Source organism: Salminus brasiliensis, chromosome 23 (genome assembly GCF_030463535.1).
Source record: "Salminus brasiliensis chromosome 23, fSalBra1.hap2, whole genome shotgun sequence".
Taxonomy (NCBI): Eukaryota; Metazoa; Chordata; class Actinopteri; order Characiformes; family Bryconidae; genus Salminus; species Salminus brasiliensis.
This window is the reverse complement of record NC_132900.1, coordinates 12,363,996-12,652,353: the sequence shown is the minus strand read 5'-3', so window position 1 is coordinate 12,652,353 and position 288,358 is coordinate 12,363,996. Positions and strand designations below refer to the sequence as shown.

The 288,358-nt window shown below is 42.0% G+C and overlaps 2 protein-coding genes across 3 annotated transcripts; both read right to left on the bottom strand.

Annotated features, from left to right (window-relative positions):
* Positions 1-81,195: 81,195 nt before the first annotated feature.
* On the bottom strand, positions 81,196-266,256 carry pard3ab (par-3 family cell polarity regulator alpha, b). Of its 2 annotated transcripts, XM_072668370.1 has the most exons (25): positions 265,889-266,256; positions 238,323-238,424; positions 217,406-217,598; positions 216,356-216,540; positions 214,126-214,269; positions 199,722-199,813; positions 197,809-197,892; positions 192,949-193,074; positions 192,403-192,779; positions 187,648-187,787; positions 185,640-185,768; positions 185,513-185,548; positions 180,238-180,423; positions 178,267-178,437; positions 173,638-173,791; positions 165,721-165,907; positions 163,904-164,055; positions 161,485-161,529; positions 153,973-154,203; positions 152,124-152,355; positions 148,260-148,370; positions 143,951-144,184; positions 102,416-102,539; positions 90,358-90,485; positions 81,196-89,394 (listed from the first exon to the last, which is right to left on the bottom strand). In XM_072668370.1, the coding sequence occupies exons 1-25, from the start codon at positions 266,006-266,008 to the stop codon at positions 88,995-88,997; spliced, it is 4,083 nt and encodes a 1,360-aa protein (XP_072524471.1). In that variant the 5' UTR covers positions 266,009-266,256; the 3' UTR covers positions 81,196-88,994. The 2 variants fall into 2 exon arrangements, with proteins under 2 accessions (XP_072524471.1, XP_072524472.1); XM_072668371.1 differs by lacking the exon at positions 161,485-161,529.
* Positions 266,257-273,822: 7,566 nt separating this feature from the next.
* LOC140545922 (tripartite motif-containing protein 16-like) lies at positions 273,823-284,372 on the bottom strand. Its single transcript, XM_072668989.1, has 6 exons — positions 284,022-284,372; positions 281,122-281,217; positions 277,973-278,206; positions 276,149-276,308; positions 275,938-275,988; positions 273,823-274,635 (listed from the first exon to the last, which is right to left on the bottom strand). Exons 1-6 carry the CDS (start codon positions 284,370-284,372, stop codon positions 274,100-274,102), a joined length of 1,428 nt encoding a protein of 475 aa, XP_072525090.1. The 3' UTR covers positions 273,823-274,099.
* Between the last annotated feature and the right edge of the window lie 3,986 nt (positions 284,373-288,358).

Below are 288,358 nucleotides of genomic sequence, written 5' to 3'. Positions count from 1 at the left end.
TCACTTGCTGCCTAATATAAAGAAAATAATGAGAATCCTTTTCTTTTGTCCTCCAATGATCTTCAGGTTAAATTCAGAAGATGAACGTGTTAAACATGTTATCTTTGTGGAATAGTCCGAATATTTCACAGAGAGAAAATGTGTTCAGGTAACAGGGTAAACACTGAGGACCAAACATGATTAGTACTGTAGAAAGGTCTTTTTAATGTTTGCAAATGGGATATGATGAGGGACACTTTTCTTGTGTTTACAATGATTAATGATGATTTATTATGATTAATATATAATATAATATGAACACCTCGGTCACACATATACATTGTCACCAAGGGGGGCGGAATTTTTCAGATTTACCACTACTTCCCCAGCCAACAAGGTCATGCGGGGCTCACATGGGTTGGAACATGGGCTAGGTGGGTTCCAGGTGGGCATAGGCTCCATCATTACAGCCCACCTTAATCTCACATTGGTCCTTTCCAGGCCCCATATACAGTATACAAACCAGATGGGACCCATGTGTAACCCCTCCTGGTATATGGATACACACTCTGGGCATCCATATATCCTACAGGGTAGAGTGAACACTGAGGAACACTGAGGAACTGAGGAAAGTTTTCATTATCTATAGTGGAATGGAATGGATGCTAAAGGGATGTTTCAAACATGGCTTTATTTAAAGGTGAAGCACTTAAGTACTGTAGAAAGGTTTTATGAATGTTTGCAAATGGGGTACGTGGAGGGACACTTTCCCAGTGTTTCTATTGATTAATGATTATATATTATAATGATTTAGTCCACACACATATCTGTAGACGTATTATCACTGGGATGCCAATGGAAATCCAGTCATTAAAGCGCAGACCTTCATTCCACCACTTCACCATTGCAGAGATCTCAGAGGAGCCGTTTTGCAGTCAGTGCAGGACCCTGGGTCTCTGCCATTTTTGCCTGTGGGAAAAATTCCTGCCATTTTCAAAAATCACACTTTGTGGAAAACAGGAATTCCAAAGCTTAACATGCACACTTCCCCCTCAAATGTCACTCAGCATCTGGAAATACAAAGTCATTAAATGTGAAAATTGGGAATATTGCTACGTACAGGATATGCTACAAGCATGCTCTATGCAAACAAACCTCCTCAGCATTGAAAGCATTGAAAGCAGCTGCACAAAGTGTAGCCTACGACTGACGAGGTCACTAAAAGTCAGTAAAATACTCTGAGCAGGTATTTCAGTCAGGTTGTCAGTCTCATAATGTCAATTCAATAGCCTGAATATTGCATATAGCAATGTTAGCATTTCAACCTCTTAGTGGGCTCATCATTCAATTTCTTGAAGATAACATTTATAATTTTCCCAAAAGATGCTAATACTGGCCTACAAAATCGCCTCAGAAGAAGTCTATTCCAATCAGTGGTGTAGTGTAGTGTCTGGATAGGTTAATATACTGTGCTTTTAGGGGTCCACGACTCAATAAGCTCTCTTAATAAGGAACTTAAAAAATGAAATATAACACAACCAATAAAACTGTGAAAACACAAAATTTGGCTATAAGTAAGGAACCCTAAGGGTGTTACAGGCATTCAGGAGAACTAAAAAAATCTACTTTTAAGTTCATTGTTATTTAATTGAATAATTGTTGTATTTCAACCTAAGTGTGGCTGTACAATTGTTCAGATGTAAACAAAGTCATTCAGTGGTTTACTGTGAAAAGCCACATTCTAGAGAACCTACCAAGTCAGAATTGTTTACAGAGGTGGTGATAGGAACCAGATGTCTGAAGAGTTTAATGGCTCCACAAGCTACATCGCAAAAATGTACAAGAAGCACACGAAATGTCTATGAATACTCAGACTGATGCCTCAGACATGTCCACTTTCTTCTGCAGTTTCCTTCAGGATCAGTAAAGTACTTTATTCAGTTTTAAATGGTCACCAATGGGAGCTGAACTGTTCAGATTCACCTCTACTTTCCCAGCAACTATGCTCATGTGGGGCTCACATGGGTGCAACGTGGGCTAGGGGTGTTCCAGGTGGGTATGGGCTCCATCATTACAGCCCAACTTAATCTCACATGGGTCCCATAGTAGGCCCTGTATGCAGTGTACAACCCAGATGAGGCCCATGTTTAACCTTAATCTTCTGGTCCAATCACAGTCTGGGAACTTGAGGACAAAACTTTCTGGTTCCCGGTTGGGCTAACCATACAGGTCCCACATGGACATGTTAGCTGGGCTACCATTAACAACATCACATAAAAAAGTCAGAAGACACACGTAGGTTCACTGGTGGTTTTGGATAGTAAATAAAAAGGCTATATTTGTGTTGTAGACATACCAACCCCTGGTCCCAACCACCACCGCTGTGAAGAAATCTGAGTTCCCGTACAATTTCTGTACAATGAACCATTTGGCATCAAACCCTTCTAATTGGTTTTGTGCTAATTATGCAGAAACGTCTTCCCTGCAGCTTCTTCACTGCTAAACAGACCTTACAAAGTTAGTGTTACTCAAGAAAGCTTTAATTAAAAGATTAGGTACCAAATGTTCCTGTAATGTTCTTCCAGAAGGATGACTTCAACCAAGCAGTAGCTTATTATTAGCTTATACACCTACACATGTACAAATGGACACACACACACACACACACACTTTGAATATTTGTCAGTAAGGCTGTCATTCCAGCAAAGTGCAGGCTCTGATAACTGTACAACATATACATCTCTTTCTCTCTCTCTCTCTCTCTCTCTCTCTCTCTCTCTCTCTCTCTCTACCTCACTTTTCAGAGCAATCCAGACTCTTTCATTTAAGAAGATACAGATTTCAGAAGATACAGATTTATCCAATCTGCCACAGAAGGCTCTGTGAGTGTAGACTTCGATTAAATAGATCATAAACCTGCTATAGATTAGAAGACGCTAATTATAGAGAGGGCCTCCAGAGAACATTATATGAGTGTGATATAAATCAAATAGAACTGCTTTGTCTGAGTACTCTTCCAGGAGGGTGTGTGTGTGTGTGTGAGTGTGTGTATTTAGATGTTTAATTTGTGAGCTAGTTCAAAAGTTTTTTTTTTTAGCAGTGCCTTCTTGCCACTTTATTAGAAACACCAGGAATACCATCTTACATCACCTGTACAGTTCGAGTTACAGGTATAGCTTGTTTTGCTTTGTCACACACATTCTGTGTCAGCCACCCTCTAGTTCTTCATCACTGATCAGTTTCTGGTGACAGGACTGCTCTTGGATGCAGACCACTCAGCAGGGAACCCCTAAGGGCCTTCTAGGCCTAATCATTTTAGGGAATTAAAAAAAGACATGTCTGTAACTTCCAAGATAGCAATTAAGTCACGTCCCAGTTCTGACCCACATACATCCATGAAATGACAGAGATAATTTCATCTGAAGCTGGGTGCTGGAATACAGCCAAAACCGCAGAGATGCTGAACAGGGGGAGTTAGGGCGATTCTAAGGGCCTGTGGCTGACAGGGGCTCCAGAAATGTATTCATTGAGTATTTTGGCAGAATTCATAGATTTGTGGGGTCCAGTTTCATATATTTTCATAGGGCCCAAAATAGCTGGCAGCACCCCTGCCTACTGGCTCCAAGTTGGGCCAGTTTTGGCTCAAATTTAAAAAAATTTACATTTTACATAGTGGGCTGCACGTGGGGCTGCACCTTACATGTGCCGCTACAGCTGGGCGGATATTGGCCCAGATTACACTTGTCCTTGCCATAACTGACCAATAAGTGTCTTAAGTTGTATATGGTCTAGAATCATTTGCTATTTGGTTTCATGTAATTTTTCTATTTTAATCTCTGAAAGATGAAAGTTCTGGTCATGTTTTATTATTAAATTATTAAAACTTAATACCTGGTTGGTAACAAAAGTGAGAAGAAGAGATCATGAAACAATAAATGAAGCATTGTCTGATCAGGACATATATCCTCAGTATCCAGAAATATACAAGCTCCCCCATTGCTTAGGACTTTATCAGTAAAACTGAAGGTGTAGTGTGTCACATTAACCACCAGGTAGGACTAGTTGTGTCCTAAATGTCACTACAAATGTCAGTCCAGGCCTTCAGGAGGTCATAGGTCACTGACTGTGAAAACGAGAGGTAACCTCACCAGATTTCAGTCAGGTACAAGAAGAGGAAAACAGAGGCAACAGCTCTGTGGGATCAAGGTCAAAGGTCAAATATCTGTAAAGCCAAAAACAGTGATTTTCAGTATTACGTATGAAGCCGTGAACGTCTTTTTTGGTGTCAGGTAATACGATGTACAGTTTCATTAATATCATTCTTATCACTTGACCTACAGCATCAACACAACGATCAACTGTTGCTACGCTACACCAAATGCTTCCCCCACCAAAGTGCCCACCTTATATAAAGCAATAGTGATCAGCTGGCACAGGTTGCTGGTGACTGGAGAAGCAACTGGCTCTACAGATGGTCTGATCCTGACTCTCAGCTTTTCAAAGGTTCCTTTCGACATTCTGTGCTGCTCTCCCAGAGCTGTCGGGTGTGTGTTTCGCTCCCAGATGTATGGTGAATGTTGTCGTGGTGGTGTGGAGATTTCAGCCCTCATTAGGTGGGCCACAGCTCATCCTGCCCGTCGTCTATGAACTGCAAACAACAAACCAGCCATTAAAAGACTGCAAATGGCTGTAAAGATGGCTCTCCATTTTCTTTGTTTTGATTGAGCTGCTAATCATGGTAGCCTACGTCATCTAAAGTTCTTTGCGTAACTTTAGTGGACTTATTTCACATTTTAATGCAACTAGAGCCTCTGGATTGTCCTGGATTTCGGGTTGCTCATGTAACATTTATTGCTTTTTAATTTGTGCATTTATTGCTCTATTTAAGTTTATTCACACATGAGTTACCAGCCAGCCAGTGGGACAACTGTCTAATCGTTGGCCCTATCAATGGGAGATCGCAAGCTTGATCTTTGCTGATTCTACAGCCCTCCATGGCTGGGAATCCAAGAGAGCTTACCGGGCCTTCACCCAGCGCTATGCTAGCCAATGCTGGCATCAAACAGATTTGGCATTTAGCGGACTTCTTCAAGCATGTTCAGCTGTCTAATGATGTTGAATTAGTGGCAGTTCAAGGTGCGGTTCTAGGCGGTTCAAGGTGTCTCGGTGGAGCTCATCGTGCCATGTAATAGGGGGAGACCTGACTAGTGGGTGGCAATTGGTGATGGCTAACTGGGAAGAAAACTGTTATTTTTCCTTCCATTTAAGATTAACCTAGACCTCACATAATAAATCTGGGAATGCTCAGCTTTAACAATACCCCAGACACACTTACATCAAAACACTGGTGTCCATGTCTACATGGATAATTTTCCCTTTACCACCGTGCCACCACCATTACACCCGTCAGTGCATTTCCAGTTCTTTCACTATTACCTGAAAATGAACACAAGGATTCATCTGTGTTCACTTATGAACTCACTCAAAACCAATCAAACCAACGCACTCCGGCTCTCTGTCTGTCTTCCCTTAACGGACTTAACGAGGCTCCTAACAAGCACAACGGCCGCCTGATTGGTTTGATTTTCTCTCTGTTTGTGCTGCACCACAGATGCCACACTGAGAAAAAGAATATTAATCACAACCTCATTAACAAGCTATCAATTACACCATGCAGCTCTGGCACCAGAGGGAGAGAGAACGAAAGAGAGAATTCTTTTGAGATCGCTCTGTTAATGAATATTCATAATTAAAAATTCTGATCAGCCTTCCTTCCCCACCTCGCCAGATAGAGGTACAGCCAGCAGTTCACATCTCCACATCGGCCAATGGCAGCTCACAGGTAAAGAATGGCGAAAGGAATAGCCTCCCGTTTGGAAAATGGGGCACTCTTGGACATTTACTTGAAAGCAAAAATTAAGTGCGCCCCCAGATGACTACAATTAACCTTATGCAGAAAGGCTTATTACACTCTAAGGTGTATTACTCAGTAACTACAGAGACTTCTGTATGAACTGGTGAGGCTATTCCTTAGTAATAGAAGTTTGTAATAACACTTTTGACATTTTAAAGGGGTTAAAGGAATAGTTTGGACAAAAAAATGATTCTACAATTTGCCAGGTAGAAAAAAAAGTAAGTTATAGATGAGGTAGGCTACCGTTATTAAACAAGCAAAATTGAGAGGTTGAATTCGGCCTTTGCTTTCAGCAGAATCATCTTGACAGCCTTTGGCTTTTATGTCTTTTTATGGCTGGTTTGCTGTTTGCATTTCAGAGACGCCCGGCAGGACGAGTGGTAGCCCACGTAATGAAGGCAGAAGAAGTCTCTGTGCCACCCTGACGACATCCACCATACATCTGGGAGCACAAATGCACCATACGATTCCGGGAGAGCAGAGCTATTTTTCAGACAGGCTTTGGATTCTGCATTTCAGAATGTTGAGCAACCTTTAAATAGCTGTATGTGTTGTGATTGGGCCATTCTATAGCCAGTCTTTTCTCGAGAATGGTGTGAGTTACGGCTTGATACTTCATTGTGTGTTTGGAGAACATTTTCAATTACTGTATTTTGCATTTAGGCTTTAGCAATATTCCAACTTTTCCACCTCGTCCAATTGTCTAAATCGGTTTGCAATATGTGGTTGGATTTTTTTTTCTGAGTAAACACCAAATATTTTTTTTATTAACTGAATTGCCCTGTAGTTATTCAATCAACCAGTCTGTCACACTGGTTTGTTTTGCCTTGTTTTGTTTTAAACCTTGTGAAATAATGTTCTGTGGAACTTGGGGGCGGTAGTGCCATGTTGTGGACTTGGGCAACTCAGGGCCTGGGCAACTTGTCATAACTGACAGGGCCATGACTTCTGTTCGCTACCAGAAAATCCTCTCGGACACTGTCAGGCTATCAGTCTGTGAGCTGAAACTCAAGTGTGGTTGGATTATGCAGCAAGACAATGATCTGAAGAAAAAGAGCAAGTCCGCCTCTGAATGACTCAAAAGAAATAAAATAAAGGTTTTAGGATGGGCTGGGTCCTGACCTGAAGCCCAATGAGATGCTGTGGCAGGACATTAAATGGGCAGTTCAAGGTCAAGGTTCAAAGGTCAAACAACAGTCCCCTTTGAGGAATGGGACACTCCTGGGCACTTACCAGAAAGCACAAAGGTGTACTTTGGAACAGGCAAAAATAGTGTGCATCCCAATATGACACTTAATGGAATACTCTCAAATCTACAATTTTCCCTTACTCTAAAATGTATTGACATGGTGTTAATTTAGTTGTACACCTGAGCTACAAGGTTAATTTAACAAACAAGCAGTGGAATCCAGTACCCCTAGACAGCATTGTGCAAACTCCATGCTTCATCATAAACATGACTTAAGCATCTCCGAGAAGCCACATAAAGAAACCTACTTAATAAATTGACACAGTATGGTTTGAGTGAAGGCCTGCTGTAAACTACCATCAATTGTTAGCTACAAATCATTATACACTATATGGACAAAAGTATTGGGACACACCTCTTAATCATTGAATTCAGGTGTTTTATTCATTCCTATTGACACAGGTTTATAAAAAAAACATGCACCTTGCCACCTAGTAAAGGCAGTCTGCCTTTACACACATTAGTACACATATGGGTGGTTCTAAAGAGCTCACTGAATTTCAGCGTGGTTTGCTGAAAGGATAGAATGCCATCGTTGCAACAAGTCAGTCTGTGAAATTTCTTCCGTCGTTTATGTTCACCACCTGCTAAAACTGCAGGTGTCCCAATACTTTTGTCCATATAGTGTATATTCATGTCCTAGAGGAAGTGTATGCCCCAGGTTTGTAGTTTACCTGCTAATCTGACATTTCTTCTGAAATCGAGGGGATTAAGGTATCAGGAATTTAGTGATACATCATTCACATTCACATATTGAACCCATAACCCTGTCATCAATAACCCGGCGCTTTAATATAAGACAAATGAAGAAAAATAAGAAAAATAATTTAGTTATTTTATTTATTATATATAATCAACCAATTCACCAAATATGAAATAACGTTCTGTGGACCAATAGATCAAATGTGGAGCTTTTTGGAAGACAGGTATCTAAGGGCACCTGTCATAAATACAACATAGCTCATTGCACAGCACAGCACAGCAATTTGAACATCATACCAAGTCAAACATGGTGGTGGTGGTGTGATGGTGTGGAGATGCTTCAGAGCCGTCTGGGCAGAAGGTACACCAATCAGCCATAACATTAAAACAACTTGCCTAATATTGTTGTGACCTGGCACTGGCGCCCTGTGGTGTCTGGCATCGAGATGTTAGCAGCAGATCCTTTAGGTCCTGTAAGCCGTAATGTTTGAGGTGGACCCTGTGTGACTAGGTGCCCATGACTCTTTCTTGGACCACTTTTGACCACTGCGTCCTGCGAACAAACCATAAGATCTGCCTGTTATTCTGACCATGTTGTCTAGCCATCATCATTTGGCCCCTGTCCAAGTGGCTCAGATTCTTACACTTGCCAATTTTTCCTGCTTCCAACACATCATCTTAAAGACATGACTGTTCTTAGACTTGCTGCCTTATATGTAGATCCCACCCCTTGGCCGGTGCTACACTCCACCTGTTGGTGGTTTTAATGTTATGGCTGATTGGTGTAAATGTAATGGAGGCAAGTTGGCTAAGAAGCAGACAGGCTTTCTTCTGAAGAGGAGGTGATCTTACGGCCTGGAGGCCTGCTGGAAACCTCGTCTCACATCACTAAACCATCTGTCTCCGAGGAACTCGCGCACACCTCCGCAACAGCGGAGCCCTCACTTCCTGTTTACTCTCTCCTCATTGTTTACAAGCAGGAAAAAAAACACAAAATAAAACTCTGACCCACTAAACGGCGAGCTGGAGCCGGAGGGCGTGTGAGAGTACGTGTGTGCGTGGGTGTGTGTGAGTGCTTCTGCATGTCATAACTCTTGCGAACAAAAGCCTCGTTAACATGGGCAAGTTCTCCAGAGAGAGCAAGCAGGCGAGTGAGGGAGCAGTAGAAAGAAGGCATGAGAGAGTATGAAAGAGACAGACTGAGAGAGAGAGAGAGAGAGAGAGAGAGAGAGAGAGAGAGAGAGAGAGAGAGAGAGAAGGAGAATAAAAGAGAGAAAGAGAGTGTGACCAAAGAGAGAGAAAATGAGGGAGCAAAATAAAGAAAGAGTGAGAGAGAGTATGAGGAGGACAATAAAAAAAGAGAGATCAAGAAAATAAAAAAATATAGAGTGGAGGGCAATGAAAGAGAGGGAGCAGTAGAATGACAGACAGATAGATAGAGAGAGAGAGAGAGGAAGATGATGATGAAAGAAAGAGAGGAAGACAATAAAAAAGATCATGCGAATGAAAGTGAGAGAGAGAGAGAGAGAGAGAGAGAGAGAGAGAGAGAGAGAGAGAGAGGACAACAATAAAAGAGAGCATGCGAATGAAAGTGAGAGAGAGAGAGAGAGAGAGAGAGAGAGAGAGAGAGAAAGAGAGGAAGATGATGAAAGAAAGAAAGGAAGACATAAAAGAGAGCATGCAAATGAAAGTGTGTGTGAGAGAGAGAGAGAGAGAGAGAGAGAGAGAGAGAGAGAGGACAACAATAAAAGAGAGCATGCGAATGAAAGTGAAGAGAGAGAGAGAGAGAGAGAGAGAGAGAGAGAGAGAGAGAGAGAGAGAGGATGACAATAAAAGAGAGAGCAGGAGATTGAAAGAGATAGAGAGAGGAGGACAATTAAAGCGAGCAGAATAAAAGAGAGAGAGGAGGACAATAAAAGAGAGAGCAGGCGAATGAAAGAGGGAAAGATAGAGAGGGTACAATAAAAGAGCGAGTGAGAGAAGCACAATAAAAGCGAGAGCAAGAGAAAGATAGAGTGAGAGAGTGAAAGGAGGACAATAAAAGAGAGAGCAGGAGAATGGAAGAGAGCGAGAGAGAGAGAGAGAGAGAGAGAGAGAGAGAGAGAGAAAGAGGAGGAAAATAAAAGAGACAGATTGAGAGAAGGACAATGAAAGAGAGAGAGAGAGCAGGAGAATGAAAGAGAGAGAGAGTCAGAGCAGAAGAATGACAGAGAGTGAGTGAGGGCAGGTCAAAAAAATGAGAGAGGGAAAGAGCAGTGAACGAAAGCGAGGGAGTGAGAGAGAGCGAATAGGAGAATGAAAATGAGGAAAATGAGAGAGCGAGAGAGATAGAGAGGGAGTGAGAAAGGGGAAGGAGGAGAGGGCCCGTCGCCCCGGGGGAGATGTGTGTGTGTGTCAGGATGTTTCATCAGATCTACATCCTCTAAGACTGAAGTATTCCCACAGGTCCACCCCCCCCCCCCCCCTCTTTCTCTCTCTGTGTTCCTTCCATACCTCTCTTTGCCCTGCTTCTGTGTCTAAAGAAAACCAGACGATGTGAAATTAAACCTTAATGGAGAGGCAAAGCCATCAGAGCACCCGTTACGCTGTGGTGTAGTCTGGCCTGAAGTGGTGGGCATGCTGTGACTGTAGCCATTAACGTTTCATTCATGGAGTCAGATTTCAGATAGAATTTCAGATATTTTCCAGGTTGTATTACACTGAATATTTATTGGTGGACGCATTTAGTGATCGCTAACCCACCAGGATTCGTTAGAGACCAGGAGGAACCACCTGTAGTATAAAGGAGAACTTTTACACTGAAAATGGGGCTTATTTTGTGTGTGCCAGTTTTTTGATGGTCAAGATAGAGATCCAGCTGGAGTAACTCAAGCTGAAATGACATCCCTAGCTGAGTGGGTCTACCAGCTTAATCAAATTGACCTGGCCAAACTGTTTTTCTTAACCAGGCTAAGCAGGAAGATAACAGTTTCAGCTGTTGCTAGGTAGCTAACTTCGTTAACTCTGTAGCCTACATTGCTGCCTCAGGTCACTCTAAAGAATACTAGCTGACCACCAACGTTGAATGTAGGTCAAGATGTTGGCTGAACAAAATTCAGTGTCAGGACAACGTCTAATGCCACGGCAACATGCATAGAAAAGTGATGACAGCTGAGGTTTATATTTTGTTGGTTTTACGGTGTGATGTTGAGTCACCAAACATCTTCCAAATGTCACATGCCAACGTCCGACTGACATAATATAACAACATTGAATTGTGCTATAGCCTGACCAGCTACAGTGAACAAAGCCCAAGACAGATATCCCACCTCCCCGCAACTGACAGGATTCTCCGGCATATTGATAGCAGCTCCCTGATGCCCGGAAATTGGAACTCTGTATATTGGCCTTGCTTGGTCTCTCTTTTTGCTCTGTAGACCTATCATTGGGGGTTGTTGCTTGGTTCTACCTCCCTGAAATGAGTTTCTGCAGGGTGGGTTGTCTGCCAATGTGGTAAGCTTCATAGTGTTTAGGTCCACACAGCGTGAAATTCGAACTTCGTGAGACATTATTACATTGTTAGTTTAATGTCATGGTGTTAAATGAACAAAGCTCAACATATGTCTAAAGTTGGAGCTTGATGTCAGTTACATTTTTGGTTGGAAATCAATGTTGGGTTTTGTCATCAACTTTTTTTTTTTCATGTAAAATTAATATCCGATGCCTGCTGGATACAGTGGCATGTATTCTCCTATTTTTCCATTGCCCAATTAACCTAATTTAGCTAGCAGTTAGGATAAATGAAACTAGAAACAGCCCAGGTTTGGTTTCTGTCAGCCCTGTTGAATTTAAACATCACATTTCTAGCAATTTGAAGCAGCACTTTGCCTTTAACCTTCTTCCTTTAACCAAAAAACTAAAGCCATTTCTAAGCTACTGCCTCCAAGAGTGCAGCTAAGACTCAGCCAGGAAGTCATAAAATCACCCTCAAAGATATTTGAGGAACTACCAACCTTACTCGCCTCAGATAAGGTCAGCATTCATGATCCCACCACTAGAAAGGTACTTAATTGGAGAAAATATGAATACCAGTGCAATCCAAGAGAAACACAGAGGCCTTTTTGCTAAACCTTCACCTGGCAAGAGCTAACTAGCAAAGCCCAGTTAGTCAGTATGGGCTGCTTCATTCTGGCACCAACGCAAAGATTTATTCCCATTTTGGAAAATTTCAGCTTATACTTTTCTCCATAGAGTAGCAGAGTGTTTACAGAGAGAGTATTCCATTAGCAGAGGCTGAGCTGCATCTGGGAATAGTAATCCATAATAGTAGTTCATAAGCCATGATGCTTTGGCTGTGCATGTAGCATGTTGTAGCAGGGATATAATATGAATTATTAGCATTGTTTAATATTGCAGTTTAGTGTTTAGGTTTGCTTATGGGTGTAAAGGCCCACCCCTTCTAAGAGTACTTAAGTAAAGTGTAGTGCATGTTGAGTGTTGTGGTCTCCTAAAAGCTAACCCGGCTTCAATCTTTTCAGCTAGCTGTGCATACTGTGGCAAGAGGATACTGAGAGAACACAGACATGAAGGACAGGGGCGGAGCCGACCACCCTGGGTAACCTTAGTCCAGTGGAGTAAGGTGCTGTCAATATGATTCAAAGATTGCTGGTTCGAATCCTGGGTCATGCTGCTTGCCACCAGCAGTCAAAGTCTGAAAGACATTGTAGACACCCCTTCAAATGAATGTATTCAACTACTTTAAGTTGCACCCATTGATGATACAGATGTGCAAATGCACATGAGCGTGAGCTATAAGCGTGGGTGGGCTCTGCATTGAGCTGTGGAGCAGTGAAAGTGTGTTATTCGAAATGATGGTGCTCCTACTCCTACGTTGGGGAGTCGGATACAGTTGGGGAGTCGAGAATGAGGGTGGTGGGGTGGGGTGGTGGCCACCCAACATGATACCTAGGTCTACTAAATTGCTAGTGTTGGGACCTTGAGCTAGACATCTAACCCTCCCTGTTACAGTAGCATCATAGCATGTCTGACCCTGGCTTTAAATGCTGTGACTTTGCTTTTTATGATATGCAAAGAGATAATTTTTGTAAAATATTGTTGAACTGTGCAGGTATAACAACAATAATATAAAAAGAAATGTCTAATAAATAGCCTCACTTTTGGCCGCACTTTTAGTCGTTTAGAAAATAAATAGTCCGCTTCTCAGTCGAGTTCCTCCCTCATCTGTTAGAACACTTGATGGTCCATTTGAGCAGCGTAACAGTCCATTAGCAGCCCAATGGTGATTTAGAGCAAGCTTACAGAACTCAGTTGTTGCTCATATGTGTGAGGATTTCACAGTGGCTTAAAATGTGGCGACCAGATGAACAATCCCAAGGCAGTACATGCGTGAATACAGTACTGGGGTTTTAGGCACCTAAGCACATTATTTTAAACCATTTCTCCAGCAATAAGTGAGTTTTGCCCTGGATCACATTAGACCAGAGGTAAACATAATTACAGTAAAAAGGGTGCCTAGATGCCTCCAGCCAGTGCATGAATTTGTTCAATTCCATCACCAGCTCACCTGATTTATTATTATTAAGCACTGATTTACCAAACTAGGTCTAGGAGAATAATACTAGATAATACTAGACTCCCATAAGGAGATCTTTGGAGATGAATTTGTATATGAATATTATCTGTATTTGTTGTAATATTAGACTTTTGCTGAGCTATTAAACACCTACAGCCCAAGGACCTTTTTCATTCAAATTTGCACAGATTTGTACACGAATAGTACAGTACTAACAGTTGTACTAACAGTTGCAGCCATTGTTGAAACAAATGTGCAAATGCATACATATAGCTTGTCTAGTCCCTGTAGAGAAGGACTGCCAATAGAATAGGACTCTCTGGAGCAAACCTATAGGCACCATACATAATGCCATATTGACATGTGCTTTAAAAAGACATAAAGCCTCCAGCATTGAGCTGTGGAGCAGTGGAACTATGTTCTCTGGAATGACGGATGGAGCTCCATCCAACACTTTTGGGATAAGCTTGGGTGTTGTGGTGATCATCCAACATCCTGACCTCACTAACACTATTATCGCTGAATGCAGTACAATTCTCATAGCATTGCTCTAAAATCTAGTAGAAAGCCCTCTTTCCTGGACAGTAGAGACAGTCACTCCAACAAAAGCGGGATCAACTCTTTTTTTAATACCCTTGATTTTGGACAAAACAATACATGAGCAGGTGTCCAAATACTTATGTCCATAAAGTGCAGCATAAAAACTGTTAGTGGTTCCATCAGGTGGGTTCGAATGAGAGCCCCTAAGCCTGTGAGCCCCCCCATGCCTGTGCCTGGAAAGCACTGGAGTAGAACGCTCTTTGTACTGTGCTCGGTGTGCTGTGTGCAGGTCGCTTCAGGCGTTCTGCTTTTCTTCCCTCCAGCGTTCAGCGGGTCCCCTTTAGGCAGCTAACCTGGAGCTTTGAGTGCCAGCGATCATAGCAGCACCTGCTATCTGAGAGGGGAGGAAAATCAAATCAAAATGGTATTAAAATTAATGGGCACTCGGCAGTCTATTATAAAGGCAGTGATTAAGAGAGAGAGAGAGAGAGAGAGAGAGAGAGAGAGAGAGAGAGAGAGAGAGAGAGAGAGAGAGAGAGAAAGGCAGAGAGGGAGAGAGAGAGAGCAAGGTAGAGTGACAGAGAGGAAGGGACAGAGGAAGGCTAGGAGAGAGAGAGAAATGAAGGGAGGTAGAGAGAGAGAGAGAGAGAGAGAGAGCTAGGGAGAGAGACAAAAGAAAGGAAGGGGAGAGAGAAAGAAAGGAAGAGAGACAGAGAGTTATTTCTAATCAGAGTTAATTATGATCAGCACCATTCAGCTCCATAATCACAGAGAATTACAGTGAGAAAATGAATGCACGGGCGAGATGTATTCAGCACACACTCACCACACACACACACACACACACATACACACACACATAAAGCTCTCCAAATTTCTCTCTCTCTTCCCCTTTCACACTCATATGCTAAGGTCTGTTTATTAATAATAAGAAAATGGATGTGTGTGCATTTGCATGTGTGTGAAACAGGGAAAGCAAAGAGAGACAGAGGGAGAAAGAGAGAGAGACAGAGGTATTACTCTAACCCAAACTGTACTGCTCCTTTATGCTAATTCAGTGGGAGATGGATGTATAGGGAATGTAATAACCTCTCTGGGGTCCCACCGTCAAACTACCTACAGTAAGCGTGTGTGTATGGGGTGTGTATATGTGTGTGCGCATATATGTGTGTGTTACAGGCTGCGTGCACATACATTTTCATATGTGTGTGTTCAATAATAAGCCCCATACCTGGTGAATTTACCCACAGAGCAGCCAGGCACATCGCTGGTCATTTGCATATCCCCATTAAGAGCACTGGAATATTGATTTTTAATGAATAAGTGATGCCGTGTAGAGCAGGGGCCACAGGAGTGTGAGGGGAGAGCTGGGTCTGTGGAGTGTATGCTGTGTTATCTACAGAAGTTACAGAAAGAAGCACAGCCTGAGGCTAGAGCAGGCCTCTTCACCTTCACAACACAACCAGCCTAGCCGTGCTCCGCCCTCAAAGTGCACTGTCATATCAAAATGTAGCAATTACACTTTGTTCGGGTTTTTTTTGTCTGATTTGTCCCTTTTTATCCCAGTTTGGTACTGCCAATAGAGGGTATGCATGTGATGGGGTTGGGAGTCTCTGCAGCCACGGCCAGTAAAGGGCAAAAAAAAAAACAGTTGAGCAGCAGCATTAGTGTTCAGTGTAAACGCTGCTAAAACAAAAACAAGAAAAAGAGCTGTTGTGCGATTGACTGTACGAACAGATTCAGCAGGAATTCAAAGCTCTCTGAAAGTTTACAGACTGCTGAACGCTAAAGAAACGAGAAATTAACGAATTGCTTCCATTCATAGAAACAACTGGAATCCAGGCATCGAAAAGCAGGGGATCTGAAAACAGGAGGGAAAAACCAAACCCTCCAAACCCAAACCAAACTGTGATTGCGAATTTAGTGACATGCTAATTTCAAGTAAGGGAAAGCAAGCAAACCTGGATTAACCAGTCCACTAAATTTGCCTGAAAACAGTCAAAAACACTCCTTTCACTTGACTCTGTGCTCAAAGATATGAGGCTTTATCATCTAAACGGGTGTGATTTGAACCTCAGCTGGATGTTTCTGGTTACACACTGATATCCATGGATCATTAGTTCTTTAATAACATGGATGGATCACTGTTGAGTCCAACTGTCTTTAACATGAGCAGATAATCGCCTGTTTTATTCTCGCAGCCCTGTTGCAGAATAGAAGTTTTGCCACTCAGTCCGCCAAAAAGGGGTGTGTTCCAGCGGGAGTGTGACGTCAATGCTTTCCCTCCATTGAACCACATGTTCATAACTCCCCTAGGGCTAGCAATGCGCCTGACACTAGGAGGGTTAGGACTTGTCTCCTCTGCTACATGTGAAGCCAGCCACTGCCTCTTTTTGAACTGCCACTGATATAGCATTGGCATTTATTTAATCATTGAATAATGAGAGTTCAGTACATGAATGAGACAACCCATGAACCTCAAACACTGTTGTTCCCCCATAAAAGGAAAAACAGGCCAAATCCAAAACTTGCTATGTCTTAGTATTGTTATAGCATTAATTTATTATATATTATATATTATACACCCCCGAAAATGTACATGTATCCAGCCCTCTAATGAAAGTCCCAGTCAAAGCTGGGGAAACTAAATATGCCGGAAGCTTCGGGAGAATATTGTGTTGTTTATGCTAAAAAGCAGCACATCACCACCAGACTCCACTAGTTATTTGAATATGGGTTGCTATTAGAACCAGACCCTGTTTTCTTTTTGTTCATAATATGTAGGCGCTGTATGCAAGTTTCGTCTTACATGTTTCCACACAAGCCCACCATAAAATGATATCAGCCAGTTTCATTCAAAGGTATAATAACAGTTGTAAATAGGTTAGGTCAAATGACTCAATCTGAGCATGTTTTGCTCCAACCTAAGTCACATGCTTAATATTTATACATCAAAGCAAAAACAACTTTCAATAAATGTTTATAATTTTAATACATTATTAAAATGTATTAGTGTCTTAAAATGTATTAACATTAAATATATTTAAGGAATATAGTTACTCAACATGTAAATTACCTGGGTTTAAAAAAGCCTGCCTTAGTTACTCCCTTAGTTACTAAGCACCACATTAGCCAGATTCAATTGATAATGAGATTCAGCTGATTGAACAAAGGCAGGTCTAAATGCATTCAGGTGGACTGAAGTACCGTCAGAGTGATGTAGTCACCACAAAGGTTTTACAAGCATATCCTAAAGAAATGGATTAAAGGACTGAACGATATATGTCTGGTGTTGGTTAAAATAAGCAGTTGTAAGGTCCTAGGGCTTTAAAACAGTGAGAGACCTTATTTGTGAACTGAGAACTCTAGGAACATTGATAAATCATTCTAGGAGTGACCAGCCTGCCAACGTGCCTGGGGCAAAAGGGGCATTCACAGGAGAGCAGCAAATTAGAAAACACTGCTAACCCAAAGAAGCATTAATACTAATTCACTCCTGAAGCCTTTTGGGACAATGTTTTATGGACAGACTGACAGAATGTGGTCCCATTGCATGTGGCTTAAATCTAAAACTACATTTCACAGTAGGAACACTTATAGTGCTGTTTACAACTGGTGTCACAAAGCAGCTTTTCTGAAATCTAGCAATACGAAAAAAATCTACAAATCATAAGGCTCCCAGTGGCCAGCAGCAAGGCCACAGTAGCAAGGAAAAACTCCAGGATCCAAGACATGGGTGGACCAGTCCTCCTCTGGAGAGACCCAGGGGTGTAACTTCCATCAGTGTCAGGCCGGACAGGTGGGCAGTCATGGAGTATAGAGAATGTGAACATTATTAGAGTATAGCTAACAACTAAATCCGGCCATAGCAGCCTAGCTAAAGGAGAGGGCCAGAAGGTAACACAGACATGGGAGCACCCTGAAACATTAATTAAGTGCAATTGGTGTGTTGACAGCACCAATATTTCAGTTTACCACAATACCCTATGTCCATGAAGAACCCCTGGATCTGTGACCTGTATCTAAAGGGAACATTAATTCCCAAAACTAAACTAAACAAGTGAGTTTTCAGCCTAGACATGAAGATTATCTGAAAGCTAAGGTGGGGGTCATTATAAGAAAAGGCTATTTCCCCTGCTGAAGCCTTCTAAATTCTAAGAACTAGTAAGAAGCCAGCACCCTATGATCTAGGTTATCATGATGGCGAGACCATGCAGGGCTTTATACCTCGATAGTGGAATTTTATAATCAATATGGAATCAATAACTGGAAGCCAGTGCAGTGCTGATAGGATCAAAAGGACCCTAGCTGTAGCATTTTGAACTAGAACTTGAACTAGAACTTTACCTGACTTGAATAATCTAGCCTTGAAGTAATAAATATACACATCTTTCTGCATGCAGGCATAAGGCATTTCTTACTGCAGTGTTACGAACACGTAGAAAAGCTGTCCTGCTAATATTAACTATGTGTTGATCAAATCATCAATTAATCAGTGATGACACCAAAATTCACACTAGATCTAATAGCTCTCATGTTAACAAATAAGTAGAGTTATAATTTTAAAGAAATGACAATGCAATGCATTTATAGCCACTAATCCAAGACTGGACCAGCTTCTATCTTAGGAGAATCAGCAGAGGCTTATTTTATAGCCAGATCTTAAGTAGTTAAACCGATCATATCTTCTGAAGATCTTGCAGAACATAGTAGTCTTAGACTGCATATGCGTCCATGTTTCCATCCAGTCCTGGTTTTTGCTCTGATTCTGGTCCAGACATACTTAGGAGCAGTAAGGGGGGGGGGGGGTTCCCTGAGGGTTTAAGTGGATGCTCTGCTGTAGATCGTCAGTCCAAAAGGCTCAACCCAGTCGTACAGAGAGACTCACCATGTTCTGGGGTCGTTCCGCCATGTTAGAGCTGAGGGCTGAGCTGCAGACACAAGGAGAAGTTGATTGGATTGGAGAGTGTGTGACAGGTATAGCACACACTCAGGTCTGAAACATCTCACCTGACACCTCCACTGCTCTCACCGTGTACAACCTGGTGTGTGTGTGTGTGTGTGTTTGTGCATGCATGGTGTGTCTGTATGTGTCTGTTTATAATGGTTACATATATGTATTGATATGTAAGTGTCTGTTGTGTGTGGTGTATGTATGTGTGTGACAGTATTGCAGTGCAAGCCCCGTGGAGGAAGGTTGCTAATGAGTGCCCCTTGGCTGCCATGGCAACAGGCCGAGCTCACTGCGTTCGGTTCCTTGTCATCGGAGTGCAGAAAGAGAGAGAGAGAAAGAAAGAGAGAGAGAGAGAAAGAGCACTACAGTCACCACTATATTCATACATGTCACCATATTCTACTGCATGCCATACTCTTCTTACTCTAACACTACAAGTACTGAACTACAGCATTCTAGCATTGGCATAATCTGGACTTCAGCTGTACTTGAAGCTGTGCCTTCCTGGATTTCTGACATTTAAGCTCACTCCTGTCAGGTTGCGCACCATTGGGCTTAGGCCTAATATGTGAAATGTACTTGGCAGCATTAAATGAAATCAACAGGAAACACTGAAAACTGAAATGCTTTTCTAGAAAAAAAATCTGCCGATGATTAGAACATAGATAAAGAGGGTTTGGGAGGATCTTATTTAAAACCTCATACATTTAGTTTGCTCTTGATTGTTGACGTGATTGGTGTCAACAAGGCCAGGCCCAAAGGTCTCTCTGAGGCCTTCAGAAAGAAGGTTGCAGATGAAGAAGAGTCTGGAAAGGGATTTAAAAAGATCCCGGAACAATCAGTAATCAGCCGTTCCACCGTCCGCTAAATAATTTACAAGTGGAGAACGTTTAAAACAACTGCCAACATGACCAGATCAGGCCATCCTACCTAGATGTAGCCACAGCTGATGTTAAAACACCAGAAAGAGACCAAACAACAAAAAAAGTCAGGGCTAGACTTAAGACTCATCAGTCCAAAGGACATTGTTCCAAACTGCGTGCCCTATTCACTATCCCTTACATGCGAAAATCCAGATCACCATATGGAGCACTGTTATAGGGGACAGTATTCTACAAGGTAGTGAACCATTTCAACACCTCGTTCTGTGTGTAAGCTCACTGCTGTGTGACATGGGTTGCGCCCTATAAACAATCTGATGGTCTGTCTGTATTACGGTGCATTGTGGGATTGTTACATGGTGGATTGCAGTATGTAAGTAGTGCACTATATAGTCAAGGTCAGTTCAAGTCTTTGTCTTGGTGTTGTCAGGCAAACCTTGACCTGGCCATGTTGGCAGTTGTTTAACTTGTAGATGATTTGGCGGACAGTGGAATGGCTGATTTCTAAGTGCTCTGAGATCGTCCTAAACCTGAAATCTTCTTTGGATCTTGCCATGGTGATCCTCACCACTGACTTCAACAATCAGGAGCAAACCAGACTAAATGCCTGAGACAGGCTTGGGCGGTAGAAGGGTAATAATGTATACGGCAGCATTCAACAATGTTGATGTATCTTAAATGACGACCTGTCTGAAGTGTCAAATGTCTGTTCTGTGTCTGTCTAAGTCATGGCCAAATAAGCTCATTCCCCCATGTGCATTTAAGAGAGTCAAAGGATGGCTGTGGAAGCTCACTGTGGAAGCTCACGGATTGGTGATGTCACACTCTGAAAACAGGTGGGGGAAAAAGCCCACTGTAGTTGCAAGTGTAGCGACGCTGAGTTTGACTAAAAAACAGTGCAAGAAAACCTGGATGAACCAGTCTACTAAATGTGCCTGAAAACACTCCTAAGACCATTCCTCGACTCTGTGCTCTCAGATATGAGGCTTTATGCTCTGAACGTGTGTGGTCTGAGCCTCAGTTAGCTGGAACGCGGCCTCTGCTGTGATGTTTAACCTGCTAGCTGACTTATCCAAGCGTAGTCCACACACAGCAAAACCGGCCTCAGTTAGCCTTTCTGTTACCCCAACACCAGGCGCTCAACTTTGCTCTCTCAGACTAGATGAGTTTTTATCTACTACACTTGTGTCAGTAACTCAGCAGTTAGTCAGCAGCAGCTGCACTGGGCTGTCTGATACTCTGTGAAGCTGTAGCCGAGCTAGTTAAGTGAAGGCTACCTTAGTGAGTGAGCTACAGATCCAAAACCAAGGACTTGCATTTCAGCTTTCTGTCTTTTCAACAGTCTGAGTAATTCTTGTCTATTAACGTTTATAAGTGGGGTTTCAGCCAGCCAGACTTGAGTTAGTTCTGCAGTGAGCAGACTTATCCTGCTGACTAAGTTAATGCTAACCAGCTTTTTTGTTCTTCAGATTGATGGCTTAACATTTATTGAATGACTGATTTGAAACAGTGCAGTGTTCACTTTGTCACCCTGTGAGCAACATTAACATTGTATTTGGTCATTTTTTTGGTTTTCAAATAAGGCCAGATGACATTGCATGAAAGCCATGTAAACTTAAACATAAGGCTGCACCTGATACTAATTTTAGGCATCCTAAGTAGTAATAGTATTAATTACATTTTACAAATGATTTTTCTTCAGTTGTATGTGTTTAGTTATGTTGCCTCCATCTCTCAGTTACGTTCAAATGAAGATCAAATTTTTATATAAAAGTAAATGTAAAATAGTAAAGTTTTCATGGGGTGTCCTAATTTATTCACGTGTAGGCAGGACCATAGGTAGGTAGTTCAGTGTTTTCTCTAGATTTTTTTTTTCAGCAGCGGCGGTGTACCCATACACATTTCAGTGGCCAAAATGGGGCCCAATTACTACTCAAATTATGTTCATTGTGTTATGTACATCATTGAAAGAGAGGAAGCCTCCACAATCCCCCAACACCAGGATGTTGTGAAAGGATGCGTGTTTACAGTCATCAAGGCTAAAATAATGTGAATGAGTGAATTCTGTGTTTTATCCACTCAAGTAAACATTTGAAAAACACTTCTGATAAAAAAAAAAACAACTGATACTTTAATGGTACAAAAACAGGCTTCAGGGTGAATCGTGAAGAGGAAGTTGCCATGGGAATACAAGAAAGCGACTAACCCTGTGTTCTGAATTAGTGCTCTGCTCTCCTCCAGTCTTAAGAAAGAAGGGAGAGTAATATGAATATACACCAGCTCAGCACACAATGTCCCATACACCATCTGTACTGTACATATAGTCCACTCTGGAATGAGCTCCCAACTTTTTTCTTGCATTTGGTCATGCCAGTGAGTCAGTGGCAGCCTGACCCACTATCTCACATTTTTCTCAAGCTATTTTTCTATGTTGTAGAAAGTCAGCGGGTGGATGAAGGTACCAGTACAAAACATCCAGATGAGAATTTATTTCTGTACAGACCCCTATTTCAAATCGTGACATGCATGGCAGCCCTTTTGCTAGCATGTTTTTTCTGTTCTGAAAAATTATTTTGAAGCCATCTTATCCACGATTAGCTGTTAAACTGATAATTGCTCCCTGACTAGTGAGGCAACTTGGAATACAGTCTTAAATATTAAAAATATAAGTGAGTATATGCTTAAGTAAAAAGTCCATGTACAGCATATATTCTAAATAACTCATAACTGATGGGGGAAGCGATTAACATTGATTATCCCATTACAGTGGCACCCATCAAGGGAGGGGGTGTTAGTCAGTTTTTGAAGGTGATGTGTTGAAAGCAGGAGACGCTCCAAAACATCAGGCAGGGCTCGTGGGGTGTTCCTGCTGTGCAATGGTTACTACCTACCCAAAGTGCTCCAAGTAACGACAACAGGTGACCTTGCTACAGAGTAATAGGCTCCCAAAGGCTCAAAGATGTGAATCATGGAAGCCCTACCTCGCACTGTAAGAGTCTGCTGCTGATGTCTGAGGTGCAGATACCACAGGACACTTTCAGAGACCTTGTGAAATCCATGTGTTGATGGGTCAGAGCCGTTTTGGTGGCCTGTTCTGCTGATTTACATTTAAATGCCTATTCAGCTTCATGACAGTTTAGCTCCACCTACTTGTTGCGTAAGCAGTGTTATAAGGAGTGCTTCAGCTTGAACTGTGAAATTTTGAAAAAGGAACAGTACAAAAAGTAGCCAATCAGATGAGCTCATTTGCACTTATTAGTCTTAAAGGCACAGCACCAAAGCTGGTCTGTTTATGTGTAAGGGACAAAAACAGGTTGGAATATGGCCATGTGAAAACCAATGACAACCATTTTTGGTACATAAAATCCTCCAAACAATATACACTCTATGAACAAAAGTATTGGGACACCTGCTCATTCATTGTTTCTGTTGAAATCAAGGGTCTTAAAACTGAATTCATCCAGCTTTTGTTGGAGTCGCTGTCTCTACTGTACAGGGAAGGCTTTCTACTAGATTGCTGTGAGCATTTGTTTGCATGTGAGTGTTAGTAAGGTCAAGATGTTGGTCAAGATGATAATCACCACCGCACCACACCACATCCACAACTCCCCAACTCATTCCAAAAGCATTGGCTAGAGCACCATCATTCCATAGAACACACTTCCACTGCTCCACAGCTCAATGCTGGGGGGCTTTATACCCCTCTGGCCTACACCTGGCACGTAGGTTTATGCTTATCTGCTCCAGCGAGTCCTATTCTAGTGGCAGCACTTTAGCATTGACATTGACTTTTGGGAATGTGGGTTTGCAGTATTTTGTGTAATTTTATTTCCGTTCTGTTGTTTTGTTTTAAACACATCCGTGCTAGTTGGAGAGTGGCCCACCGTGGTTCTGTGGTTTCAAACAGACCACTGATGAAGGTCTAGAGGACGGCTAAAACAAACTGTGACGGCAGATGGACTTCAGTCTGTACACCAGCAGGCCACACTCAAATAAAGGTGCTTCAAATGGTTCTTTGAGCGATGCCATAGAAGAACCACCACTTTTGGTTTCATAAAGAAGCATTTACATTGGTAAAGAAACTTTATGTCAAGTGAAGGTTCTTCAGACCTTCAAAAGGTTCTTCACAAGCCAAAGGTGTTTCTCCTATGAGTATAAAATCCATTCAAACCATTTTAGTGCAAGTGTTTCCAATAAAGTGGCCGGCAACTGTTTAACCCCTTCAATAGCCTAGAACCCACCAACGGGCTGAAAGTGTTATTACAAACTTCCATCACCAAATAAAAGTCCCACCAGTTTGTACAGATGTCCCAGTAGTTACTGAGTAAAAAGACTTGCTGTGTTAAGGGGTTAAGGGGCAATGACGGGATTAGAGGCACTGATATTTATCTGTTTCACATAGCATTTCTTTTCAATGTCAGCAATTCACTAACATAACTGCCAGTGTGATAAAAATAACCTTTGTATGTAAATGAATATTAATAAGCAAACATCCCAATCCTGTTTAAAGGGCCTGTGTGTATATTATCGGCTACAGAGCTATTAATATGCACGTTCTGTAAGAGCTTCGTTAATATGTTAATCCTGCACTGTTTTCGGTCGTGCCATGACAACTAGTTAGCGCTTTAATTGTTAATCCATTCTGTTTATTAGAATGGCAGTTTAATTAGTGATATAATCACTGGTGCATGGCGTCATGCTCAGATATTATTGAGCTTTTTAATTCCACCCTCTCATTACGATAATGCATTGTTTTTAATCAAATTACAAAAAAAAAAAAAAAACACGCCTCAAATACTATTAACTAAGGCGCGTACAGCAGAGGGAGGGGGAGAAATGCCTGCATTGAGCTTCTTTTTGAGGTAAAAAGCAGCAAAATAAAGTAAGAAGCAGCAGATTTGGAGAAAATTGGCATTTCCAGTGCTACTTACTTCTTCCCTGCATTGCCAAAAAGGTGTAGTACAAAATACAGGTTAGGGGTTCATCTCGCTGATGTGACTCTAGGATGAGTGGCCTCTATCTCCGACCACTTTTGGACTTCCTCTCTGTCCTCTTAAAATCCAAACTTCCTCTTTCTTGGTCCTCAAACAGGAAAGCCATGCAGATATTGAATCTGCTCATCCTGATAAAGGTACACTTAGTTCTATATTTGTGCTTTTTCTTGTAAATCGTGTCTGATTGGTTCTCTGCAGGTCATGTGATTGGTCTCTTAGCATATTCCCACACAGTAATAGCTGGTGTTGCACCCAAACACTTCAGAGACAAAGGACATGAAAACACCTCTTCAGACTATGCAGATCTGCTTGTTTTTACACTAAAATACACTGTATGTGTGCGCACACACACACACAGCATGTCTAGTCCCTGTAGACAATAGAATAGAATAGGACTCTCTGGAGCAGATAAACATTGAACCTATTGGTACCATACTTATTGCCAGGCGTGGGCTTGAGGAGTATAAAGCCCCCTTCAGCATTGAGCTGTGAAGCAGTGGGACAGAGTTCTCTGGAATGATGGTTGGTGCTCCATCCAATACTTTTGGGATGAGTTGAGTACATGGGGAGGAGGTAGGGTGGGGATGATCCAACATCCTGACCTCACTAATGCTCTTATTTCTAAATGCAATCAAATCCTTACAGCAGTGCTCCGAAATCTAGAAAGCCTTCCCTGGATAGTAGAAACAAACAGCAATTATTTTTAATACCCTTGATTTCAGAACAAACAATAAATGAGCAGGTGTCTCAATACTTTTGGCCATAGAGTGTAGATGTTCAGTTGCACACACAATTTGTATAATCTCCAAAGGAAAGCATTGCTAATAGAACAGATCACTCTGCAGCAGCCTAAGTTCACCATGTCCAGTGACGAGCGCTGGCAGGAGGGGTACCACCCCCCCTCCCCCCTCCCTCAGCATTGGGGTGTACAGCAGTGGAGCTGTGTTCTCTGCGTTCTCTGAGTGTTGGAGCTTCATCCATTACTTTTTTATTAAGTTGCAGTAGGTGACCTTACTAATGATGTTGTTGTTAAAGGCTATCAGATCCTCACAGCAATGTTCAAACACATTCCTACTTTTAATAAGCACGGACTCACTAATCACTGATGACCTTCTGCGACTAATCTAGATTTTGCCTCCACCCTAAGCCACTGTTGTGCGTATGAATGCAAGGAAGCGCCACAAGCCCCCAACCCTTCCTTGAAATGTCATGGTTTGGGCTGCAGGCTAGATGGTCTGGAATTTCAGAGTTTCATCTGGTTAAACAAGATTAAACAAGCTAATTCTATGCTGACGCTGTGTATTTTTACCAGCCGGTGCCTTATAGCACTTGTCTGTTATCAAAATGGCAAAAATGGACTCTCTCAATCCCAGTCCAGGGCTTCGCGTGCATATGTCCATGGCTGTCCCGCTCCACCACACCTGATTCAACTCGGCTGCTAATTAGAAAGCTATTTGTGAGCTGAGTCAGCTGTGTTAACAGGGAAGACACAAAAATGTGTAGTGTGTGGGGTCCCTAAGCCAGGGGTGAAGAACCACTGATGTAGAACAGCACTGGATTTGCACATCAGGCATCTGCTGAAGTCATAATTTCAGAAGCTTTTTAGGAAAAAATAAATCATTGTCTGAACTTTACTCAATAAAGGCAGCATACGTAGACTTTACCTTAAAACCTACCTGTAAAACTGAATTGCAATAATGAAATCTATGTGGACTGGATTCGACTTTAGTGTAAATGAATAGAGTCATTAAAGGTACTCAATGGGCCCGTTTTGTCCATTGTATGTGATCCCATATTGTATCCCTTTCTGCACGTTAACACCCTAGGGTCTTATTGAAAAGTCTCTTACATGCTTTGGTCATATTTTTGAGTGTCTAGAGTGCCTACCAGACAACCCTACATGGTTTTAGGCTGCCCAGGAGAGAAAAATGTGTTATCTGAGAGCAAGTGAGCAAAAAAGAGATAGATGTGAACTCAAGGTGAAGTAAACATTAGCAAGCTACAAACAAACAGGGACAAATGAGAATGAAATTACGCTGTAAAAAAAGGTGGTTTGTCCAGTCAACCTTAGAAAATGACCTTATGTGGTTTATTCAACTCAAATAATTACTTTGAATCAAATAATGGTTTGTTCAAAGTATTTATTTGTGTTAAAAAAAAATGTTTACTTCACCTTGAGTTCACATCTCTCTGCCTCTTGCTCACTTGCTCTCCGACTACACATTTTCTCTCCTGGTTAGCCAAGAAAAGCTTGCAGGGTTAACTTATTTCAGGGTTAGAGGGTTGATGCACTGTAGATACCCAAACAAGCACATCCATTTTTTTTATAATATGTCCCCTTTAAACACAATTTATATTGATTTACTGTGCACATATTTTCCCGTTGTACATCAAACTATATTGGTGTAATTTCTTATGTGTTTTTTGAGTACTGAGGTTGAAGGCAACACATGCCAACACATGCATTCACATACATCTGTAGTTGTTGTTTGTTTTCACATCAACAGCGGCTACAACACCCTTAGTTCAGGCTCTGTTATTAAGACACAACCTCTTTACTGTGATCAAAAATGGCTGTTTTCAGAAACAGAACCAGATGCTCGTTTGTGTGCATAAGAAGGCTTTTAATAGTATCGACATTTTTATTTGCAGTGGGCTACACACCTCGGTGTCACTTGTTACTGGGTTGATGAGTAAATCAGTGTCATGGCTCAACTCTTGGGGAAACACCTGATAATAGGTACTTAACCTGACTCCCTCCAATAGTGCTACCACAGGAAGTGATTACCCTCCACATCCTGGCCTGCCAATGAGATAACATTGTGAGTAGCTACAAGGGCATTTCCTGTTTCAGTTTCAGTATCTTTCCATCTCTCTCTCTCTCTCTCTCTCTCTCTCTCTCTCTCTCTCTCTCTCTCTCTCTCTCTTTCACACTCTGTTACTTAACATCTTCTTGTGACCCACCTAAAAATAGCCACCCAGATTCTTTTTTCATCTGCGCTTCGCTTTACAGAGGCGTGGATGAGAAACAGGAGGTTGAGCGACACAATGGAGTTAAAGATAGCTCAACGTCAGCCTCCACCGACCCTTCCAGACGTTTCTTCCCAGCATGTGTGTGAGAAGAGAGCATAATGTATAGAACGGACACTGCAGCCTACGAGGAGCTGCAGAGAAAGAAGACCAAATGGAGCTCAGATAAGCAGGCCTGAGCTCATTGTTTCGGAGGAAACACCTGAATCTACAGAAAGCAGATGCAAAGCTGAGAAAAGACTGTGCTCATACCACAAATCACAGCAAGAGACATCAGAAAACATCAGAAAACATATTGCATTCGTAATAAGCGTGACTTATTAGCCAGTAGGAGGTGTACTGTTATTAAAGTGTAGTGTGTAGGTATACTGGTATCAATATGTAATATTAGTGTGAGTTTGTGCCACGACATGCATTTTAATACAACTACAACTTCTACAGAACTTCAGCCTAAAGCCTCTGTTACGTTAGACTCTACATTGGATGTTCATTCCAATGGGATTTGCTGCAATGAGCGATTTTACATCAGTTACTTTTGGAGTGAAAACGTTAAGTCAGTTAACTGACAAGGAATTTGCGTCCACAACTAAAAACACCTGCTCTGGCTGTGATGGCCTTTGAAGGGGTGGCTCAGCTCTGAAGACCCAAAAGAAGGCAAGGCCAGGCAAGCTTATTTGTAAAGCACCTTTCATACACACTGGCAATTCAAGGTAATTAACATGAATGCAGAAAAATACAAAAACATAAAGAATAATTAAAGCATTAATACAAACAAACAAACAATGAATAGTCACCGCTTTCACCCACTGGAGAGCAGCTGTAACTGACCTCCTCTAAGCTGCTAATCAAGCCATGGGATACCCATGCTCGCATCATTTGAAAACCTCCAGGAGCTGATGTATAGGATACCCATGCTTGTACGATTCGAACCTCCAGGAGCTGATAAAGCTTAGGATAACATGTCCTCGAGTTATATCCAGCACCCTAAGTGAGGAAGACCAAAAAAACTCAAAGCTGTTAATAAATCCCTGCTAGCAAACTATCCATGCTAGAAAACTTAAAAGAACTAAAGGGAGTGTGATAAAGCATAGGATAGCATTTACACATATTCGGCACTCTAAGTGATGAAGAGCAACATGGTTACCACCTTCACCCATTGGAAAGCAGCTATAACTGACTGAAACTTAATCAGTAAAGCTAATCAAGAGTTACCACATTGCACAGCAGGACATTCCCAGCACCCAAAGTGTGAGAGATCATCAATAGATACGTAGACTAGCAGCCATAACTTTACCTTTACTTTTACTGCCTAAAATCTTAAGGTAAGCTGTTAATCAAATCTGCAAATCTTTGCAATATCTGTACTAGCAATCTTCTTAACTCCTTAAAGGAGTTGATAAAGTTAAAGATACGGTTTAGATATCATATGAATAAAACAATGAACATGAATTAAAACAGAACATAGAACATTTACATTTACTTTTACATGTACATTTACAGGCATTTAGCAGAATCTCTTATCCAGAGCGACAAAAGTCAGTATAGAGATTGCAATACTCAACACTACACTTCGCTTAAGCACTCTTGGAAGAGGTGGGTCTTCAGTCTGTGTTTGAAGACAACGAGCGACTCTGTTCGGACACCCAGGGGAAGTTCGTTCCACCACTTCGGTGCCAGGACAGAAAAAAACCCTGTATGCTTGTCTTTCGTGAATCTTAAGGGATGGAGGGTCAACCCAAACCATGCTTGTAGCTCGAATTAAAACAATGGAGGCCAAACTGAGGCAATGCTGAGGCAATTAGCATGAATGCTCTAAATAAACTATTAAAAGAGTGATAGACTGCACATACAGTTAGTCATGAGACTGTATTATTGACTGTGATTTTAATGTTTATTGGAGGTGTATTAGCCAGCCAGAGGAGCTGGACTGACCCACTCACCCACTGCCTCAACCATGGCAGTTCTATATGTAGTTTTTTACTTTTGTAGTGTTGTGAGTATGCGATTATCTGGCATAACTGTACTCACGTATGTATTATCGTTGTTGGTAACCGGGTTAGCTCCTCAGCTTCTCTGCATCATTTAGTTTAAACCATATTTAAAGCTGTATTTTTCATCACTTTTACGTCCCTGCGCAGGAAAGGCCCCTGTGGGAAATGCAATCTGTGGAGTCAGCATCCTCCCTGCGCCTTTACTGTAGCAGACTGAGGCAGCTTCACTTTTCTAATGTTCAGGAATGACTAGGAGGTGTACAGTGAGGTAAACTGAGCTACTGAGACTACCTGTGACTAACACTGCAGGTTGTAGTTAGTCCCTGGATTAAAACAGACTGCTAGTAATGCTGTAGCCTAGCTTGTTAGAGACATGTGTGGCATGTGTAGCTGGTTTATTTACCTTGTGCAACCAAGGGCTAAGACTTTTGCATTTTAATATGTACGACTGTGTCTAGGTTTGAGTGAGGTGCCAACACTTACTTTGTGTGTAACACCAACACTGATCTATGATAGATAGGTTGAGTGTTATATAGAGTGTGTTAAAGGATGTCAATAAGATGCTTCACTGTTCTCTTAAACAGACTTAATAAACTTGACAGACTTTAAAATGTAAAGTTCTGGGAAGTCTGTTGAAAACTAAAGGACCAGAAGTATGATGTACATTTCCATCAAATTACACAACTGGAACATAGCTCTGTTTGCCGCTACTACGATCCAGTTTAACCCCCTAAGCTGCGAGAGTCAGCAAGCACCAGTGACAATTTAAAGAAGAAATATATACAAAGAAGAAAAATAATGGGATTTGGACTGGGTCCAGATCAGAAAATAGATTTGGAGAGAGAGCTGGCCAAGACCGGAGACAAATGCTGCCGAGTCCAACACATCTAACCACTAACAACCAGAAGGCCTTAAGGGTTCATTACAGCTTTGACCTTCTCATGGATGTCACAATAAGGCCAAAATCACATCAAGAAAATTAAGAGCAATTAAGCTCGCAGTTTAAATCATTATTAGAAACTCACCATTTAAATATATTTACAGTATTTAGTGTAATCATACGTGTGTGACTGTTACATAGAATAAATGTGGCTATGTGGAATAAAGTATTCATATCATTTAAAAAATCTCTTAACTTGTTGGTATGAATGTTTCAATGTAATGGTTATTTATTTATTTATCTATTTATTTATTTTTACTTTCCCATTTTCTCCCCAATTTGGATCACCATTACCCAGCTCATACATGTTCTTCCCCATCACATGCAGCGCTCCCGACACTGGGAGGGTGAAGACCAACACATGCCTCATCACTAGCCAGCGCCTTGTTTTCCAAACTGCCGTCTATACGACGTCACTGGGCAACCAACACGCTTGGAGGAAAACGCTGTGTACCTCACTCTGATGCATTGGCCAGCAGACACCAGTGCTGGCCAGCATTGCACTGGAGAGATGTGGGGGGAAAGTGCCATCTACCCACTCTGGAGAAAGCAAGCCCTGCTGTGCTCTCTCTGAGACCCAGCTGCCGATGGCTAGCAGCATGACCGGGACTTGAACTAGCGATCCTCTAGTCATAGTGACAGCGCCTTATTTCTCTGGACCACTCAAAAAGGACATTTATTGTTATTGTTGCGATATCATTATAGCATAGTGTTTATTTTCTGGATAGTGATTAGCATTGTGATATAAATGTTTCAATAGAAGAGTTATTTATTTTTAAATAACTTTATATATTTTTTTGGGGGGGGGGGCGCCTTATTTCTCTGGACCACTCGAAAGTGGCATATGTTGTTATTGTTGCGATATCATTATAGCATTATGATATAAATGTCAGTTCTTTGCACTAGAGCCATCACTATCTACATAATAGCCTCCCAAAAGTGTTTTTGTGTTAAGATCATCTGAACTAGTAGAAAGGGCATTGAGTGTGGCGCTCGCACAACAAATTTAGGACCATCCTGGTATTAAGCGTTTATGAGAACCTCAGAAACTCAGCCCCAAGCATCATTCTGAGATTTAATCAAGTGATCAATGATTTTTGAAAGGACAAACACTAACAAACCATGAGTAGTTTTATAGTCTGCATAGTTGCAAAATGCGTCTGAATGGGTGTGTTTATCAATGGGTGTGTTCATCATGTTTAACCGTGACGAGCTCTACTTTGCAACCATGATTCTCCTAACACAAATAACAGCGGTGGCTCTGAACAGGAAAATATGTTTTCCATTTGAAATGATCTAAAGGTGCCATTTGCTAGAGCTTTTCCCTTTTCATCTGATCTCTCTTTATCTGAGAGAGAGGGTGTGTTATCTCTAGAGTGCTGTTGGGGTCTCAGAGACTTTATCAGCAATAGAAGCAGAAGCCCTGATTCCAGGATAACATAATCCCAGGCATTGCTAACCGCTATCCTTTCATTGCTGCACAAGAACAGATGCTCTTGAAGCCAGGAAAACTATTCACAGCAGCTGAACAACACAAACACACGCATTGACAGAGTGTCCCAAATATAGGTAGATGTTCTATCTACTTTCTCATGTTGTTTAATCTCATCCGCTCCAACAGTATTTATTATCAGTGTATTTTGGGGGAATTGCCAATTGTATGTGGCCTAGAACCACATCTGAGCTTAACGCACAATGGGAAAAAATCTTTTCACCATCCAACACATCCCTCTCATCAGCTTTGGCGTGATTGTGACTGAGGTATTGTTGGACTTCATCCCTGGTTTCATTCAGGGGCACGTTCACCCACTCCTCAATCCCCAAACCTTTTCTGTTCTCAACACAGCTGTGGGCTAAACCAGAGAGAGAACGAGAGAGAATGTGCAAGAGGAAAATGAGTAAGAAAGTTTGAGAGTGTGCAAAAGTTTTCCGTATTTGCGTATTCCTGCAAATAAAAAACAAAGGTTGTACTCAAAGAACGTGGGGCTTAGGTCAGGCCCAGAGCTCTAACGGAAATTGTGACTGATTATACAATAGTCAACAGTCAAAAAAGAGATTACCAGTGGTGTAACTGTCTAAGCGCTGGCTATGTCCTATGAGCTTGCTAGTTTGATTTCCAGTGAGGCCACACCCATTCTTGGCTAGGAGTCCCAGAGAGTGCAAGCGGAGTTGCTTTCCTTTACGAAAGTGTGATCTGATGCAGACTTACAAGAGGGCACATCAAGTGCTTGTCAAGAGCACCCTTGTTAGGAGGAGGAGAAAGAAATGGGACACCCTACAGCCTTGCACACTTAGCAGGCATGCGCAAATGAGGGATGCGAGTAGTGCAAGTGCGAGTAATGAGACAGGGCCTTAGTGTTCTCCTCCAAGTGTGTTCAGCTGTCCAATGATTAGTCCAATGATTAGCATTAGTAAGTCCTGCATATCATGCTCATTTTCAGCTTCCTGGTACTGGAGGCATTGTGTGATGGGGAGTCCTGTCTACTTGGGAGGAAAAGGAAATGATTAAAACTTGGGAGAAGATTTGAGGAAAAAATCTAAAAACAAAAAACAAACAACAACAACAAAAAACTATAATTGCATTTAATTACCGACAGCCTTTTCTGACTTTCCAGATAACAGAGGTGTCACTGCCCTGTTCTGGCCCAATCTTTATTCCATATGCTTTCATCCAGCCCACATATGAATGCATCTGGGTGGCGGAACACAACTGGGCCAGTTTGGGCCCAAAATAGAAATGGTAGACAGATGTGTCATGTGATGTGAGGTTGCATGCAGGCCAGAATTCAAATGCTTTTAAAAATCTTACCTCTGGTTCCTACAGCTGGGACAGTTTTGGCCCCCATAAAACTTGCCATAACTGACCCATAATGGCCTTAACTGTGCTGTATTTGGCTCAGATTTGTCTGCTATTTTTTGTCAGAATAGATACATTTAGAGTGAGATACTAATTTTGGAAGCTACTTGACTAGCAGATCACTGGCAGGATTATATTTGATCACAAGGATCACCACTCATTTTTTAAAATTAAAAATTAACTTTTTTCTGCAAAGTTACATTTCTGGAGATAAAATGTTGCCATTCAACTGACAGTATATCTTCAGAACATACTGAATATTAGCTGAAACTTGCTCCCTTCAATTGTACCAAAGTATTTTTGTACGAAATGTAACCTAATTTTACAAAATAAATATTTTTCAAAAATAAAATCTACCTTCTATAGTTTTATATTGCATATATGTCTTTTGGCCCTCAATAACTAAAAAAAAATTGGGCTGGTCTGAGGTAGTGACTAGTAAACATGGTAGCAGCCATATTTGAGACAATTAAATGTTTGGATAAATTTGAGTCGTGTCCTGCTATTTCTCAGGGGATTGAACTGTGTTTTGCTTTCGTTTGGTAACACTTGCGCAGTCTGGCAACAGTTCTTAAGGTCGAATGCATCTGTGGACAGACTATGGATGAGTTTCTGTGTGGAAATAACTGTGGTAATGGTCAGTATGACATATACGGGGCAGACAGAGGTTCGGCTGAAAAATGCTGGAGTATTTCTTTAAAGTAGAAAACGGCCAAATCGTTCCCTCAGTCGTGACATGATGATATAAGAGGAGCTGAGTTTCCTTGATAGCTTCCTTGATGAGTATGTGTGTGTGTGTGTGTGTGTGAGAGAGAGAGAGAGAGAGAGAGAGAGAGCAGACAGAGATTCTGTGGTGTGTATGTGTGTGTGTGTGTAGGAGAGTCAGGGAATGAGAGTCCTGTTGTAGAACAGTGCAGATCATTAAGCACTGTTATTGCATTAACTTGAGACATAACAAGTAATTAGAGCTGCCTCCAGACAAATGAAGCATCGTAAAATCTGCCGCTTTTCAGACTGACTCAGGAACACTCACAACCCCCAGATCAAGCTTGCACATGTTCACAGATCCCACAAGTGTGTGTGAGCTAAAAGACACAATGAGAATGTGCATCTGAAGCCCCTTTCACACTCTGCAAACTCTGTAAAAACGGACATGGTAAAGCCATCCCCATTCAAATGTGTGTGTGAGGGAGGTGAGTGAGAGACAGAGGGTAGAGGGAGAGAGAGAGAGAGAGAGAGAGAGAGAGAGAGAGAGAGAGAAAGAGCGTTAATGTAAACCGAGACTAGAACTGTAAAACTGTATACATCCAAACCTGTTTCTGAAATCTTTCGACTGTATTCGTCTACACCAAACTATATGTCCAAATATTTATGGACACCCCTTACAATGAATTCATCCAGCTACTTTAAGTTGCACCCATTGCTTCCGGTAGAGAAGCACTGCCAATAGAATAGGACTCTCTGGAGCAGATCAACTAAAACCTATTGGCACCATGCCTAATGCAAGACGTGGGCTAGAGGGGTATAAAGCCTCCTGAATTGAGCTGTGGAGCCGCAGAACTGTGTCCTATGGAGTGATGGGTGGTGCGCCATCCAGTACTTTTGGGATGAGCTGGGGTTTTAGGGATGATGAGGTAGGGTGGTGATCATCCAACATCCTGACCTAACTAACGCTCTTGTGTCTGAATGCAATCAAATCTTCTTAGCAATGCTCCAAAGTCTAGAAGACTGGACAGTAGAGACAGTTACACTTCAACTTTTTTAATTGCCTTGGTTTGGAAGAAACAATGAATGAGCAGGTGTCCCAATACTTTTACCCATTTATTGTATCTAGAATGTAACTGTACAGGCTATTAATGGTATATCTTAACACCAAGTAGTACTTATCCGATAGGGTCATTTAAATGACCTCTGTTTAACCCTTTGAGCCCCAGGTTTTATTTACACAATCACCAAAAGGCCATGATTGGTCATAGCGAGATTTAGTAAAATGTATTAACATTTTTACACTATACTTTACACTATACATGAAAAGACACCCACTAACCCCTTAAACAGCCTTCTGCTGTTAAACTGCCATGTTATTACAAACTTCTATTACCAAACAATAGCCCCAACAGTTTGTACAGAAGTCCCTGTAGTTACTGAGTAATACACCTTAGTGTGTAATAAGACTTGCTGCATTAAGGGGCTAAATGGGTTCTCTGAAACATGTGGCTATCCTTCAGTAAAGCAATAAGCCTCAAGAGGCACTTCCCCTTCAATGATAAAATTGCAGTAACATATAATTTCGAGTGGCTTATTGCTTTTACAAAACAGCTATTGATATAAAATATGATAAAACAGAAAAAATGTTCCATTCATACATGTATTTATTAACATTATTAATGTTCATGTGCATTCAAGGTTTTTAAGTTGAGCAGAAATGCAGATATTTTTCCTCTTTCTGAAGGGACTCGCTAAAGGAGTAATTGCAGGAAGTAGGGCTAGCCTGGGGTGTGTTTTTAGCCTTCAGCTTAAAAGGATGTCCTGCAACTTGTAGCACCCCCCTACAGGCAGGTATAAAAAGCTTCTATGAGGACTATTCTAGTACACCACGTTGTTATCTGGAAAAAGCATGTGCAGGCCCCAAATTTCCATTATTGAAAAATGTGTAACACTGAATCCTACAGATGTGCTAATTAGATTCTGGACATTGTCTAGAGTTCCCAGACATGCATCACCGATGTACATATTAAAGGTAGAAATATGTAATCTATATATTGTAGGCTAAAATATGAAGGGATAAAAATGCATCCAAAAATGCATTGGGGCAGTTGAAAACTGTCAGAGTATGGATGAAATTCATACAAATAAAATGTGCAACATGGTATTAAAGCCCATTGAGTTCTATAAACCGTAAAATCATAGAAAAACATCTAGATATCACAGACATAATAGATGTGATCCATGGAGGCCCCACCTCACAACTTACAGGACTTAAAGGATCTGCTGCTAATGTCTGATAGCACGGTATGCCTGTCAGAGGTCTTGTGGAATCCATATGTCTAATGTTCTGGCATGGGACATGCTCTGTTTTGGCAGTACAAGGAGAACCTACTCAGTTTTAGGTATTAATGGTATTACTGTTATGGCTGATGGGTGTATTTTGACACACACACAGACAAAATGTGCTCGTGCCAGATTTGAAAAGAACTAATTATGCTCTCTCTATAATGAAACATTGAGCCTTTTGACTATACTGGTTATTAAACATGTGGGTCCAGCCACCCCAAGCAAGCCCAGGGCAAGGCCCAGCAAAAAAATCTGCCCTGCCTCTTAATAATAAAGCTGCCAAAAAGGGTTAATTAGAGCGCTGCCACAGGAGAACCATTTCTGAGTGTTCTTCTCTAGATTTATTAGGACAGAATAGCACTACAACGATACAGCAATACAACGAGCAGAGCAAGGGGTACTCCAAACCAGAGTTGGGAACCACTGCCCTGAAGAACCTTTCAGTGGAGCGTTAACCGACTCCAAAACTCAATGGTGTTTTAAATTGGTTGGCAGATTTGAAAGGTTCTTTTGGGAAGCAGTAGTGATCCTTTTGGCGCCTGATTTATTAGGAGCACAGGGTGTTTTTTTTACCACTGTCGCCCTCAGCTCGCTCGAGGGGGGTGAACCTGCATTTCTGGAGACAATGCTGCTTTGGGACAATGTCTGTTGTAAGAGTGGCATACAAATAACTTGGACTGAACCGTGTTTATTTATAGCTTAAGGACGAAAGCAGGGCTAAGATTTCATTTGCTTGCATAGATACACTTACATTTGCTACATACATACTAACCAGGGATGCCACAGTCAGTTAATTTTGACCCCCCCCAATCAAATCTGAGTCTTATAATGCTGATCCCAGAATCTTATCAGCTGATAAGATCAACAGTCAAATAGTTAAGATAAGATAAGCTGCTGATATTTTAATAGCAGTTTCTATAATTAGACATTCTGGACTGATTAATTTAGTTTAGTACAGACTTTTCTTAAAACGACTGTTTAACAGTGTGTTTAATATCTTATAATCCAGTCTGACCAGTCCTCCCTGACCATTCAGCTCCCAGCTCCTTTAAACACTGCAAAATGACTTTGTTTTGTGTAGTGATACACAGTCTGTACTGGATTTGTTGTTTTCCGACTACTGGTGTGTAATAACTGGTTTATAGTGGGTGAATAAACCGTGATTTCTGTTTCTATAGTGTGTGTATTAGCATTAGCGGTAGCCTCCACTCCATTCTGAATGGGCTCTTCAGGGCTGGTTTAAAAAACAAAGAAAGGTGTGCGGTTCTCCCGCTGGTAAAACAGAGCGTTTCAGCAATAGTTTCATAAAGGTTCAGATATTATGGTCTGTTTCATGTTCCACTGTAAAATAGATCCACACTGCGGACTCTCAACTCTTTGATTTACCTCCTGAGAATTGCCGCACTGATGGTAGCTAGGCACTTATGTCTGGTAATGGCACCCTGAGGACACCAGACGGTGATCTGAACACTGTGGTTAATACAATATGTTAGCGATCCGTTTAGGCGAGCCTTCACAGCACAGTGCAGCTTGATTTTGTGTCAGTGTGTCTTTGCTATTGTAAAGACAGGAAAAGTCAAAATTTTGTCTCTTAATTAATCATGGCTGTGTTTTGGGCGTAACATTCAATAAAACAATCAGCGTGTCACTTGCCATTCAATTTAAGACCCAGGTTCGGTCTGATTATGGCGGATTACTATTTCAATGGCGGAAAGCGGGGGTGTGCGCAAACTGGGTACCCACCTGTGTTGGCAATTCACTTCCAAGATAGCAATGAACATCTGACTGTTAACGTTGCCCAAAAAAACTGAACTGATGCAGCAATTGACAGTGGAGCCCAAAGCACAGTCCATATCATAGCAGCAGGCTCTTTTTTTAAGCTTTTATTTTTGGGCAGAAGTCCTTGAGTCAGTGTTACACAGTGGATTATAGAGGTAATGTAACGGTCAGTCGATAGTAACTATGGTATCCGTAGAGATATGTGTTTGTGGTCAGTGCAAGTAGAAATCAGGTCAGTCTTGCTGTTAGCTGTTAGCATATGCTAAAATGCAGCACTGATGTTTCATAAGGTAGTTTAATGGTTGTCTTCCTAGATGATCCTGTAGTTACCATACCATGCATTACCATAACATCAGAAAAAGTGACTATTTGAACCACAAGGAAATAAACTTTGTAATACAGCTCTCATCTACCGGGAAATAAACGCCAGCACTTACACATGCGTGCACGCACACACAAGAGATTGAGGATGATGGAGCAAGAACCAGGATCTACAGTAATGTGGAATGTGTTTATACATGGCCACGGACAAGTTGCATGATCCATGATCCCATCACCATAACCACATGTTAGTGCCAGGTGTAAAAAGGCTCTAAGAGTCCTTGGGCAAAACTCATAACACATTCGCTTACATGTGTAACATGATTCAAATGTAAGCCACTCTGGATAAGAGCCTTAGAGGTTAGTGAGTCAACAGATAACTTAACAGTCACTTTTACACTGCTTAAAACAGCAGCCTAAACCACATACAATACTTTCCCTATCCTGTAGATAGGCTACCACACTAAACTACACTAAACTAATTTAGGGATGCAGTCTGGGTCCTGTTTGTTCATGCAGCCAGAAGCTGTTGGTTGGGACTCCACAACGAAATGTGTGGTGGTGTGTGGTGTTTTATGCTGGGTGAATCTTGAGGTCTAGGGGGGCTTTGATGACTGAGGGTCAAGTCATTTTGCGTGGGATCTCTCACATTTTAACATCGGCTAATATTTGAAAACATCCTGTAGTGTGGATCAGGTGTAAGCTACTGACAGAAAATCTGTCCTAATTATGATCGACTCAATGAATTCCAAACCCCCATAACTAACTATAACAGTCTTGACATATACTTATGCCCCCAAATCTGACATACACCCAACCCACTAGAGACTGCCTTCTTGGGCTAAACGCAGTGGTTACTTCAGAAGAATATGAAAATGAGGCTGAAAAAAAAAGGTAAGCTCTGTGCAGGGTAGCCAGCTAAGCGAGTGAGTGCTAGGCTAAAAGCTAACCCTGCTGACTGGTTATGTTATGTAATTCTTGTTACAGTGCTAAGCTGTGCTAGGCTAGTCAAGCAGCTTCTGTGAACTACCGCAGTGCTGTAAACCAGCCAATAAACGCAGAGCCAACTTTTTTCTTTTTTTTACAAGCCCACCATAAAAGCATGGGTGACATATTTCATTCTAAGGTATAATAACAAGGTTGTAAATAGGGTTGTAAAGCCACATCTGGACATTTTCTCTCCCTAACCAAAGTCTCCTACTTACTATTTATACACAGAAGAACAGCTTAAATCCTCAATAAATGCATCCTTTGGCATCTTTAAAAATAGCTCAACCAAATCTGCAAGCATGGCTAATTATGAATGGACGCTAGCAGCTACCGATTAGAATGAAATCAGATATCCCTTTAAGATTGAATCTTTTCGCTGTCATTTTTCTTTCACAGAGACAAAAATATTAACCCATGTTGTCTAAATCAGCCTTTTGGGCCATTTTATACATTCCACACATATCACTATGGGAAAGCAGAACCTCTGCAACAATGTGGTCTGTCTTCGCCTCTCAAAAACCCATTATTTAAAAACATTTCTTACATATTTCAGGCATTTATTCCGAAGTGCATTGCAAGGGGACGGCGCAGGTCTCCTACGTTTTGCCTTTGATTAAACAGCTGGAGAGGAGGAGGGAAAGCATCGCTGTGGGCTAAAGCTGAAATGTGTTCTTCAGAAATGAAGTGCTTTTACATGACAATACAATTCGCCACACAAGACGTGGAAGTCATCCGAATACGATATAGCACCTGATCACATCTGAGAGAGGGAGGCCAAATCTGTTCCCGAGGCTTTCATCAACACAACGGCATCAGAGAGAGAGAGAAAGACAGAGGGGAGCGAGCGAGAGAGAGCGTTCAGTTAAAAACTTATTTCATGACTGAGTGTGTGGCCTGTCATTGCTTTACAAATTCCTCCTTCGGGCTATGACTCAGTTTCACTACAGACTGCAACGGATGGAAGTGTGTGTGTGTGTGTGTGTGTGTGTGTGTGTGTGGTTTTTGTACTCACAGTGTCCTAACAAGGTCCTAAATGTTCTCACAATTACAGCAATGTGTGAAGAAAGTGTGTTACTGCTAATCCTCCTAACTTTGTGCGCTTATTAAAATCTTCAGTCAAGTTATTTGGTCACACTTTATTTTGGTCTCTATAAATGATAAGTAAAATGATGTACATTTTCAGTTACAATTATCTATTAATTATCTACCACCTTAGGGTTGTTGTTTTTTTTAATAATTTATTTCAAAATGTTACCCTATTTTCTACCCCATTTGGATGGCCAATTACCCAGTCCTGTGACCTAATAACGCCTCCAGCACTAGTAGGGTGAAGGAGGGTCCTCTGACACATGTGAAGCCAGCCACTGCCTCTTTTCAATCTGATGCTAATGCAGCATTGCTGGTTAGCCAGTGTGCTTGGAGGAAAGCGTGGCTCCCCAGATCTGATACAACAGCTAACAGACGCCTGCGCTAACCAACATCACACTCGGAGTGATGTTGGGAGGAAGTGCCATCAACTCATCCCTGAGAGAGCAAGGCCAGTTGTGCTCTATCTGACTCTTACTGACCCTGATGGCAAGCAGCATGACCAGGGATTTGATCAAGCGATCCTCGGATCATAGTGACAGCGCCTTAGTCCACTGGATAACTCTGAGGCCCACAGCGTTAGGGATAATTTTATGGTTATGCTTTATGCTCACACTTTGGGTTGGATTTTATGAGCTCTGTAAAGGGAGGGTGGAACATAAACTAACACAGGGTAAAATGTAGATTAACAGGCCCAACTATATCATGAATTGTAATTTTATCAAACATGCATATCAGCCTCCTCTGTTAACTATATTCAGACAGATACTTATTTAGACTCACCCTGAAATCGTCCCAATTTGGTATCACTTTTTCATCCTACATGCTTTTGATTATTGTTTGGAGAAACAAAAGTCACAGATTTTCATGAAAAGAATACCTGTCCAACTGTTAAGCCTTGGGATGAATGGATACTTTGGGATTGTGTTGCAGCCAGTGGCAACGAGGACATTTCACTGTTAGGGTTAACCTCATTTGAGAATTCTGACCATATTCAGACGGGCGCTTCTCCAGACTCACCCTGAAACCGTCTGGTGCTTTTGATTATGTTCTGAGCTGATGTTAAGCACATGGGTGGATTTATCATTCTTTGGGATTGTGTTGCAGTCCGTGGCACAGGAAGCATTTAACTGAAGCCACAGAGAATTGTATTACGGTGTGACCCTCTCTCCACTACATATATTCGACATATATTCTACATATATTTAACAAACATTTAGTTGAATGGTGAAGTTGCTGAACATCTAAAGGATCCATAATGTACTCTTAAATTACCTAGGTCCTATTTTAGCAATCTTAAGGTGAGCCATCAACAGTGCACCACGCAGCTTGATTTAGGCGTGTCAGTGTGTCTTTGCTATCGTAACGACTTGTGCATCTCAAAATGAGCAAAAGGCATGTACTGAGTCTCTTAACTAATCATGGGTGTGTTTTGTGCGTAACGTGCAATAAACCAATTAGCCTGTCACTCGCCATTCCCTTTAAGAGCCAGGTGCGGTCTGACTTTGGCAGATTGCTACTTCAATGGGGGAAAAAGGGGGTGAACGTGCGCTGGGCACACACCTGTGTTGACATTTCACTGCCAAGGTAGCAGTGAATGTCTGGCTGTTGACATCTGCCTAGGTTATTTTCAGTGAGTGGTGCACCTGTGTTTTGCGTTGCCAATATAGCAGTACACCAGAAATTTACCTGAACACACCTCATTTCATACACTCATTGGCGGAGTGTAAAATAGCAATGAGCATCGCAATGCATCTTGTGCCGGATGTAAGACAGGCCAACAGGAGGTAAGGTTTCAGTGGATTTTCCATTCTTTTCTCAGTGCATAGATAAACATTAAAGTTACTGTCCATCTGAATCAGCTGTACAATACAGAGGCCTAACATAGACGTCACACTGGAGTATTCCCTTAAGCAGTAAGCTCATAGCAAACATTGTTTCCCAGGGTTTTAAAACACTGTGTGTTCTAGTCAGTTCTTGTCCCCACAAGCACTCTAATACAAACCCCTGCATGTGTGCGTGTGTTCTCTCATGTAATGCTCTTTTTCTTTTCGGCCCATATGGTGACGTCCTACGCAGCCCCTGTCAACAGTTGTGCACCAACACAAGATCCCAGATGGCCCCGTTAAACGTTTGATCTGTTTGCTTTCTGAAACGATAACATTAATCTAAGCTTACAGACGCAGACGAGAGGCTTTGCTTTCTCCAGTCTCGACCTAATGTTTCTAAAACCAGAGCTGCAGGTGATTATTTACACTGATCACGATTACCAGACGCCGTTTGTAGTTTATTTGGTACCTCGAAAGACTAAAACGGGTACTTTTACCCACACCGCACTATGAAGTGATCTAATGTACGATCGCTAATACACTAAAAAACTTTTAAAATATATCAGTATTTAACTAGGGCTACAAGTTAGCATGGTCTAGGAGCCCTGTATACCCTACTGTATACACTATCTGTTCTATATTACAGTGCATATCTGGGTTGTTGGTGGCTCATAAATGAATAAATGCAGTGTAGTTGTAGGTGCCATCTTTCTCTTACACTACTGTTTAGTGTTGAATTACCTTAATGTTGATATTTTTATTTTTGTGACTTTTTTAATATGAATATTACTATGTAATTTAATATTTTGCAGAAAAAAAAACAATAATGTATTAAAGATAAATCATGTACTGCAATGCTCTATTTACAGTAATAAGCAGTAAGTTCTGGTATCACATCTAACATACAGGGCATTCCAGATATTAATGCACAGAATTTCAGGTATAGCCTATCTATTTTTCATGATTATATGGAAAAGGGAGGGGCCATCTCTGTTTACTTGCACGGTAACTAGAGGAAGAGGAGAATTTTGCACCGTATTTGCATCCACCACCTTTCAAAGAAGAGGACTGCATCTGTGGTAGAAGACGCTACATTTAAAACATCCACCCAAGCGTCCATACGTCTGCTCTTACTATTTTGCAGAGGGGAAACCAACACCAGAACATCCTTGTCTAGAGAAATGTCTTGGTTATGAAGCTCTGGTGAAGTGGACGCATCGGGTCCTTGTGAGGATCTTAGGTAAGCACTTAGGCTAATGTGTTACCTGACTGACTCACAAGCACCCAATATGCCACTTCACCAGAGCTTCATAACAGAGAGTTTCCCCTCCACAAAATGCCAAGAGCAGACATAGTGGAGCTTTGGGTGGATGTTTTAAATGTAGAGCCTTCAGCCATATATGCAGGTCCTATTCTGATTTGGATAAGGTGCTCCACACACTCGGATCACATTTGTGTTGCTTGCTAGATCTGCTCTAAATAGCTCTAAATAACATCAAATTTATGGCTGAACCATTGCTTTAATATTTATAGCGTATGTTCCATTAAGCTGTGGAGATTCAGTCATCATTCAAAGGCTCATGAAATAGCAGCCATAATTACTACACTCAGTGATGATTTACTGTACATGTACATTAAAATAGAGGTTCTCTTGTGGTTGTAAACACCTTTTAGTTCAACTCCATCGCACTCAACCAGTGACAGATCATCTTTGTGCTTTCAGGAAACAGCCCAGGTCAGTATTATCCACAATGACATACAAATAAGGCCATATTCCATTATTACTAGCTATCTCAGACTCAGATCTCATAATAATTCATCCTTACAGGCCACATTATGCCATAAAGTACCATCATCATACATATACATATCCACACCCACAGTCAGGCTCTTTATCAGCTGTCACCATGCAGATAAAAGGTTCAACTGAAAATCTCATAGTGGACGCAGTCAACCAGATAATTGCAACTCCGCTCCACAATGAAGCTGCCACACCCAGACGTTTCTGTATAGCTCTTTTTTTTATCATTATTGTTATCATTTCACCACTTTTTTTTGTCATCAGGATCCATCCTATTGCTTCAGCGGTTGTGCTCGCCCAATTTGCTGCGAGCTGTTGTATGTAATGATCACTAATATTGAACCATCTGTTGGGTCTGAATGAAAGAATACTGCATCACTCAGGAATGCACCTCGTGTTCCCCGCTGCTGCACGCTTGGCCACGGCGGAGGAGAGAAATAACATTTTTCCCCCCTACTGTCGGAGTCCGTTGCCATAGCAACATCCCTCAGTCAAACAGGTGCTTGGTCACTCGGAAAAGAATGTCAGAATCCGGACTGGAGGTGAACAATGAGGGGAAAAGAGAGAGAGAGAGAGAGAGAGAGAGAGAGAGAGAGAGAGAGAGACTGACGAAATTTCATCAACATAGAAATGATACATGAAGGAAAAATAAACATGCCTACAGGTGTGAGAGAATTCCAGTGGCACAGGACATCAGGTCTCTCTCTCTCTCTCTCTCTCTCTCTCTCTGTGTGTCTCTCTTTGTCTTTCTCTGTCTCTGTCCCTCTCTCTCTCTCTCTCTCTCATTCAGCCTGTTCTTTCTCTCTGTGGACCCCAATGAAAATCAATTAGCATTTTAATCCATTTTCCTTCTGAGAAAAAGATGTCGAACAGACATGACTGAGTGTGTGTGCGCGCGCCTATGGAGTCTGACCAAACGTGCATGCTTATAAATATTCATGTGAATTTTTGGGGAAAATTTGCTTCCAGGGTGTTGAAATCTGTTCCTGCTGTTGTAATGTCGTAGTGCATTTACAACAAGCTCACATTTAACCTAACTACCCCGAATACACCCTTAAAGAAAGCTCAAATGCTGTGGAGAAGTGTTTTTATGGCCTTTAATGTTGTGATCTTTATTATTGCTTTTTTTTAGTTAGTTATTTGAACATTATTATTGTTATAGATGTATGGTTTATGGAAGAACTGCAGCAGCATCTGCAAAATGAAGTCTCTGCTTTTTTGCCCAGCTCTGATACCCTAAACATGTGATTAACACTAATAGCCTGTTTGTGTTTTTTTATTCTGGCCTTATTTTTACCAAATTTACTGATGTACTGTTTCAGTATTCCTTTGATGTCATAAATATATATATATATATATATATATATATATATATATATATATATATATATATAGCTATAAAGAACTAGCAAAATAAAACCTGACACCACACAGTTATTTGCTGGTTTTAAGAAAGTGGTGGTAAAATGTTGAAGCTGTGTATGAGGGCTTGAGTTTGGCCCCTTTGTTTCCAATGAAGGGGGGGGGGGGGGGGGGCGTTAATGCTACAGCATACAAAGACATGTTTATGATTCTAATTAGTGCCAACAATCAGAGTAGCCTTGTGACCTGTGACCTTCTGTAGCCTGTGACCTTCTGCAAAAAGTGAGCTCCATAAAGATATGGCTTAATAAATGTGTGATGTGGAACCTCACTGGCCTGCACATAGCCATGAACTGGAAGATCAGATCCTGTGGAAATCCTTCCCAAAAGTGTGGAGGAGTGCAACTCCATATTAATGTCCATAGGTTTGTAATGGGATGTCCAGCAAAGCTTAGAGATCCCAGCCAACAAGCTAATGTGGGGCTCACATGGCCAAGGTGGGTTTTCATGGGCTCTGAGTGGGTTTGCATTCACAGGGACCCAGTAAAGCCAACCTTAATGTCACACTGGTCCCATCTAGGCCCCATATGCAGTGTGCAACTTAGATGGTGCCTTACCCTTGTGGGCATCCATGAGTGGATCCAACGTGGAACCCAAGGACAAAACTTTCTGGTTCCCAGTTGGGAGGTGGGATGATCAGGTGTCCACATACTTATACAGTATATACCTAGTGTGTATGCACTCACACAAGTATGTGCACTGCTTTAATTGCTGAGCCTCAGCAAGAAGTAGTAAATGTCTAAAGTGGTATGTGTGTAGTTAATGATGATGGCACAGTTCACTGAGTTTGATGGTGTTGCAGTTTGCTAGAATGCAAATGCTCGCACGCACACACACTTTTCTTATCTAATGTGCTATAATTGCCTGCCGCTTAATTAAGGTTATTATTATGATTATCACTCAATGCCACAGTGTAATCATCAAAAAGTGATTTAGTCAGCACCCAAACTAACACAAATCTTGTATCCCACCTGCAAAGCCTTTCCAACTGCAAACTCCCAAACCTCCAGACTAATATAGACCTGCACTTCGCCTGGTCTAATCCAGAGACCTTTGGAGATTTCCAATTCAGCCCACCTCAAGTTATTCAGGGAGTTCAGCAGCATGGCCTGAACAGCATGCAGTCCTGTCAAATAAAAAAAATCAAGTTTAAATGACTTCAGTGTAAGAATTGGGATTTTTATAGATTACAGGCAGGTTTAGGAAAAGATTATCTTGGCCTCCTAACGTCTCCAAAACAGTCTCTGCCCTGCAGATTTCACACTCTACAATCACAATAACTATGTTGTTTATGTTATTATGACATCAGTGCACTGCATAGAAACATGCAGATGTAGACGAGCAGCTCCAGGTAATGTTCTCAGCAACCATTAAGTATTTCTAGCACTGCTGCTGATCTTCTGGGACTTCCATGCACAACATTCTCTAGAGTTCACTCTAAAGCAGGAAAAAATAGGAAGAAATGGAAATAGAATAGGAATCTGAGCCACTTTGACAAGAGCCAAATTATGATGACTAGATGAATGGGTCCAAACATCTCTAAAACAATAAGGCAGGCCTTGTCAGATATTTAATATATGCAGTAATCAGTATCTAACAAAAGTAACAAAAGCAACAGGGTCATAAGACTTACTGATGCGATCCATGGAGGCCCCACCTCACAACTTCTAGGATCTGCTGCTAATGTCTTGGTGCCACCTTGGTGACACCTTCAGAGGTCTTGTAGAGTCCATGCCTCAAATGGTCAGATCTGTTGTGATAGCACAAAGGGGGCCTACTCACCTTTAGTCATTAAGGACTGAGGGACTGAAGATTACATTATTCCAGTCTTGACAAGTCCTAGCCGACAAGAGTCCTACAGTTAGCTTGGTTTTAGTACAGGAACCTTGATTAGCTTGGTGTAGGAGAACTGCATGTATAGCTCTGTTTCTGAACACAAATGACTGTGGACACTCCAACTGTGTGATGGCACACCCATTGCTGACACTGGTGTCCAATTACACACACATATATTGTATCTCCATAGAAAAGCACTTCTAATACAAATGGTACACTTTTGTGTACCGGGCCCAATGTCAAGCCCCCTATCGTTGATCTCTGGAGTAATGGAACTCCATTCAGAACCTATGGGATGAGCTGGAGTGGTGTTTGTGATCCAGAACTAATCATCCAACATTAGCAAGCAATTACATCCACTCTTTTTTAAATACGCTTGGCTTTGGAAGATACATCTAAAGCATGTCTGCACACTTCAAACACTGAATATCGTCCCAATAGTTTTGAGTTTTGAGCAATTAAACTGAATGAGTGCTTGATTCAGGAGAAAGTGAGAGTGCATCTGTGAGGGTTATTTAGTTGCTACTTGCTCATGCTCAGAGTCTGTTTCAGTAGCCTGTTCATAGTGTAGGTCAATGGGCTGTGAGGGTCAGTAGCACTGGTGGGGCACTAATCAGCTGGGCATCACTGTAATTACATTTCACAGCCTGACTGCTGACAATGTTTGTTTTGAGAGTGAAAAAAAACCACACAGCCTTTTTTTTGGGAAGTAAAAGTATGTCTGGTCGGAGAGTGAGAGAAAACCACACAGCCTTTTTTTGGGAAGTAAAAGTATGTCTGGTCGGAAACTCAAAATTGCATAAATTGCCAGAGATTTGCATTTGCTTCTACATTCTGTGTTTGGGTTTGTACAGCTTTAAACAGATCAGCAGGTAAACAAGTCCAGCCTTCTCACACGCCACAAACTGCTTCTCACACTCTTAAAAAAAAATGAAGGTCACACAAGGGGGTTCTTGGAGCAATGCCATAGAAGCCAGGTCTTTAAACCTGGACCTGGAATCCAGTTTTCAGTCTCACTAGAAGTTGACAGGATTACAAGGATTACAAGTCCAGGACTGGAAACTGAATCATTTTTGGTTCCATATAGTACTATTTTGTCAAAGAGCTGTGAGTGTGTACCACAAAGGTTCTTTATAGAATCAAAAAGATTCTTATATGGCATCTGTTAAATATTATTGTATCTTTTAATTGTACATTTGTTAACATGTGTGAAAATGTAGTATGATCTGATGGTGACTAGGTGGAGGGTTTCCAGCCAACGTCCATTGACCAGGAATGCAGATTTTCTGGAGATGCTGATAGTCTAGAGGTTAAGGGTCAGTAGCTTCAGGGTCAGGCAGATACATCCTGTTGCAACTGCTTTCTTCTCTGCTCGAAAACACACGTTGTAGCACCTTTAGTTTCAACAGTTCTAAAAGGGAGAGAAAGAGTGAGAGGCCTGGTAAGGACTACTCAAAGCCCCCTGGCCGTTACATCTTAACCTCCAGTGGACGCCCATGTGCCTCCAGTGTCCTTTTTGTTGAAAACCAAAATATGGTCACCCTAATTTACATTAATGGCTGCAGGCCATATGAAAGGGGGGGATATGTGTCATATAGGTAGATATTAAGTATCGCCATGGGCAATTTATATGTTTTAGCGTGATGGCCTCTGGTGATCTCCGGAAAACGAGTCTCCGCCTTTGTGTCTTGGTTATCGAATACACTTTGGAAAAAGCATAAAATCATGGCAATGGTGTTTCTTTTTTTAAAAGGGGAAATAATATTATTACCTAATACCTAATATTATTACAGATGCCTAAAGCTTTGAAGAGCTTCGGATGGCCAAAATTGATTTCCAAGGGCGTTGCAACACCCATTCCAGCACTGATAAGTGTGTAAAGCCAATGCGAGCCTTAAGATTTTATATGTGTGTGTGTGTGTGTGCTATACCTGGAATGCTGATCAGTATTCAGTGTATGTGTACGTGTTTGTATTCAGCTAGAGTAGCACTGTGTCCTGTGTACAGAACCCTGTGGGGCTCAGTAGGCGTGCACGCACACACGCTCTCTTCCCTAAAGCACCTCTCGACACACTTGAATGATGATTGAAATATTCACAGAGCTCCTTAAAAGTCAATGTTAAAAAAAAACAAAAAACAACCACATCAACTTTACAAACTTCATTTTACTGTTTCTCAGGTGCTTAAAAAGTAATCTGGATGCTATAATGATGCTTTACAAAGTTTCTTAGTGTGGTGTGGTGGTGTGGGGGGGGGGGCAGGTCATGTTCGAGCAACATTAGAGACCTGTCTATTCACTTAATTTTCTACCCCATTTGAAAGGCCAATTACCCAATCTCTGTTTATGTGAACTCCTCCTGTCACTAGCAATGCCCCCAAACACTAGCACACATCCCCTCTGACACATGTGAAGCTGAGGCAGCATTGCCTCAACATGCTCGAGGACAGCACGGCTCGGCTCCCCATCTCCGATACAATAGCCAACAGACGTCTGTGCTGACCAACATTACACTAGGAGTGATGTGGGAAGGAAGTGCCATCAACCCATTCCTAAGAGAGGAAAGCCAATTGTGCTCTCTAGGACTCTGGCTGCTGATGGCAAGCATAGACCTGCCTATTTAAATGCAGAGAGAATCCATATGTGTAAAGGCTAACAGTTATGCTAATCCTTTGAAGCCCTGAATGATTTGCCTGAGTTACAGATACATTTTCAAATACATTCTGACCCTAGAATTCAAGCTCCATTATACCAGGAAATGTCTGTCCAGTCTTTTACTGTCCAGTTTTAGTGAGCTGGTGCAAACTGCAGCCTCAGCTATTAGTGCTTGGCTGACAGAAGTGGAACCAGTCTGGTCATTCTTCGGCGACCTCTCACATCAACAAGGTGTTTCCATCTGCAGAACCGCCACTCACTGGGTGTTTTTCCTTCATTACACCACTCTGAGTAAACTTGACAGACTGTTTTGCCAAAAATCCCAGAAGATCAGCTGTTCTAGAAATACTACAACCAGGCTGTCTGGCACCAACAATCAGGCCACGCTCAAAATCACTGAGAGCACACCCCATGTGAACAGCAACCGAAGCTGCTGGCCCGTATCTGCTGCCACACAACTGGCAGATCAGATAATTGTATGAATGAGTGTTAACAGGTGTTAATAATAAAGTACAGGTGTTCCCATTAACATGTTCGCTGAGCATATGTGCATGCTGGATCTCCAGTGTGAAGAGGCTGAGTCTCGTTTGAACAAGTTTGAGCGTGATTGGTACATCGTGTTTTAAGCTACATCCAGGCTGATTTTGTGATTGGCTTCTATACGATCAGGGCTGACAGTGTAATCACCATCATTTTTGGCCCTTCATGTCAAAGAGGCTACAGATTACTGACTAGCTTAATAGTACCTTTCTTTCAGAACTGTCTGAGCGCCACTAAATAGGCTGTTCTGGTCCTGTCCTCTGTCTACAGTTCTTTTGGTAGAATTATGACCCTTTCCTCTCTTTTCTCAGAGATACAGTGCCATAGGGTAGATCACTGGACCTGTATAATGGGATTCACGATGGAATAACGTCCTCAATATGCAATCACATAATTTATCACAATGCCTTGGAATATTACATAATATGTTTTGGGTTTACAGTAAAAGTTTGCATGTTTAATGTGTTTGTGTATTTAAATTAGATAGATCGATAGATGGCTAGATAGATATATGGCTAGATCGGTAGACAAGCTGGTGACATCTAAAGAAGTCTTCTGGACTGATAAAGCCTGGCCACAATGAGCAAAATTATATTATATGGATGGATGGATGGATGAATGGATGGATGGATGTCTAAAATATTAAAGAGATATTTACACTTTAAACTGGTAATGGATCTTTATATTGGGTGAAGGTTCTTGAAATCTAAAATGTTCTTCACACTCTCACATCTTTGTTACAAACATGGTTGTTTAGGGAACTAAAAGTGGCTCTTCTATGGCATTGTTCAAAGAACCCTTTGTAGCACCTTGTGTTTGAGCTAGCACAGCTGAGCTCAGATAGTCCAGCCTGCAGAAACACTGGAGCAGGGTAAGGCTGTGTTTTTGTATGCATGTCCTTTCCTGCCTTTTTACAGAATTGGTGTTAAGGAGCATGCTGCTGTGTAAACGTTGCCATGGTGACAGCATCAGCCAAAAACTGGTGGTGATCTAAGGAGAGCTTTGTCAGTCTCTCTTACACACTTAAGGTGGAAAAAAGGACAAAGATAAAAGAATGAAGTGGCTTTGAACCCGATGACCGTACATTTTGTAATATTTTTATTATAAGGTATAATAAATCTTTCTTAGAGCTACACCCCTGAGTTGGACATCTTATAATTTTACATTGTAAAAAATATCAAATCTGGACACGCTAAATCATCTTACATCTAGTCTGAATGTCCAGTACTTAAGCTAATATTTTGACTTTCTGGGCCACATGGTGGAGCAGCTGGTAGTGTTTGTGCCACACAGCTCCAAAGGCCTGGGGTTGTGGCTTTAATGCTCGCTGTTAAGGAGTTGGTGTGTGTTTCCAGTGTGTGTTTCTGCAGGTGCACCTGTTTCCTCCCACCTCACAAAAACACATTATATTAAGGGGGTATTCCTGACCTGCCCCAATGATTCCAGGTAGGCTCTAGACCCACTAAAACAGATACCGTTGGATAGATGGATGGATGAATAGATGGAGACTTTTTAAAGCAGAAACCGTGGACAGCACAGCATCTCTCAAAATCACAGCAACCACAGGTCTAGTGCCTCTGCTGGCTGCTTGCAGTGTGATGTGTAGGTCCGCCCATCTCCATATGTTTCAATGATAAAACTTTTCTACCTCATTTTTCGCCACTAAACTGGCTTTCCATCTCCAGTTTCCAATTCCAGCAGTTTCCCCCATGCAAAAAAATGTACATTTAATTTTCCTCCAGCTTTATCGCAAGAAGGCGGTGTTATATTTTTATGAAATGATTGACAGACTTGGCTGGACCTGCATCACACCCTTTCTGTTCATTACATGGAGTAGCTGTGTTGTAGTGGAACTTACATGAGCTGCATTTTTACTGTTGAAGCATTTCACTTACCGGACAAACTGGGATTCCAGGGGAAAATCAGCTCTGCTTCTGTACTCTAAGCTCAATGAAGGTGGTCTGAGACACAATAGGTCTGCGAGAAAGGGGCGGGTAGGTGAGTCTGGCTCCGACTCTTGTCTCTACTGCGCAGACTGTGGTTGCAAATTTGACCACATGGACAGTCTTGTCTTCTTGTCTATAGAAGGGTTATGACAGATGGTAGATGGTAGATAAATAGCCATGACTTCACTGATTGTAGCATCTGTCCCAAAAGTCATTGGTAATGAGCACATGACACTGTTTAGCTTGTGTAGCTTGAGATAATCTGTCCTGACAGTGCATGACATGCTTATGGCATGATTATGTCAGCGTCATGTATGCATGTCAGCAAAGCCAGATGGTCACTGTGATGTACTGTATGTCTCTACAAGAGCAAAGTGTTGACATGTCCCCTGACATGTCCCCTACTTGTGAGTTGAAGGTGCTAAACATAAGAAGGCTGTTGAAAAGGTTGTGTGTAAAAAGGTCATTCAGACCGAAACATTTATACACTTCATTGTATGTTGATGCATTTCTGTCAGCGATGGATACTATTAATGGCCCCGCTCTGCATTTCTCTCGAAAATCATTTTCATTTTATTATTATTTTAATATTTTTGTGGGTTTATGTAACAAAATAAGTTGTAATTTGGATTTACATCTTCAGTTCCAAACTCTCTGTATCACATAGAATAAGCTCTTTTAACAAGCTGTTTTTAATTACTGTTGAATGATGGTGCTCCGTCCCATACGTTTTTTTTTTTTCTGTTTGTCAAATTATTTTGAACCAACCCCCGCCTCATTACGGTGCCACTGCCATCAGTGCTTCCCAGCTCATCCCAAAAGTATTGGATGGAGAGCTCTGAGTGGCTCAGCGGTCTAATGCACTACCACTATGGCCTGAGGTTGTGGCATTGCTGGACATTGCCGACATGCTTGGAGAATGGTGCTTGGAGGTCCCCAGGTCCACTGCACCAACAAAACTCTTTTGAGGTCTGAGGGCTGCAAAATCTGAAGAGAACAGTGAGTGTGGTGGTATAACTGTCTGCTGCAGCTGGTACACATGGTATAGTCCATCCAAGCCTGCGTGAGTGTGTGGCTGTGTGTGTGTTATTCCTCATCAGAGGGGAGATATAAGGAAACTCATATCTGAGCCCCAGGTCAGGATCAAAGCTACTTTCATCACAGAGACTCCCCCATGGACACTCGTTTGGAAACACACACACATGCGCACACACACAGGTTTATGACCTCTGAGTTTGACCCCAGAGACTGAGCACTTCAACCCTCAGCAGAAACCCAATGAAGCGTCCCTCATTTTTCAAACCAGCACACACACACACACACACACACACACACACACAGAGAACAGAAGCACAGTGACACAGCCCTCATCCTCCTGGGTTGAAAGGAATGGAAATGATATAGTGCTTTATAGTCCCCTTGGAGCACTTGAACGTGGGACCAAGGCACACACTAAAGAAAGCGCATGCGTGTGCACCCACACACTCACAAACACACACACACACACACACACACACACACACACACACATAAACTAATCCACAAAACATATAGGCCTCAAACACAAATCTCGTGTGCAGAGAAGAGAGTTAGGCTTTAGTTTAGTATCATTAGCTGAGTCAGTCGATACAGAGAATTTCTAATTAAAAAATAAACTGAATTATCCTCATCGCTGATGTGTTTAGAGAGCAAATCACAGCTTTAATGAGTGAAACACTGGAGGAGGAACCTCCTTCCACGATAATGAACATTTCCTCTCAGTCTAATTTCAAGTATAATTTTATATTCAAAAATTATATTGTTCAGTTCTATGATATGCAACGATTAGTTGTTTCAAAAAAGCTAAAAGTTTACAACATACATTTTAAATGACCATTTCAGTAAATAACAACAACAACAACAATAATAATAATCATCATAATCATCATAATAATAACAATAATGTAACTGGTGTCTTTGTCTTGCCTTCATTCTAGTCAGTTTGTCTAATAGTTCTGATTATGACACTGCTATAAGAATCCAACATTATTCCACCTACTTGTAGACATTCCCTAGAAGGGAAACTGTATTCTTGGCATAGTTGCATAGTGAATAGTGACATATTGTGAACCTCAAACATTGGCTTGTCCTGGTCCAGCATAACCTAAACCAAAAACACAGCAAAACTGTAAAACATGGCAGCCACTTAAACATGTTATAGGAATAATTACAGGAATACAGATTCCTATGCAAACCAGGCCTTGTGACCATTTTTCTTGCGCCAGTGTCCGCATAAGGGATCTGTTCTAAGCTAAAGGCTAACACTAGCATAGTGGCTTTTACCATCTCTTTTTTTCACAACAAAACATCAAAACTGGAGATAATTTTTACTGGTAAGACTCAAGAAAGCCAAACCTGGTGAAGCAAGTAGGGCAAGGCTAAAAGCTATCCAGCTACAATCTCTTTAGCTTGCTAACAACACATAACGCTGAGAGGACATCAACAAACCTGGTAAGATTCTAGAATAATTGCAGATTTTTTTGCTACAGTGTACAGTGCAGCTGTTACGCTATAATATGTGGGATCTATTAGTTGTCACTGGTGTTGTAAACCAGCTAATAAGAACAGTACTCATTTCTTTTTCTTTTTATTGATCCTTTCGCCAAAGGAAAATCCATGTGTTTCATGTGTTTTGTTAAAAAACAGCACTTTTCACCATCCTATTTATACATTAAAGAACTAAACACATACAATAAATCCACTCTTTGACATCGTTAATCATTTTATCAGGTGAAATCTTTAGCCACAGGCAAATATTTTGCGTTTACAGAAGCAATGCCACTGAAATTACCTTCCGCCAATGGGAAGGTCATTTCAGTGAGAGAAATTATTGAAAACATGTAAAAACAGATGGAATAATCTGACCATATTCTTTCAGCAAGCTCATTTTGAGAAAATATTAGATATGCTATACGGACAAAAGTATTGGGACAACAGCTCCTTCATTGTTTTTTTCTGAAATCAAGGGTATTAAAAAGGAGTGTATCCTGCTTTTGTTGGAGTAACTATCTCTAATATCCAGAGAATAAGGCTTTTCATTATGTTTTGAAGCATTGTTGTGAGGTTTTGATTGCATTCAGTGATCATCATCCCACCCAATCCCCAACTCCCCAACTCTATCCTATGTCTGACCTTAGGCATGATGCCAACAGGTTCATATTTATCTGCTCCGGGAAGTCCTATTCTATTGACAGCACTTGCATTTGCACATCTGTGTCAGCAATGGGTGCAACTTAAAGTAGCTGAATGCATGCGTTAAAAGGGCTGTCCACAAACGCATATATTGTGGACACATATATTGACTAGAGTTAAAGACTTTTTTAGTGTACTGCTGAGATATTCTATCCGGCTGTCAGGCTGAGCAGTAGGTCAAACAGTGATACTCATAATGGCTCCGGGCCGAGGCATTCTAGGGGTCTCGGGGTGAATCACTGAACCAGAAAAGAGCCAGGTCACCTCTCACTACTGTGTATTCGGTGTATGTGTGGGTGGGTGAGGATCACTTTGATGTCTGATGGATCCAGGTCCCACTGTGCCAGATGTGAAAGGCAGGGATATTGTGAATTAAACACATGTCTAGACAGGCTGAGATGATAACGGTAAATAGCAATGTGCTAATGACTTGCTGTATGTGCGATTCTGTAACACTGAAAACAAACGTAGTGGCGCTGAGGCTGAGAAAGAGAGTGATGTAGACGGCAAGAGAAAGAAAGAGTGAGAGCGCAAGAAAGCCAGACAGACAGCGAGAGACGCACATGGTTAAATGTGTGAGCAATACTATGAACTTGAGCGTCTGGTACACGCCATATGGAAGCCATAGGCCGCAAACCGCTCCACACACAGCATGCTTAAGCAGTGTGTTTACATTCACCAGCACAGCATTCCCGCAGCATGACTGGCTTCGCTTTCTACGTCCATCTACGTGAAGATCACCCCAGGCTGCTTAACAGTTCTTCCATTAAGAGATCTGCTGTCCTTCAGGGTTTAAGACCAAAGTTCTGCAACCTACCTCCCTGCAGATTTTAATTCCAGTCTCCATGGAATCTCCATTACAGCAGATTTTAGGTATTCCCTCTCCTAGAGATCAGCTATCATGCGAAGTTTACATCTAAGCCTGCCATTGTAGGTTTCCAGCAAGAATGTAGCTAGGTGGGGACTGCTGAGGAGACTGCTTTCTCCTGTTTCAGCTTCCATTGTGCTGCACTGAGCAATGTCCCTGGTCCATCCCAGCAGATTCCACACAAGCACTGGTAATTACAGTGGGGAGAACAAGTATTTGATACACTGCTGATTTTTCAGGTTTTCCCACTTGCAAAGCATGTAGAAGACTGTAATTTTTATCATAGGTACTCTTCAACTGTGAGTGATGGAATCTAAAACAAAAATCCAGAAAAATACATTGTATGATTTTTAAATAATTAATTTCCATTTTATTGTGGGAAATAAGTATTTGATACACCAGAAAAAGAAACTTAATATTTGGTACAGAAACCTTTGTTTGCAATTACAGAGATGAGACGTTTCCTGTAGTTCTTGACAAGGTTTGCACACACTGCAGCAGGGATTTTGGCCCACTCCTCCATACAGATCTCCTCCAGAGCCTTCAGGTTTCGTGGCTGTCACTGGGCCACACGGACTTTAAGCTCCCTCCAAAGATTTTCTATTGGATTCAGGTCTGGAGACTGGCTAGGCCACTCCAGGACCTTAAAATGTTTCCTACGGAGCCACTCTTTAGTTGCCCTGGCTGTGTGTTTTGGGTCGTTATCATGCTGGAAGACCCAGCCACGACCCATCTTCAGTGCTCTTACTGAGGGAAGGAGGTTGTTGGCCAAAATCTCACGATACATGGCCCATCCATCCTTCCCACAATACGGTGCAGTCGTCCTGTCCCCTTTGCAGAAAAGCATCCCCAAAGAATGATGTTTCCACCGCTATGCTTCACGGTTGGGATGGTGTTCTTGGGGTTGTACTCATCATTCTTCTTCCTCCAAACATGACGAGTGGAGTTTAAACCAAAAAGTTATATTTTTGTCTCATCAGACCACATGACCTTCTCCCATTCCTCCTCTGGATCATTCAGATGGTCATTTGCAAACTTCAGACGGGCTTTGACATGCGTTGGCTTGAGGAAGGGCACCTTGCGTGCACTGCAGGATTTTAATCCTTGACGGCGTAGAGTGTTACTGATTGTTTTCTTTGAGACTGTGGTCCCAGCTCTATTCAGGTCATTGACCAGGTCCTGCCGTGTAATTCTGGGCTCATTCCTCACCTTCCTCAAGATCATTGATGCTCCACGAGGTGAGATCTTGCATGGCGCCCCAGACCGAGGGAGATTATCCGTTATTTTGCATTTCTTCCATTTTCTAATAATTGCACCAACAGTTGTTGCCTTCTCACCAAGCTGCTTGCCTATTGTCCTGTAGCCCATCCCAGCCTTGTGCAGGTCTACAATTTTATCCCTGATGTCCTTACAAAGCTCTCTGGTCTTGGGCATTGTGGAGATGCTGGAGTCTGACTGATTGAGTGTGTGGACAGGTGTCTTTTATACAGGTAACGAGTTCAAACAGGTGCAGTTAATACAGGTAATGAGTGGAGAACAGGAGGGCTTCTTAAAGAAGAAGTAACATGTCTGTGAGAGCCAAAATTCTTACTGGTTGATAGATGATCAAATACTTATTTCCCACAATAAAATGGAAATTAATTATTTAAAAATCATTCAATGTATTTTTCTGGATTTTTGTTTTAGATTCCATCACTCACAGTTGAAGAGTACCTATGATAAAAATTACAGTCTTCTACATGCTTTGCAAGTGGGAAAACCTGAAAAATCAGCAGTGTATCAAATACTTGTTCTCCCCACTGTAAATGAAAAGGGTAAAACACAAGCCAGAGTCAAAATCCCATTTCCAGTTGCTGGCCAATAAATTCTCGGGAAACACAGTAACATCAAGATTACATTCGAGTTTTTTTTAAATTTTTTTATTTATTTAATTTGTTGATAGAAAGTCCTAAGGGGTTGTATTTTGTACAAGATTCAACAGGGACACAGCAAAAAATCTGTGCCACTTGAGTCCCCTGCCACTTCAAAGTGACGCAGTAAAGCTGACAAATCAACCCAATTCAGTGGTGCTTTAACATGGTGTTGGTCATTTATGCTGATGCTCTTTAGATTTTTTTCCTCCCCAGTTCTTGGATAGCCAATTATCCAACCCACTCATTGGTACTCTCACCCTGTCACAAATAATGCTCTCAACACTGGGAGGGTGAGGACTGACATGTGCTGTCTATGCAACATCGTACACAGGTACGTGCCAGATACACAGCTCTGACGCAATGGCTAGCAGACGCTAAAGAAGGTGCACACAAAGAGGTGGTGTGGTGAGCAAGAGAGAGAGCCATCTACCCACCAGGAGAGAGCAAGGCCAATTGTGCTCTCTCAGGCTGTGGCTGCTGATGGCAGGCAGCTTGACCTGGGATTTGAACCAGCTATCCTTAACTCATAGTGGCAGCGCCTTAGTCTGCTGGATCACTCGAAGCCTGCAAGATGCCAACTCTCACACCTTTGGGACTCACGCAATTGGCTGCAAACTCACACTCTCACAGCACATTTACCATTTCTCACCATTTTTTATGACCCCTCATTCCCTTCCAAAACAACCTCTGCATAAATTTGATTATTTATAGCTGCCTGTCCACATTTCACTGATTACCCTGCTGGAAAAAACAGCATGGCCAGCTGACGTTGGTAAAGCTGGATAGGCTGGTTGACCAACTAGTCAAGCAGCATGGTCATCATAACCACACTGGTCCTCCAGTATGACAAATGTGAACAAAATAGTCAACCAGTATGACCATTAAACTCAAATGAACAAATTGCAAAAGCTAAGCTGGTCAATCAGCTCAACCAGCTGACTTATCAGTATAGGGTGTGTTGATCATCTTAGACCAGCTGAGAAACTCTGGTCTCAGAAAGCTGGTCCCGGGCTGGATTTTATCAGTGTAAACACAGTCTGAAATAACCGCAGTTTTGAACTGGGGGGGTCAGGCTACTGTTTGATAGATACTACCATAAACCATGTCACTGCTATTAACCCCATCCCTGCTCGGTCCATTTGAGGCTGAACCAACCTGAATCCCCATGCTGAATTGCCTTTACACCGTACACACGTATCACCGTTTCTAACAGTGTTAATTTACCTACCAAGCACTCTAGTCCATTGCTGAATCACCAAATTACTTAAATTAGCTAAACATTCACCAGTTTAACAGCATTTCATCAGTAAAGTAACGAGCATGGCTGAAAACCTTCCAGGTTATAATGACGTGAATTTGCCATGCTATCACTTGCTAGCAAACACAAGAATGGATCAAACTCCAGTCCAGGTATTTATAACTTCTTTTTACCATGGTATCCTCAGTCTGTGTTTATTACTGTCATTTTATTGTATACAGTTTGTCAGACATAGTCATATGGTCTGTCAGAATCTGTGGCTGTGTCCAAATTGCGTTCTACACACTAGTGCTATAAGGTATAGGCTGTATACAAATGTTACTAGTGCAGGTTTAACATGTACTAACCCGTTCGTACTAACATAAAGTGATGAATGCTAACATGCGTCACTGCAAGATCTTGTGCGTAGCTCGGCCCTTTCCCTTTCGCATTGCATTGTGGGATTCCAGTGTCCATCTTGACCACACTCAAAAAAGACCAGTTCTGAGGATGTGTCCGATTCTCAACCGGCATTCTTGTCTTTTCTTGTGTTCCTGTGTTCCTGTGAAATGTCATTAGTTGCAGCCCAAGTACTGCTCCATTCAAAAGTTCACATCTAGCCCAAATGCCAAATGTCCCAGAATGCATTACACTCCACGCTGCTGTTCCAATTGCAAAATTACTGTACAGCATCCTTCAGTCCTCTGGAGTTTGTACTCGCAAGTCAAACTTGATAAGTTAGTTCTACCAAGTACACCAGTCCGAACATGCAACTGGGACGCACTGGGGCATGCTGTGTTTTCTGGCCCACTGTCACATGATGGCTTAGTTTCTCTGTTGCATTTTAAAGTAAAGCCCTGTGGCGTTAGACATAGAATGTCTGTTTATCTGTGACTGTGGTTAGAGTATGATAGGACAGCCTAGCTAATTAGCAGTGGATTTACCATTTCTCTGGGGCAAATCACAATCACAAGAGTTCTAACATTTATGTGAGATTAAAAGTGTATTATGCAAACTTTTGTTCATACCTGCTTAAGCTAAGTCAACTTTTAACAGCATGAGCTATTTACGTTACGCCAGGACTTTCATGTCTAGTGTAAATGTGCATCACAGTGCATTCCCATTTCTAATAAAAAGTCACACAAGTCCAGTCGTTAGCAGTAAAAGTATGCAGATAATGTAGACGATATAAAATTAGTTAGCAATGACCACCCAAAGACAAACAGCCTTTAGATATAATTTGATGCCGCTAATTTTTTTTACAGACCTTCCGCATCATAACCCCGCAGCCACTGTGTCCAACTGACTTCCTTCTGGGCCACAGCTCTGCCAAGATTAGCACTGCCCCTTGTCTCCCACTTTAAATTCAATTGACGAGGCCCTTGCTAATTAGCTGATGAGTTGAATCAGGTTTGTTTAATGGGGTGGAACTTGGAAGGCTGCAGTGCTGTGGTCTGGTAGGGCATGAGTTCTGCAGCACCAGGTAAGTAACCACTGTTACTCAGCCATTCACATTCCATTCATTTTTAGTAGTCTCAGTAGACCAGGACCACATACTTCTTTTTCATTCTTCTTGACCCCTCATACTTACTGATTCATGCTCAGCTTACAAATGTGTTCTTGCTGTTGCGAGGCTGGACACTCTCAACACAAATCCAGTTTAAAAAAATGCTGTTTAGTGGGTTATTAAATTAAATAATCATTATTGTTATTTTGTATCCAAATGAAGGGTGGATATAGTGTACACTTTTTGTAGTGTACATCTACCAAAGCATCTGTGAGTTTCACCTCTTTTTATTCCTTGATTTAACCAATGTAGCCTGAGGTAACTTTGTCATGCTGTATGTATTTGCTAGAATGTTGGTACGCTAACTCCACAACCATAGCCCAAAGCTGGGGGGCTTTATACCCCTCTAGCCCACACCTGGCATTAGGCATGGTGCCAGTAGGTTTGTGTTTATCCACTTCAGACAATCTTTTTTACAGGGGCTAGACAAGCTGTGTGTGTGTGTGTGTGTGTGTGTGTGTGTGTTTGTGTGTACATTTGCACATCTGTGTCTGTGTCAATGGGTGCAACTAGAAGTAGCTGAATGCATTCTCTAGAAGGGGTGTCCACAAACATTTGAACACATGGTTTGCATAAATGGCAGATATAATGTCCCTTAAGACCAATGGCTCTCCAACCAGCCCTCAAAGACCCCCAGCTACCTCACACCCCACATTGTGAGGACCGCTGCCTTCGAATGCCTTCAGCCATGCTGTGGTATCTAGTGATGTAGGCTGCAACGGCCTCTTTTCCACTGCAGGGACGAATGGTTCTGAGCACAGAGGGTAATCGCTCTGGTGGCTTTTCCACATGGACACGGTCCGGGACGGAACACTCACAAACTGGGCTGAGCCTGGTTTTCTCAGCACAGTTAGCTAACCGTACCTGGGGCCACAGAACATTTGGTGGGAGGGCTTAATGACACAATTTCATTTCACTTTCACTGCACTTTCACATATTTCCAGTGCAGAAAATGGTGCAGACGATGTCTTATCGTTCAAACAGTATCTGTCATTTGGCATTCGCAGAGTGCAGTATGTGCTGCTTCGCACATGCAAAAAAAAGTGAAATCAGGGTGGGAATGTGAGACCAGGTACATCCAAGGACAGCAACTGTTGCACAATTATTATGAGGCACCATGCACTTCTTTGTCCTGGTTTAGCAACATAGCTTATGGAAAAAGAAACCGTAACTGGTCTAACGTGTCACACCAGAACAGTATGGCACAGCCCTAGTAATCATTTGGCCCTGTAGTGGAACAGGGGCCAATGTTACCTTACCTAGCCATCAGATGTTATCAGGATCATTCCTAAAGCCTCTAAATTTAGACATTTTGCGTTTCTCAAAACCAGCATGTGAAATGTGATGCTTTTATTAATATCTTTGTGATAGTACAGCACAGAAATACGGTGCAAACATTTATATCGGGTCTTATCGGGACAGAGCTATGAGGCTCATCTTCTGCCTCTCGCCATGTCCAAATGGAATATCCGTGTGTCCGTTTTTGTTTTGTATGAAACTGACCAATGGACACCATCATGTCAGAAACCCTTTATTCTTCATTCAGTCGACATCAGAGAGGGATGTAAAATGATGTGTAGGAAGTTTACAGCTGCTCAAGCCGTTATCACAAGTGTCTTTAAAGGCGAATTGAAAAAGATATGCAAAAATCCAGAAATAAGCCTCTTAGACTCCAGAAGGCTAAAGCTTGACCAACCTCACAATAGCAGCTCTAACTTTAGGTAATGTGGACCAGGGCAAGTCTATTAAAAGCCTTCATGGGCCCGGCATGGAGTACCCCACAATGGGCCTGCACCACCATTTCAGCATGTAGTCCAGCTGTGGAATAGGACTGACTGACCAAAGCTTGATGGGGCCAACTAGGAAGGTAAATAGCCCTGAGTAATCACTATATTGAGACTGACAACCAATAAATAGCCAACTAGTCGACATTGATTGTTGACCTTACATTTAACTGTAGAATAGGCTTCCAACCTTCTGTAGACTTCAACCATCTGTAGACTCACTGTAGGTCTCTAGTGAATGGTTGAACATATGCAACAATTGTTTTAATACTTAATAGAGCACTTTCACTGTTATGACCTTCTGCAAACGTAATGTATAGCGAGACACCAGCTTTTGGCAACATTCCTGAGGAATTTTAGGCCATTCCTCAAGGACAGTGGCCTTCAGTTCACTGATATTCTTGAGTTTGCTATTATCTAAGGGGATACAGTCAGGTCAGTGTCATTACTACTCCAGAATCGTCCAGGACTTCTACTGAAACCAAGCCTTGGTGGACTTTGAAGTGTGCCTGGGATCATTTTCCTGTTGGAAGGTCCACTGATGCCCCAGCTTCAGCTTCTTCGCAGGAAGTTTGGTATGAACCCTCGAATATTCAGGACATTCTACACCTGCACTGTGTAGAGTTTTCTGAGAGGCTGCATTACCACCTGGTTCAGCTTCCAAACTTCCTAGATTTATACACCAGAAAAGGTTAAGAAGGATTATTAAGGACTCCACCCACCCAAGCCACTGCTTGTTCTCACAGCTGCCCAGCAGTGCGAGGTACAGAAGCATGAAGACCACTTCTACATTCAAGCAATTAGACTGACAGTGAGTAGTGCAGTGTAGCGGTCCACAGTCCAATAGGGAGTATGTATTGTGTGTGGATAGTGTGTGTATAGTGTGTATAATGTGTGTATAGTATATGTATATTATAGTTAGTGAGTAAATACTCAGCATTTCTATTTTGTAAATATATGGTGTTTTTTACTACTGTGCGGGACAATGCAGGGAGGTTTTTCGCTCACCTTTACACCTGTGTAATATGATGTGACAATAAACATGATAGATGTTTCTTCAACAGTTTTTAGATACTTGATTAAATCCATCTTGTCCTTCACATGCTGCAGGTTTCCAGTACCAGAGGAAGCGAAACAGCCCCAGAGCATCGCTGTAGGCAGGGTGTTCTATTTAGTGTATGTTTAAAACACAGCTAATCCATAGACCCGAAAAGTTCCAGTGTGGTTTCATCGCTCCACGAATTAACCAAAATTAAATTTTGCTGTATCTTTTCCTGCAAGGCAGTGATCTCTTCTCTGAACTTTCTAGACAACTCTCTTGACTTAGCCTTGTTTCAACCATACAATCAAACCTCACAGTGAGCCAGAATCAATTACCCCACTCTGTAGAAACACTGAAGCAGGATAATATTTTTTGCGATTAATGAATCCAGAGTAGGTTTAAAACAATACTGCTTTGAACAGCTGGGTGTATGTTGCCCTGGTGATACCAGCCACCATGATTAGGCTTAAAATCAAAGAAGAGTTGTCAGTCACTTTTGTTTGTTTAAGGTGGGAAAATTATGAAAGGTGCATATGGTTGAAGAACTGTTTTGTGTTCCTATATTATCAGACATACTGTATATTATGATCTGGTAATTTTTCAGTGCCATCAAAGCACCTTTTTTTGAACATTAATAAAACTTGCCGCCACCCATCAGGTCACCCTGTGGCCTCACCCACTGGTTACTTCAACAGACTGCATTTGTGGGCAGAGCATGGCCAGGTCAGTTGCTCTCTGCAGGTATTCAGAAATACCTCCTGTGACTCGATACTTGATGACCTGTTCCTCTCTGCAGAAAGCACTTTTCCATGTGAGTGGCACCTGGTGCTCACGGCAGACCCAGTTATTCATGTATGTTCAGGATTGCTGATTTGTGCACCAGCACTGCACCAACACTCTTAGTATTTAGAGGCTATTAGTAGCTCCATGGGCATTCAACAGAGCAGGGGGAAAATCTATATCAGAGAATATACATATGATTGAAGACACAGCAGGGAGAAAACGTGCCTGGCTGTACACTGAGCACTGCTTTTTTTCAGAGTGCTTGGCAGCTGAGGAGCTCATGGCTATTGATGGGACATGGGTGGGACAAGTTTTGAGGAGTATTTATATAGGCTGACCAGACTTCTTTTTTTCTTCCTCCTCACCACCACTACTAGTCTACATGTACCTGTATCTACATGCTGCCATTGGTCAAACTGCTTAAGTTAGGCCTCCTCACCACCCCTATTGGTCTACATGTACCTGTATCTACATGCTGCCATTGGTCAAACTGCTTAAGTCCCGTGTCATCACCTCCACTATTGGCCTAAACATACCTGTATCTACATGCTGCCATTGGTCAAACTGCGTAAGTCTCGCCTCCTCACTGCCACTATTGGTCTACATGTGCCTGCATCTTCTTGTTACCAGTGGTCAAACTGCTTAGGTCTCGCCTCCTCATCGCCACTATTAGTCTACATGTACCTGTATCTACATGCTACCATTGGTCAAACTGCGTAAGTCTCGCCTCCTCACTGCCACTATTGGTCTACAAGTGCCTGCATCTTCATGCTATCATTGGTCAAACTGCTTAAGTCCTGCCTCCTCACCTCCACTATTGGTCTACATGTCCCTATATTCACATGCAGCCATTGGTCAAACTGCTTAGGTCCCACCCTACTCATAGCCACTATTGGTCTACATGTGCCTGCTTCTACATGCAGCCATTCGGCAAACTTCTTTCCACATAAACACAAACACTGGTAAAAGGCTTTACCTGACTTTTTATTTTATTAATGCATGAAAAAACATAACATACAAAGTTTTTTTTATTTTACCTGTGAAACACTTAAGTGGAACTGAAAAAGAGATGACTTAGTAATATCAGATATTAAGGCTATTTAATTGTTTTGGTGAATCAATGAATGTTAATTTATTAATGTTAATTTAAAAAGATGCATGATTTTAGAGATATATAACTCCTCCTACCCTCTCTCTCACACACACACTGACACGGTCCTACAACTTAGGCCACTTGAAGCCCCCCAGCCACAACATCCCTGTGTGTCCCCAGTGTCCTCATGTCAGTGTACTTGCTCAGGTGATGCTTCATTTCCACTAGGACATACCTTTACCTGTAAACACTTTGACAGACTTATAAACCATATAAACACATCTACACTAAATGAACAAAAGTATTGGGACACCTGTTCATTCATTTCTTCAAGGATATTAAAAAAAAGAGTTTGTCCTGCTTTTGTTGGAGTAACTGTCTGTACTGTACAGCGAAGGCTTGCATTAATTACATTTAGCGTCAAGAGCGTTAGTGAGGTCAGGGTGCTGGATGATCACCATCCCACCTCATGATCCCTAGCTCCTTAACTCATCCCAAAAATATTGGCTGGAGCACCATCCATCATTCCACAGAACACAGTTCCACTGCTCCACAGCTCAATGCTGGGGGGCTTTAAACACACCTTTGCATTAGGCATGGTGCCAAAAGGTTCATGTTCATCTGCTTCAGAGTCCTATTCTATTGGCAGTACATCTCTACAGGGACAAGCTGTGTGAGTGTGCATTTGCACATCTGTGTCAGCAATGGGTGCAACTTAGTAGCTGAAAGTATTCATTAGAAGGGGTGTCCACAGACATTTGGACATACAGAATGGTGTATTTGAGATTACTGAGCTCAGCACTGTTAGAGGCATGGATTTGAAGTGTGCAGTTTTGCACCATGCTAATTGGATGTTTTTTTAGCAACATATACCTCAAAGCTCCAATGCCAAAGTAGAGCCAGGAGACTCGCAGACACCAAACATGGCTGCCAAGTACATTTGGGTTATGGGGAAAACTGTGTAACTTTGTCCCTGAACTGTTGCTTTCAGGGAGGTCAAAGCAAATGTGTCGATCTAATCATTTTAATCACTGTCTGAAATCTTCATAAATCAGTCTCCCACTGTAAGCGAGTGTATGTGCCAGTGTGTCACTTCGACTTATTAATTAATACGCTAATCGCAATTTGGCTATTAAAGAGCTTCAGCAGACCCTCCTCCGAGGCTAAACATGCCAGCGTGTAATGAATGTGCTCCTCCACTACCAGTCCACAGACCAAACAGGAAAAGTCCAATCACGCAGACTTCACCATCCATGGGTCGCTCTGGCTGCGTCAGTCGCAGTAACAGCTGAGCGTTCAAAGGAGCCGTCTCTCGTCTCATGTTCTGTCTGTTCCTCTGTAAAAGTAAAAGCAGAGTTTCTCGTGCTGGTCCAGCAAATGAAACAGTTTTATGGCCAGTGGTTTTCAGAGTCTGGACTTGCAGAGGAAATGCCGAATACAAAGTCCAACCTCAAACTCGCAGCGGCTTCCCTTCACAAGTGCTTTTCAAGAACCAAACCTTTAGGGAATTCTTCTACACACATGCACACGCACACACACACACACACACACACACACACACACTTGCAGTGTCAGGATACTGAGTTAGGCTGGAACAGATTTAGGCTACACTACCCACGTCTGATCTCCACAAGTCAAAGTCAAACCACTCTGTTCCACATTTGAAACGAGATTACTGTATTGTTTTTGTTTCATTCATTTTTTTGTTTAAGAACAAATGAAAGAAAGCCCCATGCAAAAGCTTGACCACCCCAATACATTTGAGCCCCTCTGAAATCTTCGTTCTAAGGGCTGTGGGTTTTCACTGTCATCTTGAGGGAAAGGAAGTGATGCTGATTTTAAAGTTTCATAAAAAAACTCTTTGCAACAATTAGCAGCCGTGGGCTCCTTAAAGCAGCTGCCTAGCTGTCTGAAAATTAAAATAATCGATGGCCACAAAGCAGGAGATGGCAGGAGAGCTTGTAGCCAGTGGCACAGGGAATATTTCACTGGTAGAGGGAGGAATAGCCCCAATCAAACACCAGCAAATTCTAGAACATCACACTGTAATGTATATATAGATGTGATTTTAGAGCAGGTGTCCCAATACTTTTGTCAATTATAGTGTCATAATTATAATATCTCCTGTATATGTATTATAGAAAGTATCTATATAATAGTATATATATATATAGTATTATTATAGGGATTAATAATAAACTACATGTTTCATGTTTTCTTGTAAAAAAAAAGTCATTCCAGGTAACACCCCCCCCCCCCCCACACACACACACACACACACACTCACTCACTCCTCTCTCCCTGTTCCTTTCTGTTCTCCACCATGCTTTGACTGTCCATCTCTCTTTCTCTGCCTGTCTCCTCCTTTCTTCCAGTGTAAATTGGAACTATAATAAAATCGTTGTCGTCTACACTCTTTGGCTCGGACGATGAGGCTGCTGGCTGCTTGTCAGAAAAAAAAGCCAATCTGTTTAAGTCAATAGAGTGGCCTCTAAGGCGGGATGCACAATAGCAAGCTGTCTGATTGTGTTCTAGTAGAGTTGAGAGGGAGCGCATGGGCGTTGTAGAGTACTGTGTGTGTGTGTGTGTGTGTAGGGTCGTGTTCGGCTGATTGTTTGATTGACAGGGCCGAGCTGTGTGCAGAATGCTTGCTGTAGACGTGTTCATTAGCCTTTTAACCCCCCCGCTGGCTCTCACAATGGCGTGTGAAGGCAGACACAATAGCAGAATCTTGCACTCACTTTCTCTATCTCTCTTGCTCTCTCTCTCTTTCTCTCACACACACATTTGGCCACAGCTCGTCCCTACCGTGAGGCTAATGAACGTGCGATGAAAACAGCTTTAAGCTGAAGTGCTCTGACACTGCCAGAGGAATTAGAAGGAGAAAGGTCCGTCAAAAGCTGGAAACAGATTTGTTCGTTTAACTCTCTAATCTGTCCAGTGACACTGCAGCACAGCCACGGACGGTGATGTGTGTGTGCCAGGAGACAAGGCTGGAATGAGTTTCCAGTCTAATTGCACTTACATTGTGGATAAGGAGCCTCTGAGCTATGGATATGCATTTGAATTGCTAATCCAAGTGAGGAGGCCTGTAGCTTTAAAGAGCCTCTGTCCTACATGTTCCTCGTCATTTCTTCGTAGCCAACAACGGAACAGCAGAATTCCACCTCCTCATTTAACCAACATCCAACATCTGGCAGTGAACACACATATACAGTAGTGAATAGAGCAGTGAGAACATATGGCTAGTAGTGGTAGGCAGCCACCTCTGCATCCAGGTAGCATTTAGGGGATGCTAAGGCGTATCTCAGCCGTAAAACACCCCATCCTGCTGGTCCAGGGGATCAAACCATCAACTGTCCGCTTGGTTGCCCCAACTTCTGTTCTTCAGAACTCAGCTGGCTGTTTTCCTACTTTGCCTTTTATATATAAAGTTATATATAGTCGTTGTCACACAAAAAACATCTTCTAAAATGGGAACTTCACAGAAGAAGGAGAAAAGCTCCTTAACTTTCAATGGAAGTCAGTGTAAAAAGATTTTACTCCAATTCTCCAGCTCGCCATTCTGAAGCATTTCTATTGGTCCGTTCATCATGAAATTTGACCAAAAATAAAAAGTTTTAAAATAGTTTTAAAGCGCAGACCCACTCGCTTGGGTGAGGTAAGGAAGGAGAACTTGAGACACTTGGGCTGGAGTTCTGGGAGTCTTCAAGAAGCGGTTTTATAGCAGGCGTATTAATGGAGAGGAGGAGTCCTACTTCCCAAACTTTTAGTTTTTACATAACTCCATTAAAAATGGAGAACTCTTCAGATTGGCTGCCCTGTACGGTGCCTCAATGCATATGCAGCATGAATCTTTACCAGTGTCTACATACTACTTACACTGAACTCCCTTATTTATTTTCAGTGTAGAGACAACAGTGTTTACGGTTCACGGTTTGTCACTTCCATGTAGTGAACTATTATGAGACGATGCAAAGGGAAATACAGTTTTCCATTCCAGGACCCCTTTTAAAACAGATCTGATATGTCAACTGGAATCTTCCTTTATAGAACCTGGCAACCGCAACTAGTTCCAGTGCAGTAGATTTCTTGGAGACTGGTAGAGAACACACAGAAAGGGATAGCAGAACATAGACCAGGAACTGTGTAGCAAGGAAAATCCCAATAAACATGAAAGAAAGGAACCATACGAGAGGAAAAGAAGATAACACTCTAAAATCATTAGAGAGGAAATACTAAGAAGAACAAAGGCTCAACAGAGCAAAACCCCTAACCAGCTCCCTAAAACCATGTGGAAGAACCATTGAGAGGAACAAAGAATCAATAAAAACAATTAATTTGAGGGAGAAACACTGAGAAGAACCAAGAACACCTGCAAACTAGTTCTGGTGCAATGAAGCCAATTTTCTGTACACACACAGAAAGGGATAGCAGAACATAGACCAGGAACTGTGAAGCAAGGGAAATTCCAATAGACAGAATCTGCAGGAAATCTGACCTTCCATAACCAGAACTAAAAAAAACTGTCATAAAGCAAGTGTTGCATTGTACAATATTTCAGTTCCATATTTAGAATAAAAAAAAAAAACAGAGAGGAACCAACACTGAAGAGGAAAACTGAGAGAGAAACATTGAGAAGAACGAAGACTTAAGATGAACACTATCCAAAACTATACTGAAGAAACAGAGGAGATCTAGATTCAAAAGTGAAAAACTCCAAAGACAAAGAGGAATAGACAGTGAGAAGAACCAAACAGAGAGGCACAAAAGAAGAAAAGCAGAAGGGAAGAAATACTGAGAGGAACAAATGATCAATAGCGCAAAACTTTTGAAGAGAATGATGTAAACTACTGAAATTAACAAGCTTCCTACAACCATGATGAAGAAATATTACATATAAAAAAGTAATTGGCAAATGTTCTGCTCTGAAGCATTACATGATAATCCAGCATAGCTCTTTCACAGATGGCAGTTAAAGTTGTGTTGTAAATATATTCTGAATAAGTCACTTTTCTTATTGTATTTTTTGGGAATGCAGTCCTGAATACATTATCTCAGTGCAGTCTGTATTCAACCTTCAATACTTTTTCAAAGAATTCTGCCAAACTCTGCACAGTCATGGAAGCCGTGACATTTATTTGTCTTCCTCTTTTGTGTATGGAACAGTCAACCAGTCAGTCTGACACCCCCAAATTCAGCTTGAATTTATGTTTATTTTATTTATATAATGCTTTTAGAACATTGTCTCAAATCTACTTTCACAGACCCATGATGACAGAGAAACAAACTCCTAAATAATTCCTGAGAACATGAGGAAGAGGTGTTGAGAGGAACTAAGAGTCAGAAAAAAAAACTTCAGGATAAGGGATGATCACATCTCAGAGATCAGATTGGTTGCAGTTCTTGCAGGGATCACTGGTGAAGAAGCTCACATCCACTGGTGCCAGCGTTTTGCCAAATACACACAACCTGTCTGCCATGTACTCGAAGAAGAATGGCGAAATGGAGCTTCTAAAAAAGAATGAATAGATGGAAACTCCTGCAGAAATGGTAATAATTAATATATCATTAATATGTCAATCTACTACAGTTACATTTAGGGTTGGGGTAAAGGGGTAGGTTAAATTTGGGTTGGGTTAAGATTACAATTAGGTACATGTGTAGTATGTTAAGTTTATGTAGAGGTGCAGGTTCAGGTAATACAATTTTACTGGTTGCTTTGTAACATTCTTTGTTCAAATCATTTGAGGTTATTTCAGTAAATTGTGACAGTTAGACTATAGTTAGTAATGGATTTTTAGTCATGTGTACGAATTTCTCTTGAGATCAGACTGCTTGTTACCTATGAACTATACAAAAACAACGAGTGAATTTTTATGAAGTAAATGTGTCTTCATATAAAGAAGTGCAGCAACATGAACTTCACACTGTGATACTGCTCAACATTCTCTGCTCTCCGTAAAATCCTCTCAGAACTAACTCTGTCTCTTTACCATCTCCGAGTAAATGGTCACCCAGCCCGACCTGCTGAAAGACTGCCTGCTGAGGTCCCCTCTACCTGCGTCAGACCAGCTGCCACCTACCAGCAGGCCCCGCCCCCACCACCACCTATGCCAGACTAGCTGCACACCCTCCTACCACTGCTCCCTGTTTAATGACCATGTTAAAACCTAAATGGACTCTTAACTATCTGCCACTATTAATATCACCACTATAAACAATCATTACTCTGACCATCACTGCCATGACTACATTAAGTTCTACTACACCATGAATAATATATTATGATTATGATCAGAGCAGTTCAACAGTATAGGTGGTTTGGTAACTTTTATCAATAATTTATAAATAGTTCTGATCAGAGGAGGATAGATGGGTCGGGTCCCCCTTGTGAGTCTTGGTTCCTCACAAGGTTTCTTCCTCCAGCTCTGAGGGAGTTTTTCTTTGCCACTGTTGCCGTCGGCTTGCTCACTGGGGGTCTTTGATCCTTCATGTCTTCTTACGTTATTTCTTCTTTTCTGTCTTTTACTAATTAGTAATTATGTAAAGCTGCTTTGTGACAACAACTGTTGTAAAAACTCTACACAAATAAATTGGACTTGACTTGATTTGACTTTCACAACGTCTAGAGCAGCGTTCACATTATTGGGTTCAGGTGGGATTCGAATGTATGGGTGTTTTCTCACCTGTAGTTGGTTTGCTCTGGTCCGAATCAGTTAAGGAGTTGGTGAATTCGGAGCGTTTTCCACTTGGTTTGGTTTGTATCAAGTCCAAGTGTACCAAAACGTGTCACAACAAACCATGTGAAAATATTCTTTCTGCTTATTGGTCAGACCTGTCTGGGGCAGAAGCAAGAAAGTAAATACTGGAAGAAAAAAGTCCTGTGTTGTGGACTAGTTATAGGACCATTTTTCTGTGCAGTTTACCATTGAGCAATGGCAGAGATGGCATTTGTTCAAAGCTGTAGTACTGATCTGGGCAGTAAATTGGGTTAGCACTTAGCGATGAGAGCTGTTTGGCTCAACCTTGTGGAGTACACCTGATAGTTGGGTTGGCTTGAGGTCAGATATTGATTACTCTGTTCACACCTGCCCTAATGAACCGCACCAATAATGAAAACAAACCGGGGTCTGATTTAACTGAACAGTGCAGGTGTGAAGATGCCCTAACTGAACCAGTTGGGTCTGATTGGGTTGTTTCTCAAACTAATGGGTACAGGTCAGGTTCAGGCTTCAGTTTCATTCCCCTGCAGACTTCTAATAGAACTTCATTACCTTGCTTTTCTGCTGAGCTTGATGAATATGGCCCATTGAGTGCTAGTTGGTGTAGAGGAGCTGCAGGACTTATTTATTGGACACTGTGAGGTCCACAGGGTGTGTGCGTGTGGGGCAAGCAGTGTTTTAGGCCACTGTCCTTGTCTTCTCTGCTCGTTCACCAGAGCTAATTGCTCCTTTTATGCTCCGTTCACAAACACTATCAAAAAGTTTTTGTCCTTTACATACATCGGAATCCGACTTTTCTCTGGATTATTTCAAATCGGTCAGACATCCATTTCTGATCTCTATCTTTCTGCTCATCTCTTCTTTAAATGTCACCCATCATTCAAATTCTCCTTTTCCAAATAGCCTGCTGCCCTCTCTCTTATCTCCCCTCCCTCCTCCTTCATTCTTTATAGATGGCTGCGCTGCCTTGCAAGCCGCAGGGTCGCCACACACGGGCCTGAGAAAAATGAGAGTTTTCATACCACAGATTCCTCACAGATTCAGCACATATTTGACTGGAGAGAGGATGGCAGAGCTATTAAATGAATTGCACCTGGTTTGAAAGTATCAAGCTCTGCTTTACACATGGCTAGGTGAGGGTATGTGAGTGCACACTCAGCTCTTGGCCTCTAACTCCTATGACTCCCTCTGGGTTAGCTCTCCTTGAATTGTGAGTTATGAGCACAGAAATGTACATACCACATGTACATAGTTCCCATAAATCTGTTCTCAGCAGATTACAGTGTCATGGCCAAGACTGAAGTCACTGAAGATTGAAATTGGGTCAAAAGAGCTATACCACTAGTAGAATCCAGATTAATTGAAACCAGAGGCATGTGGAGTAGAAGAAACTCTAGTCTCGCCAAGCCAGACTCTCGCTGAGCTCTTTAGTGATTAACGTGAACAGGAACCGCCTACTTCGATTTGACTGACATGCAGAATGACCAATGTCAGCCTGCTTTGAGGCGAACATAAAAAATCTTATGGCTGTATCTTGCACTGAAAGGCCCAATGTCAGATTGTCCAGTCGCAATGTCCAGATGTGCAGGCAGCAGTTAGCTTTTGCTGACAACGGTTTACCATTTTCAAGAAAAAGTAATGTTACTTCGGTAAAATACTCAATAGAGGAAGTAAAAGTAAGAAGACCTTTCCATAAAAAAAGTACTGCATAACCTTTAGAACTACAGTGAAACTCCAGCATCCAGTCATAACATTAAAACCACCTGCCTAATATTTTGCAGGTCCCACTCACACCGCAAAAATAGCTCTGACCCGTCAAGACATTCACTCCACAAGACCTCTGAAGGCGTCCTGTGGTATCTGGCATCAAGACTTCATCAACAGATCCTTTGACCTCCTGAGACTCTGAGTCCTCATATGGGGACATCCTATTTCTGCTTCTCTGCACCATGATACTATTTTTTTTTTTTTAACTTTGACCCTTCAGCCTCATATGACTTCCTGTACAAAGACTAAGTTTAGTTTTTATACTTGTTAGGTCCTACTAATCCCAAATAGGAGAAATAAAAAAAAAAATACACACCAAGCAAAATTCTCAGGAAGTTAAGTCCTGTAAGTTGTGTGGTGGGGCCTCCATGGATTGCGTCAATGCGTCAACCCTTTCCCTGGTTGTCCTTCCTTGCAGCACTTTTGCCAGGTACTGGCCACTACATACCAAGAAAAGCCCACAAGACCTGCCCGATATTCTGGAGATGTTCTGAGGGGTCTAGCCATCACATTTTGGCTCTTGTCAGAGCATCTCAGCTTCTTATGCTTGCCCATTTGTCCTGTGTCCAACACGTCATCTTTTATCCACTTGCTAACCTACATATCTACATATAAAGTATTTCTGATGAAATGGCAGAAGCTCTGATGCAGAGCAGTGTGAGGAGTCTTGCCCAAACTATCTTCTGCTACACAGAGGGCAGCGTGGTCACCCACTACACTAAACCAACTGAGGTTTGGGAGAAGGACTATGCCTCCTATCTGCAGTGTCATCTCTATGTTCTGCTTCATGTGAAATAACACTGTATGCTTCAGCCAAGGGGTTCACAGGGTACTACTTCTGAGGGGGGTCTGCCATTGTGGTTTAAAGCAGAAGCTGCTGAAGTGTGTCTTCCTTCCTACAGTTATATAGTCTCTCTCTTTCAAGGGTATAATGACCGCAAGTCAGTGGTGTAACCTATTGCAGCACAGAACTGGATCAGTCATCAATAAAACGGAATCTAAATTAATGAAAATGGTTACTAAATTACTGAACTGCATAAAAGTAGACTCAATAATATATTTTTTATAATATACCTTTTTGCAAAGCTCCAAATTAAATATCCATCAAATTTAAACCCATATTAGAGTGTAACGAATATTAATATAGAAATATAAGTTACCTACTACATATGAATAAACTGATTTATAGACCTAAATTGCCATTAAGTGTCCAAATGATTCTAATCGTTGTTGTTAAAAATGTTCTGCAGTGGTCTCCAGTGGCCCAGCAAAGCTTTGGTACTGTAAAGAAATCCAGTCTAAATATCTAAAATCAGAGAAATATCAGACTGAGAATAAACAACAAAAGACCCGACACCCGAGACAAAACAACACCCAAAAATTTGTCACTTGAATTGGACTCACCTCTTAAAGACTTTGGGTAATTGTACTTACCCCTGCTGCTCAAACTGGTTAAGGTCTGGTTAGGTGGCTGACCAGCCAGAATTACTCAGTAAATCAAAGAAAATGCTGCAGAAGTCTTCAGAAGTTAAGGACTAAAGCTTTGTATTTAGTCCAGTTAATACAAACAACTGTCCACTCCGTTTGACCTTTTATTTCTTAAACAATTTTGCATAGCAAATACAAATCATGTGAATCAAAGAATTTCATAGAATCAGGGTTATTAATAACTCATTCATGAGTCCACTTTTCATATCCTTCCTTTATATCTTGTTGCTGGTCATCCTGTGTTGAGACTCTGTTGAGATATGTATTGGTGCTGCATTCACATGATGTCAGAACTATAGTAAATAGAGTTCCCACCTTGGAAGATGCACATGATCACACTCTCAAGCTGTAATTTCTAGTGGAAAATTCTGAGACAATTTGGATTCCTGGGTATCCTGAGTTGAGGCGACCCATAACCTTTTAGCATGGTGGTGAGGAACACACTGCCATGTGCTTCTGCTGTAAATGGTTTTCTGGGCACATTATTTTAATTGGTAATCTACGGCTTTTAACGTTACATTAGCCGCCTTTTTTCATGCTCCGACAACAAAGCCCTTGAACGTGAGGTGCTTCTCAAATGAGAAGTGGAACCTTCTGACTCGCACATGAACGCAGCATAAAGCTCAAGAGGAGACACGTGAGATTACTGAGGTCTTTGTGTTAGGAGACACATTTGAGCTGTAGGAGACTTACGCTGTGAATATGAACGCTAAAGACTCCTTCGCCTTTCCTGATCTCATCATTCTCTAGGAGAAACGACAGAGATATTAAGTAGATCTCTTTTTTTTATTCTTTACTCTGAGCTAGCATGACCATGCCGCTCGACCAGCATGACCAACCAGACCAAGCCAGTCAATTAGCATTACCAGCATAACCAGTATGACCACGCTGGTCCATCCGTATGACCAGCTTGACAGCCAATTTGAATGATTAAGTTGGTCATGGGATTAAACCAGCTAGTTCATCAAACTCACCTGGATGACCAGCTTTTCAACCACCTGGACCATCAAAGAGCAGCTTAGACCATCTGAAACCAGCTACATACAAACCATTATTTTTTTCCCCTTGGTTTTATCTTTCAAAAGCAAACAAAAATTGTCCATATGAACACACACATTTACATTTTTGCCATTTTTTCATTAAATTCTAACAAAATCTACATTTATTTATTTAAAAGAGAGAAATGAAAGATTATTCCTGAGACACACTAGAGAGAGCGAGCATGAATCTGATACATAGTGACAGAAGGTGTGCATATGTGTGTGTGTATCAGTGCATCTGTTACGTGGGCATGGACAGAGATCAGGTGAGAGTGGAACGATCCAAGGCCTGCAGAGATCTGCCCTCCACATCTGCTCCCTCTGTCCTCCTCTTCATCAATCTCTCTCTCTCTCTCTCTCTCTCCGTCTTCCACTGCTAAAAGAGTGCACTGTAGCAGGTATTAGATGTTGAAGGGTTTATAGGTCAACCCATTCGTTTCAATGGGGCTCTAACGCACTCTGCTCTACATACAGGGAGTGGGCAGTGTACATCTGGACTTCAGCGCAGGTGCCTTTCTGAGGAAGGGCCTTCCTGGAATGTGTGATTATAGAATTCTCCCTTTGTGTTCAGAATATGATCGACAGCTATTGTTCCAACTGACTAAAGCTGTTATTATATGTGGATCTTTCCTGAAACACTGGTGGGCCTGTAATCATCCCAGCGTCATAATGAGGGTGTATAAAGGGTGGTCCACAAATGACATGCTCATCATGCTCATGGAATGTAGTCAAAAATGAATATGTTAAAAGTTTATGCATTTATTAAGGAACATTTGATATAGTTTATACATTTATTCATTTTTAAACCACCCATTTCCCACATATTTCATGTTTTATAAAATACTTTTGTGACATTGTTTTTTTGCACCAAAAATAAGTAATCAATTTCTCTTTATATCTTTTATTAAGCAGGGGATTTTTGATCCAGTGCTTTTTTAGACTAATACAGGATTTGATTAGGAATTGAACTGTTTTCTACTGGCTATAGTGTGCTGTGCCACATTTAACCCCCTTATGCTTAGTGACTTTTATTACACCCTAAAGATAAGCCCCTAAGGTACTAATTGATAACTACATACAATGCAATGCAAAAATTGGGACATTGAGACATTCCTTAGTTCTAATAATAGGGAGAAAAAGCTAGGAACTATTGGTGGTTCCAGGGGGTTTAAGAGGCTAAAAAATAGTCCAGGCTGAAACAATTCTTCTAACTTAAGTATAAATGGGCAAAGCTTATCTGCTGTAAACTAAATAGGCTGTTTTTACGTAAATGTTTTGTGTTGTTTTTTTTGTCACAAATTCAGTACATTTAAAATGGTCTGTTTATGCAGTTAAATTTTTATATATATGCACTGTATGGACAATGTGTACATGCTACAGTAAACTCTTCTACTTTAGAAAAAGTGAGTTAGTTAGTTAGTTAGAGTCTCCTAGTGAAAAAACTAAAAAAATTAAAACTGCTAAAATTAACCTATTTTTGTACTTATTAAACTTTAATTGTACAAAAACAAAACAAAAACATAACTTTAATTGCGATAGGAAAAAAACAAATGAAACTAAAGAAATAAAAAATAAAATATATTTCATGTTAATGTATTTAAATATATATATATAATATTTTTTTTTATGTGTGATCAAAGTTTACTTGCAATCATTTGATCAAAGCATAATAATTTATTCTTAACATATTTTTTTAAGTGATCATGAAGTGATCAGAAATAGAGCTAATTATATTTTTCACACCATTTCATATTCACAATTTATTTTTCCTTAAACACAATCACAAGACATTGGATTTGTTTGGGGAAAAAAAGGTTTACTCACTAACTCATTTTCTCCGGATATTTGTCTAAAACTTATTCTGAATAATATGTTTATTTTGAGATCACAAGAAAAAAAAAAAGTTGTGATGACAAGCACTTTTTATCTAAAGATCAGAAAATATTATCATCACACGGATTTCTTTTCTTGAGATCACAAAAAGAACAACTTTTGTTATATTGAGATCTCAAAAAAACAGCTTTTCCCCTTTGTATTAAGATCACAGGGAAAAAAAATGAGATTTTGAAGTGTAGTTTGTATCCCCACAACTGAGAACTAAATCCAAAAAGATTTTATACCAAACAACTCTGTATGACTGTCATTAGTATTTGTATTACATTTTTTATTTTATTTTATGAATTCATACAAAGAAATAAGTTAAATATATTAAATAATAAAAGGGCATGTATGAGCGATGTGTGCTTTATAAAGAACTTAACATTGTTTTGTCTTGTTTTGCATAGAAAAAAAACATTGTATCTGAAAGGCCTTTTTTTTTTTTTTTTTCCCCCCAGTACAAGGCCAAACTGACCACCAGTGACTGAGGACCTCAGTCTCACTGTGGGCATGCCCTATGACCTCTGGCCTGCCCCAACGACTCCTGACCTCTGAACAGCATGTAGCTTGTGTAATTCAAGGAATTCTGGGATACAGTGAGAGGTCAGACTGAGGTGAAATCGTTTAAATGACCCTGACATGGTGATACGAAGATATTCTGTACTTTACTGACAGTGCTTTCCTCCACAGCTGAAAGTAGAAACAGGGCCTAAGTGTTTTGAATATACAGGATGTGGCATATTTACAAGTGTCCAAATATCCACACCATAGTTCTACTGAAAGAATTGCGTAATGGGATGCATTTCCAACTCATTAAGGAGTGTGAGTGTGTCGATGCAGTATGTGCTGTATCTAGCCATTATGGGCACATCTTAGCTGATGTCAGAAAACTGGCAATTAGTGTTCTTCTCCAAGCGCGTTGAGCTGTTTAATGAAAAAACGTGGTTGGCTGGTTTAATGTTTGGAAGCATGTGCTAGCCTTTATTCACCCAGACTGGTAGCACTGATTCTAATATCTTCTTCCAGACCTTGGCAAAGTGGCCACAGCTTCCTGTAATTTGGACTTTCGTACAGCTGTTTGAACTGATGTTGGAATCTGCACTTCTTTAAAACACTTATATGTCCAAATGTTTGTGGACACTCCATCTAATGAATGCATCTTTCTACTTTAGTTAGCACCATACCTAATGCCAGGTGTAGGTTAGCAGGGTAGAAAGCCCCCCCCCACCCCCACCCCAGCATTACGCTGTGGAACAGTGGAACTGTGTTCTCTGGAATGCCGCTGCACCATCCAATTATTTTGGGATGAGTTGGGGACGAGGTGAGGTGGTGATCATCCAACATCCTGACCCCACTAACCCTAGTCACTGATTGCAATCAAATTGTCACAGCAATGCTCCAAATCCAACATAGTAGAAAGCCTGAAAGCCTTCCCTGGACAGTAGAGACAGTTACTCCTAAAAAAGCAGGGTGTCCCAATATTTTTGTACATATAGTGTAGCACCAGGAGACATTCCTGACTTCAATGTACGGTCATCCTTCTCAGATCTGCACTGAGCTCCTTGGACTGTGTGTTGGTCAATCTAATCTAGTGTTGTCAAACAAATCCTTTTCATGTGAACACAGCTGTAGTCAATCATGATCACTCACAGGAAGAAGAGGCCTTCAAATTTAAGGGACATCAAATGACTTGGGAACCTTCAGCATCACTGAATTAATACTATAAGTGGGTGTATGTCTATGTTTTGACTCTGTAAATAGAATACTGATGAATATGTTACAAACTCTGTAGTTGGGGCCTTACTGATGAATGGTAACATGCAAACAACAAAGCACGTAAATGCTATAGGCAGTAAACACACAAACACACACACACACACACACACACACACACACACACACACACACACACACAGTAGTTTGGAAACTGTTGTCTTTTATTCTACATTACATATGTACAGTAAAAAGCGGTGCTGAAATTAACAAGCACCTCACACTGATCTCAAACTGGAAAAAAAATGAACACTGACTTTAGACTCATTTAAAAATACATGTGTTTGTATAGTATTTCTCAATCTCTCTTTTTTCCGCTCTCATACACATACAGACACACACATAGGCTCCTGCTTTAAGAAAGCACCTGCAAACAAAGACGGGGTGCGGAGGCGAAACCAGGAAAAAAAAAATTAACACTTTAAATAGTTTCAATTCAGACTAATACAATATTAATCACACTTACACAGAGAGCTACAATACTTCATTTCACCCCATTGTCCCTCGTTCCGAGACCGAGGCGTTCCCTTTTCATTCTAAAAGAAAAAGCGCCAGGAACTGGAAGAGGAGCTGTAACTACCAGTGAGGAACCCTGTGGAACCAGAGAGCGGGCTGTCGCTCAGAGCCCGGATCAAAACAACAACAAACAAGACAACAAAGAAATCAAGTCAGACTTCATGAAAACTGGCATCGTCATAGAAACGTCCTTGGATGGCAGGTACGACTTCCGACTTTCCAAAGTCGAGCACAAATACCAGTGTGTGTGCTGTGGATGATGGATGTGATTTCCTCCACGCTGAGTGTATTGAGAGAGAGAGAGAGGGCGAGAGAGAGAGGGAGGATGAACTCTTTTCCTGTGACCTGTTTACTGCATTATTTAAAGGAATACTCCAGCATCATTCACCCTCCTCTCCTTCAGCCGCTTCTGTAGCATGTGGTCGGCCGATGAGACGCGTCTACCTCCCCTTAGCAAAGGGCTTCTATTAAGAGTGAGTTTTGAGTTAACACATTTTCTGCTCTTGCCGAGGTTGCACAATGCCAGAGTATCCCTTTTAAACCACACTGACCCTTATTTGCCATGTCTGCGCAGCAATAAACAGCAATAGGAGTCTAATCTTTCTAATAGGGCTTGGCTCCGTATTCAGTTCCATAAATACCCACAGCAGGAGATGGGCACCATTTATAAAGAAAATACAGCGTCTGCCATTGTTTTTACCGCAATCTGCAAGATGTGTGCGCGTGTGTGTATCAGTACACAGACCCGTTCTGCTAATTCACTCTCTCTCTCTCACACACACACACACACACACACACACACACACACACACACACACACACACACACACACACACACACACACACACACAATCCCTGTTTTCAGCTTCATGGCCACATATGAAATGTTATTATATGGACTAATGTTTACATTGACATTCTATTGAAAGTGGAAAAGTTTTTTTTCCTCTTCCAGTAAAGTTGTCATTTTGGAGATTGGAGACAGTTTTGCATGAGAGCAAGGAGGAAACATCAGATCACATTACATCAGACGTAAGTAAACAAAACAATGGCCAAAGCCAGGGCCCATACTGGACAGATGGTGAGACTGTTGTACTGCGCAGGAACTCCGAATATCACATTTATGGTGGGACAATGCCTGTATCTCCAAAACGACAACTTCAAGACCACGCTTAACCTTATTTGCCAGTTCTCCAGTGGCGTTTTCACATCAGTGCTCTCCGGTTAAATCAGACCCCTTCTTCTTGTGATTCGTTTGGGCAGGTGGGAAAACAGTAATTGCATTCTGATGTGGACCAAAAAGTTTACAAATGTTGTTAACTGATTCCAGAGCAAAAAGAAAAAATGGGCCAATTGTGCTCTGGATCTGAACTCCTGGGCAAATCCTGGGTGATCACATCATTAGGTTGGAAAATGCCAGAATATCATCACACTGAACCTATTTACTGTTTCTGCACTGCAATTAATAAGAGTCTAATCCATAAGCAGGAGATGGGCACCATTAAAAAAGAAAATACAGCGTTTGCCATTGTTTCAGCAATCTCCAAGATGACAAATTCAAGTGACGTCTGAGAAGGAGGGTCACCCCACAAACCCAGTGAGAGTGAGGCCAATCATGCTGTCTTGGACTCCCGGCCACGGACGGCTGTGGCATCGCTGGGGATCGAACCTGCAATCTCCCTAATGATAAGGCTAACACTTAGACAACTGTGCCACTTGGGAGCCCCCAGTATCACAGAATTTTGGCATGCTGTCCACCTCTACATAGTTTCTTAAACAAATAGGCCTACTGCTGTTGTCCTGTCCTTCCATGATTGGTTGTTCTGGCATTTCACAAATCACATCTAGAGCTATGCAGAGACCCGATACTGCGGCTGTTCTGCAGTGTGAGTGACCGAATAGAGCGCGTCTGAAGTTGTGCATCATTTGATAGTCAGCGTCATACCCAAATAAAGAAAAGCCCGTAGAGAAAAACACTCTGCTTAGACACTCTGAGCTCATTTATTTGGGCACAATTCCAACTGCACAATAACACCACGTCCTTACAGGTCTTCATAAAAACTAAAGAAAGCGAGTGACGATGCAGCTTGTGTTCTGGCTTTCTTTGTTCCCCTCAGAGGGGAGACGTTTCTAGGTTGAATCAGTCATTAGGAGCCTGTCTTCATATGGATGTGTACACACACACACACACACACACACAAGCGCAGCCATCTGTGTGAGGACAGGAGGGCATGTTTCACACCATGGGTCACATTGTGAAGTGTCAAAGGAGCACTGCCTGTCTCTCCTGGCTGGAGTATCATTGCCAGCAGGCATCACTGCCATAACCCGTGATAAAAACAAAGCCTGCATCACTATCAGCTTTAAAAAAAACAATAAAGCCCCTCCACAACAATGAATCACTAAAGTCCCTTTTTAGCCAACTTGTAAACATAGCCCATTTGCTTTTTGTCAGCCGTTTTATTTTCAAGAGTACATAGCAGATGGAGCTTTAGTGTTCAGCGCAGGATTGATTACCTAAAAAACTGGAACTGGAAAAGTAGACTTTTCTACCCAAGGAAAGGAAGCACACAGCGTGCAGGGAAGAGAAGATCTGTGAATTTTGACCATATCCTGACAGACATTTCTCAGGATTCACCCTGAAGGCTGTTTTTCTAAGACTGAAATGGGTGTGAAAGTCCCAGAATTCACCCCTACACAAGGTTCTTTGAGCATTGCCATAGAAGAGCTAGTTTTAGTTCCATCAAGATCTGTTCTTGTAGTGGCCTTTAAACTGATGAAGAACCTTTACATCAAGAGAAAGTCTTGGGTCTTTTAAAGGTTCTTAACACTCACACATCTCTATGATAAACCTGGCTCTTAATGGAACCAAAAGTGGTTCCTCTACGGTAACATTCAAAGAATCATTCGCAGCACCTTTACTTTTTAAGAGTGTATAATGGAAAAGGAGGGGGAGGCAGGGGCAGTGAAGGAACAGCGCTTTCTCTTCCCTCAACATTCATGGCTGAGGTGCCCTTGAGCAAGGCACCTAACCCCCGACTGTTCCCCGGGTGTGTGTTCTCAACCCCCAATTCACTAGTGTGACTGAATGAAGGGGTTAAACGTGAAGGTTACACATTTTCTTGTTTTGCTGTACAATGACTGTACAAAGTGTTTCTAATTTGAACTGACATCGGGGTTAGTTTTAACCAATGACTGTACACCAGTAACAGTTCCCCAGAGGAATCTTTGGAGGTTTGAAACTGTGGAGGAACCTCCTAAAGTGCTTTGAGGAGACTTCAAGAAAAGGTTCATCACAGCACCACAGATGTTCCTCCACGGTTTCAAATTGAAGGACCCTCAAAAGATCCTCAAGGAACCTATACTTATAACAGTGTAGCATGGACAGAGCAGACAGTGGGTGTTGCTCACTAATCCCTTTAGCTGCCTATGGGGTAAGTTACTGGGGCACGAAGGCTTCTGTTTGCAGACTGCTGAACTGTTCATAAATGGTTGGTGCTGGAAAGAAAAATAAAAACTTTAATTCATAGCTGAGAGGTTTGAGCAGGTTGCCTCGATAAATACAGTACTGTGCAAAAGTTTTAAGCATCTGTGAAAATTCCATTTAAAGTTCCTTATCAGGAACTTTGTGTATTATTTACTCAGTAAAACACTACTATTAGAATTAACACAACTTCCATTAATACAAAAATCCAACAATAATCCAAATTAGCGCTTAATGATGGTTCATATTAAATGCATCCAGGAGAAACCAAGCTTTGTTCTTCAAACTAGTTTCTCCAAAGAGAGAGCTTCTGGGGGCTCTGACTGGCTCAGCAGACTAAGATGCTAAGACACTATGGCCTGTGGATCAAGAGTTCAAATCCTGGGTAATGCCGCCTTGCCATATGCAGCCAGAGTCAGAGGGAGCACAACTGGCCATGCTCTCTCTGGGTGGGTAGATGGTGCTCTCCCATTATCACTTCCATTGTGATGCTGGCCGGCACCGGTATCTGTTGGCTGATATTTCAGATCTAGGGATACAGCACTTTCCTCAGAGCACGTAGGCTGCCTAGCGATGCTGCATCTGCAGCAGTTTGGAATGAGGTGGTGGCTGATTTCATATGCATTGCAGTAGGGATGTGCTTGTCTTCACTCTCCTTGTGTCAAGGAGCATTGCAGATGATAGGGGAGTCCTAGTGAGTGCGTGGGTGAATTGTCTCAGCTAAAATTAGAGAGAAAATTGTGTAATCTTTACTGCATTTGTTTACTTACATGTTGTAGTAATGTGATGTTTTGCTGAGATAAATGGATTTAGATAATGTGTTTAAGGTGCCCAAAACATCTGCACAGTACTATATGTTATTAAACGTATTCAAATTCTTTAAAAAATATTCACCAAAACTCAAGTAAAGCGAAGCCCCACTTTGTTTCTGTACTAGAAAAAAATGTTTTCAGCATTTTCACATGAATTAAATATAAAAGCTAAAGGCCAACCATATTGATGGAATGTATTTTATCCGGGGGGGAATGAAGCACACACCAAAATAAGCTAATTCAATCCCATTCCGTATGTACAGTATATGGTTAGACTAAGTCTAGGCCAGATTATCCAGCTCCTGAAAGAGCATTCATAGTGGTGTCACACACACACACACACACACACACACACACACACGAAGAGAGGCTATCAGCGGAGTCTTTCTGTCCGAATGCTCATATACACCCCTGTGGCCCCTTGCCACAGGGCAAATGTCTGTGTATGTGTGTGTGAGATGAAAAATTCAGCGTAGTTCATCTGGTGCAGTAGGGCAGATTGTGTATGCAAGCGTGCGCGCACACACACACAAGTACAAACACCTGGCAGACAGAAGAGTGCTGGGCCTGGGATCACACACACTGTGTCTGTGTGAGTGAGACAGTGCTGAAAATTTCATGAGAAGCATCAATTAATAAGCTGCTGTGAGGGGCTTTCATACAGGGCAATGCTGAGCCTTTTCTCTCAAATGCCACGTTACACTCCACACACAACCACACACTCGCACATACACAGTTCAAATTCAGCGCTCACAACAGCTACATCAACTACAAAACACTGACCCCGCGGAGTCCTTTTACCTACATGCTGCAAACCTTCAGATATGCACTTTAAAGACTGCAATGTAAGAGAGTGCCCTCTCTGCTTCAGCTCCTGGATGATGGACGGGGATTTCCTCCAGCAATGCACAGTTTAGTGTGCTCTAACAGCTGCACCAGGATGGGCTTTTGGATTCGAAAGGCGAGGGGAACGCTTTAACGGAGTTTTGTTCATGGTTTTAAAAATAAGTTTCTTTGCAATAACAGCAAAGTCAGCCCTTCTCAGAACTCCTCCCTAGTGTTACCATGGAAACGAGGTAGTGTAACCAATAAAAAGGGAGTAACACAGGGGCAATGTAAATTGAAAACCGAAGTAACAGTGAAAATCGCAGTAACGTATCCATTTACATGGGAGTAACATCGGGGCAATGCAACTATTAAAAAAAGGAGGCAGCATAACCATGGAAATGGGCGTATCATCGGGACAATGTAACCATGGAAATGATGGTAGGGTAACTATGAAAATGGAAGTAGAATAACCATGCAAACAGGGTAGTGTAACCACTGAAATGGGAACAACATCAGGGCATTGTAAGCATTGAAATGGCGGTAGCGCTATGGAAACGGCAGTTGTGTAACCATGAAAATGGGAGTAACCTTGAGGCAATGTAACAATGCAAATAATGGTAGGGTAACTATGTACGTGCCAGTAGGATAACTAGGGAACAGGGTAGTGTACACACTACCCACTGAAAATGGGAGTAACATCGGGGCACTGTAACCATTGAAATGGCGGTAGCATAACTATGAAAATAGCAGTAGCACAAACATGCAAGTGGGAGCAACATCGAGGCAGTGTAACCATGGAAACGATGGGGAATGGAAGTTGTGCTGATGTTGCTGCACAGTAGAACAGTGCACCACCACTCAAGAACCTGCTCAGTCTTCCTGGGGGTCCTTTGCTGTCAAACTGGGATTTAACTGGTCTTTCTCACAATCCTACAAACAGTTCTAATTGAAAGTCTTGACCATTCCTGTAACTGTTAACATGTCTTAATTATATTACAAACTGAAGAAATCGCTGCATAGAAATGCTTTGCTGTCCTTTTATAACCTTCTCCTGGTCTGTGGGCATCAGTTACTGTAATAATCAGAGCGCTAGGCAGCTGTTTAGAGGAGCCTGTGGCTGCAGATTGTTGAGACAAGGTTTGAGGAGTCAGAGTATTAATAAAGCTTTGACATTTGAATCACCTGCCCTTTCCTGACATTGGCCATGAATAATCCATAGTCTTGACAAGCTGCTGTGTCTTCAAAATATGAGTAAACAAACTGATGTGCACTTCTGAACTGAACATCTGCCAGAGCTATTTGCTGACTCTCTCCTAAACTGTTGCGTTCCTGCCATCAAATTTTGCACATCATGAGATCATTCTGCAGAGTTTCAATAATGACACCAGGGAAAAGAAGAAACCGTGCAGTGCTGTGGTCTCACAGGACTAGGGACAGACACCCCTGTGCTCTGGTGTGTATGTCTATATATTGTCACTGTCATAAGAAAACATTTTATACCATTTAAAAACATCAACTGCTTTTTTTTTAAAAATCACGTTATATGAACATCTGCTAAGAAATGGACCAATAAAAATAAGTTTCAGATATTTAACATTCGTTAAGAACCCTTTTTTCCTTCTTCTATAAAGTTAGTTTCTTACGACAGCGACAACATATATAGTATAAAAATATATATAAATTTTCACCTAATGAATAGACCTGCAGATCATACCACATACCACAGATCATATAAAAGCTAGAAACACACAGCGTGTGAACGTGTGATTGACAGATGCACTTCTATTGGAGAGATCCGGGGAGGCGGGTCTTGTTCCATATGATTGTCAGAACACGAGAATGGAGACTGTGTGCCAAGAAACTGGCTGAGTGAACTGGACTAAGGCGGGATATGGTGACCTTATGATAAGAAGGCACTCCGTAGTGGGCAGGAAAAGTGGTGCGGGTTTACTGCTATGTGGTTTCGTCCAGCTGACCCTGAGTAAGTCAGGAGGACATAACACGCAGAACACCTTTTAAAAATTAGGGTTCCAACATAGGTTTGGTAGTGTTCCGTTGTGTGAAGGCTCATTAACAACTCATCAACATAATGGGTCTCCACTGAAAGGTTCTTCAGGGAACCAAAGGTGGTTTCTCTATGGCATCACTTCGAGGTACCTTTATTTTTAAGAGTGCAGCCCATCTCTACAAGAAGCAATAGGAGGAAAGCTGCAGCTTCCTCGGTTCAAACTCCACGTCTTCTTCATTCAAAGAAAGGACAAGGGACGAAGTTCATCTATCCTTCATACTTCCGATTCCCCCCCCCTCACGAGTGGAAAAGCCGTGCTTTCTCTGGTGCGTGTATGCGGTGCGGATTGAGTTTGACCAGCTGAGACGGCGAGGGTGGGACGTCCTGTCTGTACGGCCCCTTGGAATCCTGGGATTCATAGTCATCCCTCGGGGGCACCCCCTTTCCTCTCATTTCCTGCTCGCGGCGCTTCTGTTCCTGTCGCAGCAGCTCCTGGGCCTCCAATAGGACGCGAGCGTTATAGCCACCGGCCACAGGTGAGGTGGGGAATCCGTTCCTCCATGCCGGACGGGGCGCAGTGCGGGACCCCTGATAGCTGGAGTAGCGTCCGCTGTCTTTAGCTGACTGGAAAGCGTCTCTGGAAGGGTGAGCCTTTTCCCACGGATCCTCGCACACACTGGGAGTTTTGCGTGGGTGGCTGAGAAAAAAATAAAGAGAGAGGGTCACATAGAGGCTGTGTCTGTAGATATGAGTTATATGTTGTTCAAAAAAATACAGTGGCCTGCGAAGGTTTAGGCTCCCTCCCCTTAAGGGTCTCGGCGCGGCTGTTTTGTGCTATTCCTGTATTCACACCTGCCCCAATGAATCGCACCAAGGGTGAAAACGAAGCTGCCCTGTTTAAGATCCTCTTCTTTAAGTTCATCAGTCCACAAGACTTGTTTCCAAAATCAGGCTTGTCTGATTTTGTCAGGCTTGTCTAACTGAATTTTGGGGTGATGACGCAGGAAAGGTTTTCTTCCATTACAGTAATTTGTGCAGGTGTCGCTGCACAGTAGAACAGTGCACCACTACTCTAGAGTCTGCAAAATCTGTCTTCTGAAGCCAAAAGGCATCCTAACAGTTCTATCTGAAGCTTTTCTTGTTCTTCCGGACCTTTTCACTGGAAAGGAAATATTAGAAACTAAGGAACAGCTTCCTGAAAACGCTTTGCTATTTTCTTATAGCCTTCTCACGCTTTGCTAGGCAGCTGCTTAGAGGAGCCCATGGCTGCTGACTGTTAAAAAAAGTTCTGAGGAGTCTGAGTATCTAGAAAGCCTTGAAATTTGTAATATCATTTCTTAACAAAGGCTGTGGACAAGCCATGGCTCAATCAGGCTAATTAGGGACTTGGACCTCGGTAAAGGTTATCTGACAGTTAACAGATATTTTGATGAGGGTCCCCAAACCTTTGCGACACAGTGCATTGCAAAAATGCCCTCCAGTATCCCATTGCCCACCCTTATATAGTATGTGTGCATGGTTTTGCGATGGGGAAACAAGTACAGCCTCTGGAATTGGGACTGCAACAGTGCAGAACAAAAATGAGGTGTATTGATTTTCCCTCTGTTCGGCACAAACAGTCAACCAGCAGTCGAGTGCGTATACACACACACACACTTACCGTGGCAGGGAGCTGTACTGTCTTTGTGCCTGTGCGAAACTGTCTCTCTCTTCCTGTCTCTGTCTCTGCAGCTGCACCTCTACCGATACAGAGTGACGACCCGACTGAGAGTGTGTGCTGCCGCTGGTCTGAATACGAACACACAGACACACACAATTTACCATCAACTTAACTGAAAACATCCAGTCTTAAACAGCATGCACACATTCCAAACAAACAAATCCAACCGTTTAGCAACCCACACTTACACAACCAACCCCCACCCCACCCACCAGCACGAACACACAGACATCCCAACAACCACCCACTGACAAAACACAGCCACTTACCCACCAACACAGACAGCCCTACTGGTGTACACAGAGTTGCCAGTTTATTAGATCCACCCACTTATTATCTACACTGTAGCCCATCGGTTGCAGCACAATTGATCAGCCCCGCCCCTTTTCCCTATTCATGAAAATGGTTGATGGACTATTCTTAAACCAGCAATGATTCTTCTGATGACTCTTCCATGAAGGTCATCTATAAAGGTGTTGCTGCACAGTAGAATAGTGCACCACTACTCGAGAGCCTGTTTTTTTTTTGCAGTCAAACAGGAGTCCCGATTTGCCTTTTCTAGAAATTATATTTATCAGCCCCACCCCTTTACCCTATTCAATAGAAAATTACTTGCTGCCATGGTGGTGAACTTCATAGGCACATAATTAGAGACTGTAGCTCGGTATATCGGTGGTTGGTGAATACTCTTAACCCAGTGATTCTGTGGTGTGCAAAACCTCAGCAACACTGCTGTGCCTAAAACACACACTACCATGTTAGTGTCACTGGTGTGCTGAGAATGGTCCACAATCCACATAATATCTGGTCAGTGACCGTCCTGTTCTGTCCTGATTCGATTGATAAATGGGGGAGCTGATAAATTGTGCAAACCTGAAATTGCGCCTTTGCGATTGTAATTCCTGATAAAATGGTCAAGCAGGCAATACAGTGTACACACATTAATCTACCAACACTTAAAGCCACTCATTGATACACATCAGAAGTCCCCTTTAATAGGAGACCCTGGTGTATCTTTGACAGTACTTACCCAAGATTCCGGAGACTCACTTCTCTGATCAGCTTTACTCTACCAAACTCTTTAGCCTTGTAATTACTGCATTATTTACATATATATTACATACCAAGCATTTCCAAAGCACTCCTAATTATATTTAACAAGGAGACACTTTAAAGATAGGCTTAATTACCTGCTCATTAAAAGTCATATCTGTGTTAGTCACTTTAAGAAGTTACAGCAACAAATCTTGTACCAGACAGAGGATCTTCGAGTTAAGTCCTACAAAAACTTCGAAGTGAGCACAGAATGTGAAGGCCTCATGTGAAGCCTCTTAAAAAGAAACCAATCAAATGGCATGCACCCTGGGACCAACCCACAACACCAGCAATTAGAAGACATAGTGATGATCAAAGCTTTCAGCAGCTCTTGGTAGGAACTATAGTGCCACTGGACGAAGCTCTCGTATGCTGAATGATCTTCATTGCAGTCAATCAGCTGTAACCTGACCCTAGCGACGAAACCATAACTAAGATAAAATGATCTTCTCATTCCTTCTGAGTGGGAAGTCTCTTAGATGGGTGGTGGGTGGTGACCCAATCCTGATCCTGGAGTTTTAGCACCCATGTCAGCATAATGGTGTAATTATCAAAACAAAATACCCAAGGCACCCGGCACTCCCCCTCTTCCTCCTCCATTAACACAAGTATTAAGGTGACATTGTATATCAGCAGGTCTTGGTAGTAACTATAGCCCCACAGGGTAAAGCTCTTGTATGCTGAATGATCCTTATGATGATCATTGCAGTCCATCAGCTGTAATCTGACCCTAGCAGCAAGGCCATAACAGAGATAAAATAATCACCGTCTGACAACAACCTCGAATCTCCAAAATGGCAACTTTACAAGAGAATGGAAAATCCTTTTTGGAGCATTTGTATTGGTCCATTCATCATGGCATTCTGACAATATGCAGTACACTAATAAACTGTACACCAACACTAAAAAACTAAAAAAATGGAGATACAACAGCAACAATATACATGTCAAACTAAGGCCCTAGATAAAGCCAAGAGGTCCCTTCTGAGTGGAAGCAGCCATGATGAGCCCCTTAGATGGGAGGAATTCCACCACCTATTTCAGGGGGACCCAATCCTGGTCCTGGAGAAGATCTAGCACCCATTTCAAGCATTTCAAAAGAAAAGTCCAATTACATTTAACAAAGAGACAACAGGCCTTAACAACAGGCAAAATTAGCTGCTCATTAAAAGTATTAGCTGCATTAGAGTCAGTCTAAGAAGTCACGGCAGCAAAGCCTGTGCCAGACAAAATAACTGGGAGTTGAACTGCAATAAATGATTTAGTAACTTCACATTCTTTTGGTTTTATTACTTTGTCTTATAATGTTAATTATATCAGACTGAAGTGTATTAAAACTGGTATATGAGTTATTAACGGCCGTTGTTGTTATAAAAACTGCTGCAAGAAGCAGAACACAGTTGTGGCGGAGCTGGAATGAGAACCATGACAGATGTTAGATGGATGTTAGATGAACATTTGTTATGGGATAAGTGAATGTTAGATGAATGTTAGGTGCTGTCACAATGGCGGGTGACTTGTCAAGACGGTGTAATTAAACATATCTGTGACACAGGTCATTAAGCACAACACACAAAAAGACTGCACACACACTCCTCATTCACACCCAACATAATGGTGTAATTATCAAAACAAAATACCCAAAGCAATCTCTCCCCGCAGCCCCCCCCCCCCACCATTAACACACACATTAAGGTGTCGCTTGCATTTTGAAGTCAGTGAATGGCTCATAACACAAAAGACTCAATTTCATGGTGGTATTTCCACCGGGCCCCCTGCACTAGACCTGCTCAGTCAAACAGACGGCTGGTGTTCCAGGGGAGCTAAATCACTACTCAATTAGGGCGGTGTGTGAAAGAGAGAGCACAAGAGACAGAGAGAGAGAGAGAGACAGAGAGAGAGAGAGAGAGACAGAGAGAGAGAGACAGAGAGAGAGAGATAAACTCCTCCCATCCACTCCACACTGGGGGGAGGCCGCCACACGCGGGCATCTGGGATTGATTTGCACGGTCTGCCTAGACCATGTTGCCGTGGAGACAGCCGCGCTGAGAGATGAGCGTGTGAAGTGTCGGGGCATTAAAACCAGGCCCATTAACAAAAGCCAAAAGCAAACATACACACACAGTCCTTAGTTACATTTGTAACCAGTGCTCTGTTTTCAGTCAGACTGACTGCTAGAGGCAGCGTAAGATGTATAGGGCGAATACCAACCAGGTTATGAGAAATGAGACTCCCCAAGAGTGAAGCTGAGGTAGCCCCAGGACCCCCCCCCCACCCCCCCTCTGAGAGGGGAGGCCATACTGAAGAAGTACCTGCTACACAGAGCACCAGTAAAACACTGGTCAGGATTGCTGTAAGGCTTTACACTGAGTAGAGCAGCGAGACACTGATGCAGGTATCTGCTGCAGGATTCATATTACATCCATCACCCAGTGTGAAAACCTCGGTTTCTATCAAGAGGCACCTTTGTCAGTGCTTCCAAAAAAGACCAACAACTGGTCTACCTGATGAAAGCCAGCAGGTTAGTCCATATAAGACCTCATACACCAAATTAGGCACAACAGGGAACACCAAGAAGCCTGATTATTGAAGAAAGATTCTAGCTCAATATTCTGCTTTGCAAGATGAAAGCCAACGACCTTACAGAGAAACATAGAATTGGATTATAGCTTAATGCTGGAGTCGCCCAGACCCCACTACAAACAAACAGCAGGCTCTCAGGAGGTAGTCTGCAGTGGGAAAAAGCTCAAAGGATAGACTGCACAGAAAAGGCTATCACCAGTGCAAGTCCCACAAAAGACTTCTAGGTGAACACAGAGGATGAAGGCCTCATGCGTCTACAAGAAAGCAGCCAATCAAATGATGGGCACCCAGGGAGTAACCCGTCTACATGCTTGCAATGAGAAGGAACAGTGATGACGTTAACTTCCAGGAGCTTTCCTTGGTAGGAACTAAAACCCACAGCATGAAGCTCTTGTACGCTGAATGATCCTCATCCAAGCCAACCCGCTGCTACCTTCCAGGAGCAGCTATGACGAGCCCCTTAGATGGGAGATAGACTCCACCACCTTGTTCAGGGGTATCCAATCCCAGTCTAGTCTTAAATGCGTCAAATGCACCTGCATTTTAGGTAGATGAGGCAGGGCGGTCGGTCTCCAGGACCAGGCCTGGGCACCCCTAAACTAGTGGTTCAGGTCAGGTACACAAGCCACTTTCAAGGAAGGCAGGAAACAGTCATGTCTCCAGGTGGTTAAAGGATCTCCATGCTCCCTTACTAATACAGAAAAAAGTGGAATCAATGAAGCTGCAGCAGGACCAGGGGTATGACCACATGTTAGACGGTGGAGGCCATCATGAAATGTGTGTCCAAGAAAGCACAGGAGCTCCGTGCCCTTTGCATTTAGAAGCCTCAACTTTGACTCGTGAACACCTTTGGTGGTAGCGAGAGGAAGAAGGCCTTTAATTCATTGATGTGCTAATCCTGAGAAGGATGTGGACATCCGAAAGCAAACGTCCTGTAGATCTGTAGGCATGAATGGACAACATGAGGAACCTTGCATGGAAAAAACATGTCAGGAGACACAGGAGTGAGCTGAACCCTGGGAAACCAGATATTAGTCAGACTTTCTACTAGATTTTACAGCACTGCTCAGTGAGGTGAGGATGTTGGAGGACCATCATTGATAATCACTTTTTGACTGCCCAACTGGCCTTCAACTCCTTTAGCCCACACTTGGCATTAGGCATGGTGCCAATAGGTTCATGTTTATCTGCTCCAGAGTCCCTATTCTTCTCTACATGGACTAGACAAGATGTGTGTGCATTTGCACATCTATATTAGCAATGGGTGTCGCTAAAAGCAGCTGAATGCATTCATTTGAAGGGATGTCCACAAACATTTGGACATAGTGCCGCTCTGTGAATGTGGTAAGATTTCCCAGCTAAAATCATTTGTAGGGGGTAGTGGTTAGTATATAGTGGTTAGCTTGTTGAGGCACCAGAGCAACAGGAGCCTGGGAAGAACTGGTTGCAAGTTGGGGCTGGTGTCTGCAGAGATCAGCAGCCAGGGATAGGCAGGTTCTGGTTCTTCAAAAGGTTCCACTAATAATCTTTTTATCAAGCTAGCAAATGGGACAATCCAGGTGAGCACTGGAATAATGCTACTTGGGTAACCAACAGTCAAACAACCCAAGCCATGCCTGTGCAAGGGTCTAAATAAGACTGACTGTATGATATCCAAGTCTGTTATCAGGTGGATAGGAAGGGTGATACCAAGTAAAGTACCCAGCTGGTGTGTCATTCTGGCAGTCCGTGGAGGACAGGATAGCATGCTGAAGTTTCAACTGGGCTGTACACAAGCAATCCAAGTGTTCAAACTGTCAGTATGTATGAGAAGAGGCAGGAGGACGTCTTCCATGTGAGTAGGATAGCTGGTTTACTGCCTGACCTTGCTGATAAGGTCATGAATTATGGAGTATCCACTGTGCTTCACACTGCCTCTGGCCGTCAACAGAAATGAAGAAGAAAAAAAAAAAAAAAAAGTCTTTTAATATTCCGTTGTTGATACTCACAAGCTACACAAAGCTTTGTCAATGGCAATGACAGGATGTTGACATTAGCCCACTGAAGAAACACACACATCACATAAAATGATAATGTGAATATTTCACCTTGACAAATCAGAACATGGTCCTGGAACCACTGAGCTTCACTGAGCTCAATTTCAAAGCAGGAGCTGATTCAGTCGCTCAGATATCGACTCAATCCCACCATCAGCGAGAGACAAAGAGACAGCAGAACGAGGGAGAGATGTGAAGGTGTGAATAATACATCTAAAAGAGCCAATCATCTGCTCCATCTCTGATTAAAATATGCCCAGGTCTCAATCACCATACAGCTACTGAGACTGTAGTGAGATACTGGGGCAGAGCTATTGATGTTTTGCTCCATTGCAAATCCTATTTAGCCACAATGGCCCTGTAGAATCCATAATAATATGAATGGGGATGTGGATGCTGCTCTTTTTATGGGTTTGCCTCATTGTATATACACAATATGTCCAAATGTTTGTGGACACCTCTTCTAATGAACAGATGCAACTACTTTAAGTTGCACTAATTGATGACCTAGATGTGCGCACACACGCAGCTTGTCCAGTCCCTGTACAGAAGTACTGCCAATTGAATAGGCAATCTCTCTTGAGCAGATCAGCCTGAACCCTACTGGCACCATACCTAATGCCAGGTGTGGGCTAGAGAGTATAAAGCCCCCCCCAGCATTGAGCATTGAGTGGAATGATGATGCTCCATCCAGTACTTTTGGCATGAGTTGGGGAGGGGATCATCCAACATCCTGATCTCTCGTCATTTAACTCCCCTGTCGCTAAATGCACTTAAATCCTCACAGCATTGCTCCAAAATCTAGTAGAAAGCCTTATTTCCTGGATAGTAGAGAGAATTACTCCAACAAAAGCAGGATAAACATATATTTAATACCCTTGATTTTGAAACAATGATTGAGAAGATGTCCAAATATTTTTGTCCATGTAGTGTACATTTACAGTAGCTTCGCTCTCAAAGGCTGAAATACTGCCAGTAGATTATTAGAATGGACTACCTACTCTATTTGCTAAAGCTGAAGTTAAATACTGACTGCGTTGTTTAATGCCTGAGAAAAGCAGATCTCGTGGGGTGGCGCCAATTTGGATGACATTCCTTGTGAAGTGTTTCGAACATGTACTTGAAAGGGAAAAATAAATACATTTTGTAAAAGCCAGTCATCACAAATGTTGTTAATTTGGCAAAGACATTAAAAATGTGAAAAAAACTTACGACTCAACCACGATACTCAAACGATAATATTGTTAAAAAAAAAATCCTGCCCAATCCCTGCATTTGACAACAGGCAGGACAATTTTGGCTTCATTTTTACAGAAGCTAATGGAACCACGGTGTCTATGTTTGCTACATGTCTTATAAAATTCAGCATAAAAATAGGTGAGCTTGTTCACGGATAGTAAATGGAACCAGACATCTGAAGCATGGCGTCTGAACACCACTAAAAGTTCCTTCATAGTAAGCCATTACACAGATTGGATAAGAAAATGTTGGCTGTTGTCCAAGACATTTAGGATTTTTCTTTTTTTTTTTTGCTTAAAATGCCTTTTTATGGCGGAGATGTACATGCAAGATGTTGTCAGGCGAAATAGTCCTGTACAAAAAACTTTTTCTCTGCAATTACCACTGTTTTATCATCATCATCACCACATTAAAAAAAATCAGCTTCTTAACAATAAACCATTTCACAGTAAAGCCACTTGATTTGACAACGATTTTGAAAAATGGAGGATATCCTCTTTCAGGTAGTTCCATCCTGACTCTGGCTGCAAATTTGACAACATGGTTGACAGTTCTGGCTTCATTTATATAAAAGATAATGGAATCACTGTGTCTCTGTTTTCTACAGTCACTGTATTCAACCTAATGAGTCACAGTTTGAACCAGAAACAGAAAATGGTCAGTTGCTTCTCAGCTATTTGGTAGAAACCGGTTTCATATAAAAAGGCATGTGAGCCTGGGTTTAACACTAATTATAAAGCTGTGTCTGTGTTCATGTGTGTGGATGCTCTTAGTAGATATTGTGCTAAACTGGCCACATCTACTGGCACAAAACACTTTCTAAATCCTACCTATAGTGGTTTAGCATTTATTTCAAAAGTTTGAACATCGTTGTTGATTTTCAGTACACGCACAGGAAAGTATGTTAAACATGGCATTTCTGCACATTTTGGAGTATGAATCCTGTTCATTTGTGCCATTTCTGTTTAATTGTGCATTAAATGTTCTTAAAAATGTTCTCTATAGTGGATCTGCACTTATAAAATACGTAATACATATAAAATACTTAAAAGCATGATTGAGCCTATATCGTCGCTGTCCAAACGAAAAAAATATATATCTCAAAAACAGTAGAAGACTTTACAGTAGAAGGCAAAAATGCTCTTAACTTTGAATGGAAGTCAATGTAAAATAAGTAATTTAGAGCATTTCTATTGGTCCATTCATCCAGAAGTATTCACACAGTGTACAGAAGCAGCTACTGAGTTCAAACAATGAAGAAAACGTAAAACATGACAAAAATGAAGAGACATGTTTTTCATTGGACAGCAGCGATATACAGAAAAAAGCAGTAAGGATGGAAAAAATGGAAGACCAGCCATTACATTCTTTGCATTCTTGTCGGGGGGATTCCCTCCCGTGCTGCATCTGGGTGCGATTAGGCTAAAGAAAACACTGGAGCTCAGCAAGTAGCAAACCCACCCTGTTTTATTTTCTTCGTCGGGTTTTAAAAAGGCCAGTCGGGGACAGAGGAAAAATGCTTTCAAGCTCAGGCTTTTAAGAGTAGGGGGAGGTGTGGGAGGAAAACTAGTACAACCTGCAAACATCGACTTAAAACGGAAGAAAAGATGTTAGAAAGCTTAGTAGATCCAAATCCGCAGGGCACAAGCTTATATGAGGGAAAATACTGTCACATGTAAGTCATACAGTACAAAGAAAAAGAGATAATACACGAAAACAAACAAGAAGGAGAAGTGTTACAGAACACATTATCACAAACATTGGACAAAGGTTAAGCACACATTTCAATAAATTATCTACACAGACAACAACAGTTAAACTCTAAACCTTTTGCACGTTAGGTAGGGTTTCGTACAAATATGTAAAGTAAATACAGTGTTTGCTAAAAAGGCATGCATTTAATGTGCAGTTTATTTAGCCTATCCTTCATACAAAAACACAGAAAGAACACAGACTTAAAAGATCTATTAAGAAACTGACCCAACCATGCTCGGCCCAAATTGTTGTGCAGCAACTGTTGCCAATTGTTGGACAAAGTAACTGGCAAACACCTCATTCGGCCTAATGAGAGATTGCAATGACTTTCTACTGACTTTTATTACATCCTATAGCTTTTCCAGTAATTCAATAATTACTCAGAAAGCAACACCAACCGGCCTAGCTATTAGTTCAAGTTCTAGGTGTAGGGGGTAGCTCAAGTCTGAAACCAACACCACCAGCTCTGTAGACCTTAAGAAATAGAAAATATGCTGCTTTGCTTTTGTGCTGGCTTCTGTTGCTAGGCAGGTTGGACAACAATGGTGGGGGTTTGCCCCCATGGTTGGTGACAAGTGGTGGTGAATAGAACAAGGATGTCTGAAGCACTGAACGCCACTAAAAGCTCCTTCACAGTAAGCTATTACACAGATTGCTTAAGAATATGTTGGCTGACCCTTAAAGACATTGCTTTGCGATATTTTAGAGGTTTTCACTTAAAATCCATTTTTACATTAATAGTCCTCTATAGAAACCCTCTTCTTGTCAATAACATCACATAAAAATCAGCTTCTCATCAGTGAACTATTTCTTTCACACTAAGTCATTCTCTGAAGACCTACTGTTTACTTCTCTATGATTGAAATCAAAAATAGAAAAATAGAGGAATTCCCATTTAGGTAGTTCCAATCCTACACAGGTAACTATCCTAACAGGATGACCTTTATTTCACCCTCCTGTTATTATTCACAATCCCAGTTTAAATGGATGTGTTACGCTTGTGAAAGAAAATGTAATATTCACAATGTTTGCTACAGTTTCGCATTATTTTGAATGGGATATTTGTCAACATACTATCAAAAGCTTGTCCAGCCTCACAACAGTTGTTAGGAAAGAACGGATTTCGTGGGAAGGCCGTGGATGGGTCAGTTAACACCGCTCATAGGTTGGTTAGTACTGCAACAAGAAAGACCCTCCAATAACAACTTCCGAGATAAAGCAGAAAACATTTGTTATGCACATTTTGCCATGCTCTTTGTTAGCAAACTAATAAACTAATCCTGACACAGCTGTAGTGCTGGTTCAGCAGTTCATGATCTGGGGCTTTCAGTGATAAATGTGAGATTGTGGGTCGGTGTGACCCGAGACCTCTTTGAGCTCTTACGGTTTCCATTATTTCAGGTTTGTTTCAGCGGCTCAAAAACAAAACAAAACAAAAAACACTTTTAAGCATTTTTTTCCAACTCCAGGCATGAAGGCCCAAATACTTTGCACAGTTTCATAGCCATAGTCATCCACCACACATCCTATACACATACATACATAACGACACACTCTTAAAACGTAAAGATGCTTCAAATGGTTCTTTGAGGGATGCCATAGAGGAACCACTTTTGGTTCCATAAAGAACCATGTTTGACCGTGTAGGTGTCAAACAGGACCTTTACATCCAGTGAAGGTTCTTCACACGCTCACATCTCTAGACGTCAAAAGAGGTTCTTCTATGGCATCCCTTAGAACCTTTCCAAGCACCTTTTTTAGCTTTAAAAACGCATCATTAGCTAATGATCAATGTCCTCTTGAACTAAAGCAGATGTGTGTGGGGCTGGAAACCAAGAAGCTGTACAGTTGGACTACAGGACCTGGGCTGGGAAGCTTTGTTCTAATGCATCTTTACAGACCTGGCACCCGGTAAATGAAGGCCTGCCAAGTTACTGAGTCACTCCATTAAAGGAACACTGCTGCGTTTTTTCTGTTGTTTCTGTACAATATGGTTGATTAACAGACACTGTAATTTCCCTGTACTCACCAAAGAACAAAGAACCCATAGACTCAAAAAAAACAAAAAACACTTACAATAGAAGTCACATGGGCAGATGCTCATAAGTGCGTTTCAAGCAGCTGGATTTGCTGTTGAGTACAGAGAGCCTGACCATATGTTATCAGTGCAGCAGATTACTTTAGATGGGAAGTCAACTAATTTATATATTCATAAAAAAAGCTTAGTTCATTCATCTAAATGTTGCCTAATATGTACCCAAATCCGTTAGACTGCTGAGTCAGAATGGTTCACAATAGTGGTGAATGGATCCAGAGCGTTTCCAAAGTGTTTTAATGCCTCTGAAAGCTTCTTTACGCAAAGCTGTTCCAGTAAATAACTTGAAATGATTGTTTTGAGAGAAGGTTTTGAGCCAAAACCTTCATACAAAACTATCATGTCATGTTTTTTAAAAGCCATTTATGGTGGAGCGCTATATGCAGGGTGTTCTAAGGCAAAACAGCCCCCCATAAAATTGATTTGTGGGATTTATCACCATTTTACCATCATTAGCATTACATATTTAAGTTCATAAGATACATGTAGGGTCACTGGTCATTCTGGATAGTATCAGAAGGGCTATATCTGCATTATATACATTGAGACATCTGGCTCCCATCACCGACATTATAAAGAAACCAGAGAAAGTATGTTTCTACTCTAAAAAAAAAAAAACAACATTTCACACCAAACCACTCTGGATCACTGTGTTTACATCTCAACCATAGAATTATGCAGAAATCCTGGGCAAACTCAAAGGTGGAATTCCCTGTTAAACGGTGCGTGCCGACACTCACTCTCAAACACCTGTAAATCATTCATAGCGGCACAGCGTTCACACGTACTGTGACTGACAAAACCTGCTAAACTCACAGAAGATGCAAACAGACAGATGAGCAACTGGAGGGAAGGGTGGACGGACGGACGGACGGATGGATGGATGAGTAGATGGTGAATGCTCCAGACGGACGAACAGATGGAAAGATGAGTAGACGGGTGTGTGGGTTAGCACTGTTAGCGTGTGAGTTCAGTGTCTTAGAGAAACGTCCATGCTTCGTCATGCAGTCTCAGTCTCATTGATGCATGCAGCATTTAGCTGCTTAGCATCAGCGCAGGTGCTGAGGAGAGGAGAGCAGAGCAGCTCAGCCTGGCCTCCAGACAGGCCAGTCCTCCTCAACTATCCCCACAGGAGGAGTCTGTACAGCAAGTGAGATCCAGAACACGCACATACACGCACGCCTCACACACTCACCCATGGCTGCTCGAGGCTGTAGGTGCGCTGCCGGTCATCTGGCTCGTCGTCTTCCTGTCTGGCCTGCTGAAACTCGTGACGCAAGCGCTGTATCCGGTCATGGTTGCTAGGGGCCAGCCTACTGCTGTGGAAAGAGGAGAGCAAACAGTGAGCATGCAAACAGATAGACATCAAGAAATCAATGAATCATCCATCCATCCATGCGTTAATTCATGTTGTTTTAAATAGTAAAATATTTTATAAGGAAAAAGAAGTTAATGACTAAATAAAAATGATTTTATTTTTGTATTAAGTAAAAAAAAATATATATATATATATTTTATTTATGACATGTCCAACTTTTCCTTATTGGCCAGACTGCTCAAAGCTGACAAAGTCTACAGTAACTCAGATGACCACTCTATACAACTGATGAGTGGTGGGGGGGGCATCATAATTTTGAAGAAGATCTAGAAGAACATGTTGGGTCACTACTGTCAACCACACATCTGTCAGCCAAGAACAGAAAGCTGAGGCTACGGTAGCCACAGGCTCATCAAAACAAAAAGACAAAGACAAAAAGTAGCCTGGTCTGACTATTTTCAAGGCACACAGATGGGAGGAGAATGATATTTGGCACCAGCAGCCTAAATTGATGGGCCCAACCTGTCTTGTGGTGTAGGAGCTGTTTAATTGCACACTGTGGGTCTGTTGATACAAATGAAACCCTACCACAGCCTATGTGAGTGTTGTTGGGCATAGGGCTGGGCGATGTGGTAAAAATACTAGATCACGATATTTTCAGAAGATTTTTTTAGTGATACACGATATTTTTCACGGAACGTATAATCACAGACTAAATACATCAGTAGCAACATTCCTAAAAACTACTTTTCCAGTACTCTTCTGTACTTCATCTAATTAAACCAGTCTAATAACACTGTTAGTAATGAAGCCTGTAGTTTTTATCAGTGTTTATTAAGCACTAACAGTATATCTCAACATGCTTAGAAAAGCAGATTGTTATCACATTAACAAAATTTATCACGATACAATAACATATCGTCATATTGCCCAGCTCTAGTTGGACACCACAACATGGGTCAATGTAAATTCATGTCACGAAGAACTGAGGCAGTTGGATGGGCTACAAAGTATTAGGGTAGTGGTCTTAAGGTTCTTGGTGAATATACTTTTGCACAGAATATTTTTAAAGGTTATGCATAAACAGTCTTTTAGGATTGTGAACATCTGCAATGCTGTACTAGACGGTGCAAACAAAGGAACTGTTGGATTTATTAACAATTAAGAACAATAGTGAACGTGGCTCGGTCATGATGGACTGAAATCTGATCCTAATGAGGTATCGGATCAATACTTTTTACTGAACACGTATTATATGCATCACACTGCAATGACTCTTTAGGTCAATTCTGGTCAGTAGGTGGGAGAGTGCACATATTCTGGTTAGCTATAACTGATTTATTGGCTTAAAAATTCTAATGATTTAATTCATGTTTAATTTTAGTAAAAACAAAACCCTGATGCTGGTCAGTTTAAAGAACTACTGAAAAAAAACACAGACACTAAGATACGGACACTGTTGCTCCACATCCCCCAATTTCTGTGCCGTGAGACAGATGGCGTGCGTTTCCCTTACGCAGGGTATTGAATAAACTCTATAAACGCTACTGATGCGTATCCTCCTGCCTTCGTCTTGACCACTGGGTTAGTGAGCCAGGTGTGACCTCCAGTGTCCATTACACCCCAAAACCTTTTATGAGTGCAGGTGTTCACATGCACACATGCACAATGTAAAGCTGATGCTCAAGAGAGGCATCACAGAGTAGGACCTATAGCTGTGGTCTGACTAAGAGGACCAGAGGGCGATAGGTCCTCACGCGCCCCTGCCCCCTTACTGTGGTCACTGATGTTTTGTCTTAGGATAGGAGGCTTGACCTAAACTTCACTTCTGACCGTAATCATTTACTTTCTTTTGCCCAAAGCACTGTACATTAACCAGCTATAGACACAGTCCTAACTGGAGCATCCGGAGGTTAAGTGCCTCCCTCAGAAGCACTATGGCAGTAGCAGGAAATCTGAGATCTTATTGGGTAAAGCTGTTCTGAGGCTGATACGATTTTTTCTTTTACAACATTAAGAACTTAGTTTACAGAAGACCTGCATTCATTAAGTTGTACATGTTAATTTCTAACCCTAGTCTAAAGGGCATAAGGATTTCTTAAATATCTTTGCTAATACATGGATTTTTGCTAGATTTTTTTTCTGAAAAAAATAAATTAGATGTTAACTTGACACTTAGTGTTACCTAGGTGTTTATGTAGATGTTAACTTAGTGTTAGCTAGATGTTAACTACTCAGAAAAGCTCACGTTAGCTAGATATAACAAATGGCTATTATCCAGACGCTACTTTGATGTTAGCAAGATGTTAATTGCATTTACATTTAGGGCTCTTATTCAGAGCGACTTACAAGGTTACTCGTATTACAGAGGTGGGCCAATGTAGTGTTAGGAGTCTGGCCCAAGAACTCTTATTGGACTGGGAATTGAACCCTAGTCTCCCACATGGTGTTGCCATGGTGTTGGCAGGTAGTGGTGTTATCTGTGGTGTTATGTTGCGCCACACCAACCATAACTACTCTTCCTGATGTTATCTAGATGTTACATAGATGTTTATGTAGATAATCTAGGCGTTAACTACACAGCTGATGTTAATGAGACGTTAACTCATCTTGCTGATGTTACCTAAAGTGTAATAAATGTTTACTTGATGCTTAAAAAAAGATGCTTACTTGATGTTAGCTAGATGCTTTTTTTCTGACTAGCTAATGTGACCTACTCAGATTTTTTTTTTTAACATACCTGGTGTTAGCTAGATGTTAACTTTTTAGCTGCTGTTTGCTAAGTTCAGAAACACTGAAAATATTTCTTTGAAAAACGTCTTCCACTGAGTAGACGGCACACACTCATCAGCGTCCTGAACGTATCCTGAACATTTCCCGAACATTTCTGCCTCATTGGTTCATCTAATGTTTTAAGAAATTACCCTGTTAATCTCACCATCAGTAGACATGTCTAGATACAGTGTTAAAGCTAAACCTTCACGTTTACCATCACATATATTCTCTATTTATTCCCACTGCACACTTGAACGCTCACATTTACATTTGTTAACTTTTTGCCCGCAGTGGCCACAACGCCGCAACCTTCAGTCTGGATCAAACCTTGAAGCCACAGGCAAGGCATTAGACCACTAAAGCGCAAATGAATGAATAAAACCTAGACCACTGATTTGAATGAAATTAAATACATTCAAGTCACTTGTGTTTGCTGCCCCCAAGTCATAAATCAAATCAATGCACTGTATCTTGCATTGGGACGGCGTATTGTCCCAGTTAGCGCTGTCTGCATTGTAATACACGTTGTAGCACTCTGTAGGTCTTGTGTTACGGGGCTAAGCGTTTGGCCACCTGGCCTGTTAAAGTGTCAGAAGGGGAAAGAGCCACTGTAGAACAGACAGACTTCTTTCCCCAGCAAACACACAGCTGCAAGCATTTCCTCTGGTCACGGTACAGTGCATACATCAAAGAAACATTAGTTCAATCCTTGAAACTCACTGTAGCATATATCTACCATCATCAGGCATTCGAGTCTCAGTTGCTTTCAGAATTAAACTATAACTTTATTTGGGAAGGTGTTCTTGACTAATGTATGTCAGAAGTGTAACAATACATCATCTCAGGTTCAGGTTTTTTCGGGGCCAATGTCCAATTGGTTTAAAAAAAATAAAAAATAAAAAATAAAAATGATAATAATAATAAAATATCTACGGCCACATCTATTGAGTGGCAAAAAGACAGCATTTGTGTTTAGTGTGAGTGCTGCTAAAACACAACTGGGAAAGAGCTGTTGTACGATTTGGCTTCTGCCTTTAACCCATCCGTGCAGTGAACACACACACATACATACACACCAGCGAAAAACACACATGACTGTGAGCACACGTGCCCGGAGCAGTTGGGATCCATTGCTGCAGCGCCCAGTAAGCAGAGGGGGCCTTGCTCAAGGGCCCGACAGTGGCAGCTTGCCGGCCCGGGTATCGAACCCACAACATAAAATGTCATCAATCCTGTCTTCAATAGCCCAGAGTTCTAACCCCTGAGCCACCACTAGCCCACAAACATTTACTGCCCAACGTTGGGGCACGAACCCACACACAAACACACACACAGTGGGGCAAAAAAGTATTTAGTTAGTCACTGATTGTGCAAGTTCTCCTACTTAGAAAGATGAGAGAGGTGTGTAATGTTGATCATAGGTACACTTCAACTATGAGAGACAAACTGAGAAAAAATATCCAGGAAATCACATTGTAGGATTTTTAAGGAATTTATTTGTAAATTATGGTGGAAAATAAGTATTTGGTCAATAACAAAAGTTCAACTCAATACAAATTGTCTATGGGGTTGAGGTCTGGAGAGCGGCGAGACCACTCCAGGACCTTGAAATGCTTTTTACTGAGCCACTCATTTGTTGCCCAAGTGGTGTGTTTGGGATCATTGTCATGCTGGAAGAGTCCCTTGAACGTGCACAATCAGTGGCTTTTTGGCCCCACTGTAAAAAAAATAAAATAAAAAAAAAAAAAAAAAAAAAAAAATATATATATATATATATATATATATATATATATATATATATATATATATATATATATATATATATACATACATACATACATACACACACACACACACACAGACCGCACCAATGATCATAACCCCCACCCCCTTCCTGTCCACTTGACTCTAATAGGTTGCATCCAGATGTCTAGCTTTGACCGTAGACAGCAGGTTCTATACGAAACACACTGGGAAGAGACCCCGAGATGTATCAGTAACAGTTTTTTATTCAGTTTTTCAGCATGTAGTGAAATCGTTACACTCTCAGGGTGAGAGCGTGAATTTCATTATCTTCTCTCTCTATCTCCAATAAAAAAACAGCGTACAATAAAGCCCATTATAAGAGCGAGTGTGTGATATTCAAGCTGGATCTGTAATATATTTGTGTTTTTCTATCTGACGAAAAATCAGCTGACTCAGCGTCCCTTTCCGATATAAACTAATCCTCAGATGAAGCCAGTGTCTCTCCACCAAAGAAAGAGAGGGGAAGATCAATAAAAAACCCATCAAACACACACCGAATACAGTTTTAATACCATGTTAAATAAATGATCGATGCATTTAGAGACTGGCGGTTGTAGTGTTTCCTGAAAGTGTAAGTAAATAACCTCAGAGCAACTAAAGGCATTACACTCGCTGAAATGAGAGGGTGTGTGTGTGTGTGTGTGTGTGTGTGTGTGTGTGTTTGCGTATAAGTCTGTTTGCAGCTCTATGCTAAATGTGTTTGTCTGTGTTTAGGTGTGAGTGTCTGTTTGTTTGTTTAAGTATGTGCAGTATCTATTTAAGTGTACATTATGCGTCTGCCAGACTGTGTGTGTGTCTCCAGCTGTTGTCTGTGGCGCCACTAACAGTACATATTCAATATTCCGTTTTTTCCTCAGTGCTACATTCCACTTTAAGGGGTCAATATGGCAGCTTTAGCCCAATTGGATCACACAAATAAATGTTTATATAATAATAAAAAAAATATTTAAAAAAACTTTAAAACTGTTCAACTTTATCTCACTCACTCGTCAGACGTCAGGCCAGCAGCTGGTTCAGGGCCAGTGGCAGCGGCCTTGCACTATTAAAAATAAAGGTGCTACAAACACTTTGAATTCCATAAAGAACCATTCCAAAGAACTTTCACATCACCAACACATCGCCTTTAACAGGTTCTTTACCCACACACTGCTAACAAAAATGGTCCCCAAGGAACCTTTATTTTTGAGAGTCGCCATGAAAATATTAGCTAGCTTTCTAGAAAGTTGTTCACAGGACTGGTCTCCTCACACACAGCTGCTCTATCTGGCTCTATCTATATAGTTGTTAAACAGCTACATTTCTACCACCATAACAACAATTTTAAAAACGCACCTGAGGGCTCTGAGCGGACTAAGGAACTGCCTCTATGACACGAGGATCGCTGGTTCAACTCTCGAGTCATGCAGCCTGCCACCAGAGGCCAAACTCAGAGAGAGCACAACTGGGCTCTCTTGCTCTCACCAGGTGGGTATATGGCTCTATGCTTGCTGGCATCACACTGAGGGGCATCAGCAAGCTGATACGTCAGAGCTGGGTACCCGTCGCTTTGCTCTGAACAATGTTGCATTGGCGAGAGTCCTTCAGGCTTCACATATGGCTCGGCTTGACCCGCCATTCTTTAAGATCCATGGATGTTGAGCATACAGGCTTTTTTCCTGTCCTGGCACCGAAGTGGTGGAACAAACTTCCCCGGGTATCCGAACGGCAGAGTGGCTCGCTGTCTTCAAACGCAGACTGAAGACCCACCTCTTCCAAGAGTACACAGGCAAAGTGTAGTGTTGAGTATTGTGGACTCAGCACTGACTTTTGTATTTAGTAGTATCGAAGGTTTTTTTTTGGATCTTCTAGCACCTTTGCAAGTTGCTCTGGATAAGAGCATCTGCTAAATGCCTTACAGGTAAGGGTAAATAATAAATAAATAAAGAAATTAATTAATTAATGATGGACCAATAGAAATGCCCCAAAATAACTTGGAATTGACTGTTTACATTGACGTCCACGAAGGTTAAGGTTTTTCTTCTTCATTTTGGAGATACAAGGTTTCTGCATGATACACAGATATTTCACACAGACACACAAACGCAGACATGAATAGAGAGGGAATCCGCAGCTGGGCAGACATGCTCTCTGAGTTCAGCTCTTTAACTGAAGACATTTGCAGCAAGTAGCAGTCGGACATCTGACGTGGAATAAAAAGTGAGAGGGCGAGAGAGGAGGACTATAATTCTCAGTGTTTAAAGACTGGCTAAAGTATGCTTAAAGGTAAGAACACACCCAGGCACACACATGCACACACACATACTTGTACACAATAGCAGCACTTGTAGTAAATGAGCCCTGCGTGTGGCTGTCTCTCTGCAGGGCTTAGTGTGAGTACAGAAAGAGCTCTGGTGAGTGTTGGAGTTAATTATTCATGCCAATCAGTTCCAGTCTCTTCTGTTTTAACCTGCTGCCCTGAGGTCAGGAACGACACTCACTGCATGTGTACGGACAAAGAGAGAGATCTCAGTATTGCATCTAATACCACCTACAACCCCCCCCCCCCCTCCCCTAGAGCTAAACTGTAGACCCACTGCCTCTGGAGTCATTTTAGTGCATTTACATGTGTTAGCCTTTAGCCCTTCCTCATCCTCACCCGGCAGACAAACAGCTTTTAGGAATTAATTGATATCTTTAATAGTCTATAATCTATTGGTTTTATGTATTTGGACTGATGTGTATTTCATTAAAATCACTAAACAGTTTTCTTTGATTATTTCATTTTTTTAATGAATGTACATTGCTTATTTGTGCACTGTAAGCCAACATGGTGACTGTGGCACTAACCTGTAAAAAGCCATTTATTCATTTTGCATATTAATATACTTTTTTTTTTAAAGCTTTTTCAGCAATGAAGTCTACCAGGAGATTTTTCTTTTTTCTTTTATTTTTTAAAAAACATTTTATTATTGATAAAGACAATATAATAGTAAACAGCTTTCTACTATTAATAAATGCTACTAATATGTTTCTTTTTTTTTCAGCAACTTTCCACTACTGATAAAAGCTACTAAAAGCTTACCTTAAAAATATATACCAATATACTTCTATATACCAATTGCCTACTATTGATGAACACTACTGAAATGTTACTTTCAATGTTGGCCTTTTTAACAATTTACTGTACTATTGATAAAGACTACTAGAGTTTTTGCCAACTTTCTATTATTGATAAAGGCTAAGAAAAGGTTACTTTGTTCTAAATGAAAATAATTGAACAAATCTTCTACAGTCTAAACTATTCATTTTTAACAAGTTCTATTTGTTTGCTAAATTCTAAATATTGGAAAAAAACATAATATATTAAAATGTCCTAAAACACTTCCAGACCTCTACTTGACCTCCAGCGTTCCTGTTAACTGACATTTCATAATTACATTGCTCACTGAGAAAACCTGGAAATGCTTTTGCTATGTTCAGAGTGCTAGGTCACTGCTGTGAGGAGCCCATGGCTGCTGAGTGCAGGAAAAATATTGGATTCCTAAAGCTTTACATTTTGCATCACCTGGCCTTTTCTAACGATGGCTGTACAGGCCATAGCTCCAACAAGCCAAGTGAGGTTTTGGGTAAAAGATATGAGAGCTCAAATCTCCAGGGGTAACTAAACTTTTGCTGTGTTCCTTTCCTTGGATCACTGTAAAAGTGCACAAACCAGAAATGATACACTGACCTTGCTTAAAATGTAAGCAACACCATAGCAACTGCCTAGCAACATTATAGCACCCATGTAGCAACACCACCGTAATCATATCGGTTACCACAGCAATCACCTGACACCCTTTTAGCAAGACTGTTGCAACCACCTAGCAACACCATAGCAACTACTACAGAATCTACATGTCATTTAAAAGTCCCTGCATTTCTCTCACTCTCTCTCTTTTGCTCGCTCTCTGTGCGCTGTGACGGACTGAGAGACCATCATCTAATCACTATTACAGTAATGACTAGTGTAGAGAGCGATCAGACGTGACTGAGATGGGACTTATTCAGCACAGAGCCAGGAGGCAAATGTTATGCGACTAAGCCCTTAAAAGCACACACATATTGACAGATAACACCATCTCTCTCTCCCTCTCTCTCTCTCCATCTTTGTCCCTCACCCCCTACGCACAAAACCAGGGGACAACCAGCTTAGGGATAAATGCCAGCACTCTCTAAAGCTGAACATGCGGGTATGGACAACTGCTGCCTGATATATAAAGACAGTGGATCCATACTGGAACATATGGGTATATAAAGAATGATGCTGCTCTATCGGTTTGTGTGTGTGTGTGTGCGCATGTATGTGTGTGTGTGTGTGTGTGTGTGTGTGTGTGTAAACGGCTGGTGACACTTTGCACAAAATACGTATGCGTTTGATGGCTGCATTAGGGTGTATTGCAAATGGCACTAAATTGGAGATGCACTGCCTTTGGTGCGATGGCATGTTTTCAGAAAATAACGGCATGTTTGCAGATAGCGGGAGGGTCTGCTTGTGTGTGTGTTTGCATGTGTCAGGGCTGTGTGTGTGTAATAGTGGTCATTTCCACTGCCTTAAAGTTAAACAGTTTGTCCAGCAAACAAACAAGCAAAAAAAAGTAAAGTAGCTAGCTAGTATATTTAGCTGCATATTTACTATATTTCTGTATATTTAGCTGTGTATTTCCTAAAAGTCTGGATATTTAGTACATTTCTGTATATTTAGCTGTGTATTTCCTAAAAGTCTGGATATTTAGTACATTTCTGTATATTTAGCTGTGAATTTCCCAAAGGCTTGGATCTTTATTATATTTCTGTATATTTAGCTGTGTATTTCCTAAAGGTTTGGATATTAAGTATATTTTTGAATATTTAGCTGTGTATTTCCTAAAAGTCTGGATATTTAGTACATTTCTGTATATTTAGCTGTGAATTTCCCAAAGGCTTGGATCTTTATTATATTTCTGTATATTTAGCTGTGTATTTCCTAAAGGTTTGGATATTAAGTATATTTTTGAATATTTAGCTGTGTATTTCCTAAAGGTTTGGATATTAAGTATATTTTTGAATATTTAGCTGTGTATTTCCTAAAGGTTTGGATATTAAGTATATTTTTGAATATTTAGCTGTGTATTTACTATATTTCTGAATCACTGAAAATTAGACACACCTCAGACTCACTAACGGTAAATACTGTAAACACAAACCACCAATACATACTGTTCTAGACCATCTCAAACTACAGCTGATGGAGCATATTAACAAAGCGAGGGGAAAGTGTGTGCGCTGTTATGAACAGACACTACTACTCTGCCAGAACACACTCCTACACACACGCTTAGAATGGCGACAAACCAGCAGGCGCCAAAAACGCAGCGAGGGAACCTGCACTAAAGAACTTCACAGTTTAAATAAGGAAAGACAGCATGGCTCTGGTAATGAAACGCTAGCCACATTTCTCTCTAAAACACACACACACACACATTCCAGACTCCTCGGGATTCAAATGTGAAGAGGGCAGTGTGTTCTGACCAGCTTTTTATTTCTTCCTTAACATGAACGTGCTTTAATTTGCAGACCTGCTTTTATCTGCGATGTAGCTCAGAATCAATAGTGAAGTGCACACTGAGCTCATTAAGAAGACTAATTACTAGCCCAGTGATTACCAGGCTGCAGACACCATAAGCTCTGTTAAGCTCACTTACTGTATGAGCTCTAAAGCTGGGCTGCTGTCCAGCTGTTTAAAGGCCAGTGATGAAAAGAGCAATCTCCAGAGTTTAGCAGAACACTCCAGAGCGTTTAAGTGAACATGTTTAACATGAGTGTTTTGATGGATTTCTCTGGAGTGTTTATCAGAACGCACTCAAGTGTTTAGCGCAAAACTCTAGAACATCTAAAGTGTAGGGATGGAACGGTACACTCTTGAAGCTTCTATGATTTTCATTATTTCACTTTCAACATGGTTTCAACATGGTTGTGGTGTTCTCACTGTGCTGCATCACAACTACTGCGCATGTATCCATATATGCTGTTCATATATTTACTACTATATATTTGTAGAGGGTTTCTAAAACAGAACCTTCTTGTTTTTGTATATGTAGTACATTTCTGTCCATTCTGATCAGTACACATATACGGTATATATTTGTACATTTAGTTTGGGATATATATTTCTGCATATTTAATTATGTATATTTCATATTTCTGTTTGTGGTTGTTTATATTTAGAATAGTTCTGTATATTCAATTCTGGATATTTGGTACATTACTGCATTAATAGCTGTGTGTATTTTGAATATAATATATTTCTGCATATCTCATTGTGTACTTTTCTGAAATATACATTTCTGTATATTTAATATAGTTCTGTATTTCTAGTTCGTTCTGTATATTTGATATATTTCTGTATAAGTGGCTGTGTGTATTTTGTATATTTCCATATAGATCATATTTCTGCACATTTCATTCTGTATATTTAAGATATTTCTGTATTTTTGGTTCTGTATATTTAGTATTTCTCTGCATATTTAGTATATTCTATCATATCTGTATATTCCGTTCAGTATAATTACTATATTTCTGTCTATCTAGTACTATATTTTTAATTCTGCATATATGCTGTTCAATTCTGTATATTTAGTATAGTTCTATATGTTTAGTTCTGTATTTCAGTGCTGTCCTGCTGTAGAATAATTACCTGAGCCTCACAATAAGCATGAATATCTTGCTGTGTTGTGAAACTGACAAGTAAACCTTGACTGTGTTTAAAAAAAAACAAAAAAAAACTTTTGCTGCAGGCTGTGAGCTCCCTGAATCTAGAAGCATGTAAGAAATAATCCCCTTTGTCTACAGGGACATTATTTCCCAGTTACACACCAGTGATATGAAGTGAATGCAAAGAGTAAAAAAGATCCAATACAGAGCAGCTGACTGACTCAGACTCTGGTTTCTCAACAGCTTGTAGTAGTAATGAGATCATCTTAAATAGTAGAGTGTGTTTCATGTGATGCTCACTATACCATTTAATATTTAATCTGCGCAGAGAGGGAAACCCAGGCCTGTTCAAACACAGCAAGTCTCAATATTACTCAACTGTATTAGTGTTCATGCTGAAGATTAGAACCAATACGGGTCATTATTTTAGTATTTATAAAAGAACAGTGTACTGAGTGAAAGTGGGTACAGGTGGGTCTTGTCATAAAGATGTTTGGGAACCCTGTATGAACTGTAAGCAGCATGCCAGGCTAAGTTTAGCTCAAGCTGACTGGTGTCTGAAATGAGGATGAGGAAGGAAAACAACAAAAAAAAAAAGCCTAAAAAAAGCCTCTTGTGTTTTACTTTTTCAGAGGTGCATGACTCCTGGGATGATGCTGGGATAATTGAGGGCTAATCTCCCGCTGGAATTTTCCAGTCTCCGAGGAGCCAAGCAGGGACAGTAACTGTACAGGTAGGGGAATAGCAAGGGATCTGTGGGACTCCTTTCTCAAAGCTGTCTCTAAAATGTTGCATAAATACAAAAGAATAGATCTCGGTTGTCTAAAGTGACTAAGCAGCCAGTCCTAGCTTTTAACTAATAAATCTGTACAACCTCTAAAGATCAGAGGAAAGCTATTTCCTCTAGTGGCTATAACAGACCCTAAACTCTTTGATAGTGGAAAAATCCACATAACCAGTGAAAAAAACAAATGAATACTTTTATTAAGTAATATTTAATTCATTTTTAATACATTTTAATTAAGTGCAGCCACGTCAAGTGCCTTTTGGACAATGCAGAAACTTTACACATGGCCTGGAGCAGGTGTAAAGTCTGTACGTACTTACATTACATACAACATTAACACTAACATTTTTAATAAATTTTCATGAATGAGGCCCACTGTGTGTGTCTTCCTCTCTTCTGATTAATCTTGTTTAGTCTGGACTTTCTGACTTTTCAGCTTGGTCCAAACCAAAACAGCAGGTGTAAAAAGGTGCCGCAAACCACGGCACAAAATTATGTCTGAGCGAAAGAGGTGGCCTCGGTCCGGATCCGGTCCGGCCTGGTTCTTTTGCCATGTAAAATGGTTCAGACTTCTAGACCAACAAGAGGAAGTTGAGGCAGGCTACAGTCACCCATCAGACAACAGAAGAAAAAGAACCGTAAAAGCAGCAAAAGTGGGTCGTGTCAGCACATGTGGAGAGGAGGAGACAAAATTATTAACTGAAATCTGGTCAGATGAACATGTGAAAAGCCAGCTTGAAAAAACGCACAAATAGACAGGAGAGCAATGCCACACCATAAAGGTGTGTGAGGCCATTAGGAAAAACACAAAAAACAGGACAGGTTTTCTTTTTATGACTACCTGATTGGAAACTCTGCACTCACTCAATATGCTGGCCCATTAAAGAGTGCTCAAACTGACAACACGTCGACGTGTGATGCATGTTTTTTTACCAACCAATTTATGTCAAGTACAGGAAGATTCAGCAACGCAGGTGATGATGCAGGACGTAGACGTATCATGGAAACCAAAACTAACTGGACCAAACAAATCCAATGTGACTAAAAGATGAACCTTGGTTCCGACCGGCAGGTGTGAAAATGTCCTGAATCTGTTCATCATTGTAGGGCAAAATAAGCGAATGAATTAAGAGGTAAACGGATAACGAATCAGTGAATAAATGAATAGTCTGGTGTTTCCGCACTCTTGATTGGACTAACTATTAAATCCTTCACACTCATGCAGTGGAAGCAGCTGTGTTGGAAAAAAGAAAGCTGAAAAGTATGGAGAGCTCTCGTTTTTCCAGGCCTGGCACGGAGACCTTATAAACAATGATCTTTATACCACTAATAAATCTACCTTACAACATTACAACCCCAATAAAGAGTGTGTCGAGTGTGTGTGAGAGAGAGAGAGTAAAAATAAGAGAGACTGAAATACAGAGAAATAAGGCACAAGTTTGAAAGAAAGACAAACAGTAAGAGACAAGAATAAAATGAAGGTAAAGTCCCAGAGTGTGAGTAAAGGTGAGAGAAAGAGAGATATAGAAAGAGTGTGATGCGAGAGAAAGAGAGAGAGAGAGAGAGAGAGAGAGAGAGAGAGAGAGAGAGAGAGAGAGAGAGAGAGAAAGAAAGGGGGGGCACTGAGAAACACTGAGAAAGAGAAAGTGATGAGGGAGAAGGAGAGACACAGGGTCAGTAAAGAGGCAGGGAGACATAAGATAAGAGAGTAAATCAGAATAAACAGAAAGAGAGCAGGTTAGGGAGAGAAGAGTGAGAAATGTGAGACAGAAAGAGAGACTGCATGAGAGAAACAGTGGGAGAAAGAAACAGAGGAGAGGAAGACGAGAGAATCATTACAGGCCTGTATACAGTGTGCTAAAGCGGGTGTTACAGGGTTTAGAGGTGTAACCATATTTAGAAGTATTACAGTGGTTAGAGGTGTTACAGGGTTTAGAGGTGTTACAGGGTTTAGAGGTGTTACAGGGTTTAGAGGTGTTACAGGGTTTAGAGGTGTTACAGGGTTTAGAGGTGTAACCATATTTAGAAGTATTACAGCGTTTAGAGATGTTACAGCGTTTAGAGATGTTAACATATTTAGAGGTGTTACAGCGTTTAGAGGTGTTACAGCGTTATGTTAACATATTTAGAAGTATTACAGGGTTTAGAGGTGTTACAGCGTTTAGAGGTGTTACAGCGTTGAGATGTTAACATATTTAGAAGTATTACAGCGTTTAGAGGTGTTACAGCGTTTAGAGGTGTTAACATATTTAGAAGTATTACAGTGGTTAGAGGTGTTACAGGGTTTAGAGGTGTTACAGGGTTTAGAGGTGTTACAGGGTTTAGAGGTGTTACAGGGTTTAGAGGTGTTACAGGGTTTAGAGGTGTTACAGGGTTTAGAGGTGTTACAGAGGATCGAGGTGTTACAGAGGATCGAGGTGTAACCACGTTCAGAGGCGTGGTATCAGTGTTCAGAGGTCCTGCAGGGTTGAGAGATTTTAAGGTGTTGCAGAATTTGAGGTGTTACAGCTTTGAGGGATTACCATGTTTTGAAGTCTTTCAGGGTTTCGGGGTGTTTGGTCTGGTGTTGTTTTGGAAAGACAGCAGTGTGTGTGTGTGTGTGTGTGTGTGTGTATGAGAAAAATGACCACCTCTTTTAACATGGAACACTTCCCCTGAGCCCAACACTCAGAGACTGACCTCCACACACACACAGACACACAGACACACACAGAGCAGCACAGATGGCAGGGGTCTAAAGGTACAACAGAGATCTGTGTGGGATCTGTCTACTAAACTCAAGAGAAAGGTGCATTTGTGTGCACAAACACACACATGCACGCACATACATGCATACAAATATGGCAATATATCACAGGATAAGGCATGGTGTGTGTGTGTGTGTGTGTGAACTTGTGTAAACACTTATGATGGATTTTGGTAGATTCAGAAACAGCATGGTTACAGTCCCTCGACAGAATGGGCAGCAAAACATCTGTCCAAAACTACCTTTGAGCTTTTCAAGGGTATGCGTGTGTGTGTGTGTGCGCCCACATGCAGGGGGTAATAAATGTCTGTGTGGAACTGTGTGTGGGTGTGATTGATCTTTGCATGGTGTTGAAGCCTTTGTAGTCATCACCCTGTTTAAAACCAATCAGCGAGTAATGAATCAAAAACCTGGCCTGAGGCTATGAGTGTGTGTGTGTGTGTGTGTGTGTGTGTGTGTGTGTAAGACCACTTCTCTTTTAAGTGACAGGCTGTCAGTTCTCTAGTGCTGTGCTATTTCTGTGAGCATAAGGTTATATAGCATAAATCTGTGACCTCACAAAACCTCCCCTTTTACCACGATTATACTGGATTGTGATTCTTTAAAAAAAGGATTCAGAGCTTCATCACTAAATCTTTTTGTACCATTGTACCAGAATTCTATTTGGTGGATCACCAAATCCCACACCTTGATTCGATTTGATTGTGAATCTTGATTCACAGGATTCTGTGCATCATACAATCTCACATTTTACAAGTTCTGCTTCACTGCTCTTCTTTTCTAATTAAACTGGAAATGATTCAGAGAACCATACATTTACATTTTACAAGGATGCAAAATACAATCCAGTAGAAACTGATTCAGTGGTTCTGTATCTTTAAACCTCAATTTGGCCCAAATTGAAGATTTGGTTTTGGTGACGATTCACTTCAAACACAGTTTATAAGGAAGTGAATCATACATAAAACGTAACAAGAGTAAGAATTTAGAATAAAGGATTCAATGCTTCTTTATAACAGAGTTAATTAAACACTATAGCTAAGATAACAGATAATATTGTAATAAAAAAATAAAAATAAAAACATAAACATATAATATATATATATATATATATATATATATATATATATATATACACACACACACACACACACACACACACACACACACACACATACATACATACATACATACATACATACATACATATATATATATATATATATATATATATATATATACACACACACACACACACACAAAAACATATAATATAATAACATTTCCTGATGCTCCTTTCTTTTCTGATGCTTAAACCCTGGGCAGTGGTTAAGCCAATATTTCCTTATAAAACAACTTTATTTTATAATATTTATATGCAATACACAGCAACTACAGATGCACTATATCATGTAAGAACCTGATTGGCGTCACATTTCACATACAAGTCATACCGAGTGATTTTCTGCTGAATGTTCTGCTAAATTTGAGACAGAACCTGACTGAAATACTAAGCATACAATACCAAGCATGCTCTCTGCTGATGGTACAATACTGATAGCCAGTTTCAGATCACTGCTATCTCTACTGAATACATAACTGTGACTGAACGATTTCCACTGTAGTGGAATGCAGACAATACCCTCTTTTTTATCTCGTTTCTATAACTAGATTTTCATGTACTGCAGCTTAAATATACCTTAAATATAAATAAACTGTCAGCTGCACTTAAATACAGCCCAGAAAATCAGTTAGACTGGAGTTAATGTGAGAGAAATCTGGAATAGAACACACCGCCCCGCTCTCCAATGGTTTGCTCTACTTAAAGAGTATGTGTGTGTGTGTGTGTGTGTGTGTGTGTGTGTGTGAGGGCAGTCAAATAGAGCTCTAAATGTTTCCTTTGGGGGTAGAATATGAGCGTATTGGGGCTGAATTTCTCTCAACACTGTTTCCTGGATACAAATCTAATCGGGCCGTGAATGTGTGTATGTGTGTGTGTGTGTGTGTGTGTGAGGAGGGGGGTGTTTTCCAGTCTAGTTACCCTCACCCTGACTGAAGCCCATAACTGGGGAAATCCCGCTCTCACTGGGTCTACCAGACACACCTAAATCATTCTTTCATTCAGTTCCCTCCCCCTCCCCCTCCTGCTCTCCAGATGACCTGAAACTCATCATATAACTGATATCCCTTTCTTTCCTTTTTTAAGTTCCACAATTTTAGAAATGGTGGAGGAGGCATTCGTTGATTCAGTGCAGAAATAAGTTCCCACATTTAACTGGGATTCAATTAAATATGATTCATTAGGAAATAATTCAGTTTACTGCATCATTAAATCTCCCATTTTACCAAAAGTCAATTTGATTATAAATCATATGGAAATGATTCAGCGAATCACAAATACTTCCATTTTTCCAAAATTCAATTTGACAATGAATTGTATGGATATGATTCAGCGAATCACAAATACTCACACTGTAATACTCAGAGGATTGGATCGAAATAATAACTTTTTTTGTCCCTCAATCAAATCCAATTACCTTAATTATTATATATTAATGTAATAATTATATATATATATTTATATATAATTTTTTTTGTACTACTACTTCTACTAATAATAAAGCTCGATCACCTCAATCATGTACTCTACCTTTGCACATTTTACACACTGCGTTCCCATTCATGCTCCTCTTAATCCTTGTCTATTCTTAATTTCTCTACATTTCTGTACGTTTTTTTGTTTTTATTTACGCCACTACATTTTTTTTTTTTTACATTTTTGCCGTTGAAAGTCCCACTTCCACTGAAAGTTAATATGTTGTTCCTCCTTCTGTTATATAGGTGCAATATTTCTATTTCTTACATACATTTTATGTCTTGTCTTTCCCGATGATCACAGTTGCTGAAGTACGTAGGATAAGTAAAATCACAGATTTATTCGTGTGTCAGATCCTGAACTGATCTTGTTTTTAGCTTGGTCTTCTCCCTGACCCTTCAGCTTCCAGCTCCTTTTAAACACTACAGTCAAATCACTTGTGTGTGTAGTAGTACACACTCTGCACTGACATCTGATTGCTATTTTGTCAACTCTCTCAAATGACCATTTTACAGTATTGGGCATTAGCATGTCGCCGCCACTCAATTTGGCGTGTTCAGTGATAGTCCTGCATTCCAACCAGATCACCCAAACCTCAGCTACACAATTTATACTTCCATCAATGCTTGTTAAAAATGGGCTAAAGATTCATTTTCTAGTAGAACTGAACCACTTTCCCCTTGATTACGGCAGAAACACACAATCCCATCTCAAACACACACGCGCACACACACGGCAGCAGGGGTGGATTGATCAGCTGTCCTCTGCTCTCACCTGCCTTCTTACAGCAGAAAGCAGCTGTCCCTCATCCTTTGTGTGTGTGTGTGTTACACACGCTTGTTGTGTGTGTTATGAGTGATTTATGAGCCCCTCAACACATCAGGTAAACTGACTGGCAGGATGAAGTGAGTGTGTGTATCTTTACAGTCTCTGTAGAATTCATTACCTGTGTAGAGAAATGCAGTGTGTATTGATTACTCATTAGTCTTACTAACAGAACACTGAGTGTGTACACTGGGTTGAGTGTGTGTGTGTGTGTTTGTAGTGATTCGATAAGCCTGAAGCTTTCCCTCTGTTTGATCATTAGCCCGACAGATTAGATTACGGAGTTTGTACTAAATAAAGGAACACACACACACACACACACACACACACACACACACACACACACACACACACACACACACACACACACACAGAGGTGAGAAACAGGAAGGGTGAAGAGGTGAGATTAAAGAACAGAGCAATAGGGTGTGAGAGCGAGAGAAAGAAAAGGTGCGAAAGTGACTGGATGGGAGGGAGAAGGCTGAGAGAGAGAGTGGTGAGAGAATGAGGGAGTGAGAGGGAGAAGGCAGTGAGAGTGAAGAGGGGTGAGAGGATGAGGGAGTGAGAGGGAGAAGACAGAGAGAGTGAGAGGATGATGGAGTGAGAGGGAGACGGCTGAGAAAGAGAGTGGTGAGAGGATGAGGGAGTGAGAGGGAGACGGCAGAGAGAGAGAGAGAGTGGTGAGAGGATGAGGGAGTGAGAGGGAGACGGCAGAGAGAGAGAGTGGTGAGAGAATGAGGGAGTGAGAGGGAGACGGCAGAGAGAGAGTGGTGAGAGAATGAGGGAGTGAGAGGGAGACGGCAGAGAGAGAGTGGTGAGAGAATGAGGGAGTGAGAGGGAGAAGGCAGTGAGAGTGAAGAGGGGTGAGAGGATGAGGGAGTGAGAGGGAGAAGACAGAGAGAGTGAGAGGATGATGGAGTGAGAGGGAGACGGCTGAGAAAGAGAGTGGTGAGAGGATGAGGGAGTGAGAGGGAGACGGCAGAGAGAGAGAGAGTGGTGAGAGGATGAGGGAGTGAGAGGGAGACGGCAGAGAGAGAGTGGTGAGAGAATGAGGGAGTGAGAGGGAGAAGGCAGTGAGAGTGAAGAGGGGTGAGAGGATGAGGGAGTGAGAGGGAGAAGACAGAGAGAGTGAGAGGATGATGGAGTGAGAGGGAGACGGCTGAGAAAGAGAGTGGTGAGAGGATGAGGGAGTGAGAGGGAGACGGCAGAGAGAGAGAGAGTGGTGAGAGGATGAGGGAGTGAGAGGGAGACGGCAGAGAGAGAGAGTGGTGAGAGAATGAGGGAGTGAGAGGGAGAAGGCAGTGAGAGTGAAGAGGGGTGAGAGGATGAGGGAGTGAGAGGGAGAAGACAGAGAGAGTGAGTGGTGAGAGGATGAGGGAGTGAGAGGGAGACGGCAGAGAGAGTGCGTGGTGAGAGGATGAGAGAGTGAGAGGGAGAAGGCTGAGAAAGAGAGAGTGGTGAGAGAATGAGGGGAGTGAGAGGGAGAAAAGAAAAGAGAGTGACAGAGGGACAAAAGTGAGAGTTAGTGCGTGATTGTGAGGGGAATTAGAGAAAGTGGAAGACTGTGAAAGAGTCATAGCACGAGAAAAGAGGAGAGAGAGTGAGAAAGGAGAGAGAGCAGTGTTTTCTCGACATATGTTGTTTCAGACTTTTATATGCTGTGAAATCGAAATTGCAAAACTGTGTGGAGGACTTTTCTTGTGAAAGGATGGATACAGCAAGCAAAATAAAGAGAGAGAGGTAGAGTAAAGTAGCTAACACTAAATTAGAGAGGTTTTACCGCTACTGTAAAGCCCGGCGCAAAGAGGGTACACAGTGCAACATGGGCAATGTCCATACACTCAATACCACACAGGCGCACACTTGAGTTTCAGGAGCACTGTTCAATTCCTCAGTGTCCCAAACAGCATTTTTACAGTACTATGTTCAGTTAAAGCCATAACGAGACTCTGAAAGCCCCAGAAGAATATGTGAAGTGGGTAATTCACACAGAGAATAAATAGTTTATAAATAGTTTAATAGTTTAAAAAGCAGAGAGAGAAAGGACAAAAGAAAAAGCTAAAATATGAGAGAGAGAGAGAGAGAGAGAGAGAGAGAGAGAGAGAGAGAGAGAGAGATATGGTGAGGAGTGTGTGTAAGTGTGTGTGTGTATGGGTGTGCGAGAGATGGACACAGCCGTATGTGATCTCTAATTAGCTCTCTCTCTCTTCTCACCTCCTTTGCTGTTCTGGCCATACGCCTGTTAGCATCGCGTTGGCTACCTCGCACATGTGCGCGCGCACACACTCACTCACTTTCCGACAACTCCCCAGGGAAGGGCACGCACATGCAAACGCACACCCAGGGATGGGAATAGGGATGAGGCATGAGCTCTGGAGTGCTTTAGAAGGCAGAAGATTAACTGCAGTATCTCACTTTTCAATATTTACCTTCACTCAGAGCATGGCGCTCCATCACCTGCTCTGACCTGCACACTCTCCCCCAGACCCCAGACACACTCACCTGCAGCTACAGCACTGCAGCAGCAAGGCCAACACAGCCAACAGCAATGGAAGCTGGAAACAGCCATAGCATGACATACAGACACACAGCAACGGTTATGAAGGCCGTCAGAGGTCACGGAATCAGCAGATACTGGATAAAAGGCAAAGAAAAAGCTGAGGTCACTTTTTAAATGAACAATAATAGCTAGGAAGGCAGACTGCTTCTCTTTTGCTATGCATGTTTATGCAATATATTGTTGCTACGGTGTTGCTGAGTGGTTTCTAGGTGGTAAATTATCCCAAGCGATTGCTATGGTGGTGTTTAGTGGTTGCTTGAGAGCTGCTATGGTATCCCAGGTGGTTGTTATGGTGTTGCTAGGTGGATTCTCTGTGGTTGATCTAGTGTTGTTAGCTGGTTGCTATGGTATCCCAGGTGGTTGCTATGGTTTTGCTTAGTGGTTCCTAGACAAGTGCTATGGTATTCCCAGCGGTTGCTGCTAGGTGTTTGCTATGATTATGCTAGGTGGCTGCTATTGTATCCCAGGTGGTGGCTATGGTGTTGCTAAGTGTTTGCTATGGTATCCCAGGTGGTGGTTATAGTGTTGCTAAGTGGTTATTAGGAGGTTGATATAATATTGCTAGCCGATTGCTTTGGTATCCCAAGTGGTATCCAAGGTAGTTGCTATGGTGTTACAAAGTACTTGCTATGGTATAATACTGGACATACACTATGATGCTGCTAAATGGTTGCTACAGTATACAAGGTGGTTGCTACGTAGTTGCTATGGAATTCCAGGTGGTTGCTGCATAAGAAAAAAAAGTTGTGCAATGCATCTGCAATATGCAACCATAGTAATAATAAGACACACTTACTGAATACACAATATAGTGTCACATGACCTTAAAACAGCAGTAGCTATGACCTGATCGGACAAACTGAAACATGGCTAATCATTAGCATAGAACTGACGGACAGGAAACATACAGCTCCTTCAGCCAATTCTACACCATACCTTTACACAACTACTCAACCATACGGCGTCATTCACAGATCACCGTTACCCACCATTCACTACACAGACAGACAACTGTTGAGACGCTGCAGTCACATAACAGATGCTCCACCTGTTTCAGCTTCAGTAAACTGGCTGCCTGACTCAGTTAGAATTGATTTGTACACTCTTTAACTGGTTTTTAAAGCTTGTAATGGGCTAACATCTTCATACGTCTCCGAATGCCACACAGAACAGGCTCCAAAGACGGCCTTAAGATCACCAAGCGCTGCTCTACTGAATGTTCACAGAGCTGAACATAAAAAGACTGGAGAAGTAGCTTTACATTACACTGCCCCAAATACTGCACAGTGGTAAACATGTTTATTTAGATGAGCTTTTTATTAGATGATCATTTTATGATAGTTTGTATTGTATTTATTGAGAAAACAATTCTCAGAATATTATTCTCATGTTATTACTGTTTAAACTCCATTGTGTTCTTTCATGCTCTCCTAATTTCTCTTTATTCTTTGTAACTTCATCCGAATTAAACACATTTAACACGAATTATTCATGCTGCTGGTTTATGCTATTTTGTTTTTAGATTTTACTGTAAAGCACTGAGCTAAATCTGTGCATGGGCCAAATGAGGGATTTCCAAACTTTTTTTAAATTTGTAACATTAAAACATAGTAGAAAGTACATTTACAATAATTTTAAATGTCATGACTTGAGTTTTTTAACATCTATAAAAAACTATTTAATTTTTCCACTTTGCAGCTTCTATGGTATCCCAGGTGGTTGTTATGGTGTTGCTAGGCAGCTGCTTTGGTATCCCAGGTGGGTGTTGCTAAGTGGTTTCCAGGTGATTACTAGTGTTGCTAGGTGATTGCTATGGTATCCATCAAATGCACAATTAAACTCAAATGAAATGAATACATTAAGGAATTTACTATAACTATATACAGTGGTGGCTCAGCGGTTAGAGCCCCGGGCTTCCACTGCTGGGCCCTTGAGCAAGGCCCTTTACCCTCTCTGTTCCCCGGACGTTGGAGTTGGCTGCCCACCGCTCTGGGTGTGTGTGTACTCACTGTCCCTAGTTCACTAGTGTGTGTGTGTTCACCACCACAGATGGGTTAAATGCGGAGGACACCTTTCGCTGTACAGTGACAAATACATGCACCTTTACATTTACCTTTTTTTTTTTTTTTACATACATACATACACATCTGTCTATCTCACCAAGTTAATGGACAAAGAACTATAAGTGTGTCCAAGTTTATATTGTAAATGTATTTATTTTATTCAGGTTTAGTTGTGCATTTGATAGATACCATAGCCACCACCTAGAAACCACTTCGCAACATCCCCCTGGAATTCCAAAGCAGCTGCCTAGCAACACCCTACTACACCAGTCTGAACCAGAATAACCAAGAATCAAAAAGCAGTTTTTTCAATATCTGTAAAAGCTTTATGATGCAAGACCCTGTCTGTTTTCCCACAAAAGTCCTTTTATTTTTCGATTGTACAGCTTCACTTTTGACAATATCAAACAGACAATAAAAGTTTTTTTTTTTTTTAATTGCAATTAGTTGAATTATTAAAGCAGTCTATTTTTTAACACATCATCTTCAGAAACTGACCCTTCGAAACTGACCCTTCACTTGCTGCCTAATATATCCACCCTTGACAGGTACCACTGTAGGTGAAGATAATCAGGGTCCTTCACAGATTATCAATGTTATGGCTGATCGGGCACACTTGCTTCACATTTCTCCAAAGTGTTTGTATGACCCTGAGCTCACAAACTCTTTATTCACATATTTATTCTGTGTTTAGTGTGAATTACACATAATCGACTCCATTGAGATTATTGAGAGTTTATGCAGTTTACAAAATGCTAACTGCTGTACATCTACCGTGTCCACTGCTCAATAGCTCCACTGCTGTTCGGGATCAGTCTGAAGTTGAGATGAATTAGCAGCTATGGTGATTCAGAAAGACCAGCGCTCACACTGGTGACACTGCAGTTTCTAAGCATCTCTAAGCTGCTGTGTGAGTGAGTGAGTGAGTGAGTGAGAGAGAGAGAGAGTGTGTGTGTGTTTGTGTACTAATGCCTTAAAGAGGATTGTCCACTCTCTGTTGAGAGGAGTAATGGGAGTCCCTCCACAGAGAGAGAGAGAGAGAGAGAGAGAGCGAGAGAGAGAGAGAGAGAGAGAGAGAGAGAGAGAGAGAGAGAAAGGGAGAGAGAGCATGTCTGTGTATGAGATCAAACAGAATACACATCAAAAAGACAGAATCAGAGAGAACACAGAGGCTTCAGTGTGCCCAGTCTGTGCTGTGAACATTCATTAACCCAGCACACAGCACAGAAAACACACACTCACACATACACAGGCTTGACAAAGATACAAACTATTTCAGAAGCCAATTTGAGAAGCTATAATCAATTTAGTTCAATGAAAAAAGTTTGTATTTTCTGGAATGCCAAGAACTTTGAGAGAACTGCTGGAAGATTCAGCAAGATCTAGAGTGACGGTGCACTGTTCTGCACAAATATATATAAACAAACCACCAAAAAAAAAAACCCTTTCCTGCGTCTTCACTGAAACATTCAGCATCGGCTGTTTTCAGCGGAACATGTAAATGAGCCTGATGCCTTTTAGAAACATGGACTGATGAATTTAACAAAAAGAACACCTCTACAACTGTTGAGCTCAGGGATGGATCAACTATGGATTGTGGCTGTGCTGCAGCCAGTGGCACAGGCAACATTCCACTGGTACAGACAAGAGTTGACAATTAAAACAGCACCAAATTCTGGAAGTAAACATCTCACCATCTGTAAACAAGCCGAAGATGAACAGAGGAGGTCTTCTACAGCAGGATCATGATGATCCTTAACACCTTAGAATCCACAGTGGACTACCACATAAGGCCCAGACTGAGGGCTGTCTCATGGCCCTTTACAGTCCCCTGACCAAAACATCATAGAAAATCTGTTGCCAGACCTCAAAAGAGCAGTCCAGCAAGATGGCTCAAGAACATCACATAACTAGACTAAGACTTTAAGGAAGACTAGATGAAACCTTAAACAAGAACCGAAAGCATTTACAAGCTTTGCTGTTAGTCAAAAAAGGGACTGTTAAAAAAGTGGAAACTGGAGGGGATATTTGAGACCGATCACTAGTCGGTCACTGGTCATTGCTGGCAGATTCCAGTTACCAACTGAAAAGATAAAGATATTATGATGATGATCATTATTATTATTATAATGATTATATGTTATCTTTAAAGCAATAAGGATTTGGGGATTTAGAGACCTCTTTGGTGAGAATGTGTAATTGCACCTTGCCATGCTCTCTTCTGGTTTGCCAGCTCTTTCCAGTTCTAATGTTCTGTTTCTCTGGTTTGACTGAGACTGAATGAGCAGATGAAGACTGAGTTTGCTGTTCTGAGACCTCCATGTTTTCAGCAGCAGCTCTGTTTGCATCACATCACCGTCATCAGCAGTGCTGCATTTGCAGGTAACCAGCAAACCCTGCCAGATCCTCTTTGAGAGGATGTGCATGTGACACAAGTACATAGACATGTGTCATGGCCAGAAAACCACTCTGATTTTAGAATTAACTGGACGGCCACACCAGCACAACAGTGCCATTTATTACAATACTTTGTACCTTATTCCCTCAAGAATACCACTGCTTTCCATTTAAGCAAAAATAACACATCTTAAGTACTGTCCCTTTAACTTTGTCTTTTGGAGAACAGGTCATCTTTTATTTGCTTAATCGTCTACAGTAACATGTTTTAACCAGCAGTAACAAACCTTTGCATGCCACTGTATATTCTGTTGCTCCACACTCGTGAATGAACAGACCAATAGAAATGCTCGTAAAGGACTTGGAACACAATCTTAAGAAGCATTAAGAAGGTTTTTTTTCTGCTCATGTAAAGCTGCCATTTTGCAGATATGAGGTTCTTGTGACAGCAATGATATAAATAACAGGCCTATTATACATAAATGCTGATAAATCCATGGAATATCAGTTCCAGCCTGCGCACATGTCCGCATGCAGGTGCACACAGGAACGTGCGAGGGTGTATTTTTTATTTTTTTTTAGAGCTCAGGGCACTGAACCAAAAGTGATTTAAAGCACCTGCAGCTACAATCACTACCCATTCATTTCACTTTACAGCAACCCCAGGATCCATCACGCACACTGCAGAAGAAAGTTCTCTCGAAATTCATCAAAGCAAACACACTGCACGCAGCTCCACTACAACTTATGATGAATTCAGTTCATATTCACGTAACGGTTTGATTACGAGTCGTATCAAGCCGCTATTAGAACATTATGGGGTTATAATTGAAGCTATTTTTCTGCCTGACACTTCATGCAGTGTGTAACTACAAAGCCAGAACGTTGACACACACTCAGACTAATGTCTTTCTCACATACACACACACACACACACACACACACACACACACACACACACAACTCACAAAACAGCACAGGGTGCACGGCCAGAGCAGAACCAATTAAAGCTGAACACGAGGGTGTGTGAGCGGCGAGTGGATCTGGCACGGCTCTGGTGACATCTCATCTTTCTACAATATGAAAATGTCTCATTACAAACGAATTACAATAATATTCCACCCGTTTTTAACGCTGATTTGATTTCCCTTGCAAAAGTAATGCTCCTATCCTGAAGATGCTGTAAGTCTCAGTGTTCATAACAGCAGCGACAGTGACTAATCTATCTGCTCGTACACAGCCAGTAATGGAGGAACTATGTGCTGAACTCTTCTGAGACTGCTGGCTGCTCTGCACCACCCCGGCTGCCGGCCGCTCTGCACCACCCCGGCTGCCGGCCGCTCTGCACCACTACCTTCAGTGGCCGCTCTGCACCACTACCTTCAGTGGCCGCTCTGCACCACTACCTTCTGCACCACCCCTTCTGCACCACTACTTCGGTGGCCGCTCTGCACCACCCCTTCTGCTGGCCGCTCTACTTATCTGCTGGCCGCTCTGCACTACTCTTTCTGTTGTCTGCTCTACATTGCTCGTTCTGCTGCCCACTCTACACTACACCTTCTGCTGGCCGCTCTACTTATCTGCTGGCCGCTCTGCACTACTCTTTCTGTTGTCTGCTCTACATTGCTCCTTCTGCTGGCCGCTCTACAGAGAGCGCCACATAGAGAAATGAAAAGAAAGAGCAAGAGCAAGCGCGCGAGAGAGCAAGAGGGAGAGGGCAAGCGCGCGAGAGAGCAAGAGGGAGAGGGAAAAGACGAGATGGGAAGAGAAGGGCAGAAAAAAAAGCATGTGAGAGAGGAAGAACCAGAGACAGAGTGTTAGAGAGAGAGTGGGGGGATGGGGGGAGGGGGGAAAGAGAGAGAAAGAGAGAGGAGGACATAAAATGAGAGGTGTCACACTGTGTTTGGTTGAGATCAGTTCCAGGGGTTTCCTCTCAGAGGATGTTATTAGCTGACATGATCAATGACCCACAGACATGCACTAACACACACACACACACACACACATATATACACGCACACACACTCGAAAACTCCTCCACTGCGGGCTAACACTTCTAAAGTCCTCAATCATTGAGGCTATTAGCCTACTTAGAGAAAACACAGCAGCCACGTCCAGAAACAGCTAGACTGGCCTAGATCTGACAACAGCATGCAGCAGAGAGAGTGATGAGTGAGAGCGAGAGAGAGCGAGAGAGAGCGAGAGAGAGCGAGAGAGAACAAAAGGAAAGCACACTGATTGAGAAGGTCGCTTTCTCTCACTGCTGCTGCTGAGTGTGTTCAATTAAAGGAACACTCCAGCAGTTCCAACCTTCTCTCCATCCATCTCTATCTACATCTGCACTGAAGAAGCCCTCTACTGTTGGGTCAGTGGGTTCAGGGTAATGCACTGAACACGCTGGAGTACTCCTTTACAAACTGCTCAAGAAAACACTTGGAGATAGAAGGACCACCACACCTCATGACACAAAAATACACTACATGTCCAAATGTTTGTGGACATCTTTTCTAATTAATGCATTCAGCTACTTTGAGTTGCATTGCAGACACAGATAAGCAAACACAGCTTGTCTACTCCCTGCAGAGACGTATAGCCAACAGGGCTGCAACAAACGACTATTTTGATAGTTGAATAATCTGTTGATTATTGAAACGCATAACCGTTTATTCAAATTATGAATGAGTAAATCAGCAAATAACCTTTATGTAGTTATCAGCTTTTATATTGAGGTTGTTTTAATCAACTCCTGCTAAAATAAAAATGAATAACTTTTTTAAATATATAATATTTTATTACTGTCAATTTAAAACCAAGCATGTGCAAAATAGCAGCAATAAAAACATGACCAGGATAAACATGCTTTATCCGTAACCAATAAGCTAATTGGCTCTTTTTGTTAAAAGGGTGGGACTTTATTTGTAACCAGTAAGCTGAGTGGCTCTGTGTTGCAGGGCGAAGCTTTATATGACACCAGCAAGCTGATTGGCTCTTTTTACTGAAGGGTGGAACTTTATTCGTAACCAGAAGCCATATTGAGCGTTACAAGTACTCCCATTCATATTTCCACCAGTGACCGGACTACTACTCATTTATAACATCTCTGGGTTGACTCACATGATGTTGCTGCCTATGTATGGCCGTGCCGCCATGTGTCTCCATACTAATTTTTCTCTACACGCTCTGTTCATGTGACAGATGTGACAGCCTGTGTTACTCTTAGTGGAGTCAACAATGGCCGACTTAAAAGGCAGCTAATAGAAAGCTGCCTGAGGCGATAACAGATTTTTAGCGGGTGGGATTATATGACATGGGATTAGAGAAACATGCACACACACATTTACAAAGTAGGCTTTGAGCATCTTATACCATTGCCCCATTTCCAGAAGGCCGCTGGCTGTGCTCAGCTGGCAGTAATGCGGTTTCTATCAATATTAACATCAATGTCACTGGTTACTAATGGCTGCTGAGGCATGATCATAAATTTACACACATGAATTAAATTCAGATCATAAAAGCCATTTACAGCCTGACACCACTTTATTACCATCAGCTATTTCATAACTGAGTGGCATTTAAAGGGTTATGACTTCCTACTGTATGCGTACCGTAAGCGTATGCAGTTTGACATCTGGTTCTAAACCACGGCACTTCGTGTAATACTGTAATACAGTGTGTCGGTTCCGCTAATCTGAAAATATGAGGGATTAGGTTAGACGATTAAATTAGAGCACATTGTGTCTGTGTGTTTGACTGGGATTATGGGCAGTTTAATAAACACATGGGTTAAGCTCTATTAGTTAATCCCTCTTTAAAAATGATAGTGAACCATTTATATGTCTGGCTCTTTTTAGTCTTTTTAGTTTTACACACACACACACACACACACACACACACACACACACACACACACGCTGCAGACAGAATTTCACTCATTTGGGGTGGGTGGGGGTGGGTGGTCTGGTTTGAAGGTTTGAAGGGGGCCATAGAAAGCATCACGTCTCAGAGACATCGCCACAGCGAGACTGACGACCACCAAGCAGCCAACTTCACTGTACACTCCTAACAATGAAGGTGCCACACAATTGCTCTTTAAGCAGTGCCTTAGAAGAACCACCTTTTGGTCCCGTAAGGAACCGTAAAGAAACGTGAGTGTGTGAAGAACCTTTAAATTGAAGAGCAATATTTAGGTCAAGTGAAGGTTCCTTGGAGCTTTACAAAGTTCTACACACTAATAAACAATTCCCAAACACCTGCATGTGCATTCTTCACTAGCCAACTGCTTATTCAACGTCACTAGACAGCTGAACACGCTTGGAGAAGAACACTAACTGCCAGTTGTGTTGCATCAGCCAAACACTGGCTAGTACTGTGCTAAGTGATAGGGGATCAACCTGGCAATCTCCTGGCGGTAGGGCCAACGTGCAGACGGCAGAGCAGCGACAAGAGTGTTAGTGAGGTCAAGATGTTGGATGATCACTGTTTTTCCTCATCCTCAAAGCACTGGCTGAAGCACCATCATTCCAGAGAACACAGTTCACACTGCTGAAGGCGGGGGGCTTTATACTCCTCTAGCCCAAGCCTGGCATTAGGCATGGTGCCAATAGGCTCATGTTTATCTGCTGAAGAGAGTCCTATTCTACTGGCAGTACTTCTCCACAGGGACTAGACAAACTGTGTGTGTGTGTGCACGCACATTTGCACATGTATCAGCAATGGGTGAACCTTAAAGTAGCTGAGTGCATTCATGAGAAGGAGAGTCCACAAACATTTGGACATCTAGTGTATCCAAAACAGTGGAGGCAGCCATCCTCAAACCTGACTTTCTTTGTTGCTGATTCATACTGTCCCTGTCCTGCAAAAACCTCTCATCTCTAAAACAGCAACTTTACAGTAATGAGGGAAAAAAGAAAAGGAGAAAAAAACGTTTAAAAATGGAGATTAATATAAAAACTGAGATAAAACAGAAAAATAAATTAAAAAGGATACATAAAAAAGGAGGAAACAGGAATAAAAAAGAAGACAAATGGAGATAAAATACAGAGATAAAAAAATAAATGGAAATAGAAACGGAAATAAAAAAGGAAGATGGAGATGTAAAAAGAGAAAAGAAAACTGAGATAAAAAAGATAAACAGAGATAGAAACAAGTAAAAAGTGAGATAAAGAAAAATGAAAATGAAAAAAGGAGAAAAAAAAATAAAAACAAAACAAAGATATGTGGATTCTTTGGGAAGTCTAAGACTAGATGCTTGCTGAAACCTCCCCACTCATACCTGCACTGATGAAGCATCACCTCATCAAATACCTGTTGACCATGGCAAATCCGTCAGTTTGTGCCTCATGAGGTAGTACCCCTGTGGATTCAGACGTGTTTAGGGTCATTACTCTGCTGGAATGTCTACAATGTCCATTCTTCCCTCCACCAGTCAAATGCTCCCTGTGCCACTGGCTGCAACACAAGCATGCTTAACAGTTGGAGACACGTTCTTCTCATGAAAGTGTGCTCCCTTTTTCTATTTTTAGAATTTTATATTTTATCTGGATCAGCCCACAGAACCTATTTAAATATGTTTAGCAGACTGTGGGAGTGCACCACCACTCTCACAGTCTGCTAAATCTACCTGAAGGTCAGAGATAGAAACAGAAATAAAAAAGGGGATAGAAACGGAGATAAAGTGACTGTGGCGGTATAGCTACTAGTGTCCCACAGCGTCAGAAACCGCATTTTCCACACAGCAAATCCAGCAAATCAGTTTAGGCACACGGTGTTAACTGGTAGTTATAAGCTCCCACTCCTCCTCGGCTACATTAGCCTCGCAACTCCAGCGCGAAACCAAAGAAGCAAACTTCAGACAGCAAACATGTCTCGGCTGATGGACCACACTGGGGGCCGAGGGGGAAAACAGTGTAAATGAGATAATTAGCTCACGAGTTCCATCAAGTTTATTAAAGTAGGAAAAAGAAGCAAGTGCGGCCTTCCAGCACTGGAGCGCCACACTTCTGCTCCACAGCATTAATGAGGAGGTTCAGCGGAGAGCGATGCCTCCTCTCCTCACTCTCGTTTGCTTCTTTCCTCTGGTCTAGTTCTGCTCTTTTCTCTCTAATTAGTACCGGTGTCACCCTCTTTATCTCGCTGTGTATTATCTCCCGCTTTGTTCAGTTCTGACACCGGTTTTGTTTTTTCTTAATCCCTTCACACAATGTGCCAGCTGAACCACGCACAAACACCAATTATGAGCTCAAGTGGGGTGTGTGTGTGTGTGCGCACGTGCTTAGGGATTATAGTGATGTTTGCTCTGTCAGTGCAAATGGCTGATTTTAATCATCCTATGCAACGTTCACTCTAACCCCCCAAACATTACTCTTTCTCTAGGTCTCTCTCAGCCCGGCTCCACATTTCCCAACAGAGAAACACACGAAGCTTGTGAAAATCCCGAAAAACGATTCATCCACGGATGACAGACGCAGCTAAACATCCAGCAGAACTCTATTTACCAACACAGGAAGAACACACACTGCTGTGTTTGCTTACAAAAGCGAAAACGCAGCAGCAACATTGCCAGCGCTTCATCACACACAGGACGATGCCTGAAACCCCACAGCCGCTCTGAAAGCACGTCTGATTTTCTTTTCTAACACACCAGGACCCAAACACACGCTCATAGCTGAAGCATTAAGCTGTGTGTGTGTGTGTGTGTGTGTAGTATTCACAGTAAAAGAAATAACGCTCAATAACGCTTCAAACTGTGGATTCTTTGGGAAGTCTAAGACTAGATGCTTGCTGAAACCTCCCCACTCATACCTGCACTGATGAAGCATCACCTCATCAAATACCTGTTGACCATGGCAAATCCGTCAGTTTGTGCCTCATGAGGTAGTACCCCTGTGGATTCAGACGTGTTTAGGGTCATTACTCTGCTGGAATGTCTACAATGCCCATTCTTCCCTCCACCAGTCAAATGCTCCCTGTGCCACTGGCTGCAACACAAGCATGCTCAACAGTTGGAGACACGTTCTTCTCATGAAAGTGTGCTCCCTTTTTCTATTTTTAGAATTTTATATTTTATCTGGATCAGCCCACAGAACCTATTTGAATATGTTTAGCAGACTGTGGGAGTGCACCACCACTGTCACAGTCTGCTAAATCTACCTGAAGGTCTTCTGCAATTTAAAGGGGGGGGGGGTTGATCTTCCAGAGCTCAACTTAACCTTCTCTGTTACTGTTAACTGCAGTTTCTTAATTACATTATGAGCAAACGCTGTGCTATCACCTTTACGTCTTCCTCTGCTTTGGGTGATTTGGCTCTCATGGCTGCTGATTGTGGGGACAAGGTTTGAAAAGTCAGTGTATTTATAAAAAGAGTGAAACACCAAGAAGTTCATCAAACTAATTCATTTTCTAATATTTAGCTTAACCAATTGTAATCAATTAAATGTAATTTAAATACAGTTTTATTTTATTTAATAAAAAATATGATTTAATGATCAAATTCTTTTATAACTTTTTCAAAGTTATTTAGTATTTTAATTTTTTTCAATTTCAAATTATTTTAAATTCAATATTCGGTGAGGAGAAAAGTGGAGTTGAACCAGAGGCAAGAAGCCAGAAGCACTAGAGGTGAATTTTCTTTTTGTAGACTCTGACTGTACTTAAATAACAACCTCCCTTTTAAATCTGGTTAAATTGGTCATTAAAGTCATCTATTTAAACTGATATTTTAGAGGCTGACCTTCTGAACTTGTCCAAGACAAGTGTGACACTTTCGTAAGATTAAGAAAATATAAATTCTTCTTAGAATAATCAACAATCTATCCTCTACCAGTGAAATGATCCCCGTTGCCACTGGCTGCAACACAAGCAAGCTTAACAGTTGGAGACGTGTTCTTTTTATATATTTTCATGAAAATACTTAGGATTTCTTTTTTTACCGAATTTGATAAATTGTTATCGAATCTCTCTAAAGTAAAAACTTTGAGAAAATATCTAAAAATTGTAATGAAATATTTAAAGAATACAAATATTAAATTTTCAACTTTCAATTTTAAGCACATCATCAAGAAAAAAAAAGTCACATCTAAATAGAATTATTTTCTTTAGACACTTTTGTGAATCCGGACGAATTTAGCATCTTCTACTTACTCATATAACAGAAATTTTAACGCACTAAAAAAAAAAAAAAAAAAAAAAATGTATTTATTTAAAATAAAAAATAAAAATATATATATATATCATTGTTATCTTTCAACCGATTTGAAAAGTTTGAGTACAGAGATAATAAAAAGAACATTTCTCGTCCTGACATTGCATTAAAACAAACCTGTGTGGGTGCTGGTGTGTGTGTGCGTATGTGCGTGCATGCTTGCTAGTGCAGGGTTGGGGGAGCTTTCTCTAAATGAATCTTCTCAAGTGAATTTAATAACATTCAAAAAATCAAATCATAGAAAAGCCCCCTCACCCACCCCCCACCCCCACAGACTGGTAGGGACAGGGAGAGAAAAACAATAAGAGATTAAGTTTAATTCACTTACACACACTGCCTCACCCCCCACCCCCTCCCCACCCACCCCACACACACAAAATCCACTTACCTAGACCCTTCAACACACAAAATCTCTCAGCTAAGGTTTCCCCTGAACAAACAGAGTAAATGCTAGTTCTGCTTCAGCATATCAAACATTTCTCTCACACACACACACACTACTACACAAACCTAATGGAGGGAAAGTCAGTGGAGTGTGAAGCTGTGCTGAGAGTGTGACACTATATTTACACCCAGACACTACTCAGCACTACACAAATCATGACAAATGCTTCCAGATGTGGACAAAGCTGTGTGAAAAACGATAGATAGGCTATACTATAACGGAAACCACCCACCCCCCTTCCAAACACACACACACACAAGCGTAAAAGTTGTTTGACAGTATCATACTGCAGATGGTGGGAATTGTGGGGTTAAACAGCCCATTCCTGATATACTGATTCAGAGCAAAGAGCAGCCTGAGAAAAGCTTTAGCAGAAAACGATTTGAAGGACGATTAAATGCTGTTCCAGCAGCTTGATATTACAGGCCCACTTCCACTAAAGCAATGTGAGCAAAAACACAAAGCAAGGCAGGCTAAAGAGGCCAGTAACAGCAATGAATCACAGAGCCCACTAAAGTTTACAGTAAAGGTTGTGAAACAGCACAGAGAAACATGTAACACGTAGGTAATCACTCATATCTAAAGAAAACCACCTACACTACAACAGTTTTACACTGTTTCTAAAAGGCCAGCTACACCAGACTCTGTGTTGTAGAACGTACCCCAATTCCTATAGTCTATTCAGCCAGTGGAAAGTAGTGGTGCTACAAGGTCCACCTACCCAGTCCCTAAAGAGACGCACCTTCTACAGCAGTCTGTCAGCGGGCACTGACAGCAGTCCAGGAACTCCACAATCAATAATAAAAGTGTTTTTCCATCCATCGGTCTGTCTTCTCCACTTTGTCCAGGTCAGGGTCAGGCTGGGTTGGAAGTCCACCCGGAATCATTGGGCACATGGCAGGAATAACCGCAGACAGGGAGCCTTTGCTTTCTAATTTATAAGTGCTTATGATGAGCAATAGTCAGTAATACTGAAGTTTAGAGTAAGTGACTAGCTGTAGTGTACAGTAACAGTGTAGTTTAGAGTAACAGTGATGAGCTGTAGTGTACAGTAACAGTGTAGTTTGGGGTAACAGTGACAGACTGTAGTGTACAGTAACAGTGTAGTTTAGAGTAACAGTGATGAGCTGTAGTGTACAGTAACAGTGTAGTTTGGGGTAACAGTGACAGACTGTAGTGTACAGTAACAGTGTAGTTTAGAGTAACAGTGATGAGCTGTAGTGTAAAGTAACAGTGTAGTTTAGAGTAATAGTAATAGGCTGTAGTGTACAGTAACAGTGTAGTTTAGAGTAACAGTGATGAGCTGTAGTGTACAGTAACAGTGTAGTTTGGGGTAACAGTGACAGACTGTAGTGTACAGTAACAGTGTAGTTTAGAGTAACAGTGATGAGCTGTAGTGTACAGTAACAGTGTAGTTTGGGGTAACAGTGATGGGCTGTAGTGTACAGTAACAGTGTAGTTTGGGGTAACAGTGACTAGCTGTAGTGTACAGTAACAGTAGTTTAGAGTAATAGTGATGAGCTGTAGTGTACAGTAACAATGTAGTTTGGGGTAACAGTGATGGGCTGTAGTGTACAGTAACAGTGTAGTTTGGGGTAACAGTGACTAGCTGTAGTGTACAGTAACAGTGTAGTTTAGAGTAATAGTGATGAGCTTTAGTGTACAGTAACAGTGATGAGCTGTAGTGTAAAGTAACAGTGTAGTTTAGAGTAATAGTAATAGGCTGTAGTGTACAGTAACAGTGTAGTTTGGGGTAACAGTGATGGGCTGTAGTGTACAGTAACAGTGTAGTTTGGGGTAACAGTGACTAGCTGTAGTGTACAGTAACAGTAGTTTAGAGTAATAGTGATGAGCTGTAGTGTACAGTAACAGTGTAGTTTGGGGTAACAGTGATGGGCTGTAGTGTACAGTAACAGTGTAGTTTGGGGTAACAGTGACTAGCTGTAGTGTACAGTAACAGTAGTTTAGAGTAATAGTGATGAGCTGTAGTGTACAGTAACAGTGTAGTTTGGGGTAACAGTGACTAGCTGTAGTGTACAGTAACAGTAGTTTAGAGTAATAGTGATGAGCTGTAGTGTACAGTAACAGTGTAGTTTGGGGTAACAGTGACAGGCTGTAGTGTACAGTAACAGTGTAGTTTAGAGTAATAGTGATGAGCTGTAGTGTACAGTAACAGTGTAGTTTGGGGTAACAGTGACAGGCTGTAGTGTACAGTAACAGTGTAGTTTGGGGTAACAGTGACAGGCTGTAGTGTACAGTAACAGTGTAGTTTAGAGTAATAGTGATGAGCTGTAGTGTACAGTAACAGTGTAGTTTGGGGTAACAGTGATGGGCTGTAGTGTACAGTAACAGTGTAGTTTGGGGTAACAGTGACGGGCTGTAGTGTACCGTAACAGTGTAGTTTGGGGTAACAGTGACGGGCTGTAGTGTACAGTAACAGTGTAGTTTGGGGTAAGTGTATTTTACAGTAACAGTAAAAAACTATATACAATACATACATATCATGCCGCCTTCAGGATTCTGTTTTACCTCTTACATCCTGGTGTTCAAATATGAGTGTGTATGTATGTGCGTGTGTGTGTGTGTGTGTGTGTGTGTGTGTGTGTGTGTGTGTGTGAGAGAGTGGTTTTATTAGGCAGTAAAAGCCACATTTGTTGAGTAAGCAGAATGATCTCATTAACATACATGTCTGACCTCGAGGGAGTGAAACATAAGATATCCACTTTAGTGTGGGCTGCTAGCCGTGTCCTGGCTGAAGACCTTCTCGGAGTGTGTGTGTGTGTGTGTGTGTGTGTGTGTGTGTGGATGACTCAGTTGACCTCGTTATAAGACTGATGTAGTAATAATGCCATGCGGATAAAGGTCTGTGATCCTGTTATTGCTCCATCCCCACAGTTACCACTTTCACAACGCTGCACAACACCCCGCCACCAGCGCAGTTCTATTTCCAAAGCTTCTGGAACCGAATGATGCCTTTCACAATTCCACGTGGACAATGAAGCGCAGCACAATGGGAATTGTGACACACCACCGGGAAGAGAACACTACACACACATATCTGTTTACTGTCGCCAGCTTAAACAAACCTGACCCAATGTTTCCCAACACGCAGCAGCAAACACAAGCTCCAGGCCAGCTTGTTGGATCTGTTTGTCATTAAAGCCACGCTTTCGCCAAAAATCTAATTTACACAATTTCCCCCTTATCCCGAGTAGTCACTGACCAGCCAAGACACGTTTGCGGTCTGCAGCTTGCGGTGTGCATGGGAGCTAACAAATAATGGACGCTAATGCTTTTTATGTTAGCATTGTGTAAACTGAGGTCCTAACCCACCCCACACATCAAGCCATGTTGAGTTGTACTAATACAATCTAATTCATGTCTGCTAAGGTGTGTAATAAGGTTTATCATATAATACACACACCACATGGACAAAAGTATCCGAAATCAAGGGTATTAAAACAGAGTTTATCTTGCTTTTGTAGGAGTCTCTGTCTCTACTGTCCAGGGAAGAAGGCTTTCTTCTAGATGTTGGAGCTTTGCTGTGAGGGTTTGATTGCATTCAGCGACAAGCGCGCTAGTGAGCTCAGGCTGTTGAATGACCACCACCCCACCTCATCATCCCCAACTCATCCCAAAACGTATTGGATGGCACTCCATTCTTCCAGAGAAGGTTCCACTTTGAGAATCAGTGTCCACAAATATCTGGACATATAGTGTTCCCTGTATGTCTCTTTTTAAAAAACATTATGTTCACCATCGCTATTATACAACCTACCAAAAAAGCTAACTGTACAGAAGGAGGAAAAACTGTCTCACTTTCAGTGGATGTCAATGTAAGCCATTTCTGAGCATTTCTATTGGTCCACTCATCAGAAAATAGACAATGTAAAGAACAATTGCCTGATTCAAATTATGTCAAAATGTGGAAAACTGCAAAATAAATGATAAGAAATGATAAGATAAGCCCCACACGTAATCAACCTGGACTTCCTCCAAACCTTACTCTCCATACATAACTCCTGGCTTGCCCAATCTCACAGCATTCTCCACTCTTGTACTTTCCATTCCTTAACTTCTGTCTCACTTGCTTTCTTGCACTTCTTTGTTGCGTATCCGGTGTTGACCGGAGGAGGATAGGTTCCTGTTTTGAGTCATGGTTCCTCTAAGGATTTCTTTCTCTTGCTCTGAGGGAGTTTTTCCCTTGCCATGGTCACCCTTAGCTTCTTCAAAATAGGCTTCTTTTTTTTTGTGATAACTGCTTGTTAAAATTTTTTCTGTATTAATACATTTCAAATAAATGACTTTTCATTGTAGTTCACTTTTCATCAGCATATATTTTTAAATAAATACTTTTTTCATCAACCAAATTGGCTTTTTTAATTCAGCTGGCTAAACTGGATTTTAAATTGTTAAACACCACCCAAATAAAGGTACTGAGTGTTTGTGGAGAACAAGAATGACATTTCTAACAAGAAAACAGTTTGCAAATGTTTGGACAGCTCTGGTCAAATTACATATGTTTTTGATTTTCTAAGTAAAAGGTTATCTACCGAAAACTAACTTCCGCACATTACAAAATGCTGTTTAGTAGCTTAACATTTTCCAAAAAACTAAGAAGAATAAGATAATCAGAACCTGTGTTTAAGATGAGCAAAAGTAAAATGTCCAAAAAATAGAAAATAAATGTCTTTTCATGTTTAATTAAAAAAATAAATAGTAATTGTCTGAAAATGTGCGGATATAAAAAATATTCCATATTCAATGCAGAATCAGTTGCGTCTAAAACAAATGTGTCTAAAACAGATACAGAAAAGTAGTATTTAAAAATAGTCGTTTTTTCCATGTTCAATAAATAGCAAGTGTCTAAAATGTGCAGTTATAACATTTCCAAAAACGAAGACCAGAACAATAAGTCAACACATTACTCCAAAGTGTGCAGAAAAAGGATTTGTTCATTTAGAAAATCAAGGGGTGGACACATTTTTCCATATTATTGTATATGAATGTGTTCACAGTTTCACAAAGTAGTGTTTACTGCCATCAGATAAGCCACTCCCTCGCTCAACGTACACACCACTGAGGAGTGTGGCCAGCCGTATCCTGAACAGATGCCCTCCGTGATATTCTGCTCCAAACAGCTCTGAGGCTTGAGATGACCCGAACAGTAAAAAACACTGGACACACACACACACACACACACACACACACACACACACACACACACACACACACACACACACAATCTGCCCATCTTTTAGCTTCCTGTATTTCAGCTCCATAACACACTGCTTTGCACAGACAAAACCTGCAGCACACTTCACTCTTCAAAGATCTGCTTCCCCTTCTACGGCCTTTAGGAACGTTCTCACAGTCCATACTGCAAGTCTCAGGGTGGAATGTGCCTCACTTCCTGTTCCCTGTGGATTCTGATAGGAAGTGGCCTTCCTGCGTCTTTCTCTCTCTCGCTCGCTCACACACTATCTCTCTCTCTTTTTGAGCATTCTTCTTATCGTCCGATACCCAATTAAACGCTTAACGCTCAAACGCTGCTTGTTTTCTTAAAAGCCAGGAAAAGGCCAACTTTCAGCACTTTCCATAGAGAGGAAAATAAACACTCTGAACTGCCCCTTACACACACACACACACACACACACACACACACACACACACACACACACACACACACACACACACACACACACACACACACACACACACACACACACACACACACACACACACACACAGCTAGAAACCCAATATTTACCACTAGCAATAACACACATGTTTATTATTGCCCAAAGGGCTTTTCAGTGGCTCTGCAGATTACCTAACACTTTATACAGGAAACACACATTACACACACATCTGTCACACAAACATGTACATATATACTCCTGCAGTTAACAGACGAGTTCCAAACCCCATACACTCTACCCCGTGTATATTTAGCCCCCCAAAATAATGGCATTACGAGGTTGTTAAGCATCTACATGCAAACTACCCCTGCGTTGCACTGACTCATACAATTAGCATCCTCACCCTAACAGCCCACACAAACCAGCAGGCCTTGTAATGTAGTTATGGATGTATTTGGGCTACATTTAGAGAACCTGTTGTAGAAAACTGCTGAATTAGTGGCTAGTGGCCTTATTTTAGCATCACTTTGACTGTTGATATTCCCACCACCCCACTTATCCACCCCAACTTACCCAAAAAAGTATTGGAGGGAGCACCATCCATCACTCCACTGCTCCACAGCTCAATGCTGGGGGGCTTTATACTCCTCTAGCCCACGCCAGGCATTTAACATGTTCATGTTTTTCTGCTCCAGAGAGTCCTGTTCTAAACTGGCAGTTCTTTTCTACAGAGGCTAGACAGGCTGTATGTTGCATGTGCACACGATCCAGTGAGCCATGTACACACATTTTGCTTATGGCCTGTGATGTAAATCATTAAGCCACAATGGTGTTTATTTGTTGATGTGGTGCTGAGGTGCTATCACTCTCCTCATCAGGCGATCAATAAGAATTCGATGGAAGTTGCCTTTTTACCTCCTTTTCACACATTACGGCTTAAAGAAATCCTTAGTGTTCTGAAACCGGGACAAAAATAGATGCCTAATAAAAGTCTGCTATGCTTTGTTTGAGTGTGGAAAATCTGCCCTCTATGTAATATCTAATATCACACAGTTAAGGGCTAATGTGCAAAACCAGCTCACTAGACAGAGCTCCTTTCCTTCTATCATTTTCAGTTTATTTTTCTCTGCTTGGATTTCATTACTTGGTCATCTTTTTTATTTCTAGCTGTTCCAGAAGGAGCACTAGCGACGATAAGCTAAACTGGAATTGAAGTGAAATTTCACTCTCCGTAACGCATGAGACAGGCTAGCAGGATATAACCGCTGCTTATTAGAGTTTTCCCTCAAGGCAAAGTCAAAGTCTGTTGTAGCATCAGTAATTTTTCAGATTTTACCTCCAATTTGTTGTCGTTTAGTTAGGAGCTGACACAGTGTTTGTAATTAACCTCAAAAGTTCAATAAACAGTGGCTCTGAGCTGTCCAGTGGACTAAGGCACTATGACCTGAGGACTGCTCGTTTGAATGCCAGATCATCAGCAGCCGGAGCCTGAGAGAGCACAATTGGCTTTGCTCACCCTTTCCCCACATCACTTCAGTGTGATGCTGGCCAATGCATCAGACCTGGGGATGTTGGTTGTCCCCGGTGAAGTTGTATTCGGCAGCAGTCGGAAAAGAGGTAGTGGTTGATTGTGAATATGTCAGTCCTCACCCTCACAGTGTCGGAAGGGTGAAGACTCCCCTCCCCATTTTAGATTAGCCAATTAGCCAAGGGGAAAAATCCCCTTCCTAATTTCATAAGTTTCATAAAATAAATAAATCCTTGAGCAAAAAACAAAAACACCAAACACCAGCAATGCTTCAGTTCACTATACTGGTGAGGCAGTGGATTTAGACTGGTAATGCTGTAAAGCCGCTTACCTGTCTGCAGGAGGGTGTCCATTCCGGTTGCTGGGGTGTGTGTAGGGCGAGTCGGGGGGCGTGCGATAGCCATGGTAAGTACCCCTCTGCAGAGAAGCCTGGAGTGAAGCGATGCCCGTGTAGGAATGCTCCTGATCCTCGCCGGGTACACACGCCTGACTGTAGTCCAGAATCTCCGCATAATCCCTCTCCCGAGCCTGCCGCTCACGCAGCTCTCGCGTCTTAGCCTGGATTCTACAAAGAGTTTGAGAGAGTAAGTAAAAATGACACATTATAGGAGTGAGCATAAAACCACCACAAAATCTGGTCTTTAAAAGCCATGTTCACATTACAGGGAAAGAGTGGATTTCTTTTTTTTGCCTGAATTTGAATCCTGTGAGAGCTGTGTGAATACAAGAGAGACATATATGTTGCTATACTGGATACCTGGATAGCTGATGCAGTTTTAATAAATGATGTTGTTCATTTCAGAATCTAATTTGTTTTTAGTAAACATCCCATGAAATTGTAAGCTAAAGTTTAGGCACCCCTGGTCAAACCCCTAATCACCTCTATAGGCACCCCACAGACTCTGCACGCTTAAAGCACTGCTGAATGTTTTGGAATGGGAGTCAAAGAAAAACATTAATTGTATACACGGGATAGCATTTCATCCGAGACCAGCAAAAATACATGCCACAATGACAAGCAAGACATCTATTACACTGCTCTCACTCGCCTTCATGCTTACATTTCACTGTGGCACAAATACCCAATGGTTTTCACTAAAATACAACAATGTGTATTACAGTGACTTCTGGCACGTTCCGAGCAGCTCCCGGGCGGAATAGGACAGTTCAGAGATGCCGACATTCGGAACTCATTTTTGTTCAATTCGAAAACAAAATCATTAATTCATCCTTTAAGTGAGATTGAAATGAGATTGTCTCTGTATAATGACCGTATTGAAGCGAAGAATGTAAGTTTGGGAAGGTGAGTGAGGAATAAGGTCACATTTCAGTTTGGATTGTTTCCAATTCTGATCCAAATCCATTCATCCATTTTTCAGTAAAGACGTCAGATAAAATAAACAATGTAATTAGTTTGGCATGTTTTCTGCATGTCTCTAATCAAATGCAATTTCACAAACACACTGCATTTAGAGCTTTTCTACTGGAGTGACTGCCTTTCAATTTGGCACAGATTCATCATATTAGAACGCAACATAACAGGGGAAACAATTAAATGTAAAATGTGGAAAGTAAAAGTTTATTAAAGTGCATTAAATTGTCTGTTCTGTTGTTTAAATTCTGCAAATAAACAGAAACAGAAAGTGCTCTAAAATGAGCAGAAATGTCATTTTCCATTCTTGCTTTTTGACAAGGGATGCCCAACATTTGCATTTGACTGTATATGCGCCTATTACCCATCCAGTGTTGGCAATGTGTCAGCAGCCTGCAGCATCTAACATGGAAATCTCTCTCTCTCTCTCTCTCTCTCTATATATATATATATATATATATATATATATATATATATATATATATATATATATATATATATATATATATATATATCTATCTAAAACGGAAAATGACACTTTCTGCAACACACACAACAAATCTGAAGAAGTAATGCAGGCCTATATGAAAGTGTGGTTCAACACTAAAGAAAATGAAATGTAAAGAAATGCTGTAGTGCACATTTAATATACAACTACTACTCAGCATTTCAAACCATTACCATCACACCATAAACCATAACTTTATAGTAAAGCATTCCATCCATAATTACTTATTTTATTTTTTTCTTAAAGCAGCAGTCCTGAAGTTTTGGGTTTTTTTTTTTTTGAAGAGGGGAGTGAAGAGGGGACAATATTGTAACAAACTGTGTCAGGGTGCTGGAGCAACCATCTGTACAATGTTCATGCTGGTCTGGTAGGTTTTCGTGGGAACACAGCCTCTCAAAGAGGATCTGGCATCCTTTAGCTTTCTTTGGTCATCAAATCAAAGAAATGTAAAATAAGAACTAAAGAGAGAGCTGGCAATCCAAAAGTGCTTGCGAGAGATGCTGAGTTAGCTTTTTTCTATTGCTAAACAGGCAATATATATCCATTTATATTTTTGTAATATATGGGGACTTTGCGTGTACCTGTGTGAACAGCCCAGTGCTCTACCTGCTGAGCCACCACTGCCCCACAAATACAAATACTGTATAAGATTTATCTGTAAATATTCACTGAACTTATAAACATTGCACACGAGTACAAATGATGCAGAATGTGGTGGAACGGGTTGTCTTCAATGTGTGTGTCACTTCTGGACATCCTCTGAACGGTCCTCAGCAAGGGTCAACACCCTGCCAACTCTTCACATATAGAAGGATGCATTATTTACAGTAAAGGTTCGACAGGTTAACTCTGCACTGCTGATCTGAATGGGAAAGCCCATGTTGTCCTGTGCTGTATATGTATCTTCATTCTCTACTGTTAAATCCAGCATGGTTAGGGTTGGCTAGAGGTATTGGTCACTTCAGTCAAGGGATAATAAGAAATACAGCGAGGACGACTCGGAGGACGACACTGAAAGCTACACAGCATCACATTAGTGTCCTGTGTGAGAGGGAAGGCAAATTAAAAGCAGTGTGCTTATGACATGCTTTAATTATGATCGCAGCAAACAGCATGCACAGGGAGCGAGAGCAAGCGAGAGAGGGGGAGAGAGAGACAGACAGACAGTGAGAGTGACAGCAAGAAAGGCAGCAACATATAGAGAAAGACAGCAGGAGTAAAAGAGAGCGAGTGCGAGAGTGAGTGAGAGAAAGGAAGACGGAAACTGACATGTTTTGTTCTGGGGTACTGTATGTCTTCACAGTCTCTCACAGGACAGAAGGCGAAACAGGAGGAGTTCACACGACGGCTATTAATAATTCCACACACACACACACACACACACACACACACACACACACACACACACACACACACCAAGATTTATTTAATCCAAATTCCAACTGTCAACCATTTCCAAACAACTACATTATAGCAACTAAGAGTCTGTCATGCCCCCGAATCAGTCATTTGCGGCTATTACAGGATACTTTACAGTACAGTTGCGAAGAGTGAAAGGAAAGCAGCACTATGCAAAAGTTTAGGCACTCCAAGAGAGTTAAGCTCTCATAACTTGTTGGATTCCTAGAAAGGCAATATCAAAATCCTCTGTTTGACAGCAAAAAGAAAAAAAAAAGAAAGCCTGATGTATCCTAGAAAATGGACAGACAAAGCTAAAGAAGAACGTTTTTGGTTTAGTGAGCAAAGAGACGTTTCAAGAAAAAAAGGGTTTCATGAAATAGAAATTCATGAAAAGAACACCTTTCCAACTGTTAAGCATGGGAGTGGGGGTTCGTGCTATAGCCAGTGGCACAGGGAACTGTACAGATAAAGAGTAGACTGGCTCCATTGAAACGAGCAAATTCTGAGGGTAAACATCACACCTTCTGTTTAATAAAGCTATAATGATCCTAAACACACCTTAAAATCCACTGACTACCTTAAGTGGTAAAAGCTGAGGTCACATTTCCCAAACAACCATCACAGAATACCTGTGGCTAGACCTCAAAAGACAAAACTGTAAATTTGAAGCTTTTTGCAGTGGAGAACAGGTGAAAATCCCCCAAACAAGAACTGAAACATGAGCTGCTAGCTGTAATAAAAGTACCAGCAATGAATAAACCATAAGAATTAACTACATAAAATAAAAGTATAGGGACAGCTGCACATTTATTGTTTAGGGTATTAAAATAGTTTATCCTGCTTTTGTTAGACTTACTGTATCTGCTGTCCAGGGAAGGCTTTCTACTAGATTCTGGAGCACCGCTGTGAGGATTTGATTATCTTCAGTAACAAGTGAGGTCAGGATGTTAAATGTTAACCACCTCACCTCATCATCCCAAAACAATTCTCAAAATTATTGGATGAAGCACCATCCATTATTCCAGAGAACAAAAGTCCATTGCTCCACAGCTCAATTCTGGAGGCTTTATACCCCTAAAGCCACTTAACATAGGAGCTCTGTTTGAACAATACCTCTATAAAACATTGAGTGTGTGTATGTGTGTGAGAGGAAGTGTGTGTGTGTGTGTGTGACTCCACACAATGCCAGGTTGGATGGCAGGACCTGTTCCTGATAAGAGTTTTACTAACTCCATCAGCGGACAGAACAATCGACCACTAATTCTTGCAGCTGGACAGATACATACACACAATAAACACAGGAAGGGGAGCAGAAGAGTGTGAGAGAATGTGTGTGTGTGGGTGTGTGTGTGTTTATACCTTTCTTGTTCTTGTCTCATTCTGTGCGTCTCCTCCTCTGTAGCTTGTGTCTCCTCTTGCCTCCACTTATTGCTTTTATCCATACGCTCATCCTTACGATGCTTCCCGAACCTGGTACACACATACACAGGCAAACACACACACTCCATCACCATCAATCAAGTAATGGCTGGACTAATGGACAGACACCATTCAGTAAGAGGGTAGGGATGTAGGTTGAAACTTCATAGACATCATTTATTACAATTATAATAATAAAAAAAAAACACTTATGCTCAAAATGTGTTAAGACCAAGACAAGCTAGAAAGGTACATTTGTTGCTAGGTTGTTGCAACGTGATCACTATGGGGAAACCAGGGTGTTTTTGCCAAGTGGTTGCTGAGATATACCACTATGGTCACTGCTATGGGGTTTGCTTTGTAGTTGATGGAAGCTCTGGGGTTGCTGGGTAGTCGCTAATACGTTGCGCTAGATGGTTTCTATGGTACCCCAGGTGGTTGCTAGTGTGTTGCCGAGTTAAACATGGTAATGTTTGTTGGCACCTGGGCAGCTGTTGCTCCTAATCCCTTCATATGGCAGTAAATTGGGGGCTGCAGTAGGTTGAACCCCTACATAACACTGTATTTGCAAAGTGGCTAATACGGTATACCAGATGGCTGCTATAGGGTTGCTGAGTAGTTGCTAGGTGACTGCTATGGTATCCCAGGTGGTTGCTATTGTGTTGCCAAGTGGCACACTTGTCTTTATGTTTACTATTAAACATATGGTGAGTGGCACCCGGATATCTGTTGCTCCTAATTCCATCATATTGCAGTACGCTGAATGTTGGAGGAGCTTAAATCTATACCTAAGGAGATAAGTTAAAAAACAATGAAATTAGGTGGTTGCTATGGCATACCAGGTGGCTGCTATGGCGTTGCAGGGTAGTTGATAGGTGGTTACTGCTAGGTGGTCACTATTATGTTTTGCTAAATGGTTGCTATGGCTACAAAGAGGGTGCTGTGGTACTAAATGTGGTTGGATGGATGTTACTAGTGTATCTGTTTTATTATTTGAAGGTTGCACACACTTTTGCACCCCCTTCATTCCAAAGGGGGGAGAGGGGGGTTGTATTGTTAACTCAAGTGGAAATCATACATCTGATCGAAAAGCTGTGTAAAAGCATTGCAAAGAAAACTATTTCTGAAAATCTTCGAAAACAGTTTTGAGCAGTCGAAGGTATTAGCGCATGTGGGGATTCTACAAGTTGGTTGGAAAAGCATCCCAGGAAGCTCTTCATAATATCAAGAGTGTGTAAAGCTTCATCGAGGTAAAGGGGGCCTACTTTGAAGAACCAAAACAGAAGAATCAAAGACAGTTTGATGTGTACTCATGACGTGCTATTAGAAGACAAAAGTAGCAGAGAGGGAGCGAACATAGGCTTTTGTTCTGTCATTGCTTTTACTGTTGTAATCACACAAGATTCCAGCGTAAATAACAGACAGCAAGAACTGAACACAATCACGTTCAGCCTCCCCTAAAACATAAAGGACATACGAACTAACATCCCTGTCTGTCAGAAGCAGTTAGTAGTTCAATTTGATATTTTGTTTTATCTTTTAATTAATTATGTTTTAAACAATGCCCCCCCCCCCCCCCCCTCCCCCTTCTGAGAAATCGCCCACCGCAGCTGACGTACTGTACTGTTAAACATATGGTGAGAATCCATTTCTCTCTTGGTGGCACCTGGACAGCTGTTGCTCCTAATCTCTTCATATGGTAGCACATTGGAGGTTAAATGTCTACATGAGAAGACGTGTTTACACCATCATCACCATCATCAGTGAAGCAGCACAGTGAGTGAGTGAAGTGCACTAGGCTCAAAATCTGCAGTTAAAGAGCACTCCACACTATTAGTCTGAGATCCCACCACAAGGACCTACACAGCTCTTCAAAGTGTATAAGCGTGTATATACATGCATGAGTGTGTGTGTGTGTATGCCAATGTCATGTTTATATGACAGGACAGATTTAGTTTGTTGCTAGCAGGTGTATCAGACATATGCAAATGAGCCTCTAACCAATCACTAAACTTGCATCTTATTCCCTCAGAACTCTAGACTGGTGTCCTGTGTAAGGACTGTGTAAGCGAATATAGATATATCAAAGCATTGCAATGTTATGTAGCACTGTATCGTTTCTCAAACATACAGTATTGATTTTTAATTACTAGTTTAAATGTAAAGACTGGTGGCAGGCAGTGGTTCATTTAGTGTTGTCCTTAAACCCTGACCGCTAGATAGCAGTGTTGTAGATTTTATGTATGTGATGGTGTGTTTATCCTGTGACAGTTATATATAGACAGATATATATATATATATATATATATATATATATATATATATATATATATATATATATATATATATATAACAAAAAAAATCACAATATTATCTTCATTACAGTATCACAAACAACGTTATATACTGAACCGCATCAGGTTCTTGCAAATACACCACCCTAGCCCTGTGTTTTACTGCTTTTTTTTTTTATCACCACTGATGCTTTCTCTAACAGCACCGCCACCATATTCAATGTCCCTGGGTTAGGATCTTCTATTAAGTGAAAATAGCTGTTTATTAATGAACATTGATGTACAGCTGTGAGAATTAGCTTGCATTCAGTGACGAAAGCATTAATCAGGTCAGGATGTTGGACAATCACTACCTTACAACTCATCCCATACCACTCTAGCCCACGCCTGGCATTAGGCAGGCAATTAGTGCATTAGAAGGGGTATCCACAAACATTTGGACAGTGCACGTAGTAGGAGAAAGTGATCTCCTACTATCTGGTTAGGGTAAACAGCACCAACTATATGAACAAAAGTATTGGGACACATGCTCATTCATTATTAAAAAAAAATCAAGGGTATTGATTTCTGTTATAAGTTGGGGGTATCTGTCTCCACTGTCCAGGGAAGGCTGTCTACTAGATTGTGGAACATTGCTGTGGGCATTTGATTCATTACATGACAAAAGGGTTAGTTAGGTCAGGGTGTTGGATGATCAGCATCCCATAATTATTTTTATACAATGATTACATTAATTACATTACATTAATTTAAATAGCACAGCCATTGTTCACCAGTAAGGGTTAATCACGTTACATCACATTCTCATTAGCATGAATATCTTTTGAGGTTGATCTTAAAATCACAATCATTATAATCTCAATATTGCATTTTGTTCATATCTCGCAGAGCTGGTGTGTGTGTGTGTGTGTGTGTGTGTGTGTGTGTGCACGTGTGTTGAATTGCAGGTTTGTATTTGCTATTCTGGTGACTGCATTAATATGGTGAATGGCTCTCTGACACAGTGATGCATGAGACAGGCTGCGCACACACACACACTTGCATACACATACACACCTCCAACACACCCCACACACTCTGAGAAACACTCCTCCAATCTCCCTGGCTCCCCTTCGCTCTCCCTCTCTCCCTCTCTCCGATTCTGACAGGCTCCAAAACACTCCAGTGACTCTTGTTCTCTCTCTGGAAAACTTTCTGACACACACTCAAACTTCTCCTCCAGCTGAGAGGAAGAACATTCATCATCTCTGGACCTGCGCTGGTTAATATTCCTGAGAGCGGCGAGACGACGCAATGATATTCAAACCCGCAGCAACGTGACAAACAACACTGCATTCACAGAGTCACTCTACCCATATCCATCTTACTCCTCCACGCTCGGGTGATGGGGATGGAGTTCCTCAGGAAAGAACCCTGTTATGAAGTTTCGAATAATTGAGTTTATTATATCGCATAAAACCATGAAGGATAAAGGAGCTGACGGAGAAGACGTGTTTGCCTGTGCGTTTACCTGAACATCTCTCCAAGACCTTTTAGCATCCCTTTCTTCCCTTTGCTTTTCTCTTTCTCTTTCTCTTCTGGCTTCTTCTTCTCCTTCCCTCCTTTCTCTTTCTTCTTATCACTTGCAGGTTGGTTGCCATTGCTGAGCTGCTGTCGCTCGGCAACAGGGAGCGGCGTGAGGTCCGCTACAGTGGAAATGGAGTCTCGCCCCGAACGAGAGCTTTCTTCTGTGTCTTCCTCGACTGCGGGTCCAACATAAACACCATAAATAATCAGACAAATCAGATCATTTTAAAAGAATATAGTACAGTAAGTCTAATCTCGTTCCGCCGCATCTGTAGTGTTCTATATAACATCCCTGTACTTTAGGGGAAAACAGAAACCCCCTTGACAGTTTTACGTACAACAAACAACAGGTGCTGTCCCAATTCAACCTTACAATAGCACTTCTTGAGCACCTCAATGCTGAGTATTGTCCAAAGGTGATCTGATCTGAGTACCATAATGCAGATTATCGTCCAATAACGATCTGATCTAACTACCTTAATGCAGAGTATCGTCCAATACCGATCTGATCAGAGTACCTTAATGCGGAGCATCATCCAACACTGATCTGAGTACCTTAATGCTGAGTATCGTCCAATACCGATCTGATCTAACTACCTAAATGCTGATCAGGTCCAATACTAATCTGATCTAACTACCTAAATGCTGCTTAGGTCCAATACTAATCTGATCTGAGTACCTTAATGCTGAGTATCGTCCAATATCGATCTGATCAGAGTACCTTAATGCTGAGTATCGTCCAATACAGATCTGATCTAACTACTTAAGCTACTCCGATCAGATTAGTATTGGACCTGATCAGCATTTAGGTAGTTAGATCAGATTAGTATTGGACCTGATCAGCATTTAGGTAGTTAGATCAGAGTACCTTAATGCTGAGTATCGTCCAATACAGATCTGATCTAACTACCTAAATGCTGATCAGGTCCAATACTAATCTGATCGGAGTAGCTTAATGCAGAGTATAATCCAATACTGATCTGATTTAAGTATCTTACTGCAGAGCATCATCCAGTACTGATCTGAGTACCTTAATGCTGAGTATCGTCCAATACCGATCTGATCTAACTACCTAAATGCTGATTAGGTCTAATACTAATCTGATCTAACTACCTAAATGCTGATTAGGTCCAATACCGATCTGATCTAACTACCTAAATGCGGAGTATCGTCCAATACTGATCTGATCAGAGTACCTTAATGCGGAGCATCATCCAACACTGATCTGAGTACCTTAATGCTGAGTATCTTCCAATACCGATCTGATCTAACTACCTAAATGCTGATCAGGTCCAATACTAATCTGATCTAACTACCTAAATGCTGCTTAGGTCCAATACTAATCTGATCTGAGTACCTTAATGCTGAGTATTGTCCAATATCGATCTGATCAGAGTACCTTAATGCAGAGTATCGTCCAATATCGATCTGATCAGAGTACCTTTATGCTGAGTATTTTCCAATACAGATCTGATCTGAGAACCTTTATGCTGAGCATCATCCAATACTGATCTGATCTAAGTATCTTAATGCGGAATATCATCCATTACTATTCTGATCTGAGAACCTAAATGCTGATCAGGTCCAATATCGACCTGAATAAAGTATCTTAATGCTCTGCTAGAACACAGTGGTAACATTAAAGTCAGTGGGTTTCCTGTTCTTCCCCTAAGTACAGGGAACCACTTTGAAGATACTGTCTGTAGGAATCAGCCATATGTCACAGCTGTTCTATACCTTTAATGCATCATCAAAACTCCACTAAAATTCAACCAATCAGAAATATGCCATACGTATGTCCATGGTCTCCACGTCTTCCTCATTGGCTGCTGGTCTGTCATACGATTTGTCGATAGCTGCACGGAAGCTCTCGTTACAACCTCTCCCCCTTATGATGCGAGGGCGTGGCCTATGGAAGGGGAGGTCCCCATTGAGCGTTGCCTCGGCGACAGCAGTCTGTAAGCTTTCCAAGGAGCTGGATTTCTTCAGGCCTAGAGACGGGCCAACGTCACGTGACGACGAACCTGTGAAAGAGTCAGAGGATTAAACGCTTCTTCAGAAGATGTCAAAATTCCTACACAGTCTGACAGAGCTGTCAAAACTCTCCTGCCTGCGATCTTGAGGAGCTACGAGGTGCAGTTTATTACAGAGGGAGGTATATGAAATGTTTGATGCATAACAGCTAAAATTGTAAAATCAGAAACGGATTTCGGTCATGGTGGGTAACGGAGTAAGAAAGTATACGGACAGGTCTACTCTTCTGAGAATTGAGTAATATGCTCAAAGACGTCAATAACTGCAAAAATGTGACCTGCAGTTTGTTTGTTATCAGGAAAAGAAAAAGCAAACACTTTAATTGTGAAGCCAGGATTTAATACAATCTGATATAGAAGTATGAAAAATTATATTATTAGCTCCTTCTGCGTAATCTGGAAAACACTCAAGTTACTAAATCTAATACTGGCATCCCTCACTCGGACACATTTTTTTATATTTCACATGTAAACATATGTTCACATGTGAGGATACATATTTCACATATGCATTTTCACGCAATTGCACATTTTGTGGTCACTTTTTTTTCCCTACATGTGAAAGGCTTGAAAACCACGGGTGTCTTATTCACATGGTTTTTCTGCAGGAAAATCTTTTCATAGGTTCTGTGTTTCAAAGTCACAATGTTCAGTTATAGGGTTGCTGGTACTGATAAAATTCAATATCCACAAATTTGTCTAAAGTACCACAATGTTATGATATCAGATGCTATTTCAATTAGCATTAATAAAATAAAAGCCTCTGAATGCTGCTATGCTCTGATAAATGGCATAGCTCTCTTTGGAGTGGACTATTTTATTGTGCCTTCTCTTATAATTTTACCAAATCTGATCTTATATTCTGTACATTAGATATATTACATTCATCATATGACAGAGATCCTTCTCCTTTAACCCAATTCAATCTGCCCCAGAGTAGTTAAGTGCAAGCATGCCCTTGCTGGGCAGTGAAACAGATCAATGTGTGGAATCTGAGCTTTCAGGCTGCTACCACATTTTCAATGTGTATATAAAAGAAGCAGCTGTAGACAGTCTCTGTAAAGCGGTATTGGAGTGGACGTGTGTACACTGGGCGACTGAAAGAGAAGAGAGAAAGCGTAGGATAATCCGAGAAGGGCCAACTGAGTAGGCACTAGGCTAAAAGCTAACCAAGCTAAGCGGCTAGCTAACCACTCAACACACAGAGAGGACACAGAGAAGACAGCAACACTGTTACAGTGCTAAGCTATGCTAATCTAGGCTATGTGGATGTGGGCCTGCAAGGTGCTATAAAGCAGCTAATAGAGGATATGCACTGACGTCTTGTTCAACCCCTTATAGTCGGGCTGAGTGGCAAAACAAGGAATGATTTACACTGTAAAGTGTGTTTACACTTCAAATTCACATATTGTCTACATCTGGATTGCATCTCTGTGACCAAAATCCAGCTGGGTCTGACCTAAATAAATAAATAAATAAATAAATAATAAAACTAATAAAAACAACTAATCAGATATCGGGCCAACTGTTCTAATTTCTGTTTATGTAATTGTAAGCAAACACAGAAAAGTAGACTGGTCTTAGAAGAATTTTCAACAGTTTTCAGACTCATTTAGTAGACTGGTTCATCCAGGTTACCTAAATAATTAGTGAATTCCTGCTGAATCTGTTTATGCAGTCAATCTCAACAGCTCTTCCCTGTTTTCATGTAGAAGCGACATTCGCATTGAACCCTAACACCACCACTCAGTCTGTCTTTTATCCACTCAGTGGACATGGCTAAAGTGACTCCCGCCACCTGTGATGTCACATGTCTATTATGCAGACCCTTTTTGGGGGAAGTGGTATGCGAATTGCAACAGATCTCTTGGTTTGCTCGCGAGGGCGAGTATTTGTACTGTAGGTGTTGAACTGCTGCAAATGACTTGAGGTACCCTCTACAGAATGGGACATTTTTCAATTGTTACAAGGGGCAACCTAAATGGAGGGGAAACCCTGGAGAGTATGTGTGTGTGTGTGTGTGTGTGTGTGTGTGTGTGGGTGCAAGAGAATAAATAAACATGTGGGTCATACACATGTCTCATGACTGTGTGTGGGAGCAGGGGAAGATGAAGTTGGGAATGGAGGGCTGAAGTTAAACAAGTAAAGAGGGAGGACAGCAGAGAGATTGCAGCCATTCATTCTCATCAAGGCCTGGCAGTCCTACTAATACCTGTCAGAACAAACACACACACACACACACAACTGAAGCACCATAGGGGTGTGAATCTTCCAGCTTTCAGCTACTATTCTCTGGGAAACTATTCAATGAACAATGAAAGCTCAAAATGCACCAGAATTGGATTTGCTTACTTTTTGAAATACACTGACTCCACAAACAGGACTGGAGGATCGATTTACACTGTAAGGTGTGTTTACATCTCCAACTAACATATGTTCTTTGTCTGGATCATGTCTGGGCACCCCAAAGCCAACAGGAATTCCACTCACATAAGTGGATTAAAAAATAAAAAAATAAATAATAATAATAAAAAATTGTTGTGTTCTGTCTATACTTGTGTTAAATGCAGTCTGACCGCTTTCAAATCAGGTGTGAGATCCAGTTTGTTGGATATACAGAGTGTTTACTCCCAGCTCTCTGTGCAGTCGACTGAAGTCGACCCCAAAGTCCAGAATAAGAATTATAAATATCAAAAAGCAAAGACCTGCATTTTGACCAAAATACAGCAAATATAATTCAATTCCATTATCCCACTTAAACCACTGTCATTAGAACATTTTCCAGGATTTTTTCCAGGACACTGAAAATATCTTCCATAGATTACAACATGCATACATTTGTAATGTATTGAAACTTATGTAATAAATGCATTAAAACAGCTAATACATATTTGTTGATAACATACTGTAAATACTATAATTATTACTATATGAATATTTTCTTATAAGACGCAAAGTGTTCTTTCTGGTGTCAGAGCTGCTCTTGGAGACAGAGATGGGCGGTCTAGCGTTAGTGGTGTTTGTGGTGTCAGTGGTGTTTAATAATGGCTGTCTAGAAAGGAAGTCAAGTTGCTAGTTGGGAGTAAACAACACGCAGCTAGACTCAATATAACCTAGCTGATTGATGCTAGCTATCCAGAAAAAATGGTGATTAACAAAGAAAGCTTGCCAACATGTCAGGCCCATACACTATATAGACAAAAGTATTGGGACACCTGCTCATTCATTGTTTCAGCAATGTATGCAACTTAAAGCAGCTAAACACATTCATTAGAAGAGGTGTCCACAAACATTTGGACACAGTGTACATGTTTAGCAGTGTCCTATTCACTGATGATAAATATTTATTTATACATGTTTAATAAGATTTTATAAGATCATGCCAGTGTAGGTATCAGTCCACTGCAGCATTACTCAGTTCAATAAATAACGTATCAGTGGGTTAAAAGCTTACTACTATTTAAAGGACTTAAATGACTGGGACAATAGTCTCTAAACGTCCAGGCTTTTTAGGATGGAGGGGAACCCTTTTCACTTTTTGACATCTGGTTCAAAATTCATGGCAAACTGACCAATAGAAATGCTCCAAAACAACTTGGAATAAAATCTTTTTAAATTGATTTCTATCAGGGCACTGAAAATAACTTCCATAGATTACAACATGAATTCATGTATTAAACGTATTAAAACATCTAATATATTGTTGATATATAATATACTCTAAATACGATATTATATAATTCCATTAAAATTTAAGATGGGATTTCTTTTTACAAGGTTTTTGTCCGACAGTGACAATATGCATACTCTATTCATAGGCATTCTGCTGTCTAGAACAAACACACACAAATACCAGTATAATTCAGATGGATGTGACATCAGCAGAATTCCTGGTAAGTCAAGGTGACATTAAAATAAACATAAATAAATATGTTCAAAACCAGCAATAACTGAATACCTGCCATCTGCCTTTGAGTGGCATACAACTGGTATAGTCATTTCTCCCTCTGTGCTGCCTGTTCATGCATCAGATCTCAAACACAAAAGCTGAAGACCCTGTTTTTGGGATCTTATAACAAAAGAGACCAAAAGTAAGACTGAAAGGCAGAAAACAGTGTCCAGAAACTGCAAAACAGAAAAAATGTAATAACCCCAGGCCGTTCAGCCAATCATATAATTCGCCAGAGCTGCTCGAGTGCTTCAGCACGGGCTGCTATCTGCAGTGTGCCTGACACTGATAGGGGTCTTAGTGAATCTACCACTATTTGAATACAGAGCCAGTCAAATCATTTCACTTGGGGAGATAAGCCTGGAAAGAGCCAAGAGACATGAGCTAATCTGTATGTAGCTGTAGCTATATAGTCTATATGTAAATGATGTTGATGGTAGCTGAGCCCCGCTGTAGGAACTACACAGCATAGCATTAATTAGCCTCTTACTCTACATGCCTCCTGTTGTGTTGTGTTTAGGTTAATCACTCCACAGTTCTGCAGCTAATAATCAGGCTACAGCAGCATTTTCTATTACACACCAAACATGTTTTCTGATCTCCTTCAGTCCAAATACTTCAATAATAATTATATATCATCAGTTTTTCTCCATTCATTCGTACAGTCAATCAGAGTCAGGAGGGAACTGATGACAGTGTTGTTTATTGCATTATTGCTGTAGTAAATATCTCAATTGCACAATTTTCTCCAGTCTATTTGGGCCTGTACAGTCAAATGCAAAAAATGTGAGGTGAGACGTTTATGGCCAAACTGAACTTCTCAGCAAAAGTAAACGACATGAAATGAAACTTTTTTTTTTTTTTTTTTGGCTTAATTTAACATATCAGGAAAGCATTAAAAAAGAAAGAAAAATGGACCATACATTTTGTAATGTCACATGTAATTAACTTCCAATATGGTAAATTAACAAATAACCTGTAATGTTGCATTAAAACGGTGCAAAAACGTTGTCTCAAAAATGTATTTTACGAGAGAAGGAAAAAGCCTTAACTGAAGTCATTATAAAGGGATTTTATCCCAAGCCATTGTGGAGCATTTCTATTGGTCCATTTATCATGAAATTTAGATTTATATATATATATATATATATATATATATAAATGGAAATGGGACTGAAACGTGTCTCAATACGTGTGTGTGTGTGTGTGTGTGCTTAATTCCAGCGTGGTTTTTATCAGGATGTCACCCTAACAAGTCAGTCAGTGAAATTTTGTCCTTCCTAAATATTTTACTACTAACTGAAAGTGATATTATTGAAGTGAAAGTGTTTAAGAATCATGGCAACGCAGCCACAAAGCAGCAAACCAGGTAAAGCTACAGAGTGGGGTCGCTGAGCTCAGAGCATAGCGCATAAAAGGACCAACTATAGGTGTCCCAATACTTTTGCCCATATAGTGTATGTTTTCTGTAGTGCCAGGTCAATTATTAATCTGTGGAAGCTCTAGGTTTGGATTTCGGGGTTAGATTAATGGGTTTGTTGTTCCTGTACAATTAACTTCTCTTTTGATGACCCCAAGCCTTCTGTCTATTCACCGCTCCAACATTAAGGAACACACGGAACACCAACACCCACTACACAACCCAAAACTAGTCCTCAAATGCAAAACATCAACAAAATCTCACACAGGATTCAGAGTCGTTTGTAAATTGATTTAACAGAACGAGAGCCTGAACGCTGACAACTTTCCGACTTAAGCCAGCTGCATATCAGCCAATCAAAACAACCTGAAGCGTTTCTTATCCAATCCGCTGCCACCTAGGTGGCCATAAACCAACAGCACTGAAGCACAAGTGGTCATTAGCCGGTCAGGCCAGAGGAAAATGACCGTCACTGGTGAATGATGTATCCAGCGAGAAGTCCCTCTCAGTCATCGCTGCTAACGGTCCACGACCCATTGCAGCTCAGCCGGAGCAGGCGAACGTGTCAAAAGCGAGGGAGACGCCAGGGAAAGCAAGCTCCGAGCGTCAAAGAAAACAGGGGGGAAATCTGTTAAAGCTGCTGTTCCGGATGAACAGGGATGAGATTGAATAAGAGACAGAATCTCTGGCAGGAGGCGCTTCTGGAAAAATAATGCATCACTATCTTGAAGGCGGCGTGTGCTGCAGAACGGCACGTCTGCAGAACACCCCAGGAAGTTAATTAATTCTTGGGACGGATCACCAGAGGATACTCGCGTAATGGAAGGAAAACCTCCTAGTCAATAACTTGCTGTGGGGGCTACCACGCAACCGTACGCTGGTAAAATCACAGTGCCACTAATACCAGTGTTGATTCAGGCACAGAAGGGCTTCCTGGAAATCTCCTATGACCCTCCTGATATGAAAATTAAGACCACTGATACCACTTTTCTGTAGGAACTAAAAATTCCAATTAGTGATTATAGAGAAGGACCATTTGAGATCGACTGAGCTTGGAGATATACTGAGATAAAGAGTTCAGGGCCATGGAGGTCTACCGAGCTATTTGGTATAAAACAATGTTGGACATCTGCTGAGCTTCAGAGATTAGAACCGTCTTGGAAGACTACTGAGCTATGCAGTATAGATCCATCTCGAAGATCTACGAAAATCTACGCAATTTAAAACCATCTTGGAGATCTACAGAGCTAAGTGTTTAGAACACACTAAGTTCTATTGTGCCATCTTGTAAAAGTACTGTGCCACAGTGTTTATACCCATCTTAGAGACAGGCCATCTTGGAGATCTACTTAGCTTCTGAGTTTAGAACAATCTTTGAGAACTACAGGACAATAGAGTCTAGGACCATATTTGAGATCTACTGAACAATAGAGCTTAGGTCAATCTTGGAGGTCTACTGAACAATAGAGCTTAGGACCATCTTGGAGGTCTACTGAACAATAGAGTTTAGGTCCATCTGGGAGATCTACTAAACAATAGAGTTTAGGACCACCTTGTTGATCTACTGATCAATAAAGTTTAGAATCATCTTGGAGATCTACTGAACAATAGAGCTTAGGACCACCTTGGAGATCTACTGAACAATAGAGTTTAGGTCCATCTGGGAGGACTACCAAGCAATACAGTATAGAAACATCTTTAGAGATCTACTGAGCTTCAGAGATTAAAAGCAATTTTAAGATCTACAGAGCTACAGAGTAAAGAACTATCCTGGAGATCGGAACCATTCGGAACCATATTCTGCAGAAGGGCAAGACTCTAGGGTGTATGGGGATGACATTTTTCGTAATCAAGTAATCAAGATGAGTGTGTATGTGCATGTGGTCCAGGTGCAGGTTCTTACCTGAGTGGCTCTCTGTGTGAGTGGTGAGGTTAATCTCATCAGCCACTGTGTGAGAAGCACATACATTCCAGTGGATGGTTAGTTGCAGGCATTCAACATGCAGCCCCCCCCCCCCCCCCCCCCCTCCAAAGAAAATAACCAACACCCCAAACAAGCCAGACCAATCCCCCCACATTCACCCTATAGTCAAATGATAAATCCATGCAGTGGGCATTCTCACAGTGATAGACATTCAGAGCAGTGTCTGAAATCTCTCAGGCAAATATTAGCTCAAATAGTCAAGTAGTGCTGATCAGGCAGTAGCACCAGCATGCAGAAGAGTCACGTGAATGAGAGTGAAATGAGTAAGAGTGCGCAGCAGCAGTGCAGAACTCTGGGTAATCAGCAGTCAGTGCACATGGATAGTATATGATCAGTAAACAGGTTTTTAACTTCAGACAGAGGCGCTACACTGGAACCAGATTTGCAGTAGAGATGTGTAAATGCAAAGAACCTTTTAAAGGTAGAATATATTTTCTATTTAAAGGCTCTTCTGACAAACGCACACCTCTAATATAAACGTGCTTCTTTATGGCACCAAAAGTGGTTCTTCAATGGCATCACTTGCGGAACCATTTGAAGCATTTGAAGCACCTTTAAGGGAATCTTCATGTTTGGCACACCGAATGCAGTTGATTATACAACAGCATTTCCACCTTATCTTACTAATTTTGCATGAAGCCCACTTGACCAATAACTGGCACTGGCAAAACAACCACCAAGGTGACAGACTGTGTCCCAGTGTCCCATACTTTTTGGCTGTATAACAATTAGCAAGGCAACTGCAAAATACTTGATGAATGCAATCCTATGATACCCTTAATGCAGTTGGGCGACATGTCAAACATCACGTTATTTAGACATTTCCACGATACACAATATTTATCACAATACACGTGATCAGAGGAACTGCATCAGTAGCGACTGATTCTAAAAAGAACTGCCATTCAAACACTTCCCCATACGAAGTACAGTGCTGTACTTCAGCCCATAAAATCAGGCTATATGCCCAGTTGATCAGATTTCTATTGTGTTGTATTGTCCATCACGATAACTAAATTGATTATGATGCGATAAAACATCACCATATTGCCCACCCCTAGCTAAACACCTTGAGCTGTTAACGGACTGATGTCAACTGGTGGTGAAGTAAGACCTTACTTTTTGTTTAAACTGAGGGGCTGACTGCTTAAATTTCTCCAGCATTTAGAATTAGGGTGATCAACCTAGCAGATAGCTAACAGGGTAAACTGACCCTCAATTCCTATTCAGTGCAAGTCTTTGAATTGAATAATTTTCTCAATGATTCCCTGTAAAACTACAATACAATGAGAGCTTAGATGTCTGTCTTAGCTTTAAATGGAAGATTTACCCAAAGTAGTACTAAACAGCCCTAAAGTAGTCCTTATGGCTTATATGCAAACATAAATTATGGCTTATATGCAAAGCCATATGCATATTTGTATGTTCCCACATGGCTAAATCGTAAATAGCTTTTTGGTAGACACTGTTAAGGTACAGGAGCTGTTACTTTAAGACCTATGAGGTGCACCAGTATCTACAGTATGCTCTAAACAAATTTGCATTTGAAGTTTATTAGAATGTTTACCACAACCCTATTATTAGAAACGTTAATAGTTTTTTGGAATGGTTATTTTAGCACATTTTATGACTTCACTGTTTTCTTAAAGCGATAAGCCTCTTAAGAGCGTGTTCTACAGTAATTCCACCAAAGGAAAAGGAAGTGTAGAACATCTGTTAGGTGTTATAAAATCACACTACTGCACAAACCTCTCACGGCTTACTGCTATACTTTGCTCTCTGCATTGTCACGTATTGCGCTAGCATCTTCAAAAGCAGCTCGAACTCAGTGCTCAAAGTGCGGAAGTGCTCAAAGTTTCAGGTCCTAAATAAGGTGGTTTAACTCTGTGCTCCTTTCACTTTTCCAAAACAGAAAGCAGCCTTCCCAGTGTCTGCTTGCCATTTTGTGGCTTAACCCCTTAACCCTGCTCATAGGCCCACATGTTTCTTGCACAACCATGTCACCATCCCAATCTTACATATCTTTCTTAAACCCTAAACTGGAACCCTGTGGAACTCCACAAACGGTCCTAAAACGACCATACAACTCCTAATGATTTACACCTAGGATTCACTGTGTTAAACAACACCGAGATCCCAAGAGAACCGCTGCTCCCTGCCGATGTTGTCTATTTGTGTTCGGCGTGTAACGGCCAGGCTTAGGCTTTGGTGTTGCGCATTGGTGCATGTGACAGATCACTGGTGTTGTACACCATATTGTGCTTTAGGAAAACCAGCTGTTCATTATCTTTGAATAATTAAAAACAACTGCTGGGCTGTGGATTAAGCTGTAGAGTACCGAGGTCCATGCTCTTGGACTTGCGGGTCTTGATGATGTCCAGCTGGCTGACGTCTCCGTACTGTTTAGTGCGTTTCTCGGACATGCTCTGCCTTCCGAAGCCTTCCCTCTGAAACGACCCGGCAGCATCCTCTCCACCTATACTCTGAGACCTGAGAGAGAGACAAAGAAAATATATGGACAGATGAATGGCAGAAGAGGAAGACAGCTAGAGAGAACAAGAATGTACAGAGTGATGGGGAAAGCTGGGGAGGGAACAGCAGCAAAAAAAAAAAAAAAAGAAAATCCAGAGTCTAAATCCATGAGCTCAGTCACTGCACAAATGTAATCCTCTCATTACCACTCAGAAACTCTGACTTTAAGGAATGAAATCTTTTTATTACTATTCAGAATGACTGAGTTTAAGGAGAAAGTCATTATATTATTATTAAAACTCATTTTTTTTCAGCTGGGAGATGAAACGGAATTGCTCATTAAATAAGGTAAGCTTTCAAAAGGCCCTACTGTACATATTCGCTCTCCAGAGTCAATGTATAATATTTAGGCAGTTTAAGGCCTTTAAGACTGACCTGTGTTTTGATTTCCTTTTCCACTGCCATTGTTTTTCAGTATATAAACAGTTTATGGTTGACTAACTGGGCGGGAAGATGCAAAGAGTGGCAACAGAAGTAGCTTTAAATAGTTAAACTGACATCTTCAGTCAAATGCACATTTGTCCACTGAATTCAACAAATGTGAGAACTGATACTGTATCAATTGAGTGTGTTTACTAATGTTAAATTTTTGGCGGTTTTCTGAATATTCAAGTGATTTAACAGATTTCAAAATAATACAAGGGTAAAAAGCTAGATTTTAGCCCAGTTATTAGATTTCAAGATCTCAGAAGAAAAAAAGGGCTGGATTTTAGCCCAGTCATTGGCTTTCAAGATCTTTAAAGAAGCGAAGCTGGGTTTTAGCCCAGTTATTAGATTTTAAGATCATAAAACCCCTGGATTTTAGCACAGTCATTGGGTTTCAAAGTTTCAAAAGGGAAAAGAAAGCAGGCTTTTAGCACAATTAACAGATTTTAAGATCTCAAAAAAAAAGCTGGCTTTTAGCAGTCATCAGATTTCAAGATCTCAGAAAAAAGGAAACCTGGATTTTAGCACGGTCAATGAATTGCAAGATGTCAGAAGAGAGAAAAAAAGCTGGCTTTCAGCTCAATTGTTAGATTTTAAAATCTCCAAAAAGTTAGATTTTACCACCGTCATCAGATTTGGGTTCTCAGAAGAAAAAAAAGTCTGGACTGTAACACAGTCAATGAATTGTAAGATCTCAGAAAAAAGGCTGGATTTCAGCACAGGCATTGGATTTTAAGTTATTAATTATGAATGTCAGTTATTTATTTATTTATTTTTTATAGCATGTACAAATTTAATCTGATGGCATTAGTTATTTTGTGCATGTGCAAAATAAAGGCATAAAGAGTTTCCCAGGAAAATAAAACAAAAAACACCAAAAGCTTATTTCAAAACCATAAAAAAAATATGCACCATAAAAAAATATGTAACAGTTAAACAGAAAACCTGCGGCAGGGAGTTTTTGTCACGTGCCGCGCTTTCACAAGATTATTGGGTTTGTTAAGGTGCACGGCATACATTTAGAAAGAAACGTGATCACTGTGTGACTCATGTACACTCTGCGTCCTCATTATCAGATTACTGAAGTGCTTGTAAACATGTTGAATGCATTATTGACAAAATCTGATTTGCTGCAGTTATCAGATTTTAAAACGAATAAAACTCATAAAAAAAATAACAAGTTCTGGTTTCCTTTACTTGTCATTCTGAGAGGGCACTTCCTGAGTCCAGGGTGGCGGCGCCTCCATGACGAAAGTCATGTCGTCATGGGAGCTGGAGGACGACTGGTCAGAAAGGTGGGCAGGGAAAACAGGGGGCCTATCGTCTTCAATTATGACCGTGTCATCTTGAGGCATGTTGACCGTGGGAGACAGCTGATAGTGGCCTAGAGAGGGAGAGAGAGAGAGAAAGCATTCAACACATTAGGGATATACAAGTCCAGTGGAATTCTATCTGCATCGGAAGATAACTGGACAGATCTGACTGAGATCCCAACTGATGTGGACAAAAGTATTGGGACGCCTGCCTGTTCTCTGTTTTTTCAGAAATCGAGGGCATTTGCAACAAGAGCAAGATGTCGGATGACCACCCCCCCCCCCCCCCCCCCCCTCATCCCCAACTCATCTCCAACCCCCCAACCCATCTCAAAAGTATTGAACGGAGAGCACAGCAGCACTGTCTCACAATTCCAGCACTGTTGCATCCCTACAGTTCCATATGGAGGGAGAAAAGCTGCCTCATTCTGGATTCAGCACATGAAAGTGACCCCAAGTGGCGCAAATGGCTAATAGGGTTACGTCCTATCTCTCGCACGGAGTCTGAATCCCAAATCGGGGATCAGCCATCCATGACCGGCTGTCCAGAAAGAACACAATGGGTCTGCTCTCTGTAACATTAAGCATACACTATGCACCCAGAGATTTCTCTGGACTTCTAACAAGTAGAGACAGCTACTTTAAGGTACACACACACACACACACACACACACTACTGTAGTTTCCGAAGAAAAACACTGCCAACAGAATGGGCCATTCGGGAGCAGTCGCACATGAGTCTACAGGCAAGTGTTGACCAGAAAGTTAGAAAAGACAAATCCTCAAATCAAATCCTCAAAGCAATGATCTGAAAAGTAGAGGTTGAGACACATCTGGACAAACCACCACAACATAAATTCACCAAGATAGGGCCCTCAAATTCGTATCTTCTGGGTGGAATGTCCCCAGAGAAAAAACAAGCGATATAAATCTCATACATCCCACAACATCCAAAGTATAGTCCTCAGAAAATACAGTACTAGGCTATTTGGACAAAAGTATTCAGACACTTGCTCACTGATTGTTGTGTTTGTTGAGTAACTGTCTCTACAGTCCAGGGAAGCAGGGTTTCTATTAGATTCTGGAGCACCACTGAGATGATTGAATTGCATTCAGCGACTACAGCATTAGTGAGGTCGAGATGTTGAGGTCAAGATCACCACTCCACCTCACTTCCAACCCATCCCCAAAGGAATTAGCCGGAGCACAGTCATTCCAGACAACAGTTTCACCGCTCTACGGCCAAATGCTGGTGAACACAGGCACCATATTTATCTGCTCTGGAGAGTCCTGTTCTGTTGGGAGCAACCTAAAGTAGCTGTATGCATTGATTCATTTGAAGGGGTGTGCACAAACATGTAGACCCTCACTGTACGAGCAAAAAAACCTGCAGTTTAGTGGGTGAAGTAACCATGTTTCTGTTAGCAGGTCTTTAACCAGACAGAGACACTGTTGCCAGCGTGGATTTGTGAGTGCGCTGCGGTGCCGCTGTGGCTCGCTGCAGGTTATTTAAGCTGGTTGCTTTGGGTAGGTCTAACCTCTGTGTTCAGCTTTGTTGAAAATGTGCGTGCTTGGTCTCATAGTGGTGCCTCATGTTACCACTCTTCACGATGGCCTCGGTTTCATAAACTAAGCACATTCACTTTTGTGCTTCTCTCAGGCAGAACGAGTGAGTTTTTCTTTTAGGGAATCCGTTTGAGTGACTCTGGATTGGGGGCGGATCCAGGCATTTTTAATGGATCGGTATTGGCTTTTAAGATTCCGATCCACTTGCAATCCCTAGGTTTGCTGTAACGGTCCAGTTTGTTGTAGTTTTGCGACAATACAGATGTTTTATCACATTAGATCTATTTGGGAAGATCTAACGTTCCTCCCGTCCGGTCTTTACTCTGGAATTCTGCCTATGGTGGAAATGCTCTGTTCTACCAGCGAGAGAACCACGCTGGTCCTAAACCAGCTCTGAACGGTGAGGGTAGAATTGTATCAGCCTCCTTAAACCCTACACCCAAGTCCTCATTTGACTGGAAATATACTGTCTTTCCTCACTCACTCACTCACTCTCTCTCGCTCGCTCGCTCTCAGTCTCTCGGTCTCTCTGTCTCTAAGCACATTAACATGCATGCCAGCGGCAGTCTGCATGGTTACTTTTGTATATCCATTTTCCACACTGCTGCATTCCAAATTATCTTCTTCTAGTGTGCGTGTGTGTGTCAGAGAAAGGGACACTGACAGATAGGGTTGACAGAGCTAGACAAAGTGTGTGTGTGTGTGTTTGAGAGGGGGGAATGAAAGCGATGAAAGTGAAAGAAAGAGAGAGTAAAATAAATACATGAAGACAAAAAAGACTGAAAACCGGGAAAAATAGAGAAACAGCTGAAAATGTTAGAGAGAAAAAGGGGAGAAGGAGCGAGCATAACAAAGAGGAGAGAGAGCAGCATGACTTATAAATAAATATATAAATAAAAAGAGGAGGAAAGAAGAGTAGAGGGAAGTGGGAGACAGAGGAGAGAGAGAGAGAAGGAGGAGGACAGAGTGGAAGAGCAAAGAAGGAGAGAACGAGGGGATGAAAAAAGTAGGGGAGAGAGGGAGGGGACAGATGGAGGAGAGGGGACGAAAAAAAAGAGCGAAGGAGAAGAGGAGAGGGAGAGAAGGCAAGGACAGAGAAGGAGGAGAGATATGGAAAGAAGGAGGAGAAGGGAAGAACAAAATACAGAAGGAGGAGAAAGAGTGGACGAGAAAGGAGGAGGAGAGGGAGGGAGAGAGAAAGAGAAGGGAAGAGGGGAAAGAGGGAGGGGACAGCGAAGGAGGAGAGAGGGGGGAAGAAAAAAAGAGCAGAGAGTGGAAGAGAAAAGAGGGAGAGAGAGGAGGTGAAGAGGAGGGGAAAAAAAGAAGGAGAAAGACAGTAGAGAGAAGGAGAAGAAAAAGAGAAGGGGGATGAAAGGGAAAGGAAAAAGGGGGAGAGAAGGGGGGAGAGAGAGAGAGAGAGAAGGGGAGAGAGGAAGAGGAGAATGGGAGAGAAATGGGTAATGAGATTGATAGAGAGCGAGTGTGTGTGTGTGTGTGTGTGTGTGTGTGTGTGTGTGTGTGTGTGTGTGTGTAATCAGTGTATCTGGCAGAGAGAGAGATTTTCCTCAGACTGAAGGAAAGCTGGAAGGCTGAACAGATCTCATGAGAGTGTGTATGAGTTTTACACTGCGAGTGTGTGTGTGTGTGTGTGTGTGTGTGTGTGTGTGTGTGTGGTGAGAGTGAATGTGTTGTTTGGTTTGTTCCATAAACAGTTAACCAAAACAGTCTGTATGACACTGCAGTGTGGACAGCAGAACTGGACACAATGAGTCTGCATATCTGTGTGTGTGTGTGTGTGTGTGTGTGTGTGTGTGTGTGTGTGTGTGGTCAGCCTCAACCCCTGCTGGGTTTGTCATTTTGCTGTTCTTGTCAAATCCTCACCACACAGAGAGTGATAGCCCCAGGGCCCTCGTGTGGGTGCGCGCACACACGCACACACGCACACACGCACACACGCACTGCCCTGACAAGCCTACCACTTCTTGCATTACCCACAAGGCATCACACCTCAGGAGGGGTCCTTGAACCACAATATGCCTCTCTAGCCATCTAGGTGTCTGTCCTCCTGCCTGTCCAACTGTCCGCACTTCTGAAACAGTGGTCAGCAGAGCCTAAAGGACAGTGGCGGTCAGTTTTAGCTCAACAGGGCTCTTCTGATTAGGGCTTTACCCTCTAAACACATTAAAAACAGCTATGCTTCTCCAGTCTTCAACTGTCCAGTTTCATTGAGTCTGTGTCCTCAGCTTTCTGGTCTTGGCTGACAGACGTGGTCTTCTGCTGTTGTAGCCCATCCGCCTTATGGTCATGAACCTGCTGTGAAGTCTGAGATGCTTTTTTTTTTTTTTTTTTGCTCATCACAACTGCACAGAGTGGTTGTCCGAGTTACTGAGGCCTCTCTTTGTTTTAGATGTTTTAGGCTTCCTGCCTGTCCAAACAGTCTAAACTCTGAAACAGTGGTCAGTAGAGCCAAAACAGCAGGAGTGGTCACTTTTAACTCACCAGGGCTCTTCTGATTATGGCTTTACACATGTAAACAACAAGCATGCAGTTACTGCATAACCTGCATATTAAGGGGCCCACAAGCAGTGTAACTGTCTTAGCATTGGCTTCACCATCATGTGGTCGCAGGTTCAATGCCCCAAAATGCCACAGCTATCCGTGTTCAGGAGTTTAAGAGAGCACAACTGCTCTCACCCTCTCTGCACGAGTATGAAGGCCCTCCCTCATCACTAAGTGAATGCCTAGCCAGTGCGGGCGTCAGTCCGCGGCAGTCTGATGCTAACAAGGTGAAGGGCTAGCTTTAATAGTTGCTAAATGCAATGAATTCCCTACAGTTTTTGAGCCAGACAGACTTTCAACCTAAACAAATTACCTTAAACCTTACCTTAAAGTACATACTTTTAAATACAGTCACATGCACAAGTTTCTGCACCCCAGGTCGAATTCCGTTTTGTTGCAGGGTAAAGAAGTTATGCTCCACAGAGACCCACTTCTGCCCATTCTGAAGCATTACGACTGTTCAGTGGCTTAATTTAGCATAGAAAGCTAAAGAAAACAAGCAAAACATGTTTAATAGAATTAAAAGAACCAGGGTCTAAAATGTGCAGAAAATATTAGTTAAATAATAAAATATTTATTAATTTTTAAAGAAAATCTGAACATGGGTGCCCAAACATTTGCATAAGACTGTCCGGTATTTGTGATTAGGCATAAGAGGCTGTGCTAACTAATCATTGTTTTTATAGGAAAGCTTAAGCTGATTTCACATGATGTCCAAAACTGATTCTCAGGACATTTTCCGGAGCTATCCTTCTGTGGAAGTACTGTGTGGTTTAGGCTAGGAGTGACGCCTGTGTAGCGCATGCAGGAGGCACGGCAGGAGGCACGACAGAAGGCATGGCAGGATGCAAACGGTACACTGCGGAAATAGCAGTGTTTTGTTTACAACACATTTATACATCCCTTGTGAATTCTCAGGAAAATTACCTGCTCTATTCACTACATTTCCCGGACTTTGTAATAAGGGGCGGGCAGGATCCCGACAACTCACGGGGACATTTGGCTTCACACATACAGTACCTACACATCTGACAACAAGTCAGTTCCACAAACCTCTACCCTACTGAAGCTGCCCTATTCAACCGTAAGTGCTGTTATAGTGCAATGGTAACATCAAGAAGAATCATCAAAAGGTTAGCCATGTAGTACACTCACAGAGCGAGACTGCATTCTTAGTTATACGGTTGTGTCAAGAACTGTGTGTTGGAAGCTTCATGGAATGGGCTTTCACAACTGATGCTTTAACACGTGGTGGTCTGATGAATGCTTTGCTGGGTGAACAGTGCCAAGTGTAAGTAACAGCATACAGCAACTATACAAATACAATGAAGACGAGAACCGAGCACTTCCAACTGTGTGTCAACAGTTTGTTTGGAAGATCTTTCCAATTTCAGCATGATAATGGCCCCATGCACAAAGCGAGGTCCATGAAGACTTGGAAGAACTTCCTTGGCCTGCACAGAGCCCTGACCTCAAACACCATCCAAGAATCATCAGTAACTGACCTCACTACGGCTTTTGCGGCTGGACGGAAGTGAACGTTCCAACATTCCAACATCTATTTTAAAGCCTTAAAACAGAACTGACTGTCAGAAGAAAGGTTGTGCAAATGTATCAGACACACGGAACGGACAAAAGTATTGGGACACCCGCTCATTCAATGAATCTTCTGAAATCAGGGGTGTTTTTCCGGCTTTTGTTGGAGTAACTGTCTCTACTGTCCAGGCAGGACATTCTACTAGATATTGGAGCACTGCTGAGAGCATTTGACTGCATTCAAAGACCAGATGCGTTAGTGGGGTCAGGATGTTGGGTGATCACCACCTAACTACACCCCCAACCTAATCCCAAAAGGTATTGGAAGGAGAACCACCATCATTCCAGAGAACACAGTTCCACTGCTCCCCAGCTAAATGCCCCTATTATACCCCTCTAGCCCACACCTGGAATTATGCATGGTCTCAATTGAAAATACTTCTCTACAAGGACCAGACAAGCTGTGCGTGTGCATTTGCACATCTGTGTCAGCAACTTAAAGTAGCTTAACGCGTTCAATAGAAGGGGCATCCACAAACATTTGCATATACAGTATATATATATGTACTTTAAGTACAGCTTTGACTTTATTGTAAGGGTTAGCATTAAATGTAGTTGAGCTTAGCTTGCTACATTTTTAAGTAGCTTCTTTAAGTAGCCTTCTTTTAATGACCCAGGTCCGATCCATTCCAATAAGAAAACACTAAACTGTGTTTAGTCTAGCCGGCGGGGCTTGGGATCAGAAACAACCGGAATAAATAATTAAACATCAATATCATCATAATCCCTCATTCAAAGAGAAAGAGAGAGAGGGGGAAATATTACCATCAATCGCATTAGACTCGAGGACTGGAGGAAACGCTCTCGCCCTGCCGTCAGACTGGGGTAGCAACTTTGAGAAGAAGTTTTAAAGCAGGCCATTAATGCTGGATTTGGGTTATTACTGCAGTCTCGTCTGCACTAAAACTCCCGCACAACAAGGCGTCTGCGTGCGTGTCTGCTGGGGCCCATGTTCGACAGACGCGAGTGTGTGTATGCGTGTTGTCCTTAAAACTGTCTATATGAGAGACGGAAATTGGCGCCGATATCCTGCGGCGGCAAGAATCTGATCCGCTCCTGGGAAATCCAGACACACTGCTGTTTTGCAGAGAGCACTCAGTACAAGGATGTTACCCCAAACTTGACACAAGGAACACACACACATACACTCACAGGGGCTATTCAGAAAAACAAGACAAGGTCTTACTGGAATAGCTTGGCAAAATATATGGAAATTCGTATTATAAGCAGCTTATTTTAAGTAGCAGTAAAAAATAACTAGAAAATAAAGAGCATTTCCTAAAGGAAACTGTGAATGGCTGCACAAGTGGTTCTCACTTCCAGGCTGTTGCTACATAGGCCAACAGGGGGGAAACAAACTAGGTGGTTGCTATGGCATTTCTTGTGGTTGCTGTGGTATCCCAGATGATTGCTACAGTGTTGTGAAGTGTTTGATAGATGCTACAGTGTTGCAAGGTTATTGCCATGGTGGTGCTTAGTGGTTGGTAGGGTTTTGCTAGTTGGATGCTAAACTAGAACTGGGCAATATGACATGATATTTTATTGTATCGTGATCAATGTTCTTATCGTGATACACAACATGCTTTTTTAAGCATATCGAGGATATGAACCTTGTTTAAATAACACTGATCAGCTGCATGTTTCATTGCAAACAGTGCAATTAGTCTGGTTTGACTGGAAGAAGTGCAGCATATTTTAATAAAAAAAAATCACTGTACTAAATATGGGAGAGGGTTTGGATGGTAGTTTTTGAAAATCCATCACTATTGATGCATTTCGTCTGCGATCTCATCTATCCTGATGAATATCATGTATCGTGAAAATATCTTTAAATATCGTGATAATATTTTTACCATATCACCCAGCCCTATGCTAAACACAACAACTGTACATTTGATCAAAAAGCTGGATACAAGCCCAAATCAAACAATCAGACTGAACAATCTGGAGTTGAAATGGTGTCAGGAAGAACATGGAGAAGAACATGGAGAAGAACATGGAGAAGAACATGGAGAAGAACATGGTACCGCATGTGATTGGAGTGCTAGAAGTGTAATGAATAAAGGAGGCCGGGTCTCACCCATTCCTCTGCTGGCCATGTTGTTGCGGGGTCTCAGGTTGTCATCCAGCCCCTCAATGCCTCCATACAGCGAGTGCGAGATTCTCCTCTCGTGATCGTCCAGAGCTGGACTCGGGGTCTGCTCGGGGCCGCGTGGACTGCATGGTGCTTCACCCTGAAATACATACAGACAGCAAACACACACACACACACACAAAGTAGTAGGACATCTTGTTGCACAGCAGGAACAGCAATAACTGTGCATCACTTCAGACAAACTACTGCGCATCTAATACATGAATACATCCACACACTCTGATTAACGGACGGCTAGGGGATCTTCATCCAGTTAGAGCTGCTACTTATTTAGCAGTCCTCAGTATTCCGTTTCCTCCTCAGTGACTACACTGGTAATTCATTTAATGTATATACTCCTGAAGGCTGGAGCACACTGACCAGACACACACAAGGGATGTTCTGGAGGATCCACCTGAACCATGTTTATAACAGATGTGTGAGAGCATGAAGACCCCTCATATCAAGCAAATGTTCTTTAGACCTTGAAAAGGTTCTTCACTCTCACACATCTCTAGTTCGTCCATGGCATCGCACTAGGAAAGCTTCATGATTAAGAGTGGATCATGCGTCTTTATCTGGTCAGTGTTCTCTGGCTTTTAATGTTGTTTTTGTAAAAGTCATTCGTTACATGATACTTTAATGTGTTTTATCAGGGAAAAAAGGATAAAGCATTCCAGATGTTAGACCTGATGTATACGGCAGTGCTGGGAACCTGATATTGCAGTGCATTATTTGAGTGGACTTTTGCATGGATTTGGTCATACAGTGGTTTGCGTCTGTGGTTCGACTACGAATGATCTGATTAACTCTGGTTTGTCTCGTGGTAAACAGACAGTCCGATCAGACAAGTCCGCTGTGTGAATGCCCATGCTGCTCTCATTTTCTGATTAGCTTTTTCTTCATAACACTTTAGATGTACATCTCTTTATAAAAAAAAAAAAAAAAGGTTTGGAGGAAAACACATCGATCTAGAGCAGAGCTGCTCAATCCTGGTCCTGGAGATCTACCACCCTAAAGAGAGATCAGATCCAATACAGCTGACTCTAACGTTCAGTTGCAGTGTTAGATTCAGGGTTGAGCTAAACTCTGCAGGGTGGGAGATCTCCAGGACCAGGACTGAACAGCCCCGACCTAAAGAAACGTATAGAGTTGTCCACTTGATAAGAACCTGAGGTCTACATCACAGGAAACTATTAAACTAGGCTGTATGTCTGAGGCACTGCTCAATATATCGGAGTTGCCTTTGGCCTAAAATGTAGGGCCTTTTAAGAACTAGAACTTAGCTTTTCACATTTACCACTATTTTACTGTCAACACTACACCATACATACAGTTGTTGTCTCATTTAGCCTATGTGAAAGTGATTTTCCCAGTTAAAGATGGAAAATGAAATAAATAAATAAATAAATAAATTGGAAAATGAAAATAATGTGTTGTAAACCGCAAACATTGTTCTCTCCATCTCAATTACAAAAAAAAAGCCGTAAAAATGTACATACCACCAGCCCACTCACAAAAGCCTTTGGACAAATCCACTGTGACATGCTAACACACACCAGCCATTCGAGAATATGGTGTTGCGGATACTCCCGACTGACGACATTAGAAAGCGCGCCTCTAGGTCTCGCGGTTGCAGCTTTGCCAGTGTCAGAGTCCATGGAAGTAAAAGTGGAGCTCAACACGCAAAAGCCAGGAGAGTGAGTGGATGCTAGGCTAAACTGCTAACACTGCAACAATCTCTCCAGCTACCCATTCCCACACCGTACAGTTCTAAAACAAAGGTAGGCTATGCTAGAGCAAAGGTAGAGCTCTTCATTTTTTACCATTTGCCCACTGTAAACAGAAAGTCAGTATGTTTCATTTAGATGTAAAATAACAGGGTAGTAAATAGGCTTGTAAAACCACATCTAAGCTGGGTTGGGACTTTGCAAACCTTTATAAAATAGTGACTAAATAATTAGATATGACGACATGCACCAGTGCTCAATATGTAATTTTAACAGCAACTGCAACGCACAATTCACAGTAGACCATGGCTGCTGAGCAACAGACAGAACTGTGCACAACGGCATAAAGTCAAGTTAACGTGGGAGTCTATACATGTCTAAAAACAGTGCTATCCTTTGTACATGTATTAAAACAGTGCTATTCTTTGTACATGTATAAAAACAGTGCTATTCTTTGTACCAGTTTTTCCATGGCCCCTTTCCTCTCCCTGTTCTACTACCTTTTATCATTAAGCGTGTCCTACAGTAAGACTCCAAACCTTAAGGGACAAGCACAGCAATTATGAATTACAGGACGGCTTTGTACAAGTGAGCTATGTGTGTGTGTAAGTGTGTGCGTAAGGGTCATATGTTTTATCCCCTCAGAAATGCTGCTGATATTCCCAGAAAGCCCTGGGGGATGAGTGTGCTGTGCAAAACGCTGTGACCTGATTGGCTGGTCTTAAATCACATCTATTTCAGAACAGGCGATCTCTAGAGGGACAGCAACACGACAACAACAACTTAAAAAAAAAAAAAAAAAGAAAGAAAAAAAAAAAAAAGGCCTCTTTCTTCACCAGCCAGATCAGATATTACCATTAATCCCAATGAAATGTAATCTACTCTATCTACATCTCTACATGGTTGCATGGTAGAGCTCTATTCCATAATAACAACAGCATACAGAGAAATGTGAGGATCAATGCCTTTAATTTGGTCATAAAATGTATATAAAAAAACAAAAAAAAAAACAAATAACAGCACATTAAATATTGGCTCTTTCTCAATGTATAAATATTACATCAGCTGAGAGAGCGAAGACATTTAATGGCGCTCTGGCATAATTTACGGAGATATTTATTAACATTTCACAGCAATTTCGCACGGGCAAGCTCCACAAGAGTCCAAGGAATAAAATCCACTCGTCAAGTGCTCCCTTCTCTCTACAGTGCAACTTATACTCTTCTCGCACTCTGAGGTCTGACGGATGACATTTTTCCATAATTCCACCACACTAGCCACCATTTCAGAGTGTCCAGAGTCAATAAAATCCAGTCTTCCACCGATATCGCATCTCCCTCTCTATGTGGTCCGAATGACGCCAGTCTCTCTCTCTCTAGACATTCTCACGGCTGTATAGTCTGATCACTCCATCTCCTGGTTGCATCTCCTCACTTTGTCTCTAGCATTTGATCTTCTCTCAGAGCCGCTCCCTAGAACCATACTTCTTTTCTCCGTCTCTGCTATCTGATCTGTCCTTCTGTCTGTACTGTCTGATCTGTTTATTCTTAGAATCAGATCTTTCTCTCCCTTCATTCTTTAAGCTTGGGTCATATTTCCATGTTACTGTGTGATGTGGTCTCTCTTTGCTGTCTGGTTTTCCCTTCTCTCTGTAGGGTCTGATTCCTCTCTCATTACTGTCTGATCTCTGCTTTGGTATCTCTCTAGAATCGTATCTTTCTGTACCTTTGTAGGGTCTGATTCCTCTCTCATTAGGGTCTGATCTCTCTTGTAGTGTCTCTCTAGAATCATACCTTTCTGCAGTTTTGTAGGGTCTGATCTCCCTTTCATTACTGGCTGATCTTTCTCTTAGAGTCTCTCTAGAATCATATCTTTCTGCACCCTGGTAGGGTCTGTTCCCTTTCTCATTACGGTCCGATCTCTCTTGTAGGGTCTCTCTAGAATCGTATCTTTCTGTACCTTTGTAGGGTCTGATTCCTCTCACCTTTTGGTCTGATCTCTCTTGTAGTGTTTCTTTGGAATCATACCTTTCTGCAGTTTTGTAGGGTCTGATCTCCCTTTCATTACTGGCTGATCTTTCTCTTAGGGTCTCTCTAGAATCATATCTTTCTGCACCCTGGTAGGGTCTGTTCCCTTTATCATTACGGTCCAATCTCTCTTGTAGGGTCTCTCTAGAATCGTATCTTTCTGAACCTTTGTAGGGTCCGATTCCTCTCTCATTATGGTCTGATCTGTCTCGTTGTCTCTCTCTATAATCATACCTTTCTGCAGTTTTGTAGGGTCTGATCTCCCTTTCATTACTGGCTGATCTTTCTCTTAGGGTCTCTCTAGAATCATATCTTTCTGCACCCTGGTAGGGTCTGTTCCCTTTATCATTACGGTCCAATCTCTCTTGTAGAGTCTCTCTAGAATCATATCCTTCTGTACCTTTGTATGGTCTGTTCCATCTCTCATTATTGTCTGATCGCTCTCTAATATTATATCTCTCTGCATCCCTGTAGTGTCTAATCTCTCGCTCTCTAGAATTCAATATCTCTTCATCTCTGTAGTGTCTGATTTCTCCATTATTGCTGTCTGATCTCTCGCTCCAGCTCTCTCTTGTGTCATATCTCTGAGTTTCTCGCTCATTTGGCCTCTCCACTTCTCTGTACTTTCTGCGTTCTGGACTCTCCTTCCCACAGCAATGTCCAATCTCTCGCTCTCCGCTATCTGATCCCTCTTTCCATTTCTCTCTTTTTCTGGTGTCATAGCTTTCCTCCTCTCTGTAGTGTCTGATGTCCCTCTCTTCACTGTCTGTTCTGTCTCCCTCTTCACTGTCCGATATCTCGAGCTCATGTCCGATTACCTCATTGCGCTTGTTCAATCGTCTCGCCACAATCAGCTGGATCATTCCTCGTTTGTTGCCCTCCGTCGACATGGACTTTCGCAACGTTTCCATGGCGTCGTGATTGGTCTTCCCTAACAATGACTCTCCGTTGACCGCAATTAGCTGGTCATTCACCCGCAGTCTACCGTCCTGTAGAAGGGGAAGAATAACGAAAACATTCAACAGGATTAGACAATTCAACAACGGAAATTCTCAAAGAGGCCGAGACCATCTGAAACCGCTACATAATTAGCATACATTAGGTAATTTGCTGTGTAAACCCACCCCAGGTTACGTAACCTGGATAGGACTAGTGGCTGAGCAAGGGCTGTGTACTGACAGGTCACCCTTTTACCTATGTGGCTTTCTATATGAAATAGCAGACTATAGGTCAGGCACCTGTGCCCTAACACATAGTGACCATGTGTCACTTATTGATAGATAAAAAAAAAAAACAAAATAAAAACCTTTTACTTACGTATCCGTAAAAACGTATACTATTTGAAGCACTTTGAGTGAGCTTAAATATCTTTCGGCGACTTTCACAGAGCTAGCAAAACATCCAAAATCTGACCAAACTTACTGACCTTTGTGGCTGTTTTCTGTATCAGGCATTAGTCCGAAAAGTTTGCACCGCTGAACTGACCAATATGGGCAACACAATCCTCCGCCTGGCACATTCATTCAACCCCTAACAGCCATCCAGCGTCTTTCCTTACCAATATTAAGGGCAGTGGTGGCTCAGTGCTGCCTTATTGATCACAGGGTTGTGGGTTCAATACATGGGTCTGCAAAGCTGGCAACTGTTAGGCCCTTGGGCCATAGCATGGCTGACCCAACTCTCTGACCCCATCTTTCTAAGATGGGATATAATGATGGCAAAGGTATTTAAGGCAACTTAATAGACTTTTCACATAACTTGCCAGGCAAATCGGTCACGTTACTTGATTTTGAAGAGCCTTTGTTTACGTTTTCCCCATTGTTTCCTGATCTTTTTTGTGTTCCTTAGCGAAGACATGAAGCACACCAAAGAAACAAGCTTTTTGGTGATGTAAGGTTCAAGGGGGTGCAAAGTTATGCTGAAAATTGAACTAGATTCACATTAAAGTCGCATGAATTCCAATCTGGCTAGCTGATTTAGACTGTGCTCACATCGGTCGCGCATCGGATTCTGGCCGCACATACAACAGTGTTCTTTAAACACATTGAAAAGGTGACACTCTGTGTGTTTCCACGGGTTAGCTCTGTTCACACTGCCATGCAAGTAGCAAGTCTGAGTCACGTATGAAAAGAAAAGATCGGATTCGGGACATTTTTGTCTGCTGTGTGAACATAGCCTTTAACTACTTAAACACAACGACGTCTACACAGGAAATGCATCATCAGATGACACACTGATGTCGTGTTCCCTTTCACACTAGATTTGGTGGAGGAATGGATCGGATACAATTTTTTTTCCTTCCTATCGATATTCAATCCAGCTTTTTCTGCAGATTTCGACCTTATACCAGTACGTGTTATCAGATCAGGGCCACTCTAGTCTTTTCTCGCTCTCGTAAACCAGATGATGGCCCTGCAGTAAAGACAGATTTGACTGCAGATTGCAGGTCATATGATGAATGCTAAACAGTTTTCAAAGCATCTCGGCCAGCATGACACTGCTTGGAAAAGACAGCTCTTCCTTTACTTGTCAAATACTATGAACATCAGTGACGGGCTCATGAGCCGTATAGCTGTATAGGACTTTTATGTGTGTGTGTGTGTGTGTGTGTGTGTGTGTGTGTGTGTGTGTGTGTGTGTGAGAAGAACTGAACTGAAGAACAGAGGGTGTGTGAACGTGTCAGTGAGATGAGTAAGATGCCTGCATGTGAGAGGCAGAGAGACAGCGAGGACATGTATGTGTGTCGTAGTGGTCGCATGTGAGTGAGCATGTGTGTGATCCGGTCTCACCTTGCAGGCAGCTCCGCCGTTGATGATTGACTTGACAAAGATTCCAAGGTCAGCGTGGTTCTCCTTCGATCGGTTACCCTTGACGCTGACCCCTAAGCCCGCCGACCCAGAGTCATTCAGAGGCACCTCTAACGTCAAAAACTCCCGAGTGCCGTCAGGGGTCAGCACCACCTCCTCCTCCTCCACCTGGAGACAGGAAAAGAGAGGCGCAGAGAAACATGAAATGCTGCAGTCTAAAGTGGGTAAACGGTTGAGAATAAGCTTAAGAATAAGCTACACATCTCTGGAAAAGGTGACAAGTTCAGGAACTAAAGTCTTGTAGAACCCGAACTCCATTGGCACTGTTTCTATATGAGAAGACTTCAGGGATTTTAACCTCCTGGTGTATTCTGGTGCAAATGGACTAAAACACAGGCCTAATTACTGTGGTATTATTTACCTGATTGAGTTTACCAACTATGCAAATTCATGTTCAAAAATCTGGAAAGAAATTGGAGACATATGTATTATTATATGTTATAAATAGCCTATAAACTTTGCCCATCATTTGAGCTTGACTGGCTCCATATTAGAAAAATAGTGCTTGAACCCCGATAACTGCCACTTGCAATGTAATCTGAAGATGTACGCTTAATAGCTCACAGAAATCAAAGCAATCAATGGTAATTAATCTTAATTCTGATCGGCCCAACAAAACTTAAAAAGGTCAATCTAAGGGTTGGATGAAAAATGATGCGATTAAACTCCTCAAATATAATACTGACCACTGATCAGCACTGATGCGAATGGTCTATTTTTCATTCGAGAAAATTCCAGATGCTTTTAAATTAGCCAGCATGTCCACACTTGTTCATGCGTAAAGGTTGGGTTTATTAAAGGTGCTAGAGATGTTAACAAGCCAAGCATTTCTTCCTCCCAGCTCTGAGTAAGAGTACAAAACCCGTTACAGAGAGCTTTACCTCCTGCCTAGCTCACCAAATGTTAGAGTTTGACACAAAGAAGCTGAAAGAGCCTCAGAAGTTCCAGAGAATACACAAGAGTGATTAGTGTAGGTTTTCAAACATGCTAACAAGTCAAGCATCCCCTCTTCCTTCAAACCTCCTGGCTCATACGTTGTGATGTTAGAATGCTGAATAAGAATGGGAAATTCATGAGATAGAACTGGACACTAAACCACAGTGACAACCAAACACCACCATATCAGCCACCTGGTAGACCATAGCAACCACCTAGCAAAAACCACTTAGTTTCACCCTAGTGATCCTTTAGCGATCCCAATGCAACCACCTAGAAACCACAGTGACTGCCCTTACATCACCATATCAGCCACTTAGGACACCATAGCCATCACTCTAGTGACCACCTAGCAACACTACAGCGACCACCTAGCAACATCATAGCAAGCACCTAGCCACCACAGGGCAAGACCACAGAAACTATATAGCAACTAACTGGCAACCAACTGGCAGCAAGAATACCTGCAACACACCTAGCAACACTGTAGAACAAGAACACCTGTAAAGCACCTAGCAACAATGTAGAGCAAGAACACCTGCAACACACCTAGCAACACTGTAGAACAAGAACACCTGTAAAGCACCTAGCAACACTGTAGAGCAAGAATACCTGCAACACACCTAGCAACACTGTAGAGCAAGAACACCTGTAAAGCACCTAGCAACACTGTAGAGCAAGAACACCTGCAAAGCACCTAGCAACACTGTAGAGCAAGAATACCTGCAACACACCTAGCAACAATGTAGAGCAAGAACACCTGTAAAGCACCTAGCAACACTGTAGAGCAAGAACACCTGTAAAGCATTTAGCAACACTGTAGAACAAGAACACCTGTAAAGCATTTAGCAACACTGTAGAGCAAGAACACCTGTAAAGCATTTAGCAACACTGTAGAGCAAGAACACCTGTAAAGCATTTAGCAACACTGTAGAGCAAGAACACCTGTAAAGCACCTAGCAACACTAGTGACAGCTTTGCAGCTGCCTTAAACTGGAAACCTCGTTAAGCAAGTAGTCTGCGTTTTCTTCAGGAAATATTTGTATTAATAATATTTTTATAATAATAATGATAATAATAATAATAATAATAAACAATAATGCAGTCGTTTCTCTTTTATTAATTTTCATGAAAGAGCATCTCTCTCTTCCTCTCAGAGGTAAAGCTACTGCAAAGCACAGGTCAGAGAGCCCAGTTGGGGTTCTGGAAAGTTGGACCATTCGTCTTATTTGTGGAAGAAGCTGGACTGACTGGCCTGATTCTGAACCCACAAACCGATCAAAAGGCATTAGCAAGTATGCAGCGTTCACAGTGAGGCACATCTCCAGCGGAAACACCCCTGTTCCTCAGAGCCGCTGAACTTTCTTTCCTCAGATTTACTCTGTCACGCCCTGCGACTCTGTTCCTACTCGTGACGGTAAGACAGACATTACTTCCTAAGAAGCACAAAGTCCTTCTGAACCAGGGAGCTCGCAGGGATTCTTCCCCTCGTTCCCAATAAACCCTTCCCCACTTATCCTGACCTGCCTGCCGCCGAGGGAAGAACACACGTGACATCATCCTGCACTGTAAACAAAGATTTTTCAGCAAATGTGTGTGTGTGCGCGTGTAATAGGAGGCACTCATGCAAAACCGTGCTGCTGTTTGCCAGCCAGTGTGAGAAGCTACAGCATGAATACCAAACACCTGCTCTCTGACACACACACACACAGAGCCTGAGGATGTGTGAGCCGCCGAAACGCTTCAAACGTTTGTCTTTTGTCTCTGCCTCTCCTTCTCTGACACACACAGAGTGCATTAATAACACAATTACTGCCTTCCATCAGCTGCAGTGTGTGTGTGTCTTAGAATAATAGAGGGAAGAGGCAGGAGGAGAGAAAATCAGGGACAGGATAGAAAAGACAAAGTGTGTAAGTGAAGGAAAGAGCAGAGAGCGCGCGAGAGCATGCATACGAGAGAGAATATCACAGGTGTCAGTTGTAGTGAGCAGTCATTAAGCAAATTGCTCTAAAATCAGACGGCAGAACAGAGTCGCTACATTGTACACAACAATACAGCGTGTGTGTGTTTCAATGGCACTAGTGTGTGTGAGTATTTTGTGGTGTCTCATTTTGCTCAGTCTTACTCTGCTGCTCTGATCTTATCAGCTTTAAAAAGTTAATGCATAGAGAGTGAGAGAGCGAGAGACTGTGTGTGTATGCGCACGTGTGTGTGTGAAGCTGCGGTGCGTTATCAAAGTGTCTGTGCAACAGAGAGCGCTACAGACGATTACACCATTCTACAGAGAGGATTACAAAGCCTGATAATATCTGTCTACTAACAAGAGAGACGGGGAGACAGAGAGAGAGAGACAGAGAGAGAGAGAGACAGAGAGAGAGAGAGGGGGGGAGGGGGAAGTGACAGGGGGCAGAGAGAGGGAGGGTAAGTAACAGAAGGAGAGACAGAGAGGACGTGATGGAGGGAGAGAGACAGAGATGAGACACACAGAGAGGGGGCAGAGAGAGCAGGTGAGATCACCAGAGAGATGTAGAGACAGCGAGAGAGAGAGAGAGAGAGAGAGAGAGAGAGAGAGAGAGAGAGAGAGAGAGAGAGAGAGAGAGCAAGAGAGATTGTAAAAAAAGGGACAGTGCAAGAGAAAGAGCAAGAAAGAGAGAGAGGGAAAGTGTGAAAGAGGAAGAAAGAAAAACAGAAAAAAAAGAGGAAGAGAGAAAGACTAAGAGGGTGAGAGGAAAAAGAAAGAAGGGAGGTGCAAGAGACAGAAAGAAAGAATGTGCATGAAACAAGAGAAACTGGGAAATGAGAGAGAGAGAGAGAGAGAGAGAGAGAGAGAGAGAGAGAGAGAGAGAGAGATTGTGAAAGTCATCATGAGAGCTTGATGGAATCTGAACTTTCGGTTACGGAAAGAACAGGAGCTTACGGGAACCCAACCAACCCACCAAGCCATCACCGCGGCAACACACCCACACCCCTCTTACTGGCAGCAAACCCACTGATCTCCGCTATTAGCATTTAGCGCTAATCTAGCATTAAAAAATTATGGAGGATAATGGGCAAGACTGACAGACCTCAATAACACCCATTATCCACTATAACAGAGCTTGCCAACCCAGTCCTCTGGGACCCTCCCTCAGTTCAACATTTCTGCTGCACCAGGTAGTCAGCGTTCTTCCCTGCTTGTATCAGGTTAGCTGGGGGGGGTTAGTGGGATGGGGGGTGCATGGGGAGCATCAGGGGGTTCCACTGACTCCCATTAAATCGCAACTAGTGCAATATACTGCTGTTCATTTTTACATTGATATCGTCCTCTTTGAAATGCTGATGTCACACAAGGCCACAATATGCAAACGAGCTTCTAACCAAGTTTGGCTGAATAAAGTGGAATCAGAACCAATAAATGGAAATAATATATAATAATAATATATGATCAATATCAAAATCATACTGTTGCCATCAACCTTATAGTTTCATTTTTGCCAATTTTTACTTTTTGATGAAATTTGAATCTGGGAGCTGTTCCTTTTTGTTGCATACTTTATGTTAAATGGACCAATAGAAATGCTCCAAAATGACTTGGAATAAACTCTTTTTACACTGACGACCATTGAAAGTTAAGAAGGTTTTTGCCAACTCCTGCAACATCTGCACTATTTGGACAAAAGTATTGGGACACACCTCTTAATCACCGGATTTAGCCGTTTCATTCAGTCCCATTGCCATAGGTGTGTAAAATCAAGCACCTAGCCATGCAGTCTGTCTTTTCACACATCTGCAAAAGAATGGGTGGTTCTAAAGAGCTCAATGAAATCCAGCGTGGTACTGTAATAGGATGCCAGTTGCCAGATGAGGTGAAATTTCTCCCCTCCTAGATATTCCACCATCACCTGTGAGTGGTAGTATTGAAGAGTGGAAGCATTTAGGAACCATAGCAACTCAGCCATGAAGTGACATGCTGTCTCTGTAACTGCCGAGCTCCAAACCTGTTGTTAGAGCTGGAAAGCGGGACCAACTCCATGTTAATGTCGATGGATTTAGGATTGGGTGTCATAAAAGCTCCCATCAGTGTAATGTGTAGGTGTCCCAGGACTTTTGTCCAAATAGTGCAGCTGCTTAACTTTCCCACACAAGAATGAAGTCTAGTTGTGGAGTCTGATTTGCCTTCCAATGGAACGTCTCTACTCTGAACTGTGCAGTCCAGGACTTGGCTTAATCCCTGTCCAGGAAACTGGTTGTGTGTGTGTGTGTGTGTGTTTGTGTTTCTTACCAAGTCTTTGGGATTCTGCTCTGTAGAGTCTGTATTCTAAAGGAAGCACACAAGAATACAAGGTTACAACAGTCAAACACACAGATGTGCATATATATATATATATACACACACACAATCAACCTACCAGTTCTCTAGGCAAAAAGGTCTCCTCCTGTCTCAGCACTAAGAGATTGACAGCGCCACCCATAGGCGTGGCTCTCAGCAGGGACACCACCTCTTCCTGGCCATGCCCATTCAGGTCCACACCGTTCACCTGCACCAGTCACAGAGAGGCACAGCGAAACAAGCAGAGTGCACATTTAGGGACATGGTAACAGCCAGCGCTCTTCTGGTAAGTCTTTACACTACAAGTCGGAACATTGCTGTGAGGATTTGAATGCATTCAGCCAAAAGGTTCATGAGGTCAGGTGCTGATGTTGGATGATAAGTTCTTGGTATGAGATGGAGCTCCATCACTCCAGAGATCACATCCAGGTCTGTGGTGTGATTGTGGTGACCTTAGGCTCACATGGGTGTGTGCACAACAGCTGGCTTTACCAATTACAAAGTTTATCAGTTTACAGAGCATCCATCCAGAAGACACACCACACTGTAGCTAAAGAGATGAAGTGCAGGTTAGCCCGGAGCACTTCTAAGACGCAGGAGTGCTCCCGAAAGGACAAAGAAGTTAGTAACTTTGCCTGTGAGTCATGCCCTAGTTCACTGCAGCACCATAGCAACAGTAAAAGTAAGAACGAGTTTAAGGTATTAATGCAGGAGGATAGAAGATAAGTACAGCAAGAATGCTACCTTAATGAAAGAGGGCTTAACTGATACCCTAGCGAGAGGAAATCTAAGGCTTATTTTTAGCTGCAGACCTCCTCGGCACTCCTCCCAGGCAGTGAATTTGAATGGTAGAGAATGGTTGGGAGAGCTATTAGCCTATACAGTTTCTGTACTTTAACACTTAGTGGGAGGTACAAACACATTACAAGTTTGAAAGCTGCATGAGAGCAGGAGTGCCAAATCGGGATATTAGAGGCCCACTGCACAGCACAGCTCAGAATAAAAAATTAATGACTTCTTAAAACTGACTTACGCATTAACGACATACCAAACCACTCATTTTAGCTCAATTCCTCACAAATATCACATCCATGAGTATGTCCATAAGTCAAATCAGAGGACTTATCAGTAGACCTAGCTTGTCTAGTCCCTGTAGAGAAGTACTGCCAATTGAATAAGATAAACATGCCAGATAAACATGAACCTATTAGCACCATAGGTGTGGGCTAGAGGGGTAAAAAGTCCCCCAGCATTGAGCTGTGGAGCAGTGGGACTGTGTTTTCGGGAATGATGGTTGGTGCTCCGTTCAATATTTTTGGGATGAGTTGAGGTGGGGATGAGTTGAGGTGGGGATCATCCAACATTCAACAATGCTCTCGTCACTGAATGCACTGAAATCCTGACAGCAATGCTCCAAAATCTAGGAGAAAGCCCTTTCTGGACAGTAGAGACAGTTACTCCAACAAACGCAGGATAAACTCTTTAATAGCCTTGATTTCAGAAGAAACAATGAATGCTAGAGCAAATGTCCCAATAGTGTGTTTCTGTCCTTTTCTGTTAAAAGCACACACTGCTTTTCTCAGAGCCGCTGAGCTGCTAAAAGACTGTTAGTACACTGATATACTTAAACACCTCATTAAAGCTGAAAGGGGTTGCTGTTTTCTTTTATTATTGAAGGGCAGTTGGGGCATGCTGTGCACTTTGATAGTCGCTGTGTTTGACTAACAAGGCTAAATCATGCTGGGAGCCTCTGCAGAATATTCCCTAAATTTATTTAAATCTGAATTTGTTCAATACTTAAATCTGGCATGTTACTTCAACAGTCCTAGAGAGAGGTCACGACTTCCTGTGTGAGCTAGCAGTGCAGATGGAACCCACCCCCCTCCAACAAACAAATAAAAAAAAACCTGAAACTTTGAAGATCTAATCACCTTTACAGTTTGTGTAGACCCCCCCCCCCCCCACACACACACAGAGTAAGCAGTCTCCTACATGGTCATGTCTTTATATTTAATGGTGATGTGATCTGCTCGGCTCTTATTTTTATATGATTTGAATATTACAAACAACAAGTCTAAGATCACAACCTCCAGCAGTCTGTCTCCAGCCTTCAGTCGTCCGTCCTTGATGGCCGCCCCTCTCGGCAGGATGTTCTTCACGTAGATAGGGGCGGAGCCTCCTAGGGGGACGTCTCTGGACGTGATGCTGAAGCCAAGACCTTCTGGACCTAAACAAAAAAAAAGAGGAGGAGGAGGATTCAGTGACCAGAGTAAGTGAGGTCAAGATGTAGGATACCAGACATGTTAACACCTGTATCCAATGGCATTATAGTCATCAAGGGTAACGTATACACTTGGTAAGTGGTACTCCACTCATGCACATCATTTTGGATCTGACTATTTGTAGCATGCATGTAATCAGAGACTTTTCCGAGCAGAGTGTGCATATTAACACCTCAGTCTTAATCCATAATCTGAATGAATTCAATCGGACTGGAAAAAAATCTATGCATATAAACAAACAAACACCTTTGAGATGTGGCAGAATGGGAGATTTGCAGCTCCTGAAAATCTGCAGGAATTGCGTAATGGACGTAATCTCAAAGGAACCTTTTACACCATCTTTATGAATCTATGCCATGACGGCTCGAAGCTGTTCTGAGAGCAAAAAGAGCCCCTACCAAGTATTAGAACAGTATTCCTAATAAAGTGCTCAGTGACTGTAAGAGGTCAACTGTTATATTAGGCGCTCCTGATCCATATCATGTAAGAATTCCTTCCTGAAGGTCAATTTATACAAGTACTGAAACATTACTATCATATTAAATATAATATCAAAACCTGCCAGAATATCTGTTGAACAGTGTGTGCGCGCGTGCACGAGAGTGTGTACAAGTCTGGCGTCTGGCTGAGGTAATCTCACACCTGTTTCTCAGGTAGGGAGCAGTCAGAGCCCGATTAATAGCTGGAGCCAAAAACACAAGAGGACACACTGTCATATCGGCTGAGCTGGCAGGACTCTGAAATGTGTGTATGTTTGTGTGTGTGTGTGTGTGCAAGCATGAGTGATAGATGTGTATATAAATTCTGAATGTGGGCATTCATATGCATGGATTTTGCTTAAGTATATTTGTATAGGGTGTGTGTGTGTGTGTGTGTGGGGGGGGGGGGGGGTGTGTGTGTGTGTGTGTGTGTCTGACTCTGCTCCAGGAACTACACTGAAACACACTGATGAGATCAGACAGCCATATGGAGCATCTATCTATCTATCCATCCATGTTACACACATCGCACAGGAAACACCACCACGGTAATACACACCGCTGCTTAGCAACCCCGCGGTGCCCCCTGCGCCCGCCGTGCCACCTGTCTGCTCGGAGGTGCCAAGCTTCATGCCAACAGCTGTCAATCAATTCACACCCCACCCCCTCACTCACAGCAGGGTGGATATTGCACAGATGCACAGACGCACCGACACACATACATACGAACACACACGGCTATGAGGACAATGCGACTGTGCAGTTGTGTGACTGTGTCTGAGAAACAGTCTGGGTCATTTACTGCCCCATTTGTTTATATAATGCTACCCCAATGCTGCGGGCAACCCTCAAAAGCTGCAGCTCTAGGAATGTCTGTCCATTTTTTTTGATTAAGTGTATTTGTCCACGTTACATATACAGACATGTGAAAAGGTTAGGACACCCCATGAGTATTTTTTTGGGAACATTTAAACATTTGGAAATTTGATCACTATAGTAACGATACTGGGAGACGGAGGCAATATCACTAAATACATCAAAAACTGAAATAATGACTAAAAAAATCATTTTTTTGTGAAGCCTAAAATTAGAATCAGGTGCAGCACATCAGCACATCCTGGTTATAGAAGATCTTGGAGGAGCCAGTCTTATTTAAACCTCAGACTTAGACAGATTTAGTCTGGTTTGCTCCTGATTGTTGAAGTGAGTGATGAGGATCACCATGGGCAGATCCAAAGAGCTGTCCAAGGCCTTCAGAAAGACGGTTGTAGGTGCAGATGAGTCTGCAAAGAGGTTTAAAAGACCTGTGCGCTAAAACATTCACAAGTAAAACAACTGCCAACATGGCCAGGGCAAGCTGTCCTAGCTAGTTCAGCTACAGAGCAGACCTCTTTAAAGTAAAGAAGTCTCAACAACCCTAAAATGTCAGCACCGGATCTACAGGTAGCTCTCGCTACAGCTGATGTCCAGAGTGAAGTTCCTGCATCTACCATCAGAAAAGTGCACAACTGCACATGGGACGGCCATGGGAGGTGTGCAAGGAGAAAACGCTGGCAGTGTAAAAAATAAATACATAAATAATCCTCAAGACAAGACTGACAATACACCTGTGCGTAGCACTCTGTTCCAGATGTCCTGGTCTTTGTTTATGTGCTCTCAGGAAAACTTTAGTCTTGCCTTTATTATTATTATTTTTTTAAATAATCATTTTACTGTATGTCTAATATATTGAAATACATATAAGATATGATGTCATGTCTAAAAGATCTATACAACATACACACATTAGAATATGATGACCACTAACATTGTAGTGGGAATGTGCGTGTTCGCTTATTTATACGAGTAGCAAACCCTGTCACATGGCATTTATGATGCACATATGATGTCATAATAATCTGATATGACTGTATAAAAATATACATATAAAATTTGACTGGCCTGGATCTTAAAACGCTGCCGTAAAGTCACTTCACGTCCGCAATGTATACAGAGCTATACACTTTCAACAGTTGTACAGTTGCGTCCACAAGTATCTGGACAAAGACTAAAACGACTACAATGGATTTTTTTTAAACGAAGCAACTGAAGTGTAGATTTTCTGCTTTATGGGAAGGGGATTTCATTAGCCATTTAGAAATCACAGCCTTTTTATTTTTGTATTTTTTATTCTTTCCACACACCCTCCATTTTCACATTTTAATACACGGATGGAACTCCTCTGCAGTCAATAACTGCCTGAAGTGTGGAATCCATGGACATCAACCAAATGCTGACCTATCCTCCCAAGAGGTGCACTGGCCTTTACTGCAGCCTTCAGTTGCTGCTTTGTTTGTGGGTCTTAGCAGTCCAACTACTTGTCCAATTACTTTTGAGCCTGTGAAAATGGAGGGACTATGTAAAAATAAAAATGGCTGATTCCTAATCAGTTAATGAATTTTAAATGCTTGAAATAAAGCTGGAAGCCTGCACTTCAACCACATCTTGATTACTATAATTATAATTGAGAGCTAATTACTAATATGATCACGGTCCAAATACTTTTGTACCAAACTGTTCAAAATTATGTCTTTGTGCACTTTGTAAGTAAAATAATTGTATATTTTCACAAATGTTAAAACAATGTTTTCCATTATAGCTGAATTTGACATCATTTGTTGTAATTCAGTGTACACAACATGGACAAAAGTATTGGGACACCTGCTTATACATAGGTTTTCTGCCAAAATCAAGGGTATTCAACTTTAGTTGGAGTAAATGTCACTACTGTCCTGGGAAGGTTTTCTACTAGATTCTGGAACATTACTGTGAGCATTTGATTGCATTCACTGACAAGACCATTAGTATGGCTATTAGTAGCCATCCCTAACAAACTGGATGGAGCACCATCAATCCAGAGAACACACTTCTTCTGTTCCACAGCTTAATGCTGGGGGGGGCTTTATACCCCTCTAGCCCACACCTGGCATTAGGCATTATGCCAATAGGCTCATGTTTATCTGCTCCAGTTCTATTGGCAATACCTGACAAGCTGTGTGATGTTTGGGCTTTGGCATATCTGTGTCAGGCAATGGGTGCAACTTACAGTGGCTAACTGCACTCATTAAAAGGGGAGTCCACAGACATTTGGGCATATAATGCATATGTAATTATTTACATGACTACTATCTTTGTACTATATAACAGGCTCTAAACAATGCTGGACTTACTCAATGGATTACTCTTTGACTGGCTGATATTTTTTAACCAGCATTCAAGCAGAGGGAGTCGTAGACTAAAAACCAGGACACCACTCTGTCCTATTCCTTCCTCGTCACTGCTCGCAGGAAAAAGCAATGACAGGGAGCAGGGGCTCCTATCTGTCCCCCAGCAGACTAGCTGACATTTCACTCAATCTTTCTTCCAAAACAGCGACTTAAGACGCAAGAGAATCCAAAAAGCCACGGGGGATCACAGCACCCTGACATTTCCACACCATCAACAATACAGTAACCTTTACCGGCATCCAGCGAGTCCAAGAAATCATACACTTACTCCGTCAGAAACAGCGACCTTTAAGGGGCAGATTTCAACCATTTTTACAAAGACTTCCAAATGATTCTGGGTTTCACTGCACATCACTGTCTTAAGCCTTGGCTACACTACATCACACTGCAAAGGCTTATGAAGAGATATTGTCTCATTTTCTCATTGATTTTTGTACAGTTTTCGGAGACGTGACTGGAGTCACACGACTACCTTCTCGTAGACTGTTGATTGATCAAACTTAACATCTCATACATCCACAAGAATAAGAATAGAGCCTAATTAACGTCTACGTTAATAGATGCTGGATGAACTGAGGAGTTTCAACTCCTTTTCTCCTTTATTCCCCTTAATTTCATCTGCAATAAAGGTGGAGTTAGACAATGCAATAGAACTGAATTTTTAAATCACTAGTAATAATAATTAATATATATATATATATATATATATATATATATATATATATATATATATATATATATATATATATATATATATATATATATATATATATGGAAAACAAACTTAAACGTGCAGTGAAATGTAGACTTTGTACCTTTCTTCAGCTGGATCCCGAGTCTCCGTCCGAACCTTTTACTGAAACCCAGCGTTGGGGTGGAGCTCACAGCCCTCTGAGGGGACGAGACCTGACCTGAGGGAGGTTTGCCCATGGAGCCAGCTGGTTGCTGAATGGGATCGTTTCGAGGTTGTGGCCTGGGCTGTGGAATCCTTTGACATGTGACATCGAGATCGGCCATGTTGATTGGCTCGCTGATGAGAGAGTCGGGGCTGAAGCGTCCGGCGTTGGTGTGGTTGAAGGCAGGGTTTCGCTCGTTGTGGGAGATTTTCTCATATTCTGCTCTCCTCGCTGATGGAACCACGTGGAAGAGAATTAGCGGAGAACGCATCGCCTGGCGGAACATGTTCTGAGCTCTGTGGAAAAAGACAGAGGTGAAAGTTGTTGTTTGTTTTTATGTGGTAAACAAAAGTGCTCCAAACTCCTTTCTGGCCAAGCAGTGGTGGGATGAGAAGAGAGGTGCTCGTTACTGTGTCTACAGTTCAGGGGTTAGGTCAGGGGAATACGAGTCAATTGGAGTCTTACTGTTCGAAGCGGACGTTGCACAGGTCTCCATTGTTGATGCGAATGATGCAGTCATTCTCCTGGAACAAACCCTGCTGCTGGGCCTTTCCTCCTCGCTCCAACCTCTTCACCAGAAGTCCCAGCGTCCTGCAACCAACACACAAACACCCTTCAGTCTTCTCTCCACTGATCCTGCCCTTCTAATAGGGCTACAATCTTCAGGCAAACACTGGCAGTTAGGTTTTACTGCATTCCTTTGTATGCCAACTGACAGGGCAGTGTTTTACCCAACCCACTCATTAGTACTCTCCCCCTCCCATGTAAGGCTCCTGACACTGGGAGGAGTAGGACTGACATATGCACAACCAGCCACTGCCACCTTTTTTGAGACTGCCATATATGCAGTGTCACTGGGCAACCAACACGCTCTGAGGAAAGCGGCAGGTCACCAGCTCTGATGCATCAGCTGGTAGACACCCATGCCAGCCATCAGCACACTGAAATAGTGGGGAGAGAGAGAGAGAGAGACAGAGACAGACAGACAGACAGATATCTGCCCACCCAGCGAGAGCAAGGTCAGTTGTGCTCTTTCAGGCTCTGGCTGCGGATGACCTGAAATTCGAACCAGCGATCCTCGAGGTGCCTTAGCCTGCTAGTTGCTTGGTTTTTACCATATTGCTGTTTTACCCAATCATGACTAATGTCTCACAGATCATATTTGGCTTAAAAGAAGGTTAAGTCATTTAAATAACTAAATAAATAAATGTACGGCAACAAAAACTCTGATCAATCTTTAGCATTGAGCAATGAGAATTACACACACACACACACACACACACACACACACACACACACACACACACACACACACACTTTCTTACACTTTATTATTATTTCAAGGCAGCATCGGAGTAACCCATCAAATGTGTAGGATAAGGTTTTTTGGTTAAGTAAGGAAAAACAAAGCATTCTGGAGAAAATTCTACAAACACCGTTCCGAAAGTGAAGCATGGAGGTGGCAGCATAATGTTGTGGGCATGCTTTTTTAAAATGGATATGTTGGGGAGATTGCAAGACTGTAAGGCAACCTGTTTCAGTTCTGTAAATACTTTGACAACGGGATGCAACACTAGTACCATTGTAGTCCCTGTTAAATGTTGGCTTTGCTAATCACAGAAAAGCAACAAAAGAACTGAGCCATCATGTTATTAATGCAGAATAACAGATTCAACAGCAAAAAAAAAAAAAAGACACTGTGTCCATCTTATAGGGATAAGTGGTGTTAAATGCCAGTTTTCCAAATTGCCATTATTATTATAGCTTGTAATACACTCAACAAAGCTCTCTCAAACCTCCACCTGTAGTTGCAAGGCTTATTAACACAAACCACACAGATAAACAAACCCCTAAACACACACTAGGACGTTCAAACAGCACCACCATTATGGCAATGACCAGCATCCGGCAAACCAGAGACAACCAGAAGCCCTCAACTCTTCATCTTATTAAAAGACCTGCACCTTCTCAGAGCTCCATACTTCATTCCAATCAATCTCCATAAGCCCAGCCTGAGCGCCTGGCAGGTTCGTCCATAAACCATTTTCTGAACGCCATAATAACCTCCCTGAGACTCAACTCAACAAAACCGTAAGTACAGCAGGGCCATAAAACACTCTCAGTCATTAGGCGATCTTTAGCAGGAATACATTTCTACAACGCTTTCTAACTTTTACGGTCTCATATTTTGAGTACGGGGCACTCTCGCTGAACAACGGGAGGAAATGAGAATTCGACAAATATAAAAAAGCTTTCAGCAAGATTACTTCAGCCAGCGCTAACTCTGTTGCTCTTTAAACACACAATCAGGTCCGTTCTGTTCCGCTGGACGCGTCCGTTTACTTTAAAACGCAGCTCATTTGAATGCAATTTAATCTACAGCCTTGCGAGTACACAGATCCCGTCTTCCTGCACTGCCATGATTAAACTGAAACACACAGAAAGGCTCAGACTGACCCCCGACTGTTGATATTTAGAGTAAGAGGAGATGTAGTGCTAAGTGAACAGTGCAGAGGGGGCATTCTTAAGCTTAAATTAACAGCAGTTTGAGTCACTGCGTTAAGTTACTCATTAGGATTCACTACTAGTGGTGTAGCGGATCACAGATAATCCGAGATCCAAAGGGAACCGCCCCGGCTGTCCAGGACCCACCTGAACCACGAATAAACAGCCTAGAGTTGTGTGTGTGTGAGGTGTGGAAGCCTCATATGGACACGGGCGAGAGAGCGAGGTAACCGCTTCACACAACGAGTAGATCACATACACATTACAAAGGACCAAAAAGACTGTGCCAAAATAAGAGTCACTAAAACAAAAGAACCTTGTCAATATCAAAGTCACTAATACAAACAAACAAACAGGCCATGCCACAATAAAAGTCACTAATACAAACAAACAGGCCATGCCACAATAAAAGTCACTAATACAAACAGTCCATGCCACAATACAAAGGACCAAAAAGGTCATGCCAAAATAAGTCACTTATAAAGGACCAAAAAGACAGCCAAAATAAAAGTCACTAATACAAACAGGCCATGGTAAAATCAAAGTCACTGATACAAACGAATGAACAGGCCATGCCAAAATAAAAGACACTAAAACAAACAAACAGAGTCTAAATATAAATCACTAATACAAACAGGCCATGCCACAGTAAAACAAGCAGTTTCTAAATAAAAGTCATTAATACAAACAAACCATGGCAAAATAAGTTACTAATTCAAACAAACCATGCCAAAATAAAAGTAACTAATACAAAGTAAGCAGCATTACTTTCAAACAAGCTAAAATTACTGAAAAATTCCATGCCGGGAATCCATGATCCACATCCAAGAACCATGCATGTTGTGATCCATTACACTACATTTCAGTACAACTACTCATACCGGAAAGGCTTTTAAAAAGCTCCCTTGAAGACAATATCACATTACTTAAAAAATGTACGGATGTAGCCTCAAATACTTAAACTGCTTAAAATAACGAAAACAAACAAAGCACTTAGTTTACAACTTAAGCAGTTGGTGTAGCGCAGTGGACAACCCTTCCTTAACCCCCAGCAGACCAGGCTTTGGTACCCCAGCTGGACAAGCACATCACTTTACACTAATAAAGAGTGCTTAGGGAGGACTCCTAACTCAACATCCTTCTACCTAAGTAACTTAATTCAACTGCAAATGCTCAATGCTTTATGATGCCCAGTGGCAAAAGTATTGGGACACCTGCTCATTCATTGTTTCATCCAAAATCAAAGGTCATTTAAAAAAAAAAAAAAAAAAAAAAGTTGTGCTGCTTTTGTTGGAGTAACTGCTCCAGAGAGAACTATTCAATTAACAATACTTCTCTAGAGGGACTAGACAAGCTGTGTGTGTGTGTGAGAGAGAGAGAAATAGAACATTTACACAACCATTACACAATTGTTGCAACTTAAAGCTGAATGCATTCATTAGAGTGGGTGTCCACAAACATGAGGACAAAGTGTATGATACACTGACATTCTAGCAGTTTGTGTGGAGTATAGAGATGGTGGAGTGTCCGGCTTACTGTGTTTTGTGTGTGTGTGTGTGTGTGTGTGTGTGTGTGTGTGTGTGTGTGCGTTGCAAAAGTATGCTAGTACTCTGTGTGGATCTGCTCAGTGTCTGTTCATTCTGAACTACAGTGACAGCACTGATGAAGAGCAAACCGGCACACACAAGCAGCCTAGTTACTGCTCGAGTGGAACAGTGTAAAAGAATGTGTGTGTGAGAGTATGCACATGCATGCATGCGTGAGAAGATGCATATGCTTTACAGAGACCTGGAGACTTGGTGACTGATGTGTGTGTATGTACTCATCATGCTACATATGGCCCCACGTTATCTGGTCCTGATGACCACCTGGTACAGAGGCTCACAAAAGCTTAGTCTCTTTACTTTAATGAGGGACCGATTAGATAAACTACTGGCCTTTCTCAGAAAGAGCTTTGGAAATGGTGAACATGAACACCAGCGGCAAATCAGAATGCACTGTTTTTGTTTATTTGTATTTATTCTTTTTTCTTTTAACAAATTAACACTCACTGCCATGATCAACAGCCTTTTCTCAGATGGTCTACGCTGCTGTATAGTATAGTGGACAAATGTTTTTTAGTGCAATTGGGATAGTTTTTAGGTCTAATCTAGCGACCATAGAAAGCATGGACAGTGCAATGCCTCTTAAAAGAAAGCAACCACTGGTCTAGCACCTCTGCTGGCAGGGTGCAGTATGATGTGCAGCTCTACCCATCCGGGTTTCAATGACACAACAGCCCATTAACAAAATAGTAATAATTTATGTCTAATTTTCACCCCATTTGGAAGGCTAATTACCCAATCCCCCCCATCGCTAGTAATGGCCCCAACACAGGGAGGACTAACACGTCTCCTCTAACACGCGTGAAGTCAGCCACGCCCTCCGGTCGAACTGACGCTGACGCAGCATCGCTAGACAGCCAACATACTCGTAGAAAAGCGTGGCTCCCTGGATCCGATCCAACAGCTAACAGACGTCTGTGCTGACCAACATCACACTAGGAGCTTTGCTTCTACGCTGTAAGCTCAATAAAGAGACATGCTTGGCCTGGGAGAAGGTAGGCGAGTCTGGCTCCACCTCATTCCCACAACACGGAAGGGAAAGAAATCACTGCATACATGACTTCTACAGTCATTAGTCTAACCCTATACCTACCTTCGGGACCATGTTGTTGATTCTGACATTGCATTGGTTCTCTTTTCCTATAGTTTTTCTCAAAAGTCAGAACACATTGGTCCCAGAAAGGTACGAGAACAAACACACCCACGCTGTGATTACCTGCGGTCACGGCCACTGAAAGGCACGACATGGATACCCAGCGGCCCTCCATCGTTGGACACCTCGACCAACTTCACCACATCGCTGAGAGGGAGAGGGAGAGAGAGAGAGAGAGAGAGAGAGAGAGAGAGAGAGAGAGAGAGAGAGAGAGAGAGTCACGTAGAATTATTAGATAAACATCAACTAATGTTCATCAATGAGCAGAAACATGACGACCACCCACAGACAAAGCAAATAACCTCATTTTAATGGTGCATGTCAACTAAGGTCTGGGATCTACATTAGATGGTAACTGAACAGTAGGATCTCATGGCTGACATGCTGGATGAGGGAGAAATGGTCAAGCATGAAGGCTAGTAAGATGTGAGACCTGTTAGAACAAGTGCAATCCAATATGGACGATGGAACTAACAGCAGGCATAAAGGATGTAATGCTAATGTCTTGGTACCAGATACCATAGTGCACCTTCAGAGCTCTTGTAAAACGGGCTGTTCTGGCCACCAGGTCCAAGAGGATATTAGGCAGGCCATATTGGTCTTAATGTTTTGGCTCATTGGTGGAAAAATAATTTCTTAACAAAATGAATAACATCAAGACAAACCAAAGAGAGTACAAACTAACACACACACACACACACACACACACACACACACACATGTATGGAGTGTGTTACAGATCAGTGATGTAACCGTATGGAGTGTGTTACAGATCAGTGATGTAACCGTATGGAGTGTGTTACAGATCAGTGATGTAACCGTATGGAGTGTGTTACAGATCAGTGATGTAACCGTATGGAGTGGGTTACAGATCAGTAATGTACCCGTATGGAGTGTGTTACAGATCAGTGATGTAACCGTATGGAGTGTGTAACAGATCAGAGATGTAACAGTATGGAGTGCGTTACAAATCAGTAATGTAACATTACATTTAATAGTTTAAGACTGGAATAGTTTAATCCCTGGAAGACAGGGGTTCATTTTGTGTCATGTTTAAACACCGACCTCTAGACAGTGTTGTACTTTAACTCAGATTCTATGCAGACGCTGGGGTGATTTTTATACTATGAAAATAAAATCTTTGGCCACTGTTTACAATATTAGGGATCCCGGCAGAACTACATCAACTATTTTCAGGGTGTGTCTAATTTAAACATTGAATGGTGACCTTTTCATAATTTGTATCTTTTTTTAATACCCTAATTTCTTAAGTCACTAATCCACAGAAAATCACACAAACACTGTAGGTTTGTATCGTTGCTATTAAACAATAGGTAAAAATACATCTTATATATATATATATATATATATATATATATATATATATATATATATATATATATATATATATATATACATATATATACACACACACACACACACACACACACAGGTTGTGAGGAAATGCAATGTAAAGGACTGCTGATGTTTTCAAATGACAAAAGGTTGTGCAATTTTTCTGTAAAAAGTAATGCATAGCTTCAGAATTCTATAGTATTTGTACGGAATGTGTTCATTCGACATGACCAACATAGGTATTTGCAGATTTGGAAGGACTCTTGTTCACACATTCCTACAGACAGTAATGGACAGTCACAGGAAAACAGCAGCAGTCTTTGAAGAGAGGGAAGCCGTTATCTTTTAGAAAGTGCATCCTAACATGAGCGAAAACAAGATAGCAGCATCAGCAGCAGCAGCAGCAACAACAACAAAAGCAGCATGATTCATTACCTGCAGATCAAACTGAGGCCAGGGACAGGGAGATTAAAAACAAGCAGCACAGAGTGAGCGCAACACTGCTAAACACATGCTTATAATAGGGGTTAACCACAGACCAAAGCTCTCTCTCTGTGTGTGTGTGTGTGTGTGTGTGTGTGTTAGTAAAGCACCGGGTGAATAAAAAGACCGAGACTTACTCTAGTGACCTCACGCCAACATGCTCTAAACAGGTATCCGCTCGGCCTACTGGATCGATCCGGCCGTTGTCTTCCTCTTCTTGTGCCTCCTCCTGAAAGCACAAAAACTACATTACCCACAGTGCTTAACCAGCTTCTCTCTCCTGACTCGGAGCAGTTTAACATTTGTAGTTGTTGTCAGACCGACGATTTCACATTTATTGATTGAGCTCCCTCCCTTAAGCCCTATTTGGACGGGCTAGTTTTACATGGTGAGGTGGAGTGATACCATTTACATGTGGAGAAATTCCATATTCAAGCCTGTTCACTTTAAGGCCCCTCACAGGCTTTACTACTTTAAAACTGAGCAATATACACAGCTCTGTTCCCACACAACAGAATGGACGCTGTGCAGGTCTTTAGCAACTTCTGCAGGTCCACGATGGAGAGCTTTCTAACTAGATGCATAACACAAAGTCCTTCAGAGAATGGCAAAAGCCCACCTCGGGCAGATCACCACAGCTGCACTCCAACCCATACAGGACCTCACACACCCAGATCCACCAGACTCAAGAATAGCCTCAAAAGAAATCTGTCTCCAGACAATTTTTGGGATGTTCTTACAAACCTTCCTCCCTTACACACAACAGAAGGCCTTGATGGTTGGTCTATTCACAGTCAAAACAAGTTAGACGGCTGACATGGAAATCACCAAACGCGCTGTGCTTCAGGAGACAGCTAAACGAGATGCTTTTCATCATACAAATGGAACTGGATTCTAGTGAAACACGATACACAAACATGCACAGTGGGAACATTTCTGAATATTTGGAAAGAAGCATAGACTGATGTCAGATCTCGTCTGATCTTCAACCTCCTCAGTTTTCCTTTCTTCTCTCCTCTCTGTTTTGTATGTCACCTGTATCTCAGTTATCCTTATGTTCTAGTATTGAAATACTGAAGGGGGGGGGGGGGGGGGGGGGGGGAGAACTGCACCAGCTGCAGCTGATCATTCCTTGCTTCTTCAGTTTTGCACTGGCACAATGAGGCTACAGCAAAGCTCAGACAGAGCCAGTCATCATCATGCAACCTGCACTGGTTTCAGCAAAAACACAGTCAACAGCTCAACAGTAATTACAGCCATTTTTCCTAATGACATCCAAACTCACAATCTCTCAGTGCAAGGGTTAAACCCCAAATAGGGCTCCACCCCACCCTCATTTAAACGAATAGTTTATGGAGTAGAGTAATGGTATGGCGCATCACAAATGATCCGCACCACTACGGTTCAGGGTGCATGCGAGGCGTGGACTAATGGCTAAAATTGGACCATAACAGGGTGGAACAGAGTTTTTCTGCTGCTGTTACTTCTTACAGTAGTAATTCCCTCAATCTGAAAACATACAGACTCAGCAGCAATGAGGTAGCACATCGAGCATGGTCACACACCTTCACTGACCTCACTCTGGTGTGTGCGTGTGAGTGGAGAGCAGAGTTCTAGAAGTGTGAGACGTGGGGAACGTATGGGAAGGATGCACTTGAATAGAAACTTTATTATGTAATTAACATTAACGACAATAAATAAATAAATAAAAACAAACACCAGGGAGAAGCCCCCACCACCACTCAACCGCGACACCAGACCCTGTCAAAATAAAAGTCACTAGTACAAACAAAGCAGGAGCTCAAAGTCTGTTCAAACTGAAAAGTTAATATTACTATTTCACAATAAATAAATAAAAAATAAATAAAAAATAAATGATCTGACTTGTGACTCGAAAGTGTGATCTGTTACACCAGTGATCTGTAAAGCCTAATTACCATTACTCCAGATACAGTCAAGATGTGGCTGGTCTCTCCTCAAGTTTGGAATGGGAGATGCTGGGATAACATTGTCAAAATCACAAGTAATTACAAGACATTGTTAAAATGTTAAAAACGGCAAAAACAAAGAGAAGTGAGACCATGACAATATAACAAACATAAGGGGGGGCAGTGAACAGTTTAACCAATACTATTGCAGGCCATCACTGAAATGTAGAAATGCTAAATAATGAATAAATAAAGGGGATAAATGGGATCATTTTAAACCACTTAAAACCTGCTGAAATGTCATATCGGTCAGGACTTAGTGAATCAGGGCTAAACTGCATCACACAGCTACAACAAGCGATAGTAGAAGTGTTCTGGAACCTTGATTCAACTGGTAAGTGAGGAAGTCTGACCTGCCTACAGAAAACACCTGCAGAAACTCACACACACAGTCGTTACACACCTCTGTAAGAAGCTCTCGAGGCAACTGCAGGGTCCTTCTCTTTTTAAGAAGACTGAAGAGACTCATCATCATCCTGAACAAGCATCAGAGCTTCCTAATACCACACACACACACACATATACACTACACACAGTCTCACACACTCCGAGATGCGTTTCACCACACTTCTCAGGTAACTGGAAGTTACACCAAGGCGCATGCTCAATGCAGAATCACATGGATTGAGGAGATACATAAGGTCGCAAGACACACACACACACACACACACACACACACACACACACACACACACACACACACACGTCATTAAAATTTTAAGGCTGTTACAGGAGAAGACTCTGTGCCCCAAATTACAATGTGCTGGGATCCTGACCACTCTCTGTTGCCATGGCACCTCACTTCACTGTTGCTATGTGCGAATGTGTGTGTGTGTGTGTGCCCTAGCTACATGTATGCAAGTGAAATGGTCATGTATCCATCCCACTGAACAATATTTCATATTTTCTTTGTTTATTTACCTGTTCTTATTAATCTGATCCTGGTTTTCCTCGAGTGACGTTACATAAAAAAGAAACAAAAATAAATGACCACCTGTTACCTGGACGCTCTTCATCATCAAAAAATACTAAACTGGGAGCGTGAGGCAAGCATGTGTTTGTGAAAGGTGAAGGTGGCCACTGTATCTTTTGGAACTGCTGCTTAGAAAAGGCAGCTGAATGATTTAGCTAGAGGGCACTAGAGGGCGCTACTCCCCACAGGCTAAATGCTAATCAGGTTTTCCCAGTTAATTAGATCATTTAGGTCAAACGTCAAGCTTGTTCAATAGCAGGGGAGAAGAAGTAATGGGATTTCTATTGGACAAGCCTTGCTTTGGGCTTTGTGAACGAATCTGTCCCTGAAACGGCACATGTGCAAAAAATGCATGAAATCGGACTGTTCAGGATTGGGACCATTCCAGTCAATCAAGACGAGGGCCAACGCAGGCACATTTTATTGGATCGGGTATCGACTATTTTAATCCCAATCCAGTTCTGAGTCTTTGTTTTATCCACAGCTGGTTTCCTCAAGGCGCCATTAATGGATGTTCACTCCAGCCGGCAGCAGTGCAGATATTCTCAGAAGGTAAATAAAAGAGTTGAGAGTCTTCAGCGTGGATTTATGGACATGAACATGAAAACAGACCATAATATCTGAACCTATACAAAACTCTCTCTGAAACACTCTGTTTTACCAGCGGGAGAACCGCACACCTTTCTTTGTTTTTTAAACCAGCTCTGAAGAGCACATTCAGAACCAAGTGGAGGCTAATGCTAATGCACACATGCTATAGAAACCCAAATCACAGCTTATTCACCCACTATAAACCAGTTATTACACACCAGTAGACTGACAACAGATATCAGTCCAGAGTGTCTTACCTCTTACATCTTACCTAAACTGTGACTGTGTTATTTACAGCAATGCAAAGATCTGAGCACTATCAGTTGATACTCAACATTTAGCAGACATTCTTATCCATATCAACTTACAAAAGTGCTTAACTGTTTACTCAGTAAATACCCGTAGCTTGTTCATGTCATCTAGAATCCAAAACATACCGCTAAGCTTGGATACTACTAAACCCAAAAGTCAGTATGGAGACCACAATACTCTACAGTACACTTCACCCAAGTAATCTTGGAACAGGTGGGTCTTCAGTCTGCGTTTGAAGACAGCGAGCGCCGTTCGGACACCCAGGGGAAGTTAATTCTCCCCACTTCGGTGCCAGGACAGAAAAAAGCCTGGACACTTGTATTCCGTGGATGTTACGGGGTGGCGGGTCAAGCCAAGCCATTGTTGAAGTTGGATGGGCTCTTGGTACTGATCGTGACCTAATCGGGACATCCCTAATCCAAACTACTAAAAAAGACTGCAAAAAGAAATAAATAAGTCAATCACTCAGATGAGTCTCACTTCAGCCTGGTAATGTGAATGCAGGCTAAAGGTTCTTTAGACCTATAATAGGTGGCTCTGATATGGAAGCCATCTGACATTTTTTCTTACACTGGTTTGTTTGGTTTCACACACTGCAACAGCTGAAGAACATTGAGTAATGTTCGTTGATAGGACAGAAACTTGGCAAAATTTAGACCTAACCCAGACCTCCTAACATCTCCATGTTTCACAACCACAGCAGCAAACCGAACCCTTATCTGAGGTCTTCTTCACGACGGATTCTCATGTCCTTCAACCCCACTGCTCTGTACTGCATCAAAAACTCCTCCTCACTCTTCTTTCTATACATCCTCCAACTCCTGAAGGGCTCCATAATTAGCTGATGAGCTACAGCAGACGTTCTGCTGCAGGACACAGTTGAAATTGTGCAGAACCGTGGATCGCTGGACAGCAGCCGAGAACCACTACTCTAGAACCCTAAAACAGCAGCTCAATACTCAATATGTCCAAAACTACCCCGACACTGACCTTAGCCCATCTGTTACTGCGCAATTTCTCAGTGTGTCCATCAATGGAAAGGGACCGGGAAATGACCAGCGCAGAACAGATATTATTTGGGTGATGAACCGCCACAGCACAGCAGTGACCCCCGACAGTGGCAGTGTGTGTAGCTCTGATATGAGTGCATCAGGCACAGCAGGGCTGCTGGGTTCAAACACGTTGTACAGCACAGACCATTTATTTTTCTGTCAGTCATCCTCTAGCTCTTAATGAGGGGTCACTGGTCAGTGCTACATTCATTGCTGTGCTGTGAATGGACCACTATCGAAATAATATCTGGTCAGTGGTGGTCCTATGGGTGTCCCTGTCCATTGACTGATGGGGTGGAGGGGAGTTATAAAATGTGCAGCAACAGAAATGCTACGGTCATCAATTGTAAGACTACAATGTGCACCTACCTACACATCAGCCCATGGTTTAAATGACGGCTGATCATTCCGAGCGTGTAGAAGCTTTGCGTAGAAGCACATGTTCTTCTGGACCCCCACCAGCCTCTCATTCCACAACCTCTTATAGAAATTCTCAGTTCCACTATAAATGTCCGTAGAGCAGTGGTCTGGAGAGCAAGACTAAATGAAAAAAAAAAGTATTGGGACACCTACTAGCTTATTCATTTATTCATCGTTTATCCTGCTTTTGTTGGAGTAACTGTCCCTATTTTGGAGCACTGTTGTGAGGACAAGAGCATTAGTGAGGTCAGGATGTTGAATGAGCACCACCCAAATTCCGCTACTCCATGTACTGAACAGAAAGGCCACGATGTGGGTCCTGTGGATGCACTCTTCCAGCCAAAGCAGTCAATCACACCATTTCTGAGTGCAGCCCAGCCTTTTTATGCTATAGCAGAATAACGATGAAAACGATTTCTAAAAATGGGAATACAAATGTGTATATATACACACATACACACATATACACTGCTCAAAAAAATAAAGGGAACACTTAAACAACACAATATAACTCAAAGTAAATCAAACTTCTGTGAAATCAAACTGTCCACTTAGGAAGCAACACTGATTGACAATCTATTTCACATGCTATTATGCAAATGGAATAGACAACAGGTGGAAATTATTGGCAATTACCAAGACACACTCAATAAAGGAGTGATTCTGCAGGTGGGGACCACAGACCACTTCTCAGTACCTATGCTTTCTGGCTGATGTTTTGATTACTTTTGAATGTTGGTGGTGGTTTCACACTTGTGGTAGCATGACACAGACCCTACAACCCACACAAGTGGCTCAGGTAGTGCAGCTCATCCAGGATGGCACATCAATGCGAGCTGTGGAAAGAAGGTTTGCTGTGTCTGTCAGCGTAGTGTCCAGAGGCTGGAGGCACTACCAGGAAACTGACTCCATGAGGATGGCATGAGGGCCCGACGTCCACAGATGGGGGTTGTGCTCACAGCCCAACACCGTGCATTTGCCAGAGAACACCAGAATTGGCAAATTCGCCACTGGCGCCCTGTGCTCTTCACAGAGGAAAGCAGATTCACGCTGAGCACATGTGACAGATGTGACAGAGTCTGGAGATGCCGTGGAGAGCGATCTGCTGCCTGCAACATCCTTCAGCATGACCGGTTTGGCAGTGGGTCAGTAATGGTGTGGGATGGCATTTCTTTGGCGGGCTGCACAGCCCTCCCTGTGTTTGCCAGAGGTAGCCTGACTGCCATTAGGTACCGAGATGAGATCCTCAGACCCCTTGTGAGACCATATGCTGGTGTGGTTGGCCCTGGGTTCCTCCTAATGCAGGACAGTGCTAGACCTCATGTGGCTGGAGTGTGTCAGCAGTTCCTGCAAGATGAAGGCATTGAAGCTATGGACTGGCCCGCCCATTTCCCAGACCTAAATCTGATTGAGCACATCTGGGACATCATGTCTCGCTCCATCCACCAACACACCAAAACACCGCTTTGGTCACTGAAAACTGAGCTTTCCAATGTGGAGATTTTAAAAGTGGAGGTTTTCAGGGTAGTCGTGAAGACGGGGAAACCTGAGCTTTGGAAAACGCCGCAATGTTTCTGGGTGAATCTCAAATACCTCATTACATCTTATAAAGTGAATTATATAAATCATAAAACTAGAATTTGTAATTTCCTGACTTGTATAGTACACTACATAAAAGTGATGTACTGTCTCTATGACGTACTGTCATCCCATGCAGGAATAGCATGCTAATGCAAGCGTTTTCGTCTCTGTGTGAATGGAAATATTTCAAAAACAGAGGGAGGGAACGCTCTACAGTTTATTTACATAAAGCGGAGAAAATCTGAATGAATCACTTTGCTGGTCAATAACTGCCCAGATCGTTAGTAGCTTTACACTCGTACACCACTTCCCAGATGCATCAGGGGTCCACACAGTATGTAATGTTCCTAATAAATTGGCATGTCAGTGCAAGTCAATAGAACAGGGCCACGACGGAAGTCAGGACAGAGCGTCTGAGAGGCTTCAGGCTGCAGTATTGATAAGGGTGGTTATGACCCCATTAGGCTAATCGTTTTGTGCGTTATGAAATTAAAATGGATCAGGATAAAATTCCCGCAGATGCTTCAGGAAATCGTCCACACGTAACGATTTTCCTGCGTGAAAATGCCTCCGAGACAATTATGAGGTTTGAGAGATATAAAACCCACACACACACACACACACACACACACACACACACACACACTAATTCTCTCTCCTACACACACACACACACACACACACACAAACACTTTTCCCCGACACTGTACTGTGAAGGAGACCATTACATCAATTATTCAGCAGTCGAGCATGGTGAGCGGCTGCTGGGAAATACACTAGTGCGTGCAGGCACATGTGTGTGTGTCTGTGTATGTGTGGTGTGTGTTTGAGAAAAAGGTATTCACTGAGTCACTGTATGTGCTCATGGCACCAGATTGACCACCCGGGACATTAAAGTTTAATGAGAGTCTGAGTGCGTCTGCAGGTGTCTGGTCTCTGTGTGCATGTGTGTATGTGTGTCTATATGGCCAAGAAAGTTACATAATCATGTGCTGGGCCCAAGTTCCCAAGCAGTTACACTATATTTCCATATGTTTGTGGACAACCCTTTAATTAATGCGTTCAGCTATTTGCTAACACAGATGTGTAAATGCACACCCACACAGTTGTCTATCCCCTGTAGAAAAGTACTGCCAATAAAATAGGACCCTAGGGAACAGATAAACCTGAACCTACTGGCACCATGCTTAATGCCATACGTGTCCTAGGTGGGGTATCAAGCCCTCCAGCACTGAGCTGTGGAGCAGTGGAACTGCGTTTTCTGGAATGATGGTGCTCCATCCAATACTTTTGAGATGAGGTGCGAGTTTTGGGGGATGAGCTGGGGTGGTGATCATCCAAAATCTGATCACTGAATGCAATCAATCAAATCCTCACAGCAATGCTTCTGAAGAAGATTTCAGAAGAAGCAATGCAATTGCTTGTATAGTACTTTAAAGTGCTCACAGATGCAGTCAGTCAGTGAGTGTGAGGGGAACGCTAACTGGGTTACTGTGGTGGGTGTGCGGCCCGCACAGGGCAGTCGGTCAACCGCTTACTTCCTCTCGCCGCTGAATTATGAAATATGAAAAATACGCCACGAAGGAAAACACACTCACAATGAGTGGAAGAGACGAATGACTGAAACCACACACACACACACACACCCCTGTTGGAGATTTTGAAGGAAGCCGTAACAATGAGCACTGGCTTGGTACTGTTATCAGCAGCCTGTGTGTGTGTGGTGTGTGTTAACTGGGTTCATTGTAAAGCATCAGAATCAAAGCATGTCCATCACATCCACCCTGACTGAACTTCACTCATACTCCATCTGCACTGCAGAGAGAAAGAGAACACGCGCGAGAGAGAAGACAGAAGACAGAGAGCAAAGAAGAGGAGAAAGCGTGAAAATGGAGAAAAAGAGAGGTAAGAGACTAACAGAGAGAAAGAGCGAATAGGGAGAGAAGAAGAGGGAGAGATGGAGGGAGAACGAGAGAGAAAGAGTGAATAGGAAGAGAAGAAGAGGGAGAGATGGAGGGAGAATGAGAGAGAAAGAGCGAATAGGAAGAGAAGAGAGACTAAGAGACAAAGAGAGGGACAGGGAGAGGGACGGATGGAGAGAGAATGAGCAGGAAAGAGTGAATAGGAAGAGAAGAAGAGGGAGAGAGATAGAGAGAGACTGATGGAGAGACTAAGAGACAGAAAGACAAAGAGAGACTAAGACAGAGAGAATAAGAGACAGAGAGACTGACTAAGACAGAGAGAAAATAAGAGACAGAATTTCATAGACTCTGCCAGACCCTGGGTGAGTCAGTGAGGGAGTGTGTTCAGAAAGAGGGAAAACATAAAAAGAACGAATGTACAAATTGGAAACACACACACACACCTTCTCAATTACAGAACCACAGTAACACCTACTGGACAGAGAGAGACACAGACAGGGAGCGCAAGAGTGAATGAGAGAGTGAGAGCAAGACAGCGAGAGCTGCAGGGGGAAGAGAGAGAAAGAGAAGGAGAACAAAGAAGGGGGAGAAAGAGAGAGAGATGTTGCCTCTTACTGGTAGTGTAAGGCAGAGTGATTTACGACTGCTCCATTTTACTCTACATGATTTATTACACACCACACACACACACACACCGACGCACGCATGCTTATCCACGCAGCTTTGAGACGCACACTTGACATCGGAGAACACCCCTGATCTGGCACATATTTTGGTGCATGATGCACTGAAGCACTGTATACCCGCTAGTGCTTGACAGACATGCTCACATATACAAACGTAAAGCTGCTCATGTCTCAATATCACACCCAACACACACTTCCAAGGTGAAGATCACTTAGGAACACACACACACTGACTCATTATTGTATGGCTTCATCAGATTCAGATTCATACTTAGTACAAATGACACTGATTTTGATGCTGTGCCGTATCTAATTTCTACAGACTGACCCTCAAAATGAACTGCTTTGATGTCTGGCCCGAAAACCCATCACTTAGAGGAACTGCCCAAAGGTTTTGAGGTCAGATGAGAAATACTCAAAGCTTTACAGCCACAAGTCAAGGCATTAGGTGTGGAGCAAACATAGCACTTGCCCCTACTTCCCCCAAACATCATCCCAAAAAATGAAGCATGGGGGTGGCAGCACCATACGTTTCCTCAGCGGAGAGCAGGAAGAGTGCAAAACAGCTCAAAAAGATACCTCAAGAGGATCTACATGAGGCTTTGCCTCCCAGAAGGACGAGGATCTGACCTTTTAACCCGCTGAACCCTAACTTTAAACATCCTGCCTGGTTTAGCACATTTTGTGGAGTCCCACAGGGTTCTATTTTAGGGTCTGTGAAATTGTTGTTAATAATGAAAGTGAATACTGAAGTATGGACCTATGTACAGCTTTTAAGGTGAGGGTGTACTATTGTTTGTCACATGACTGTCCATTTCACATAAGACTGCATTCACACACCGATCTGCCACAACATTAAAACCAGCGCCATATGCATATCCACACAACACTAATCAGTCGTAACACAGAAACCACCTCCTTGTTTCTGAACTCCTCAGAGCTGGTTTCAGGGCTGAAGCCTACCTGACCAGCAACCTTAACCACACTGACCCAACCCCGCCTACTTACAGCTTCTGTGGCTTTTCACTTATGCGTTTATTGACCGGTGTATAAGAAACGGAAATTGATCTGCCGATGTACGAGAATCCGGAAGACAGGCGTACACAGAAACAACACAGTCCTAGTTGGGATGGAGTGGAGGGAGTGTGTGTGTGTGGGGGGGTGTGGTTAGGGGTCACCGTTGAACTTAAACAAGGGGTTTGACCATTTCAAATAATAGGAGCTGATGAGTTACTGGAATTTTCAGGTCCTTAAAATTCAATCAGCATCCTATTCTACTCTTTTTGCTTGGTCCCTTAATTCTCTCATGCTTACAACACACACACACACTCAAATACACACACGCAGGGGGGGGTTGTTTTGTTACTGGCTGAAAGGATGCGTTATGCAATGCTCCTTAACAACCGGACTCTCCAACTGCTGCTGCAATACATCAACACGTCCAAAACAGCCATTAACTCCAGCTCAAGTGAGTCAATTAAATCAACACAGATTGCTTAATCACTCTCTCTTCACACACACACTCACTCACTGAGGGACATGCACATACACCAAGAGACGCATGCTGAGACACTGCTGCATTGCTCCGAAAAAACACACAAACACACACACACAGAGAGAGACAGACGAACGAACCAGATGAACTGTTTCAGAGGTAAATGGATCTACATTAGCCAATATCGGATATTTACACTGGAACTGTGAGGCCTCAAATCCATAGTGATGGATGAGAATAGGAGTGTGTTTAAGTCTCATTTAAGAGGAATTTTAAAGCAAACAGCCACACACACACACACACACACACACACACACACACACACACACACACACACACACACACACACACACACACACACACGGTTAAACTCATTCTGTCAGGCGGCGCTCTGGTTCCCACAGTGAAGGCTGCCGGGTTTAGAACATGTGAATATAAAACAGTTGTCAGTCGTTTGAAACGGCTCGACTGTCCTGTGCTCTCCCGGCACAAACACACACACGCACGCACACAAGGGCCATTTATCCTATGCAGTCCCACACACTCAGCCACCCACACACCAACACACACACTTTCCCACATGACTCTTAGTACAAATGACAGGCCCTTGAAAAGCTTTATTCGAGCTGGGTTCGCGTTCCAGAGGCAAAACTGAGAGACACTACATGGCCAAATGTTTGTGGACACCCCTTGTACCGAATGCATTCAGCTGCTCGTCAAAAAGTACTGCCAATAGAACAGGACTCTCTGCAGCAGATTGTGCCAATAGTGCCTAATGCCAGACCTGGGCTAGAGGGGTATACAGCCCTCCAAGCATTGAGCTGTGGAGCAGTGGAACGGTGCTTTCCGGGAAAAATGGGGCTCCGTCCAATATGTACGTAATGAGGTGGGAACCTCCCTAATGCTATTGTCTCTGAATGCAATCAAATTCTCACAGCAATGCTCCAAAATCTAGCAGAAAGCATTCTTATCTAGACAGTAGACAGCTACTCCAACAATAGCAGAAGAATCTCTCTTTTTTACCCTTATTGTAGGAAGAAACTATAAATGTCAGCTGTCCCAATACTTTTGTCCATCTAAGACTGTAATTTCGCTGATAACTGCTGATTTGATTCCATTAGGAATCTGCAGCGTCTGGAGTTTCGATTAAGTCTGGTAGCAATTATTCAAGAGCGGATGACCTTGACAACAAGGCTTCCCCCTCAGTGATGGTCCTCCTGTTTAGTCTGACCTCACTGCAGTGGGATAACCGAGCCTGTTAACAGACACGGCCACGAGGGCCGGCCATGTGGTTATTGTTATTGAGCACTGTGGAAATCACATAATGCTGGTGAGAACATCCAGCCAATGATGTTTCAATCTTCACAGGGATGCTTTATCCTCGTACTAATCAGCCGGTCAAATCCCTTACAAAATGGCATTACGCAATCTAACCTGGTCAAACTAACCCAGCTCTGCTTGTGCTTAAAGGAAAGCACCATGGTGAGGTGCATGGACGTTCACTGAGGCCCAGGCAGAAGGTGCATGAGCCTTAATCTGAGTAAGGATGTGAGTTGGTAACAGTTTGGGGCTCCTATGCTAGAAAAACAGCAGGTTTGGGAAGCAATGTTGAAAGCAGTGTCCATCTTACTAGTGTACATATTACACTCTTATGAATATTTGGTGACAGGCTGTTTAATATCCAAATCATAAACCCCTTGTCCTTCTTTGTTTTCATCTGCTATTATTCTCATGTTATCAATCAAAAATCTCATACTCATCAATAATCAATATTAGAGAAATGCACCAGAGCAAGACTTAAGACATATTTAGTAGGGATGTCTCTATTCAAATCCAGCGACTCAGGATTGAGGGCAGATCCAGGCATTTTTTTTTTTTTTTTTATGGGTCGAGTATCAGCTTTTAAGGTTCCGATTCACTTCCGATCCTTAGGTTTGCTGCAGCAGAGCACCATCTGGCATCCTTAATAGACATGATTCTCAGCTGCTGCAGATGAACTTCCCAATTTTCCGAAAACTACCCAGAGCGCGTTCATATGTGACATTATTCCGGTGAGCAAAACCCCACAAACCTTTATTTGAACTGATGAGGGTGGTGATGTTACCAGTTAGCGACCAAAACAAAAGCTAATTCTCTATTCCACCTTGAATAGTGGCGCAGTGGGGACATTTCAGCAGCTGTAAACACAAAGCAGCAACAGCAAACAGCTCCCAGAGCAGCAGTTAAAGAGTGTGTTAGTTAATCTGTCAGAAGAGGAGGATTTAAACACTTCACTCTTTCATTAATGTTGGTCTATTTTCTGCCGTTTTCCTCCACGCTGCCAAAGCTACCCAGTTTGGTTGTAGGTGTGCAGAGATATTTTATACCATTATCTCAATTTGAAAAGATCCTATTTGTTCCTCCTATCCAGTCTTTATTCTTGAATTACGCCTGGTGAGAAATGACACTATGGTGGAAATGCTCTGTTCTACCAGTGAGAGAACCACGCTCCTTTCTCTGGTTCTATACCAGCTCTGAAGGTCCTATTCAGAACCGAGGAGGAGGCTAATTCTAATGCTAGCCAAGTGATCTGACTGCAGAGCTGTAATGGAACTGGGAGCTGAAGGTCATGTAGGTCAGTCAGACTGGACTGAAAGACATTAAGACTATAGAGTTTAAAACGATTGATTTAAAAAGTTGCTCCAAACAAAGTAAATGTTTAGAATTTAGCCTGTTTACAGAACGTACTAGTAACTAAATAGTATTGATAAAAAATGTCAAGATCGGATCAGTATTTGCCCATAGTCAGCAATAAGAGACTCGGATCAGAGGGTAAAAAACATTCCCTTGTACATGCTAAACTGCTTTCAAATTGGTTTGATTTTTTTTTATTAAAACAACAAAAAATTGCCCCTTTCTGCTCCTGGGTGCCCCCTACACTGGAAAGTGGAATTGAAAGGAAGGAAGTATGTGGACTGTACAGGGGGGGTAACAGTAATATATATATATATATATATATATATATATATATATATATATATATATATATATATATATATATATATATATATATATATATATATATATAAAACAGCAGCGCTAGTCTCTCTATTACGCCATCACCATCATTTTAAAGCTGTAATTTTAAAGTAAAAATGCTACATACTGTTGCTTTAAATGTAACCTGTCCTTAAGGTGGGCTTCTTTTCCACTCTTCCCACATGACTGCTTATTATTTAAAACGGTTCAAAATATACAAATAATGATTTGGTGACTCTGCACCTTCTGCATTAACGCTTCCTCAGAACATCAGAGCACCTGATTTCTCATCAGAATATATATGTGGACTCAAACAGCAGATGGCCCACCATTAACACTTACTGACAAGTACTATATGGTCACAGTCATGTAAAAACCTTGTATCTCTCACTCCAAAACGCCTGTAAAGCTGCAATTTTGGAGACTGTAGAAACTATATCTATTGGTTTGAATGGAGCTCCCCCTGTACATCATAATTCTTTCTAAACGTCACAGGCTGGTACCTGCTCCTGCCGCTCGAGCCAGCGGTCCACCATGGGGTGATTGGCGCTCAAGGAGGAGCGAGCCGTCTCTCGCTGGAACTCTCTCTGACTGGTCCAGTGGCCTGCATCACGAGGAAGACTCCTATACGTATCCAGACCTCGGCCCTGAGAGAGTGAGAGGTGTATCGAGTGAGAGAAGAGGAGGGGGGTGTGCACAGGTTCATAAATCAGTGTGTGGGGATTTTATGACCGTAGTCACCGGTCTACCTCAGTGGCGTCATATGAAGAAATGATTGCACAGCTGCACATACAAACAACTCTACTCACTTTCCAAACAAACACACGGACAGTAAATCAGCTGGAGTGCAAGGCGTTGTGTGCGTTACAGAGACACGGGCAATGAGAGTGCATCGTCATGGCTGTGTTCTCCAAACTGCTGAACCCAGAACTCAGAGATGGAGAAGTTCACACCCAGATCTCATGACTGGCAAAACTATCTGCTGAATCTCTGCAGATCCACACCTGCCCACGTTTACTGTACAACACACACACACACTTCCTCCACACTGCTGATTATGCACTGTTCTCCTGGCCTGTCCTATACAAGCATCATGAATCTTGCAAGCTTTCATTTTGTTTTCCTACAGACTCAGCCTGGCATTAGCAGAGAGCTAGGTCATTTACCATCTATTCTGGTAGACCATGACACTCACATAATGATATTCATCATTTTCTGATACGGCCATTGGCCGACGGGTGGCCGATCTCAGAAAATGCTAAATTCCTGGGATGTTCAAGATGTTCACTATGGATGGAAGATACGACCCTTTACTGTCTTTCTAATGAACACCCCTTTTATAACTGAGCAAATTGTTCACTTATTTTTATTTAGAACAATTACCTGCCATTAAAAATGGGGTGTCAAAACATTTGCATACAACTGTGCGTAAACTAAGCTGTGTGTATAAATTGTCTCTATGATCTCAGGGGTAGTTAAATAGCTACATTTTATCAGAACTTTATTGCAGAATGGCTGCGTATCAGCGGTTCCAAGGCTAGGATAATTGGGTACCGGCCGAGGGGCAAGGGCAGCTCAGAAATCACTAAATTTGTGAGATGTTTCACATGTATACATAATCACACACACACACACACACACACACACACACACACACACACACAGGATAGGGGTGTTTATATTGATTATGAAGTGAGGCTACACCCAGAGGGTGACTTGGGCCTTAGAACCACTGATACACGCCCATTCTGCAATACAGTTCAGACTGAATCTTGCTAGTTAACTACCCCTGAAATCATGGAAATCAATACAAGACAATATCCCGACCTCATTATTTATTAACCTGGTAAGTTCATGCACAAATGTGTGCAAATGTTCAGACACCCCTTTCCAATTGACGCATTTAGATCATTTTGTAAGTGAACAATTTGTTCAGGTTCATTTATCCAAAAAGGCCAAAACACTTCTTTTCGCTGAACTGTGGAGCCCACATTTCTGCATACAACTGACTGGGCTGAAAGGTGCACTGAAATGGGTGGAAATTCTCAGAGATGCTGGAAAAAACACAAACACCACCCACATAATCTAGATGTTTGGATTCTCAGGAAGGCTAAAATGACACTAATAACTAATAACACTAATGGCCCTAATGACAGTCGGGAACAGCACAAACCGTACCCTCCTTATCACTGCACTGTAAATGAGCAGGCTAAACTGCTGTGGTCATTGCTGTGACACCAAAACCACAATCAATTTAGGATGGGTTGGTGTCCATGTATGCATGAACGTATATGGATGGACAGAGTGAATATTTTTAATACATTTTGTAATTCCAACAACCAATTATTCCTCCAAGAGATCGTGATCCTTAATTCTTAATTTGCCACCATCAGACCACTTTAGAAGACCTCAGTCCTCATCTCGTGTGTTTGTGCTGGGCGAACATGACCACATTCATCTCTCCACATTACAGAGCATAATAGGAGGCATATGTGGCTGGACACCAGCTATTATTATGGGGAAGAGAACTGCTGTAGTGCTGATATACCACCAGGAGTGTCATCTAGAGGGGAAAGGTAGTAAAAGTTCAGCGAGGGGGAAGTTCGGGGAGTAACACTGAAATTAAGCTGCTTCATTTGGAATCAACTGGAGGCCCGATGGGCATTCTTTTCTCAGGGCCCAAACATTCCTAACCTTGCCCTGCTCTGCCCTTTCTGAGTGCGTGTGCTGTACCTTTCTCTCCAGACTGCTGGTCCCAGTGGAGTAGCGGGGTTTGAGGAAGCCTGCTGTGGTGGACCAGCGCGTGGGGTTCTTTCTGGAAGGTTCTTCGGGCTGAGAGGCTCGAGGTTCCGAGAAGGAAATCGCCGCCAGGCTCAATAAGGCTGGATCGCTACTGCGCCTTACGTGCAACGGCATGTCTGACAACACAAGAAAGATGGAGGGACAAAAGGAAAAAGAAGACAGTAAACACAGAGAAAATGGCAAATATTGCTGACGAATCTAATTACACAAAATCTCTTCATTTACAAACACACAAGAATCTCGCTATAGATCATTTAGGCTTTGGTCGCTCTCTCATATATACACACACACGCATATACACACTCTAATAATCCAAACATGTCTGCATCCCAGACACTAAACACGCTCTCAGATAGCAGTCTTTGATGGCGCTGAGCTTGTTCAGATGGACTGCAGTCTTGAGTAAGCTTTCTTCAAACTTCAGGCTGGAGGGGAAGAGTTACAGTATTCCCATGACCTTAACAAGTGTGTACTGCAACAGCGTTGATGGTAAATGACAAAACTGTGACATCTTGAGGCCAACCCAATCCTAATATATTTGAAAACATCCAGCATTTGATGGCCATTCTGATAAGGGCTGTGTTTTGGCAAGAACCTGGCGATATAAGTATCATGATACAGGAGTTTCGATACTGTAAGCAAGACAATATATTACATTTAACATTTAATTACTGATAAAAACAATCAATACTGTGGTTTGAGAATTGATACAGTATTGCAAAACAACAATACTCAAGTGTATCAACATTTCTTATATCACACCCCTAATTCCTGCGTTCACTGTCCGTATTTATGCACTGATTTCAGTTCATTTGCACAATCACCGGTATACGCTTTCTGTCTACTGAAATTTGTAACAGCATTTCAAACCTCAAATAAAATGCTTAATTATAAAATATTATTGTTTTTACGGGTGGTTTTGAGCATGCGTTCGGAAAGACCAATTAGCATTCAAAGCTTGTAAATCACTGGGCCACTTACTGGTGCGGAGGGTGGAGGGTGTGACCTCTATCTCGCTGTTGGGTTGGTAGGTGTGGAAGGGTTGGAAGGCTGAGATAGGGGTGGAGGAGGACACATCTGCAGAGAAGAGGTCAGGAGACTGAGTACCTGTAGAGCTCGCACTGGTCCCATCACCTCCGACATGCGGCTCCTGCTCCTCATACACTGCCACCAACTACACACAAAGAGAGAGATGGAGCAATTACTATACCAGCAGAGTTAATTACACTGTTGATACAGGTACTACTGAGAACGGTCATAGTTCGACTTCTTAATGCAGTTAAACTGTACAGGCCAGGACTCCTGGGTGGGGCAACAGTCTAAGAGTCAGCCTTTGTTATTGGGAGATTGCATGTTCAATCCCTGGCAATGCAGCGGCCTTCTGTGGCTGCAAATCCAATAGATCCGAACTGCCATTGTTCTCTTCGGGTGGGTACAACTGCTCTCCCACCTCCCCATGTTACATTAGAAGCAAAAGACACACACTAGTCTTCTCTCTTCCAACACTGACTGATGTGCGATTGCATTGGGGGGGGGGGAATGGGGGGAATGGGGGGTCATTGTAAAGGAGTAGTTCTGCCATTCATGCTATAATCATTTGAATGATGCTGTTTGGTGACTTCCCTGATTGACAACATCCTAACCACAGTGTTTCCAATTTATATATAAAAAAATAATAATAATAATTAACACAATAAAATAATTGGTCACCTACTTTTTCTACCATTAACTGGATGCTGAAATGAAGTAGTCTGGAATCTAATGTAAACATCCAGACGTTATGATCAGAGTTATCTGGGGTCATTTGGAGAAATTTGTCACTCAAATGCTGCACAAATTAACTTAAAATGGATTAAATAACTAAACCCAGCTTGAATAGGGCGCAATAAGCTTAATAATAGTAACTAAATGATAGCCTAACTTTCAACATGAACATATAAATATGAACTATAAAATATAAACTTTGAATAATTGAATACATTTTATTGAACCAAAAAAAAAAAAAAAAAAAAGAGAGAGACAGAAACAGACTGCAACATACTTTCGCACTATATATTTTGGTTTTTACCAAACGAATGGGTGCCCTGTTAAAATTAGTAGGCATGTGGATGTGTATGTCTCCTCAATTAGAGCTGTGTGTTGACGTTCCCATGACTGAGTCCCTGAAGACACGGAGGTATTTGGGCCAGAGGGAGGCAACTTGTGCTTTAAAGAGGACATCTGATCCTAATTATGTGCGTGAGAGCGTGTGTGTGTGTGTGCGTGTAGGATGGCGAATGGTGATTGTGCTTAGTGGGCTGTTTTTAAAAGAAGGATAAGGTGAATCGAAAAGGCTGCAGGGAGACCGTATTTTGCATTAGGTGAGTATTTCAGAGCATTTGAGGGGTGGTTGACATGTTTCCTTGCTCTATTTTGGACTTGGATAGTCGACACACACGCATTAGGCTGCTACTGTGGTGTAGTGGTGTCTGGCTGGTATACTGGCCCTTTTAAGGAGCCCTCCACCCCAGCATGATTTATAAATAAAGGAACTGAAGCTGGTCCAAAAGTTCTGCGTAAAAGATGCTACTGGACATACTACTGAATTACATGTAGGCTATAAATAGTACTCCATTTTCCACTCTGTGCATAAATCATTCAGTCAAAATTCTGAATTACAGCCACTACAAAGCATCTAACATGGATGCAGTATGCAAGTATGAGATCCTTGAACGTTTGAAGGAGTTTGAAACCTTCAGAGAAAGCTCATATAGTGCTTTGAGGAACCTTCAAGGAACCTCCTCCTTCTAAACAATCTTTTCTTGAAGGTTCCTTAAAGCACTAAGAGGTTCTTCCACACTTCCTCAAACTAAAGAACCTTCAAAAGGTCCCTGAAGGAATTATTCAACAGTGTAGTTTTCCAGCCATTCATCAGGGGCCCGTTTCTGACTGCAGAACCACTGATGACTGCCACCTTCCGGTGTAGGTACTAATTAGTGTAAACATACTAGAGTGCAAGGATACCTCTATGGTGCCAAACACAAGTCAGAAAGGATACTAAGGCATCTCTAAGGACCCTTTTATAATTAAATACCAAGCATTGTAAAAGACTAAATAAAACTAAATAACGATATAAAAATGGAATTAACGCTTTCAAACTGACTTTAAGACATAAAACTGAAGCCCAATTCAGACTGGATTAGTTTGTCAGGGGGACGTCTAATAAAAATAAGACCCAAGTGAAACTGCACCCGGACAGACTAGACGAGCGAATATAGCATCCGAATGCCTGCATCACATGATCACATTCCATTCACAACATTAGCATCAAAATGGTCAATGGGACAACAGAGTAAAGAGGACACACTGGTACTTGCTTCAGTTTGGGGTGAAGCAAAGTTTCAACCAAAATCTAAGCAGAGGATCTCTGACGGATATGGACAGTAAATACGGCATGCAGTAGTAGCCAAAAACCTTTCCATCTTCCTGGACATGGAGATGAGACAAATAAATAAATATATAAATAATAAAAAGGAGAGGGGGGTTCACATGAAAATAAATTCACATAAGAGTTCCTGAGAAAGATGAAAATATCCCAGGACCCCATGCAAATTTAATCCCGTCCGAATTGGGCTTTTGGGAAATCCCACCTCGGGACCACATGCAAATTTAATTCCACCCAAACAGAGGTTTTATGGAAATCCATGAAACCAGATCCTGAACCCTGATTACACACAAAGGTACGGAAACGCACTGTCTGGTGTAAGGCAAACACTGAGCATGAGGGCTTAGGGCTTGTTTATGAAAGACTAAAAAGGCCACACGCTCACCGACAGATAGCAAGCAACTGTCCTATTATACGTCCTGTATCCTGGTCATATGCGTGCAGTCTAATGGTTCTCTTGGGGGCTTCATCAGTGCTCTCCCAGCGTACTAGGAGGTGTATTTATGTGTAGTACAAAGGAGAGAGCATAAAGGTTGCCAGTTCAACTGTGTGAACTTGCAGAAACCATTAGTACACAGTCTCACCATCTATACCCACTAGAGCTGAACCACACTACACACACCTCAGCACATTGCTTTTAGAGCGTTTACACAGACGCTACACTTCTTTAACATTTGAAAAACGCCAGCTGCCGTTTACGTTGTGTAAACACGCCGCAAACGCCATTATAGTCTCTCTACACTACAATACATTTCAATGAAACAGCGGTAAAGTGCCGTTACTACGCTGCTGAACAGCTGATGTTTTCGGATTTTCCCCAGTCAGCAGTATATACCGTTCATTACTACAGCCCCGTCACATCAGCAAGACTGGTGGAGAACCAATGCTCAGCCACACGGACCCATTGGGACTTATTTAACAGTGACACACACACAAAGACACACACATACCCCAGTGGGGATGCTCTGCTTGTTACACGGGTCCCGCATGAACATAATCAGTGTAACCCTCCTAACAGACACCTCAATTACAGATGTGCTCTTCCTCAGGCTGTGAGAAAACCATCAAATACGACAGGAAAAAGCCATGAAATGAAAGCAGGGAAAACAGCATGAAAATGAACAGAACTACAGATCACTGAAGTAACGGCGCATACTGGACTTTTTGGGGTCTGTTGACATCTTAACATGCGTTCATATTCAGACAGTATCTGCATTTACTTTGGCTGGATTCTGTTTACACTTCTCACCCAATTTGACCACATTCGTTTTTACCTTTCTCTGAAAAAACTGTCCCAGTGGCTCAGCAGTCTAAGGCTTTGCCACTACGTCCATGCTGTTTCGCCAATGAGAGGTCGAACTCAGAGCACGATTGGCCCCGTTTTATATATATATATATATATATATATATATTGTGCGGGAAATGTATGATTTCATTTGAAGCTCAGATTTAAATGAAAAATTAGAGATTCATTTTGTTTACTTTTTCCTCAACAGATTTATTTCATACATTTTATTTTTTCCAGTTCCGGTTCAGTTCCCGGCACAGTTTTGGGACTGATTTCAAAACTACATTTAAAACCAATTGCATAACTGGAGGGGCATTCCCAAAAGAACTAATTTAAATTGCTTTTTTAAACAACTTCCTCCGTTTCCCATTTTTACAATAATAGCCAAATTCAACAATCCCAGTAAAACTCAAGACCTGTTACAAGTGTTTTGCATTATTTTTATATTATTAATGTGTATATCGTTGCTGTCGAATGAAAGACATGCATCTCCAAAATGTTTACTTTAAAGAAGAAGGCTAAAATGTTCTTAACTTTGAAAGGAAGTCGATGTAACATGAGCTTATTCAGAGTCATTTAGAGCATTTCTATTGGTCCATTCATCCTGAATTATTTAGACAGTGTACAGAAGCAGCTACAGGGTTCAAACCATGGAGAAAACTGAAAACAGCCAAAATTGGAGATGCATGTTTCATTGGACAGCAGCGATATATTGTAAATATATTGTTCAATCAGAAGTTAAAATGTGCCTTAAAATAACAAAACAATTGCTGTCAACTAACAAATAATTGTAAACTTTTGAAAATGACCATGGTATTGAAATGTTTACAAATAAAAGCAGAATTAGTGCTACATATTTTATTACTAATAATATTTACATGACTATGGATGATATTTATTTACATTCATATATTTAACTTGCTAATATTATTCACTTTGAGGTTTTAAATTTGTTTTAAAAATGGAAAAATATTCTTTAAAATGTTGTCGACATTATTTATTTATTTAAAGTCTTTTTAAGAACTGATTCTTGAAAGTCTTTGGTACAGACTTTTAGAGTATCGTTTTAGCACTGATATGGAATCAAACCCAGCCGATACCCAAACCTACATATCTACCCTTTCATCATACACGCTCCTCCCAGTTTAACAGGCAGCTGGCATTTCCCAAGGAAGGAAATTAATAAAGCCAAAAAAAAGCAGATTTATGAGATTTTCCTCTGACAGCAGTAAAACACACTCGCGTTGTGAAAGCCCCACAGCTGAGTGTCTTCTCACAGAGTTGAGAAACTCTTTCACAATCCAGCGCAGAGGGGCTGCTTCACAAACACAAACACTGATCGAGCTGTAAATCTCAACTCATATACACACACTCATACAGTCCCTCCTCTCCCTGTATCTCACACACACACAGAGGTCAGAAGCAGGGTGTTTGACGGGAGAGTTCTGACAGGAAGTTCTCAAGAGACTTCGCTCTCTCACTTCCTGCGCAGATCCCCCACCGTCTTCTCCAGCTAAAGGTCACGACCCCTCAGCCTCGCAAACAGTCTGCTTTACACATCAGCCACACACTCCGCTCTGCCCGCTCCAGCGGCCAGCAAAGCAAAGCCTGACCACAGCTCTCTCTGGAGCACTGTGACCTATTACAACTGAGCGAGAGCGTGAGCGAGCATGTGTGTGTGTGTGTGTGTGTGTGTGTGTGTGTGTGTGAGAGAGAGAGAGACAACAAAAAAATAAAATAAAAACTGAAAACACATTATTAACTGCTTTGGCACATCGAGAGTGAAACATGAACAAAAGCTGGAGAGAGAAAGAATGAGAGCAAAAGGAAAGAAAGGAGGAGAGAAGAACACAAGGAAAAGCGAGAGAGTGAGAGAGAGAGAGAGAGAGAGAGTGAGAGAGAGAGAGGCCAAGAGTAAAAGCAAGTTAACTAGAAAGGAAAGCCTCTGAGTATCACAGAGAGGAAAGGCAAGAGTGCGCGAGAGGAAAAATGGACAAGTGAGAAAGTGAGTGAGAAAGACCAAGAGCAAAAGCGAGAGAGTGCGAGGGACAAAGTGGACAAGTGAGAAAGTGAGTGAGAAAGACCAAGAGAAAGAGCAAGAGCGTGCAAAAGGAAAAATGAACAAAACTGAGAAGGCGAACGAGAAAGACCAGTAAGAACAAGTAAGAGAGCGCGAGAGGAAAAATGGACAAGTGAGAAAGTGATTGAGAGAAAACAAGAGAAAAGTAAGTAAGCAAATGAGGAAGAACAACAGGAGAGACAGAGTGAGAGAGAGAGCCGGAAGAGAAGAAGAGTGAGAGAGAGAGCCGGGAGAGAGACAGAGTGAGAGAGAGAGACCGGAGAGAGACAGAGTGAGAGAGAAAGCCGGGAGAGAGAGCCCGGGAGAGAGACAGAGTGAGAGAGAGCCCGGGAGAGAGACAGAGTGAGAGAGAGCCCGGGAGAGAGACAGAGTGAGAGAGAGAGCCGGGAGAGTAAAAGAGTGAGAGAGAGAGCCGGGAGAGTAAAAGAGTGAGAGAGAGAGCCGGGAGAGTAAAAGAGTGAGAGAGAGAGCCGGGAGAGAGACAGAGTGAGAGAGAGAGCCGGGAGAGAGACAGAGTGAGAGAGAGAGCCGGGAGAGAGACAGAGTGAGAGAGAGAGCCGGGAGAGAGACAGAGTGAGAGAGAGAGCCGGGAGAGAGACAGAGTGAGAGAGAGAGCCGGGAGAGAGACAGAGTGAGAGAGAGAGCCGGGAGAGAGACAGAGTGAGAGAGAGAGCCGGGAGAGAGACAGAGTGAGAGAGAGAGCCGGGAGAGAGACAGAGTGAGAGAGAGACCGGGAGAGACAGAGTGAGAGAGAGAGCCGGGAGAGACAGAGTGAGAGAGAGACAGAGTGAGAGAGAGACCGGGAGAGACAGAGTGAGAGAGAGATAGAGTGAGAGAGAGAGCGGGAGAGACAGAGTGAGAGAGAGAGCCGGGAGAGAGAGTGAGAGAGAGAGCCGGGAGAGAGAGAGAGTGAGAGAGAGAGCCGGGAGAGAGACAGAGTGAGAGAGAGACCGGGAGAGAGACAGAGTGAGAGAGAGAGCCGGGAGAGACAGAGTAAGAGAGAGACCGGGAGAGAGACAGAGTGAGAGAGAGACCGGGAGAGAGACAGAGTGAGAGAGAGACCGGGAGAGACAGAGTGAGAGAGAGAGAGCCGGGAGAGACAGAGTGAGAGAGAGACAGAGTGAGAGAGAGACCGGGAGAGACAGAGTGAGAGAGAGACCGGGAGAGACAGAGTGAGAGAGAGAGAGCCGGGAGAGACAGAGTGAGAGAGAGACAGAGTGAGAGAGAGACCGGGAGAGACAGAGTGAGAGAGAGATAGAGTGAGAGAGAGAGCGGGAGAGACAGAGTGAGAGAGAGAGCCGGGAGAGAGAGTGAGAGAGAGAGCCGGGAGAGAGAGAGAGTGAGAGAGAGAGCCGGGAGAGAGAGAGAGTGAGAGAGAGAGCCGGGAGAGAGACAGAGTGAGAGAGAGAGCCGGGAGAGAGACAGAGTGAGAGAGAGACCGGGAGAGAGACAGAGTGAGAGAGAGACCGGGAGAGAGACAGAGTGAGAGAGACCGGGAGAGAGACAGAGTGAGAGAGACTGGGAGAGACTGGGGGGGTGGGGGGGTGATGCTGCTGTCCGATTACTGGAGGCGAGTCAGCAGATGAAGACTGCTTACACAACGCTTACCAAAATGAACAAAGGAGGGAAACAGTGATGAATGCAGGAGAGTTCACTGATAAACCCTGCGAACCGGCCTTCTGCTTTTTACATCACGCTACTGCCTTTCCTATTGTGCTGCATGTGCTCTACACACAGTTGGCTACCATTTATTGGTCTTAAAAATACACACGCTCTCACAGACAGACTTACTTCCGTGCCAGAAATCACAGGAAAACACTGCCGGCTGATTAGTCTTAATGGTTTTCTCATTTCAGTACAATACAAAACCTGTGCGCACTCTGAGGGCTGTGAATTGCCAAGAAGCTGGCGTGATACAGGAGCTAGGATTCAGCATAAGACGATCTACTGCTAATCTACACTCTAACCCTGCCTCATTAAAGCTGAAAACCCCTCAGTTTGCTCGCAGGATGACGGAGTGAACACTGCACAGGTTTAACCCAGACATGCAGTAAATATTAAACCACCAATCTGAGAACTGCAAATGTTGAACTGCTCCGAGTCAGGAGAGAGAAGCTGGTTAGCATTAGCTCATTTAACCCAGCCGTGCAATGGACACACACACGCACACACACACACGCACACAGTGACTGTGTGTGTTTTCGACTGTTTTCAGGCACATTTAGTAAAGTGGTTCATCCAGCTCTGCTTTTCAGTCGAACCCAGCGTGGCTAAACTTGCCACTACAGTGGGCTCAGAGAGTGACCTCACTAATCAGTGAGCTCCTACAGCGCCCCCACCCTGTGGCTCTCTAAAACCCACATGGGGGAAATACCACTCAACCCCCCCCCCAAATATATCTGTGATATGATGTGTTCTCTGTACCGCGATACACATCATATCACCAGATTCCTCACAACACACAGCCCAACTTACGCCAGAGTATGACTGACCATCATCTGATTTGTCGCCTGACCTTGAGGAATTTAAGGTCACGCTCTCACACACACACACACACACACACACACACACACACACACACACACACACACACACCAGGGCTGCCGCCTCTGGGAAATTCTTATCACACTTCAAAAGAACTTCAAGACAGTGCACATCAAGACTGTGTGTTTGGACTGGAGACTCAGGGGTGTGTGTGGGGCAAGGATCTCTAAAATTAGCCTTCAAGACTCTAAGGCACTTCCTCTTCCTGTTTACAACCTGCGAGCACTTCCTGTTCGACTAAGGAAGCTAAGTCATCACAGAGTGGGGCAAAGCTTCAGCAAGTGTGTGTGTTTATACAATTGATTTCTGGTAGGTAAACACACACACACACACACAAAGCATATAGAACCAAGCACTATGTACAGGGCTAAGATCTTAAGCTAAGCCCCCCCCCCCAAAAAAATTTGTATAAATAAGTAAAATAAGTAATCCATTAACGATAACTCATTAACTCATTACTCATCAAAAACGTACTGGGATTACTTCTGGGATAACGTCATCTCAATCCGCTCACCACAAACACATACAAAATCCACACAAATAATAAATAGACAAAAGTTATGGGACACCTGCTCATTCATAGTTTCTTCCACAGTCAATTGTAGAGTTTCCCCCTTTTGTTTTTTAAGTAACAGTCTAGGAGGGCTTTCTATTCTATTATCTCAAGAGGATGATCACCACTCCACCTCACCTCATCCCCAACTCCTTCCAAAAGACTGAGACCAGCACCAGAGACTAGCACCAGCGTTTCAGAAACACCGTTCCACTGCTCCACAGATGATGAAGACTAATGTCTGAACTGTGGTACTGCAGTGTCGGTGTTTCCACTGTGCCACACCAGTTCTGGTTAAAACTGGTAGACAAATCACCACATGAATCAAATCAATTTGATCACAAGCTAGTATTAAGCATGATAAATTAATCATATATATTGATTGATCATTAGGCCTGTTCCTGTACAATATATAGACATGAACTCCATAATGTTTGTGGTCCTCAATATTGGCCATTGTGTTTACTGTCTGTCAGAGGCGAGATTGGGTCTGTGAGCAGACAGCGACATCTATTGTTTAGGAGTGCAGTGCGTGCCGTGACCAATTCATCAATATTTATACAACATTTTATTCCTTTATTTATCTACATTATTTACACATTTATTTTTTACAGGACAGTTGCATTGTCTGAATATGTGTAATGATGTATTCTTAATGGTAAAATGGTGTAACTGTAGTATTGTCATTATTATTATTATTATTATTATTATTATTAGGGATGCTCCGATACCACTTTTTCCTTTCTGATACCGATACCAGATTTTCAAGATAAAGGCTTTAGTGCCAAAGCACGGTGCTGATGAAACGGCAGTAATTCCCCGTAATGAAATGAATAATAATCAGCAGAAAAACACTCTTCAGTAAAGAGGGTGAAATGAGCGCAGGAGGGATTATCCCAGCCTCAGCAGCTCCAAACAGCTTCAGTAACCAGCAGACCTCTCTGTTTTTCTCTGTCTGAGCAGAGTCACAACCAGAATACTGCGCTGCTCAACACAGTGAACTTGTATTTTGCTTGACAATGAACTATGGATTCACCAATACCACTTTTTCCTTCCAGATGTTCAAGTATCTGCCGATACAGAGTTCTGATACAGACTCAGACCTAAATACTGGATAGATGCTATAAATCCTGATGTTTATAGTGTTCCACTTTCTATAGGTTGTGTAATAAGATCTACTAAGTGTGAAAGAACAGCAGGTACTGGTTGAGGAATTGCACATTTGAAAAGTTGAGTTATAAAAATGGCCACAATGCAGAAACGCGTGCAAGTAGAGAAGCATAATCAGGACTTTCAACTGGTATAAAATGCACATTTCAGAGCAGTGAAACAAAACGTGCTTATGCAGTAATTTCACATGCAGGTACACGTCTCTGTAAAAAGCTACTAAACTGCAGTGTGTGGTCTTTACACAAGCTGCTTAAACACAAAAAACAAAAAAACAAACACCACCTGGAAACAAAAAGTGCAAATGCAAGTTCCACTAAACACCTGTTTAATGGTAATAACTATTAATTACTGGCTTTTTCTGAATAAAAGTTTGGTTTCATAAAGTAGGCAAACGAAAATGTTCAATTTAGTTTAAAAAAAAAAAATGATGTAGGGCATCAGTAAGCTTCATGACATTGGTGCTCTCTGTTGCGGATCCTGATACTGTGCCAGTCTCATATTGGTGCAACATTAATTTTCGTTATTAGCAGTGCCATGAAATGATCTTTAACTAAGAATAATATCATTTTCTCAATTCTTTCTGGGATAATTTACCCCAGGGAAAAAAGTTAACGTGATGGGCTTACCAACTATCACATATGCTTTTAGAATTTGCAGATAGTTTAAGAAAATCATTCTTTTAACGTGCAGTGGTTTGTGCGTGACTGGCTACAACACAACTCTAAATAACAAAAAATACCCACCAACATACTCTGGATTCTACAGATAATGTTTTACACACTTTAGACCCTGCCTTTAAGCAATGGGGTTGCATGCAGACCATGTTTGTACAAGCAATTATTTAATTATTTGCATATATATATTTTTAAACATTCTAAAAATACATAATAAATACCAATTATATACAATAGAACCTCTACAGAATTGAGCAAGGGGTGCCAACATTTTTGCATCCAGCTATTTTATAGTTTTTATGCTCTATTTTATGTTTTCTTCTAAATGTATCCGAGACCTGCCAGGTAGCGTATGCTTAGAGGTGGACATTTTCACGATATACAATATTTATCGTGTATACAGATACTCTCCTGACCTTAATACAGTGACATATTCCAAATGTGCTGCACTTTATCCAGTTAAACCAGTCTAATTAGACTGCTCGTAATGAAACGTGCCGTTGATCAGTGTTTATTAAGCACCGACAATATCCTTCATATGCTACGAAAAGCATATTGCGTATCACAATATGATAAAATAGTCATATAGTGCACCTCCACGTATGCAGTCAGGCACTGTGTGTGCTACCATACAAACATCCAACCATGCCACAGCACCCCGCTGTCAGTCATGTACTGATGTATTCCCAGAACAGTTTTGTCAATGTCAGCACGTAACACAGCATAATGGCCCGTTTCAACAAACCTAGTCTAAACACCACTGTAGTATTACTGAAAAAGCTGCTTAACAGTAAATCAGGACTGTCTGCTTTACTATCAGGCCTCTTCTCCAACATTACTGATTACTTCTCCAACCGATTACTGCCTGTCAAGCATCAGCGCTAGATTACTGATCAACCATTGTCAATATCCTATTACACCGTCCTAACGCCCAGCCCTAATGTGGTGGTCTCAGAACGTCCATTATTGCATGGTATAAACATGGAAAACCCAATCACTTGCACAAACCCACAATTACGATGCCAAAGGAATGAAATCCCAGCTCTTCCACACGAAATAACCCACAATTACGGTGCCCAGCTCATCTGTAATCAACTACGGCCTGTCAATTAGAGACAGTTTGTAGAGTTACCATCCCACAAGCATAAGAGGGAGGACAAATAAAGACAAAAGTTGCTGGGGCCCCTAGCGCTACCAGGTCTGTGACTGACGAAATGGACTAATAGCTCCCCCTGTTGCTTAGCAGAGGAACTACATGATTCTAGTCTGACCCACACAAAGGAACTGGGTTTGCATCAGTATCTCATCATCCGCCCATGGTGTGGATGTGAAGCTTTGATTTAAAAAAAAAAAAGAAAAAAAAAAAAAACATTTAAAGCAGCTTCTTTGACATTTGCTTTGACTTGAAGGTTGAGGGATAGAATGCAAAAGACAGTGTCAGACACACTGATACACGGACAAGAGGAAGATCCAGTTACTTTCTAGCTTAAAAAGGAATAAATGAATAAAGCAGTGCAACAGCAGTAGGACCATTGTTGGTGTTTTGAGAATAGTACAGAGGCACAGTCAAGGTTTCCTGATTCAGACAGCTGTCTGTTATGTCCAGAGCTGGGCAGATGGCTTTGAACAACTGGTGATGGATGAATTCTAGATATTGTCGCTGTCTGACAAAAACCTAGCATCTCCAAGATAGCATATTTACAGGAGAGGGAAAAACCTCTCTGATCTTTCAATGAAAGTCAATGTTAACAGACTTTACTTAAAAGTCATTTTGGAGCGTTTCTACTGGTCAGTTCATCATCAAATCTGAACACACAGTAAAGAATAACTGCCAGATTCACATTATATCAAAAAGTGAAAAATGTCACGTTTCTTGCAGGACAGCAACAATATATTGTCCTAAATATATTCAGAACCTATTTAGAATCCATTAATCATTTCGACAAAGTCATGCAAAACCCTTGTATCACCATTTTTTCGACTTATACTTTTTGATATAATGTAATATAATATGTATTACATTCAATTACATTCAATACAATTCTACAATTCTTCTATTTAATGGATTATATTATAATGTATAATATAATGTGAATCTGGCAGTTGTTCTATACACGGTGTCAAAATGTCAATAGAAAAGCCCCAAAATCTTATTACAGTGGCCATGTTTATATGCATCCTAATAATCCGTCAATAATCCAACTAATAGCTCAATCTGAAACGAACATGCCCATGCATACTAGCCTAGTCCGACTGAGGCCATTCCAAACGTAATTTCTATCCACTTGAACCTTTAAATAATCCATTAAATAGAAGAATAATCAGCATGTAGACTCCAAAGTGTCCGATTACTTTTTTATGTTCTGCGCACGTTAACGCAGTTTTCTGCGCAAGGGTCTAGCTCGCACAAGGCAACAGCAACACATTATTACGGGAATAGGGGTTCCAACGGTATGTCCTGCGGGGGCGAGATAATCTTTCATCAAGTCACAGAAAGTCGGAAATTTAGCTTCCACTCCAAATCTAAATGCCTTCTGTCCAACTTTCTCCCACTAGTTTTTACTGCCCACTTTCATCCAGAGGTATTCTGTATAGAGCTGTGGGACTGGAGGTGTGCTGCAGGGCATGACCTCATGATGTCCACCATCATTTTAAACAAATAATTAAAAAAAAACACTCCCACTGAAAACTCAACTAAATAGAGGTGGAACTCCTTATAATTTGTTTTATATTTCTGAATAAGTGTGAAAGATTTCTGCACGTCCTAAAAAAAATAATAAATAAAATTAAATATTAGGAGTTAGTATTAATTTAATGAGGAAAATGACCCAATTCTTACATAACTGTGAGTGGCAAAAGTAAGTGGACCATAAGGATTAGCAGATTATTTGAAGGCAAAATTAGAGGCAGGTGATTTCAATCAATAATATGACAGTCAGGTCATATTTAGGCAGGAATAGACCATTCTAACAGGATCAAACTTCCGTGCACCCCTGTAAGTATGCAAACTTTATAACTTAAACAATAAAAATAAGATACAATCAATATTATAAAATGATTACATCACTGCTCAGATCAAATGCAGACTTAGCAGGGTTATTGCCTTGCATTGTGCCCTTTGCCCATTGCCTTGCAACAGTGCATTACTGTTTTTCACAGCAGTGGATCCTGTTCTTGTTCAGGTTCCATATCTCATCTCCGGGCATCAAGAGGCACACTCTCAGCCATTTCTGCGTTTCCCTTCTCAAAAACACCTGACCCAGCTGATAACAGGCTTAATCATTAGCCAATATGTTGGGACAGGTTGTTTGTAGATCAGGAAAACACCCCCCAGGGGCTGAGACTAGAGCTGACTGGTTCTGGCTCTACCAATACCAAACCATAATTAACTTAACACCAACTCTGCCAGCACTGTCCACTAAATAATAACACAGGCACTGAAGCAGAGAGGAAGGAAATGCATGTGTGTGAGTGTGTGAGGAAATCTGGCTCTGCTGACCAAGCCTGAAATTCAGACTCAGGTGTTATTCTTGACTCATTAAGGTCGGTAAGGTTGCTTTCTTTCAGCTGAAGAAAAACGGACGTGTGTGCAAATGTGTTTGACTCTTGTGGTATTTTAGAAAGTTGCTCAAAACAAGTGGACAGATTGCTGACCAAGCAGTGGAAAACCATCATTTAACTGTACAGGATCTTCAGGATTGCAGGTATATCAGCCAGGGGAATCTCTACTATGGGGAGTCTCGTCACTATGACCACAAGATTGCTAGTTCGAATCCCGGTCATGCTGCTAGCCATCGGCAGCCGGGGTCCCAAGAGAGCGCAATTGGCCTTGCTCTCCCCAGGGTGGGTGGAGTGCAATGCTGGCCAGTACTGGCCGATGCATTGCAGCCGGGTGCACGGCGCTTTCCTCAGAGCGCGCTGGTTGCCCAGTGACGTTGCATCGGGGGAAAAAAGACGTATGCCAGCCTTCACCATCCCAGTCCCAGTATCGCACTGCATGTGATAGGGGAGAAAACGTATAGGTTGGGGAGAATTGGGGAGAAAATGTGGGTAAAAATCAGAAATTAAATTATTTATTTAAAAATTTGCCATTGGAAAGTTTTACGATTAGTTACATTAAGTGGATATTTAGATGAACATTAGTTAGTGAGAAAAGTGGTCATTAAAGCATCTAATGGAGATATCACAAAGTGCTAAACCTGCTCCCACAACCAACAGCACTGTTTAAGAAGGTCTATGAGAATTCTCCTGGAAGCCTCCAGCCAGTGCATGGCTTTGTTCAGTTCCATCACCAGCTCACCTGATTTAACAAACCAGGTGCTGGATCATAGCTACACATAATACTAGACTCCCATGAGGAGAGCTTTGGAGATGTTTGCATTAAGACGGTGATGGAAAACCCCCTTTTTTGTGTGATTGTTATTTTATATGGATTCTATTATTAGTGTCTTAACAACCTACTGTCCAGATTAGGAACTTTTTCAAGTGCCTACTAAAACTTTTTTTGCACAGTACTGCTAATACGTGCTGAAGTACAAAAATTTCGATAGCATATTCATAAACACTCCTACTATAGAGTCCTACAGATTCTATAGTAATTCCAATACAGCTAAACTACCACAGAGGTGACGGCAGTAAAGCTTCACCCTTTAAACAAACAATAAAAGAAGAAAATAACCTCTTTGGTACATCTTCAGATTTTTCAACCCCTTCTCAACTAACCCAGCAACATCAGTCCTGTTTGGTATTGAACACTGTGATAATACACTTGACATCTGTGCTGAGGTTAAAATTGTGGTATCTAACACACCTACGTAGCTAATTACAGAACCTGAAGCTTGTATTCAGCTCTAATCTTTCACATTTGCTACCTTTACACAGATGAATCCAGCACTTTTCTTAAAGGCCTGCTACAAAATATATCTAAGAAAGCTTCAACATCCACTAAGAGCAGATACCACAAGGTCCTACAACGTCTACCCTTAAGAATACTGCTGATGTCACTTAACATGCATTGATTTCCCCTGAATTACCAACTTATCTAACTGATATTCCCCTAACTGTATGCATCAATGCAACTAAATAAAACAATAAGTAAATCTAAAATCAAGTCCTAACCTCAACTTCAACTCAAAAGCTACAATTATCTACTGAGAATCAACCATACTACAACAGATCATTTAAGAACGATGAGTGTCTGTAATGAATAGATAGGGTAAATGTAAGTCTGACCGGGTCAACATGTACCCTTTCTCTACAGACTCTACAACTTGTTTTCTGTGTGTTTAAACACACATTAATTTAAAAGCAGGTCCTGCCAATACAAACCGAACCAAAGGTGTGTATTCCACTACCGGCCAGCAGAGGGCAGAACAGGCCTGCTGGAACAGAGAGGGACTGTTTAAAAGTAAGACCACCTAACTGCAGTGGGCTTAGCCTGTTCAGAGTAAGCAGTCCCAACCATTAAAGGCAAAGAGAAAAAGTACAGTCATCCCCAGAATCTCACACCTCTCACAACCGACCTACAGTTTCTCCTTTCCCTAAAACAACGTAACCAGTCAAAACAGCTGTGTGTAAATGTGTGTGACGTAGCACTGAATGACTACTTACCTACTGATCCAACAGTACACATCTAAATCAACAGATCTGTACTGCAGTAATATTTATTTATTTAAGCTGATGCATGTCTCTCCTCTTCTGTTTCTTAGGCCCTCTCTCAACTAATCCAGCAACAATTTCTGTTCATATATGGGTTAGCCTACAGTTACAGTAGACCCAGGAATCGCAAGTGTAAGCTGTTGTGCCCATACTGCAGCGTGAGGATTTCAGCGTAGATTTCAGCACAATACCGGTTATTTTTCTGTCTATTGTATAATAGGTGATGATAGCCTGCCTTAACTTCCTGTAATGGGTCCAACAGTCTGACCCAACTTAAAAAAGCTTTCACACTGCAAACAAACTGAACCACGATTCAGTTGGTCTGGACCAAAGTTTGGTTGGCTTCCACATCTGCTATACACGAAAAAGTCAGAAGGTAGGTGCGAAAGCACCCTAAGCTTAGTCTTGAGACTAGTCAGCATTTTGAACGGAGATTTGCCGTTGAAAGAAGAACGTAGTGGCTTAATCTCTGTCTGGGAAACCGGCTTCATATTCCCAAACATACTACATGCCCTAATTTACCCAACAACAGTGTGTACAGTCTGAGGTGTAAAGACAGTTATATCCATGTTGTGGTGAAAAACACGGTCTGCTGCACCGTCCAAGTCAACACCAAGAACTCAAAGTCAAGCTGAGTCAATGTATAAAGATATTATGTGAAAGAAAGGCAATCTGTACATAAGAGCCTGTGACGCAAACACCACTCCCTCCAATGCCTTCCATTCAGAACAATTAGCACAAGTACATTATATGGTCTATACCAGGAGTCCAATTCTCTGCTTTATGCCGACTCTTTCAGCCACATCACCCACTGGAATTAAAGTAGGGTATCTCCTACCTCTACAGTTACACTTTAATCTCAGTTCAACTCGGGTCATCAGCATAAACCGAGGCAACGAGATAAGTCAACAGTGGTCGTTCTGACTGTGACCTCACAATGCCAATCAAAGCAAACGATACCTATAAAGAAACAACACACCTGACGTTGGGCTCTCCTACTTTTATACAGCAGGAGCCCTAAACCTAGAGCACAGCACTTTAATATTGGTAGGTTCCTCAATAATAAGTCCCATCAGGGGCAATGACCGGTTCGGTCAGTGCAGATCTGCCATCACACTCTTCCTCACCACAAACACTACTTCAGTTGGGCTGGACCGAGACCACCTATTTTGGTCGGCCCAGATTTTGGTTCGCTTTCACATCTGCTATTTTGGTTCGGACCAAACTGAAACGAATCTGACCGAATCTGTCCAGACCAACTGCAGGACATATGACCCCTTACAGATATTAATTTTCAAAGCAGCCAAGTTGGTTTTCTTCAATGTTAAGCCAAGCTGTTGCTCGGCAACGACGATCATCGGAGCGATACAGTCGACAAAGTGGAACAGTGTGCCGCTGTCACAAGTTACCTATACACTATACAGAAGATTAGCAATGAGAGAAGATAGATAGAAAATAGCAAAAACATTTTCCAACATCCTAATTTCCCCAACCGTAGTGAGCTGAGTCTGAGGTGCAAAGACAGCTGGACAGATGTTAGTGGTTAAAAATAAAACTGCTGCAATGTTCACGTTGGTGTTCATATGATTCAGACAGAGGTGAAACTGTGGCTCACTAGAATATGCAAAGCCCAGATGCTATTCCTTCATGTTCTCAAATTCACACCATTCAGGAACTATTATAAAATATTCTAACTATCATCAAATATTCAACTATTAACTATTACTACTGAATAGAAATAACTATTTATTACTTGATGTAAATTATTCATTAATTGCAACACATTACTGAGCACTGTGAAACTAGTTACCCAGAACAAATGTATTATGTATTAGCGTGTTGCATTCAGCAAACAATGATCGAACAAATCTAAAGCCCATGGGCGACAACAGAACATCATGTACGATGCGTGTGGAGAAACACCACAAACAACAAACAAATACCACGGACAACAGTAAAACACTACGAAGAACAAGGAGTGTGGATAAACACAATGAACACCACACACCTGAACTGAACTCTGCACAACAATCAGTGTGAATAATAAACACCACAGATAATCTACCGCCATGGACACAACTGAGGGTGAACAAACACCACAGACAACAGTCAACGAGCACCATGGACAACAACAACAACAAATGTTTAACACCACAGCCACACACACACACACACACACACACACACACACACACACACACACACACGCGAAACGAGTGTGAATAAACAACAAACATCTCTATTGGAATTGATCTCTATGGACAACGATAAGTGGGAATAAACACCACAGAAAAAAAAACACCACAACAACAAAGTGAATAAACAGCATGGACAACAGTCGACCACCATGAACAACGTCAAGAGTGAATTAACACAATGGACAACAGTCGACCACCCCAGACAAAAACGAGGGTGACTAAACTCCCTCAGCAGAGCGTTGCAGCAGCAGCAGCAGCACACAGCAACTGGAATCAAACCCATGAGCTCCTAATCCAGCTTGTATCTCTGACCTGCCCCCAACCTTCATAGTGCCAAAATGGACTTAACCACAAAGTCATCATCAAACACAGAAGAGCGTGACAAATGTGAGCGTGTGCCTCACACACACTCACACACACACTCTAACACTCACATACACAGAATCATTGAGAAGAGCTGGCACACGCCACACATATCTCCAGTGACCGAAGTACCATGCATGGATCACCCCACTTCTTTGAACACACCCCAACTAGGTTGGGAATCTGGGGCAGGGCGTGTGCATGTGTGTAACCTCTGATGAGGTCACGGTTGTCACATACACTTAGGGTGAGACGGGGGGGGGGGGCTATCTGAAACTAGACCAGTGACTAAATTAGGAACTTTAGACTACTACTAAAACATTACAGAGAAAGAGCACAGGAGCGCGACAGACAGGCAGGCAGACAGGCAGACAGGCAGGCAGGCGCCCCATAAGTAAAAGAATATGGCATGCACTCACTTTAGAAAGCAGTACTAGGATTGTGTGTTTGTGTTAATGAACAAAGACGACACTTGGACGACTTTCGGGGCCAAATCTGTTACTTATCACCGCTTTAGTAAAGAATCACTGCAGGTCATCAGGAAATACTCACAGAAAGCATTGGAGAGTAATCCAGCTTGGAAAACCATCCAAACCTTCAGAAAAACACCGCCTTCAGCAGCCTGCTCGGTTTACTCACGAGCAGCACAGGGAGGATGGGCGAGCGGGGATCTCTCTCACACACACACAGGCACACATGCAGGCAGGCAGACACGGCTCAACATGGAGTCCCTGAAGCGTTTCCGAAATCAAGGCAAAATGTTCAATTAATCAGGATATTAACAGCACCACCACAGACCTAGTTTGTAAGAATCTGCCACTACCGATGCATTTTGTCTGCGTGTATAAATACAACATAAATATTGTGTATCGTGAAAATTGAATTAAATATCATGATTTTAACCATATCGCCCACCCCTATAAAACCTCACTGTTAATCAAAACAGAGCTGGAATACAGACCCAATTCTAAAACCCCTAAACGGTTACGTAACAGTCTTGACTAATTAATATTCACGCCTCCTTTCAACATCTTCACCTTAAGGAGCTCTTGGGTTGCTTTCGCTGGATGTTTTGAGTCATTATTCATCGGTACTGGGAGGCGTCATCCTATCAGTTTTGCTGCACTTGTCTCATACGGACCAGAATGTGTAGCTTGATACACATCAGTGTATAGAATATATACTACATAAGCTTATAATATACATCCTGCTACTTATCAACAGTCGAATCATCAGTAAATACCAGTAACTCTGATACAGTACATGTGCATACCATAACAGTACCTCCACCATGTTTGACAAACCAAGAACATTGATGTGGTCACTCCTAAAGTTTCTACTGCCTCTCTCATAAGTCTTTTTTTTTTCTTTTTTTTTCTTTTTTTTTAATCCTAATACTGTTCGCTTTCCCTTGCTTAAACATCTCCATAGACTTCATACTGAAAGTTCCCATGAACAGCAATCAACTGCAAATTTAACACTTGAATCTTTTCTATGCTTTATTTGAAGTTATAAGGAAACCGGATACACCTGGCCATGAAACGGCTCATCAGTCAACTGTCCAAGTACTTTTGAGCCCATGATAATAGCTAGAGTTAGGAATTCTTGCTACTCACGTCACTTGATTGGTTTTAATGTTATGACTATGAGTGTACATTCTGTTACAGCCATACTATTTCAATAGATGCTGCACTTCTCTTGTGCAGAAATGAGGTCTATCATGCTGTTCTACAGGAAGGGGAAAATTCTCAAACCATTGACACCTTCCACGTCTTCATCTCTGCATGTGGCAGCCATTTCTCTGGGTTTTAGGACACCACACACTTTGTAATTTCTTCATCATCCATGCTGTCAATTTGAATAAGGTCACGAGGCATTGTTTTGTCGATGGTGAGCGTCTTTAAAGCAGAACACACACAGACACTCTCGCGCAGAACAGCACTCACCCTGTCTTTGTCATCCGCAACATCACACAGCACATCATCCAGATCCAGAATCCCTCCATCGCCGTGCTCCAACCTGTGCACCTGCACCCAGTAACCTGCATCCTGAACGAGAGAGAAAGAGGGAGAGAGAAATTTACTGATTAATGCACGTCATTCTTGGACAATATTGTAAATTCAGACAAACAATTGTTGCCTGTAGAGTCACTGTGATCCAAATTCAGGTACGTAGTTCCACAGGTGAGTCTTCCCATCTAGCTTTCATTTTCCCTGATGGGGAATAATTACCGCATAATTACCAAGTAGGCAAGATTCCACTATTACTGAATAATTTATAGAGCACAAACAGCCTGGAACACACTTCATCAGGAGTTCTTTAAATTCAACATATTTCCACAACATTAGTACCACTAATACTAAGTAGGTCCCCCTTGTGCTGCCAGAACAGATTTGACCATTCGAAGAATGCACTCTACACCCCCTGAAGGCATCCTGTGGTATCTGGAACAGCAAGATGTTAGCAGCAGATCCTTTAAGTCCTGCAAGTTGAAGTGAGCACTAGGTGCCCATGACCTTATTGCAGTTTCCCTGGTCGTCCTTTCTTAAAGCACTTTTGGTAGGTACTGACCACTGCCTACCAGAAAACCCCCACAAGACCTGCTTGATGTTTTGGAGAAGTTCTGACCCAGTCGTCTAGTTGTCACAGTTTGGCTCCTGTCAAAGAGGCTCAGATCCTTATGCTTGCTCATTTTTCCTGCTTTTAACACCTTTATCACCTTTAAGACCTGACTGTCCACTTGCTGTCTGATATGTACAACCCACCCTTTGACAGATGCTACTGTAGATGAATATAATAACTGTTTTGTTTACTTCACCTGTCTTAACTGTAATGTTATGGCTGATCCGTATACATGACATGCTACAGTGTGAGAACAGTGCAGTGTGTGAACATGTGTATTAAATTATTAAATATGCAAAAATTCTGACTTGGGATGAGATGGACATGGAACAATAACTGGATGTGATAAAATAATAATAATAAACTTTGAAGTAAGCAAAAGCAGTTCTGGTCATTTTTAGGGCTGCCTCTTGCAGGCCATCAGTCGAAGACCTGTCAGTTGACAGAGTTGAGAGGTTTTTGAAAAATTAAAAATGGACAAAAGTGTACAAAAGGCACAAGGATTCCATTTTAATAAAGAATTATAAATAATCAGAATCAGGTTTATTTTTATATTTCTATAATCTGCCACGCTGACTAAAAATCTGTGACAACATGCACTGCTGGTTCACTGAGGCAGGCTGAAGCTGAGGCGGAGGCAAGTTAAGTTAGCAATGATGATGATGTTCCAGAAAAAGTCTAAAGTCTGGAGACATTTTTGAAACTTTTGAAGGAGAAACTAAGTTAAATGTGAGCTCTGTCCGCAAGAACTGTTGCATCACTCAACAACACCCAACATGACAAGCCTACTGAAATGGGCAAATTAATGTGGTCACTCCTAAAGTTTCTACAGCCTCCCTCATAAGTCGTGTTTTTTTTTTTTTTTTTAATCCTGATAATGGTCGCTTTCACCTGCTTGAACATCTCCATAGACTTCATTCTGACAGTTCCCATGAACAGCCATCAACTGCAAATACAACACTTGGAACCAACTCCAGACTGTTGAGGCAAGCTGAAGCTGAGGCGGAGGCAAGTAAAGTTGGCAAGGATGATGTTTCAGAAAAAGTCTAAGGTCTGGAGACATACTAACTTAACAAACTAATAGCTGTTTAGTGATGCAGCAACACCCAACATGACAAGCCAATTGATGACAAGAAATTGCTATAGGCGGCCATTCTCCAATTATCTGGGCAGATTTAATGCAGGCAGTAAGTTCATATACATAATTTAACTACACATGTTCTGTATATCTCCACTGGAAACATCAATGTGGGAAAGCAGTAAATCTGCCTTGTGATTTAGAACGGTTAGCTGTTTGCTGTGCAGGAATAGGAGAGTGAAGACAACTATTTGCTTTTATCATCTAAAATGTTTCAGAATGTAAATCACAAGCGGTTAATTTGATTATTTATTCGATTACATCTAATAAAAGTCACCTAAAGTCTGTAGAAGATGAGAAAATATTATTTCGGGCGTCAGGTCCACCATTTTTCTTTTTATCTAAACATTCGGCAGATTCAAATGGTGGCTTGTGTTTTGCTTATTTTGTTTTTTAGGTCTTTGAGGTTTTTTATGTTTAAAGAGAAATCCCTGTTAAAGAAGCAATTTTAATGTCAAGAGCTTATTTTAAACAATCGAGCTGCTGTCTGTCCCACATTTTAAGAAAACGCTTGCTAAAAGAAAAAATCTAGTCTCAGTATTCTACAAATCCATATGGCAAGCAGATATTATACGTTGGTAATTAAAACGGTCTGCAATCTTTCATTATAAAATTTTTTAAATGCTAAAAAATACATCCTTATACAGGGAAAAACAATAAACAAAGAGTCTAACCTTCGAATTAAACGGTCAGACCCGAGTCCGGTACAGGCCTAGTAATTTTCACAGTCCAAATTTTTTACTATGCATACACAATCCGTGAAAACGCCAGCCACAGCACTACATTTACATCTACATTTACGGCATTTAGCAGACTCTCTTACCCAGAGTGACTTACAAAAGTGCTTTGCTATTCACTCAAGGATAACCTCCGCCAGTTTGAATAGACTAAAAAATTAAAGATACCTCTAAGCTTAGACACTACTAAACACAAGTCAATATGGAGACCATAATACTCTACTATTCGCCCAAGTAAGCCTGGACGCTTGTCTTTTGTGGATCTTAAGGGATGGCGGGTCAAGCGGAGCCGTACTTGAAGCTAGAAGGGCTCTTGCTACTGATCGGCTTTTGGCCATTGATATCAGGTACGGATGGGCTGGTCCATTGTTGGCTTTGTCAAGGTTTTGAATCTGATGCGGGCAGCAGCTACAGGAAGCCAGTAAAGAGAGCGCAGCAGTGGAGTGGTATGGGATGGTGGCATATTACCATAAATCAAACCCTGAGAACAAACGGCAAAGATTCAGCTTTAAAGTGGTACAGTAATGAAAGCGTGATGAAAATGCTGTACATCATCATCCTCCGCCGCCGCCGCCTGAACATTTACAGGGAGACTTTAGCGACGGTTGAGTCAATGTCCTTCTGTTCTTTCCTCCGCAGAGAGAAAAGCACCTACTGCCTGAGGTAATTGTGCGTAGGGTACAGATGTAGAAGATAGGCCAAAGGAAATGCTGCAGTACTTCTTGAAAAATGCAGTTAACCGGCCCTGTAAATAATAGAGGGGTTCAAATCACACCACAGCTACTCAAACACACAATACACAGCCTGTTGGCAAAATCAGTACGGCTGCAGCTGGGACACACGTTTCTCTTTGTGCTCTCTTAAACTGCACCTTAGAATAGAGCTGCACAAAGTACTGCAAGTTCAGCCAACTTTCAATACCTTAATAAGCCGACACTGGGTTAACATGCTCTTTTGCCTGCATTGTAAGTTCCAACAATTTGTATGAATTAAAAAAATTACTAAATAAATAAATAAATATTCCTACAAATAAATGGAGTCATTAAAAACCTGGTGTTCAGACACTGGTGAGTGTTTGAAATGTTTTGACACTGCATGGTTCGGTATAGTTTGACGGCCATGCATCACTTCATACTGTAAAAACTCCCACTAATGCAAAAATCCCAGAAATGTAACAATTGTGACTTTGGACAAAAATGCAATGAGAACCTAATAATGTAATAACCTGAATAATAATATAATACAAGGTTGTGACCACTGCTGTTCATCAGTATCATTTTCACCAATTTATTCATTTTCATTTTATTACATTTTCAGGTGGATTATTTGTAGTCATTTATGTAGTCACATATATTATTGGATGTTATACAATTTTGTCTGAAATGAGGACCAAATGTAGTTACACATCTGCAATTATTAAAAATTCATTGCAATGCTATGTGCTACAAATCCTATCAGAAAAGTTTGTAAAACAAAATCAGGTAAAAAAAGTATTGGGACACCTGCTCAATTATTGTTTCTTCTGAAATCAAGGGTGACTGGGTGCGGGGTGGGGTGTGGCTGCTTATCTGCTTGTTGCTGGAGTAACTGTCTCTACTGTCCAGGGAAAGCTTTATACATGATCAATTTTGGAGAATTTCTGTGAAAATCTGACTGCATTCAGCAACAAGTGTGTTTGTAAGGTCAGGACTTTGGACTATCACGACCCTACCTCATCCCCAGCTCACCCCGAAAGTATTGGATGAAGCACCATCATTCTAGAAAACACAGTTCCACTGCTCCACAGCTCAATGCTCAATACTCCTCCAGCCCACTCCAAGCATTAAGAATCGTGCCCATAGGTCCATAACTATCTGCACCAGAGAGTCCCATTCTACTTGCAATACTTCTCTACAGAGACTCAACAGCTCAATGCATTCCTTATTAGGGGTGTCCACAAACATTTGGACATATAATGTACCTGAGGATCAGGTATTAGGTGTCAGTACTCAGGCCCTGCTAAGGCTGAGGTGTTGAATATTTAACAGCAGCACGCTGAAGTAACTATAAAATCACACACAACATAATACTGGATCTATCCAGAGGTCTTCATATCTAGACACTGAACCCAGTTTCAAGTCCATGACATTGTTCTCACTGGACATTAAGGGAACAGTCCATGTAATCGGTAGCCTACCAGCACTGGAAACTGGAATCAAGGTCCAGATTTGCAAACAAGGGGCTAGGCTATTAGCAGTGCAGTTTAATTCAAGACTAGGCTTAAGTCATGTCCACAAAACCAGTCCAGTCCATATGTTCAGTCCAAGAACTCAGCTACTTTAAGATGCACCCATTATTAGAATCGCTATAGAAAAGCCCTAGCCTAGTAGAGTGGTGTAACGACCCCAAGCATTGGGCTGACTTCCTCCGGAGTGACAGACCTCCATCCAATACCTTTAGGATGATCGTTGCGATCCAGAACTAGGCATCCAACATCAGTACCACACCTGGTCGGTGTGGCGCAACAGATAACACCACTACCTGCCAGTGAGCTACCTCACCATGTGGGAGACTGGGGTTCGATTCCCAGTCTGGGTGGCTATGCTGTGCTACACCAATAAGAGTCCTTAGACAAGACTCCTAACACTACGTTGGCCCACCTCTGTAATACAGGTAACCTTGTAAGTCGCTCTGGATAAGAGCGTCAGCTAAATGTACAAATGTACAAATGTATAAATGTACAAATGTACCTCACTAATACACTTAAATGCTTTGCTCAGGGCATTCATCACATGTATTCTATTCACACAGCCCTAATGCAGGGACACCAATCATCATAAGACCCCTTTAAAACACACTACAACCAACACGTCTGACCTCAGCTCTAGTTCAATCCCGGATGAGACAAAACCCAGGACACCGGGTAAACAAAGACATCAAGGTGAGACGACAGCAGTCGTTCTGATTGTGAGGTCACAATGCCTTGGAATTCACAAGCCAATCGGAGCAAACTCTACCTGTGTGGTCCGGCCCCTCTCCTCCCTGAGCCTCTTCTGCAGCGAGAAGTGATGCTTCCACATACAAATGCAAGCTGAACACACACACTCTTGCTTACGTTGATGCCCTTACTCACACAATCACACCCACTTCTTTCTTACTCTTCAAAACCAGTCCTTATTTCCTTTTTCTCTCTCTCTCTCTCTCTCTCTCTCTCTCTCTCTCTCTACCTTTCTTTTTCACTGTACACCTCAGTGCTGCGTCCTACACGAGGGTGCATTTGGTAACATGAGAAGTTCATTCGGAGACAGTGGAGACACTGCTGTGTGTGTGTGCGTGAGTAAACCGAGAGGTTTCACAGTGTTAAGGCCAAAGAGAATGAACGTGTGTATCAGATGGCTCTGGTCACAGGGCAGACCCACATACTCCGTTCTCAGCCTCATCTAGAATAATAATACAAATAAAAATGACAGCAATATTTATGTATTTACAATAAATAATTACACAGCAAAATTAATGTGCATGTTAGGGCCTGATTATTATGAAAACCTTGATGGGGGGAAAATCATACCATCATAAAGTCTCAGTCTTTCAGCAGTATCCACCTTATTCAGCCACGCCCACTTTCAAGAGTTCATTGACTTTGGACAAAAATGTAATGAGAACCTAATAATGTAATAACCTGAATAATAATATAATACAAGGCTGCGACCACTGCTGTCATATATCAGTATCATTTTTTATCATTTTTCAGGTGGGTTTTTCAGGTGGGTCAACCTTATTGGATGTTATACCACTTTGTCTGAAAGGAGGACCAAATGTAGTTACATGTTAACATGTAGTTAGGAGTTGGTAAAACAAAACAATCAGGAAAAAAAAAGTATTGGGACACCTGCATAATTGTTTCTTCTGAAATCTTCATTTCTAATAGTTTATGGCTGTGTCGTCTTAAAGGTGAATGCAGTCTGAGGTGGGATACTGCTGTGGACATTGGTCATAAAGGACCATAAAGCAGCTAGCTGCACTAACCCAATATTCAAATACAATTCAAGTGGATTGCTGTTATTTGGAGCTAATCCTGGACGCCCACTGCCCTGCACTTTTAGTGGACTCCCCGCTTTAACACCCCGGCAACTCTGTAAGGACGTGTTAATGAGCTGATTAGAGTAATCAGGTGTGCCTTTCTTTCAACTATGGTGACCCTCTTTAACGGAGCAGGTTACTGCTCATTTTTAATGTTAGATTAAAACCACAGGCCAACGTGGCCACCTTTAATGGAGGATAACGGCCTTCTCACCCCAGGACAAATTCAAGTCTGGCTGACTGACAGCCCACTTCTAAACATTTCAGAAAGCTGAAATTAACTGAATCAATTTCCCTCCACGGTTTTGGATATGTAGCTCACTCTCTAAGCTAGCCTTTGCTTAGGTCCACCAAGTATCAGACAGCTCAGTGTAGCAGAGCTATTAACAAGTATAGACAGATTCTGCTGCGTTTGGACTCCTAGCCGGCTATCTAGGCTTAGATAAGTTAGCTTGCAGGCAAAACACTACAGCACAATCAGTGTTCCAGCTAACTGAGGCTCAAATCACACACACTATTAGAGGGATGAAGCCTCATATCGGAGAGCACAAAGTCGAGTAAATGGTCTTAGGAGTGCTTTCGACTGTTGTCCGGGGCATTTAATAGACTGGTTCATCCATGTTTGCTTGCTTTCCCTTTTAATCGAATTTAACTAAACAGTGACCCCTGCAAATGTCCTTCCTGCCCTGCCTTTTAAACCCAGAGCAGAGAACAATGCTGTAGCTCCAGACCTACACAATCATGGTGAGTGCTCTGGGACGAACTCTAATCCGGACCCATGCTTAGTGTACCTGAATCGCACCTGATTTACTCTGCTCAATTTGCTAAAATGTGACTACCTCCTCCTACCTTCCCACTGTCCCAGGATAATCTATGCAGACTTGACCAAGTTTACACACCATGGACAACGACTCTGACATGGTTAGCTGTTTGGCCAAGAGGTGCTACAATCTTCAGCCACCAGCGCTAGTTAGACCCTTTAATAGTTGTTATTTTTTTATTCCTACATCCACTCACTGTTTTTCTGGTCTTAAGCACAGTAACAGAAGTTCGATGGGACAAATGAGCCAAAACATTAAGACGTGGCGCTTATTATTCCATTACAGCAGCACTTGTCAAGGTCTGAGATTATTATTACAATATTAGACAGTAACAATCAACTATTCTTGCCAACATGCTGGATTCAGGAGAAATGCTCAGGCGTAAAGAGTATTGTCCACTGTCAAAAGCACCGTCAGTGGACATGCAAACGCTTAGACTGGATACGGAGCAATCCGGAAGATCTCCTGGTCTGGTGGGATGCGCTGGCTCCACATCACACCTGACAGAAGTTCAAGAATTTGCTGTACATTTGCTGTTGGTGCCAGATAGAACAGGACACTTTCAGAGATCTTAAAAAGCTGTTTTGGTGGCACACAGATGTCCATCTGCATGTTAGGCTGGTAGTCTTAATGTTATGGCTCATCAGTGTAGACTTGTGTACCTCAACTGAGAACTGGAGCAAACCAGGACATCAAATTTTATTTCCGAGCCACAAGTCCACAGTCATAACAGACAAGCTATTGGGGAGCGGGAAAATAAAGTATGACCACATGAAGATCTGGGAAGCAGCAGAATCAGGGAGACCTGAGGGAGTGTTTTGGAGCTGAAGGGTCATGAAGAAACACCTACATATAATAGAGGAGGTGTGTAGAGTCTTCACCCTCCTGTACTGCACGGTAACGCCAACAGGTCTGGCTGCCAGGCCCCAACATGCAGAAACCAAGACCCGTTTCACAACCCGACTTAACTACTCATTTACTAACCCACACACACACCCTAACTGACCGCCCTCTGTGTGAGTGCGTGTGTGCGCGCGCGTGCGTGTGTGTGTTTGTGGCACAAACTCCTCCACCCATAAGAGCTGTTTACACTAAAGAGTGAAGTGGGGCAAAACTTGTAAAACATTTCTAGGCTTCAAACAGAACACACACACACACACACACACACACACACACACACACACAGAGAGAGAGAGATGAAAGAGTACTTCAGTTTTAACACACTGCTTGGTTCCCCAGGGAAAGCTTTCTGACGTCACACTAGGAGGCTCTGGGGGACCACTTCTAAAATCCAAACTGCCAGCTCCAAATCTCTCACTTAAACCCCTCTACAGAGTTTTACAGAGAGGGTAAAAGTGCAGGTAGTACAGAGAGAGTGTACAACACAAGAAAACTAAAGGTTTCATTTAACATCTAGCAAAACAAACAATATCATATCAAATTAAATCACGTTTATGGTCACGTTACATTACACAGGTGTAAAGGTGAGTGAAAAACTTAGGTGCATCGTCCCTTGTGGTAGCCAAAACAGATATTTACAAAATATAAAAATATACAGGGTATACATACATTACCTCCCACTATACATATACTATACAAACACTATACATACCTGCTCTTTGATGTTAACAGGATTTCCTGGCCAAGTAAACACGATCGTGTAATTATCATGACAGACCTAGCTCTATTAAAATCAGTTTTTATTCTACTGTCAAAAAGAATACAAACTATAAAATAAAGTATTTCACATTTTACCTTTTTTTTTTTACTGCTATTCGTGTTTAAACACTGATTTAGCACTAATTTGAAAGTATAATAATAATAATATAAAAATAAATCAGTCTCTAATCAGTTATAAGTTTCAGTTTTTATTTTCAATGTTTCAGCGTTCTTTCAGCTGCATACTAAAGTCCTTTCCTTTTTTTTTTTTTTTTTTTCTTTTTTTTTTAGAAATAGTACATTATTTATAGACAAAACAAATGTGTGATGGGGTGGAAAGCCAAACTGAAGGATGCACACAAACCCCAAAAAATCTTACAAAATTATGCAACAGAGCCACACATAATTTTTTAAATAATAAGAAAAAAAATCTGTTAAAAATAACATTAAATACGCACATAAGCACATGATGAAGCACAATGTCTAATCAAATACTGCAGATGCAAATCACACCTGGTTTTCAGAAGGACTCATTTACTGTATGCACAACTGTACAGAAAGAGGTTAGAGTGTGTGTGTGAGTGTGTGTGTGTGTGTTCGCATGCGGGTAATAAATTGATTTACTCAGACGAGTTAATGGCTAATGAACTCTAGACTGCCAAAGAGTCTTTAAATATAAATCACTGATAAATGGTCCTACAACGACTGAGTGTGTGTGTCAGGGCTAAGAATAGTCTCGCACATATGGTCATTACAGCCCACATCCCTGAGGGCAGAGCTGAAAACTTCAACTCTCATTTGAAATTCATATTTCGGCGAGGGGGGGGGGGGGGGTTTCAGGGGATGGACTGATTGTGTGTGTAACTGGGGGATCTACAGAATACTGAGAGTCCTATGGCTTTATGGGTGAAACCTCTCTTTTCCAGGCCCAACCAAAAAATCATTCCATGAGCTCTTTGAGCAGACAATCAACTTTTCCGTAGAAAAAAAGAACCCATTAAGAACTTTACTGTATAAAAATCCTCACCCTACACACACAGGCTAGTAGGCTAGTTCCACGGCTGTCTCAGGCTTTATCTTCACCTCAGTTAAACCCAGGAGACAAACGTACACACAAACAAAACAAGGCACCAGCTGTTTTGATTGTGATGTCACAATGCAGTAGAGTTTACAAGCCAATCAGCGCAGGCCGTGTAGTCCCACACCATTCTACCAACCTGAGCCTGCGGTATAAAATGTGCACACAGCATTAATACACATATACAAACATATTGACACAGTCATGCAAAAACTTGTATCGACAAATTGTTAAACTTCACAGAAGAAGGGAAAAACCTTCTAAACTTTTAATAGAAGTCAAAAAATGTAAAAAGATTTTATTCCAAGGCATTTCGGAGGATTTCTATTGGTCTATTCATCAATTTCGTAAAGTATCAACACAGTGTAAAAACACTGTTAAGAGGAGGAAGAAAAAAAAAGGTAGATAGAATAGAATAGGACTACAGGTGTGGGCTAGAGGGGTATAAAGCTCCCAGCATTGAGCTGTGGAGCAGTGGAACTGTGTTGGAACTCTGGAATGATGGTGCTCTAGCACATACTTTCGGGGTGAGTTGGGGAGTGGTGATCATCAAACATCCTGACCCCACTAACACACTTGTCGTTGAATGCCATCAAACCCTTACAGCAGTGCTCCAGAATCAAGAGGAAAGCCATCCCTGAACAGTAGAAACAGTTACTCCAACAGAAGCAGGATGAAGAAACAATAAATGAGCAGGTGTCCCAATACTTTTCTTCTGTACATATACATATTTAACACGTGGAGGAGCTATCAGACATTTCATCGAAAACACTAGAACAGGCTGTCTCTGCCAAGCACCCTCTCCCCATGTCCATCTGTCTTTCACACTCTGTAGGTGTTCTTCTCAACTTCACACCTCCATGTGTTTAACACCTTGTTAAGAGTGGCCCTGGCTGGCAGCTCAGTGGCATGGTGAACGCGAGACTGGATTCTCTGACCAGCAGCACCATCCCTAACCTTTTAGAAGCGTGTCCTTTTTCCTCAAACACACCAGAGCGACCCTTTTGTCCAACTTGAGAGCTGAGCGCAATCACACAGTAAATCAGAGGGTCAGGTGAAGAGAGAGAGCGATGGCTTGGAGAGAAAGAGAGAGCGAGACAGCCGCGGCTCACCGGAGCAAATACCCATAACACAGCTGCCTGCTTATGTAACCGTGAGGAGAGGCTTCCTGACGTGCCTGCCTCTCTCTCTCGCTCACACTCTCTTCCTTTCTTTTCCTGTCTCGCTCTCCTCTACCCGCTCTTCTCTCAGCATCTGGAATCCTCAGCTGATAGGAAAAGGAAAAGGCTCACATTACAAAGGTGTGAGGATTTAGGAGAACCTTCTATTCTTTGATAACTGCATTAGCCCGGCATCCCGACTGACTACATAACCCTCAGCCAGCGGTCTTAGCCGATCAGCTGAAGTTCTAGAGTCGAGAAATTGCGGACCAGTGTTCCAGGGCGTCTGCTCCCTGAAAACAGCCACTGCAGCGTTTCTGACACCTTTATAAGGCAAAGAGCTGCTCCTCTCCACCAGCTAAAATTAGCAACAGAGTGGAAATCAATTTCACTAAGACTAGATTAACCCCCCTACACACTCATACACACACTCAAACCCATTATGCTGAAACATCACAGCCATTAATCACCAGTCATAGCCTAAACCAGGATCGTTTAATGATCCAAGCTCCAATGGAAAAGAGCTCCAGGAGCAAGCCGAGGGCCGCGGCAGTAGGAAAAACACCCTAAAGGCTTGAGGAAGAAGCACAGACAGGAACCAAGAAACCCTATCCTACCCTGGGTTGCACTTGATCATGGAGACAGTCATGAATGTTGGGGCTCCTGAGTGGTGTAGTCGGCTAAGCTAGTTGCCCAATCATTGGAAGACCACAGTTTTAATCTAGGACCGCGGTCTCAAACCCTGAAACCTACCCGCAGACTAATCCACCTTACCCGATCCTACTCCTTACAGCCTTCAGAAGTTCTTGATTGGCTGAATGGAGCTAGTTAATTTATTTGGACTAGAGTTTATAGGAAGGTTGGCTAGCTCTCCAGGATGAGGGTTAGAAGGAATAAGGAAGACCCCCAGAGGATCGAACCGGCGACCTTCCGGTCACAAGGCCACTTATGCAACCAATCAGGCCATGGCTGCTACAAACGGACAACTCGGATTTATAGTGATGCCACAGCCATCTGTAGTTGGCAGTTTAAGAAGATAAGATAATTCGGTGAAGAAAGCTGGGGCTCTCAAGTGGTGCAACGGTCTAAACGTTTGCCACAAGCATTGCTGCCTTCAAACATTCTCGATTACCAGAATAGGGTGCGTTGATTTTGTATTCCAGTTGAAACTTGCAGGACGGTCGGATGGACAACACTGATCTACGTTGATGACACAGCCAGTTGTAGCCGGCAGTCGAACAGAGCATAACTCCCGAGTGACCAACAACAGCATTCTCCAACCATGCTCCAGGGGAGATGCACCTTCCAAGACTTTGGCCCTAACCCTAATGCACCCTACCTGACCCAACTAACTGCTGCCTTCAGAAGTTCCTGATTGGCTGAATGGGTTTGGATTTGGATTCCAGTTGAAAGGTGAAGGGTTGGATGCCACAGCCATCCCTAGCCAGCACTCCAAAAAAAGAGCACAATGGAGTGAGAGATGGCAATGAAGGTTGAGGATCTGGCACACGCTTAGACTGTTGCACCACTCGGGAGCCCAAACTTTCATCACCATTATCCTGGTTCGCCCACCATGCCTCTTCGTACTCTTCTTGGAAAATTTCTCATGTCACTATTAATACATGAATCTGCATTGTCTACATGATAAGCACTTAACAGCACTGAATATCTGGGCAATTTTTGTTATTAGACCATGATAAAGTCTTAAGGGGAACCCTGAATGACTGTAGACTATCAATAGAGCAATGGCTACACTTCTGTCCAGCCACAGCCACTCTTCCGCTCAGCAGGCTGTTTGTGTTCAGGCTGCATCCTGCAGGTGCAGAGCTGCCATTGTTTCCAGTACATGCACTGCCATCACAACTCCACTGTTCGGCATCTGGATAAAGGAAATGGATGTATAGCAGGGCTGCAGCTAATGATTCATCTAGCAGATATTGCTTTGTTTAATTTATGAATGAAAACCGTTCATTTCCCATCGGACAGAGGATTAGATACTTCAGCCTAGTGAAAGATTGCTGTGCGAGGCCTTGGTGGACTGTTCGCGTAGCATGAACAGTTCAGTGATGTTATTTTCCCAGTCTGTCAGTCGTCAAAAAACATGTTCAGGAATTACCGTGCTGAACCCTTGAGAGAAAAGTGATGACCAACAGCCAATAAGAGTGCGAGAGAGGCAAAGAATGAAATTTCCTATATAGCAAAAAGGAGTGGAAAATGAAAAGCTGAAAAACAACGGACCAAGGACTCAAACCGAAGAACTGTCCGCGTCCAAATAACACGTCGTTTTTTACAGTGAGCTCAAGCGCATTCCCGGTGATAATCCCAGCGCTCACCACAAAAACAATTGGTGAGGTAATGTCCACTTTACCTGCTGTGTGAACCTAGCTTTTGAAATCACATGCTTTAAATTCCGCATGTCTTCAACCATAAACGATCATAGAAAGGCAAGAAACAGACCCAGCAGACAAAGTCAATTTGGTTTATTTGTAATCTCAGAGGTAAGCAGCACCACATCAAATTACTGAGGCTTCCGAATTTCTCCAGACATAAAAACCACAGAAGCGCAAAAACAGTCAGACTGCCTTTAAAGGTTACAGACAGTACTGCTGTTTAGCTTGACTAGATATTTCTATTTTATTTCTGGAGCAATGGTAGTGTGTGCATGTGCGGTATTCAGAGACCACATTAATAGAAACAGACTGGAACTGGACTCTAATCCTAGACATCTCCAGTTATAGAAAGAGAAACAGGGCTCTATTTTAGCATCCCTCTGGCATGCAGCTGCAGCAGCAACAGCAGCAGCTCAGAAACTTGTCGTGATACTAAATGAAAGGAGGACGCAGGTAATACTTTGTAATAAGTAGCCATTTTCACATGTGAACTCCAGAAAACATCCGGAAAATCAGGCCGGAACATTATCCAGAGTTAGCGTAGCATATGGTCGCCGTATTGTCACTACAGGAAATGTTTCACGTGGAACCCCAAGTGCAAAGTCCGGGTAGCGTCCGAGCGAGCCCACGCGTGAAAAGAGCAGGTCACTTTCCAGGGAATTCACAGTGGGATGTTGAGGACATTATTATGGATGAGGCGGTAGCATCATCCGGTACACCCAATCCATACAGCTCCTCTGGGTAATGTCCGGAAAAGTTCTGGGCTACCGTACATGTCTAAAAAAGGCTAACGAGACTTCCACCAGTATTAGCCAGGCCAATGGTCCAATGCCTTGAGTGCAATGTTAGCACTACTAATGGAAAAAGACACTAGGGCATTTTAATGTTGTACTGGGTTACTCTTTCATGACCAGGAATAACAGAAAGCAGGAATATCAAATTGCAGGGTTTAATGGGCTCTACCACACCCACATCTACGAAGGGCCTGGTAATAAGCTCCTGGGTGGAATCAGGTGGAATAACCAGGGTGATCACTGAACTTGGCATAGCTGCGGTTCTCTAGATATTTTCACACCTTTGATGCAAAGCAAAACATCCACAGGAATGGGCAGGGTGGCCTGCACTGGTCCAATCTGCAGATACTTCCACATAGGGATGACAAATCCATCAAACATCAGGCTCCATCAATTTCAATGCTCTTCAAGCTCATATCTGTGCCTGCAGCACTGACCTGGCTTCTACTACAAAGCTAAGAATCTATATTATGGCTATAATTGGAGCACCGTCTTAACAGATCTTCCCTTTACACCTGGCCACTTAATGAGACTAGTTTATCTGGATTGTATCCTAATAAGATTTTAGCCCCATGCTTTTACACTTGGTAGTCAAAAGGACGAAATATGCAATATACAATTATTACTGGTGTTTCTGTTGTACTGGGAGGGGTTTCGGTTGTCAAATGCACCTTGGAGAGACCGACGTGTTTACATTGCTTCAGTAAGTAAGAGTCTCAAATGCATCTCAGACCACCTCCTGAAGAGGTTTCAGTGATGTGGCTTGGCCTCATCCAGATATAACCCTGATACTTCAGATGTATTTAGTGACCAGGTGTAAACAGGGTCTCAGACCACCTTCTGAAGTGGTTTGAGTGATGGAATTAAATGAGGTTTGGGATTAAATGGGGTTTAAATAAGTCTTAGGTGTGTTTACACTTGCATTTTTATGTGTCTTGGCCTGATACTCAAGTCACAAGGTGTAAACAGGGTCTTGGATACTGGTCAAGCCGGCTACTGTTGTGTAAAAGTTACAGGCAGCTTCAGATACTTCAGAAACCAGCACAACAACAACTTCACAGGGTCCACGCCGCCTCACTGAAACCATTTCAGCTGAATTTCAGTCTTCAGATTCTTACTACTACCACCACTCTGCAATACTAGAACAGCTGGCACAACAGCCCGCATGCTTTACAAGGGTCATGCTATCAATTATCTTTGGCCAAATGCTGCGGCGGTGACATCTGATGCCACTGGCACATGTCTGAAGGTCTTCTGCTAACCTAAACACATCTGCTAGCTTTCGGATCCTAATCACAGGCAGGTAGATCATTGCTTAGGTCATTTCAACAGTAACTCAATTTAGTACAGAGTTTTTTTAGGCTGAACTGTAGCAGAACCTCATATGAATGGCTGGGAATGTCCTAATGTTCGATCAGCGCTACATGAGCTGGTGTCCTTACAGAGATATTACTAGTACTGGCACTACTTCTACTATTAATTATAATGATAGGAACATTTTGTTTTGATGAGCCCTTACTGAAAGATATGTCAGAACTGTGAGAGTGACAGAGTGATCTGGAGGGGAGTCTTTGGCACTAGGGTTGGGCGGTGTCTACGTTTTTTTCATAGTGCGTCAAAGTATTACTGCGGTATACAGTATTACTTGGAGGCGGGGGCCTGCTAGCTGTACAAGCAGCACAGATGGTACCATTCACAGGGTAAAAAGCTAAGTAAACAGTATCAGCCATAACATCAATGCCTCATATTGAGTAGATCCCCCTTGTCCCACCACAGCAAATCTGACTATTTGAGACATGGCCGACACAAGACCTCTGAAGGAGTCCTGTGGTCTCTGGAACCAAGACGTTAAATAGTCCTGTAAGTTATAAGGTGAGGCCTCCATAGATCACATCAGTGAGTCTTAGGTGTCCATGTTCCTGCCGCTGGCTTACTGATACTGACCACCGCATACCCCCCCATAGAAACGCCCCACAAGACCTGCCTGGCGTTTTGGAGATGTTCTAACCACCACAATTTGGTTCTGGTCAAAGTGTCTCAGATTCTGAAGCTTGTCCATTTGTCCTGCTTTGAAGACACCACCTTGAAGAACTGCATGTTCACTTGCTGCCTAATATATCTCCTCAATGCTAATGATCAAAGCCATCCAAGAAAATCTGAATGTGAAGAACCTTTACAGCAACGTCTTTACACATCACTCTTACAGGAAATAATGGTTCTTCCATTTGATCACTCAAATAAACACACCGCTCAGTCAAACTGAAGAAGGCCTACTGTCAACCCCTCTGCCTGCATGAGACACAGATACTGGTTCTGTGACGAACTGAACCGTCCCAAGAAGAACAAAATCTGTTCCCGTATCTGCTGACTACAGTTAAAGCGTACCAGTTAACATACTGCTCTCTGAGCATTTCACAAGTGTAAGAATACGCAGAGACGTTAACCCCACACTGAACAGAGCTGGGTCAACATTCCCTTTCATCGCTGTAAAACACACACCAGCATCCACGCAACTTAGGCCCTGAAGGGCATTAAAGGCTTCAGGGCCAAAGCATGGTGCTGATGAAACGGCAGTAATTCCCCATAATAAAATTAATGATCATCAGCAGAAAAACGCTCTTCAGTAAAGAGGGTGAAATGAGCGCAGGAGGGATTATCCCAGCCTCAGCAGCTCCAAACAGCTTCAGTAACCAGCAGACCTCTCTGTTTTTCTCTGTCTGAGCAGAGTCACAACCAGAATACTGCACTGCTCAACACAGTGAACTTGTATTTTGCTTGACAATGAACTATGGATTCACCAATACCACTTTTTCCTTCCAGATGTTCAAGTATCTGCCGATACAGAGTTCTGATACAGACTCAGACCTAAATACTGGATAGATGCTATAAATCCTGATGTTTATAGTGTTCCACTTTCTATAGGTTGTGTAATAAGATCTACTAAGTGTGAAAGAACAGCAGGTACTGGTTGAGGAATTGCACATTTGAAAAGTTTGAGTTATAAAAATGGCCACAATGCAGAAACGCGTGCAAGTAGAGAAGCATAATCTGGACTTTCAACTGGTGTAAAATTCACATTTCAGAGCAGTGAAACAAAAAGTGCTTATGCAGTAATTTCACATGCAGGTACACGTCTCTGTAAAAAGATACAAAAATTCAGTTTGTGGCCTTTAATCAACAGTTGCTTGAACTGAACTTTTGGTTTCAGAACCAAAAAACACCACCTGGAAACAAAAAGAGATGTAAATATAAAAGTTCCACTAAATGTCTGTTTAATGGTAATAACTTAAGCAGACTTTAAACGTCTGGTTTTATAAAGTTTGCAGACACAAATGTTCTATGTAAATAATAAAAAATTAAATATATAGTATTATAGTTATATTATTATAGTAATTATATATATATATATATATATATATATATATATATATATATATATAGGGCATCAGTAGGCTGTGTGCTCTCTATTGCTGATACCGATAAGGTGTGTAAGTGCCAGCATCAACGGTGATACCGATACGGTACCGGTGCAACATGTGCAAGTGTTGTTAGACAAAGTAATATGATGGAAACGGTTGGTTAGGTGGAGCGAGCGAGAGAGCGAGCGAGCAGGACGAGGCAGAGTGAATGTCACCAGTAAGTGGGCAGTTCAAGCAGCCACAGTGCAGCCTGTCTAACAGCGAGTTTCTTCCTCTTCATCTCCCTATTCAACCACGCTACCCATCGCCAACTCAACTAACCCACCGCCCAAGACTGAGGTGAACTAGCCTAAAAGAGACAGAGACTCATCTGCCCATTCTACGTTTTACACAAATTTCAAAGCTTCCATAAACAACTCCTTAAATCTTGTCCCAACAATCAGCAGTCAAGGCGATGTCTAGGGCCCCGTCCGCTGCGTTTTGACCTCCAGAAAAAAGGAGCCTTATGAAATTGCTGACTTCACAACACATGCATGTTTCTGCCTGAATCTCAAATATCTCCTTAGAGATAGAGAACTACATGGGTCATAAAACTACAACCTGAACATGCAGACAGCATTACATTTTAATATAATAATATTAATAAATGTGAACACTGTTCGATTAGAGATCTACATTATAAATAATGCTCTATGTGGTGCAGTGTGTAATTTGGGACTAAACCTCTTCATTTTTCATGGTGTTTTGATGTGTCTTTTTGTGAGGTACATTTTTGTCTCATACTGGGCTAGAATGTTAATGCAAGCATTTTCAAAAAAAATCCAAAACCTAGATATTTTTACAAAGATATTCGGATACGGTGTCTAGCACTCTAAAAATGGGAGAGAAAAAAAAACTAAATAAAATTAAGCACAAGCTGCCAAAGGAGCAGTTACTAAGCACCTCTCTTTTAAAGTGATCTTCGTAATCTCCCACTATGATTCCAATATCGGCAGGCATCCGTAGTAACTCTAGTAAGATGTTCACATATGAATGAAGCCAATTTAAAGCCTCACATTTCCAGGGAAAATGCTCTTGCGCTTCATACAGCCAGCCCATAACTCACCTGCCTCACTTGTGCTGAGCTGCAGCTTTTCTTATTTTAAAATCAGGTATGAGCAGCAGTAGTGAGAGAGAAGTCTATGTCTGGTCTATGTGCACCTATGAGTACCATCACTACCTGTACTGCAGTTCCCTTAGAAAGCCAGGACATACATTAAAGCTGAAGACTCAATACCCCCTGTTCCCCAGAGCTGAGCGTCAGCACATTTTAGAAGTTAGCTGCATGCTTTAGGCAACGGCTACCAAGCAGCGAAACAAAGATTATACTATGAAAATGGAATTATCGACATTCTGTAGTTGCCACCCACTGCTTTATAGAGGGAAACATCCTCTTGCTTTCCATCATCAATTAAGGTGGAGCAGAGGTGGAGTTTAAAACCCAGCTGATCTGTATTTTCAACCACCCGGGGGCGCACAAGCCAATTTTACAACAGCAAAAGTGGACAAACGCTTTCTGTTGGACAAATTACTTGGATGGAGAGGTTCCACAGCTCCATGCTGGGGAGCTTTAGACCCCTCCAGCCCACGCCTGGCATTAGACATGGTGCCGATAGGTTTGTGTTTATCTGCTCCAGAGAGTCCTTTACTACTGGCAATACATCTAGTTCCTTGACCATGATGAGTAGGAAGACTAGATGATGAAGCTGCTGAAGGATCAGTGGCGTTCAGAAATGAGAGGGAGACCAGCTAAACAGTCCTGCTGTAACACTGATCAGCCCTTCAGCTTTAGCTGATTTTAAAGGAAGCACTGTAAATGTGAGGCCTGAACAGACAGGGACTCGGTGGAATGCTGAAGCTCCAGTTACAGGTCAGTCATTTACTTCTAGCCGGTCGATTAACAACAGAGGCGCAAAGAGGCAGAATTGACTGCCTTCTTTCTTCACACACGGTATGTGTGAACATCACTCAGCTGCAGATAACCAGCACTTGCCCTTAACGCGGTGTGAACACAGCATCGTGACTGGACCAACAGAGGCGGTCCAGTCACTTAGAATACAGTCTCTTTACACTGAGGTTAGGAATGCTGTTTCCTTAATCTACGAGGTTGTTTTGCAAGCTGAAAGTCCGAACCTGGGTCCCTGTTTTTGTTACCTTTTTTTTGGAATATTTAACACATTCAGTCCGGCTAGTTTTGATTTCACACTGCAGTTTAGCGACGCTCCAAAGAACTTTGCTACCACCTACATGCTGTCAATTAAGCGACTTGCCTTTCGACTGGCTTTTACTGCTACGAGTCGGTTTTCAGCACAACACCGGTTCTTTGTCATCTTCTACTGAGACCTGCCTGCCTCAAGTTCCTGAAATTGGTCCATATATTCAAACCACCTAAATAAATAAATAAATAAATAAGTAAAGTTTTTACACTGCAATCAAACCCAACCATACCTCAGCTAAGAGAGATCGAGACCACTTCTTTTGGTTGGACCATATTTTGGTCTGTTGGTCCAGACCATGGTCCATTCATTTCACAGTCAGAAGGTCTGGACCAAATGAAGTAGGTCTGGACCAAATGAAGTAGGTCTGGCCACGACATTTCAATAAGGTTAGCTGAGAGGTGCTCTTGCTTGTGTGCTCTGAAACACTGTCCTGTTGCATGACCCAACTGTGTCTCAGTTGCAGCTCATGGTCAAAATGACCTGATATTCCTTTGAAGAAGGTGCAGAATTCACAGTTCAATATGTTCCTAATGTAGAAAAGCAACCCAAAACCATCACACTACCACCACTACTGCAGTGTTCACTGGACATACTGGGCCAGAAGTCAGGCCAAGAGCTCCACTTTAGATTCAGCTGTCCAGAACAGTTTCAGCACCCATTAAATGTTCTAGGTGTCACTTGGTGAACTTGAAACAAGCATTTGTGTTTTTAATTGGCGATTGTTTCCAGCACACTATTCTGCCATGGATCTCGTTTTTGCCCAGTGTTTGTGTGACGGATGAGTCATGAACACTGTCCTGAGCTGAGACGTGAGAGGACTGCAGGTACCGTGTTGTTGTTCTTGAGTTTTTTGTCGCTTCCTGGGCGATTTAACACCTTGCTCTTGTACAGACTTTGGAAGGTGTCCTGGAGGAGACTGACTACCGTTCCAAGCTTTCTCCAACTGGACAGCATGGCTCTGATTGTAGCGGAGTGGAACCACAGAACATTAGAAACTGCTCTGCCACATTTTCCATACCGACAGACATCCACAACCCTTTTTCTGAGGACTGAAGAATCTCTCTACTCTGTGGAAAGAGCGGTGTGCTGCTCAAAGTTAAGAGTTAGACTGGACAAGGCTGGACCGTACGCACTTACACTGGTCACTGATCACCAATTAATGCCTCCCAATTGACCACATTATCTGTGAGGGAGCGAAAACTCATATTTTTGATTGGCAAGAAAAATAAAACCTGTAAGGCAGATAACCAGTCAACCCTTTTGTACGTTTTGTAACTTTTACGTTAATTAAGACGTACTCGCCAACAGTCTGGCAGTCAGTCAACCCTCACACTACTGTGTATAAAACTGCTGCCAATGCTTCATGTAGCGCATTATAATAATACTGTCATCAAATCCATGTAAATTATGGACTACCATCGCCAAGTCCTAAACTGAAAGGACAGAGCAGGAGAAAGGAGCGGAATGAGAAGTGCAATGGATGGAATGACAGCAAGCTAACAGCACCAAGGACATGGCAGGACACCAGTACACGTACCCTCACGCACAAACACACAGCACACCCTGAACAGAAATGGATCTATGTAGAGTACCAGACTAACACGGAAACATGCTGTAATGCCTTACTGAGCCTCCCACTACAAGCGCACACAAACTTACGAGAAGTGTAACATATTGTATCTAGGGATGCAACCATAAGTTAGTTAAGGTTAGTCTACCTACCCACAGTCACCCCCTACCCACCCCCGAGACCTAAAATACAGTAAAACTAGACTGCAAAACAAACTTTCTAAACTACTTATTTAGACCTAATTATACACATGGCATCGGCCACTCACTGCTCACTTCTACCTCTTCACAAACTGGCTGTTTTCCAGCTGAAAGATACAAGCTGTACTTAGATTTGTTTGTTTACCAGACTGGCTGCCTTTCTTTGGGCAAATTTCAAGCAACAAGGCTTGAAAGTAATGTAGTACTGTCAAAATCCTGTGGTACACTTAGTCATGAAGTGCCAGCCAGCGGCAGTGTGCGTGCCTCAGTTATAAACAAGGATTTCACATTTTTGAACGAAGCCAGATGTACTACAGGCTTTTACGTTACATTGTGAAAGCAAATTAAATTTTCTATCAACTGTAAAATCCATCAAACTTAACGTTAGCTAGTCCCTCCCACTAGTCAGGCGCATAGAGAAAGGATGAATAGGCTGTGCCTGATCACACCATCGTTTCAAATGAACAGCCCGGTACAGAGTTTTGTAAATGCAATTTTGACATTGTATGAAAATGTGACACAGCAGGGGCAACAATTCAGCATTTCTGGCATTGCATGAAAATTTTGCAGATGCAGACAATAGCACTAGACAGATCAGGATCAGAATGAGAAATATAATATGTATTTTTTAGGGCTACACATGCAGTAAAATACATTTATTAGTGAAGCATAAGTGGACATAAAAGTGGACTGTGTGTCAAATGATAAAAATGTAGGGCCAGATTTTAGAGTCTGCTGTCAAAAACTAGTTAATTGATTTCTATTAAATTGCCACACTACATGCAGTTATAAAGCTCAATATATCGCGTCAGCATCGTCCTTGCAGAGAGGGCATGTGCAATAGTCGCAGGAATCGCAGGAAAATTCCCATTCATTTCATTTACCATGACACCTTTACCAGAAACCGATTATATATGACAAATATCACCTGTTTTACTCTAATCTTGTGTACATGGAATGCAATATTAATACTGCAACATGTTGAGTCATTGATGACTGGTAAAATATGGCAAACATTGCTGTATTTTTACACATTGCAGAACTAAAAAACACCATTGCAATGTCAGCCCGCGACCCCCCCCCGATATCATGCAGTCCTACTTCGAATACCCTTTTGAAATACAACAAATAAATCCTTAAATCAGTTGATATGATCACAACCAGTGGTCCAAAATCATCTGATTACAGCAATTACACTCCAATATGATCAAGCATCTCTTACCACACTGTAATGTTTTGTGCTGCATCATATCGTAACTAGCTTGGCTTGTGGCTAGAGTGTAAGCTCAAGGTTAAGGGGTCAGATCGGGCACTTTAAAGGTACGAGTGCTTCTGTGCTGAATAAGAAACCAGTCAAAATGTATTTAAAAGAAACCAACTGAAATTCTGGTCATCATTACCAAACTAATGTACAGTCTACTACAGCCTAACTGCTGCTAACACACATCGCTTATAAAAGAACTCAAAGCTTTTCATAAATTAAACAATAAACGTCACCCTAGACCAGGGGTGGGCAACAGGGGCGGAAGTGCAGCACAGGTTGCAGCTCTAACAAGCTTACTAGACCTGGCAATCAACGGGTGAGCTGAATCAGGTGTGTCTAAGCAGGACAAGCACGAAACTCTGCAGGAATCCAGCCGTCCAGGACCGGAATTGACCACCCCTGCCCTAGACTGTTTTTTTTTTTTTTTTTTTTACTTCCACAACACTAAACATTCAGAAAACATGAAGCCTAGCTGCAATCCTGCATGACAGCTCAGCCCATCAGACACGAAGGTGCAGTGCTGGTGCACCAGCAAGCCCTGAGGCAGGCCTGGGCAATAAGTGTATCAAGGATACTGCCAGTGATTAGACTGGTTTAATTAGATGAAGTGCAGCACACTCTAAATAAGAGTCACTGTATTCAGTATAGGACAGTTTTTAAGTACTTTTTAAGAAATTGTGGCTACTGATGCATTTTGTCTGTGGTCACGTATATATCGCAGTTAGTACTGTGTATCGTGAAAAATGTCTTTAAATATTGTGATATAATAATTTCATTTGCCAATCTATCAGCATTTTTTTGCAGTTGAATTTTAAGGTCCTTCGATAAAGGCCGAAGCGGTCCTTTTTCTCGTAGCAGTGTGGAGAACCATGATAAATGTTTTGTGTCATGAATTCCTGTTTTTTTTTAATATTACAACATCCATTGCAAAACAATATATAAAAAGATTGCAACCACATTTCTCTAATATTGTACAACCCTAATATGAAGAGATTTTAGATAACAGGGCATTTCAAGTAAATATGGCTCAGCAGCAACTTTGGATAGCCTAGATTGTAAAGTTAAAATGTATACTCTCGCTGTTCCGAAAAAAATCTTGCATCTCCAAACGGAAACTTTGAAGAAAAAAGTAAGAAGATTTAATTCTAAGTCATTTTAGAGCATTTCTGTTGGACCGTTCTAAAGGAAATTGACTCTAGGTAAAGAACAGCAGCCAGGTTCAAAAGCAACTCAAATTTATATAGAACTTTTCACAACGAACATCATCACACAGCAACCTTACAGAGATCTCGGTCCGAGCTTCTTTAAAGCAAGCCAACGGCCGACAGAGGCCAGGAAAAAAGTTCCTTCCGACCGAGGGAAAGAAACCCTGAGAGAAAGAAGACTCAAAAAGGATCAACACTGGCGTGACACTGACGATGAGTAACCCTATATGTTCAGCCAGTAATTAGAAAAGAGGAGCCTGCTGTGGTAGACTACAGTCAGGCCTGATAAATATTGGCTATCCTTGGTAAATTTAACATCTCTGAGGGTCATAATTTGGAACATAGAGCTTTAAGCTTTTGGATCGGTCAGGTTCACACCATCTAACCTTACCTTAGTTCATTGTCGTGCCTAATTTAAGGCCTAGAATCAATCTGGAGCTTTGAATCTCACTGTGGTTCAAGCTTATAAATAACTGTGGCCAAATTAGAGATCCGGGTGCGAGCTTCGTTTGAGTAAGAGAAACTAAGACTCAAAAAGGATCAACACTGACGTGACACTGACGATGAGTAAGCCTATATGTTCAGCCAGGAATCAGAACAGAGGAGCCAGGACTCTTGGTTAATTTAAGCATCTCTGAAGATTGAAAATTGGAACAAAGAGCTTTAAGCTTTTGGATCGGCCAGGTTCACACCATCTAACCTTACTTTAGTTCATTGTGGTGCCTAATTTAAGGCCTAGAATCAATCTGGAGCTTTGAATCTCACTGTGGTTCAAGCTTATAAATAACTGTGGCCAAACTAGAGATCCGGCTGCGAGCTTCGTTTGAGTAAGAGAAACTAAGACTCAAAAAGGATCAACACTGACGTGACACTGACGATGAGTAACCCTATATGTTCAGCCAGTAATTAGAAAAGAGGAGCCTGCTGTGGTAGACTACAGTCAGGCCTGATAAATATTGGCTATCCTTGGTAAATTTAACATCTCTGAGGGTCATAATTTGGAACATAGAGCTTTAAGCTTTTGGATCGGTCAGGTTCACACCATCTAACCTTACCTTAGTTCATTGTGGTGCCTAATTTAAGGCCTAGAATCAATCTGGAGCTTTGAATCTCCTGTAGTTCACGTTTTAAAAGAATCGTGGCCAAACTAAAGATACGGGTCCGAGCTTCTTTTGAGCAAGTCAATGGCCGACAGCGAGGAAAAAGTTCCCTCAGATCGAGAGGACGAAATCTTGAGAGAAACAAATACTTAAGAGGAATCAACACTGGCGTGACACTGACTATGAGTTATAAAGGTGCAGGTGCACATATTTGTCACTGTACAGTGTGGACTGTACAGCGAAATGTGTCCTCCGCATTTAACCCATCTGGTAGTGAACACACACTCACACACACACATGTGTTAGGGGCAGTGAGTACACACACACACACACACACACCCAGAGCGGTGGGCAGCCAACTCCAGCGCCCGGGGAGCAGAGAGGGTAAAGGGCCTTGCTCAAGGGCCCAACAGTGGCAGCTTGCCGAGCCCGGGAATCGAACCCACAACCCTGTTATCGATATCTCGGCACTCTAACCGCTGAGCCACCACTGCCCCTTATCTTATATGTACAGCCAGCAATCAGAATAGAGGAGCTAGCTTTGGTATGCATTTAATTCAGTTCATTTCAGTGCCCAATTTCGGGCCTACATTTAGTCTGGAGCTTTGAATCTCACTGTAGTTCAAGCTTCAAAATAACTTGAATTTGGACTAAATCTTAATCGCAACAAATACAGTATTTCATACTGTATATTAAATGAGTTTTACACTGTTTATGAGTATGTTAGGGGCAAAACTGCTTCGAAACAAGCTGAGGGATCGTTTCAGTAACTAGACCCTTCATCCACAGGCAGCCACCATCTGTGGTGGAAGACAAGCCGGTCCACAAACAGTCCAACTACAGACCATTTTCCCTCCCAAGAGAGTTTATCTATCTATAACTGTACTTATTACCTGTAAGCTCTTCAGCTTCTTTAAGAAGACATTTTCCCCAACATTAGTTAGCTAGCTAACACTTTTGGAAGAAACCAGTGTGCAGGTCTGCAGTACCACCGACTTCCCTCAGGGGCCTTTGGCGAAGATTTGGAGGTAAAAAATAATAATAATAATCTCAGGAGCAGTTTGGTCCAAGTGTGCTCCAGACTTTAGGTCGAAACCTGTAATCAAAAGTCAGATGGACGTGAGCCACACATCAGTAGCTAGCTGCAATATTGGAGTGTGTAAATATGAGCTTGGAGGTCTGGAAGAAGCCCTCTGTTTACTCCGGTTCCTCACTGTTAGCCTAGCAAGACGGCTAGCGGCAGAGCTAGCTAACTTAGTTAGCCAGCCAGGCTTTCTAATGGGCTCATTTGGACTGAAACAAAGCGCTACACTGCCAGGCGAGTGTCCACTCGCCCAGATAAGGCTTATTACAGTCCTGACAAGCGGGGAAACAATGTCCAGACTATACAATCTCTCCAAAGTAAATTACAGCCTCTTATCGCAAGCCTCAATCTAGAAGAACGTCCCTAAATTAGCTAGCTAGCTATAGCTAGCTAGCAGTGTTGGCACAGCAGCGCCTCGGGGCTAAACGAGCGAGAAGTTCCCTCGTTTTGTCGTTTGTGGGTTAGCTAAAGAAAGTCATCAAAAGTTAAAAACGTTTCTGGATCTAAAGGTTGAACTTGTCTGGCGTGGTTGTTGCTGGGTTAAAGCTTTGGAATTTCACGAAAATGAAGTTTGCTCCTTATTTACCCGCTTCTTGGTCGAATTCTCCGTTCCACCTTAAATGTGCAGCAGTTACATTCTGGAGCCCGATGGGCTCCAGAATGTAACTGCTGCACATTTAAGGTGGAACGGAGAGTTCGAGGACGTCGCCAACTTCGCAAGTTTCTGCCGTGGTTCCCTCAAATCGTTTGTTAAACAACGGACTCTCGAGTGGCCTGAAGTGATTTCCAAGTGATACAACACTCTAAAACAGCCCCAAATAAGCAGATTTTCCCAGTCCCTTCCCCCGTTTCCCTCAATACCGCCATATTGGCAGCTCCTCCGGCTCAATGAATCGCAACATTGTCTCCAGCGTTTTCACAAACGCCACGAAGGTGATGAAGCTCGCCGCTTACCTTGGCTATTGCTTTCCTATATCTCATGGTGGCCTGCTGGATGAGTGTGTGTACTTTGATATTCCCATCTCCGCACGGTACCACAACCCGAGTTCTCCCGAAACACACCGTCACTTTCATACTTTTGGTTCTCCCAGACTGTCCCGAATCCAAGAGGGGAAACTCAGGGCGAACGCGTCCAGGGCTCCGGTGCGCGGCGCATTAATCTTCTTTGGTTGAGAGTCTTCATACATCGAAAAAGGGGTCTTTAAAAAGGGAAAACAAACACTACTGAACCCGTCGTCCCATCGCGGTACACACTGGCCGTTTGGTGTGTGTGAGTGAGTGAGTGAGTGAGTGCGTGACCACCTGTTTGGCGTTTGGGAACTGGAGGAACCGCTCAGAGTGGAGACAGGGAATGGCTGTCTGTGGCCATCTGGAGGCCAAGGTGTGTAATGACACGCACTGAGGAAGACGAGATCAACACAGTGCCTTTGTTTGCGGCACAGTAAGTACAGTCTCAGGGAGTGTGTAACTCTGTCTGACCACAGCTTGGATGCACACTGACAGACAGACAGACAGACATACCAAAATATAGACAGACAGATAAGCTAACAGGGCAGTGGTGGCTCAGTGGTTAGAGCGCCGGGATATCGATAACAGGGTTGTGGGTTCGATTCCCGGGCTCGGCAAGCTGCCACTGTTGGGCCCTTGAGCAAGGCCCTTTACCCTCTCTGCTCCCCGGGCGCTGGAGTTGGCTGCCCACCGCTCTGGGTGTGTGTGTGTGTGTGAGTGTGTGTTCACTACCAGATGGGTTAAATGCGGAGGACACATTTCGCTGTACAGTCCACACTGTACAGTGACGAATACGTGCACCTTATCCTTATCCTTATCCTTATATATGTAGACAGACAGCTATATCAATAGATATGTACATATCAAAAGATAGACATACATGTAGATAGATAGATGGATAGACAGACAGATAGGTATGGAGACATACAGATAAATGGGTAGACAGATATAAATAGATATATACATGGATGGACAGACAGACATGTAGACAGACAAATAGATCAAAAGATAGACAGATATATAAATAGATAGATATAAAGATACTTGGACCAACAGACAAACATGTAGATAGGTATAGGTCTATATGTATATAGATAGATGGATAGAGAGACAAACACATAGATGGATAGACATATATAAATGGATAAGCTGACAGGCATATATGTAGACAGACAGATATATCAATAGATATATACATATCAAAAGATAGACATACATGTAGATAGATAGGTATATAGATAGATGGGTAGACAGACATGTAGACAGATAGAGAGATGGATAGATAGACAGACAGACAGACAGATAGGTATGGAGACATACAGATAAATGGGTAGACAGATATAAATAGATTTATACACGGATGTACAGACAGACATGTAGACAGACAAATAGATCAAAAGATAGACAGACGTACAGATATATAAATAGATAGATATAAAGATACTTGGACCGACAGACATACATGTAGATAGGTATAGGTCTATAGGTATATAGATAGATGGATAGAGAGACATACAGATAGATGGATAGAGATACATACAGATAGACAGATATATAAATGGATAGACAGACAGACATACATGTAGACAGATAGAGAGATGGATAGACAGACATACAGATAGGTAGGGATACATACAGATAGCTAGACAGATATAACTAGATAAATAAATGGATGGACAGAAAGACACATGTAGACAGACATATAGATAGACAGATAGAGAAATGGATAGACAGACATAAATGTAGACAGACAGATAGATAAGCAGACAAACAGATATATCAATAGATAGATATAAAGATATTTGTACTGACAGACATACATGTAGGTAGATAGGTATATAGATAGATGGATAGACAGACAGACATATAGATAGACACAGACATACAGATAGACAGATATATAAATGGATAGACAGACAGACATTCATGTAGACAGATAGAGAGATGGATAGATAGACAGACAGACATATAGATAGGTATGGAGACATACAGATAAATGGGTAGACAGATATAAATAGATTTATACACGGATGTACAGACAGACATGTAGACAGACAAATAGATCAATAGATAGACAGACGTACAGATATATAAATAGATAGATATAAAGATGCTTGGACCGACAGACATACATGTAGATAGGTATAGGTCTATAGGTATATAGATAGATGGATAGAGAGACATACAGATAGACAGATATATAAATGGATAGACAGACAGACATTCATGTAGACAGATAGAGAGATGGATAGACAGACATACAGATAGGTAGGGATACATACAGATAGATGGATAGACATACAGATAGCTAGACAGATATAACTAGATAAATAAATGGATGGACAGAAAGACAGAGACAAAGATAGATAGATAGAAAGACAGAGACAAAGATAGATAGATAGATAGATAGATAGATAGACGGACAGACAGATAGATAGATAAAGATAGACAGACCGATAGAAAGACAGGCTGAACACAGCTTCAGGCTGTTTGTGTGTATGACAGATACATCTGTGAAAAAGTATTTGCTCCCTTTCTGATTTTCTCTATTAACACATATTTGTTGCAGTGAGGTTTTTTAGACCACTAAACAAAATCTATTATTAAACACAGAGAACTTTATCCAACACAATTATTTTATTAATGGATTGAATTGATCATAATATTACTTGAAGCTAATTGAACACAGCCAGGCGGTGAAAGGTGCAGCAGTCACCAAAGGTTCCAGGAGAACATCCAAAGAGGTTTCTCTAAGTCTCAGATGAGGTCAGTGTTCATGACTCCACAGTCTGAAAGAGTCTTGGCAAAGATGGCATTCATAGAACTACACACATGTCTGACACTTGCACAATCCCTAAGCCTTTTAGGATAATGTTCTACAGACAGATCAGTCCAAAGTGTAACTTTCTGAACACAAGAGGTCCCATTTTTTATCTGGGTTAGAGATAAATCTGTATTTTGCAGTATGAACACCAAACCACCATTCAAACAGGGTGCTGGCAGTGAGGCAGTGTATGTTTTGCTGCTGTAAGACCTTGGTGACTTTTATTCAAAGGAACCATGAATTCTGTTGTCTGTTCATCTGTCTGTGTTGATTCAGGGTCAAAAACATCAGCTTCAGATGGTCAGGAACAACCCAAGATCCACTAAGGCACATGTCTGCCATGGACGGGAAGCTGCTGGAACATCAGTGTTACTGTCTACAGTCAAGCAAGTTTGACCTAGCCATGGACTGAGAGGCTGCCATCCAAGAAAGAAGCCCCTGCTCCAAAAATTACACCATTGACCTGGTAAAAGGCTGACCAGCAACATTGTGACCCCAACAGTTACTTTTGTTGAGCTTTGATTTAATAGAACCTCCACAGCACCATTTATCACATGGAGCTGTGGTAGGAGAAGATGCTCACAGCACAAGGTAAACAAACTGTGATTGCTTAGAGAGCTCATTTGCATACCGTGGCTCTCTGTGATGTCATTATCGCAAGGCTGATATCGGCATAGCGAATAGCGGGCGATGCATTGTGCAGCTCTAGTGTGCATGTGCTGCAGCTGTTCTGCATGTCTGGATCTCATCTGGCTTTGGTTTCTGTTTTAGGGCAGGGCTGAACAAAGCACCAAAATAGAAACATCTAGCAGGTGGCATTTCCCAACACACACACACACACACAGCGGTCTAGATTACTAGGCCAAGGGAGATGAGTGTGGAGATTTTAGTGGCGCAGCTGAGGGATTATAGAAGCTTTTGATCTATACACAGCAACAATGACCTCACAGCATGCTTTAACCAAAGCAGTGCTACATTCAGCACTGGTGTTCTACAACCACCACACCACTCACCACAGTGTGTGCAGTAAAAGCCCAGAGAATTACACTGCAGGGTGTTCAGTTTGTATGACATAGATAGACAGTCGTGGGAAGATGTTAGGGCACCCCATTAAACCCTTTGTCTTCTTTAACACACAGGGACATTTGGACAGCAAAACAAAACTGTGGCAGGAGCTACCTGTAGATCCCATGATGACATTTTTATAGGATTGTTATAAGAGGCGTTCTGCTCTTGGGCTGAACTTGCTAGGGCGACCTGACTTGGCCATGTTGGCTGTTGTATTACTGTAAATCCACTAGCAGACCTTTTTAAAGAATATCTTTTTAAATCTCTTAGCCAAGTCTGCCCCCCAAGCACAACCAGTCAGAACTTCCAGTACTTTGATTGGGAATCCCCCAGTTATTAGAAACAATGGCAGATAACGATGCAAGTGCAATTGGCATAGCAACGCTTCATTACTTCCTGTTAGAAGAAAATGGGTTGGTATGTTAATATTTCATGTACTAACCTGCCAAACCTGGACTGTTAAGGTTAGTATATCGTATATGCTAATATACATTCCTACACAGTTCTGTGCTTCTCCCGTTTAAGCACACCTAAATCAGCTCACCTGTTAATGGCCAGGTGTTGTAGGCCTGTTGGCGCAGGGCAAGCTGCAAACCCTCGTTGCCCACCCCTGCCCTATAGGATTAGTGTGTAGTACGCAATGCATACGTGTATAGTGCATCCAGGCTCCTCCACAATCCTCTCTGACCATGTTACACTTATCTGCGGCTGATGTGCAGCACCTGATTCTAACTTTAGGGTTTTTATAAAGTAGTAAAAAAATGTTTTTTAATGGCGTGTCCTAATTTTCTGAACATGATTGTATGATAATATCTTTGTGTATACACAAAAACACTATATGTCAAAACTTTGTGGACACCCCTTCTAATGAATGCATTCAGCTGCTTTAACCTTGCACCCATTGCTGACACAGATGTGCAAATGCACACAAACATACAGCTTGTCTAGTCTCTGTAGAGAAGTACTGCCAATAGAATAGGACTCTCTGGAGCAGATAAACATGAACCTATTGGCACCATGCCCAATGCCTGGCATGGGCTAGAGGGGTATAAAGCCTCCAAACATTAAGCTGTGGAGCAGTGGAACTGTCTTCTCTGGAGTTATGGTGCTTCATAACAGTGCTTTTGGGATGAGGGCCCACATACCCCTCTAGCCCACACCTGGCATTATGCAATAGGTTCATGCTTATCTTTGCTCCAGAAAGTTTGGTTCTATTGGCAGTACTTTGTTACAGGGGCTAGACAATCTGTGTATGTGCATGTGCTTTAAGTAGCTGAATGTATGCATTAAAAGGGGTGTCCCCAAATATTTGGACATATAGTGTAGGTGTGCCAAAAGGTGTGCCAAGTGCTTGGGGTTGTGAGTTTGATCCTCTCTCTGGCCGTTGCCTTTGAGTCAGTCTTCCCACTTCTCAAAGATGCATGGCAGGTGAATTGGCTGTGCTAAATTGCCCCTAAGCTTAAACAGATGTGTGTGGTACCCTTCCATGGACTGGCGCCCCATCCCATCCTGCCCTGTGAGCAGTGATTCAGGTGGGCTCTGGATCCATGAAGAAGCAGGTTGGATAAAAGGTTCTAAAAGTTGTTATCAATAACGCTAAGAGAACCTAGCAATGTAAGGAGCATAAACATAACTTTTAGCTGATATTTCCAGATATATTGAGATTATGGACTTGGATGGTTTGGTATTATTGGCAGTAAGGTCCAGGCCGTCCTTAGAGCCAGCTGGGAGTGCTTATGTTACACACATACTCATATAATCATATAATACACAGACATAATCCACCACTGTATCCCTAAAGCTTAAAACCTGGTGAGCTGGTGGTTGTAACAGAAATATGGACGTTATGTAAGTATTATGTGGGAGCCATGCCACTTTGCCATCAGCAGCTGAAGTCTTAGAGAGCACAACTGGCCATGCTGTCTATGGGTAGATGTCACTCTCTTCCCTCATCACTCATCACTCTTCACTCCAGCTCAGGCCAGCACAGGCATCTTGTGCATCACCTAGTGCAGTGGAGCTAGGGCTAGGGACCCCTTGCTTTCCTCTGAGCGAGTCAGCTGCCAAACAATGCCACATTGGCGGCAGTTTGAAAGAGGCGGTGGCTGGCTTTGCATGTGTCGGGATGATTGCTAGTGCTATGGGGAGTTACGAATGGGTGCATTAATTGGCAGTACCGAATTGGGAGAAAAATTCAACAAACAAATGATTGGCTTGTATGTTTGTCTCCAAATTGGCAACTTCTCGAGAAAAGGAAAAAACCTTACCTTTTAGTGAAAACCATTGATTATGTTCCAATCAGTTTTGGAGCATTTCTCTTGGCCACATTCACATTATGTCAAAAATCTATTTGATTTTTTGCATGACAGTGACAATATATGACATAGTTTCACACTGTAGAAAATAAGAAATGAAGAAATAACACATACTACAATCTCCAGATCAAAAGGACTTTATTTAATTGTGTATTAAATTGTTGATACAACCAGTCAGTACAAATATAGTACAGTTAAACTGCAGATTTAGCTGACCAGCCCTTGGTTCAACCTTTTTCTTTTTCTGCATTTTGTATGGTCCAAGCTGTTATCATGCTTTCATTCCTAAATAGCAATATTAGATTTTTGTTATCACTGACAAATAGCCCAGCAAAATCACCCTTTCTTTATTCTCCTAATACATTAGCCAGCCTGACCTCTGCTGCTAAATTTAGTGTTCTAAACTACTGTAACCTGTTCATGAACCTGTGGTGTGTTGAGAAGCTCGACTGCAGGTGGGTTGTTGCATTCTTACATCAGCTGTCTTTCCATCTAACCAGCCAACACCTGCTGTCCATATGGGATCAGATTCAGCAGAACACGTTACGGTAGGAGTCAAGGTATCTACATTATTAGGTTTAGCTTCATTTCATCAGACGTTCACATGAACATGTGGGGTTATGGCAGGGGTGGGTAATGGGGCCAGAGTCTGGCACAGATTTTCCTGCTCTAATAGACTTACAAAACCTGGCAATCAATAGGTGAGTTGACTGAGGTGTGCTTAAGCAGGAAACACTCCTCCAGGACCCGAATTGTCCACCCCTGGGTTATAGTGATGAAAGTCAACTTGAATGACTTGTTGTTCAGGCTAAAGAGGAATCAGTCTTTTAGGACCTTAGGAACCTGTTCCTTCTCTATCTTCAATATGATCTCTTTCCCCATACACACTCCAACCAGATAGTTTCCAGACGCAATATACCTTGCCTCCAAAAGTTTGTAGACACCTGTAATGTAATCTAACATTTTCTCTGAAGTCAAGAGTATAAACAGAGAGTTTCCCTCCTTTTTATCCAGTTAAAGCCTCTAATCTTCTAGGAAGGCTTTACATAAATGTTGGACATTGGGTCTGATTCACCACCCGTCTTTCAGAAGAACTCTCTTCCTAAAACCCACTTATGCAGTCTTTACAAAGACTGTTGGGATTTGTTCGTTTTAGGAGAACAATGAGATTCATCATTTCAACCACATCATGAATCTGCTGTAGACTTTTTTGACACACCCAACATGCATTTAAATCAGAGACAAATCCCATCACTCAAATCACTTCAGGAGGTGGTCTGAGCCACATATTATAGCAGTATTGCTCTCTGAGACCCATTTGACAACCAAAATGTCTCCAAGTACAAGCGAAACACCAGAACAAGCACAACAAGCGAATGTGCACATTCCATCCCACACACCGATCTGATTTCAGTCTGATTAACCAGAGATACATTTAACTATGTATGTGTCTAAAATCTTATCAGGGTACAATCCAGATGTGTAAACGCACCCAAGATGCATATCCATAAATACAAATCTGATCTTTTCATATTCCGTCTCACACAATCAGATTTCTGTCTGACTAACTGGAGATGCATTGGGCTACCAAGTGTAATCGCATGCAGCTAAAGTCTTATCAGGGTACAATCAGGATACTGGTCGCATGAAGTGACCAAGTGTAAACGGGGACTTTGTTTGGACCTTTCTCAAGAAACTGGTGAATGAGGCCCATTGTTTTGAAGATCTGCTTGCATGTGTATTCTGGTGTATCCTTAGGACTGGGTTGAGAATTGAACCCCTTGAATTCTGAATTCTGGGCCTACACCTCAGTTCCTCTCTCTCTCTCTCTCATAACTGCATAACTTCTAACAACTGACAACAAGGGTCAACAAGGGTCAACATGTTAAGGTTTAGGAACCTTATCTTCAGGCAAAATTCTACAGATAATTAAGGGGCTAAGTAGGCAATCTATAATTTTGCAGGTGGACACAGGGTCAGTTTGGATCCAGGCCACACAGTAAAGCCAGGATATAAAGGCTCGGTGAACTCAGCCTGCACTTTGTAGAGAAGGATCATTTTCTCAGCGATGCTGTAGAAGGACAGTGTTCCAGCGTCGTAATCCAGGTACACCCCTATCCTGGTGGACTGGTTGTTTTTGGGGATGTAGGTCTCTTTGCTGTGGTGCCTGAAGGCGTACCTGAACGGTGAGCAGTAGAGCCTCCAGGACTGCTCGCCGCAGCCGAACCAGCACTCGTTCCGGCCACCCTTCCTCTGGATGTTCCTGTACGACACAGCGATGTTGATCCCGTTGGTGCCGCCCCATTCCACCTCCCAGTAGGCACGACCACACACCTTCTCCTTGCACAGCACCTGCGGCCAGTCGAACCTGTCGGGGTGGTCTGGGTAGGTCAGGTCCCTGTCATTGTTGACCACCGTTTTGTTAGAGTTAGACAGAGCGAGACGCCGGTAGGCTGTGTTGGTGTCCAATGTCAGATCACAGAAATCTGGTGGGGGTAAAATACATGAGCTTTGGTTATAATGAAGGGAAATGACTGTAACAAAGGGGCAACAAGAGGCTGTGGAGTTCAGTAGTGTTTACCACAGTTAAGGGGTTGTTAGGGCTCATTTATACTCCCTTTATGTATGAAAATGAATATGTCCATTGCAAACACTGTAACCATCACTGCCCACATGCTTCTATATGTCATTTACTTTGACATGGATGTTAAGCAATACAGTCACAAGGGGTGGCAGCTTCTGAGACAACAGTTTCTGACAACAACAAACATGGTGACGGTGGAGGAGGTTGTAATGATGTACTACATTGTACACTGGGGTAAAAAGTGTAAAAAAAAAAAAAAAAAAAGTTAAGTAAATGAGCCATTAGGGACAACATGGATCAGCCAATCAGATTACAATCTGTCTTTATTCACATTGTAATATGATGTAACTCAGATGGCCACTGATGTCGACAGACGTTGTTATCTGGTTGAATGTAAGTTGTGATGTCGGGTCACATATAATAAGCAATATCCCACATCTGCCAAACGTCACATGCTGTTAAAACTAATAACATTTAGTTGTAATGTATGATGACAGAAACCCAACATCTGCTAAACTTCATAATCTAACCTTGTTAGATGTTGCTATGTTGCTGGTTTTTCATTTATGGTGTTTAGTGACCAAATTTTAACGTCTGCCAAAATTGGAGCTTGATGTTATCCCAGTGTTGGTTTTTGACGGATATGTGATTTTGATTTCCAGCCAAAATTCAACGTCTGTCTAAGGTTGGAGCTTGATGTCAACCAAAATTAGAGAGCAACATCTTTCTGACATCAAATTGACATCCCGTGCCTGGGGAAATAAAGGGCCCTTTTTACAAGCCTCATCAATTCATATTGTTGCTCAGATCAGATTTGGCTATCCTGATGATTCACATTCATGTCCGTAATGTGAACGAATCTCTGCCTGAAACGGCACACATCCGCACCTCATCTCCGTCACCAACAACAAAAGACGTTCCTGTCCTCCCATGTTGTTTTGCTGCGCTGCTGACGACAGCAACAATGGTTCTGAGCACAGAGAGCAACCATTCTGGTGCCTTTTCTATATGGACAGGGTTCAGGATGGGCCACAGAACCGTTCGGTGGGAGGGCTTAAAGACGTAGGGATCCGCTGACTGGCTCCATGTTTGCACCACCTTTGTGCCGCAGGATCCAGTAGCCAACGTGTAGGTGTTTCTAATAAAGTAGATAGTGAATGTATAATCTGTATGTGTGTGTGTGTGTGTGTGTGCTGTAACTTACACTGCAGGACCTCGTCTCTGGTCATAGGTGTGAGGATCTGGATTTGCTTCACTGTGAAAACAACAGTAATGTAATACATTAATAATCAAACATGATTTTGGCTTTTTAGCCAGAAAGCAGCTGAAAAGCATCATATGGTGCTTGAGTGTTAAAGGTGCCTGGGGTCTTCTGTTTCCATTAAGCAAAATACTGAAGCAGTTGTAAACTTTACCTCTGTTAGTTATCCTCTCAATGTCCTCTTTACAGAAGTCTTCCAGACGCTTTTTCAGTTCGTTTACAGATTTCGCCACGTCGTCGAACGAGAGCACAGAGCTTACAGTGATGGTGGGTAAATCGGACGTTCCAGGAGGGGCAGTGAGATACACATAACGCTGTAAACAAACAAACCAAAGGTATTTGAGCAAAAACAAACCCAAGCACTACGTTTCTGGTAGTTTCACAGCTCTGGACTAAGCGTATATTTAGGGCATTTAGGGCATTTAGCTGACTCTTATCCAGAGTGACCTACAAGGCTACTCATTTACATTTACATTTATGGTATTTAGCTGACGCTCTTATCCAGAGCGACTTACAAAGTTACTCGTATTACAGAGGAGGGCCAATGTAGTGTTACGAGTCTTGCCCAGGGACTCTTATTGGTGTAGCACAGCATACGGTCACCCAGACTGGGAATCGAACCCTGGTCTCCCACATGGTGTAATAGCGCACCGGCAGCTAGTGGTTTTATCTGCTGCGCCACACCAACCATATTCCTACCAACCTACTCATATTACAGAGGTGGTCCAGTGTAGTGTTAGGAGTCTTGCCCAAGGACTAGTCAACCAGTATAGTCACCCAGACCAGGAATCGAACCCTGGTCTCCCACATGCTGTGGTAGCTTACTGGCAGATAGTGGTGTTAGCTGTTGGGCCACACCAACCAGTGGCGATGACGAAAGACTGTTGGATTGTTTAGTCCATTCTTAAGCTTAATAGTATTTAATGTAAAAGTGTATTGCAGAGTCATAACCACAGGATATTACTACACTACATGGCCAAAAGTACTGAGACATCTGCTCATTCATTGTCTCTGTCTCTCCGGTCCAGGGAAGACATTCTACTTTGGAGCACTGCTGTGAGAATTTGATTGCATTCAGCAACAAGGGCGTTCAGTGAGATCAAGATATTGGATGATCACCACCCCACCTCATTCCCAACTCCTCAACTCATCAAAAAATCATCTCCATCATCAACTCCATCAACTCATCAGAGAACACAGGCATGGTGCCAATGGTTTAATGTTTAGATAGCCCTATTCTTTTGGCAGTATTAACCTAATTATTACTAATAACTAATTATTATTATTATTATAAAACTTTTAACAATTTGTCTGTTCTTATTGTCTATTTATATTGTGTATTCTTACATATTGAGGTATACTGATTATTCATATAGATATTTTATTTTTTATGCAAAAGTTTGGGCACCCTTGGCCAAATGACACATTTGTTCATTTTTTAAAACCGAGAGGCAGTAAACACGGTCTCTGTAGCTAATCGAGTATTATATGAGCAGTTTTTTCCCACAATGCTAACAAGTCAGCCAACATACATTTTTTGGGTCCCTGTCAGTCACAGGCCCTTAGAATGGACCCCCATACAGTGCCCCTGTCCAGGTCTCATCTTGACCGCCACAGTTCCCCTGAACTGCTATTTCTTCAGATTTGTCCGCACTGTAGAAACCACATTCTGGGAAGTCTTGACCATAACCCTAAAAGGCACTGGTAGCTCATTTTCAGCTTCTGTTTGATGAGTTTTAGTACCAGGTTTAAAGAGTCTGACGCTTCCGTTCCAATAAGTGATATGTCTTACACCTGTTTGCTAATCAACCCTTTAGAGTGTCCAAACTTTTGCACAGGCCATACTAATCTCCTGTATTTATATGAAAGATGTATACTATGAAAGATGGTGTTTTAAGTCTGATTAGCTACAGAGACTGTGTTTACTCATCTCAATGTAGAAACACCTCTGTAGTTTGGCGTCCAGCACTGAGCTTACCTGCAGGAAGTGGATATGATCGTCGGTGAGGGAAAGCTGCTGCAGTTCCTCGTCTGTCCTCCTCAGCTCTGCGACCTCCTCCTCCAGCTGCTTCAGGAACGCTTCCGCTCGGCTCACCGCCACCTTCTCCTGAGCCTTGATCAGATCCTGCACTTCAGAGCGTCTTCTCTCGATGGAGCGGATCATCTCGTTGAAGATCTTATCGCTCTCCTGCAGTGCTGTCTGTGCGCAGCGCTGTAAATGACGGACACGGTTCAGGGCTTCTCAAGACATTTGGATGTGGTCTTTGGCCTCCATTTGGATTCAACTCACAATGCTAATTGGGGTTAAGCATTAATTACTTGTTATCCACAAAAAACACCTCATAAATATTAGCCTCACAGCTAACACCAAAGACCGAACAGTCATTAGATGTTAGCCTCACAGCTCACACCAAAGACTGAACAGTCATTAGACGTCAGCCTCACAGCTCACACCAAAGACTGAACAGTCATTAGACGTCAGCCTCACAGCTAACACCAAAGACCGAACAATCATTAGATGTTAGCCTCACAGCTAACACCAAAGACCGAACAATCATTAGATGTCAGCCTCACAGCTCACACCAAAGAGCAAACAGTCATTATATATGAGCCTCACAGCTAACACCAAAGACCGAACAGTCATTAGATGTTAGCCTCACCACTCACACCAAAGACCGAACAGTCATTAGATGTGAGCCTCACAGCTTGCACCAAAGACTCGAACAGTCATTAGATGTTAGCCTCACCGCTCACACCAAAGACCGAACAGTCATTAGATGTGAGCCTCACAGCTAACACCAAAGACCGAACAATCATTAGATGTTAGCCTCACAGCTCACACCAAAGACCGAACAATCATTAGATGTCAGCCTCACAGCTCACACCAAAGAGCAAACAGTCATTATATATGAGCCTCACAGCTAACACCAAAGACCGAACAGTCATTAGATGTTAGCCTCACCACTCACACCAAAGACCGAACAGTCATTAGATGTGAGCCTCACAGCTTGCACCAAAGACTCGAACAGTCATTAGATGTTAGCCTCACCGCTCACACCAAAGACCGAACAGTCATTAGATGTGAGCCTCACAGCTCGCACCAAAGACTTGAACATTCATTGGATGTTAGCCTCACAGCTCACACCAGAGACCGAACAGTCATTAGATGTGAGCCTCACAGCTAACACCAAAGACCGAACAGTCATTAGATGTGAGCCTCACAGCTCACACCAAAGACCGAACAGTCATTAGATGTTAGCCTCACCACTCACACCAAAGACCGAACAGTCATTAGATGTGAGCCTCACCGCTCACACCAAAGACCGAACAGTCATGAGATGTGAGCCTCACAGCTCGCACCAAAGACTCGAACATTCATTGGATGTTAGCCTCACAGCTCACACCAAAGACCGAACAATCATTAGATGTGAGCCTCACAGCTCACACCAAAGACCGAACAGTCATTAGATGTCAGCCTCACAGCTAACACCAAAGACCGAACAGTCATTAGATGTGAGCCTCACAGCTCACACCAAAGACCGAACAGTCATTAGATGTGAGCCTCACAGCTAACACCAAAGACCGAACAGTCATTAGATGTGAGCCTCACAGCTCACACCAAAGACCGAACAGTCATTAGATGTTAGCCTCACCACTCACACCAAAGACCGAACAGTCATTAGATGTGAGCCTCACCGCTCACACCAAAGACCGAACAGTCATTAGATGTGAGCCTCACAGCTCGCACCAAAGACTCGAACATTCATTGGATGTTAGCCTCACAGCTCGCACCAAAGACCGAACAGTCATTAGATGTGAGCCTCACAGCTCGCACCAAAGACCGAACAGTCATTAGATGTTAGCCTTACAGCTCACACCAAAGACCGAACAGTCATTAGATGTGAGCCTCACAGCTAACACCAAAGACCGAACAGTCATTAGATGTGAGCCTCACAGCTCGCACCAAAGACTCGAACAGTCATTAGATGTTAGCCTTACCGCTCACACCAAAGACCGAACAGTCATTAGATGTGAGCCTCACAGCTCACACCAAAGTCCGATCAGTCATTAGATGTTAACCTCACAGCTCACACCAAAGACCGAACAGTCATTAGACGTCAGCCTCACAGCTAACACCAAAGACCGAACAGTCATTAGACGTTAGCCTCACCGCTCACACCAAAGACCGAACAGTCATTAGATGTGAGCCTCACAGCTCACACCAAAGACTGAACAGTCATTAGACGTCAGCCTCACAGCTAACACCAAAGACCGAACAATCATTAGATGTGAGCCTCACAGCTCACACCAAAGACCGAACAGTCATTAGATGTGAGCCTCACAGCTCGCACCAAAGACTCGAACAGTCATTAGATGTTAGCCTCACCGCTCACACCAAAGACCGAACAGTCATTAGATGTGAGCCTCACAGCTCACACCAAAGACCGAACAGTCATTAGACGTTAGCCTCACAGCTCACACCAAAGTCCGATCAGTCATTAGATGTTAACCTCACAGCTCACACCAAAGACCCAACAGTCATTAGACGTCAGCCTCACAGCTAACACCAAAGACCGAACAGTCATTAGACGTTAGCCTCACCGCTCACACCAAAGACCGAACAGTCATTAGATGTGAGCCTCACAGCTCGCACCAAAGACCGAACAGTCATTAGATGTTAGCCTCACCGCTCACACCAAAGACCGAACAGTCAGTAGATGTGAGCCTCACAGCTCGCACCAAAGACCGAACAGTCATTAGATGTTAGCCTCACCGCTCACACCAAAGACCGAACAGTCAGTAGATGTGAGCCTCACAGCTCGCACCAAAGACCGAACAGTCATTAGATGTTAACCTCACAGCTCGCACCAAAGACCGAACAGTCATTATATGTTAGCCTCACAGCTCGCACCAAAGACCGAACAGTCATTAGATGTTAGCCTCACAGCTCACACCAAAGACCGAACAGTCATTAGATGTTAGCCTCACCGCTCACACCAAAGACTGAACAGTCATTAGATGTTAGCCCCACAGCTCGCACCACTGAACTGGTTGCGAGTTGTGGCCAATCCAGGAACAGCTGGTGCACATCCAGGTGTTATTTTCCCTCCTCTGCTCTGAACTGACCTTGTGAGAGTCCACAGCCCTCTGCAGGGCCTCCAGCTCCTTCTCTCGCTCCACGATCCTCTGCAGGGATTTCTTCTTTGGCTCCCCCAGCTGGCTCTGTTGGACAACCGATTCAGCTGAGCTGAGTGAATACTACACGCATGCACATGTGCGACAGAAATAGCTGCGTTGGGCGCCACATCCAGTGCATTTAGAACTACTCTTAGTTTAGGAGGCAGTGGTCAGTGGACAGTGTGGCAATAAGCCCAAAATGTACCTATTAATAATCATTATGCATAATTATGCATGCAAGCAAAGTATAAGTACAAATTGTAGGTCATATTATTGGGTTTTAGGTTAGCTTAGCAAGAACCACTGATGTAGGTGTGTATATCGTCACTGTCCAATGAAAAGCATGTGTTTCCAAAATGGCGACTTTACAGAGGAAGGCAAAAATGAAATAAGAATTTAGAGCATTTCTATTGGTCTAAATTACTTGGGATTAATCAACTGCTGGTAGACCCTAATGATCATATGCTTCCATACACCTGCAAATTCGGCTACTTCCTTCAAACTGTGGCCTTTTGGCACGCCCAAATGCAATCAGTCCTTTTTGGCAATTATTAATATTTGCTTTGAAATATGAAATAAGAGTTTATTCCAAGTAATTTAGAGCATTTCTATTGGTCAATTCATCCAGCGTTCAGAGACGCTACAGGCCTCAAACTACGGTGGAAACAAGAAAACGGACAAAAATGGACATATATGTTTTTCATTGGACAGCAGCGATATTATGTTCTAAAAGGCTTTAAGATCCTTGTGTTTCCTATTGATATTTACACACATTGTTTTCAGAAATATTCATTAAGATGGCCAATCACTTTAAATGGGTATCAGTCTTTGGCTGATATCAGCAGAAAATGCTGGGTCAGATATCAGAGGAAATACAGTAATCAATCTGTGACAATCTTGTGACAAGTGCAGTCTGAAACAGCACACACTCACACCGTGTGATGTGATGTTAGCTGTGTGTTTCTTCTTGTAGTTGAGCGTTTAGCATTATAGTATAGCATCTCATCTCCTGGCAGTTCAGCGTACAACTTTGGCCTACTTGAAATGCTACCCCCCTCCCCCCACACACACCCATGTCATCCTAAATACAGTGGATAGCTTAACTTTTGACTGGTACAGTATTTGCTGTTATTCTAGATTTCAATATTGGTTTGGGAAAGAAAGAGTGGTATCAAGCACTATATGGGCAAAAGTATTGGGACATCTGTTCATTCCTTGGTTCTTGGTTCAAAATCAAGGCTATTAAGCAGAGTTTAGGGATGTCCAGGGAAGGCTTTTTTTACTAGGTTGTGGAGCACTGCTGGGGGTCTTGGATGATCACCTCCCAGCATCATCCCAACTACCCAACTCATCCTAAAAGTATTGAATGGAGCACCATCCATCATTGCAGAGAACACAGTTCCACTGCTTCACAGCTCAAATCTGGGGGGGGGGATTATTCCCTAGCATTAGGCATGGTGCCAATAGGTTCACGTTTATCTGCTCCTAAACTAAACTAAACTAACAAAACTAAATTCTTATTCTATTGGTGGTGCTTCTCTACAGGACTTAGAGTGCAACTCTAAGTAGCTGAAAGCATTTATTAGAAGGAGTACTTATTAGAAGGGGTACAATACAGAGTGCTTTTCAGAAACGTGACTTATATAGACTTGTTAATCTGATCAAAGTGTTGGATCTTAAAAAGAAATGCTATAAATATCACAGTAAGTTGGTCAGGTATTTTCGCAGCACAGTAACACAGTAACGGTACCAGTAGCAATGCCACCATATGCTATTTCTTGGTGATAGGTGATAACTCGATAATGACGGATGCCTTTTATTTTTACACTGCCTGGCTGAACAGTCGTAATCCTGCTGGGTTTTCTAGAACAGACCGTTCCACTCGGTTCCAGAATCCACGCTGACATGCAAGCTTTGACACTTTGACTAATTAGACGTTTTTGAAGGGCAAGGCGTGTATCATAACTCGTGTTGAATGTTACAGGGGGGCTCAATTATTAGGGTGCAAGCAAGCAAGGTTTCCAGTAATAACACCATAGAAGTCTGCACTAGATGTATAGGGTTAATAAAAAAATATGGAAGGAGTGCAAACGTGTCATTTCAGTAATTGTAGTTGTAAAGTGTTCATTTATTAAATTTAACACTTTAGCACTATTTAACCCCAATAGATAGATAAGCCTTGGAGTGTTAAGGGGTTGGAGATTTTGGGCCAAAAGTCCGGACCTAACAAAGTAGGTGTGAAAATCCCTTTAGTCACCTTGTGTGTTTAAGGTGGTGGTAACTTTAGGCTCCTGCAGATGGCATCGCACAAGGACGATCAGGCTATAAATACCTACGAGGTGTGTGACGAGATTCATAGATTGAGAAGACGTTGGGTAACTGGGATTTCTGCCACTGCTGGTAGACCCTAATGACCGTATGCTTCCATACACCTGCATACTCGGCTACTTCCTTCAAACTGTGGCCTTTTGGCACGCCCAAATGCAATCAGTCCTTTTTGGCAATTATTAATATTTGCTTTGCAACCCACTTTTTCACACATCCAACAAGACATTCACTGCACTGTACCACCTCTATGAATCCCATCACACACCCTGCAGGTATTTATAGCCTAATGCTCCTCATGCAATGCCTGCAGGAGCTTGAAATGACAACCCCCCAAAACACGCAAGGTGACGCAAGGTTTGTCTGGGGAGCTTATTAATTAATGAATGTGTTATTTAGCATAAAACAGCTATTTATTTAGGGATTTTCCTCAGTATCATGGAGTAATTTAAGACGGTTTACATTTATGCATGTAATGCACTCAGTACTGCATGCTTTAGCTTACAGCGACTGTACTTTCACACCTGTTTCTCCGTCCGTTCTGTTGCAGCAGACACGATCGTGTGGCCTCGGTGGTCCTCCATGGTGCACATGAGGCAGATGCACTGCTGGTCCGAGCAGCAGAACACCTCCAGCAGCTTGTCATGCTTGGAGCAGATTTTGTCCTGGAGAAAGCCTGTGGCATCGATCACTTTGTGCCTCTTCCCCGCGTGCAGTTCCTCATGGAGCTCCAGGTGAAGACAGCAGTAAGAATCCAAACACGTCAGGCAGGACTTGACAGCTTTCTGCTTTTTCCCAATGCAAGGGCCGCACTCCACATAGCCATAGGCAGCATAATTCCGACTGCTGCCTGCCATGCCCAGGACTCCAGACATTTCCACTGAAAAATGGATTCAGTGATGGTCACATACATCCAGGAACGAACAAACAAGTACTTTTCTGGATGTATTATAGGAATTTGCTAAACTGAGAACCAGGTATTTGCAGTAGAATAGTGCTGACCAGTGCAGTACTGTATTGGACTAAAATCTACTGCAGACTACAGAATCAGCATCATGATTTGCTTTTTGCAAAAAAAGAAATTTGCAGCAGAATGTTACTGAACAGGGTACTGAAGTGTGGTTTTGTGGTGGGTGTAAATCCACTGCGGCAATTGGTAGAAGCAGAAATTAGCACCTGAATGTTTCTATTTTTAGATCATTTATCATTTCAGAAATGAAAATAAAAAAAGGACTGAACTAGCCTTATGCAGCAGAAATACTGTGCGCTAAATTCAGAATAAATCAAAAATTCACAACAGAACACAATACTGAAAAGTGCAGTTTTGGGTGTGAGTAAAATCTGCAGTAGAAGAATTCAATAAAATAAAATAAAATAAAATAAAATAAAATAAAATAAAATAATCAATACATACAAAAATGTAAAATGAAATGCACAAGAATTATATAATTATTATGATTATATATATGTTATAATTATATGATTATAAAACATAGAACACATAATTCAGAATCATAAAGGTTTGCTGCATTTAGATTTAGAAATCTTACTAACAAAATGTACTGAATTGATTTTTGACAGATATTTGATGCATTTAGAATGACATATTTATGTCAGTAATGAGCTCATTTTAATTCAGATGATAATTATCAATTATTATCAAAAGTCATAGTTTTGGGTTTAACAAAAAATTCCTTGCAGCAACTGTAATGCATGCAGTCTTTAAATTATTAGTAAAGCAGCAAATCACTAAAATCAATCCTGATCGCAACCCACCGTGATCATGTCTGCTGAAATTTCTAGACTAGATAAATTGCAAATAAATTGTTTGAGTGTAAAATCCTTTCAGTGAAATCCATCGCAGCTGTCACAGCTCATGCAGTCTCATATTAGTAAAGCAGCTCCGTGCTAAAATCCTAATAGTAGAAAAGACCGTCATACACCAATTCTTTAATCACTCTGAAGAGCACACAGAGAACAAGGCGCAAACATGACTTACAAGGACGAGACGCCACTCAAAGACTGAGAAGGAAGAGGGGATAAGTTTAGTTTCTTTTGAAGAGGGAGAGAGGGAGAGAGAGAGAGAGAGAGAGAGAGAGAGAGAGAGAGAGAGAGAGAGAGGGAGATTAAATTTCAGCTTAGGTATGTGGTCAGCATTGAGATATAAATAAAGCTGAAGACACCTATCTATTCCTTTCAGTGATATATGCAGCATAGCACATGATGCCCACCAGGGGACAACTTTGGCATCAGGGAAGGTGTCAGCATGACCGTGGTCTGAAGCTGCTAGGCCAGTTCTCTAGGACGTGTATGCACGTAGCTGTTAGCGTAGTGGTATAATATACAGTGGCATGCAAAAGCTATGAGCAGCCTAGGTCAACATTTCTGTTACTATGAATAGCGGGTAGGAGATGGACTGATTTCCAAAAGACATAAAGTAAAAAAAAAACATTTATTATTATTATTATTATTATTATTATTATTATTTGTCCGATATTTCCATTTTTCCTTTGTAGCCCGCCCTAGCTCTAGCAATGCTCCCAACAGTAGGAGGGTATGGATTTAAAACATGTTTTTTTCTAAACATGCAAAGCCAGACACCACCAGGTCCCCAGCTCCACCCCACCAGCTAACAGAGACATGTGCCAGCCAACTGTGCTCCCTCATATTCCAGCCACTGATGGCAAAGCAGCGCTGCTGGGGATTCGAACTTTCAAATGTGTTTTTTTGTTTACAATTTTTAGAGTAAAAGGTTTAAATGAAAGGTTTTCGGCCACAGTGAACTAGGGTATGACAAAGGGTAAGAATTTCATGAAAAGAACAACTTTCCAACTGTTAAATACTGGGGTGAGTCAGTTGTGTTGCAGCTAGTGGTACAGAAAAAAATCAATGGTTGGAAAAGAATAGACTTAGATACTTAGACTTAGATACCAGCTAATTCTGAAAGCAAAATGGAAGCACAGTCCCCTGATCTAAACATCACTAGAATGTTGTGAATAGATCTTAAAAACTAGAGGAATCTCCTGTCTAAGGTTTGTATAGTCTCAATAGAAAAGCACTGCTAACAGAGTGGGTCGCCCCATCTTAGTGCCAAACTGGAATGTTTGAGAAGTGAAGTTTGAGAAGTGTAGTTTTGTGTTGGATATAAATCTACTGCAGCAATAAGCAGAATTGGACAATAAAAATTGTGAGAAATTAAAAATTCTGAATTAGCAGTAATTAGCATAAATACTAAAAATTAAAAATTATTTTTTCTTTGAAAAGACTTTTCCAGAATTACAATTCAGAATCATGAAAGATTTTTGTTATCAATGCAAATAATCTGTAAATAATATTGTTTTTCCTTCTATTATTTATATTGTATATATTGGTAATTTATGTAATTTCCCTACTGTGGGACTAATAAAGGATTATTTTATCTTATTTTAATCATAAAAAATAAAATAATTGCACAAAACTTTTTACTTGTATTGCACTGGACTCAAATCTACTGCAAACTTCATAATCATAAAATACCATAAAAGTTTAACACATTTAGACTCGGAAATGCTACTGAGAAATGTACTGAAAAGTCAATTGAATTTTCTTTTTTTTTTTTTTTATTTGATTAATTTCTAATAACATATTTACATCAGAAATGTGCTCATTTTAAATCTGACTAAATCCCACTGCAGCTCTAATCCCAGTTAAGGTTTATACAGTCTCAGTAGACAAGCACTGCTAGCAGAATGGGACTCTTGGCTGCCACGCCCAGTACCAAGCACTGGAATGTTTGAGCTGGAGTCATGGATCTTCATCTAATACCGTTGGATTGAATAGGAGTGGAGCTAATCATCCTCACTATTGCTCTCCTGGCTAAATGCAGTCAAAGCCTCACAACAATATTCCAACACCAAGTATAAATCCTTCGCAGAAGGGTAGTTTAACTCCTGCTATTAATACTCCTGACTTTGATAATACAGTGCACATATATGATCATTAGGTTCAATAGAATCATAGTGCTATTAATAAAAAAATAATATCCTTTAGAGAAGGATACTTTGTATCAGAGGTAGGGCAAACGATTGAGTTGCCTGTGCAGCACAGAAGGGTGTGTGTTCATGCTGCCTTCCTGCACAGTGAAATCACCAGCATACCGCAACCAGTTAACAGTTGACTTCTGCTGGTGTCCAGTTACTGTAAGTGAAGCTGGGTGAGCTTTCAGTTACCCCCTGCTTTCTTCATCCCACTGTAATTACCCTGATCCCCCAACACACACGAAGACAGCTACACTCGCACACAGAGATTTGTCCAGAATGCGAGGTTGACCCAGGCTGGGTGTGAAGGTTTTCTGGTGTGTAATGTGCTATGTAGCCTAGTGAGGTTTAGGCTATGATATAGTCACGGATACTATTAGTTTGGACCTCACAACCATTAGCAGCATTAGCACCCATACGGCCCAACATCAGCTCAACAAAAGTGCTATGTCCAAGCTAGCATTAATCTTAAATATTATTAATTATATAAATGTGTATTTATATAAAAGGTTGTCTAAGCAACAGACCATTTGCCGTCTTTGGCTGAGGTGCTCCTCTGGTGTGAAAAAATAAATAATTAATCAATAAAAGAACCAAAAGCACGGCCTGATAACTCACGTCATCTGACAGTGTAGCATCCAGTACTGAGAAGACATCTGCTGTTATCAGTGATTGATGGTTGCTAGGTGGTTGCTATGTTGTTGGTAAGAGGTTACTATGGTATCCCGGGTGCTTGCTATGATTTTGCTAGTTGGTTACTATGCTGTTGCTAAGTGATTAGATACTATGGTATCCGAGATGGTTGCTATAGTTTTGCTTAGTGCATGCTTGGTTGGTGCTACAGT

Coding starts and splice junctions, on each gene's coding strand:
- LOC140545922 (XM_072668989.1), bottom strand. CDS start 284,372: ATGTCTGGAGTCCTGGGCATGGCAGGCAGCAGTCGGAATTATGCTGCC. Junction 278,207..281,121: donor GGGCTGTGGACTCTCACAAG/GTCAGTTCAGAG, acceptor CGTCATTTACAG/CGCTGCGCACAGACAGCACT. Junction 276,309..277,972: donor ATCATATCCACTTCCTGCAG/GTAAGCTCAGTG, acceptor GTTTGTTTACAG/CGTTATGTGTATCTCACTGC.
- pard3ab (XM_072668370.1), bottom strand. CDS start 266,008: ATGAAAGTGACGGTGTGTTTCGGGAGAACTCGGGTTGTGGTACCGTGC. Junction 216,541..217,405: donor ACCCTCCACCCTCCGCACCA/GTAAGTGGCCCA, acceptor TTGTGTTGTCAG/ACATGCCGTTGCACGTAAGG. Junction 165,908..173,637: donor CATGGCCAGCAGAGGAATGG/GTGAGACCCGGC, acceptor CTCCCTCTCTAG/GCCACTATCAGCTGTCTCCC.